The following is a 288,358-nucleotide window of genomic DNA, read 5'->3' on the forward strand; positions in this document are numbered from 1 at the left end:
TTATCTTGAGCAGTTCAGAGATACCATGGCCAGCTAAGAAAATGTGATTCCAATGAAAAACTAAGATTTTTATATTGTGGTGGTTCTGTGGTTTTGGTTTATTTCACTTACCAGTGAAAATACAACCTTATATTCAATGCTTTCCTACAGCTCAGGAGAACATGATTAAATATATCAATTACTACTTTTGCTACAAGGATTCTTGTATTACTTATTTTAAAAACTCTGAAAAATTAGGTCAGAAAGCTAAAAGGGAAAAAGGCAGAAAGAATCAAGTTATCTAGATCTTAACAGACAAGACAAATAAATATTATTATTTAAGTTAACAAAAGGATGACTGATTTGGGCTCAAACCTCAGAGCAATACACAAAGCTGTGAACAACATCAGGAAAGATACAGATTCTACTTTTAGACCATGCAATAAGACATCAATAATGGATGTAATATAGTTAATGCCTGTGGTACCTTTGAGCTAATGAGTAAAATGCATCATTACATGGAGTATTTAATAAAAAAAGAATGATAAGCAAAGAAAGTGGAATATCATCTACAACATATATTACATTGCCTGGTTGATCATTGAGGATAAAAAAAAAAGAATCATGGATTATATAACCTTACATCCCAAACTAAAATATTTAAAGTGTTTTATGAGGAAAGTTACACAGCCAAGTAAAAGCATTTAACCATAGATTAAAAGTGGCAGAAGAAGAGTAAACTTGAGAAAACAAGACAATGCACTTCCACAGATGGAGCACAGGCAGATCAAGAGAAGGACCTTCATTGCCTAGAGAAGGCCTCCTAAAACTTAGCTGCTTTAAAAATTTATCCACTGAATAATTATTTCCTGGGAGGCAGAAACTGCATGTTTTAAGCTGAGTTCTAGCACCTTCCAAACAAGAGTATCATGTTCAGGGTGGGAATTGAGTCCTGACCATTGCTTTCACTATGGACTCGGCATTCTCAGCAGCAGAACCATCCCTAGATATGCAGTATCTAGTAACAAGAAGTTGGAGTTCTCAAAAAGCTGCTTTCAAGGATTCTACAATACAATTAAAGCTACTGCACTAATGGGTTTGACTACAAGAATGTGCCCACTTTTTCTCCCTTCCCTGTTTCTCCTGTCCCATCCTTGGAGCGCAGTGGACCTCATGGCTGGAATTTGTGACAAGGCAGGGCAGGCTCTCTCCTCCAGGGTTAGTGACCATGCTGGCACCTCAACCTGCTCTGTGCAAAGAGGCACAAGCCCCTGCAGGCAGCAGCTCCAGCTCTCCTGGCCCTGTGCATGTTTGTAGTGCTGCAGTTGGAGGGAAAGAAGGAACAGCTCCTGGGTGAGAGCCTGCAAACAACGCCAGGCTCTGAGCGCTGCATGGATACTGCAGTGAAACCCAGCTGAGTGAGCACTCCCCAAACATCTGGGACATGGTTTGCCTCTCTCAGAGCTTCTCTAGCTCTTCCTACTCACACAGAGCAAGAAACAAAGCTGCTGTGATCCTTGGTGCAGTTGAAAAAGGACCACATGGGGTGTAGCTTAGGAGAAATATGATGGGTCACAAGAAACATTCACAGAGGAAGAATCTTTGTTGCAGTAACAGTGGATGAGCTCCCTTGGCTAGGTTTCCACACTAAATATCTGTAGGAGGACACAGTATGGATAATGTAGAATGTAATCTTATCCCCCCAATGAGTTGCAGCTGGACCCTATTACTAAAGATTAGGAGCAGGCCTGATGATAACAGGCAATACCTGTAGCCAATAAGAACAAAAGGTATAAAAGAGTGGATTGGTGGGAACTGGACTCAGTGGAGTCAGATTGCTGCTGTAGGGACTGGGACCAGTCAGTGCTTAGAGGAGATGTCTGTGAGAAATATTGAGGAGGCACGAAACTCTGGTGCTATGGAATTCAATGATAAAAGAACTCTTGATATCAAAGATGACTTATAATGATAATAGAGCTGCTGTAATATATAAGACAACAAATATCTATATTTATTTATTACTATTTGTTGCTACTCCACTTTGTATTTCACTTCTACTGCTTGTCTTGTACTGAAGTTGAATTTCCATGTTCCAGGTTTGTAAGTGCTTTTTACCATGGTTAAAAGGTGACACTACTCAACCACAGAGGTTTCCACTGAACACACAAGTCAATCTCACAGCTAAAAATATTTAGAAGCTGCATGTAAAATGGATTTCTCTTCCTAAAAATATTTTTTATATGCATATATGTAATTTAAGACTGTATTCCAATGATAGAAAAACTACAGGATGCCTCATAACTACCAGTGCTGTGGAAGTCCTCTTTTAATATATAAGAAACCTTAGATTGGAGTGCTTGGAGTGGTAAGGTTTCCCATTCTGGTGTGCTTTTGGTTACTCTGAGCTCTATTTCTACTCTTGACCAAATGTTCTTCCCCACCATAAGCAGAGAAATGTTTCCTGAATAAGCTGTCATTGAAACAGATACTTTTTGGCACAAATTTCTATGACTAGGCACTTTCTAATGAAAAAAAAAGACAATCAAAAATTCTCAGTAAGTTTCATACAAATAATCATTGAAATTAGACAAGAAGTAAATGGACTTGGCATGTTAAACCAGCATTGTTTCCAAGCACAAGGCATGGAAAACAGAAGCTCCTAGAGTGGTTTTAAAGTGAAAGTGTAATTGAATTGCATATATATTAATCCAAACAGTATTTCTCTTGCTTTTAATCCACTGGAACTGGCAATTTATATGCACAAGCTGTTCTGCCCAAGTAACCAACCTTAAAATGCCTTTGTATTTAAATAGAGTGACATCTGACATTTCTGTGTCCATGTCTTATCAGACCTCTCTTTACCCTCTGGAAAGTGCCAGCATAGGGGGACAGTAAGGTAAAGTGAGAATTTGCCTGCTGGTTCGAGGACAGCTGGAATTCTGATTTACTGTGAAAGTTCAGGATGTCCCAATTAAATCAGGACACTTGAGAGATATGAAGACTTAAATGTCCCCCAAAAGCTTTGGTCTAATGTGATTAAGCTGGCTGGTTTTGCTAATGATAGACACTTTCCAAATTGCAGAAAAATGGTAAGTAGGTATAATGGGGTTTTACTGTTGTGTACTTATGAGAATATGCCCCCAGAAAAGATTTGTCTTCCCTGCTTCCATTTTCTATTGAATGCCAATTATTTTTAACTTCTGGAACGTATAATCTAATCCTCCTTGAGATACATGATGCCCTTAGCTCTTGGGAACATCATGGTCTTTTATTTTTACCCCTTCACTCCTTGCTGTCTTTTCTTCTTTGAACTTTACTTGGTGATTTTTAGATTGCCTTTATGAAGCCATGTCAATGCCTATGACTTCTTCATGTGAACAACACTGTTTATATAGTGAGCACTAACTGACCACAAGGTGTGAAGGAAATGTCCACAATTACGCTGTGCAGTGTAATGCTGCACAAATGTGCAGTGCAGGTGGAGTTTTGAACAGGTAAAAAAACCATGAAGCCCTAAATATCTGAATAACATTAGGAGTTGCTCTCAGCTGGAATTATTGGTGAACTGTAAGCAAATGTAACTTTATTGCATAACTTTCACAAAGACAAACATTCTCCAAGAATTGAAAGGGCAAATAAAGGAAAGTGTGTGTTCTGCACTGCGGGAACAGCCTAAAAAGGAATGAATAATAGAAAGAAAATCCACTTACAAGCTCATAATTTTTAAATTTCTGTAACTCTCTAATGTTATTTAAACACCACACACACACGTTTTAAGTCAGTGATAAGTTACCATTTGCCATGAAACGTCTTTCTTTAGCATGATTGTGTCCTTCTCTCCCCACCATGACAGATTGTATTTAATTGAACAGTTGCTGGTTTAGAACTGTCATTAAAACGGCATATATTCAAATAGTCTTAGTACAGCATATTGCCCTTTCAGTTCATTTTCTCCTTTTATGTAGCAGTAAATATCCCTTTGTGTTCTGCTTCTAATTTATTTAGAAATAATGTGCTTCTTGCTAAGTGCAAAGAATTTTTTTAAAGGATCAGCTAAGCTGGTTAAGTTGCTTGTTAATGTATTTTTTATTGACCTAGTGTCTCTCAGTCCTTACACCATTGAACTCCAGGGTCTTTGTTGACAGGATACACTTAGAGGAAAAACTTGGATCTAGCTCTCACTTTTTTCCAAGATGGTTTTAAAAGGAAATTCGTGTTATAAAACTAATTCTGGCCTTATATGAGAGAGAAATCTTGGACTTTAAGCAGCCAACACAGATCCTGACTGTAGGTAGCAGAGGAGAGACATCTACCTCGCTGGAGATTTGTCAGAAGGAAGAACTTAGGGTGTTTAAACCATATTCACACACACATCCTTAAACCATGTCCACTCTGTGACTGGCAGAAGAAAATGGTTTTGGCTGCCCTCTCAGTTTATACAGTCTGAGTTGCCCTTTAAACACAACCATACAGAAAGTCAGAGAGCAAGCTGGTTGTACAGGTGTTTCCAACAACAGATATATCCACGCTTTCCTTCTGTTCTCATTCCCACTGTTTCCATTCCTGGGATGGAACCAGCAGGAATAATGACTATTAAACATTATTGCCTACTCTGCAGCACTCACTACTTAAGCATTTTTAATCTCTTCTTTGTTTCCTCTTTTATTTGTTGGAGGGATGGGTCTAGGCACACAAGAAGCTTAAATTAGAATAGCTAATTCTATAAAATCTAATAAGTGGGAAATACCATCATCATGCTGGAAGCAATGGGCCAGACCTGTGTGGCTGCTGTGAGCTGAAAAGCTTCATCAGCATAGAGGGAGCTGAGAGAAATCTCAATACACTGAAGATCTGGCCCATTGTTTGCTGATGATATAATTCCACAATGCCTGTGACTTTTATATTACATGTATGGAGGTTGCCCTGCAAGTTTCATAGAGTATGAAAGAAACAGGATAGTAATCACCAGTGACAAATCTAAAGCTTGAAGAACTCTGATGTTGCTCATTCTTTAACTCGCTAAATGAGGTTTTGCTTTTTTTTTTGAGGTGTTTCCAGTAATACAGTTATGTATAGAGAAAATAAAATTAACACTTCATTACTATTCATCATATGGCACTGGAGACAAACTTGAGAAAATATACATTATTTACCATCAGCAACCTAACATTCTTTGAAATGAATTAAAAACAATAAAGAAGTATGACTAAGCTACTCACTAAGAATTCATCCAAGAAATAATCTAGCCAAGTTGTTGGATGAGACATAATTGTATATTGATTAGGGAAACCTAAAAGCCATCCCAATTAAGATGAAAATTAGGAACGAAAATAGAGGCGTTAGAGAGTCAAGAAAAATTTCTTTGGACTAGAATTTCTCAAAACTCTTCAGTTATCAAGAGCAGGAACAGAGTACTTAGAATCAGAAAGATCCATGATCACTGATAAAATTTGCATGAGAGAGATGCATTTTTGTTAACATAGTTAATTTTATTGCCATGGACAAATTCTAGGATGGTTTTTCAGACAAATATCAAATAGTTCAAGCCAAGCTTTTATGTGCCTGTAGAGAGCTATGGTAGAAAGATAACACATATGGGCAGAGACCACCATCTCAGTGTCAAAACTGTTGAGATCTTTGCCAAAAGTATCATATCATGTATGTGTACCCATGAAATATTAAATAGAAGTTGCAAGTGCATGTTTCTCAGTTGGCAGGCAGGTATATATTGTGTGTCTTTATTTAGATTGTACATGGGTACATAATAAGACACACATCTTTCTTAAACTGATGCAAAACCTTTTTATATCACTGAGAATTAGAACCCTGTTCAGAATCTGTGGTGTCACAGTATAAGCAAGTGACACTAATAACAAAAAAAAGAAGGAAGAAGCCACTCAAAGGCCTACACCTGCAAACACAATTGGAGTGTAACAACAGAACCACTGAGGTTGCCAATGACTAGTTAAGCAGTCATAATGACATGCTGGCATGGGCTCTCCAAGTATAATTTTTGGTCAAGGACAGATTATTGTAAAAATGGTAATAAAAGACAATTTTAGATTCCTTTGCAATGAGCCTTTACAAAAGCAATATTAGTAATATGTGCTACATAAGCATATTTTGTACAAAGCCAATTAACCTCTTTATTTGAAAGCAAGAGCTTTGTTTTTGTTGAATACAGCAGCTAATCCATTGCAGCAGATAAATTTCAGCAAGTATGAGTGGAATGAGTTGTACTTACTATGCCCCATGTTCTGCCACAATTGAAAGATTAAATATTTAATTTGCTAAATACTGGTATATATGAAGGTTAGGCAATTTTTGGTATAGGAAAAGTTGAGGCATCATCTGAGGACATGATAAATGTTTGCACTAAATCCATCTTTCCATTAATTTATTTTCTTGACCAGGTCAGCCCTACAGATAAAACACACCCTTTTTTGGTCAGCAAATTTCAGCTTGTATTCAGTCAATAAAAGTCTATAATCAGCTTCAAATTAGCATCATGGTTGTATGGCTAACAAAAACATTACTAAGACTATCTATGTTTGTTTTTTATTTCAGAATGTGGCAAAGTTGCGTTGATAGACCAGACAATGCGACCATTATTTCAACCAGTTAAGATGAATATATTTCTCTGAGATGCATTCTACATATCACAGGGACAAATGCCTAATTACAGTCCTGTCTTTATAATTAGGAACACACAGATTGATGCAATGGTAATTCCTGATTCATGGCAAGACTGATGAAGTGAATTAAGAATAAATAGTACAATGAATTAGGAACAAAGAGTATGACAGTGTGGCCAGAAAAACCTTTCAAAATTAAATTCCTGTTATAAGAAGATTGTAAAACAGGTTATGACGAGGCAAAACAGGGCAGCAGATCCTCCATTCTAGAGATGAGGCTTAAGTTCTTTTCTCTGGCAAAGCCTCATTTGCAACATTTTCATCCAAAAGCAGCACCAATTTTTGGTCTCTACACAAGAACAAAGAGACACTGAGGAAGGCTTCACCTTTTGTTCTGCCCCAACTAGACAGGACTACTAGACTGTGGCCTCAGCAAGGCGCAGGACATTAGAACAATCTATTATCTTCCTATACTCAAAGAACAGAAAGCTTCTTATTACAGGTAATACATTTAATTTTGAAAACAGATCTATTTTCCTTACATGTAATTGAGTTCTGTTACAGAGCACAAAACAAGGAGGGCTCACTGTCATCTGCAATGGAAAGAGGTCGATATCAAAGGACACAGACTTGAGTTCCCTTTTATTTTCAAGGACATAAGTTTCTTTATAAAAGGTTTCCAGAGCACAAGAACTCCTTTCTGCATCCACAGGGGCTAAATACTGTTTTCAGTGGGTTAAGGTCCCAGTTGAACCTAACACATAATTTTTTCCCTCGTCAAGCAGAAGTTTGTGATCACCAGCTGCAGTCAGGTCTCCCATATCTTAACTCCTTCTTGATTGGATTTCTCTGCTCTTCCTTTGCTGTTGAATGTCGTTCTGGTTTTTCCCACCTTGTCTGAAGGGGCAGCAGGACTTGCCCTAACCTGTGTGACCTTCTTCCAAATCCTGAGTTAAAAAAGGCAGGCTGTTGGCATCGTGCAGGTGGGTTCTGCTGCAAGAGCGGCTGTTGAAGAGGAATGGCTGACTCAGCACTATTTGAAAATAATTTTGGCATGTCTCAGTAGGATGTTATTGGTGAGCTAAAAGAAGGATGGTGATGTTAGAGCATAAATATAATTTTTTTCACAAGACAGGAACCATCCAATTAAAATATAAGTCACTTTGTCAGGGACTATCTATTTGTACACGACCAACGCTACTGAGGAACTGGTTTATAAGAAGACAAGATTAAATCAATAATAGTAACAATAAGAATAAGGAGAATAGAAGAGGTGTTGAAAGTGTTGGGGGGGTTTAGTGGTTAGAAAGAAATATGTAAATTATACACATACAGGTCAAGCACACAAGTGCTGTGATACACACTAAGCTTCAAAACAATATTATATTTGATCACCTTAGACAACAAAAGGAGAAAAATGCTTTTTTTGGAACCTGGGTGTTCAGATGATGGCACAAAATTATGTCTCTTCTTTAAAGACATAAGCAGATTGTCTGATTTCTCCATCTACACATTACTATGTTCCTTTATAATTTCTGTATCTCAGCAACCATATGTCCTCCAATGGACACAGGGCTTCAGCTCCCCATATTCTGAAAACTGTGTCCGTTTATACTCACACCATATCACTGCCACCTGCTGAGCATGACATTCTACTATTGCTTTCTTAGAAACATGAGGAGAATATAGCTCCTGGTGAGACCTTTCCTCTTCCTCTGTTCTCAAAAAAGTGACAGCTGGGTGGGTGACTTCACTTGGCTGCTTTAGGTATCAGCGAGGTGCTGCTCAAGCTACCCTTGGGTTCCTATATCCATGAGGATAATTGGAGTTTTCCTAAGGTACATGCAAGAATTTAAGTTGGACAGTAGATAAAAAGAATATTTGTGATGTGTTAAAAGTATAGACCTGAAAATCACAGTGATTTTCTTTCCGTGTAAAAAAAAAATCTCATGTTTTTCTTGTGTTGATTCCATTTTTTAGTGGGAAAGCACAGAGTCCTCTGTAAAACTACTATACACAAAAAGCATACACTGTTATATATTTTATCTCCTGTGAACTGTACATTTTAAGAAACTCTTACTGCAGGTGGGTATTATTTAAATTATGAAAAAATCTAAACCTTCCAAAATAGAGAGATATAATTGGTATCACCTTATTCTATTCATAAGAGGAGTTTTTAGAGAGGAAGTATAATCATGATCGTTTTCTTACTCTCTGCTGAAAGAATGCTCACTGTTGAAATTAACTCTTAAAATGAATTTAAAGTAATGTTTACAGCTGCTTTACTAAAAATATGAGAAATAATGGGAACATGTGATGCTGTCTGCAGTTCCTGTCAAAATCACAATGCAAGACAGTTCTGCAGCAGATAACATTGATTAATGTTCCCATACAGCAACGACAGCGCACATTTATGGACAAGCTGGTGAACCTTTGCCAAAGCTCACTAAAAGCAGCTGCAAGGCAGGACTGACTTTTAACCTCCCCCTTTTAATGCAGGAACTTCTTGGCATAAAAACTGTGCTGGTAGCATACAACCTGCAGGGTTACCATTACAAAAACAGATTTGGCCAGCAGGACATCTCCATTTCCTGAATAAACTCCTGACAGATCTCATGGAAGTTAAGTTATACAGGCATATCTGGAGGCTGGAGGAAGAAGCAACCAGAAGTTGTTAATTCTGAGGATACTTTTTGAAAAAGATCCCCACATTTTTGATGTGACAATTTCCATTTTCATTGGTTAACAAGTAGTATTATTTGATATGAGAGTTGAACACCTGCAGAGTGCTCTCCATTGGTGAAAGCTGTGCATATGAATAATCCTTATTTCTGCACACAAAGTGATCTCTCAGCAGTGGAGTGGAGCTTTTGTTTTTTTCAAAAATATATTGTGAAAGGGCAGGAGAATTGTTCTTGCTTTCTGTAAAGTCATGTATGGTTGAAGCCAGAGTGCCAAAAGTAGCTTGTCTGTGAGTCAAAAAAGGATATTGTAGGAGAACAATGGTATTTTCCTTCTCTTTGGGGACAGGAAAACAGGGAATTCCTTAATAAAGGATGCTGATTAAGGAAAGATGCTTTTTACTACTCAGAAAGTTATATTCATATCAAATTCCATTTTCTGATTTCAGCAATATATTATTAGTGTCATTTTCTGGAACAAATGATGCTGTAAATAATTCCAGCAAGTGCACTTAATATAGATTTGTTTGCTAAGTGGCCGTGTCTCCCGCCAGGGTTAAAGGTAGAATAAAATGATGCTGTTTATCCCACAGGGAAAAGAAATGATGAGATTTCTTGCTTCCTCCCTTGTTTCTGTCTGTGAGCCATTGTGATCCCAGGTCAGGAGGTCTATCACACGCTAAAGGAGGGAATTCTTGCACTGAGCCCTTTGTTTCTGCAAGGCAGTATCAGTGGCCCATTGTGCCATTCATTAATGTGCCATCTCTTTGCTTCTTGTTCTGTTTCTTTTAAACAAACCCCTGCCTACTTTTGGAAAAATGTTCTGTGCTCAGCTGTTTAATTCTGGATTACAGCTTTCCCAATAACCCAAAGTGAGGGTGTTAAAGCAGCTGGAGGGGACATGCTAGAGCTAGAAAAAATGAGGTCCTTCTGAGAAAAGAGCTGTATAAGATACATTATTTTTCATCCAAATGAGAGCTCCCAGAATCCTTTAGGCCCCAGTCCCACATCCCCTCACCCCTTTGCTATTTCACTCCAGGAAAGCCAACAGAAGCATCACCAGGCAGCCACCTGTGAGCACGTGCATGTACACAGCCTTATTCCATCTGTCTGGTGGAAGACAAAAATTGATGGAGACAGTTTTGCTGTCTCAGCTACTGGCTGTGAAAAAAAAATCACAAAAATCACAAAATTCAAACAGCTGCTGACTGGCTTAACTATGTGAATTACTCTCCTAAAAGATCCAGATGATCTATATTGGCACAGAATTCTATTAGAACACACACTTTCTTAAGAAACCGCAACAACAAAACTCTTGTTTTCAAACTGAAAGCTGCAAGCAGCTCCTCCTGTGAAGAAATATTTATAAATGGTTCATCTTTATAATGTCTGCAGACAAATGAAATTAATATTAAAACCAAAAATATTTAGCCCTTCCAATTGCATGTAGAAATCATGGCCTGCTTCTTTCAACACACACTACTGTAGGTTTCAAATCAAAGTGTCCAAAATCCTTTCATTTTTGGCCAAGAATAAACTAGGCTTGCAGTAGTGAAATGATAATGCTAACATGGGTAAAATTTCCTAAAGCTGTTCAAACTTGCAGTCATGCTAATGTGCTTTCAGATCCAAAATGTTTATTCTCTTAAGAATTAAAAAGAAATTGTTGAAAACAATGAATCTGCTTCTGAAAACTGTTACTTTTCTCCTGAGAATTGGTCTGAAGAATCACATCTGTGAGTAGAAATAAACAATCACCTTTCAGACAGTGACTCTGGTAGAATCCTCCCTGTCAACAGACCCATTTTAATCAAATACTCTCTTATCAGGTAACCCACACACAGAAACTGTAAATGTATTTTTTACGTGGAATATTTCTATGAACAATTGAATAACTTTACCTTCAAAAGTCAGCTTGATTTCATGTAAATTATCATGAGACACAAAAAATTGCACCTAGATCTCTACCTCTGATTTATCTACCCATCTGTTTTAGTTTCAGATTATTTGTCTGGAGAGCACTAGAACACCTCCTGAAACAAGCAAGATTAATCAGTCCTGCAATGGACTTATGTAAATGCTTTACTGTGAGATGTGAGTTGTGTTGTTGACTTCACTGAATCTACTCACTGGCTTAAAACTTAGTCAGTCTGAATAAACAAACTGCAGAGGTTTCATTTCACTTCCTATCTTTCCCAGAGACCAGATGGGTTCATTGTCTTCTCTCCCTTCTGATATTTTAATCAATTTTTCTCTTTGATTTTTCTCTTGATTTTTCTCCTTAGTATAAGTATTTCCCTTCTAAGGAGACCTTTCTACACTCTATAACAAGTTCTAACAGAGAACTTTGACCATCTTAGATAAATTTTTAGTGTACAGTGGGGGTCTCAGCTACAATCAGAGCTCATCTATAATATTTTCACCTAAATATGTTCAAAAACAATATCCATAACAATTTTGACAGACTATCAACTGTGTTAAACATTCTGATATATTCAGGTCAAGAAGCTGGTTTTCTTAAAGTCAGCTTAAGGAAGCGAATTTTCATTTTGACTCTAAAGAGGAATTCAGCAGTGTACAAATGAGGTTAGAAAACAATGTGAAGATGGTGCTTACCAGAAGTTAAATAGGTGTGGATTGAAAGAATCTGACTGCTTTTCCACTTTTCAGCTGAAAGTACATTGCCACTTTATCAAGAAGCATCTTTTTCCCAGTGCCACAAAAGGAGAATTTCTTTCCTCAAGGAAGAAGAGCTGCAAGCGTGCACCTATGTCTAGAATGGCTATTGACACAGAATTAAGGGCATTACCATATTTTGGAATAGTTTCTACTCTTCCGTCATCAATAGGATTTAAGTTCTGGGATTTTTCCCCCCCTAAACTGATGGCACTGCTGTTCAAAATCGACCTTCTGTACAAATTACAAGTGGCACTGTTTGGCTGGCACATGAACCTCAACCAATTATTTTCAGTTTGATTCATACTGTGTGTGCCTTATTTCTCCCTTAAAGAAATTAAAAATGCCCATTTTCAAAAGGAAAGGAGCTGTGAATAATCCACATTTTATATAAGCATTGCTAGTAAGCAGAGCAGAATAAAGATGCCTTCATTTCACTAACAATTATGAAAAGATCATATCAGACAATGACCTTTAGAAATGCTTCAGTGACCACAGTGTCAAGCTCTAAGTCATAAGTGGGAATTCTTCAGCTAAGCTTTGACTTCACTTTCACTCATATGCCTAATTTTGCCTCATTCATGTTAACATGATTTTTACTGATGACTTTAAAAAGGAAAGAACAGAGCCCTGATTTGGAATAAGCTGAAAGAAATTAATAGACAGCTATATGCACAGCAGAGAACTGGATTTAACTGTGCATTTCCACTTCCTGGTTTCTTGATTTTCCAAGGACATCCTTTAGCATTTGATGTTGGTGCCAATTAGAGAGAAGGTGGAGGTAGAATTTACGGCACTGCCATCGACAAAACTCTCGCTGAAGCAAATGGGAAATACGTGCTTGAATTTGGCTGAGTGTCAGCAAGGTAGAAAAGAGCCAGCTGACTGATTTTTTTTCAGTTTGTAGATGGACTAATAATCTCAAAAAAAGCAGTGGGAGAGAAATGTCTCTTTGTTAGGGCTTAAAAGTAAAGTTTGTAGGTGAATTCCTTGTAACAGCAGTCCTCATAAGATTCAACAATACAAATCCGTATCATTCTCTTGCCATTCAAGGTCATGTTAACCTTCTTGAAGAAGAAGCCAAGAACTCCTTAAGTTAATCATCCTCTACATTGAGGCTGGTGCTTATTTGATTCTGAGGTTTTTGCTCAAGACGGAACAAGCACGTGAAAAATTGGTGAAATGCAAGATTTCATTTGCACAAGGTCAAAGCGACCCAGATTTCGAGAGAGGTCCAAAGTATTATTGGTCCTTCACACAAGAAAAGTTCTGTGCACAGCTCATTTAATATTTAAGAGGTTTGCATAAGAGTATGTAAAAGAGCATTTTCTTCTTGCTCTGCCAAGAAAGGTCAAATAACTGTTAATACTGGATAAACCTCGTGTGAGTTCGAGTCCCCAGAGTAACTGGGATTATGCCTAGTATTCTCAATACACAACAGTTTATTCAAGCAGGAAATCTATAGGAAGGGACTACATGCACTACAGGTCCCAGCTGTGCAGCACTGTGGGCTCTGATTGTGCCTGCTGGGGATTTGGGCCCACAGTTTGCTAAGACAAGTAAGTGTAATGAGAACAGACAATTTATATCGACTGTGAGACTGGTAAAAAGCTTTTGAGCATTCAGCTTTGGCTGTGATGTAGCTCAAAAATGCAGGCAATTTTATTAAAAAGGAGTCACATTTTGAGTTGAATGACTTTATGACAATTTATATCTATGTTGTTGTGGTGTTAATATCTCACTGACTCAGGCCTATACAACCAGTGTTTTCATTGGTGAAAAAGTTACTGGCTTGAAAATTAATGATTAATTTTATATTAAGTTTGGGAGATTGAGAACAGTGAAGTCAATAGTTCTAGCAAACAGCATGGTTTCCATATCACATTTAATTACACATTAGTTCTTTAATATTATTTTTTAAAAAAGCACATTAAACCTTTCTTATAAATATTTTAGCAGTTACATAATGGACTGAGTTGTTATTTGCTGTGTGTGGGATAGTTTTTCTTCATATTTTCCTTCTCTCCTATCTGTTAACATGTCAATAGACAGCTCAGGGACATGGACACTGAAGACACACAGCCAGTTTGAGAAAAGCAGCAAAACTGGTAACTGTGACAGGCAGAATCAGATCTGAGATGATCTTTTTGTAGAGTTTTACACCACACTGAAGCAGTTACTTACTTCTAGCAAGCAACTTTTAAGTGTTTGTCAGCTACTGCAATTGAAAGGGGAACACAAAAGTTGTGACAAGTTGTGATATTTTTCCTTTAAGTATTTCCATAAGTTAGAGAGACGGAGCTGAGAAATCTTGAATGTAGAGGTCTTCTAGTATACATTGGTTATTTGCTGACTTTCCTTGTGCTCAAGGCCAGAAAGTTTGAAATTCAGAGGAAGGGCTGCATCATGCCTTGAAGACAGATTCCTCACTGGGGAGGCAGAGTCCCTGCCCCATTTCTGGCACACAGGAGCCCAGCTCCCAGCACCTATTAATGCAAGGGCAGAAGAGGCTCTGCTGCAGCCCGTTCCCAATGTAGCACCAGTTTGGCAAGGCCAGAAGCAGCCCTTGTGTCTCTGGGAGAGTACAGGCTCAGCAGTGGTGCTTATCTCTTCGTCTGCTCAGTCCCTTCATGAGCTTTCACTCCCAGTAGCCTGCAGACAGGCCAGGAATTCTGCATCATTTGTCTGTAAATCCAGGGCCTGCCTTGCAACCACAAGCCACTGCATAATTTATAAAATGCAGACTGCTCTCTGCTTCTTAAACACAACCCGTCCTAGCCTGAGCACCTCTTTAAATTGAACATTGTCTTATGCACTTTGATTGTGTGTGGAAATATACTGCTTCAAGGTAAAAGGAGAGGAGTTGAATTATTATCCTGAAGGCTGTTTGTACACTTCCACGATCCACCCACTCATCTTACCTTGAGGGCGAAGTGAATTGCATGGGCTGGTCAAGAACAGAGCAGAGCAGTCAAGTGCTGACTGACAAGGCTGCCCCTCCTAAGTGCTGGCTCTGAGCTCTGATCCCTGAGCACTATTGATACTCGGCAGTGAAGCAGAACTGCTGACGTTCCTGCTGGGCTCCTCACACAAACCTGAACATCCCCACTGCATTCTCAAATTGGAGCCAGAGTTCAAGGAAGAAAATTCAAAACAGGGATTTTCATCTTAAATGAAAGATGTTTTTGCTGTGGCTCCTATTCAGTTCCATACTCAAACTTTAACCTAACTTTAAACGTTGCACCTAACTTTAAACATTAAAACCCTATTGTGTATTGGAAGGCTAGAAGTCAGCTTTGTGATTGAACTTAGCTTGCTGAACTTAGGCCTATATCAAGAGAGAAACCTCTGAAGCACTTCTCTTTATTAAAAATATATTTCTACCGAGAGTTGACATGTTCCAGATATGGCAGCAGACCACATTTCTTAAAAGTTACCTCATGGTCTCAACCTTCCTAATGACACTGTAAACCACAGGTTATCAAACCAGATTTAAAGTGTGTGCATATAGAAAACTCCATTACAAAGAGAGCTATCACAGGTGGCCTGGCCATTCTTATTTTATTACAGAAGAAAACCAAATATGTATGCATGTGTATCTACGTATCTGTATGTATTTCATTTATAAAAAACAAAGGGCAAATGCCTGGCCCTTGGAAAATAATTACCTTCCCATGTATTTCAGCAGGGCAGGATTTCTCATATTTCTCATCAGCAGTTTGATCTCTAACCTGATTTCTCTCTGAATGTGGTTTAAACTTTACCCAGTTCTTTTTCTTCCCCCTACTTCTTGTTTTATAAATGTGAAAGCAAAATTAACTGTGATCATAAAAAGGAAAACTTTGCATTTACACAGGCATGGTTTTTTACCTTCATTGATTAGAAATGTGTCTTTATAAGTTTTAGAACTATAGTAGAATATTAGTTATAAGTAAAATAGTTATTTTTCATTATTCCTCTGAGGTACACTTGAAAGTTAAAGCGATAATAAAATAAATGACAAAAAAAATTTAAATACTTAGGAGCACTTAAGAAAAAAAAACTCAAATGGTAAAAATAAAGAGAAGGGAAAATGTGCAAAAAGTGAGTGTTAAAAACGTTGCTGCTCTTAGAACTTGTGAGAGTATTAACATTGCCCAATGTTATGGAGCAATGGAGCAAGCCCCAGATGGGCACGTGGTGGGCACGTCTCTGTAAGGATTCTAACCATTGCCATATGCTGCTGCTGATGACACAAAAGGGGAAAAATCAGAGATGGAGGAAGCACAGACTGTAAACCTAATGCAGTGCTTTAAAAGAAATTGAGTGGGATGGATTCTTAGTCCACATGTTATAGAGAACTTAGTGTAAATTTTCCAGCTTTTCCACTGAATACTTCTCCCAACAACATAAGGTGTATGAGTGGATGGCTGAGTCAAGTTCATTGCAAATGAGGTAATAAAGAAACAAAAATATTATTCCTGGGTAGATACAATGGAAGACGAAATCAGCACTGGAAGGATTTGCCTGTAAAGGGGATACTGTCAAAGGGTTTCCCATCACTGGAAAGTCATCCTTTATTTCTAGTACTGGTTTACAAAGGCAAAGTACCATCAAAACATATGTGGGATACCTATGTGTGTCATCTGTGTGGCATGCAGGTGGATATATGCTGAAATAATGCTGAAAAGCCTAGACATGCAAATCCTCAGACCTTTTGAAAGCTCTGGTTTAGAGTGAGCAGGGAGCTGACCCTTTGCTCCCTCAACCCTCTGAAGTCGCTTTCTGACTCCAGGGTGGACAAATCACCACCGTCGGCTGCTAAATTAATTGAACCAAAAATTGAGGGAGAGGGACCCACACTTCACCCATTCCACATGCAGGAAGTTCAGGAAGTGGGGGGAGGAAAGGGGAGGCTTCCTGATCTGCCAACTAGACCACTCTGTGAACACTTTCAAACAACACACCTTCAAATCCTTGTCTAGACATGGCCTTATGCAAGCCAGAGATAAGAATCAGCCCCTGAATGGGTGTTTTGTTATATAACCACCCATGAGGCACAGGGAGTTAAACATTTGCAGTAGTTTGTAACATTCCTAAAGCATTACGTTTCCAGCAAAGTGGATTATCTTGTCTCATTTTTCTCTGATGAACAATCAACTTCGATCTTGACACATGAATTTATTATGCATGGGTTAGACAAACTGAGCCTTAATAAGCTGCAGTTAAAAACCTCACTTTGTGTTTGTGGAGAGAAAACTCAGCTCCTAGCTTGCCTGACAGGGGTATGAAATCAAAATCAGGCTTCTCTACCCTCGTCCAGCTCAGGTTGGATGTCTATATACCAAAGATGTGAATTTTTTTTATGGGTTTTGCTAGATATTTGATTGCTTTGTTGGAACAGTTCCACAGTAGCTGACTGAGCTGACCTCCAGATGTATCTCCTCCAGGGCATTATGTTCTGTTTCGCATTATCAGCTGCATGCTCCAAAGGTTAGGTTGTGAGAGCCTGGGTGGGGCTTTTAACTCCTTCTTCCATCCCAGCAATCCTGACATGCCTGTTCTCCCGCTCTTCCCTGGTTAATTCTACCCAACACTGGAACACAATACAAACTCAGCTTGATTTAATAATTGCAGTCATGATTTATGTGCAACGGTGTCACTTCACTGAGCATTGATTTGATAGATAATGGAAAGCATGTGCCTGGCTTATTTGGAAAGTTTATTTGACACTACAGATTCTTGAAGGAATGTGCAGAAACTTCTAAATATATGGGACAAACTCACCTGGTGTAAATCAGGTGTCTGAATTGACAAGAGCAGTAATGGGTAAGGCAGTAATTAGTATGCATAACTATTTCAAGGTGAGTAAAGTAAAACAGTTCCAGAGCCCGGAGTGTCATTGATTTACGCCAGCTGAGGATATGGCCCGTAGAACTGACAAGAAATGGCTATGCCTACTAATTACTGAAACTGCTAATGTATTTCAGCTGGTACTAACTGGTTTTATGTCACTGGAAAATTACAGAAGGGCTAGCTCTTGCAGACCAGACACCAGCCTGGTTGTGAAGTTTTTTTGGTTAAATGTCCAGAAAAGTGGGGCTGCAGTTTATGTGATGACTGTTCTTGCTAACATTAAACCCTGATCAGACTTCTCACTAACTTGGGCATCCTACTTACAGTTTGCACCGTCTTCTTCACAGATTGAGGCAGGATGAAAAGCAAATTTTTGGGTTAGCCTTCTGGCATAGTGTGGTTTGGGATGCTTTTGACACTATTACAATTTCAGGTGGTCACTCAGGAAGAAGCAGCTGGTGAGTACAGAACACTTCCATACTTGGTACTTGCTGTGGTTTGTAAGCAGCAAGAGCTGAAAACGTGTGGGAAGTGCTTTAAATGGGCTCACACGGCTTCTAATTTATGTAGAGGGTATTGAGGGTTATACTGCATGCCATATTTTGTCCTGTCAGATTTATGTCTCACATCACTTCAGTCACAGGTATGTCTTTCCAGGGATTCAAATCATCACTGAAGGTAAAAGCCCTCACAGACATGAGGACACCAAAGTCCTTCAGAGCACGGCCACAGGGTGAGTGAGCATTATTTCCCAGCTTCTGTTTTGTTCAGTTCAAGGCCTGTGATGTTTTGAAATGGAGGAATGTATTTTTATTCCCGAATCAAGTTTCTTTAGAACTTCATTGGTAACTGTTGGCATAATTGCCAGTGGGACTTGACCAGGCAAGAACATTTAGAAGGATTTTTAAAAATGAGGTCTCTGCCCTGGCTTTACTCTACTGCCACTGACACAAGAACACTGAAACTCCCTGGAAATGTTCAGCTCTAAGACATTTTTCATATACTGGTGTGCTCAGCATATACAAAATATTCTGGGAAATAACTAAACCTTTGTCAATACTTCCTGGCAAGGAAGTTCCCTTTGTAGTTTTAGTCTGGAAGACAAACAAGTGAGCCCAAAACTGCTCATGTTCACAGAGTAACTTTTATTTACTTAGTCAGTAACCCTGGAAAACAGATGGTTACAGAAACATGTGGGCAACTCCTTCACCCTCCATTCCCACTTCAGCGCTGTTGGATAAAAGCCACATTAACTCTAAAGCTCAATGTAGTGCATGTGGTAAGAATTAGACAGGAAAATTCCCCTTAAAGAAATACAGTTACAAATCTAACCATTTCTATTCTCAAGACTAAAATTCCTGTCCACAAGCCGAAAACAGGGAAAAAAGGTAAATATCTCTGCACCTTTTCGTGACCTGTGCTAGAAAAATGTAAATGAAGAAATTATTGAATAAGGTTGTGATATTTTCTTGCTTTCACAGTCTAAAACAAAACCTAATATTAATTGTCACAAGTATCTTTGTGCTAATATCTCCTTTTCATTCAATTGACAGGCTCTGTTGTGTTATAATGTTAATCCATTTTGACAATACAGACAAGATATCTTCATAAAAAACAGATCTTAACAAGACTTTCTGTTGACCTTTACCCCATAGCTCGGTTATTTTCATAATTTATCTTGATTATCCTCACTTCAGCTGTAGCCACAGTACTTTAGAAAAAAATTCGACTAAAACCAAATTGGTCAATTAAAAAAAATCATCTCAGATTTAAGATACTACTTGATCAGATGTTTTGAGTTTTAAATTACTAAGTTTGTTACAGCTAACTTGTCTTAATATTATTCAATATTGCTGTGCATGATTTTACTAACACAACTGCTAATAAATCATTCTGAAAGAAGAAAAAGTATTATTTGGTATTAAGCCAGATTGCTTTTTTTTTTACCCGTTTTTCTTTCTTTCTTGGAGTTGTTTAACCACAGGGTCGGCTCTGAAAACATATAAGTACCTAAACTTTAAATAACAGCTCTTGTCCAAACTATTGCACTTGTCCATTAGATTTCTTACAGTTTCCTTATTCTTACATAGCAAAGAAATATATTAAGCCTGGTTCTTCATTGTCTACTCTGTGAGTAGTCGTTATGCCCTTGCAAGGAAAACACAACATGAAAGGAAAAAAAAACCTGATTGGTAGCACAATGGATTTGTTTTGAACTCACCACAATAATTACACAAGGTGATGAGTGATGAAGAATCCAGCTCATTATTGCTAAGAAGCACCTCTCTTTTAGCTAGTACTGCATATCATAGATATAAAGGCCCTGGTTTATTGCAGTGATTATTATTAGTCCAGTTGCCAATCCAAAGATCATATTTGATTGTCCCATGTGCAGCAGAATGCTAATCTATTTCCCTTCTTCGTTCTTCCTCTATGCCTGTATAGACAGGTACATTAATCTACTCTGCCAAGAACGATCTTTTTATCTATGCAGAACTAAAATGATTCTTCCCTCTTATCAGCATCTTCCTATAAGCAGAAGATAAACCAAAAACGTTTCCTCACCCCATGTTTTTGTCAGTTCTCTGCTTGGAGGGTGATCAGATCATTTTTAATTGCACACTGAGCAACAAATATCTGACGTTTGCATTTGAGTGACTAAGAGCTGAATTTTGTTGACAATACTAATATGCTCTTCTGTTTAATGTATATCAATTTTTAGAAGTTTAATCAGATTAACACTTTGCTGAGGACTCACAGGAATACCTCATTCTGACAATACTCAGTGTTTGTCATTCACCAGATAACGCCAAGCTAAATTCCTTCACCCCAAAGATTCTGCATGCATCAGGTCCCAGGCTATCCTGGGAAGGAAAGCAGCAGTGCAAATAGACCCAGCTCTTAGCAAAGAGGTTTCAAAAGGCAGGATCATCCAACCAAACAGCTTGCTGGCAAGAAAAAGGGGCAGTCCCAGTCATCCCCTTCCCTTTCCTCGGGCACTGCTCTTACCTCCTGTCAAAGAGACTGAGCACAGTGAAATGGCCAAATGAATCATCTTCTGGGGGCCTGGTGACCTCACGGGAGGAATTTCACCATCATCTCTTTGGAAGGCAGGATCAAGCCTGTAGGGGCACTCTGAAGTAATTTATCTGTGGGAGGAAGAATCTAAACTTGTATGATCCTCAGCTTGGCTGGAGGGACAGGTTTTCATGCAAAATCTTCATTAAATTGGAAGTGGAGTAAAATTTTCTTTTGACAGTGTTTGGCTGTTTGATTCATGTTTAAGATTTACCTAGGGCTCTAACTAAAAGAGGGAAAAATGAATGAAGAGCATGTCATCTGCTTGTTAGCCCATGAGTCAGCGTGATAAGATGCAAGGTGTGACCCAAGTGCATTTTTGGGTGACATGTTAAAGCAAAGTTCTGACCACTTTGCTCATTAAAGATCCCACTGCAGTAATTATATCTGTAAAGTGTGTTAACTCTGATGGCCTGGCCAGATGCCAAACTTCAAAATTGCATTCTCCCATCTTTGTTTCAAGTGGACACTGTAGTCCTCATTTCCTCTCCAAAACAGCTCTCTTATTCTAGACTGCTAAATCCTTCCTGTGTTCCACCACAAAATTTCAGCACTGTAATAGATTAAACAATCATTAAGTGCTTACTGTATCAACTTGTAAAGCAAGGGAGTATTTCACAAGATGAAAGGCAGCATAAAAATGTAAACTACTAATAGTTTTGGGCCCGCTCACTGCAATACGAAATTTGGCCAGTGGCAAAAAGTAATCAGCTGAGGGAGAGTTGAGTGGCTCCATTACCCACTGATGTGCAACATTTCTCCCAGCATGTTCAGTGTCATGAATGCATAAGTTTGACCTAAAAATCAGATCTTTATGTACATCGTGGTACTGGCTCGGCTTTCTTTTTTAGGTCAGATTCTCAACAGATTTATGCTGCAAGCAGTTACAAATTCTGCTTGAGAGACACTTGTGTTAAAAACAAAAAAAGGTAGTATTTGGGGTTTTTGCACATGCTTGGGTTGCCTGTGTGGGCTCAAAGCAGGAGAGTGATTTCATAAAGGACACAAACAAGACATCTGTGTTAAAGTTCTCCCCTGCCTGATGCATCATCTCTCTCACTGGGTGTTTAGAGAGAGAACATAAGAGCACACCTGTAGCAGTATTTCCCTTGGTAATATCTCCCCAGATTCTCCCTCTACTAGGCTGTGCAAGAGAAACAATACACAGGATTATGGTGTGAAGAAATGATATACAGATGTAGCTGACACTGACAATGCAATTTGCATAATATGGTAATGTATGCATCATAGTTCCAACTACATACATGATCAAAGCATCCATTGTAAATGATAATGCAAATTAATTTTAGGCTCATTATTATTAATTGGACCTGAATAGAAATCAGATTCTGTAAAAATAGAATAAAGAAACAAACTGAAACTATTTAGGGAAACAGACATTAATGTGATTATTCTCTCTCACTCACAGTTAGGCACATGCTCCTTCTGCCTGCGTTGCTCCTTCTGCCTTCTCTGGTATGATTTCAGACAGAAATTCTCCTTTATTCTGCAGTTCATTCTCTTGGTTTCTCTTTTGATGTTCATGTCACTCAGCACACTTTCTTAAATGTATTATTAAGGTCTGCATGGTCTAATAGGTTGCCATTACCCTCAGCTTGATTCATTCCTTTTCCAAATTGAATCAAGTTTGGGCTTGAATAATGTTGATAGGGACAATTGCGTAGACTAAGTTTGTTACTCCTGTAATGGGGTTGTTTTTGTGGATTAATGGGTCACTTGTTTTTAAAAACAGAACACCAGCATGTTCCTGATGTTCCTGCCCCTTCTAATAACTCTGTAATGGTGATCTTCTGTCCTGTTGTAAGGGTTTCTAGTTTCTACAGTGCCTGGAGGTAAGAGAAGGGTAAAACTCTAGGATCTAGCCATTACCCAGTACTGAAGTTCCTGTCCTAAAGTGGGTTTAAAATTATTTAATCATATAATGTAATTGCATCCTGATTTTTGCTAAATATTTACATCTGGTCAGACTACTTTTTTTTCCTAGACAGTACTAGAATGTGATCTTCAGTGCCTACAAAATTATTTAGCATTGATAGATCTCACCTGTAAGAAGTGCATGGTTAGTTTCCTGAGAATTAAAGCCACCATTAAGATATGAACATCTTTTTTCTCTCTGTGAATATTTGAACTTAACAATAAACATGCTTTCATGCACTGTGGAAAAAACTGCAGCAGTTGTAGATGCAAAACAATATTAAATTTCTTCCTAAATTGAGGAAGCTAAAGAGGACAGATAAAGTTTGTGATCTCATTTCTAGGAACATTCGTCTGCCTCTCCTTAGTAAGATCTTAACGAATTCACTCTGGCATTTTAAAGGAAATGCCATTTTAAGTAATAATTATTCTTATTCATTACCTTACTGTTATTATTTTCTTTATTATAGTTCTTGTGATTTATTTATATGTGGCATTGTAAGAAATGTTAACAAAACAGCATCTTTTTTTTTTGCATGGTTCATACTATATTGATACTTATAACTGCAGTGACATTGCACAAAGCTTATTATCTTTATATCATGGGATGCATTGCTTCATACCCAATCATTTTCCTAAAATAATTTTGGAAAATGTGTTAAGCACTGTTGCATTTATTTTGCAGTGGCTACCTTTGAACCAACAGGGCCAATATAAATATAATACATATCTATATTTATATATATAAAGAGAGACAGTTTGTGTATATATGTATATAAATATATCTATATATCCTCTGATCCATTATTGCCTACATCACCTACAGAAAGCAAAGGTAGAGTGAAAACTGGAAGGCTAAAGGAAGGTATTTTGTCCCTGTCCCTTGATGGCTACTCACATTTTTACCCTGCTCTATTTCAGATGTTTTCACCGTCTCCTTCAAGAGAGATACATGCAAGGAGAAGCTGAAATGCTTTTCCCATTGTCCAACATACAAAACATGTTGCTGGGGAAGTCCTGGTTACCAAATGTGTCTGCAGAATGTGCAGGCACTAGCAGCACTAGAGCAAGCACAAAAGATTGGCTTTGTCTCCTTTATTCATGATAAATTCACATTTTACTTCACATGCACTTGCTGAAGTCAGCAGGGCTTGAAGCAGAGTATGCAGATATTGATTTTGAATCCTGGTCCAGAATCTCTCACTCTTCCCAAATTCCACATTCTTCAGAAATGCTGGTCACCATTCCAACAGCTCTAAAACTGGATGTTGCAGGTGTCTTGCATTGACAGCTGCAATTTTACTGATGCTGCGCAGCACAGGATGTCCACTCTCATTACGTCTCAAGACACAGGAAATGCAACTCAGTATCTGAATGCATAAGAGAGAAGGAGCCTTTTAAAGTTCAAGGTAAGTGCCATGATTTTTAAGTTGCAGGAGGAGAAGAAGAGAGCATTTAATGGATCCTTTACTTAATTTTGAAACTTGCCTTTCATTTTTAATGCTTCCTACAGGATTCAAGAAGCCTGTTGACACCAGTACACGCTGGTATATAAAAATCAATTACAGAATTTAATACTTATGTCTGCTGACTTCCAACCCCACAAAAGCCTGCACTGAGGAGGTTCAGAAATTAGAAGTGAAGAATTACCAGGCACTTAGATTCTTATTGTGAAGACTGCAAAACACAAGAATCAGAATGGGTAGCTACACAGAAGAGAAGCCTGCAAAACACAAGAATCAGAATGAGTAGCTACAAAAATGGTAAACAAAATAAAAATATGTTGAGAAATATGCATGTGTTCCCTGCACTCAAAATTAGTCTGTTGCATTGTTTCCTGAGGCCATAATTTGCGTCAGAAGTTCAGCAGGATTCAAAAATCTGACAAAATATTAATGTGGACAACAGGAAACTCTCAAGGTGTAAGCTCAGGGTTTCTAAAAATCCTACTGGAGAGGCTATACCTTCCTACACAGTAAGGCATAAGGCAATTCCTTTTTTTCAAGAGCAAGAAGGAGAATTTTCCCAAGAATAAATGTTTATTTCTTTCTTAGTTCCTTAAGCTTTCTCTAAAATTCTGCTCACTAATGGTATGATGCTAGAAATTGTGGTCTCCTGTGGTCTGATCCAACATGATCATTCCTCCGGTTCTAATCAGAATGGATATTCGATAAATAAATAATTCTTGTGACATGCAGAAGGAGGAAAAGGACAAAGCATTCCAGGCCAAGGTCAGAAAGTCCCTATGAGCTCTCTCTTCCAGATTACTCACTGTATTTCCTATTTTCACATGGCTTATTCTTGCAGACTTTGGCTTGCCTGATGCCTTTCCGTTTCACAGGATTTCTCTTCCCAGATACTGACAATAGGTGTTTTGCCTTAGATGACAAAGATGACAAACTGTAAAGTCATGTCCTAGACATTCTGGTGCATGCTCATATCCTGGTATGACCTCATTTTAAGGAATGTGATTGTGATTTCCAGCATTACAAGGTGAAATCAGGATTTGGTTATATCTGCCATACACCATGTGAAGTGCTGTCTCTCTCTGAATTCCAGCTCATGCCAATACATCTTCATAGCCAATGCTGGGAAACATCACCAATTACTGTGGCTGTTTATGGAGCACAAGAACAGAATATTTAATTTTACCAGCCTCTAAGGACAGCAAAGCTGAATTTGAACTCTAGTTAAAGTTTTGCTGATTACTCCTGACCTTTCTGGAACAAAGACATGAAGGTCACTGGAGTCATGACTTTTTTCACGTTCTGCTTGTCTTTGTCATTCCCCTAATAATGCGGAGGACTAGAAACAAGAGCTGGGTGGTGTTTTTTTCCCCCTGCCTGGAAATCTATTTAGATTAGTCACCAGGTTTTCCAGTCTACGGTCATTGAAGGTCATTTGGTTTACAGCTGAAATTCTCAATTGGAACCTCATCTTGTAATCAGAACTTAAAACCCAAGCGAGGTTTTGTATCTCCTCTGAAAGGGTAGGTTGTTGTGTGATTAGCTTCAGAATGTTAAATGGACTGGCTGTGTAATGATGGGTAATTTTGGGGGGCTTAAATTGCTCTGTGAGAAGACCTGTCTTGAATAATAATACCGGGCTATATTATAAGGAACAGTATTCTAGGCTTCTCCTAAATGCTAATTCTATTACACATTAACATTTCCTTGGCTGTAAAATGGCAAAAGGCAGGCCAGCAAGATGTAAAAATCTTGCAAAGTGCATTTTCACTTATAGACTGTTCCTAAGAGCAGGCCGTTTCCTGAAAACGTCCCTTAAATAAGCATCCACTCACAGTGGTCATCATCCTACAGTCAGCATCTGCTAATAGCTGCTCCACAGCCTTGGCTGCTGGCAAACACAGAGTATTTGTTGTAATCTGCAAAGTGATGGAAATGCCTGTGGAATTTTTGCGCTGTTTTTAAAAAAAACTATTCTTGGCCCTAAGTACGAAGCATCGGTGACACAATGGGGATATACTCCTAAGGGCTGTTCACAAAGCATGGTGTCCTGTAAATTCTTTGGTTCTGTAAGAATACTGGTGAGAATCTGAAAGCCTTCTTAATTTTTTATTGATTGATTGATTATTTTAATGTCTCTTTGGTCCCTGTGCAACTCAAACACAAATATTTACATTTACATGTATGTGTGTGTATATAAGTCGTTAAAACTGAGGGCTCCTTGAAGGAAACAATCCACCCCTGCCATGATATTGTTATTGAGGATAGTATTTAGCTTCGTTAGGGGAAACCAGTTTTTTCACCAACATCTCCTGCCATACAAGCTGACCTTTGATTTCTTCATTGTTATTGCACTTTTGGTTCCCAGCTTCAGAGACTAACCCATGGATGGCTTCAGCATGTTCCATCTCCCTCTCTGTCCCAGCTGCTGCCCCCCTTTCTGTGCTTCCATTTGGCCTCCATGCATGGATACATGCAGGAGGTTATCCTGCACAGGGATGGGTGTCAGACACTGCCCTGTGCAGACAGGGACAGCTTGAGGAGTGTCTCCAGCTGGAGATCTCCCCAGAGTGCCCCAGCATCACACCATGACCTCTGATGTCAGCTCTTTGCTTGTTCCAGCAGGCATTATTGTCACTCCTTGCTTGTTCCAGCAGGCATTATTGTCACTCTGACTGGCAAGCTGGGCATTTCCAGAACATCTCTGTGGGCAGATCCCCATCTTGGCTCCATTCTTAAGGAGTCTGAGTCATCACCCTTTGGACACACCTTGACTCCTCTCTGGGTTTGCAGGAGCTGACACCATCCAGCTCTTAATCCCTTCTCCAGAAGCACTAAACTCTAATGCCAGATTACTTTTTTTCCTTTATCTTCTTTAGCCACTCTACAAACAGCGCTTCTTTTAAGTGATTACTTTTATATATTCACTTTACAGGGATTAAAAAAAGTTCCATGGATTTCAGAATAGTTCACTCCAATAGATTCCAGCTCAGCAAGGCCACCAGCTTTCCAGATTTTGCAGACACTACAAACATGAATGCACCTCTATGCTCCATGGTTTTTAATATACAGGGATCCAAATTATGCTGCTGTTGCTTCACATCCCTCTGATGTAAAGATGATGGAAAAGTAAATATCTGTAAAAAGCCCCAGCCACATAAGGAGTTAATACCATTCACAGCTACCTGTGTTTTTCAGTTGTCATTAGCCAAACAAGACCCTGACTACTTTGGAGAACAAAAGGCAGCAAAGTCATTAAACAATTTTCTTCAACTCAATTTCATGAGTCAGATACATCCCAGGAATCTGGGCCTACATTTCTAAAGCAGGTTATTTTGCTGAGGCCAGGCTGACTTTTCCAGCTAGCTTCCTTTCTCCATAGCTGAGACCTCAGAAGAAATAAAAATCAGTTTAACTCATGTTAAAAGGGCACCTTTTAACTCTATGCACCCAGACCCATCAGCCTCCTGCCTCCCTCAGGCTGGCAACCAAATACCAGCATGCTGGAGAATGAGTTTACTTTTTGAAGAAGTACAGACCCTAAAAAGCTACGCTTTTAGCTAAGCTTACAAGGTCCATGACAAGCAAGGTTTTAGGCAGACAGAAACATGCAGCTGCAGAATGGGCCTGCTTACAATGAATTGCAGGAGGGTTATGGTTTGAGATATTTTACTTTTTAATAGGCCACGGAGTCTCCTGGATCTGTGTGGACACTCCACTTGCTCCAGGGGTCACATCTCCAGCAACAGTGTCGGTAGCTGGATGCTCCCTTATAGCACACGATTTAGTTGATGCTCCTGAACCTAATGAATTTTGGCGGCAGGAATGATAATAGCAGACAATTGTTTGTCTCCAGTCCCTAAATTTTGTTAGAGAGTTAAAATAAACCTGTCTGCTTGACTAGTCTCATGTGCAACAAAACAAAAATAAGCCTTCACAAAGAATCATTTTCAAGCGCCATTTTACTTTGTGTCGTAGGCTCGCAAATGCCTTTCATGTTTTCTCATATGTCAGATATCATAATGCAAAATAAACAACCAAGCGAAACACGCAGACATATTCTCTAGGTGGCTTGTGATGTAGAAAAAAGAGCTTTCTGCCACTTCCCTTACCTCCTTCCTAGTCTTTTTTTTTTTTTTTTTTTTTTTTTTCCTTTCTAAGGCTTGCAATAGATGCTTCTTTGTAGCACGGGCATGAAACACTAATGCTGTTTTAATTCTGTACCACTTTGCAGCATTTCAGAGCCCAGTCACAGCTCCGGACCCCCTGTGAGTTAGAGATGGTGCAGACAGAACAAAGTCAGCCCTGGCTGTGAGGACAGCCCATCCCACGCTGCGCCTCCCACGGCCACAGGAGACCCACATTGTAAATGTTGATGCATTCAACACATCTGCCACACATGCAGATCATGGAGACACTGACATTGCCTGAGACACTGGGGGGTTGGCAGCAGTGCCTCTTGGTTGCAAAATACATCATTCAAAAGGAACCATTTAAAAAATAAAAAGCTTAAAGCTGGTGTTTGTCGTGTGTATGCAGCTTTGGAGGATCATGGGAGTGCAGCAGGACTTGTCAGGTCAAACATTTAAAAGTCCCCCAAGTCATGCTGGAAGTCACAGCCTTAATTTCAGAAGTGAATTGGAATTTAATTTCAAGGAACAAAGAATTTAGGACGTTTTTGCAAGGAGGGATAGGCTCCCATTTCACTTTTCAAAATATTACCTCTTCTGTTTAAAAAAAAAAAAAAAACCCTCCCACTACAGACCCATTCCTGACACTCCAGAACTGACAGAAAACAGCAACAACTCTCTGCTGATTACACCAGCACAGTGCTTGCCCACTAGCAATAGCCAGAGAAGAAAAATCCCTATTACAAAAGGTCTTACAACAGGATCTTTTTTCCTTTATTAATAAGGCAATCACAACTAAATTTTACTAGAGCCAAATTAAACTAAAAACTAAAATTTTGCCCTCCTCTGGTCCCTATCTCTATCATTTTTGCTTGACTTTACATTGAAGTCATCAAATAAAACTTCAAAATGGCATAGGACCAGTGACCTACCATTTAGCATCAGCATTTTTCCCATAAAAGCAAACCTACTTCTGCTAGAAATAGCTACAGGCATTTGACTCATTAAATTTTGGTTTGAATGAATATTTTTGATCAAAATAAAATGTTATTTATAAGTTACTGAAAAAAAAATCTATTAAAGCTCTTCCTAAAAACAAAGCAGATTTTCTGTCTTTTAAAGTAGGAATCATAACTAAAGGCTGTAATTTCTTTTTTCTATGCAGTTATTTGGGCAATTAAATATATTAAGAAAAAAAATTCTCTTAGAAACCTCATAATTTTGCCCCTCAAATAACAATAACAGAGTAATTCATTCTAGAAAGATAAATAAAATTGTTCTCTGCCTCACAATTACTTTGTTTTGACCTGTAGGTCAAAATAGGATTATGCTTCTTGTTAATAGAAATAGCTCTGTAAAGGGAAGCACGTTGACAGTGACTTCAAAACAGTTTCAAGCAATGAATGATCCAGCATCCTTGCTTAAAATCCCTCATAAAATTCTCTAACTTCCAAAACTGGAACCTTCCAAGGTGTGTTCCCAAGGCAGGTCTGCATGCCCAGCTGATGCTGGGTTTGCACTCACTCCCAGACTGTGTCCCCTGTGCTGCAGGTGATGCTGTCCAGGGAGATTCCTGGCACCAGTAAAACACCCTCAAAACTGCTGCATATTATGTTTTTCCAAATTATCTGCTGGTTCATTAAAACACAGTGAAAAATTATATACTTTCAAAAAGTCACTGGGGGCAGCTGCAGGAACATGATTTCTCTTGGACAGAGTAAAACCTTTGGGACCCTGACCCCATGTCTAGACTTTATAACAGTAAAAAAGCAGCAATATTTTGCTGATTTCTTGCATCTCAGGGACTTTCTCTAGGTTTTTTAAGGGCTTCAAACCCCTGTTATTAAATGTGGTTTGGTATTTACCTGCCACACTGACAGACACAGGTTATGCTCTGCACAGCAGGATCAATAGTTCTTTTGCTACCAATTGGAATATTCCATGTAGGATAAAAGTTGCAGCCACAGAGAATCCTGCTGCATGAGAAGTATATTGTGGTGGCCATAACTGGGAGAAATTTGGCTTAGCTCCCTAGATTGCATAAATGTAAAGTCCACTTAACACCAGCTGTGCGTCTGGCCTTAAAAGCTGATTTATCATTTTGGTCCCTTAGCCTAGGTCAAAACTATCATGCATGTATCTAATTGAATGTGCAGAACAGCTGACATGGAAAGAGAAAGTATGTTTGAAACAAAAAAATAATTAAAAGTATGTCAGAAAGCAACAAGATCATTCCTGGTTATTTTTAGAGTGCTCATGACAAATTTCTGATACGCTAACCACCTGTGAGGGCAGTGCTAGCTGCTTCCAGTGAGAAACGCTCCCACCAGGTCTTCGTCTTTACAGCCAAAGTTTTCAAGGACACGGCTTGTTGCTTAACTCATTTGATCCTATTGGCTGGCTGTCAACTAAAGTGTCAATCCTGTATTTGTAACGTCATAAACTTCCAAGTATGATGTTGTAAACTGAGGACCATGACTTTGACTTAAGGGCAGCAGCAGATGGCCGAGGCACGCACTTACGAGCTTGTTTTCAGGAATGGAGACCTCGCTATCATAGCACTAAAAAGTTACTTCACTGGAAAAGGAGGCAAGAAATCATTTTGCCTAAGTGCCCCTACTGTTTCTTCAAACCTTCCAGAAAAAAAAGCATAATTGATTTCTAAGATCTGTGCAAGACTGCATATTTACTGCGCTGAATGAAATATGGGTTGCATGAATTCCGCCGGTGTGACATTCAACCCACTCGAATATTATGAGTTTGACAGTTTGACTCTAACTCAGTTTATTTCCCACTTGAGAGACTGGAGAGGAACAGATGGGGATGTGAGAACGACCAGGGAGGGGAAGAGCGTGCAGCAGCTTGTGCTGCCGGGCCCTGGTGTGAGCGCACCTCCCCGCAGCCGCTCAGGGGTTGTGACCGCCGCTCAAAAGTGGTTTTCCAGACTTTATTAAAGCTGCAGAAGTGCATGCAGCTCCTAAAGCAGGCGTTAGGCAGCCCCAGAAGGTAAGGGAAGGTCTGCTGAGTCTGGGCTGTGCCAAATTTAGCATCAGAGGAGAAAAGGTGATAGAGGTCAGCTTTACAGGTCTTGTAGGACGTTGGCTGTCTCAACTGGTCATCACTGCTGCCAGGCATACCCCTACATTAGTGCTGAGTTAATAAATAACTGGTAGCTGCATCATCACAATATTTACTCCACTGATCTGAACATTATTTTCCCCCAGTTGATAGCATTTCTCTTTTAAAAATTTTTTTGTGTGTGTTTTCAGGTCTTTTGTCTACTTACCACATTTTGTGTCCTTATTACATATACTGCTTAGTCATATATTTACTGAAAATTAATGAAGAAGAACACTTGGAAAGTTCCAGAGTCAAAACACTTTGCAAACATTAGCTAATTAATAATGTATCCCTTATTTTCAGACATGCTAGCATGCTTGAATGCCGAGTGAAATTCTGCTAAATCATTGTCTCCCTGCATGTCCCCTGCTCTTTTGCTAACCCATTACATGGTTCAAGAGTCTGATTATTCAGTTTGGTTATAGACAGCAAGTCTGATTCAAACTTTTGATAAGTGCATGATTTCTGAAATGTCTCTGTAATCCAGACCACGCTTCTGAGCAGAGCTCAATGTGACACACAGCAGTGTCTCAGTGCATGAGGTATGATCTTACAATGAGCTGAATGTCTTCCACCTGACAAAATATGACCAGAGTTTTAAGAAGGTCTGGCCCCAGCTGGCAGAGGCTTTGCCTGGGAATCAAAGAGGTTTTACTATTTTGTTGTATATTCCAGTGGAGACCCTGAACCGAGCGCGCTCCGTATGCCGACAGGGACACTGCAGTAGTGCCAGCACTGCCTTCTGCAACAGCTCGGGCCAGGGCCGTGCATTTAACTCCTTGACAGCCAGGAAGACTCAGACTGTCGTTCTCCATGTAGAAAACCAAGATACAAATCTTACAATTAACATCAGCCATTTCTTTATAGAGCCTTGTAACTGGTTTGGTTCAAAGGTGTTTGTTTTCACGGCAGAGTTTACAGAGGCTGCACCTTTATTTATCCCAGGACACCCTTATAAATGTTTGAGTGCAAGGCTCAGTTACTGCAATTCCCTCCTAGCAGGAGTTTGCCATAACTCAGCTGGTTCACGAGGCTTGCTCACAGATCTGACAGCTTGAGCGATATTGCTCCCACCTTGCTTTCCCCGATTTTTGCCAGCGTTTGTATCGCATTCCCTGTTCTGTTTACCATCTCCCTGCTGCCTTAGCATGATGCAAGCTGTGGTCTTGAAAGAATCACAGAGCATTTGGAAAATATTCCTGTGTGAATCTTCGAACTGATAAAGTAATGTGCAAGTCCAGATGCCTCCTGAAGGGTTTTCATATTTTGAAGATGAGGGAGGGATTGCGGGGCTTAAGGTTTTGGTTTTGTTTTGCAAATACAGGGAGAGTGCTCTGGGTCTAGACAGTGTATGGTGTTAGATCAAGAGCACTGAACACTGCTTTCATTCAGGCAATACAGCAAGCAGAGATGACTTCCAAAGATCCACTTCCTAGAATGAGTGATGCCCTTCTAGGATGTACCATCCACTTACCCAGAAAGAACAAAAGGCACGGTATGTACATACTCTTGGGTAACACTGCTGAGAAAGGAACAACTAGTCTCTCTCCTCATGAGAGGCTTATCTGAATTCTGTACACCAGTCCTTCTGATCTGCGATGTTTGCAGTTCAGTCACAAATTTTTCTCTACATTTTCCACCTCACTTGAGTGTTCCAAAGCCTAATATGAGAGCAAGCAATGTGCTTTTTCTGGTCTGCAGAAACCAGTATGCCCTACTTTTCACTTTCCTTAGAAAAGAAATTTTTTTCTTCAGAGAGTGTTCTGTAGGAATGCAATGAATCCTCCAGCCTGCTATTTTATAACATGCTGTACTCCCAAGGTCAATCGATTATTATTCTATATTAATCATTAAACTTCTGATTAACTCTTGCCATCCCTGAACCCTCATAGAACTTGCACAGAATAGAGCTGTACTGATATTTCTTGCTTTCTTTGTTCTTCAGGTTATATGGAGTGGTTAGGGGTGAGCCTGACACTACTAGAATGTAGATAACAAAGCAGAAGAGATTTTTAAGATAATTTAAGAGAGCTGCAATGGCATCTAGGCACGGATACAGAAACAGCAGCTCTTCTGTCATGCAGAAATTAAACCTCTTGCCTAAGAACTTATTGCTTCTAGGACTCCCAGACTAGTCCTTATAAATAGCAAACTTGTAAATAGTTTGACAGCCTTCAGGGACTGCTGACCTTGAATTCCCTCTCTATGAGTACATCCAAGATCGTGCAAGCAGTCCATGTTAAGCAACACCTATATTTATAAAACTTATAGAAATGCATAATGTAGCAGACCTGGCTTAGAAACAGCTACTGTTTTGACTAGTTTACTGTTCCATGGTTGTAATTCAGGGACAAAAGAAAATTCAGCCATTTGTTCATCCTTGCCCTTAAGGAACATCGCTCCTATGACTAGCTTAATGCTTTTTGTTTGTAATCCCTTCAACCCCCCAGGCCTCCTAATCCAGTTCTCACTCCCATGCTACACACAAAAATAGTCAGAACAACCCATAGTGAAGCAATTTTTCAGCATTATGCCCAGACCCAGCTTTTGGATCTCTTTGTCCCAGATCCTTGGAGCTGTTTGTCTACCCTAAATGTCAAAGAAGCAGACGCCCATGAACGCTCCTGTCTTTGGGGATTCCCAGCTGCCTCTCAGACATCTGCAGGCAAGGAGGGAGGAATGATTCAGAAAAAAGCCTTGCAACTGAGGTGTGTCTTCTTGATTTAAAGAGAACATACCATAAAGCAGCTCCTTGGATTTTTTTGACCAGGGCCAGGAACTGGATCAGAGATGAGAAAAGCCACGATTCAGAGCTCACACTGACATCTGTGCCTCTTTCTAAACTCACATCAAGTATTTCTCAGTTACTGAGAAATTGAAAAAAACACAAGAAAATACAACCCCACATTTCCACCCCAACTATTAATTCTGATTGTTGATATACTTTAGAGGTTTCTCTTCATCTTAAATATTATTATCAAGGCAGTGGTGTTGACTAAAACATTTCCATTCAATGAAGCTTTTGATTCCTAGTGGCAAAGAATTTAGTAATTTTTTATGAATGCTCTTATATGGGAAGCACTACATTTGTCTGTTTTGTCAACTGAGCCCTGAATTGCTCTGGTGAGATACTTAATACTATTTCTTCAGGCTAACCCTGCAAATGTAGCTTAATGGGAAATATGTAACATTATTATTAATTTAAAACTGAAATTACATATGTTTTACTCGGACTTGCATTTAAATTTGCCTAATATTCTTTATATATAATTTAATGCATTTTGGCCTATCAGAGTTGACTGATAAACTAATAATATCAGGGGGGTCATTTAAAGTAGTGGAGTTGAAATATGCTTGTTTGTAAAATTGAAAGAAGTGCGCTGATTAGGTGGGAAATTGAAATTTGCAATGTGCCTCGAGTTCTTTTGGTTTTAAGAATCCTGATTATACAGCATTAATGCCTTTAGCTTAAACTCAGTATTTTAACTGCAAGCAGGAATAGGGGAATATAGATCTGCAGTGCACTGCTCGGGCCTCGGGAGTTCAGGCCATTTTGGGGGATTTACAGTGAAGAATAGATCTGGGATGGAAGGCACCAGGTCACAGGGGCACTCTGGTTTCCATGAAGGATTTCCATCCCCTAGCTGCCCAGACTGTGCGGCAGAGCAGCTCCTGAACTGGGTTTCTTTTCCATGGGCACCAGGGATTGGGTTCTCTAAGCTGAACGTGCAAATGGATGCACTGGGAATTGCTGCCAGGCTCCTCAGCTCTGCTGTTAACCATTCAGGATCACACATTTAGTCCTCTACTCCAAACCACTATGATTATGTTACAACAGCAAAACATAAGATGGGAAAAGAAGAGCAACTCCTCACCAAAACAGCTTCACTGAAGACTGAGCACTACTCCAAAGAACAAAAAGGCCCCAGCTTACAGTTCAAAAGTAGTTTGTCCAGGCGTAGAACTGCAGTGCCAAAGGTAAATGAGGGGGAAAACAAGGCTTTAAAATGCTGCATAAATACAGCAGTATTTCATATAGTAAGTCTGTAAAGACAAAATTTATTCTGTGCCTTTATTTCTGTGACAGACCCTTCAGTGGTACTTTGGTTCAGAGGTGCAAGGAGTCTGGGGAAGAACAGAATTTACCAGCCTAGATGCATTGACAAACATTCTGAAAGATTATAAATGCAACAACTGACTCCTTATTTGCCCCAAGTTGAATTTCACTTGTTTGGTTTAACAGAACTTCCATTCAAGATCCTCCATCACTCAAGGATGTTTTGTAGAGATACTGCAAAAGGGCACTTGTTTTATTAACAATTTTGCTTTATCTCACCAAATGATGCAAAACTGATTGGGACTCCCAGTTCCCATCAGATAGAGCAGGGCTGACAGAAGAGGTTATCACTGCCAGTTGCCTGCCCTGTCCCTGTCCCAGAGGCCAAAGCCACCATCACAAGTCAGCACAGGAGAACAGGCATCCTGTCTGTACCTCTGCCAGACAAGTTCACAACCCTGCATATTAACTTAAATTGCCACTTCTGTCATTTTAATTTGCCACACTGTAATTTGCACAGCAGGATCCCCCAGCGGATCCAGCCCACCCCAAAGCCTTGTATGGGAGAAGGGGGCACACAGCAAAGACCCTGGCAAAATCCAGCACAGATTCCAACTCGGAGTCTTATATTTCTGATTTTTCAGGCCCACATATGTTACACTGTACCATTACACACATCATTTATGGAGTTCTCTCTAAATTCATCCACAAATGTTTGTCACCTGCCTCGACTTTTAATTAGAGCTGGTAGGGAATTTCTGCCTGAAAATGGTTTTCACTGATAAATACTGCTGCCTCAAATTTGGGGATTGCTCTAAAAAAGAGATATAAGCAGGAAAGGACTAATTAGCCATATGAAGACTAAATGTATTTTGAGGTGGAGAAGGCTGGAGGAAAGGAAGATGTGTGTAGGGGGATACAGTATGGGTAAATGAAGTTGGTATAGAATGTAATCTTACCCCCTAAGAGTTGCAGCTGGGTTCATTATTGAAGATTAGGAGCAGGCCTGATGTTAACAGGCCACAGCTGTAGCCAATAAGAACAGTGTTATAAAAGAGTGGAGTGGTTGGTTTGGGGGTACTGCAGTCAGCTGGCTGCTGTGAGAAGAAGGAAGAGTCGGTGCCTAGAGCAGCTGCCTATGGGAAACATCAAGGAGGTAGGAAACTCTAGCAATATGGACCCCTTGCAATAAAATGACAATAGAACTCTTGCACTATGATGACAACAGATGTGAATTTGTCAGATGTGGTGGATTGGATGCACATCTTGGTGCTGTGATTCAAAAGGGAGGCGATGTTTTAAGTCCTGTAGCAGAGGGGAGCTGCCGCCAGCCCAAATCCAACACTAACCCAAAGCAGAGGAAAACACAACCAGGGCTGTCTCCTGCAGTGTTTCCCTTTGGATCAGGCCAAACCCCCTGGGATGCAGCTCTCTGATGCTGTTTGTCCCACATCCTCCACCTGCAGGGAGCTCAGGGATGCTCAGAGCCTCCTCAGGGCAGAGCCTCCATTCCTCCGGTACCAGCAGGCACGCTCTGCCATCCCGCCAGCGTCACTGCAGACGTTTCAATAATGCATGAGCGAGGCTCCTGCCCTCATTTTTTCCCAGTCCTTAATAAGATAAAAATTAGATGTTCCTGAGGTGCTGCCGTGCACGGGGCTGCCGCGGCGGCCGGGTTTGCGGCGAGGTTTGCGCGCAGAAATTTCCCCGCGCGCAGCTCGGGAGTCGGTGCCGAGGCCCTGGAGAGAGAGCAGCCTCCCAATTAGGCACAACAAAGCACGTCATTTCCATGCTGAGACTACAGGTAAATCCTTTAATTAAAGAAGTCTTACGTACTTCAGTGGTTCCTTCTGGAACCACAGGGTCCTCCTGAGGACACAGATGGCCTGCTCCACTTCTCCTACCCAGTCCTATTCCTGGACCTCCTCCTTTTCATTAACGTGAGCATGACAGGGTGGCTCTCGGCTCATTCTCATTCAAGGTCTGACCTGACAACTGGGGGTCACTCAAGGACACAGCTGCAGCAACTTCTCTGTGCTCTCCCTGGCAACTCCATGGTGGCCAGGATGTGAAAGCTGCAGAGATGAGGCAGAGCTCCCAGCCCTCCTCAGAGATGAGGGCTCCGTGTGCCTGCTGTGATTTGCCTCACGACAAATAATTTCCATCCACCTCTCCCCTCCATCCGTGGCTTTTGCTGCACCCAGGAGCAGGTGGAACACAGCAGACATTCCCTGTGGAGAGCACCTGGTGTTGGCCAGGTATTCTCACTTTCCTGTGTGGACAAGCCAAAGGCACAGACAAACAGGGGCTGTGATCAGATCCTGACAGAGATGATGCAGAGGATGTTTGCACAGCTGGCACTTCATGGTGGTCCAGAGATGAGGCTGAAGCCCCCTCTGGATGCTCTGGGAAGGGACCCTGACCCCCCACCCTGCTCTGGGGTCCAGCCCCAACTGCTCCAGCATCCCAACATGGATCAAGGTGCTTCCCACAGGTTCTGTGGGGCAAACACAGGGCAAACTCAGCCAAGCCTCAAAACAGAACCACCCTGTAGATGGTAATCCTTCTCCAGAGTACCCATCCATGAGAAAAGCAGCAAAGTTCATGCTTTCAAGAAGGAGACTGGTTTTTAAGGCTTATCTCCGCCCACAAATTTCATATATCAGCCTGGTATTAGAATACCTGCAACTAACATTTATTTTCAATCAGTGGCATAAATGAGGCTGTGAAGTTATTTCAGCTACTATGAAATAGTTACATTTTGGTACCACATGAGCTTATGCTTGCTTTTCTTTTCCTTATTTTTTTCCTCTTTAACACAATTTAGCAGCTTTGCTCTTCTGCAGATGGCTATAAAAATTATTCAGGGAAAAAACCCAACATTTGAGGACTTTTTAACCTTCAAAAAACATTCTAGAACTTTCTTTTGTAAAACTTTGCCACATATTTAAATGCATTGGGGCAGGTCCAGTTAGTATTCACATTCCAACTTGTAATAGTAAAAATATTTTGACATATTTCTGGGAGTAGTCAACCCTGTTAGCTCCCACTTAAAGCGCAATTATTCAGGAATATTATAGATCATTATGTGGCTTTGGGGAAAAATAAGTATGACTCAAGTGCCCATTAGTGAAAGTGGAATGGTAGTAGGACACCTAGGAAAGCACATGTGGTATTCCCATGAATATCAAATTAATTCATTATGATAGCATTGGTAAAATGTTAAACTATTTCCTATTTAATGACACAAGATTTATTTGCCAAGGCTGGAATATAAACACTACCTGAAAAAGTCATAAGAAAGGGTTTGTCTTGGACAGCTTTATGTAAGAGGTGGCCATGGGTGTCCATCCAGTGGTGCTGGTGGTGGCTCATTTATTGTCTCCTTTTTCCCAGTTGGAAAAGCTTACCTGCGGTGCTTGGATAACATGACAAAGAGCTTTTCCCTTCCCAAATTCTGCCTGGATGCAAGCAATAGCAGCTCTCCATTTGAAGCAAGACATCCCCTGTTGGGAGGTCAGAGAGAGCACACACCCTGCAATGCACAAAATAAAGACACATTCCCTAGCAGGAGTCAGGGAAGTGGCTCCCACACTGCAGAGCACACACAAAACTCTGCCTCTGCCTTTCCTGGCCAGCTCCATGCCCTGAGGAGAGAAAATGAGGAGCAGTGATCCCCTCTGCCCATTACAGAGCAGCCAAGGCAGCCACCCCAAGGCACCTGCACACCAGCCCCTGGAGCAGAACATCTTCTCCCCCATCCTGGGCTTCAAACAGGACTCTCAGGCTGCCTCCAGCCTCCTCTGAGTCAGGGGAGTTTCAAGGGTTCTCATGGCACATCCCCACAGCACCTCTATTGCTTCAGCTCCTCCTGAGCCAGGGGCTGTTCTGCAGATTTCTGGAGTTGCTCACCAGATGTGTTTATGAGCTAGGAATGGACAGAGGTTATGAAGTGCCCAGAAAGGTGACATTATGTGGCATCTCTGCTATATTGTGGTACATCTACCCATTACGGGCAGACAAACAAAATGCTTTCCCACCAGTTTCTCCCTCAGTGCAGTTTCAGTTCAACATCCAGCATGGCAATAGGAAAAATCCACATTTCAGGCCACAACATGGGAAAGAAATAAAGGAGTCTGGACATTGACAGGCTACTCTCAGGTGCCACAAATGGGAGACAACTGGGAAAGAAAGAACCAGGACCTCCTGCCATGCCACAGATCCCAGGTTTGATCTGATCTTCATCCTGCTGCCTGATGGATGGGAAAAACGGAGTGTGCACCTCCTCTCCTCAGAAGGCACCTTTGTAAGCTTCTGGAGTTTCCCTCAAAGGCTTCAGGCATGTGAATATTAAAACATACTTCCAGTCCCACATCACACAGGCAGGACATGCAGTGATGCTTGTCTCAAAGAATGATGGTTTTCTAGACCTAAGAGAGGCATTTGCACTGTGACCATGATCATTATATGAAGGGAGGGGAATGATTTTGCAAAATACCTTGACCTCAGAGAGGTATTTGCACAAAAGAGTGTTCAAAATTGACCCAGTTGCTAGTTTTCTATACTGTTTCAATTAATGCTTTTTAAAAATTGGCCAAATTTTTGCATTTCTCTTCAAGCTTCCCAATTCCTATTACCCGGCTTGTGGTTCTATTCTATTTAAAAAAATAAAAGGATAAAGGCACAAGCCAATCCACAATCTTTGAAAGTACAATGAGATTTAGAGACGTATTTCCAAAAAGGTTAGAATAGAATATTTAGTATGAAAGAGATGGGGGTGGCTCCCTGAGGAAATCCTTTGAGGACCATTTACCAAGAAATCTCTGCAGTCTCCAGTCAAAAAGCAAACAAGTTATACAGGAAGCTCATTCAGGAAGTGAGCACCACACTTGAAGGCACCAGGGACGTGGCCACGGGTCATCTCTCACTCTCAAGAAAAGGTCTGCAGGCCATCCCTCGCCCCTTTCAGCCCACCACCCTTCCTTCAGTGACCCTTTTAGCTGTTCATCTTCTCCTTTAGGGAATGTCTCCCTGCTGCCAGGGCATTTCACACCTATTCCCTTGCTGTCACCTCATCTGACATGGATTTAGTCACCCAGAAGGCTCCCAAGGCCATTGACACCCAACTGATTCATCTCCACCGTGCTGCAATTAAAAGTCTGCCAGCCTTGCAGAGGGTTGGGAGTGTTTCTTGTTTATGGTGTAGGTGCAAGTTCTCCTGCTGGGCCCCAGAGGCTTCCCTGTGACAGTGATCTGCAACCCTGATGTCCTTCCAGAGAAAGTGCCCCCAAAAATTATGATACACTTGAGGGAGATTAAACCATGAGCCTTTTCTTCATGGAAATAAGGGAATCAATGTGCAATGGAATTAAACCTGGAATATTCTTAAGAAATCTCTGTTACAGTCACACCAAAGTCAGCATATGCCAGACCAATAAAACAGAAGAATTAGGAAATGGAGGAGAAAACAGCTACAGCCTGAACCAACAGGGTACACATTTCCCTTTGCACACCAACACAAAGCTCTCACAGTGATCACAACTCAGTAGAGACTGAGACACTACCTTAACACCACATACAGCTCTGAAAAAACCCACACATTAAGAAAAAACAAGTACAGGGAGCAAAACATCATTTAAGACTTCTCAAAAATAAATATAAAGAGTTGCTGATGGTACTGAAGAAATAGATGTATACTGTTACCTCATTAATTTTTTAAGGGGGGTTTTGTCAGGTAGTTAAGGGGCATAAGAGTAAAAATACACATATATTAGGGAGAATACAACAGAATCTATGTATCTAAATTTTAATAAGGAATTCCATATGTTTCCACAGAAATTAAGCTAAAGAAAGCCCATCTTAGTAGCCATGTTGTAGATAAAATTTTTCTAAGGAGTGCCAAAATGGAAAGCACGAGGATGCAGGAGAATGGTGCAAGGAAATGTCGTGAAACCTACCAATCATTCCCTAAGATTCTTGGCACACAGGAATGCACAAATGAAATTTGCTGATCACAATGTTAATGTTGAGGTACTGTTAATACAGAGGACTATTAGGATATCACATGGAAAGAAATAAATGACAAAATGAGCAATATAAATTGGATTAAATTCAATTATACTAACTGCAAGGTGACATGCTCAGGGACAAGTAGCAGAATTCTCATAAATTGGGAACTTTCAAGTGGAAACCAGCTGAGTACCCTACAGACTTTGTTACAGCTCTTCTTTCTGCAAAAATACAAAGCCCTTGTAAAACACAACCACGAAAGAGAGAAATGCAACCAATCTTAGATGGGACTGGGCAGCATCCCTTGGAATTCTGGATATCTGACCATCCATGTCCAGGGAAGGTTATTTCAGGTGAAACGGATATGGGCAATGATAGAGGAAAGAGCTCAGTTACAAGTAAATGTGAGATCAAAAGTAAATCTAGAGCAGAGAATTTCCAGAAAAATCCAGGCAAAAATTGTACCTACCATTAAACTGATGATCAATCAGCCTGTGAAAGGGATTGGACAAAACAATTGCAGTGATATAGGATTCGAACATTGGATGCTCACAGGAAAATCCCTAAATTTAATCAGCTGAGCAAGAGAAAAAGAGGTCAAAGAGGAGAAAGAACTCACAGAGGTTGCCAAGTAGTTTCTGTATGGGTCTTCACTCTGAGGAGAAAAGGGAAATACCTGTCTTTGGTTTGTGAAGGTGAACTGCTGTCAGAGGAGCATAAGAAAAAGTGCTGAAACAACTTGACAAATTAAATTGCAATAAATCACTGAGACTGGAGCCTATTCATCTCAAAGTTCTGAAGGAACCAAACAAAATAGCTGAGCTATTAAACATATGTAATTTACCATTAAAAACAGCTACTAGATCAGAGATTTGGAGGGGAGCCAGCAGTAGTCCAGATCTATAATTTAAATAGGTACCCTGGGTGAGCCTAAGAAACATTACTGACACGACTGGCTGCGGGAGCACCACGTCAGCAGCAACAACAGGGCTGCTGCAGGAGGCCCTTTGTGAGAGCCACAGCACTCAGGGAGAGTAAAGTATTTATCCAGCTTAGTTTTGGGGCTGTGTTGTTTCAAAATGCACCAGATCAAAGCTACACATGAAGAAATCTCCTTTGTGGAGATGAACAAGCTCCCGGAGTCACCCCATGGCTCCATATAGCTCCACTCAATGCCAGGAGCTCTGTGGGCACCAACAGGTTTCCCTTGTACATTGAATTCAACAAGCCTACTTGCCATTAAAAGATTGTTGTTTTTTTTTTTTTTTTTTTCTCCTGTGGTGATGTTATTTGCTTTACTGCAGCTCCTTTTATGGATCAAGATCCCATTATGCAAAATGTTACATACACAGGAAGGACAAGTGAGTGGTATCCAATTATCCAGCCGAGACATGAGAAGCCTGGGCAGCTAGAGGGGGGACTACAAGAGAACAAGATCTCAGATCAGGAGGATGAGCAGACTCCCCTGTGCACCCACTGCCAGCTTTCCCTGGAGCTGGACTGGAGGAGAGGACTGCAGCTGCATCCTGGGGCAGCACGTCTGAGGGATCCCAGGGTGCAAACCTGCACCTCGCTTATTTGGAAACAGAGCATCCTGTAAATGAAAGACGGTGGGACTGGCCAGCAGACAGCAATAATCTTGCTGAGATCAGTGTCCATCACCTCCTTTCTGGTTCAGCATTAGTACTGCTCTGTCTGTTTTCAGTCTTTTCTGATTTTCAGTTTAAACATTTTCTGAGAGAAGGGCAAACAACATAAAACAGACTTGAGCCTAATGACAATAGGTTTGCTTTGGAGTTCATTTTCACACACCATTTAAAAGCGGCTAATGAAGCACCCGTTAAAAACTACTGGTTTATACATTTCTGCATGTTAAAGAATGGAATACAGCACCATGGGAAGTACAGCTGAATTCTAACAACTTGTATATTATAAACATTTGAATATATGCATACCTAATGTCATGGGCAGATTACAGTTCTTCTGCTTTTACTGGTGAACTCATAATAATAGTCTTACCTTAGTCCAATTTTTAAACACATATTCCAGGAAAAGATATTTTTTTTAAGATATACACAGCCTCAGACAAATGCTATGCAAGACAGGTATATTTAAGTAATGTCAGAGAGGTATCTAAAGTGGCACATGCTTTACAGCAAACTTGACCTTTAGAACTTGAATATAGGACTGGAGTTTTGGTAGACTTAGTCTGAAGGCTTATTCAACTTTGCAAGAGTTGTATTGAGCTAAATGCAAAATAAGAACTGTTAACAAAAAGTCTGATTTTATGCTTAAAATGTTCTTAATTTCAGAGCTCTTGCCCAAAATGAAATATAGAAGACGAAGTGGAGTCTACAAAAACTTCAGCTGATGTAAGTGCGCCACACCTGTGCATTCATCATGACACTTAAATGCCTAGAAATCCAAACCAGACCATAATGTTTTAAATAATTTCATATACTGCCATCCTGGACTAACAGCTGGGGAACTGGGCTTGAAGTCAGAAATAGATCCTTGTGGCTGCCACCAGCCCCATTTTTTGGGGGAACTTCCAGAAAGAGCCTTATCAGACATAACCTATAGAAATCCTAAAATAATGGAGCAAGGGACAAGCTTTCCTTCAACAGCAATTTCATTACCTTTGTAATGCAACATTTCACATTGTCATCACCAAAATGACATTAGGAAAATAAAGCCTAGGAATTACAATGCATTTTGGGAGATGGGAGATTACATAAGCATCTTTGTAGCTCTAACAGGATTGCATAGTTAATTTGAAATATATTGTTTTGTATGTTAAGGAAAAAAAGTAGAAATAAGGAATCTTTTATTAGAGTTTGAAAGACCCCCAACAACCCAGGAAGGTAAACCATCATTTTAAATGTAAATGTAAATGAAATGTTTGCTGCTCAATGAACTTTTGCTTGAAAGAGAATTTCTCCTGACTGCAAGGTCTGCGGTGCTGATAATTTCTGATGCACAGACATGTAAGATTCATTGACCTATTTAAATGCATTTCCCTGTTAAAAGGCCTGATTACCAAGGACTGACCAAACTAGTCCTGCTCTGTATCTCAGCTTGACATCTTCACTCCAGCATGATTCATTACTATATGATAAGGATGCCAGGAAGTAGCAAACACACAAAGTGGGGAGGGAATGCAAACGGGAAATATCTGACATTCAGAGAGGGTGTTTGGAGCTGACAGTGAATGCAAATGAACAGCCAGTTTGGACCATTTCCTGCTTATGCTAAAAAAAGGGTTGCTTTATCAGAAATGAGCTCGATTTTAATCCAAGACGAGAGTAGTGCATTAACGTGGTTGAAAAATACACCTAAAATCCCATTTGCTTTAAAAAATATGGGGCTATTTTGGAAGCAGGTCAGGAGACAAGCCTGTTGTAACTGACTCAGTTATAATTATAGTACAGATCAGGCCCTGACTCCACTGTAATTGTATAGCATGACAGGCTCATGCATGAACGAAGAGTGGGAGTCTTGGCTGGAGCGAGAAAAATACTAATATCATGAACATAGCAGTGAAAATCATAATTACAGATATGTCACTTTGGATCAGGGATGCAGCAGGCAGGGACTGATTCCCGGTGACCTGGGAAAGACTGACTCAGCTCTGTGCTGCTCTGACCGCTGAGTTTTGCCAGGAGGGAAAATGACTGCTGGGGTGGGTATTCCCAGTGGGTCACTGCCAAGGATGGTGATGCAGGGGCTCATCTCTTAATTCTACATCTCTAAATCACTACATTACTCACAGCGTAGTGACCTCTGAAGGTGGGCAAGTACCTTCCTGACAGAGAAAAGCCAAGGAACCAGCAACAGGGTGCCTTTCTTGCTCCTGCAACTTGTGGGAGAGGCAAGTGGTGCCAGTGGATCACGGTGGGGTTGCACTGCACATCTCCATCCTCTGCCTGCTCTGGTCCCCTACCTGTCTCTCACAAAAAGGTGTCCCTTCTTCTCAACTAGCCAGCACACACCTTCAGGAGTCACCTCTGCAGTGCAAGAGGTGACCTGCAGCCAAGGCAGGAGATGGACAGACGGAGGTGATGCTTTTCCCCACTTGGGTTCACAAACCACCATCCACAAAATCACTTTGGTGCCTTCAAAAGCAGCCAGGGCACCCAGAGAGAAGCAGATGTGGAGAGACACCAAGAACTGGTGTCTTCAGCATCTCACCTCCTGGATGACCTTGGCACCAAGCTCCAGCCCACAGGGAATATCTTCCCCAGGGCAGATTCTCCTATTACGCTTTTCCTTTAGGATTTGGTGATGATATCAGTGCCTTTTATAGAACGGGGTTAAGCACTTCAATGGGCTTCAGGGTGCCCCCTTCACAAGTTCAGGGGCCTTCTCAGGTTTATGGATTCACATCTGACCTTTTCTGCTTCCCAGAACAGCATCTTTTAATCAACAACCTCTAGGCTGCAGAGAACAAGCGCATGGATCCTTCCTGCCCACCCTTCCATGCTGTGTGGAAGATTTAATTTTTATATCCCTCCAAAAATCATTGAGAAAGGGAGACAGACACGTTTATCCATTTGACATTAAACAGTTACTGGAGTTGACATTTGAGCATACAACAAAAAACCAACAGATGGATATTGGCAGATGGAGGAACATGAAGAAACAATGAGACATCTTCAACCATCCTTCTCTGCTTCTGAAACATGTTATTGTTTCCCCTACCATCTCTCTTGACCCCAGCCCCATTTTCAAGTGCCTCTCCATATGCTTCCTTTCTTTGCCTCCATATGTCTTAAACATGATTAAAAAAAAAAAAAAAAAAAAAAAAAAAAAAGTTAGAGAAAACCACGATCTCATTTGCTGTGGCCCTACTCAGTCAATTCTCTCTCCCTCTGTAAAATCTGTTTTCTTTTCCCCCTTGTCCATAGCAATGGCTTACAGCAGTGCCAGGAAAGTCACCAGCAGGCTCATCCTCCCTTCCGTTGCAGGGTGACTGCCCACCCTCCCTTCCTGAAAACCACCTGTTCTGCAGCTTTCACAAATGCCATACGCTTCTTGTTTTCCTCCATTCCCATGTCATGACACACTTCCACATCTCCAACCACCCGTTACAAACTCAGCCATTTAACTTCTTCATTTCCACTCTGCTTTGCTCACAGCTTGCTTTTCCCTCGCCAGCTGAACTTCCTCAATATCCCCCTGCAGAAGGAAAACCACATGCCAGCAAACTGTGAAACTCAAGCACTTTAAAGTTCCTCCTCTTCCTTGACGCTCGTTAAGCTTGTAAGTATATCCTTTTTTTCTGGTTTACTGTTTCTTGTCCAACTTGTCCCACTGCCATTCAGTCTTAAAATTCACACAATTGTATTTTCTCTACAATCTCCAACAAACAAATATATACCAGTACTTCAAAAGTTACAGATAAGCAATACATTCTTTTTTGGCTCCTGATATTTTTCCTAAGCTGATTTCTATCTTACCTTTCACTTGGATCAAATCCCATTCTTCTTCAAGTTCTTTTTTGTTGACCTTCCTACACAATTTGGTATTTTTGCCTCTTGCCTTCATGGACATGCACACCTTAATGTCTTTCTGTATCTCCTTCTAGTACACCTCACCTGCAGAAATCCTTAATTTGCCATTTTTAAAGGCTCTGTCCTGTCTTTTCTTCCTCTATTCTTGGTACTGATCCACTGGCCCAATCCAACTAATTTCTGTTGGCTCTTCTTTGAAAAGAGCTATAAATCCTACCTTCCCTGCTCTTAATATTAGAAATTACTGATGAAGATTAATGGAGGCATTAGCCAGATGCAAGCAAACTTCACTGCTTTTTTACTTATATTTCATTGTTTATTTGAGAATTTCATTTGTGATTATAAACTGTGATAAGACCTTTGCATTTTTGATGTACCTCTAAGTATCTGGCACACTTTGAGATGTGTATGAATTACACTCAAAATGTCACAAAATTGAACTAGTGTTTAAAGCTTTGCAATATTAATCTCTACCAAATTCTGATGTATGAATTCAATACTTCATTTGGAATCTGGCATGAAATGTAATTACAGTGGAAGGTGAAATAAAGAAGAGTAGTATGAACAGTTTGCATACCTGCTATTCACCATCTGTTCTCTGTGATAGAATGATACTATTTTCTTTACAGAGGATTTTGACTTGATGGAAAAGGGAGAAATGCACTTTTTATTACACTGCAGAAATATTTTTATTTTGTTTTTAAGTACCAAATAAAACAAACTTAATATCTCTTAGTGGGCTGTGATGGTATATTAGATGACTTCTAACTTCAGAAGCCATAAATTAAGATGCCATTACCAGGAAATCACAGTTCTGCCTAACAGGGCTGTGAGGCACCAACAATAATTCCCCTCCCTCACCTTTTGGAGTCTTTTTACACTTAATCTTGATTATGGGCTCTAAAAGGTGAAGAAGCCACAAGCACTGGAAGTTATCCTAAAAATATTTGCTATGTTTTCACATAGAATAACAGAATGGCTTTGGGTTTGAAGGGATCTTAAAGATCATCTTATTGCAAACTCCCTGTCATGGGCAGGGACACCTTCCACTAGACCAGGGTGCTCAGAGCCCCATCCAAGCCGGCCTTGGGCACTCCCAGGAATGGGGCATCCTGTGCCAGGGCCTCAGCACCTGTTATGTGCTGGAAGGGGCTCTAAGTTCTCCTTGACACCTTGTCTTCTCCAGGCTGAACAAGGCAACCTCTCCACAGGAGGGATGTGCCAGCCCTCTGGCCAGCTTTGTGCCTCCTCAGGACTCACTCCTGCAGGCCCATTCCTGCTCATGCTGGGGGCCCAGAGCTGGACACAAGACTCCAGCTGGGGCCTGGGCAGCAAAGGTCTGAATTATTAGGAAAAAAGTGCTGTTACAAGATTGCAATAATTTCATGAACACGCAGGGTGAAAACACGGACACAGAAATCTTAATGGACTGACACCTGGGTTGGATCATGGTGAGAAATGGGCTTTACCCCACATTGTGCATCCCTACCTTATCCCTGATTACCTTAACACAGGGGTCGTGAAAACTGGCTGCAGGTGTCATTTCTCCTGCCTTTTTAGAATTCCCACCTCGGGAATAGCCTCTCTTTTTCCCTGCACCTCCACCATTCCCTTTTCAAGCAGCACAGCCGCCCATCCCCGGGGGCTCCCCCAGCCTGAGCTTCCCAGGTAGTGTAACACACCTTCCCAGGTAATGTAATATACCTCAGTGCTGTTTTTTAAGGACCTTTTCCTGGCCACACGGCATGGGGAAGGGTTAACTTTTCCGCCCCAGACAGTCCCCTGCTGATCCGGTGATGAGTAAGCGGAGCCGCTGCCCGTCAATAGCCCGGTGTGAACCCGGGTAACCCAGCTGAGCCCGGAGCTGGGGGGGTAAATCAGCCTCAGTGACCCCCCGACCTTGCCCAGCCCCATCCCGGGGTCCGGCCGGCCCTGGGCGTGTGACTGCTACGTGCTGCTCGCCCGGGTACCAAAGCCTTTTATAACAACTGGGGCTGAGTCAGCTGCTGGAGGTAATGTAATATACCTCAGTCAATAGCTCTGTGTTGCACAACATACGATGTGGCAGTTCCTTTCTAACTTGGGGGAGCCACCCAGTCTTTTTAGGATTTCCAGGAAGAGCTGTGGCATCTGACCTTCAAGTGTTATTAAAAGAAGTCAAAGATTGTATAACAGTCTGTCAGAGCTTTGCGTTTCTTAGCGGAGTTATGTTTCGGCGAATGCCTCCACATTTCTGAGCTTCACAGGTTCTTTATCCCTTTACTTGTTTATCCTCTGGTAAGCATTTATTAATAGAGAGACTTATTCCTTTACTGTACTTGTTTATCTTTCAGGGGGTTTGTTTTGCTTTTCAATTTAGAAGCAGAAGGGTCTCCCACGCATTTCACATTTCTATCTGCGGGTGAAGTCACTGCATGGCTGTGATAGCAATCTTCCAGCTGTCCCTCTTCACCCTGGAATCCCTCCCTTCGGCTGATTTTCTGCATTATCACCATAGTTTTTGACTAAGACTATTAATCCACCTGTCCCTCTGTGAAAGCAGCTAGATTGGTTTGTGTAAAAGGCGAGTAAGATGGTATGAACTGTAAGTCTGCTATTAATCCTGTTAATAAGGGATTAAAGTGAAGCCCTGTGAGTAGGAAAGGCTGATTTGATTGTTTGGGACTAGAACTTAGCTCTCCCTTATGAAAGCAGTGTTTGCTGTGCATCGCATTTTGTCATTTGCATATTTGGTCTCTGAGGAAATCAAGGTTAAATATAGCAAGGAGATTCTGCTGGCTTGAACTGGTAGCACAACTGTGCTCCTTCAGCCTAGCAGTGCCTCGGATAGCACGAGAAGGAGCCCTGCCTGCTCCTGCCTGGCAGTGCCTGCATCCTATAATGCGACTTATATTGTCAGCTTATGCTTTGCCTCTGACCTTTTCGTGCACTTTGCTTATGTACCAGATAGGATGCATGCCTTATTTTAGAAGGAAAGAAGCAACAGAGCAATGGACTAAAATAAATATCTCGCCTCTGCTATTTTCAGTAAAAGGCTTACAAAAGCAACAGCAGCAGAAAGCTGAAGAGCACCATATATTCCCTGGGCAAGGCGACCATACGGAGCAACATCAATCTCATTAAAAAAAAATAAAAATGGATACTGTCTCTGTCTCAGAGCTTAGCATTCTGCTTCCTCCTCAGCCTTAAGAGAAGGTCTATAAATTATTAATACTAACATCAGTGTGAGACAACAGATGGTAAAGATTACTTGGAAAAAGTCTTCACATTAACATATTACGGCCCTGGTTTCACAGCACGTTGGGACTGTTTCCTGATGCTGCCAGCCAACCCGGCCCTGGGAGAAACCTCCCAGAGGAGGGGAATCCTTGGGCAGCAGCAGAAAGGTCCTGCCCTGGCTCAGCTGCAGGAAGAGCCACCCAGCTGCCCCTGCAGAGAGGGCTGGGCGTGTGTCACGGCGCCCCTCGGACACCACGCTGGCCCCATGAGGCTCCTGGCATCTGCTACCAGCGGCCAGGCCAAGAAACAATCAGCTCAGGAGGAAAACTTTCAGGTAGCTGAAACATTTATTCCTTGCTGGTCTGCTTTCTGGTGGCATCAGCTGTGTTGTGTGCTCTGAAAAATAGTAAGTACTCATTTACAAACTCTGAACTTTTCTTGAGCTGGGGGTGATGTGAGATCCAAAGTGACCTATAGGTGCATTATCCAAAGATTTGGCACACAATTTAAGTATTTTATTGTTCCCTACAATGGGTTACTACTGCTTCTTCATGGTTTACAAATGTACTAAACTAGTTTCAAGCAAGTAAATGAGAAATTCCTTGTAAGAACACAGGTGTAGTGCCTTGTCTCTCAAGGCAGCAGTTGGTACAGCAGAACACAGATGTACTCTTGTTTTGGAGTTACCTCCTGTGACCCTCCACACTGCTCACGCTACTTTTGAGGATAGCTCAGTGCCAGAGTCTCTGAGACAGAAGGAATTTATCCAGCCTTTTAAGGGACTTGTACAGGAGACCTTTTCTCATGGCCCATTACTTCTGCAAATGCATATGCCATGTGAATGTTTCACTGTGAGTTAATCATGGATTAAAAACATAATTCTCATGTCCCTACATTCACTTTGGTGTCATGCAGAATTTTCCATAAAGCCTGAATAATGAAAACACGAGCAAGTGCTGCCATTCTCAGGGTGCTGGGCCCAAGTGTGGTGCTGTGAGTTGAGCAGGAACCAGCCCTTCATTTATCAGCTTGCTGGAATCTTCTGCTCCCAAGAGATACCTGGGCAATGTGTGGGTGAGGGCACAGAGTGATTGCTGGAAAATGCCTTCAACAGTGTTGCTGCTGTCCTATTTTCATAATGAGTACCAAAGCCTTGGTTAGCAGCCTTTGATTCCCACCTCACCACTTTCATAACCTAGTAATATCTGTTTTACTGAACAGATACCATTTTCCCCTCCATGGCTGTGTTGCCCTGCAGAGCCCCTCATTGCCTTGGCTCTGGTGAGCCTTCTTTAAGGGACAATGTCTGTGTTTGCACAGCTGGCAGTGCAGAACCCTTGCAGTGAAACTGCTGCTCAGGTCCCCGTGGCACAGTGTCTGTGCATCCATTCTGGCTTCACATCCAGCTTTGCAGGATGCCTAGGAAACTTGGGTGCTCTGCAGGGGTTTGCTGTTGATGTGTGATTCTGCAATTTGTCACAATCCTGGGATGCCACCCTGCCATCAGTCAGCCCTTGAAATGTATTCATTTGGGAATGAGGTGGTGGAGCAACTGTTTGAAGATACCTCATGTGCCAGTTATGAAATGTTGATTTCTGACTTTAATTACTAATTTTTTAAACCATTTAACAATATAGTCAACAGGTTTTGGAACTAAGGTTAATCAAGTGTACTTAATATGATTTCAGAAATAATTTTTCCCCTCTAAAATTCCACTTACTAATATAGTGCCTAATTTTGTTCTATAAAAGATGCCGTCTTAGGGCCACTGAAGGTGCAGGCAACATTTGGGTTAAGGTCAGCAGGGAAAGCATTCAGGGAACAGTATTAGTGGCACAGAAAAGGGTTCAGATGTTAGCATCTGGTATTTTGAGATCACCTCTACCTAAAAACAGCTCCACTGGCACAGATTTGCATTTGCCCGTGGATGGCTAACAAGTGTTTACAGGCTCTGGATTACAACGGTGACAATCTGTTATGTCACAAATAATCTTGTTTCCAAGTGCTGCATGTGGGTAATTTGTAATCTGCTTTCTGTGACCGAATACACTCCTAATGACTTGTTTTTGTTGGCTGATTTTACAGGGACTTGAGAGTCAAGGTCTACATTTGTCAGCTGGGCACAATCCAGAGCTGCTCCCCAGCCCCTCCTTGGCCCCACTCAGTGTTCATTTTGGGTCCTGGGAGAGAGCTATTGCCACAGTTTCAAGCAGAATTTGTAAATCAGAGGGATTTTAGGTTATTTATTTGCCTCCTGGATGAATTTCCAGATTTTTCACCCCATTGCTGGTATCAGAAGGGAGATAACACAGGGCTCCAGAGGCAGAGGTGGCAGCTCTCTGCTGCCACTAGAGCAATTCCCAAGGAAGGTTACTAAAGCTTCTGGAGGTCAAAGGAGAAAAGCAACAAGACATGCGTTAAAAAGCAGAGGGAGATAAGATATGTATGAAATCAAGTTTATGTGGCTGTACAAGCTGTCCTGCACTTGTTCTGCCTGCTTGCTGAGCTGGCAAGCTCAAATTCAGAGCCATGGAACATGCTCAGTCTGTATCCATCCATCCATCCATCCATCCATCCATCCATCCATCCATCCATCCATCCATCCATCCATCCATCCATCCATCCATCCTCAGGTCCCTTCTGGACCTCAAATGTGAAGAGGTTCCTCCATCTTTAAATTATTATATGCACTCCTAGTGGAGTAGTCTTATGAATTGATGTGAGTCAGCTGGCTGAGAGGAAATCAAATGATGAAGAATCAGGAAAGTCTTTTTGGGTCAGTCAGCAAAGTGACCCTTTTTGGGTCATACCAACAAAGTATTAGGTCTAGAATGATGATAGGAAGATTTGGCATCATGTAACTATGTCCAGAGGAATGAAAGCTGCTGCTAGATTATTGTAAGTATGCAATCATCATCATTTAAAAGAGCCAGTGCCATCTCTGTCCAAATTAGCAGTACAGGTGCAGCTCTGCATGTTACCCTGTGCAGACAAAACAGGCCCTCAAATTCTGATGCACGATATGTTTTGTGTGAAGGTCAGTTTGTGACCTATGCAAAACAAAAATGCAATTAAAGATAACTTTGAAAGCATTGAAACAAACCTGAGTGAAGCTATTGGTATGTCTGAAGGAGTGTGCGGGGGAAACAGACACAGAGGAAAAAAAGTGTGTTAATTAAGATTCCTGGGAAGGGAGGGAAACAGCTTGCTGCTCTGCAGAGGGACGAAATGCTGAAGGGAGGAGCAGACCTTACAAGGTAATGAGAGTGCTAAATGGCAAAGTTTGGGCTGGGAGAGGGGCAGAGCTTCAAAGGAGGAATGTGCACAACTGGGATTGTGAGCTGCCTTTACATCTGTCCTTAGCAAACTCCAAGATGAAAGCATCTGCACTCAAAGGACCTGCTCCTCTGTTGCCTTTCACCTTCTGAGCTTATTTGTATCTATGCAAAGGGTATGTGAATTGCCAGGGCTCCAGCTCAGTGGTTTCTTGTTTGGCTGTGTGGGGTGAACCAGCCTAAATGCTGGGCTCTGAGTGCAGGGGGACTTTCCTGTCCCACCTGTGCTGCTGATGGAGCCCTGTGTGTGCTGTCCTGGCAAGGTGGGTTCTGTGTGGCGTACACACAACATAACAGCACAAGTACAATCATGTGTTAATGAGATACTGGAACACTGTCAGGTTTCTGGTGTGGCTTGGTGGCTCCTGTGCCTGGGGATTGTGGCTCTGTCCTTCTGCCTGCCATGCTGAGGAGCAGGGGTGATGCCCCTGGGAGGGCAGCTGAGCAGAAGGGCTGCTGTGCATGAGGTCTCCACCATGAGCTGTGGTAGCAGCCTTCCAGCCAATGAAAGGGGCCGGGAATGGGCAGGGTTTGGGCAGGGGTGGGAGATGGGAAGGGTGGGTTGAAGGGTCCTATCTCAAGACTTTAGCTGGTCACTGTAACCCCAAGATGCATTAGAAAGTCTTTTCCCAGCCTGGCAATCAAAGAAGGAGTCAGAGCTCTTCAATTCTCCTTCTCAAGGTTGTTTATTGTATCTTATCTATAAAATTTTTTTCCTGTCCAGCTGAGGCACTCTGCCTGCCCCCGGGCAGGGTTATCTTTTTATACTAAAAACTACGTGTACAATATTTACAATTACTTTCCCATACCTATCACCTGTGTTAGACAGTGAGCTTCTACTCTAAACCAATCCAAAAGTGCCACCATCACAGTAGAAGATGGAGGCCAAGAAGAAGAAGGAGAAAAGCTGGACAGCCAGATTCCTCCATCTTGCCCCCTAAACCCCAAAAAATCTATTTTTCACCCTGTAACAAACTAATTATTATTCTACTTAGACTTTTGTGGCCTGTAGATCCTCATATAAGGTTGGTAACTTTTTCCATGGGTCATAATAAAAGTCACAGGTGTCTTGGGCTCTGTGCCAGGGTCTCTGAGCCTCTTGGCAGGGGTTCTGGAAATCCAGGACAGCCAGAGGGATGTCCTGAACTCTGACATCCCTAGACCTGAGGGCAAGGAGGGAGAAGAAAAATGTCTCTCCTCACTGAAGTGAGTACCATCAATATAGTCACCAGGAGAGCATGGAAATTGTGTGGGGAAAACACTGAAGGATCAGGAACTGGCAGAGGGCTCAATGGCAGAATGCATATTGCACTTCTTTTGTCTAATTTTTCTTGTGGGAGTGAGCCTGTAGAAAGGCTTGGGAATGCCCATATTTAGTGTGCTGCAGGATTCACTGCAGTTAAACCCCAATTATTCCAATGGCATTAAGGGGTCCTGTGTGGGTTTTGCAAAATTCATTTACATCTACTTTAAGGGCCCTTTGCACAGGCTGAACAAATGATAACACAACTTAAGTGGAAAAAAAAAAAAAGAAAAAGGAAAGGAGGAAAGATTGATCTCAAAAAAAAATGAGCTTCACATTTGTGGTCCTTTATAGCCAAAGGCACCATCACCTAATCTGACTCCTAAGGTTAGCCCTAAATATCAGTGTAGGCAAGTCCCTGGCCAGTTGCCAGTGTCTCAGGGCAGATAACATCAGCACAAGTCGAGAAGAGGTCTCCAGTCTAGCCTGTGTTTTAATATACTATTAAAATAAAATGAGACAGCAATTAGTTTCTCTTCAGCTATTCCACAGCATAACTTCTTTGGTCAATTAGTATGAATAAATAAATATAGGTCTTGAATTATTAATCTGCAAATAGAAGAAGCAACTGCATTTAATATTTCACTGTTCCTTCTCCTTTCTCCTTTGCTTTGCTTGGAGTTTTGACTCAGTTGGTATTATAGGAGTGCTATTGTCTATTCTTAATTTTTTCCAAACTTAATTTTTCCAGAGGATAATTTTCTTACTCAAATAACACTCTTAATCTTGGCTCAAGACATATAAAGGTTGGATTATCAGAGGGTATTCATTCACAGAGTTACAGGGAGATCAGTGGTATAAAAAAAGAAAAAAAAAAATCAGATCATTTAAGTGTCTCAGTATGGGCTTACTAACTTTAGGTTCCCACTTACTAAAGCCTTCACAGAATCACGGAATGGGACCTTGAAGTTCATCTAGTTCCAGCCCCCCTGCCATGGGGGTTTGGCCTTAATCTTTTCTGCATAGCTTCAGGGGAGTAAACAATGTCTGATTATCCCACCAGTTAATCCCTTTTCCTAGTAAGAGAGGCAGAAAGAGGGGTTGATCGGGGTTAGGATATCTTTTACTGCTGTCCCAAGACCTGGAGCTACTTTGGGCAGGGAGTGCCAGTCTGACAGATTTGCTTGGAGTGTCACAGACTGTAGGAACCATCCTGAACGTTTGGCTCCTCGGGTTTCATATGCTGTGTCTTTCCCAAATTTTATAAGGATGTGTGATGACCAGAGATCAGTCTCTATCTACTGCATGGGGAAAAGGTCAGTCCTGCCAAAAAAAGGAAAGCCTCATTTTAATTTTAGACTTTGGTCATTTTCAGGAAACCTTCAAGAAGGCACTTCTGACTTGTTTGTTCACATATGGTGGTGTTTCCCTCTTTGACCACAGGGGCTGATTCTTGCAGAAATGGGTCACTACAGTTCTGCACTCAATAGTGTCTGGATGTCAGGTCATGGAAATGGCCAAAGAAAATATTAAGTATTAGGAACATGTTTAATTTTTGTTGATGTAACGTCAATGCATATAAAAGGAGGAAGAAATGTAAAGTCAATGAGCTGGAAGGAGGCTGAAAACTCTCAGGGTATTTGAGAGCACCTGCCTTCTGACCTGTGGTTTTGATTTTGGACCAAATTCACACTCATGAGAGAGTGCACCTGCTTTCTGACCTGTGGTTTTGATTTTGGACCAAATTCACACTCTTCAGTTTTCTGTGCTGATGACAAACCTGAGGTGCTTCTGTATATACTTTAAATGTGTTGTTTTTTCCCCTTTGAAGCTGCTTGAGGCACGGTGTAAGCTGAATGCATTCTTCTTAGCCTGGCTCACTGCCGTGTATTTTGTGATGGTAATTTCAATGAGATCTGTTTTCTATTTTAGTTTGAATATTGTTTTGCCTTTTTCTGGCCTGCTTTTATGTTCTGGCTTCCTGTACTGCTAGTGTAAGACCTTTGAAGAGCATAATTTGGGTATGTTAAGACAACTTTTCCATAGTGCACAGCTTTCAGGTAGAAATCATAACTGGGTCATGGCAGCAGCCAGGGGAGGATGTGACATGGAGTCTTGTGGTTGTGTCTTGCAGGTGCTGCTGTCCTATGTGCTCCAGCCTGCAGCATTTTCCCCTGTGCTTAGCTGCCATGGTGATGGGTGACTTGGACATGCCATAAATAGACAAACTAGCAGGGCTTCTATTGGGGCTGAGCATGAGGACAGTCCTCTGGCTTAGTGCTCCCCAGTTTTTGCTTACGTGTGTAGAAAATGCCACTGGAGGCTCCTGCCTACCATGCCAATGTGGCAAACACCACCTGCAAGTGTACGAGAGCTTTTACTGGGAGGGCTGGAGACAAGGAACAGCATGCTGGATTCTGGGCAGCCTGAACCTGAGGGATTTGCCTCCTCAGCCCAGTCCCAGCAACATTTTGCAAAACTGGCACATCTCCACAAGGATTCAGCTCAGTAGGGAAGTGCCACTGTTGGTGCCTCCGTGTCCCTTCAAAGCAGAGACAGTGTCGTAGAGCTGGTGGTGTTTGTGGTCTCACAGCTGAGGTGGGCACAGCCACCAGGAGTTTCTGAAATCCTGCTCATGTGTGAAATGTGTGCCAGACTCTGAGGTAGATAAGTCCCTCTCCAAGAGGCCAGGGGAGGATGCTCCCTGTGCTCCTGCAGGTCATGAAATAGCAGAGGGCTTGAAGCTTAAAGCTGCTGCTAAAGCTTGTGCCTTTTTGTGAGACATTATGTGAGGTGCAGAACAGGTCTGTGAAGAGAAAATTAAACCAGAGCTAAAGCAAGGCAAGGACTGAAAGAATAAATCTTGAAATTGGAACCTGAGACTCAACTCTTGTGTCTGCAGGGCTGGGGTAGTCCACAGCATCAACCCTCACAACATTCCTCCTCTTGCTTGGATTGAGCAGAAGAGCTCCTTCTCTGCCCACGTGCAAAGGAAACCAGTGTGTGTGCAGCTGGTGCTCCTGACCCAAAGCCAGCCTGGAGGGCTGGCCAGGACACAGCAGGGACCACCAGCAGCACGGCCAGGGCACCCTGCAGGCACCACCTGCCCTGTGGTGCCACAGGGCTGGAGAGGAGTTCATCCTGTGCAACACCATCCCATGCAGGATGGTCCATAACCTGGGAGAGACCACAGAAGACAAGGAAAAAAGGCTGAAAATAGTTCAAAAGATAGGGGGAAGCAAGAAGAGCAGGCTTTTAAAGAAGGGCAATTTTAATGTATGGAGGTATGCAGAATTAGTTCAGCAGGAGGGAAAAGCAGCACAGATGCAAAGAGTAAAGCAAGTGGAAGGAATATGGAAGAAAGAGGAAAAATTGGGTAGAAGGACTAAAAGCATTAATAAGGGTGGTTGGAATTTTTAATCTATTACATGGGCTGTAAATATGATTTTTCAATAAAGTTAGCAATTATTTTTTTAATGTGTTAGATGAGCTCTTAAATATAATTTATTCTGCTCTTTCACATATAAATCTAATTTTTGTAAGTAATTCCTAAAGGAGTCGATATGAAATTTTTGGATCCAATTGAGTTGGATTTGAGTGCTACATATATGTCAAAATATTTGAAATTATAGCTTTTGCAGTTGTGTTGGCCCTTTACAAAGCATAAACCTTTCAGGAATGTGTCAGGTGTCAGAGAAAGGAAAAGAAACCATTCAGAAATTCAAGTGCTTGAAAAATAAGAATTCTTAGACGAAGTCTTCAAAATGGAGGTGAAAATACAGACTGTGTAATTTGTAGGTTCTTATATTTAAGAGGCATAAGGTATAGATATAATGCAATTAAAGATTTTTTTAACTAGTGAGATGATGGCATATCAACCAAACCTCTCCCTGAAAAGAAGACAAAACAAGGAGAGCAGAAAGGAGTATCAGCATTATTCATATGCAGTACTTGGTTGTGCTGGGGAGAGGGCATTAGATAGAGCTCAGTGACTAATTTGTTGCCTATTAGTCCTTCATTAGTTTTGCTTCTACTTCAGTTTGATTTATGTGCTACATAGAAGGATTTGCTAAACAATTTCTGCAAACAAGTATTTGTTGGAGGAATATAATATTCCAAACTAAAGCTACAGGTTAAATTACACAGATTAATTACAGGCTCTGATTTTGATCCCTAACTGGATTAATAGAAATTGGATTCTGGTTCAAGTACACAAAGCCAAGACTAGGTTTGAGTTTTAAAAACAAACAAACAATCCCCAAACTCCAATTTGATTCCTTCTCCTGACAGTTCCTGTTGCTGCAGGAGACCTGTGAGGGCTGATGGGGAGAGCACACACAAGCACAGAGGTGTTGGAGCACCAAGTGCCTCTGTGTGCACACTGAGCCCTGGTTCGGGAAATCACTTCCACCTCCTTGCTTTCAGATTTGCTGGTCCTTGCAGCAGGATTGAACATGACATGGCACCTACGTACCTGATGGGTTCGTTGCTAGGTCTTCTTGTTTCTTTCTAAATATGTCCAAATAGCAACAAGAGGCTTTGCAACCAAAGAATTTGGGTTTTCTAGGGATCAACTGATTTAACTTCATGTCTGTCAAATACTTTAAACAATCTCATTTGAGCTCATGAAGTTGACTCATGTTCCTAGCTGCTGTATCTGTGTGGCCAGGCCTTGCATCCTGTTCTCACCATACTGGTGAGATGGCTCTGGTAGGTACAACCTCTTCAAAATATGTTTTTCACAAGGTGGTCTTTTTTCCTTGATAAAAAACCCACATGTAATATTGTTGAATGATAAAATTGTCATTGCATTTTGCAATGAACATGTTTCCCTTGTTTGGTAGATCTGCATTCACAGTGTGCAAAACTAAATGTAAATCCAAGTAATCTGATTCTTCTTGTATCAGTTTTGTCGTAATGGGTTCCCCGATAGCTCCTGCTGTTTGGAGGATTTCTTTAATTTTTATTTTATTTTAAATGGCCAGTACCTAAGTTTTTTTTCTCCCCTAAAATTCAGTGAGAAATCTCCTTTAAGTGGTTGAGTATCCAGGTCATTTTTCTGTGACCTATTTTTCTGCTGGTGTTGAGTCAAAAACATAGATCTGAAGTGAAAATGAGAATAGCTTGTCAAGATCCACAGCAGCATGCAGAGGCCTGGCAGTGGGTAAATATGAGTCAGAAAGAGAGGTTCTCATGAACCTACATGATTTTTCCTTTCCATTGTATGTGACAGAAAGGTGTGGCATGACGAGGTATTTTTGAGAGAGACATGAACCTGACATGAATCAAAGATTTCAGCAGAAGATGGGAGACCCTTTTAGCAAAGAGGAGGCAGACTTTAAACGAGCAGTGGGTCAATTCTTTAAGCTCTGTGCTTTGACTCAGTGTCCAGGGAGTCATCTGGGGCACTTTTGCTGAGCCAGGAGGGAACAGGCACTTCCAGTTGGGTCAGTTCTTGTCTGCTGTGGGCTCAGCAGAGGAGGTAATGCACACAGATGGGGCACAACATCATGGGCAGCTGTGAGCAGCACAGTAAATCACCAAGCCAAATGGAAGAAGTAGCTATTGCCCATTCTCCTGTGGGCATGACAAAGTTCTTTCAAAACTCCAGTAATTTTGGGGCCACTCAGATAAGTGCTGTAGCAGCCCAGGAGTGAGGGGGGGGGGTGCCCTCACCTTACACAGACAATTGCTTGTGGTGTCATCTGCAGTCAAAGCTGAGTTTTCATTTGGCTGCTGTTTGAGTGTTGTCTTAAGCTGCTCATGAATGTGGTGTCTCTGAGGTGTTTTTTTTTCATTATTTTTATATACACTCTATTTTTTCGAGACTATACCAAAAGCACTCATAAAGCATCTCCAGTGCATATGTTCTTCCTTCTGTATCTGTCACCTCATGGCCTTTACTGTGTCTGCCACAATAGTCTTTCACTTTTTCACATGGTTTTCTAGCCCAGGTCTGTGGGATATGGTACTGCTGAAATCACCTTTCTTGATAATCCTGTGACATCTGTTTTTTAAAACCCAGAACATATTCTCTGATGATTCAAGTATTAAATTCTTTGAGAAAAAAGTTGTCCTGTGTCTTCAAGAGCCTGTTTGACTCAGTTTATTGCTACATGCCAGATCTTTGCTTTCTTTTTTTCCCCAGTCAATAACTAAAGCCCTTATCTCCATCACTTTTTTTCCATCTCTGTTGCTTTTCACATTTGTACTGTATCTATTAAGCTACCACCACTACCTCACAATTGCAAGTCACAAGTAATTAATGCACTGAAAGCTGTTCCAACTGCCCTCCAGACCCCAGTCCAACAAAGGACTTCTATTGGAGAGTAGCACAGATTTCCCCAGTGGATTTAATGGCCCAGAGATTTTGGCAATTGTGAGCAGCAGTGCCACTACTGTCCTGGAAAAAACAATCCCCAGCAGAGCTGGATGCATGGCTGTGCTCTTCCCTACATTATTTGTCTAGCTTCTATATGTTTAAGCATTCAAAATTTCCTTGCCTGCTTGATCTGGGAGTAGGTTTTAAAATGGGAAAATCCTTGTCTGAGTCAGGTTTGATTAAAGGATCTGTGTCCATCTGGGAAATCACAGCAGCATCAGTGGAATGGGCCACAAAACAGAGCAAATCTTAAAGGAAGGCAAGAAGAGCCAGGTAGAGAATGCAAAAGGTGGTGGTGGCATCCATATCCTGGTGGTGAACTTAAATGATGGGGCCTCACTAAGTGAGGTCACCATCTCACACACTGTCCCCCCCTTGCCCAGGAACAAACACGTGGCTGAATTCTGATGAAATATTTGTCAGTCAGTGGGTGTTTCTTGTGTTTACTCCTACAAGTATGGAGGCTAAATCACTTGTGTCAGTATGATATGAGTAAAATGAAGGTCACTCTCAGAATACTTTAGCGTGCCTTGGAGGTACTGCTGATAAGGAAAAAGGCAAAAGGACAAAAAAAATGAAAATTAACTTTTAATTTCCCACCAAAACTATGGCTGTCAGAAATAGGAAGATGTGTGAAATCTCTTGTAATATACAGTACAGGATTGTATATTTAACATCTTATCTGATTCAGCCTATCACAGAGACAGAACATGTAATTGTGTGTGTGTTTCTGTATAAGTATAAACATAAATGGATCTGTACACACGGCTCAGAAAAATTTTGGTGACACACTTCCATATCTAGTTTCAGTTAAAAAACCTTTCTGTCCTAAATTAGGTGAATACATAAACAAATCAGATATATTAATTTTCTGTTGAGAATGCTTTGGTGATTGCTTACAAAGAAAAGTTATTTACATGCTGATATAAGGCATTACTTAGCATAATGAGTGGTAATTTTCTCAGCCTCAAAGGTATTGGGCCCCCTCACATGTTATGCCCAGCTCTGTTACATGGTTGTGCTGCTCTGTGGGATCCCCAGGTGCATGCTTGTGTGATGGAGTTTTATGGAGCTGGCACAGAGCCCCACAGCCTCCCCTAAAGATACCTGGTGATCATGTTATGTGCTTGTAAGGTGTAGGGGGATAGAATGTAAGAAAATAGTGTAGAGAGTAACCTTACCCCTAAGGAGTTGCAGCTGGGCCAATTATCAAAGATGAGGAACAGGCCTGACTTTAACAGGCCACAGCTGTGAGCAATGAGACGCAGAGTGCTGTAAAAGAGTGGGGTGGCTGGGTAAGGAGGGAACTGGGGTCAGTGGCTGCTTTGTGAAGAAGAAAGAGTCAGTGCTCTGAGGAGATGCCCACAAGGAATACCAAGAAGGTATGGAACTTTTGTGATAAGGAGACAACAGTAGGGAACAGGCCTGCAATAAGATGATAACAGTAAAGGATAGCTTCCTTGTCACCTTTTCAGGGTACGTTGTCTTCATGTAATCACAGAATATGCTGAGCTGGAAGGGACCCATCAGGATCGTTGAGTCCAACTCTGGGCCCTGCACAGGGCCATCCCCAGGAAGCTCACCGTGTTCCTGAGAGCATTGTCTAAATGTTCTTAAACTTGTTCAGGCCTGGTGACCACTTCCCTGGGGAGCCTGTTCCAGTGCCCAACCTGTGGAGGGATAGAATGTAAGAGAATAGTGAAGAAGACAATCTCACCCCTGAGGAGTTGCAGCTGTACCAATCACTAAAGATTAGGAACAGGCCTGCTCTTAATAGGCTGCAGCTGTATCCAATAAGAAGATGAGTGCTACAAAAGAGTGGCTTAGCTAGGTGAGGAGAGAGGTGGAGTTTGTTGGTTGTGCTGTGAGGAGCTGCTAGTGAGAAATCACCAAGAAGGTATGAGAGCTTTGTTTGTTCTCAGTTTTTTGATCTTAAATCATTAGTTGTTCTAAAATACTTTTCATTTTCTGCTTAAATAGTTTTATGTCTGTTTACATTTTAATTGACATGGTGTGTAGGCATCTGCAAATACTTCTTGTGTGGAGGCCATTTTTAAAAATTCTATATTAGAGGTGCCTTAAAAATGCATTTTTATTGGGCTTTGAGGAAAGCATTTGCTGAGAATCTTGCCATTAAACAATTAAGGCTGCAAGGCTTTTGCCTGTAACTGGTCTAGGTTTGTCAGCAACAAATGGCATGACTGCCTGGCAATGCCATGAAGATCTTGCATTGAGCTACAACCAGGTTCCTGTGCACGTGACAGCAGCCAGAGCTTGCCCATGCTCCAAAATGCCATGGCCTGGCCTTCCCAAAGCTCCTCATGTGCTCCCACACAGAGGTCTGGGGCGCCCACACCTCCACCTTTACAGAGTGGGAGCACTTTGAAGGAGAAAATACCTGCTTTGTCCTGAAATTCCATCTCTGATGCACCAGAGAGAAGGCAGTTCTTTATGTAAACCACAGCCTTGAGTTTACTTTTTCCAGAAGGGCCATACAGGCATTTAGGTTGGGATGGCTATAGAGAGGTCTGTCAGCCAAGCTCCAGCTCAAAGCAGATTCACCTGTGACACCCGACCATGCTACTCAAGCCCTTGTCCGGGCAGCTCTTGAAAGCCTCCAGCAACCGAGCCTACACAGCCTGCCTGATGGTTTCTTCCACTGCCTGCCTGCCCTCATAGACAACAAATTGCTCTTTACATCCATTCTGATATAAAGACTGGGTATATAAAGCTCTTGTTTCAGCTTTCAGCTGTAGTGTCTCATCGTGCCAGACACTGATGGGAGAGTACAGCTCCATCTCCTCTGTCACTTCCCTGTCCATACAGCTGGACACTGCCAGGCTGTGCTCCTCTGCCTCCTCTCAGTTCCTCCAGATATTCATAGGCTAAAAAAGACCTCTTTTGCTTTTCCTGCTGTAGTGCCTCTTCTGTGAGGGTTTCTCACAGCTTTGTGACCATGGATGTTGGAAGGAGAGGAGGTGGGAAGGGTGGCACTGACAGGGCCTCTGAAATGGTAGTACAGAGAACTGGGTGTCCTGGCTTGGGAGCAGAAAGAGGCCTGGGCTGGCTCTCAAGCTTTAAGCCAGAAGTCGTCACTCAAAGTAAACAGGAGCTGTGTGCACGCAGCAGAGGAACACAAGTGTGGGATGTTCAGCATCCTCTGCATCCTTGTGCTCCAGCAGCACAGGAAGGTGCTTCCAGCCTGTGTCTGGGAAAGGTAGAGTGAGTCTCAGCACTGCTTGTTCAAGCCTTCAACTCCACCAGAGCACTCTTGAGGCAGGACAGTAAGTGCTCAGTACAACCACTTTAGTTCCAGTATGAATACAAAATTTTCTCAATGAGTAATCATTGGCAAGTGCAGTTAATAGAAAATCACATGGCCTGGCTTCAGCACAGGAGTACCTGGGTTTTTCAATTTTGGCAAATATTTGCAGATTCCCAGCACTTTTTGATTCAGTTTCACTTTGATTTCTGTCATCATATTTGTTCACTGAAGAAAAAGCTCTTTCCTCTCCCTCTCCATTCTCTTTGTTTCTCTATTGAGTACTGGGTATGCTGTTACCCTCTCACCTACGCCATTGCAATATCATTAACTGCTGGCAAACTGTGGAACACAACAAATCTGTGATTTTCAAGATCCTTTATTTATTCTTTTGGTTTTTCTAAGTGTGTAGGGGTTTTCAGTGAGTTTATTGGGGGAGGAAGCTTCTACAGGAAGTTTCTTAAAAGGGTTCAGGAGAAATCTACTCACATTGGAAAAACAACACATGAAAATGAATTGACCTTTAGTGTCTTCTGGCCTTCAACTCTAGAAGAGTTTGTTTTACACTTTCATCTTTCAGCTGTGGACAGATGAGAGCAGACAGCCAATTAGCAATGGTGCATGTCTGTTGACTAGACATCATGGGACAAAGCTACAGCTTGTTTAAAATTATATCATTCCACTGCCTGCCCTGAGTTTTCCTCTGCTCTGGATAGGGATCCTGCCTGGTTAGTGTGGGCATAATTATACCTAGGTCTACCTTAGAAAAACAAGGCAACCTCAGGAACAGAAACCTCACTGTCTGCAGGCAACAATTGTGTAAGAATTGGGACTCTGCCAGAGCTGTTCTGAGATAACATTGGGGATCATGGTATGGCTGAATGTTATTTCTTTCACGTTGTGTGAGAGGCATTCCTGCTGAGCCTTCTCTGTGTTCTCTGCAAGGCAACTATCTCAAAAGAGCAGCTTATAAATTTGGAAAGAAGGAAAATCTGTGAAGTAACTCCCACTGGATGTTTCAACTGTTCCTATTTATTTGCTTATTTATTAACTCTTTATGCAAAAAGGTGAGGACCACAGAAGTATTTAATTATTGCCCATCCCCATTTCAGTGCCAGCATCAGTTAATTTTAGCTATAAATTTTCCCTGCAATCAGTGTTTTTAAACAAAACTATGGAATTAGAGAATATTATTAGCAGATGTTAAAAGGTTTCTGCTTTCCAGCAATTCTCTGTTGATCAGTAAGTCAAAATAACAATGGGAATTGCTTGAGTGGAAGACTAACTACAATCATGCATTTAATTTACATCTTAATGCATTGTTGTTGTTTCTCCTGTTCAAGTAAACTACTTCTTAGGATGCACCTGTATAATGAATTTCCATGGGAATAGCCTTATATGAATTATTCCTTGCTATGTTTAGGGGGTCTTCCAGAGATCAGGTTAAGATTAAAACAAATCTTGTCTTGAACAGCAGGAGTGAAGTGACATTTTAACCAAGAATTAGTGGTTTAGGGGTCAGGCCTCTTCTTTTGTTGGTATATCTGTCACCCTCCTGCTTCTGCCTGTAACTGGGAAGGAGCATACAGGTTTTGTGATAGTCTTAGGAGTGGGCCAAATATTGCCTGCAGATCTTGATCCATCAATAAAACACATGCCAACCACAGCATATCAAACCTAAAATCTCCTACCTGACTGGTGTCTGCTGAGTTTGTGAAGTTCTAGGAGAAAACAGGTGAATTTATTTTAAGTATATGAGTGGTGATGACCTTTTTGACTAACACAGGCTATGGGTGTAATTGACCTTGGCAGCATGAAAGGGTCATTTCTTGACATGGCTGAAGTGTTCTAGAACAATTTATCCAGCATGCTGGGTACAAACAGTCTTTTCTTCAGTATCAGGCATGCATGTCTTATCTTTCTACCTATTCTTTTTTTAAAGAATATTAGCTATTGTGAAGCAGGCAAGGAAAAATGTGTTCTCTATTTATATTGTTTGTTCCCCTCAGCCTCTACTATTCTATCTTGGACAATAACATTTCATGAATACCTTATTTTTGCACTTTTTTTGTTTTTGCTTTGATTTTAAAGGAGCCTCTTTTTCTTCTCCAGCACTGCAGAACAGGGTCTCAGGGCATTTTTTGTTATGCTGACATTGATGGGCCCTTTCCAGTGCATTGAACTGATTTTAATCAACATCTAATATTGTCTTGTGAATGGAAGGAAAGAAAAGAAAAAAAAACAACTTGATTGTCTTAAAACAGCAGTTCTTGAAATAAAGTGCAAACAAGTGATAATACCTAGTAAGAACACTTCCTTCTGCTTTCCTTTTCAAGGAATATTTCACCTTAATACTGGGAAGAGATTTTTTTGGTAGTCCAGAATGAAGAATCTGGTTCAGCTCTGCTTTCTCTCTATGTGGGAGTCTGAAGTTTGATTTGGGGAGTGTTGTGGTGAAGTTTCTTCCAATAGAAGGGACAAAAGGTTATGTCAGGTTTTTGTTTGAGATGAAAATCAGTGTTTTCTTCTCTGTGGATTAACAATGATAGCCTCTAGAACAGATTTACTGAATTAGCTGTGTCCCAGTGTAGACAGTGACAAATTCAAGTGTGTTTGAATGCAAGGTTTTCTTTTTCCAAAGGAAATGTTGTGAAGGCACTGCACATAAAAAATATCTCTGGGGAAGAAAAACATGAATTTGAAGGGAGAGAATTAAATTCATGTCCTCTCCAAGCTATTCTCCATCGCCCTGGCAATTCTGTTGTTGGTTTGGCTTGGGTGTTTTCCCTTCCATTTTACTGTTTCACAGAGGATTTGGGGTAATTCAGAAGCATATTTTTATTTATTTTATTTCATGTAGCAACCATCAAACATTATAGTACAAGAGCTTTTAGATCTCTATTGCTTCCTGTTTTCCTGAGAAATATTTTTGTCCTTGCCATTAATTTAAAATTTTGCATTATTCTGTGTTTCTCTCAGAGAAGTAGAAGATATAAATGTTGTAGACAACATTTTAACCATGACATTTTAGGCCCCAATCTAAGGATGTGTAGTCCTAATTTTAATAACAATTTTGGTGGAAGACATCTAATTTCAGTGTAGAGCATGAATTTTAGAAGAAATATACCTGTACAGTCCTATTAGGATGTCCTTGTTTGAAAATCTGGAAAGTAAAGCATAATGCAATTGAAATCAGTGATGTTATGAATAATGTAGGCCATCCATTATCCTTTGTAAAAAGTTGCACGTGCTTCTCCAGCCTACCTGGATACATCCCTGTTGTGTGACCCCCATGGTAATGAGAACTGTGGAACACCAAGGAGACCACAGAGGATTGTGTTTCCTGGAGTGTTCAGCCAAAATCACACCAGCCTGCCTCTGTGCGCTCACAGGGAGGAGCTTCTCCACGGGCTGTAGCTCTCCTCTCTGCAGGTGGAGGGGCACAGGGCTCGTGCCAGCCCCTGCCTCACTTCCCATGGCTGGGTGTTGGAACCCCACAGCCCCATAGAGAAATCAGTGTGTTTCTGAGCACAGGGTTTGGCTCACAGAGTTGCCACAAGGCTGCATCCCTTTGTTTCCCAATAAGAAAGCCTCTTTGGCTGGGGTCATTCTTGATTCTCTACTCTGAGCCCAATCTCACTGGTTTCAGTGGGACCACAGGCAGTGTGTACATGTAAATCATCGTGGCACTCATTTCTGAAAATCAGTGTAAATAGAAAATAGATTTAAATGTGTATCTGGTTATTCAGCTTTCTCATTTAAGGGGAGAAGGGACAAAAGATTTTTCTCTTCATAACGGAGTGTTGCATACATCTTTTATGAAAAATCCTTTCCTTAGGATTTTTCCTCCTGAGAAGCTGGGAGGCCTCAGGAACAAAATGTAAACAATGATTATCTGCTGCTGTGGAATGGAACAGGTGGATCTGTGATTGACCCATGTTGGATGTTTGTAATTAATGGCCAATCACAGTCGGCTGGCTCAGAGTCCAAACCACAAACCTTTGTTGTCATTCCTTCTTATTCTATTCTTAGCCCAGCCTTCTGATGAAATCCTTTCTTCTATTCTTTTAGCATAGTTTTAATGTAATATATATCATAAAATAATAAATCAGCCTTCTGAAACATGGAGTCAAATCCTTGTCTCTTCCCTCAACCTGAGACCCCTGTGAATAGGGTCACAACTGAGCTTGAAAATCCTGCAGTCAGGCATTGTTGCAAAACTGGTATTGGAAGCTGCAAAATTAATATTATAAATAATATTTTGCTGCAAAATAAACTTGATCATAAAAGTTTGTGCGTCTTCTCAGAGACTAGTGGTAGACACTCAAGAAAAAATTTATTTTGGTGAGAACTACTGACTTTCTCACTGAATTTGTTCTAATTTTACTATGCCCTTGTATCTGGTCATGTAAGATCAGATCTTCAGGTTCTTTAGAGAAATTAATCTTTCCAGTAATCAAAGATCCAAGAGGGTAATGTGGGATTAGAGCAAATATGGCATGGCACTTCTTTCTGCAGGATGTTCTTCCCTGACTAGGATACCTTGTCATGATGTTCTCTGCAGCTTGGGATGGTGTCTGAACACTTCAGCCACTTACTAAGAGACATTGGTGTGGTTTGGTTTTTTTTTTGTGTTAATATTTTCATTTCTTGGATAAGATTTTTTTCCCTCCCTTAACAAAGTTTCTGTACCTTGCAAAGAGTCAGAGACTGGATTTTAGCAAAGAGCAGGCACGTCAGCCTTCAGCAGGTCAGCCAACCTGAGGTGAGAGCCTCCTTGGAGGGAAAGAGAGATCTCAGGAAGGGAAACACAAACTGATCCAAGCTGCATTTGAGTGGCAGGCTACACAGGAGTTTGGAGTATACCAGTATATCTAGTATATTGAGGATGCTGGGGTTAGGCTTCAGTGGGGACATAAATGTTCTTGTTTTCTAATTATTTAGGGAGAGGAGGAGAATAAGGATCTTCATGGTGCAAGTAAAACTGAGATAGCTGAAAACCATATGCCCCATGTTCCTCTGGACTGCATCCCTGCTTTTCTCAGCATCGCTTCACAGTTTGTCTTTCAATCCTCTTGTTCAGGACTAGTAGAGAATAAGATAAAGGCAGGGAGTTAACCAGTAAAGGAAAGAGGGGTGTTGATCTCACTCTTGGTTGCTGAAGGACTTCTGCTGTTGTGGTGTAATCCTTTGCTGGAATGAGCCAAACTCTGTTACTTAATTGGGCAAAGCTCCCGTTGACTTGTGCTTGATTGCCAGCCCTGGGATCTGGTTCTGTGCAGCTGTGATGAGAGATGCCTCAGCATTTCAGCTCAGCCTGCCAGTGCTGATCCCCCAGCTACTGCTGCTGTGCACTGTTTGAGGGGCAAGTTTCTCTTTGAGCAGCTGCAAAATGCTGGTAGTGTGCATGCTGAAAGGCAAAGCCATCAGCTGGCAGGAGGGAATGAGGGTTGGGCAAATGGCAGAGCAGAAATCTTGAACCTTTTCTCCTTTCCAGCCCATCTGTAGTGCCCTTACCAAAAAAAAAAAAAGTTTTAGGGTTGGCTTCTCTTTCTCTTTTTTTGTTTTGGTTTTTTGTGATTGGGTTGCTTTTGTGGTTGCCTTTGGGGATCTATGCAGTGCAAAGGCCAATGGTATTTGGCATTAGTTAAGACCTTCTATAGGTCTGTGTTGATGGTAGCAGAAGATATGGACTGCCAGGGGCTTGGTTCTTTGTTTGTTTGAAGGGAGCCAGCAGACCTGTTTTCAGCATCTTGGGAATTAGAGACCACCCATGGTGCCTCTTACAGGTCTGTGGTAAAATACTCTCTCCCCTAAGTAACAGCAGGATTAGAAAAGCGCTGGTCTGAGCACACACACGTGGGGCTGCCTAAAATTTTCTTCTTCAGACAGATTGTGAGGTTTCACCTGATGCTCGTTGTACGTGGCTTTCTAATGGATGCACCCGGTTTGAAAATCTGCATGTCAGGCATGTGCAGCCATACCCCACTACTGCAGTGCTGCTACTGTGTGCTCCTACCATGTGCAGGAGTCACTTCATGTAGGAAATAGCCGGGTCAGTACTGTCTTTTAAAACCAAGTATTTGGCTGTATTCGTCTCATGGGCACTGGCCATGTTTTTTTGCACATAAACTCAAAGATCACCACTCATCCCTTCAAAAAAATAAACAGTCAAACTGTAAAACTGGAAAAATCAGATTGTGCACAGGGCTGTTATTAAACCACCTCGGATGCCCTATCAGTCTCTGAATTAAGAACAAACAAACAGAAGGCCTGCAGGCTGCCTGGTGTTTAACAAAAGAGGGGCAATTAATGAATGGTGTGTGAAGCTGCATTGTGATTTTTATGAAAGATTTTGGGAAGGGCGTTAAACTAATGGAATCCATAACATTTGGCACAGGGTTTACTGGTTTTAATTTCACTTTACTGCTTTTAATTTCACATTCTTCATAAGTTCTTAACTGTCTCATGGATATCTAATAAAAAGAAGAAACTTTCTGTGTAGCATTTTCACAGTATCTTCACTTTGTTGTATAAATACGAAATGGTTAAGCATGGAAATGTTAACTATATATAATTTTGTTTCTATTACAGAATTATTAATGATATGGCAGATGTAGTGTTTGCATATTCTACTTTGTCATTAAAACCTTGCTGTGCATCTCCTTTTAAGCTGAGCAGTAACGTGGCTTGAATGAAGACTTCAAGGTTTAGCAAATGAGGAATACACAGGCTTGGGATTCAGAGGAGCTGATGCTCTGTCAGCTCTTCTGTGTTGATGGTGATGTGCTCCTGTCATGTTCACTCTCTGTGCTTGAGAATTGCCTTTTGAGAAGCAACAGCATCATGCTGGCTGAAATTGCTCTGGGGTCAATATCTTTATCCTTCTTCGGGGAAGGAACGTAGATCCTGCCATCCTCTCTGTGGACCACAAAGTATTTCCATTCCTTTTGTTTTAAACTGTAATTCCTGTTGTTTGTTTGTGTTCTCTCCAGTCCAGAAAGTGGTAATGAATAGGGCATGAAATGAGCTGTATAAAAGGCTGGACGCTAATTTATGGGGCAGAAGTAGATATAAACAATTGGATTTCTAAGTGCACTTATCTGGTTGGTTTTCTAGGTAGAGGGGGGAATAACCACTAGGGAAATAATGCTGATTTGTTTTGTTATGAACAAAACCCTGATATTGTGGCCTAATTATCTGAATTTCTGGAGTCTGAAGAGTGATTTATGAGAAAAGTAAGGAATACTTCTCCCTTGTTTCAAATTGGTGTCCCCAAATATGCAGATGTTGTGCACACAGAGCCAAGAAAAACACATGTGGGAAGAAGAAACTGGAGAACATAAGAGCATACAATAAAATAGATTATCCCATGCCCAGAAACCCACATTTCTCCCATATATGATGGATATATAGCTTACACCAATACATAAAGACAGTGTAAAGAGCAAGGGAGGGACAGGTGAATTACAGCAGTGCAGTCCCTGGTACTCTGTAGCTGTTATGGGGCTGCTGTGCCTGGCTGCAGAGGGATTCTGTTTTACTGCATCCACTTCATGTTCCACTTCCCTGCTGCATTTTCAGGAGTGTTACTTTGTTATTGATGTTTTTGGTTAATTGTGGTTTTAATTGATGGAGGCCATACGTGGGGAAAGGAGCTCCTGGAGCATCTTGGTGTCATGGTCACAGCTCCTTGTCAGTGCCTTTCTGCAGTAAATCTGCCCCTACTCCTCTGACAGTGCAGCTCTAGCACTGAGCTGATTGATTACATGTAGGCTCACACCAGTCTTTCAGAAAGCAAATCAATTTACATTTCTCAGGGAGTGTGCTCTTTTATTATTTTGCTTAACTTTTACCAGTAGCTGAAATTACTCTGAGCTTTAATGATATTAATCCTATTTTACATATTGTATCTAGTCTTTGATACACAGGACATCCCTAACAACTAATGGATTCAAGGGCTGTCCCTATGTAATTAATTCCTCTCTTTATGTTTTTTAGGCTGGTGGAATAATGGAAAAACATTTAATTAAGGGTATATTTGTGAACCTTCCCTGAGGCTGATTCATGCATAAAACTTAGAAATGACATGCTGCCCAGCTAGTAACTTTTCAACAGGATCCCTTCCTTTCAGCAGAGAGACCTCTTGTTTGGCGGTAGTAATTGTCTTTTTCAGATATTTGGCCAAATCAAATACTGGTGCAGATCAGCATTGCTTCATTGCCTGTAGCAGATTAATGCCCATTCCCACAGCCTAAGGCTGTCACTGACTGTACACACAAAGGCAACAAATTAATAGGAAAGTTACACTTGATTTTATGGCACTGGTTGGTTGTTTGGTTGGTTGTTTTCTAGAATTTAAACCACTTGACAAAATCTTAAAATGTGTCTGTGGCACTGGTTTTTTGTTGTGTGGAGATTTTTTTATATGAAATTCTATTAAATCTTCTTGATATCTCTGTTGAGAGACTTATTACACTGACATGCTGGAAGAGAGGTAGAAACAAAACTCTGTCATTTCTGAAACTTAAAATAAAATAATGGTTTTACCTGATTTACCCTGTTGATACACATAGTTTTGCTTAAAAAACAAGCCCAAAAAAACAAACCCAAACAAGAAAAACATACAAACAAACACCAACCCCCCAAAGCAGAGTATAGGGAAAATATTACAGCTCAGTGGGAGGCATAATACAGATTTGCTTCATGTAGTAATGCCTTTGATTTTTTTTTTCTCTTTCATGTGTGCTGCTATCATTTATAATGCTAGCATTTGTTTGCATGTCTCTAACTATGGTGTTTACTCCCAGGAATTGTTTTGTGATGGCTGATTGCCCCAAATAAAGGATGGTTAGATAACCTCGTGTTTAGCTAAAAGAGCTTGGGTTTTTTTTCAACAGACAAAATACAATTATTGTTAGAAAACAAAAATCAAATAGTTTTTCACCCAGTAACCTGCAGAGAGAATAAAAAGAAATGTGACTTTCTGTGATAATTTGTAGCCCAATATTCACAATTTTGTTGAGAAATGTGATTCTTTTATTGAACTGCAAACTCAAATTTTAGAAGCATATACTTCTGCTTGTTTTTTCCTACTTACAATATATTCAGAGACCCAGTAAAACACTCTTAACTTAGAGGCTAAACACCTAATAAAAGCCGTAGTTTTCATTTTACACACCAAAATCTTGACTCAGAATAAAAATTTGTGCAGTTTTAGGGAAACATTTTGGCAAATGACAAGTGACACCTGCCAGAGATGTGACTGTCATAATTTTGATTTATATTCCACAATCATTCCCTCTGATATCCTATATGTACAGCAAAGATTGTTCTAAGCCAAATCCCTGATAAGAACATACATAGAAGCAGTTGGAGGCATAAAATCTGAGTAGAGATTTTGTTGTTGGACCCTTCTCTAATTTCATCAGGTATATGTGCTTTCATTGCAGATTTGTTAAATTACTGTGTCACCCCAGTTACTTAAGTATTCCAAAGTTGGTATTTTATATAAAAAAACAGTGCTGATACAGTGCAAAATGCATCTTTGTTTGCCTGAGATTCTGTAATTTTTGGGATCTCACAACTGTAGGAAAAAAGAGCAGTGCCATAATGAGCAGAAGTGATGAAATTGATTTCCTGTAGCTTTGTGTTAAATGTCTGAATCTTCTTGTGTCCAATAAATTAACACAGAAAATTTCCCTCTGCAGGAAAGGGAGGAGCATTATCTTTTCCCTGCCCTACCATCCATACATGTACAGGACTTGATCAGACAGTATTTCTATAACTGCAAAATGAGGTTCTGTCAAATCCTCATTGAAACTGCTCTGGAAAACTGGAAGTTATTTTGCAAGGCAGACAAATGAATAGGAGCACCTGTGCAGGCAGTTGTATGAAGTGACTTGCTTGGGAAGGTGGACTGATAATAAAACCTGACTTGCTTAATTCCAGCTGCTCTGCCTATGCTGGAGCTGATAACCTGTGCCTCTGTTTGTCATGGAGGGAGGAAGGGAGAGCGGCCCCTTTATCACCACACTTGATTTGCTGCAGCTCAGAAGGGTTGTTCAGCTTCCAGGAGATCTCTGAATGGATTTCATTCTGCACTGGTATCAGCTGGAGGGTGATTGATTTGGTTGTGTTCTTTTTTTTTTTTTTTCCCTATTGTGTAAGAGTTGTGGAGATTTAAAAAAAAAAAAAAAGGTTTCTTTTACAGCATTAGCTGAAAGGGCAGGGGAGAAAAATAAAAATCAACTGCATGTCTCCTCTCAATTCTTTTCATCCACCCACCAGTAAAATCCAGGGAAGCTGATTTGCTGTGCTTCAATTTTGGCAATGTATTTTTTTCCCAAATTGTTAAGCTTTCATTGTTGTTTATATTTCTTTAGAAATGGGAAACATCGTATTACATTTTGAGACCTCAAAATATGCACACAGTGGAAAATTTTGTGAATTTAAAAATATTCCACAGCTTTAAGGGTGGTCAAAATGCTGCTTTTCAGGGTGGATGTGTTGTTCCTTTGGATCCATATTTTCTGATGTCTGCTAAGCTTCCATAGCTGATCTGGTCAGAGCCTGGTGCTGATAATGCCAAGGTGATGGGTTTCATCCCTGTGTGTTCATTCACTTAAGAGTTGGGTTTGATGATCCTTTTGGATCCCTTTCAGTCAGAATGTTTGTAATCCTAATTATAAATAAATGCATAAATATATATAAATATATAAATATTTGCCTGTTCCAGTATTCAGGCTTGGCCAGCCCCTCTCTGAGGAGTATCTGTTGGGAAGTCTAGAGAGAAATGTGTATCAGGATGGTTTTCCCTTCCTCTCCTTTTCCCCCTTTGTTTTCATTCTTCTTCCTGTAAGGGAACATCTGAGGCTCACAGGACTGGGGATATTTGGATAAATGAACAAGGCTGACATCACTAAATTTTATATTGACTATCTACATAAACTTAAACTTCCGGAGTACTTAACAATGAGCTAAGCTAAACATTGCTCAGAGTAGGTGTTTGAAAGAGCTTTTTGTCCATCATTTATACACTCAAGCAAGTTTTTTTTAAGTGGAGTTGGCACCGCAAAAATCAGCTTAAATTAAAAACAAACAGCAAAACAACACCAGCCTCACAGTTAATAACTTCATCCCCCATATGTACATATCTGTACAATGTGTATTTCTTCTCCCTGAATATCACCCTGGCTGTGATACAAGTGATACCAGGAAGGTAAAGTTTCATGTCAAAACCTTGGTACTTGATGACATTGCCCAAGTGGGATCTTCTGAGACGAAAAGCGTTTGTGTGTGAGGCCTGATCCATTTTCTCTGGCTGGTTATTCAGCAGTTAGACTTGGGGAAGGAGGAAGCTGTTGATGGGAAAAAGAAAAGAGAGATTTCTACTTGGTCTTTCCTCTGGGACCGGAGCTCTGTGTGTGTCCTGACAGGACTCCTAAAGCTGAAATTTTTTTGGCAATACATGGATGCTGATGAGGCTCTTCAGAGCCATCCTGGGTACTCCCACTGCCACCACCCCTCCACTGCTGTGGAGGAGGGAGATGCCCACCCAGCTGAGTTTCTTAATCTCTCTGCCGATTAAGAAATTAATATCCTGCTGGTTTGGTCAGCTGAATTGTCCCCCTGCTTGAATGAATTTCTGCTATAAAACTGAAAGGCTGGCTATGAAATCTTTCAGGATCTAGCTTTTGTTTTTCCTGTTTAGAGCAGCCTCTCAGGTAGCTCTTTCTCCTGGTGGTTCTGACTCATGGCACCTCTGGATCCTGCTCCTGTCTCTGCTCCACAGGGCTGGGGAACAGCCAACAAGAACCCTTCAGAGATAGACAGGGACTCTCTGAGACTTCTCATGATGAATAATCTGTGTCTGATGCCTCTGATGGCCTCAGGCAACTCTGGTTGCTTCTGGGTCTTAGAGCTGCTTAAAAATCTTTGCTGGAGACTCTGGGCCCTGCGTTAGACAGCATTTCATCCCTTACAAAGCTGCCATTTATTCAGATCTGTAGAGCTATGCGAGACTGAGGCAGGCCTGTCCTGCTCTAGGCTAGGGGAATTGGTGCTGTCTGACCAGCAGACACCTTGCATGGATGCAGTTGAGACTTTTACTGGAGCAGCTTTTTGGGAATGGTCCATTGATAGTGGCAGCTGCTTCTGTCTTGTTGTTCCATTGAGTGAAAACTGCTGGTGTGGTAGGACAGCACTCCTGTGTCAGTGAGGAGCTCTTCTGGAGCTGCTTCAGACTCTGTAGATGGCTTGCTGGAAGGAGCTGGCTGAGGAGCAGCTGTCCCACACTGACTGTGACAGCTAGAGCAGTCCTGATGGATGCTTTGTGCAGCACTGCATCCCTGGGGCTCAGCCTGGTCACCCCCATGGTCTGCCATGGGCAGGGCCAGGAGGACACCACCCCACCACTGATGATTTGAGAGGGTTAAACAGCAGCAGTTAGCTCTGGAGAATGAGGTACCACCAAGGCTCTCATCTGGTTGGTTTTGTTTACTTCTAATGTTCAAGTACTAGAGATGAGAATCACTAGGAGCTACCCTAAGCATCTCCTGTAATAACTTCCTTACTGGATCTAAGCCTTGCAAATGTTTTCCACTACATTCCTGTCTTGTCTTCAGTCCTGTAAGAGCCTTATGCTTCACCCAGTTAAAACCTTTCTGGGTCTCATGTGTGGTAAGAGTTTTTAACCAAAACCATGCTTTAGACTCACAGGCTATAGTATGTGTGTGTCAGCTTCAGCTACATGTGTGCCTTTCCCTTTAGGTTATCCTAGGCAGCAGGGGAAGGTTCCCTGAAATGGGATCTTGATGATAAAAATATTTAAAACAAAAAACAAAACCAAGAAAGAAATGCAGAAAATTTGCATGAAGAGTGCAGTACTCGAGCTGTCCTAGTTAATGACCTCTGTGAGAGGCTTATCAAGCAAACACTGAAGAGTCTTTGAACTTGCCCTTAACACAGGCATTGATATTGGGCTCATCAGTGCTGCAGAATTACAGTATACCCCAGGGAATTGTTTATCACTGCAATCCTCACAAACAGGATGACTGGCATGGTTAGAGGCAAACACCAGACATTTTGTCCTGGCAAGGGCTGGGCTTTCAAACACTTGAGATGATGAAAGCTGTATTCTGTCTTCCTTTATGGATGTTATCCTGCCTGCTATCATCTTTAAGCATCTGGGAAATAGCTTTGCATTTACATGGACTAACTCGAGATTTCTAAATAAAAGAAAATTACTTTCATGCATTTTATTCTGAATTTTTAAATTTTTTATTTTCTCTCAGAATTTGTGGTTGCACATGTGAGGTACCTCCAAATTGATGTATCTTGTGTCTTGGTTTCTATTACCTTGGGGCCTCTTTGGCTCTAGGCTTTTGTGATTCCTTTACTGAAGTGATCATTTCAATAGACAAAGCACCAAACTTTGAGTTGGGTTTGTTAGAATTTAGCAACATCATTGTATTCTTCTCTGTAACTGTAAGAAAAACACTTGTAAACTGCTCTTATAAATTGCTTTTGTTTTCAAAAATTTCTGAAATTAATTCACTGATCACTGATCCTTCTACACCTGGAGTGCAGCAGTATTGACAAACAACTTTTTGAAGGCAAAACACTGTCACACTTGCTGTTCACACTTAGGTGCATGGAGTGTTGTTGCTGTAAATGTTGTGGCTGGGCTATTACCATATGGACCTGGAAGGACAAAGATAAGCTCATTACGAGAGGTGACATCAGGAGGAACAGTACCCTCCTCTCTGAAAATGGAGAATTTTTTGATCTCCCTCCTCCTGTGTGATTAGTCATTGGCAGAGCAGCTGTTCACCATGTACTGGGCAGCCTTCCAGCAGTGTGACATTATTGACATGCCCCAGTCATCACCCATTTCTGCCTACACTTGTGGCTTACAAGCTTGAAGTGTTCCTTTCATCAGCTTTTGGGTCCACAGGAGGCTGGGGCCTGTGTGAAAGTGAGATGAGGGTACCTCTAGAACAAACGGGGCTCCTCGTTTCACGCGTCCTTGCTGCAGTTCTCCTCTTTCACTGGGATTACACTCGAGTTAGCAAAGCCAACAAGGGGCTGTCACAGACATCCTTTATGAAAAATCCTTTCCTTAGGATTTTTCCTCCTGAGAAGCTGAGAGGCCTCAGGAACAAAATGCAAACATTGATTATCTGCTGCTGTGGAATGCAACAGGTGCATCTGTGATTGGTCTCATAGAGTTGTTCCTAATTAATGGCCAATCACAGTCAGCTGGCTCAGACTCTCTGTCCAAGACACAAGCCTTTGTTATTCATTCTTTCTTTTTCTATTCTTTGCTAGCCTTCTGATGAAACCCTTTCTTCTATTCTTTTAGTATAGTTTTAATATAATATATATTATAAAATAATAAATCAAGCCTTCTGAAACATGGAGTCAGATCCTCATCTCTTCCCTCATCCTCAGACCCCTGTGAACACAGTCACAGGGCTCCATCAACCTGGGGATCAAGTTGCCATGTAAAAGTTTGGATTCTTTTTAATTCAGCAATTCTGGGTTAAATAATCTTCAGCAACTAAAATAAAACTCTTGTCTTTTTTTCCAAGGAGGTGGGTTTCTAAGTGCTTGGATGCTGCTGAGTGACTGAAGGAGGGATTCCACAGATAATCTTAACATTTTTGTATGGTGTCCTGAAATTTTATCTGTCTTCCCTCCCCCCTCCGAGGGGGACATAATTTCATCTTAGTGGAGAAGGGTTTTTGGAAGGGTTACAAAAATATCTCTTACACTCACTGAAATGTGACTGATTCACTTGGAAATAAAACCTATGCTAGGAAAGCATAAGAAACAGATGAGCTATGGCTGTCCCAGATTTTGGATATGCTCTTTGGTCTCTCTTTGCACTTCAAAAGCATTATGTAATTTTCAGAATTAATCAATGAGTTACGCTTATATGGGGAAAACTAAAACAGAAAGGTTAGTTGCTTGAGAGCAAAACCAAAAAAAAAGAGGAATAATCCTATAATCCTTTACTTAGTCCCACAGAGGAGACATATTTGATAGTGTTGTGACTTTTCCTTCAGACACGAGTGGGGCTGGCTCCCTTTGAGCAGGGCTGGTCAGAGCCAGAATGACCCCCAGGGCCTTGAACCACTGTCAAGGGAGGAGCAACTTCATGGCCTTGTGGGGAAAAATGGAGATAAGCATTGTACCCCAACTGCTGGTTGTTCTTTCATTGCTTCCTTGAAAAATAAGGATGAATAAAACAGCAGAAGAGTGGCATATTTAGGGTTTGGGTTAGCTTGTTTTTCAGCATCAGTAGCTGCTCCTGAGAGCTCCAGTATCAACTGGACAATCAGTGCTCAGAGAAAGGAGCTTTATGTTTCCTTCTAATATTGAAGGACAAGAGCTACCTGCCTCGCTGGCAAAGGTGATTAATTGTCACTTGTCTGGAGGAGAGGAGTTATGGCCTGCTGGCTTTTCAGACTGTCTTGTCTGCCTTGCCTCTCCTACAAGGCTGTGGAAAGGAGTGGAGGGGAGGATACTGGAGAATTTGTCAGCGTGATGCTGATGTACAGTGAAGTGCATGAGCATAAATATATTTCTCCTTTTTGAACTGATCTGCATCCACAAATAAGCAGATTACAATAAAGAGTGGGGTAAATATCTTAATTTTTTTTTCCACAGAGAAGAGCAGTCATGAAAATCAGATCAGCTTCCAAAACTGCTCCTTTGCCAAATGCAACATTTCTATATATACATAAGTGTGGTCCAGCACTGGCATCCTAATAGCAGTGGAATAAAATCGTATTTTAATGCCCATGCTTATTCCTCGTTGCCTCAATAGCTGCTCAGACATGACTCTGCTGGTAAGCATTCATAAGGTTTTGTTTAGAAAAATTATTTTCTGTGTTGTCCCTGCAAGAGAGTCTGGGCAAAGAGGTTCTTGAAACAGTAGGGCTTCCATTTTGCTCAGTGTCAATTTTTTTTCTTTTTAATAATTTCATTTAAAACTCCTGTAAATTTATTGTGTTTAGAAAAAAAAAAAAAAAAAAAAACAAGAAAAAAACTGAAAAATAAGGTAGTGAGTTTTTGTTACTTATTTGAAAAATGGAAGGAAGATCCATTGAAACATTCTCATCTTTCTCATCATTTGAAATTCTTATTTTTGCTGCTTGTTTAAGCGCAGAAAAGTCACAATTTTTTATAACTAGTAGGTATCTGGATTATGCCCCAAGAGGTCAAAAATATAGTCCTAGCTGTGTTATGGGTTTATGTCCAGATAAGGGTGATGATCATTCTCATGGTTTTATTTGGGGGCTTGTGGAAGACAGGACTGTAGTGAAGCATTGAAAAACCAGAGCTGGGCTTCCTATCGGGTCTTCCCCACTCCAAACTTTTCTCCTGCTCCTCATTTTTACATTATGATTGTTTTCCTTTTCTGTGTGTCCTTCTTAGGCTGCTCTCCTGACAGCCCAGCTGGTACTGTTCATAATTGGCAGGCCATTCAGGGCTCAGACAAAAATAGCTGTAAATTAAAACACGATTGACTGACCACTCTCTCCCCTGCCTTGCACCTTCTGTGGATACTTCTATGTGTGGAAAATGAGTGGGAAATTATCTCACTTTGTTCTAGTAAGATTTTATGCATGCTTTGCAGGGATGTAAAGGAGCACAGACTGGTACTGTACAGACACAGAGCCACTAATTTACATTAAGGCTTGTGTGCTAGTTCTTCCTTTGGTTCACACTTTCCACTTTTCATGCATTTCATTAATTTTAATTATTTATAATATTAATAATAAATCAGTCTTCCTTCTACTCTATCCCAGGGGAACCCTACGATGAAAGTTAAAAATTAGGTATATTATTACTGTATCAGCTAAGCATTAGGAGCCAGATTATTCTAGATAGTGATATCTGGAGAGTATGCTGATAATTTTAGATAGTCATTCACCTAGACAGTGAATTGGAATTGAAAGAGGGGTGGAGGGTGTCAAGCTATTATAAGCTCTGTAATAGCACCTCTGGAAACCTCAATGGTGATTTAATAATGAAAATAAGACTCTAAAAGCATTTAAAAAAAAAAATCCAAAGCTTACAATGGTCCGTACCTGTAACAAGACTGATTAATAAAACAGTTTTGAAATGCTAATTCTTAAGATGAAAGGCTAATAATTAGTCTGTGTAATTATTAACCAACTTTCAGGACTGACCTGACAGCTGTTTCCTGTGTTTTGGAAAGGATGATGGGCAGAGGGAGAAGGCTGCCACAGTGATCCACCCATCCTCACTGACAGAGACACACTGGGAGGTGCAAAGCCCACAGCTGGTGCTGCAGCTCAGGTAGAAGGCAGGCAGGTAAGCAGGTTCATATAGAGACATGCTCAGGGTTGACTTCATCTAATTCACCTCCTCCACTGGAAAATGAAAACTTCTGGGAAGTTTTGCCATGGTTTTGGTGTCTGTTTTGTTGTCTGTGTGGGGCTTAGAGCCTGTACCTTGCTAAAGGGGCAATTCTTGTAGCAGGTTTACAAAGGAGTCCATGCCCAGTGTTCTGGTCTAGCACCTGTAAATGGGGTAACAGCTCTCCTAAGTCTACAGGTTGGTAGAACTTTTGCAGTAATGGCTTTCCTTAGAGCAGGCATCCTGTTTCTTTTAGATCCTTTTAGGTCCAGTTGGCCCAGGAGAAGAAATTTTTAGCAGGAGTTTTCTGTTCTTCCCCCATCCAGTCATTGTACAAACAAGAACTCAGCCTCTATAGGTAAATTACTCTGTTTGGTTCAAAAGTCTTTGGATTTCTTCAAGTTCAAGATGTGCAGCCAGACTTGTTTTAATTCTCTCTTCCCCTCTCCCATGAACTTTTGCTCAGAAAAGGCTTTCTGAGATGAGTTTTGACTAGCTTCTGACTTTGCATATCCTTTTTTTCCTATGTGATTTCTGGCCTATTTGTTATGTTCAGGGGGTAATTGCTATTCTGTACCACATGGAGACCTTGATCTGCCACTGAAGCAAATACAGTTCCTGTGTTGAAGGCAGAAGCTTCCTTTTGAAAGTTGTCACAAAGCTCCTGCTCTTGCAGAAGATAATAAATTTCAAAGCCATCAGGAAAGCTGTCAGAGGGATCAGGCTGAGTATCGCCCTAAGGCACATGGATATCTGTTTAATTTTTTTCCCTTTTTTAATTAATTAATACAGACTAAAGCTTCTCAGGACTTGGAACATTAGGAGTACCTTCGAAGTGGATTTGTTGGCAGGGGCTGGAATGCAGGATCAAAGCTGCAGAATGGATTCTTTACTGCGTGGCCCAGCCTCAGAGAACTGAGTCTCATCTAACAGTGCAGAAGTCAATGGTGATTTTTTGATTTTTTTTTTTTTTTGTGTAATCTATTGGGAACACCTGTCAGAGCTCTGCTGTGACTGGTTTCATTGAGCAGTGCTTAATGCCTTGCTGACTGACTTATCCCAACATTGAAACCATACATGCTATGTTTGGGTTATTTTGAACCAAAAGCCCATTTTAGCATGTAGCTAGCTTCACACACTTTCCTTGTTGCAGAAGAGGACAGAATTTGAAAGTGTGTGGATTTTAAATGGAAAAAGAGCGTTTTTATGTGTTGTAATTGTTTTCACATAAAGGAGTGCATGCAAGTGCAGAATATGAGTGTTGTGGGACTGAAACAAAGGGTGGAGGAGGAATTAGTGTTTTGCAGGGTGCTGTTGTGGAGCTGATGACTGACTTGCTTTGCAGCTTTTTTTCCTTTCACAGTTTCTGATCCTGGGGGAACTGACCTAGGCTCTTCATAAACTAGAGCAGAACCTGAAGAGCTGTCCCAGAGGAATGGGGAGAAGGATGTGTGAAAATGGATGGACAGAGGAATTGGAGGGAAATGAACTCCTATGAGTTCTTCATTGCCACTCTTCTGACTTTTATACCTATTTTAATGGGTTGCTCTTAGTCCTGGTGAGCCTGCTGTGTTGGTGCTTTTGCCTTTGCCTGCATGGTAGGATGCTTGCTGAAACAAGGATGAGAGATGGGAAAAATATGTTCATGTTGTTTGGTGGTGGGTGAATACCTGAAGTGATTCCAGGTGAACCACCTTCCAGACTGCTGCCACACCTGAACCAATTATCTTCACAGAGATATTTTTATTTACTGGGAGGAAGTCCCCAGAAGTTGTGCTGTCTGTGTAGGAAGAAGAGTTTAAATCATTAATGTAACCCCTTTCTCACATTCATTTTCTGTTGGAGTTGTTGTTGTCTGTATTTTCCAGGTAGTATTGAGAGCAAATTGATAATTGGAGCTTTGATAAGCTGTTGGTATGATCACTTTTTTTCTAGGTTAAATGATTTATGATGTTTTACCACAGTCTTATAAACAGGAAAAGCCAGCCTAAAGACTGAAGAGAGATACTAATTAGAGAATGATAGAAATACAAATTTAAAGCAGCCACAGTAAGGTAGAGAATTTAAACAAAAGAGTGAGCGTCCCTTTTATTACAACCTAAGCCTTAATTACACATCCTAAGTCCTCCATTACATCCTAAGTTTAATTGCAGAAAACAGGGGATGGGAAAACTAAACCTTCACAGCCATATTTGGCAGGAGCTCCTGAATAAGATTTGCCATTAGAGGAGAAAGTAGGAAGTGAGCCCTCATGAGGAGCACCTGAGAGACATCACGATGCTCCAACTTGGCCAAGAGGAGATGCGGAGAGCCTGGAGCTTCTGCCACCACGGAATGGGACAGAATTAAGTTGGTGAGTGCAGGCTGGATTCCCCCCGAAGTAGTTAAGGGAGAAGGTGATGGTCAAATATGACTTGGTCATCTATTTTATTGTTTTGTTATTTACAAAAAGCGTTTAGCTCTACATTGGTGGTGTGATTTGTCACAGGATGGCTTAACAGACTCCAAATTGTTTATCAGCCACCATGAATGGTGTTTTCTTGAGCAAATGTTCAAGGAGTTGTTATTTTGGGGGATTGGTAGCATCAGTTGTTGATCTTGTAGAAGGAGCATATTTACTAAATTGTGGAAGTATACAGAATGCAGCTTCCTCAACGTCTCAGTACTTAATGAAAGTTGAACCTCTCAGCAAGGTTTCTCTATTATGTGTGTGGACCCTCTCCTGCAGACTTGCTTTGTTTAATTTCTCCCCATCCTCCCCAGAGTGGTCCCTGAGGAGGGATATGCCCTGCTTCAGTGTCTGTACAGGGCTATGGGCAGCCCTGCAAGCTGGCTTCTCTTCCAGGGAATCCTGCACTTCATGTGTTTTCCTAGTTTAGTTTTCTTTGTTTCCAAACACACTGGATTGTCTAGCTGGTCTAAATTGAGTGTGTTCATTAAGTCTGAATAATGAAAGCATCTCTTTTTCCTCTTGGCTTAGTACAGACAATGCAAAAAAGCCATAACCTAGATAATCATGGAGGCTTAAACTCCCCCAATTCATTTGCTTAAAGTAGATTCCTCAAAGTTTCAAGAGTTAAAAAGGGGATTTTTTGATTTGGGTTCTTGTGTGCATGTGTGGCTTCTGAGACAGAGTTGCCTTTAAATTAAAAATAGGTGGAATTTTTTTTCTAACAAAGAAAAATATACTTATTTATCCACCTTTGGTTTATATTTTGAATTCTTTCTTCAAATAATAGGAGTCCTATAGAATTTCTGAATAAAATAATTAAGTATTTTGCATTAGAGCATTTTCTAATTGCATTCTGTAACCTGAAGTTAAACACCCAGAAAGTTGATAGATGGACAGTCTGTATTAAAGACTTAATTAGTGTCCAGAATATCTTAATATTTCAATGCTTAATGTTATCTACCTATATTATCTCTTTAGGCAGAAAATTTTCATCTGTTTTCCCTTTTCCACAGATGAAGTGACACAGAGACAATTAATATATCTCTTCCCACTTGTTTTTAAAAGTGTCAGGGCCCAAGTTCATGCAAAAATAATATGGCAGTGTCAGGAGCTAAACTTCACATTTAGTCTTAGATCACATTCCTCTTCCCTCAGCTGCAGTGACTCCAAAGGGGATTTTGAAAGCTTCATGCCATGAGCAAAATCTTCTTGTGGATGCTTTCCCTCTGCTATTCCAATGTAATTTTGGTCGGTGTTGTTTCATGGCCTCCTTTAGTAGCATGTGAAGCATGGAATTCCTCAGGGAGAGAGCAGTTAGTGAGAGACTCACAAAAACAGTGTGTGTGGAAAAGGAAGAAGATCTCTCCCTCCATTTTAAATCCTGTGGGTTGTTGTGAGCTCCATTCCCAGCTGACAGAGGCACTAGGTAATTCTCCGTGCTACTCCATTCCCAATTCAGTTTGTGGTCTTTTTTTCCTAGCATCTGAGCAGGAAAACAGTTTGTCTCCATTGCTGCTGTTTATTCATGGACATTCAGAGGGTACAGTGGGATATTTTACCCATACTGAACTAGTTAGGACTTGGAGTTGTTGTAGATAAATAAAATCATAAATTCCTCTGTGCTTATATTATACAGTTTTTGCATCTGTAGTGTAAAATACATCAGCAGCTGTGACACTGCAAAACCTGGGCTGTTTTCTTCTGCCTTTTTTCTGTTTAATGCATAGGTTTACCCTCAGTATGGGATTTCTTTGTCAAAAACACTGGGGTGAGGAGCCACACAACCCTCACCTTGTGAAAGAGCTCTAGAGCAAGCTGCTGCCGTGTTCCCCTGGACTGGGGACACAAAGCTGTCTGCCTGACACCTTTGAGAAACGAGAGTATGTCTCCACATCTCCACCTCCTTTGCATAATCTGTGATATCTGAATTAAGTTTCATGACATATTAACACTTTGAAGCTGAGTTAATATACTGTGTTGTATATAATACATTATGTATGACTTGGGCATCAATTGTGCTGGAGCATCAGCAGCCACAGACTTGAAAATGTCTCTTTCTGTGACAGAAATCCTAAATAATACTGAAACCAAGTTCTGTTGGCATGATTCTCTTTTGTATTCCCTGTCCCATTACAGCATCTCTTGCTTGCAAAACCACTCATGTTCAAGCCATCTAGATTCCTCTTCTCTCCTCCATGTACTTGTTGCAGAGTCCCCATTCCACATCTTTGGTATTACAGGTATTCCCATGGTGTTGCATGGTTAATTTTAATTTGTAACATCAGAAGTGCTAGGATTATGTTAGCTTTGCTGAGCTTGGCCACTGTGATGTGAAGAGGAACAATGATGAGCACTAACATTTATAATAACAATGTGCTGCAAAGAGTAAGAAACAGAAAGAAGACAAATCCCACTGTGTTTTTCTCTTCTTGGATATCATGCTCCCAAACTGAGCTAAGATAGAGTTTGTTTTTTGGAAGTTGTCTTGTGAGCTATTTGTCAGACTACCCTGGTCTGACATTGGATACAGTATATACATATATATATATATAGGCAAACATGCAGTCACAGGTTTATTGCTCTTAATATAACTCATCTTAAGCCTGATTACTTTTGTTTCAAAATTAGACTCTCAGAAGATATTAATTATGGACATATCCCCAGACAACATGGCTGTCCACGGGGGATTCCTGCCCTTAACTCTGATTAGTGTTAATAGGAGCTACCCATGTAAACTCCTAGAGGACCAAAAGAGAAATAATGTTCTGCTAGCTGTGTTTTTTTGTTTAGGGTATAGAACAAAGCTAAAATGTTCCAGGAGGGAATTTGTAGAGTGCCTGATAGTGCCAGTCTGAAACCTTTCTTCTCTTTACATAAATACTGTAAATATTCCTATATACAGGAACATGTAGGGACAGAACAAGGGAAAACAGGTTCAAATTGAAAGAGCAGGTTTAGAATAGATTAGATATTAGGGAAAAAATCTTTACTGTGAAGGTGCTGAGGCCCTGGAACAGATTTCCCAGAGAAGGTCAGGATTCCCCATCCCTGGAAATGTCCAAGGCCAGGTTGGATGGGGCTCTGAGCAACCTGGGATAGCGGAAGGTGTCCCTGCCCATGGATGGGGGCTGGAATGAGATGATCTTTAAGGTCCCTTCCAACTTAGGTCATTCTGTGGTGAATTCTGGAACTGATAAAATCACATAACACTGCTATACAAAATATTGCATATTTTAAAGTTTATATATAATGCAATAGTCCTTTTTTGTTTGGTTGGGGTTTTGTTGTTGTTTTGGTTTTCTAACCTGAATTAGGGACATTAGGGAATGCCTTTTATTTTTTTCTCTGGAAGCACTGGACTGAGGAATGCTCCTATTATATAAATAATGTCTGCGTGACCTGATGTTGTATGCCCTAATTATCCACTTGTCATAATTGTACCACCTTGAATTTCTTGGGAAAAGAATAATCTCATTGGAATTAGCAACAGGAACAATTTTCAGACGGAGGGAGTGGCTTGTGCTAGATGCTAGATAAAGTTAGAGATTACTGGGTTTGTGTTGTCTGAGACTTCTGGGCTCTAGTGGAAACTACGCATATAATAATTAAAATAGCTTCTTAGTGATGGAGAATTTACTGCATCTTTTGACAATTCATCTCAGTAGCTAATTATACTTAAAACGTGCTTTTTATCTTCAGATTGAATTTGCAAATATTGGATTCTGTTGTGTGTCTGCCCACTAATTTAGAGTCTTATGAAATATCTTCTTCTTGTCTAGTCCCTTAAAGATTATAATCTTCTCTTTGAAGCAAAATGCATTCAGTTCAGTGTCTCACTGGAAGGAGTGGAAGGAGTCTTGTTTTTTTTTTTTTTTTTTTTTTCTTTCCTGGAACAAAATCATTCTTGTCGCTCTTCTCAGCTCTCTTTCCAAGCTTATATATTTTTATTTATTTAAATTAAAGGCACTGCAGCTTCCCAGAGGCTTTCCTGCTTTGTTCCCAGGGACATGATGGTTTCTTGTGCACGTCTGCAGCTGTCCCTAGCTAAGCAAATGGCACAGACCTCCGTGCCTGCCCTCGTGGGGAGAGGTCTGACACCCTTGGGCTGATGGAAAGGGCAGGCAGGTGCCATCCAGGATCCAGCCTAAAGGGTTTTATTGTCTAACACCATTCAGAGGCTGCACCCAGGAATAAAGCAGGATCTCTTCCAAAGATTGTGCCTATTCTTAGCAGCAGCTCAATCTTATGATCATGATGGTGGGCCCGTGTGACTGGAGGGCCGAGTTCCAGGGCGGAGGTGAGGAGGAATGCATAATGCCTGCCTCATCTTGGGGGGGCTCCTCCAGGAGGAGAGAGCCACAGCTTGCTGGGTATACAGAGGGAAATAATAAGGTGTAACGCAGTTGTAGCTGTGCCAGCTGCTCTGCAGGTCATAGCCGGGCAAAAGCATTCTTACCCAAAATGTAGTGACAGAATAAAAGTAATTGTGCCATTTTCTGTCAGTCCGCTCTCTGCAAAGTATCCAAGTCAAATTCTGGGATTGGATGAATGATGATGCTGACAAAGAAGTGCCCTGAAGGTGTGTGTATGGGGGGTAAAAAATACATCCAAATGAGAAAAGTCATGAGACTCTTATGGAATAGCAGGAGATGACCATCCTCATCCAATCCCTTCTGAGTCCAGCTAGCCCAGCTCATGCAAGGGAGTGCTTTGATATCACTTCACATCCTTTATTCCTTACCCACCTGACTTGCTAGACTAGTTGGAAATTTCCTTTTCGTTTTTATCATACTGTTAATGAAAATGAAAGAAAACTGGGTCAGGTGTGTGTGAGGGTGTCTTCCCCTATCACATGGAAGAGAAACAAAAGGAAGAGAAGAAAGCTCACCAGACAGGCATGGAAGGAAATTCATGTTGAAAAGATGGTAGTAATGAAAAAAAGGACAAGTGTGGATAATTTATTTCTAACAAGATGTAACAAATATTATACTTCCAACTATTTGTTTTATTCTAGTTGCAGATGAAGAATTGTTCAGTACACCTTTACTTTCTTAATCTTCTGCTGCTGCTCCATATTTTTATGACAACACAGATATAATGGAGCATTACCAGGATCTTTCAGTACTTTTCTGTCACTTAGTTTTGTTACAGTAAATGCATACAGGCATCTTGAGCTTTTACTGTTGGTACAGAAATGATAAAAGCATCTTAGGTGGCCTCTTTCTTGAGGTTTCCATTTGATGTTTAGGTAGGCTTCTGTTCCTGATCAAAGATTTATTTTAGTGAAGGACAGGGCGCAAATGTCTTCTCTTCACATTAGCTGGGCTGTATGTGTTAGCATATTTTATGATGAAATACACAGAAGCCCAAGCACTGACACCGCTCCAAAGTAAAACTGGTAGCAAAAAGCTGTGCAACTATAAAACTCATGACACTGTCATAAAGTATGGCTTTTTAGTGTGGATGGGCTGACACTCTTCTACTATTTCATCTTTTTAGCTGATTTATTAAGTAAGGTTGAATGTCGCTGTGGGCTGAATTACTGTAGGAATAATCTCAGAAAGTGATCTCTGCAAAGACAGGCCTCAGAACATTGCCTGATTTCTGTATTTAGCTCTGGTTATTAGAACTGATCACTCAGAACAGAGCACACAGCAAATATCCACAGTATTCAGAAGGTGTATAAAGTCTGAAATTGATTTTTTTTAAACTCTAACATTTCATGTAATCCTATCAAGGTAGGTGGTGAGTTTTATTTTCTGGGCACAGGAAAGTGGGGAAAAAACCCTCACACCACGCTCTGAAGCCTCATTAACAAAGAACTTTACTCAAGGAGGAGATGTTAATAAGTAATGAAACAAAGGCTCTTTTATGGAGATTAAATGTCCGTGTGTCGAAGTACAAAGTTCGTGTTGCAAAGTGCAGCTGTTGCCCTGCTCACAGCCCCAGAGCCCGGGCTCAAAGTCTGCCAGCTCTCCTGCCATGGAGCTGACCGGGGCAAGGTCCAGCCGAGGTGCAGAGGTCAGTGGCTGCAGCCTTGCTGGCCCCGTGGCCCTGCTGTCTGACACACTCAGGATAAGCAATTTAAGATTATAACTACAACCAGCAAAAACTTCCCCTTGCCTTCTCTGTCGTGTCAGATTTCATTAAAGAGGGAACTTTTTGGAAGGAGTCGCTGGAGTGTTTAAAAATAATGTGCTGCATAATGGGGTGACCTCACCAAACCCCTGCGAAGGAGCAGGGCTGGAAAATGATGCGTTTGGGAAGTGGTGCCGTGTGCGCTCTCCTTCCTCCTGAGATGTATTTAAATGAGGGAAAATGAACAGCTAATTCTATATATCCAGAGAGATGAAACAGCTCTTTTAAAAAAGGAAACAAGAAAGAAAAAAAAGCCAGTCCCTGTGTTCCCTTTGTGCCACGGTAACGGTGTTCCACACCGCGGGGGTGAAGAGAACTTAATGCGTCTGGATATCCTGCTTTCAAATCCTCCTTTTTCACCTCCTTCAGAGGCTTTTTCGAAGCTAACCCCAACTTCCTTATTCATAAGGGCTGAAAACCCACCTGTGCAGCTTTTTTGATTAGCTGTGGTCATATCAAAGGCTGCTGTACCCAAGCACAGACCCTGAGTGAGAACGGAGACTGACAGCTGAGAGCAAAGGCTGGTACAAACACCCTTGGAGGAATTTATATTTCAGGCAGTGCTGTAGCTGTATTACAGATAGAGGAAAAGTTTCCTATCTGTTGCCACATCCTTTGTCATGGAAAGGATGATAAACCATGGGTGGTAAACCAAGTCATCAGTGCTCAGTGCCCACAGCATGCCGCAGGTCTGAGCAGGCTGCTGTCATCTCACCTCACTGAAAGGAACATGCATGTTCAGAAAGCTTTCTCAGACATCAGAAGTCTGCCCCTGTTGTATCATGGCTGCTATATGTCTGGGTTCAATAAATTTAATTATAGAGAGCCACAATTAAAACCAGGATTCATGGAAGGAGTGTAGTAGCCAAAAACGTGAGTTCTGGACCAAAAGGTTTGTGTGCTTAGAAATTATGATTTTTTCCTTCCTGCAAACATTCATGAGTCCACCAAACACCAGAGGAGCCTTCCTCTGGTGGATTAGTTCTGTGCTTTTCTTATTACTTCAGGTCTGACCTTCCCCCTCTAAGCAATATATTTAAGAAACTAACAAGGACCCTACAGTGAACACTCCAGACCACAGCTGTGAGGACTTGGAAGAGAGCATGAGGTACTCAGTGCTTAAAAAGAAGTGGGGGGAAGAAAGGTCAGCCGAGGTCCACAGATCCAAAATAATGTGTTATAATGGCTGAGCTCTTCCTGGGAGAATGCTGAGAAATAGAAATAACAGGAACTGCACCTGTGATGTTCCATTCCTGTCCTGGACTGTGGAAACTCAGGAATATTAGGGAATTTTTTTCCTGCTACTCTTTGTTGTCTGCATGCAACCACTGCAGTGAGCAGACCAAGTCATTGAGCTATTGTTGGAAGTGGTGACTGTGGCAGAGCACATCCAAAATCAGTTCATTTGGTCTGCACTGATGCAAATCCCTGACACAGCAGCAATGGTGAGTAACATTTTATGTTGCTCCCACTGCTGAAGTTCCACCCGAGTCTCTGGCCTCTCTTTGCTAGGCTGATTATCCCTGGCCTTGGAATCTTTGTTTCCTGTGAAACTCTGACTGTCATTGCCCTCCCCAGCACTTCTGGCAACTGAAAATGCACAGAAGGTGGGGAGAAGATGATAAAGTTAACAGCTATAAAATGTGTACATTGCTTGCTGCACTGATAAAAGTCCTTTAGGTGACAGAGCTCTCCTGGGTGGTGGCTACAGATCTGAGCCTTGGCTTGCCTCATCTGAAAAGATGAACCCTGTCAGGCCATTACTACTGTACAGAGTGGGATTCCTTCATTCTTTTTTTCTTGGCATTGATCACATATTAACAATAAAATATGTTCAGGAGAAGGTATAATGGGAGGAAGGAGGAGAGTGCCTATAGCCCCATGGTTGGTGAGGTTTCATGGGCCAGGGCAGGAGGCTGAAGTTCAGGTGCATAGTCCAAATCAAGCAAAACAGGAGCTGGGACTGGGTTTGCCAGCTAGCAACTGTGCTGGTTGTTGGCTCCACTGAAGTAGATAGGTGAGTGTTTGCATCTCCCTCTTGCCTTCCCCTCAAACCATTTTCATCATAGTCTTGTGTGCCTCTGTCACCTGGCTTCAGTTAGAAATACAAGAATAAACAGGAAAATTACTTGCAGGTCAATTCTTGTTTTCAGTTTTCTGCTTCTTTGCTTTTTCTCTCTTCCCCCCCCCCTTTTTTTTTTTTTGTTTTATTTTGAAATTTTGCCTGGTTGTACCTTCTTTTGTTTAAAGCTGCCTGTTTTCTTTCTCAGCAGAGAGTTTGAAAATCATCCCACCTGTTGCCTGCCTGGATCAAGAACCAGATCCCAGAGAAGGACTGTGCCATTCTAGTTGGTTGCAGATCTACTAGGATCCTTACGTTGAGAGAGATCTAACAGGTAAGTAAAAGTTGGAGTTTATTCAAGGTACTAAGACTCTTAAAAGAGGAAACTGTTATTGCTCTTCTGAAAAAAAAAGTGGCCAGAAAATGGGGTATGCATGCAAATATGACTTCCAGGATATTTTGTGATATGGGAATGAATATCTTTCCACTAAGAATCTGTGCCTGTGAAAAGTTTTATTCTTGGTTTACACACACCCCAGTCCCTGTTTCAAACCCCTCCTAAGGTAATGCAACCAGAAAAGCCCTCACATCTGGCTTCCTCCTTCTCATGCAAATACAGGTGTCTTAAGAAAATGTAGGGGGATTTCCTTTGGCAGAAATCCTGAAAAATGCCAAACCAGAATAGTCCAAAAGTTATTTTTATTTGTTTCTCATTATTGCTTTGGTTTTGCACTCCTCTTCAGATCTTTCTTTTCCCAGTGCTTTCTTCATTCAGTTTTGACCACACTGGCTGGGTAGAGCAAGAGATTTTTCTGCAGCTACTGCTTTACTGCTTTATTCTCCTGGGGTAGTTAAGGCAAACTTTCCACCATCCATTACTTATTTCTAATGTAGCTTGTGTTATATCAGCAAGAAGGTGCTTGTAGAGATACTTAGAGTGCTCTCTAAACCAAATTGACATTGATCATTTGGTGTCATATTCAGTAAAACAGTTTGCACGCTAGAACTTTGCCAATTTAAATAAAAAATCAAATTTGAAACAAAATACAAAATACTCTGGGTAAATGTTAAAATTATAAGAGAATTCTGAGTAGCTCACTACTTTATATGTTGGTAATAAGGAAACAAGTGCACATTAGGGAGTTACACACATTATAACAAAATTAGAAGGAAAGAGTGGACTAAAATGAAGTCATCTTTATAGGTCTACATAGATTTGCTGTGTAAGGACTTTCACAAACTTCTTCAAAAGAGTTGTTCAAAAAGTAATGTTTGTTTCCTCATATTCAGGTTTAAGTCTTTCCCTGGCAAGAAGCTCAGGTTTTTGCATTCAGTTGTAGAGCATGGCCTGCGCTGTGTAAAATATTGATTGAAAATAAGCTTTTCTAAGAGAGGAAAAAAGAGTAAAATAACCAAATTTGCTTACACCATATGAATTATGATAGATGTCATCTAACATATGAGAAAGGTTTGAGTCTTTATTATGAAAGGACCTTGTTTTTTTTTGGTCCTCCAGTCTGACATGAGATTTTATATAAAAATCCAGATCTGTATTGCTTCTGTGTTAAGTGGAGGGTTCTGCATGATCTCCCTGTTGTGTGTCTGGCTGCTGGTTTGCCACAGTTATGGGTGGAGATCAGTGGTTTATTGTGAAGATGCTGGTTTTAAATTCAGACTTGAGATTGTGGTAGAAGCTTTTGATTTGCTGAACTCTCAGTTCTTAAAAACAAATCTCAATAAAATATCATCTATGGTGGGAGTGATTTAAATATTTAATGATGTTTTGACTGGAAAATGAATGAATGTAGAAGGACTTCTAGAGTTAACATTGAATTAATTTCTCGCCAGTGTTACTTTTAGCTTGTTCTTCCTTTCTCTGACTGTGACACTCTGGGAGTGATCTTTTGTTCCTGCTCTTGTTCCCCAAGGTGCTCCCTGCCTGACTATCAGCATGGATACGTAGTTTTCATCTGTGGAGAATTCTCTAACTTTCCAGTCATAACTGAAAATTTATGTGCTCGGTTCAACTCGATGAATCGCGTGACAAATCCGCAGCAGGGCAGACGCCATCGGGGAGACAGAGAGGCTGCCTGTCTGTCTTGCCAAGTATCTCAGCAATCCTGGGACAGCAGCAGCTCCCTAATGCGACAATGAGCCGTGTTGACTTTTAGATATATGCGGGTGCAAAGTTCCTGCTGAAGATTTCGCTTCCCCAGCCGCGGCTTGACGCAGCCGGGTGTCTGACGGTGCTGCCGTGTCTGCTGGGGAGGGAGGGGAGCACTGCAGGGCATTTCAGTGCCTTATCAGCCCTGCTGCTGGCTGCTGGGCCCCTCCAAAGAGGAGCAAGTGTGCTCCTCACAGACCTCAAAGTGTGTGTGCCTGCATGTGCCGCCCATTTTCGGTAATGCTGCTTTTGCTTGTTTACGCTAATTGAACTTCTACACATAGGCTGTTTGGATATATTTATTTTTATTTCAAAACTCTGTGCTGGTTTTTTTTATGCTGGATATATAGGATCACCATGCATTCATTTTCTGTGCTGAAAAAAGCTGACTTGTTTCCTTGTGAGGAGATGAATTGTTTACTTTTCAGACAAAACACGAACATACTCTTTGGAATTGTATAATAAACCAGTTCATGTTATTTGAGAGACTGGTAGGTACACAAACAACAGGTGCTCAAATTTATTGCTACAGCTAAAATAGCATTTGCTGAAATATACATTAAGAACTCAGAGAATGCAAGAAGGACTTGAAAATGTGTCCACTTTTTTATTCACATCCCATTTCAACAGCTCATTTTTAAGTAACAGTGAAATTGTTTGGGCTTATTTGGTGTCAGAAGAAGTGGAGACAAGATAAAATAATTGGTTATCTTCAGTTAGGTGTTAAGATGTACTTTTTTCTTTGTCCAGGAAAGAGCCTTAAATTAAAAGTAAGCCAGTTGATTTTCTATGAATTTCATCTGAGCCACGAGCTTTAGGTCAATTGATTTGATTTCTTTTTCAAAATACCAAATCAATTTATGTGAGGGACAGAGCTTAAGTTTTTATTTCAGTCTCAAGTTTTCTATTTTTCTGAATGTGTTTTCTCAATGGGCCCCTGTACTCTGGAATATTGGTGATGCAGGGCTTGCTTACTCTGATTAGGACCAATAGTCAGTCACTGCTTGTGCACAAAGTGAAATGAAGCCATGCAAGAGAGGGAAAAAACTTGGAACAACAGCTTATGAAATTGGCCACCCAGCTTCCTTTTAATATAATGGTGATGGCAAAAAGACTCTTGAATCTTACAGTGCTTCACATCTCTGTGGAATTCAGGAGGTGCCTCTGGATGCAGTCATTACACCCAGCTTCTCTGAAGTGGTGTTGATGTTCTCACAAAACTGAGCAGATATCGAGCCCTGGAGCACTAACTGCTTGGAAAGGGATAGATGGGTTTAGTTGCGTTCCTTCCCTTTGAATGTCATAAATGTAGATTTCACAAAAGGAGGATAAAACAGTGTTGCAATTTAAGCAGCTTGTCTCTAATAGTTGGGTTTTACTTTTCATAAATTTTTGTTTATGCCCCCCCTTTTTTCCCTTTTTTTGCCATTGACTTTTTCATTAAGGAGCTATTGTAAAGATGGTTTTGATAAACAAATCCTGTATATCTTAAGCAGCAGGTCAGTGAATCTTCCTTTGAGCAGCAAATCCATTCCAATACTCAGGATTTTAGCCAGGGCCACAGGGCAAAACTCTTACATTGCACAAAATAAAAAAGAAAAAGCCAAGGGATTTTTAATGATCCAGCAGAGAGATAGGACCTTGGCATATGAAAAACCCTGATGTAGTAAATCAAAGCAGGCTGTCTTGAGTGTAGTAATATTTCTATGCTAATAAATTAGTGTCATAAGTGATTTGTCAATAAGATGTAGAATATGCTATGAGGGAAGTCAGACAATATTTTTCTTTCCCACAGAAAAATAGGGTGAGGTCATAGCAAAATCCTCAACATGATTTTTTTTCTAAGAAATATGTGGGTGCTCTGACCCACTGCACAATATTTGCATATTTAAATTCTTAATGTGCCTAAGATATCTTTGCATACCTAAGCAAGGTAGGTGAAGATGGGCTGAGAGAATTGGGGTCTCTGGAGAAGAGAGGAATCTGGGGAGACCTTTTAGTGGCCTTTTAGCACGAAAAGGTGACTTATGAGGAAGATGGGGGCAGACTTTTTAGCAGGGCTTGTTGTGATAGGGCAAGATGCAATGGTTTTACACTGAAAGAGATTAGTTTGAAACTGGAGATAAGAGAGAAATTCTGTATGATGAGGGTGGTGAAACACTGCTACAGATTGCCCAGAGAGGCGGTAGATGCCCCATTCCTGGAAGCTGATCCAGGTCAGATTGGATGGAGCTCTGAGCAACCTGGTCTAGCTGAAGATGTCCCTGCTCACTGCAGGCAGCTGGACCAGATGACCTCCAACCCAACCATTCTACTTTTCTTTTCTTTTGATTTGATTTGTCACACCAGGCCTTGTTGCACACAACCTTCCTGCACTGCTGCTTCATGCATACACAATTAGAGGTAGAAGTCTATTCTGACCATTTGGCACCCCTATCTCCAGTGATAGTACAAAACCCTTAGGTATATCACAGGATTATCAAAACTCTTAGGAGCCATACACTATAACTGTTTTAATTCATTCCTGCTTTTAACCAATTTGGAAGTTGCATCTTAGAAAAAAATACAGAAATATTAAGTGGATGCAATTCCTCTGGAACTTGCTGGATTGGCTGCAGCAGAGCTGTAAGGTTTCTATGGATCTACCTAAACAAGTGTGATACCTAGAAAAAGATTTTCTGTCTTTCTCAATATCCAGAGAGTCTTGGAGGGTAGAAGGCTGGTTTATTTGCCATGTTTTTCAGGTAAAATTTGCTGATCTGTGCTAAGATCTTCTCCTGGAGTAGTAAATCAGGGTCTCTGCGGTTTGGACCCATCAGCCACAGCTCAGGAGCAGGTCCAAGGTGGAGCCCTGGTGCATCCTCTCATCACAGTGTATATTTCAGAACCACCTCTGCACTGTGTCCTGTGGTTGCAGTTTCTCCTTGTGGGTTTCTGATTTCAGGTCGTGATTCCTGGGCAGATGCTTATTCCTATCTCTGGCTGCTGACCCTTGGTTTGACTTTCTGGTTCCTGGTTTTTGGCCATGAATGTTTGCCTCGTTTCCAGTTCTGGACACAGGCCCTAACCTTTGGGCTGGATCACCCCTGCTCCAGTCTGTAATCCTAGACAGCCACCAGGTCATCTGTAGTAAAGAGTACTATACTTTACTCAATAACAAATGAAATCTAGCTGATAAATTTGGGGGTTTTGTTGTTTTTTTTTAAAAAGTTATGATAACTGCAGCTATTTATTAACTTCTACTAGTCTTTTGCTAGTCTTCTACTAGTATTTTGCTAGATTTTGAAATGTGAGGTTCTATTTCCATGAGTTATTGTGTTGTGCCTAATGGCCATCCTTTCTTAGGCCAAATATTGCCAGTGGAGGAGGTGAATAGAACTGTTAGCATGTATAAACATTTGAAATTGGTGGCCGCAAGTTCAATAAATTACACCAGAAAAGGCAATAGTGTCAGAACTTCCATTTCATTTCTATGGGACATGTTATAAACATTATTGATGTACTGAATGCATGTTCTGCTTTTTTTTGGTGGGAGTTCATAATGTCACTTTAGTACACATGACATAAGAGTGTAAACACATTCAAAATGTGGTCACTCAGACCCATAAGAGTGTCATGACTGAAACTTGATGAAAATATGAGTTACAAAGTTCACAAAGTATGAAGATAAATTTCCAGAAAGAGGAAGAATTGAAACTTATAATGTGTGTTAATGTTCGGGTGGAAGAAGGGTCAGGTTGCTTTGGCAGGAGAATAAATGGATAAGGAGTGCAAAGCTGAGTGGTAAAATGAACTGAAGTTGATACTTAACCAGTTACAAGTCATATGGTATAGACAATAATGTGAATCTGAGTGAAGAGAAAACTGCTTTTATATATGCTAGACATGTTACATTGTTTATATGCAAGATGGTGTAGCATAGGAATTTACAGATAGATAGATCTGGAAAATTTTTATTTTATTTTGCCCATCAAAAATTCAGGGATAAAACATTCCATGCTGATGCAATGGTTTTGCTTTGTAATATTTTGATGGAATTAGGTAGCTAAAATCAAAGTAATGAGTAATCTATCTGTCCTGTTTCTATGTAAAAATGTGTGACAGTTGCCAATCTAGGAAAAATGGGCTATTTTGCTCCAGCTTAAAGGTAAGTTATAATATATTGTGCTGTTCATGGCTGTTTCATAGAAATATGATCCTTCATTAATTTTAGAGCTTAAATCAAGACAAATCAATATGGAAACACTTGGATTAACTTTTTTATTAAATTATAAAAACTGCCCTGCTAAACCCATCTCCTTCAGCCCTTTGACAAGAGGAACTGTCCTTTACTAAAGCAGTTTTCCTGTAGATGGAATTTTTACCCTGAAGCAGGCTAGCTCAAATAAGGGGATAGCAAGATGTTCATGGGATTTAGCTAACAGTGAATTGAGATGTTTTTGCTTAGTAGAAGTGGATGGTGGAAGCAGCAAGTTTAGTGCATTGCTTTGGTGTGTTTCTTCCAAATTGGCCCCATGCATTAATATGATTTTACATGCTTTTGTTAAAGTATCAGTTGAGAAAATGAAATAAAACAAGTACCTCCGTAAATTTGTTTTTCAGTTAAAATCTGTTATTATAAAAAGCTACAGCAGAGCAGCAGGGCATAGTTCTTATCTAAACTAACTAAGCTTTTTACTTGGTTTAAGGCTTTTTAATGGAGCTGCTTGTGAATCCCTATGATATTCACCATGTATAATGATAATTTTTTTTCCTTCCAAATGAATTAAAAATGGAAAGTACTTCCAGTACTTCTTGGTAAGTACCAAGAAGTCACATCCCTTGGTACTACAGAAGTCCTTTCTTCATTAAAGGCAGGTAGTTTCCATTATTCATATTTGGTACCATTCAATTTAAAGTCCCACCATTACTTTAAAAGCAAGATATTAATGAGAGATGTTACTGGAGTGCTGTCTTTTAATTTGATATTGTTCGATCCTGCTGTTTTAAAATTTCTAAGAATAAAGCTTCCATTACATATTAGATAAGATTTTTATAGGCAAGAACATCTAATTCTTGTCTGGTTTCCCTTGATAGGCAATTGCCTTTCTTAAATCTTCACCATTTACTTCTAGGGTAATCCTTTTGCTTTGCTTGAAATAATTTCTCTGATTCCTTGATATCCATGTGTTGCAATTAGTTATATATAGATATTTTTCATACCACCCCCATCCACTTATCTGGTGAGTAGACAAGTAATACATACTTAGCACTTTTAATTTTACCTCATAAATCAATCATTGTAGCTCCAAAATCAGTTACATTTTTTCTTAAACCATCATTCAATACAAAGAGTCCATTATGTGTGTCTGTGAATAATACATTCATTGTGCGGTTTAAATTTGTAAACAATGTTACACAATTAACTGCATAAAATTGTTCACTTTGAAAACTCTGCAGCTACAATTTCTATAATAGTAGCTAAAAGACAGCAGCACTAAGCCAGGCATTGTCACTTTGAATTGCCACTGGTAAAGCAGAGGCCTCTTAAATGTGCAAATATGACAGAGAGAAAGTGTATTCCTTGTAACAAATTCATTCCTCTAAGTTCTTTCTCAAAAATTTTCACCTTGTTTTATGCTGCTGTGCACTAATGGTGCATGATTACTTCAGGCAATGGCTTTACTAATATCAAAAATTATTACTCAAGGATTTTTTTAAACTGGATTTTTTAAAAAAGTATCTTTCTCATTGTGTTTTATTCTCTATCAGGTTATTAAAAAATATTTTGCTCTTTTACCTTTGGCAAACACTTTTTTCTTGGGATGGCATGAATAGCAGGACCTTACAAGAAAAGGGAACACAATCCAAGACCATATCAAAGCATATTTATATGTTGATAATTGTTTGTTGCAAGTTTGAAGGCTAAACTAAGATACAGATTCCATAGGCTAGACAGCAGTGAATGTATTTCTGTTGTATTACAACATTTAGATAAGGTAGAGAAAGAGTTGAAATAGGCCTTTCACATCAGGAAACCGAGGTGGGAAACGTGGTGAAGGAGTCCACCCAGCATTACAGAATTCAGCAGGAGAATCAGAATAAATACAAGACTGTATTTATTCTATAACCTGCTTTTATATTCTTATCTATTTAATCTTCCCCTCACACCAATTTTTACAAGTATGTCTCCACAGAGAGCTCCGGCGTAAGGAACGTTTCTGCAGATGAACCCTGAGGTTTTATAGTAACTCTGTACAATTATTACAGGGAGGTACCTGGTCTTAAAATGGTGCAAATCTCCATTGGGAGTGACTCATTCCAGCGCGGGGGAAGAGGCTTTGCCTTCTCTTCTCGCCGCCCTGCCACGGCTCCCAGTCGGCAGCAGCCGCTCCTTACATAATGTCACATATGTCACATATGTGCCGCCAGATTGCCCGGTCTGCTGGGGGCAGGGGAGGCTCTGCTGCTCTCACTGGGAGGAAAATCCTGCAGATCCTGCTTGGGATTTTCCTGTGGGGTCCCATTTGGGATTTTCCCATCAGGCTGCTGGGGATGGGAGCCTGGGGACCAGGCTCTGCGGCTCCGTGCTGCCAAGCACAGGGATGGGGATGCTGGCAGCATCGCCTGCCTCTCTCCCCACACCTGGCTCCTGGGCACTGCTGGAGCTGCTCTCCTTCTCCACAGAGCTGTTCACCTCCCCCAGGTTGCCCCATGTCTCTCCTGTCCATTTTCCCCTGTGACTCTCCTGTCCATTTTTCCCTGTCATTCCTCCCCGACTATTGGGATATCTGCACGCAAGGGCTGCATCGTCAAAATCAGTGTCTCACAGCCATTCTTACCCTCTGCTGCATAAAAACAAACCGGGGGGAAGTTATCCCATGGCCTAGAGCTGTGGTATAGAAATACACTCAAGTGAAAGCCCAGGGATGGAATTAAAGGATTTGGTACCCTACTACTCAAATTAAAACACAGCCAGCAGCTCTTTGGCATGGGGTACCAGTTACTGCAGGTACCAGTCACTGCACATGTTGTTTGTTTAAATTGAAGACTCCACCACTGCTGAATTGCACTGTGTGTGGAACTCCAAATCTGCTGCAGTTCCAGATTTATAAAACAGCATTATAGGGAATATAGCCCTATTAATTTTACAGTCTAATTTCTGATGAGATTTTACAGCACCTCTGATGAACTGCATGGATTTTACCCATTAAAAATGATGACAATCCAGTTCTGTCATTTTAAGTAGAATTAAAGCCAGTATTGCCAAGTATCATAATATCTTATGAAAAAAAAATGAACCAACACACACACACACACACACACACATATATAAAAATTAAAATAACCCAGCACCATGTTATTTCTTTATGGGAAAAGGGCCCTTGCCGAGAGAGTGGGACTGTTACCTGTGAGTGCAGTCCAGAGCCTGTGGGTCTGACAGCTGACATCCACAAAAATTCCCCATTCAGGCTGAGCAGGTTAAGTAATGTTTCCTAGCACAGCTGTCTAATGTGTCTGTTGGTAATTAAAAGAGTCTGCTAGAGCTGGTTAAGGAAAAGCATAAAGTGAAGACTTTTCTATCAGAAAATAGTTTGTAAAGAATTAAAATCTGTACAATGCGTGTGCCGTGTATTAGAGGAAACTAATTGTTTTTTTAAAGAGGAAAAAGAAATCCAACACTGAAACAGTCTGTTCTTGGCTTATTTTAGACTCAAACTTAAACAAACAGCCCTAAAACCAAAAATTGAAGTGTTGCAACATGAAAATGAAACTTCCCTTTTCTATAAAGTCAGTTTGAAATTTGGGGAAGGGACTTACTCTGATTTGACACATCGCCAGATTCTGAAACCAGACGTAAAATGACATTCTCACTTGGGACCTGGCTCTCCATTTGCATTTGTAGATGCAAGGTACGTTTTTTAGCCCTGATTTGCTACACTAATCCTGTTGACTTTGCTTGAAAAGAATGGCACGTTTCCCACTAACTTTATTAGTGGCAGGATTGGGCCTTGATGCAATACCTCATGTCACAGCAGCAAAACTTGTTGCCAATAGTCTGTCTCGAGGGAGGAGATTTCCAGTAACTGCTCCCTGAGAACTATTCTAAAAATGCAGCTTTTTTTTTCTGTCCAGCCATCGGGATAATGATATACTCCATCCCTGAAGAGAGGGGCATTGATGGCACCAGAGGTCCCTGCTGGCTTGTTCACTAAACAGAACTGGCAACTGACTCTGAAGATAAAAGTTCTTGACGTTTTTCCAAGCTGGTGGAATGGAGCTGAGTGACACTTAGAGATAAATAGAGGAGGGAATAGTATGATCTTGACTGACAGAGGAGCTTTCATGAAGGGTTTTCATGGGGGAAACGTGGGATATGCTGTTCCAGGCTTGAGTCTAGGGGATTTGTTGACAGTTGGATAATGTGCATGTTTGCTACCACTTGTATGAAATGTAGAGGGAAACAAGGGGAAAAGCTCCAAATGAATCTTTTATTCCCATTTAAACAGTTAAACCCAAATAGAGTATATATCTCTTTCTTCCCGATAATTGACTCTAGAAATTGCCAATCTCTTTGGAAATCTCTTAGAAGAACATTCTCTCTCCCGACAAGGAAAAGTACTTCATGCAAAACATTTGTCACTTGTCTGTTATCATAATTCATGATCTTATCCTTCATTCTCTTGCTTGTTTAAGCACACAGAAATAGTACTTTTAACCTGAGACTTCAAAGGTAAAAATACTGTGAAGAGGTCTCCATTCTTTTTCTTCTCATCTCTGATCTCAGCCTTTGAACATCAAAGTGGCTCAAAGTTTGGGGTAAGTTCTTAAGGATCCAGTTACTAGAAAGAAATCAATTGATTTCCCATGTTCACATTCACGATAGACCAGAACAAATATTAATATTCAGGAATAGTTTAATTTAATAATTTACAGCAATTAAAACAAGTTGCTGCTTAATCTTTTGCTCAGTACAATGAAGCTCACTCATTCCATTGTATCGATATGAAAAATCTTCGACTTCTGTCAGTCAGAAGTTGCCAGAAAAAAAACCATAACATAGAAACTACAAAACAATTAAGAATGTAAAATAAATTCCCCAAACAAAGAATGCTGCCATTTTAATTACAGTATCACACTGTCATGTAAAAGGTTAACACTTAAAAAATGAGTCTTGTATCCTCAATCTATTACCCCTAAGCAATTCTCATTTTCACATTAATTTTTGTAGTCTGCCATCTAAATTAAATGCTTTTCAGCTCTGTCAGTTTATACATATTCTCATTACAGCAGACACTGGAGCCAAAATATTTTAATCTTCAATGCAATCTGTGTAGGCCCATATTCTTAGCTACAATTTTAGGGGTTCTACAACTGCTCTTTTCCTTTTAAATGGTGGCAGAAATGTTTTGTGCATAAATTCTTGCTCTTGTAAGGACTTTCTATAAGCAAGTAAGTTATGCAGTGTGTTGTGAAATCACCTCTGTTGTCAGTGCTAGAGAGTTATAAATCCTCTTACTCCCCACCACTGACTTTTGAAGTTCTGTGTTCTTAGGAAAGGTCCTAATGACAATATTCTGGTAAGTTTAACTTCTGGTCATTTGAAGGCCAAGTCCTGGGAACAAAACTCTTAAAATTTTCTTTTTCACAGGAAAGATCAAAATAAAATTAAACAGCTTAGACATTAAACACTTACTAAGTATTTCATGGGAACTGTCAGACATTTTATTTTTTTTTTCAGTCTGAAGTCAGTGATAAAGCTTCTGTTACCTTAACCTGGTAGAATCAGCCCCCTGAACAAATATCTCTTATAATAAGCCAAAGTTCATGAAAACACTTGGTAGTATAAGAGCAGTAATAGCTTAAATAGATTTTGTGGTGTATTAGTGACCACTGTGAGAGAACAGCAGGTATGAAACCTGCATTAGTCTGTACAATACTTGCTCTGGAAACAGCCCTTGCTATACAAGATGAAATTTGATAATCGGCCTCCTCGGCGGATCAACAAGCTGGGCATTAAAATAATCTAGCCCAGGGAACATAAAAGCATGAGTGAGCAATAAGCAAAGCACATTTAGTTCAACTAATAATAAGAAGCCTTAATCTTTTGACAGCAACACTGAAAGAAGAGCTTGCAGTCATAAAACATACAAGGTTTTTAGCCAATGAACCCACATTGAATTTTCAAGCTGGGTTAGAAGTTCAAGTGGGTGTGAGTTGATGGCAAGAGCCAGCCATGAACAGCTCAGGGTTTTTCTCTGATTTTAACTGAAGAAAATTGATGTTTGTGGAGGCTTTTATGCTTACCAGCTCGTCAATATGGTAATAGCATCATCTGAAATTGCTGGTTTGGTTGACAATATCTGTGTCTTGTCAGCATAGAAATGAAATCCAGAATGGTGCCAATGACCAGCACTGCTCACAGGCAGCTTCCGATTGCTGAGTAAGAACAGGGCCAGAGTGGAACCCTACAGAGCACAAAAAAAACTAAATGCTCTGGGAGAAAGACACAAATTACCCTTGAAAATATAATGTAGCTAAATGTTGGATAAATATGATTTAAGCCAATTTAGAACTGTGCCAAATAGGAAGATGAAGCTCCTCAGGCATTCAAGAAGAACATTAAGATCTAGCAGAATGAGAGTAGCTGGTGTATGTGAGCCTGCTTTTAGGAGAAGGTTACATCTCTGCTGTCCTGCTGAAAATTTTAAGTTGTGGAAACCCCACCCAAAATATAGAATCTGTTTCCATACTCACTGAAGTCAAAAGCAAATCCTTTATGTCTTTTGGTGATGCTGTTTTCTGTTTTAACACAGAAATTCATGGAGGGATTTTATGTTTCATGTTGTGTATCAACTTGTAACAAACACAATTATTGCATGATGTGGCACTTCTTGTTTTCTTCTAGATTTGAGCAACTCAATGATGCTATTGCTACTCTTTTTTCATTTAAGCTCAGAAGGGACAATAAAAAGACAATTAACCTAATTATAGGATGACAGGTTCTGCAAATCATGATTTTTTTTACCAATTTTTGAGAATTTAGGAAAAAAATCAGTAGTTTACTTTTCATTTTCTGGTACAGATTTTCTTTCTACCAGAAGCATTCTAGCAGGATCAGAAAATATCAGTGAAAATGTTCAGTGATATTTCAGCTCTCAGAGAAGAGATAGGGGAAAGAAGTAATGAAAATTCAGAAGAGAACAGTGTGCAACCAGAGGAAAAGTATTCTTCTTTGGAGTGTCTGGGCCATACAATTTATCCCAATTTTTATATATTTTTTTAAAAAGGTGGGGTTTTTGGATATCAAGGTGGGAACTGGAAAAAAAGCTGATGAGTCACAGAAAACAGAATTACATGTCTTCATGTCATGATTTACGCTGTGTTTTGCTCATAAATCCAGGTACAGCTTATTACTGGAATTGCAGTATATCTCTGATACTGGGAAAGAATTTCAGTAGAGAACAGTGAGAGTCATAACAGAGTAAATTGTTGATATCTTTTCTTTTTCTTTATAGAAAGGACATGAACAAAATCTATTTACCATTGAAGTAATAACTCTGGAAAGAACATGAAAATATTTCTTTCAGAAATCCAAGAGTTTATCTGATTTGTTGTGTCATTTATTAACTTTCTTTGGGCATCCATATGAGCGACATTAATCAGACAGCATGAGTGGAAAATTACATATAACTGGTATATAAAGTGGCTTGGGAGAGGTGAAAAAATATTTATGAACTTAACCTGGCCAATTTAACTGCTTGATAATTATTTGTTAAATAATTGGGACTAGTGATCACCTTTTCAAGAGTTTAAATCTGCTTTAGACAAGCCACACAGACAATTTTTTTTTTTTTATCAAACACGTTTTTTCCATTTTTTCAAGCAACTGTTTTTGTATGTTTCTGCTGGTGGACAATGGGCCAGGCCATTGAAATATTTAAGAGTTATTAGGGATGTGAAACATAACATATTTTAGGGGCTTCCTGTAAGAAGCAATGTGAGTCCTTATCCCTATATTAAGAAAGTTTACAGCAGTATGATGTGCTAAGAGTTTCAGTATGGTTTACATTAAAGAAGGGATTTTAGGGGATGGAATAATTTTGAAAGGAGTTTTTAAAAAAACATGGATCCATTTGCATGTTGTATAAGATGACAGTATTCTGCCTGATTAAAATAACAAAGTAAAGTAAAGAGCGAGCACAGCAGGTTAGACAAAATTCAGCAGGTTATACTTAGAGGTTTTTTTCCAAACCAAATAAACATGAAACAAAATTTTCAAATTATTAACAAAATGTAATTATTTTTTGTACTCAGGATATTTTTAAATAGTTGGTTTGGCCACTGTAATGCAGCAAAATGGATGTTGTTCAAATTAAGAATGTAACCCAGATATTCTCTGTGCTAAGTCATCAAAACCCAGAATGAATTTTCTTCTCCACAGAAGATACTTCCACCTTTTTATTTTTAATCATATATCAAAGAAGAAAAAAGAGATGCAATTATTCCAAAATTAGAATTACATATATAGAAACAGGGCATAGTATCTGCTGTTTATATATGGCAGTATCCTCACATTCCCACTCCTTTTAAAGCCAGGGCAGTCTTGGCCAGGCAGATCTCTAAAATATACGCAAAAAGTGGCAGGAGAAGTTCCCCAGCTCTGCAGGGGGATGTAACTTATGTGAACAGAGCAGTTGCTTTGTGGTTTATGGTGACTTGAGTCACTCCTATGCCTCTGACAGTTTTATGTCAGATGTAAACTGCTGGTGTAATGATCAACAGCATCAAAGCTGGATTTGTTATATACCTAACATTTAGTGGAGCTAATATCTCCTAATAAAACCCAGATATTTGTATGCTAATAAAAATATGCAAAGATATATAGTTGGATCAGTTATAAAAGCACAGCTAATATGATTCTGATAAACTCTTCATGTAAAATACAATCAAGCAGAAACTTATCTAACTTTGCATGGCCCGGTGGTTTGAGTTCTTTAAGTTTTTTGATGCACAATTTAAATGGATTTTCTCATTAGGCATCTGTATGTAAACAGAAAAACTAATTAATCACTTGTGACTAAATTTGTGATGTTAGGTAGGTAAGCAACAATTCTTTTTGAGAAAAATTTCATCCTCAAAACTGGAACCATGTTTTCAAAGCAGTCTCCTTTAGGTCCCTAGACAAAAAAGTCAGATTTTCTTCAAAATTTGTTAGTTGTACATAAACTATTATGTGGAGAGGGAAATAGATTTAATAAAAATACATGAGATGCACAGTTTAGCTTAACACAGCAGTTTCCTGTACTTGAGTCAGAGCGCCTAGTATCATTTGTACTGAAGAATATTATTGCAATTTTAATACGTAATTAAAGTGTTCATTTATCTTAAAATGTTTGTCCAGCACCTGTGTTATTTTGAAGGACAAACACAGGACACTTGAGCTTTGCTTTTTTAGGTGCTTCTTAATGGTCCTCTCCAGAACTTTACTCATTTGCAGTGTGGTATTGGCTGCCAGACCGTGTGTGTATAATCCGTACTCACTGTTCATTTCATTTTAGAACATGCTGTTTCAACAACATGCCTTGTGTCACCATGAGATCCAGACAAAGGGTTACCCAGAGCTCATGTTAGCCAGCCAGAAAAATGGGGCTGTGAAACAAAATTGTTACTGAGAGTGACTTCTGAAAGCAGAGTGTGAGAGAGGGCATGATTCCTCAGTCCTCTTTCAATCTGTTACTGCTGACACGGGGAACTCCTTTGTCAGACAAAAGAGGCAAATACAAATTCTGGAGGGGAAATGAACGTTCTGAACTGTTCCAGATACATGCCCATAACATTCTCAAATGCTATCTTTGCATGGGCATCAACACACAATGGAATGCTCTGCTGGTGCTTTCTCATGCCAGTTTAGGAACAGGGACTCCAGCCTGGTTACTTTCTGGATGTTCTTTCACACTACCAGGAACGTGACTCATCAGAACACTGTTCTCAGAAATACAATCTTCATGTTTGTGCGGGTGGGATGAAATTGAAGGAAATTGAAGAGTACAGGATGCTCTCTTCTGGATAAAAAATCCTGGTATTTTATTCTGGTAAAACAATTAATGCCAGGTAGTCATGTCAATTTAGCACCAGCCCTTTTGACTCTTCTATAAAAGGTGTAAAGCAGTGTTTATTTCCTGCCACTAAATGCAAGACCTGAAGTGTTAGTCTGTCGTAGACATCTTTTATGGAAAATCCTTTCCTTAGGATTTTTCCTCCTGAGAAGCTGAGAGGCCGCAGGAACAAAATGTAAACAATGGTTATCTGCTGCTGTGGAATGCAACAGGTGGATCTGTGATTGGCCCATGTTGGATGTTTGTAATTAATGGCCAATCACAGTCAGCTGGCTCGGACAGAGAGTCTGAGACAGAGCCTTTGTTATCATTCTTTGCTATTCTATTCTTAGCTAGCCTTCCGATGAAATCCTTTCTTCTATTCTTTTAGTTTTATATAGTTTTAATATAATATATAGTTTTAATATATATCATAAAATAATAAATCAAGCCTTCTGAAACATGGAGTTAGAAACATTCTCGTCTCTTCCCTCATCCTCAGACCCCTGTGAGTCACATTAGTCCTTGTTTAGGGTCAAAACTAGCACACCCCTACCCCAAAAACCCACATGGTGAAGTCAACCTCACCTTAGCTCGTGCCTCAGAACAGATACAGCGTGCTGGGGGCACGGCCAAAACCCACCAGATGCTGCAAGCATATGATTTCTCCATGAGAGTTTATATGGTACAGCTGTCTTTAAATGTTTCTGTAATTGAAAAGACTCTAGCATCTGGTCCTTTGCTTATTACTCTTAGAATAAATAGTCACGGTCTGAAGTCTACTTTTAAATAAGGCAGGGGAAAAAAAAATTAATTTGTGCTGCTAAGGGTACATTCCTCTCAGATGACCTGCTTGGAAGTGCTTGTAAAAACGGAAGTAGACTCTGTAATTAAAAAAAAAAAAAAAAAAAAAAAAAAAGAAAAAAGGAAGTGGAAAAGAGCTCCAATAGGAAATTATAGATGTAAGCATACAAATACTTTTATAATTTTAAATGCAGGTAGAAGAAAAAGCAGTGGTGTGTAGTTTTTATAACTTTCAGCTTTAGAGTGTATTACTCTTCCTTTTACACTTTATTGTGTAATTCAACTCCACCACCAATAGTTGCAGAGTTGCTGCTGGCATGAAAACAGGAGATGCCCCTGCAGGAACCCTTCCCTGGACCAGTTCTTCCTCTGATAACACTTGAAAGGTTCCCACTGATTTCAGGTACTCCCAGACAGTACTTCTGAAGAACAGCACACTTTGCACCTTGCTACTTCACCTTTATGGATGAACCCCATTACATGATGATCCTTAATTAAAGCAAACCTCCTCTGAAAACCTTTATTGAATAAACAGGATTCATAATGATTCCTTTTTTCTTTTTATTTTCTATTTTTTGGTGTATGTGTGTGTGTGCCTCCCTAAATTCTGTAACAACTAGGTGATTTAATCCTCTGTGAAGGCACCTTTGAAATGGTGGCTAATCTGACATATTATGTGAATTGAACTAGGCTGAGTCAAGGACAGAATTTCATTATTTGTCTATGTAAGGCTGACAAACTATTTTAGAGGAAGATTTAGTCTGGAAATGCATTTCTGTAAAGCCAGCTAGCTTCTCGACCACATCCTAAGCCTCTCATATCATGATTGGATGCCATAAAGCAAGGCCTTAATTATTGTGATTGAAAAAGGTAGTTTCAGAGTGGTTAGCTTTTTGAGAGGCTGAGATAACCTTAAATAAAAATCAAAATAAAAGCAACTGTGGTTCTCCCAAGCTCTTCAAAGCACCTTATGCGATTTAAAAATAAGCTAGCATTAGCTTAAAAAGGCTCGGGAATAATAAAATAACATTTGAATTTATTTTTTGATAATAATATGTGTCTTTTAACTATATGATACAGACCAATGTGTTCTGCTTCAGCAAGTTAAAGACAAAGTTTGCTACTGAAGATGCATCTTGGCTTGTAATGCAGTCTTGTAATAATATTAAATGCAGTATTGTAATCATCAAAATTATCAAAGAGAAGTTGTAGGTGCATCAAGTATTTATTGAACTATTTTTAAAATTGTCAGACAGACTAATTTTGTTCTTCAAGAATGTCAGAATCATAGTTATATTTTGGTTTTGATAGAAGTTTTCCTAGGTCAAAAATATACCTGTCTTGTAAAGGTAGGGGTGCGTTATGATATACTTTTATAAATGTAAAAATGAAATAATTTGCTGATATCACCAAAGTATGACACCAATAGCTCTCCAGTAAGTGCTTGCAGTTCTGGGAGTGAGTTCTAATGTAAGCTCTATAAATACTTGGAAGCTTTTCCCTTCCAAGACTGATGCAAAGGTTGTTTATGCTTCCCTGCCACAATTGGCCTTCCATTTAACAGCATCTTATAGTGATGAATTCCCTTAGAAAAAACAAAAAAATCAAACAAAGTGTCCTGTTTTGTGATCCTATAGGAAAGTGAAGGTAGAGACACCACCCACAGATGGTAGGTGGGTACAGCCAGAGATGCTCATATTTTATGTTTATGTTTAGGTTTGGTTGAAGAAAGGACCAACAAATATGCATCAGTACTTTCATACTTCTTGAGAGGTGGATTTTACTGTGTGGTGGATTTTTTCCTTTACTTGCACAGGATATTTATTTGGTAGATTGTTTGAATTCTCATACTTAAGTAAACGTGGACTAGTGGCACCATTCATTGTGATACAACTATTAAGTAGTGGAAATAACCTACTAAATCTTTATGTTTTATTATTTAATATGGTCTCAGTTGATTGTATCTTCCTGAAACTTGTGTCCTCAAGCAACTATGTGTTACCTGACAACAATAATTTTAAGAAATACTCCACACACACATTTTTTTCTGTTGCTTGTCCAAGATTCCTAATTTTGTAGGTCTCTCATCTACGCAATACATTCCCTAAGGTTAAGAATGAAAGACGTCTCTACTACAGACACTCTTGATTGAAATAGCAGATAAATTGCTGCAGTAATGAGAAAATTTCCTTTTCCCTAGATAACTCAGCTGCTTAGCATTGAAAAAAATTTGAGATGAAGATTCTTTGTGAAATAAAAAAATTAAGGATAATTTCTTTACGATCAAAATTTGCTAATGAGCCTATAATGAAAATGAAGAGCAAACCCATTCTTTTAATGGAAGTAGGATCAGGCTATATTATGAGACATGTTCTCAAAAAGAGGCTTGTATAAACACTGTGACATGCAATGGCTTTAGAAAACGCTGCTGCATGTCTGGAAGAAAGTGGTTAAAAACACATGATGAAGTTAACCTAAATCTTTCATTGGCTTAAAAAAATAGGTCAAGTAATACATTACTAGCTCCACTCTAAGCCTGTACACAATCCGTACATTCCAAAGTGAAAGAGGTTTTGCTTAACATTCCTACATCTACTTTCATTCATGTTATCTCTCAGTTAAAATGTTTAGCTTTTCATAAATGTAACTCCCTTTTGCTTTCTTTAAAGTGGACATTCCTTTAATATTAATCTCTTACTAAAAAGACGCTTGAGCAGATCATTTATTTTACCTGAGCTTTAAAACTAAAAGGTTGGCATGTGTTAATGCAGTAATTACCAGGCAGTTTATATGTGACTTGCAAACAAATTTGTTTCTCTTCCGTCAGTCTTTGACTCGCAGAAGTGAAGTATCATGGAGCGCTCTGCAGAGCTTTGGCAGACAGTGAGCGACACGTCGAGACGTTTGTTAAACACGGGCACACAGGAGGTGCGATGAAGGTCGCATGCACTTTGTAGCTTCGTTTATACAGCCAAGTTCAGCCTGTGTCTCTGCCTACTCTCTTTGGTGGCAGCAAAGCCTAAAGAACAACTTGACATTCAGTGCAATTTCTGACAGCAGAGGTTTGGGGACGTCGCCTACCAAAACGTAGGGCTGACTCTTCTTGGGAAGCACTGCCCAGCTCCGTGTTGTTTTATATTTTATTTTTCCCCTCCCAAACTGTGTTTATTTGCCACGTGGGCAGAGAGCATGGCTTTGATCAGTCAGATGCTGAAAGCGCTTTCCCCGCCTGTCCTCCTTCCCCCGCGGCACAGTCAGCGCCGGGCGCCCTGGCAGGGCGGGCAGGGATGCTCCCTGCTCCCGGTGCCTTGGGATAAGGAGCCGTGCCGGGAGCCAGCAGGGATGCTCCCCGCTCCCGGTGCCCTGGGAGAATGGGGCAGGGGATAAGGAGCCGTGCCAGGAGCCGGCAGGGATGCTCCCCGTTCCCGGTGCCCTGGAGGCTGGGCAGGGGATGAGGAGCTGCGCCGGGAGCCGGCAGGGATGCTCCCCACTCCCGGTGCCCTGGGAGAATGGGGCCGGGGATAAGGAGCCGTGCCGGGAGCCAGCAGGGATGCTCCCTGCTCCCGGTGCCCTGGGAGGCTGGGCAGGGGATGAGGAGCCGCGCCGGGAGCCGGCAGGGATGCTCCCCACTCCCGGTGCCCTGGGAGAATGGGGCAGGGGATGAGGAGCCGTGCCGGGAGCCGGCAGGGCCGCGGCCGGGGCAGCGCCACTCGGGAGCAGCCGCAGGTGCCGGGGCCGCTGCCCTCCCGTGCCGGGAGCATCCCGGCTTTTCCGTCAAAATAGCGGTACTAACAATAACAGTAATAATAACAATAATAATAATAGCACTGGAGTTTCTAGCGCGTGTTATTCGGAGGAAATGCCGAAAACATAAGCTCTAAACCGATAAGTACCAGTAACACTAGCAGCGCCCACCCCCCCCATTATTCCAAAGTAGCCAAAGGGGGAAAGAAAAAATAAAAAAAAAGCAACAACAAAACAAAAAGCGTTATTTTTAAGCCACTGCCGCTTTCATTAAGATACGGGTCCTCCGGTGCTGTCGCTCGTAAGTTTGTTTCCCGAGGGCTCCGCGACTTCAGTGAGATTAATTGGAGAGGGCAGGAGGGGATGGGATGCGCGTACGTGCGGCGCGGCCGCCCTGCCCTGCCCTGCCCTGCCCTGCCCTGGCCGGGCGGGGCGGGGCGGGGGGCGCATCCCTGCTTCCCGCATCCCGCGCTGCCTCCTGCCGGGAGGGCACCGAAGGGTTAAGAAACTTGGCTGGAGAGATGAATGGCGCGGCGCGGGGAGGGGCCGGGCTGCGCCGCGGCGGGCGAGGTGGAAGGCGGAGAGGGAGGATCGCGGCTGCGGGTTAGGCTTTGAAAGTCAGCCTCGCAGGCATTGCAGCAGAGCCCCGAGCCGCGGAGAGCAGCGCAGCGGAGCTCGGCTCGCCCTGTATGTGCGCGGGGATGCGCGGGGCGGGGGGGACGCGCGGGCTCGGCGGTGGCGGGAGGGAGGCGGCGCGTCCTGCCCTGTCCAGCCCTGTCCAGCCCTGTCCAGCCCTGTCCTGTCCTCCAGCCGCGGGCACCGTCCGTCCGTCCGTCCGTCCGCCTCGGCTCCGCCAGCCGCCGCTCCCCCGGAGCTCAGCGCCGGGACCGGCCGCGGCAGCGGGGCGGCGTGCGGCCGGAGCGGCTGCGGGGGGCTCGGGCAGCCCGCCCGGGAGGAGCCGCGGCGGCTGCGGGGTGAGTGCGGCGCTGTTCCGCCGGGGAAATGGCCGAGCGGGGCGGGCCGGGCCGGGGCCGCGCTGCCGGGCGGCGGCACCGGGGAACAATGCCGGGGTGAGCCCGGCGGCCGCCCCGCGGCACCCCCGGCGCGGGCGGAAAGTTTGCCCGGCCGCGGTGGGTTCGGGGGAGCCGCCGGCACGGAAAAGTTACTACTCCGTCCCCTCGGGACCCGCCGGCGTTTCGCCGAGCGCACGGCCGGGCCCCCCTTTGGGTGGGCCGGTGCCAGCCGTCCCCGGCGCCGGGCGCTCCCCGGTGCGCAGCGGCTGCGGCGGCGCGGCCTCGCTGCCGGGGCTGCGGGCAAGGCCACGCCGCCCCCGCCGCCTCCTGCCGGCCCTGGCGCTGCCCGCCCGCCGCCACCTGCGGGCCCGCAGCCAGCCCGGGGCTGCCGCCGCCGGCCCCGCTCGGCCGCGGCTCGGGCTCGGCTCCCTGCGCCCCCCAAAGATGCCTTCTCATCGCTCCGGGCTCCTTAGGGACGTCGCTGTTTCCCTTCTAGACTAAAGGTTACTTTTCCAGACGTGGTGTGGTTTTTTTTTTTTTTTTTTTGGTGTGTCCCCGAAGCCCTCTAAAGGTGAATTTTAAAATTTTTTCTTCCTCCCACTTCCACCCTTGGTTTTTCCCTACAGAACGTGTTGTTTGAGGCTCTTCTTTCGAAGTGTCAGTGGGTGATTAAGTTGGAAGGTAGTGAAACATAAGGAAACAGACTAGAGGCAAAACGGGGGCAGCGTTGTAGCGAGCAGACAGCCTTGTGTCTATGCTGCACCTTTCTTCTTCGGTCTTGTGTATCCTGCTGATTTACTGGGCTTTTAATTTAAAGAAGGATTCAGATAAAATGCTTGACACATGTTGAAGGTGTTGGAAAAAAAAACCAGTGGGATTCCTGGCTTTGGGATTATGTTGTTGTTAAGCAGGCTGAAGTGGAAATTGTCCTCTTTTGCCTCATCTCTCTGGAATCTGGAGACTATATTATTCCTCGTTTTATTTTGAGGGGACCTGCTGCAGTGTCAGACAGCTCACAGGCTGATTAGAATTTAACTGAGTCATGGCACTATAAATGTTCAGAGATACCGTAAAGCTTTATTTAACAAAGAGTGCGAATCCAATCTGCGAGGAGCTGTGGGGAGGAAGCAGTCACTTGTGGAAGGGGGGATGTGTATTCCTGAGCGAGCAGGGAACATTTTCTTTAATACACAAATGCGATTTGCTGCTTCCAGGGCTGACTGAACACATGAGAGAGTGACACATTAAGATGCCAGATGACAAAAGCTCTCTGAGCTGAGGATATCTTGTGGTTGGGATCAGATTTAATGGCATCTGAGTAATTTTGCTCTATGGGCATGAGTAGCTAACATCTTGGAAGGCAGAAGTTTTCATCAAGAACAGTGCTCAGGCAGCTTTGGGGTTTTTGCTGCTGTGTTCCCAAACTTGTGGTGGAGAAGTTTGACTTGTTGTTCTGTCAGTGGTTCTGAGATAGAGCTGACATGGACTCCAGAGCAAGGCAGCGAGTTAGTCATGAGTGAAATGTGTATGTAAAAGGGTGTTTGTGTTCTGAGTGTGCCGTGGAGGAGGCAGGGAGTAGTGACTGCTTGTTTTGGGCAGGGGTGAAATCTGACCTGCGCTAGACTGGCCTGTGCTTCTGGGTTATCTAATGAGCAGGAGCTATCAATGGCTTTCAGGTTTTTTAGGCCATGCATGCACAGAATACAGCATGCAGTCAAATGCCAAACCATGCTGGACTGAGGTTTTTGGGGTTTTTTCCCTTTTAGTCTTTTGGCAGAAAATTGCAGATGAAAACATGCTCTTCTTTTCTGCTTCCCGTGCTTGTTTCTTTTTCTGAAGTGAAAGATGTGGTAACCAAAATTTATTACAGTCATAAAAACTATGTTGATAAAGAAGTAAAAGTAAATAATGTTTTTATATTGTAAACTTAAAAGGGTGATCTAATCACTGGCTGTATCACCTGCAGTGTTTGGGGTAAATTTGTCCTGTAAAAGGCATCAAGAAAAACTTCAAGTGATTCAGTTAATTCAAACATGACTTAACTTTATGATGTTCATATTTGCTTGTGGTTTTGCTTATTGTAGGATTTGCTTAAAAGAATTGACGAAGTCTTGCTTGCTTAAAGCTTATTTTGTCTCTTCAGAACAAACTTTATTTTTCAGGCTTTGAGCATTGGCAAGAAGTTTCTATAGTGCCAGCTTTATTATCACTAGCAGTGAGAGCTCTGTTAACTTTACCAGGGACAGTTCAGGCCACGGCTACAATAAAAGATAAACCCTGTTCTGTACTGTGCCAAGCACATGTATAAACTTGCCCAAGGCAAAGCCAGGGAGTTGCATTTCCCCCAGTCAGCTGTCCTGCTCCGGGGCTGTGCTTGACACCTCCTTGCAGAACTGTCAGAGGAGACATGAAGACCATAAGATCTTTGGATTATTCTCTTAGAAGATAATAATCTCTTCAGAGCTTGCCCGTACCTCAAATCCCAAAAGTCTTGTTGGTTGTGGGGTCTTTTCCCTCTGAGTGAATGTGCAGGGAGTGGAGGGGATCCGGAAGAGAGCCTGGGCAAAGTGTGGGGATCCTAGCTGGGTGCCTGGTTTGGGGGCACAACCCCTTTTCCATGGGGGGCTTTGGTGGCCACCCCTCCCTTGCATGGTGCTTGCATCATCTCCCACCTGCTGAGTGATGGGCTGGGTGATGAGCAGGGGGCAGGGGTAATAGGATAGCTATCCTATGGATTAAAAAGCTTAAATACCCTTTTGGGACAAGAAGTGCGAAGTTTGAAGTATAAATCATTGCTGCTCAGGAGGGCAGGCAGTGACAAACAAGCAGAAAGGTAGGTAGGGAGTGAAGCCTGAGCGAGAGGAGAAGGTGTGAAAGAATATGCATAAAAGTACAAAAAAGATAGCATAAATTTCACAGTCTGTCTAAACAGCCTTGAACTAAAGACAAAAAGGTTAATGGTAACAGCATTTGTGGTTTGCTCTTTCTTCCTGCCAACAGGCCAAAACGATAAGAGCAGTAACTCAGCTGTGCTGGCCTGCCTGCAGCAAACAGGGGGAGAACTGGGGGGAAAGTGTTTAACAGCGTTGTAGCATTGCTTTTCCACATTTTGGTGTTAGAGATTCACTAGTTGCATTGGAAAAGACTGAATTAGAGAGCAGCATACAAGGGTTGGCACCCAGTACTTCTGGGTGAACATCTGGGATCATGTGAAAACTCATGTGCTTCCCAGTGGGAAGATATTCCTTGGGAAAAGTGGGCAGAGAGACTTTTTTTAAAGAGGAATGCCTGCTCTTTAGGGTTTCTGGATTATTTATTTCAAATACTTGGAAATGCTCACAGACCTATTTAGCACTTGAAAGAATTAATTTGGTAATTTATTTGGCTGTCTGTTGCAGGTCACTTGGCTTGATTGTTGAAGAAGGAGAATAGAAACTAAAACTCATGTAAATAAATATTCATGTGTAGAAAGGGGAAGAAGCAGTTGCTAGCCATCTTAGCTTGGGTCAAACCCCTCCTGGCATAGTCTTCTCATACTTAAATTGTTATTGGAGCTCATTGCTCTTGTTTAATTGCCTGTCTTGAGTGAAATTTTGTTTTCATACCACTTATTTCCAAATTGCCTTCAGCAGAGGAAAACCAATGTTGCTTGTAGACAAAATCAGATTAAAAGCAGAAGCTACAGATCTTCTGTTTTAGTCACTGGTTTCTAAGACTGAGTTTAATGTAGGAGAGAAATTGGGTGTTGGAAAAGACTTCTGAGGGGATGATCTTCCTCCTCTCAAGAAAGGAAGTTGTGAGGGAGTCCTTGCAGAGAGATCAGGTGCTAGATGTAAAATGTGTTCCAGTCTTGGATGAAACTATTATTTGAAAACAAATAAGGGAGTATTTAATTTGCCCCAAGAAATAGTCCATGAAGTTCTGTGTTGAAATGTATCCAAGCAAGTAAGTCTTGCTTATGGATCTTACATCTTGCTCACAGATGAACCATATTTTTGTTCTCATTGGTCCTAGAGTTGGTATTGTTGTTACGATTTTTTTTTCCATAGCAAACTTTTAAGATTCATATCTACCTGCTTTCTGCTTCTTCTCTGTGCCCCATCACTGTGAAAAGAGAGGGGGAAGGTGAACTGCAAAGGCTTTTCAGTGATGTCAAAAGCAGGGCTTGCCTCAGATGTAGAAAGAAATGATGGTTCTTGCCCCAGGAGATGGCCTTGGTGGTGGTGTTTGTGTTATCACATACCCTGCTTTTGGTAGTCCATGAAACAACACAGATCAACATTCCAAAAACTATAAGGTGTGTAAAGTGAGTGGTTCAGATGCAAGGAGTTTGGGAATAAAATATTACTCTAGAAAAGTCTTTCTTTTCTCTTCAGTTTTTAAAACCTACTGAAGAAATATGGATTTTTTTCCCAGAAGTAACAAATTCTGTTATTGTCTTTTCTCTGAACTCTGATAAACCTTTTGTAGTCACTTGGAATAATACAAAAAAGACTGTTGAATGCTGACCTAAAGGAAATCCCATCTATACATGGAACCTTGATGGCAATACTGTATGGAGTGTGGTTTTGTGTTTGTTCTGTGTTTTTCCCTACTACATAGCAATCTCTCTTCTCCTGGAACTAAGAATGACTAAGTTCAAAACATTTCGTCTACATCTATAGTACAGAGCAGTAATACTGGATTCTTCTTTTAACTGTTTTAAACTATTTTTCTCAAATTCAGATGGCTTGTTTTTTTTAATAGCGCTGCTTTCTTCTGCTTTTTGGGACCTCTTGTCCTGTTTTTCATTGCCTATAAAAGATTCCAGATCCAGCTTGTTTACCCTTTCAGTAAAATGGAGTTGAGAAGGCTTTGAACTGTGTTTGTTTATTTGCATCTTTGTCACTGTACCTGTCATTTCTCTGTTAATTTCTACTGTGATGGTAGATCTTTGTTCCTCCCCTTACTAAATACAAATTTTGAGGACTGCACCCCTTCTGTGGTGCAACTTACCTTTTCATTTTGTTATCTATGTGGAAGAATTATTTAAAATAGTGTCTGCATGTAGTATTCCAGGGTATTTACTTATTTTTCAGCTTAATTGGCTCTATTGTTGGGCATCTTTTGTTGGGTTTTGGTGCTGGCAGTAGCCCAGCATGCTGCTGTCATTTCATGTCCCTGCAAGCTTTGAATAGGTGTTTTTTTGGATGATGACCCGTTGATCAACACCTGTATCTCTTTTTCTAGTTAGGAAGCACATTGCAGTGGTCAGAGTTGGATGTTTTCTCTAATCTGGCTTGGACCCAGGTGGTTTTGTGGAGGGGGAAATGCTCAGATGTGCCCCAGCACACACACTTCCCACTGTTCCCCTCTATCCTACCCACCTGGACCCACCTGCAGGGTCCTCCATACTAGAGAAATTCTGTGTTTAAAAAGCTTTTGTAAGCATTTTTTGTGGGAACAGAGGCTAAAGGTGTTGAAATAAGGAGAGGAACTCTCCTATTGCCAAGCAGAAGGAGGGAGGGGAAAGTTCAGCTTACTGGTGGGGAAAGTATCTTCTTTTTAATTTTTTTAAAGTGTATTTTATTGTATCTAAAGTTGACTCCATGCATAATAAGCTTGCTGCTTTGGTGATAGCCAAAAAAAGACCTTTAATAGTGAGGCTTGTCACAACAACAAGGCTGAAATAGTAGAAATAAGAATGATCTGGGCTAGCTCTAAGTTTACAACCTTTAACAAAATTTCACTTAAGAATAATGGACAAGTGCTGAGAAGAGCTTTTAAGGTTGGGATTGTAATGAATAACATTCTCTAACTAAAACAAAATAGTGTTATATACTATTCTTAAATCTCTCAAAAGCAAATATTACAATTTCTGCTCGTTTATTTTCTTTTTGAACAAATTTTGTTGCATTTAGCCACCTGTTATACTATACTCTTGTCTTTTCCTTATGTATATGTAAATTAAAAGAGGCTCTTTAAAAACTGATTTTGATGTTCATAGGTGCAAGTTTGAAGTGTTAAGCAGTAACCACTACATAGGAAGGAGGGCTTTCATGTCACAGCTGTTTTTTGAATGAAAGGAAGGAAAAGAGGATTCTGGCTTAGAGTTGAATGTGAATTTTGTTCTTGCAGAATAATGTCCCTTAGTACAAGTCTAGACACCATGAGTTGTTTCTACTAGTTTTACTCATGGTTCTGTCTGGAAGGTTTTGATTTCTGAGATTTGGAACTACGTTTTTCTTCTGATGTGAAAATGTTATTTGCTGTTTGTACTAAACAAAATAAAGCATTGCTCTCTGTTACACCAACAGTAAGAAAGTAGATCAAGGCATATTAGGTAGGAAAGAATGATTTGCAGAATTTCATAGGGCAATTTCTGCTGTTCTTTTCAGATCAAGCATGAAATTTTCGAGGAAGACAGTTACTGCATCCTTGGACTCCTGAAGGAAGAGCTTTCCTAATGGAACCACATTCAAGGTAAATTATTTGTTTGTGTTGTTTACCTTGTCTCTTTGGTTTGGAGTTTGTTCTTTGTCTTGCCGAAGCTGTCAGACAGCTGTGTGCCTTGTATAAGCCTTTTAGGATTATAATATGTTTTGAAGTTATAAATGTTCAAGTTAATCCCTCTCTTTTACTGCAAGACTTGGGTTTCTTTTTAATATGTGTGCTGATTAAAGAAAAATAAGTATTTTTGTAACATCTGAACTTTTTGTGTGTAATTTGCTGTTAAGTTCTGGAGATTTAGCCCACCTGTTTGGGAAGTAGCTAGATAGTGAAGAACTTGATTTACATATAATTTCAGAGTGAAAGAGAAGATTAAATAACACTGTGTTACCATCTCTGTTATTTTTTAAATAAAACAGCTCCAAATTGAGCTTGTGTGGCAAGGGACTGTCACAGTAAAATCATTATTAGATATTACATTACAATGGCTTGTAGACATTTAGCATCGCTGTCATTTGGTTCAGATCTGCTCCCTTGGTTCCCATTTCCTAAATCCTATTTCTCTTTGATACCAGGGAATAATTCCCTGAGTGTTGTCCAGTGATTGCTTATGTGTATGCACTTTGGTTTGTGAGTCATTTTATTCACTTGAGTAGCCCCACTGTCCTCGGTGGGCCTGCATGCGTGCCTAAGAACTTGAGAATGCTGATGAGCATAAAGAATACAATTTGGGCATGTAATGGTTGACAAGCAGTTGTTGTTTTGTTTCTTGTCTCTCTTAGGACTCATTTGCATTGCCTCCAGTGGCAACTTTTGTGAGCATTAGTAGGGAAGGTCTAGAAGCTGGAGGCAGTCATACCAAATCCCAGCCTGCAGAGCTTTCTCATATCCGCTGTAATGACACAGATTGCAGATGCAAGGATGTGTTTTTCTCTTATTTTTAATAATTCCATGCGTTGCCTGACTTTACTCAAATACAACATTGGTCTGTGTAGTGCTGTTTTAGCATCTCCAACACAATAGAATATAGCCAAGTGAAATAACTAGAAAAATATATGCACTTTTTAAATTGTGGGGATCTGGATTTAACCAGAATCAGTGCTTTGGAAATAACCAGAAATTGAGATTAGAAATCTTTTTTTTCCCCCTACAATGTTTTTTCTATTTGACTTTTCAAAAAAAAGAAGTTGAATGTTGCTGTAGTGCAACATTCAAATTCTTATAGTTGTCTGAGCAATTGTATTTACAGAAAAGTTAATGGTATTACTTGCTGGTCTCAGAATCAGTAAGACAGGCACTTTGGAATTAAAACATAATTAATTAATTAGCAATTTAAAACTGGAGAATTGTTGTGATCAGCAGCAGATGGTCTCTTATACAGCTTTAGTAGAACTTAGTGGACAGTGGCTTTTGTGGGAACAAGCCCTTTGAAATCTTTCACATCTTCAGAGTAATTGAGAGCTTTGGTTCAAGATTGTTTCCTGTTTGTAAAAGGAATTCCATTTAGTCAGAGTTCCAGAAGCATGAACTCTAAAGAAGGATGTTCAACTTGTCAGTAAGGTGGTCAGGTTAAAGATTTGAGAACATGTTTGTCAGCGTACACATAGCTGGTAATCTCCACAGAGTTTGCATTCTGTTTTCTGTTTCTAACCTATATTATAAAGCAATTATGGGCAGTCATTGTTGTTTTTTTTTTGGAGTGGGGAATAGGTTTGTTTACTAGTTATGAGCATTAATTGTGGAATACCTCTGTTGGTATACCAAGCTTGCTTGCATGCATAAATAGCTTCGTTGTGGAGTCCAGTAGTGTCTTGATCAGAGGTTTGTTATTGTCACTGGGATTAGAGTTCTTGTTTAAGTCAGAGCTCTGGACCCTTAGGGTAGACTTTCTCCAAAAGAGTGCTGCTTTAAAAACATATCTGCGGGCCTTGTTGGTGCTGTGTAACCTTTGTGAATTAAGAGATAGTGGAGCAGAAGGCAGCCATGCTTTAGTTGAGCTTGCATAAGAGGAAAAGTGTGGAGCTAGAATGAATAAATTATGTCTTTGTTTAAGTCTGTGCAAGCCTGAGAAACTTCAAAGGATGCAACTCACCTGGAGATGTATATGAGAATTACATACTAATAGTGTGAGTGTCTTGTCAAAGGAACAAGATGGTGACTCAGTGTGAGGAGGGTTGGCAGAGGCAGCCTTTAATTGAGGAGAAATTGGTCACTGTAAACCAATTATGTCTTATTTTTAATGATGGGTTTCAGAGAATAGCAAATGAGTGCAGTATGATCTTGGCTGATAGCATGTGCTTTTCTTGTTGGATAAAAACCCAAAAGCCTGAGGATATGAAGTTGCTTGCGGAAGTTTCACTTTTTTTTTTTTTTTCCCTCACCCTCCTCTGAAGAGGAAAAATATCTGGCATGTTCCACTATGCCAGTGGAAGAAACTCCACTTTTTTTGTTGTGAAACTGATCAGTGTTTGAACATATTTTGTCTTTGGGGACTAACACAGGGGTTGGTAACTTGCAAGGTAGAGAAGCATCCCTCACCCTTTCTGCAGCTTGGCATTTAATATTAAAAGCAAACTTTTAGGTTTAACATATTTGAACTTGTACTAGATAGGGTTAATAGGCTAGAACAAAAGGTCAAAGCATAAGGCATTAGGCTTAATTAAGGGAGAGCAAGAGTGGCGGGAGTATGTGACAGTTAAATGGGTTTCCCACAGACTAATGTCTGTTACAGTGCAACCATGCCTCAACTTAAGTGGGTTATTTTGTGCAAAGGGCAGCCTCGATTAGCAGTTTGACATGCCAGACGTTTCTGGCCAATCCCATCTGTTTTGGAGGTTAAAAAGCATACCTTTATGAGCTGATAGATTGATTTGTGTGCCCGTCTGGTAAAGATTAGGAGTCCAAGGCCGATGCTGTAAATGCCAGTTATAGAATATTGTACTTTCTTCGCCGCTCTTTGTTTGAACTGTGGTGCAATGGGGCCAGCAGCTCCACAAGTGACCGCACACACGGCAGGGTGAGAGCTGGGAACCAGAAACACTCGGGGAGGAACATTTCCTCCTTGCTCCTCCTTGCTCAGGGCTGTTTTGAATGGGAGGCTTTGGGCGTTCCGCAGCGCTTTCCTTGGAAGGGGAATCTGGTTTAGCACATTCCCACGTCGGGCTCACACCTTTCCTTGCTGCTGCCCAGAGCTCACCTGTCTCAGCACGAGCACTCCTGCCGTTCCAAGCACAGCTGGCTGCAGGACAGTTTTGGTACATGAAAGGTTCCAGCATTTGTCTGAACTCATTATGCTGCCTGTATCCTTCCTGCTCTGCTGTTCAACTGGGACGATACATGCGTATTCTGTTGTTTTTCCTTTGTAGCTCTTGCTTTCAGGATAGTTTTTCTGATTGTGTCATGAGGTTGCCTTAGAAGCCTAAAATAAAATAGGTAGCACAATAAGTCTTGACTGTGTTTCTCGTCGTCTTTATGACTTTGTAAAGTCAAAGCTACATTACTATTAATATAAGACTATTAATAAATCGTTGATGCAATAAAACTGTTTTTGATAATGTTCAAGGTTCATACACAGTTGAAGGTGATTATCCTATTTTAAAATCAAGTAGAGGTCAGACTGTATTGTAAGATAACTGACTGTGGCCCAAATGGTATGTGATGGCTTCAAGTCAAGTGACAGTCCTCCTCACTTTAAATATATACATGGCTTAGAAATAAATTGTTAACTTATATTGCATTTTATATAAGATGGTGATTAACTTCAGTTGCATTTTGTGAAAAGCAGGGAGATATATGCATTGACCTGAAAGTCATGCTTAAAGCTCTAATTTTTAAGGCACTGTTTAAGGATTCCCTGTTCTGTCTCTTTTCCATTCAAGCAGTGACACTTGTAGCTAAATATAACTGAGACGTATTAGAGACAAATTAGCATTTGGCACCCTGCATTTAGCATTTCTATGTTAATTTTTAGAAGTAGTCACCTGTCTAAAGTTTCTTGGTTTTCTCCTTGCAAATGTGATTATCTTTCCCTTCTTCATTTAAAGGAAAATGAAATTGGATGATAGCAATGATATGCTATTCATACTGAAAAGATTCCGTATATCTGAGTTACATTTTTTTCTGTGGCAGCTGTGACCTGTTCCTAAAGAGATTTCCTAATTTGCCAGTAACTTGTCTTCACTTTAGGAAGCTCTGTAAGAGCCATCCTAGTTTTTCTTTTTTTCTTGTGAATGTCTCTTCTTTTTACTTCTGTTTGAAATGCCTAGAAATATTTACAATGTCCTTTAGGATGAGCAAGGCAACATCATTATCTTGCAGTTTATTTAGTAACATGGAGCTGAAATGGGCATATGCAGCATCATGTTCTCTATGGAATAATATCTATTTAAATGATTTGGATCTAATACATATTTACATGAAAAAACGTCTTGCCCTTCTCTGTGGGGAGAGAAGGTGAACAAGCATAAATTTTATAATACTCATTGCTTCTCTTGCACTAAATCACACTTAAATTGTAGAAGGTTGCTGGCTTGAGAGTTGTATAAAAAGTGCTTTGCTAGTAAAGTAGAATGCAGGGAGATTTATCTAATTTAATAATAAGAAAATGTCAGCTGCAGTGTGTCAATATTGGACTGCCTAAATCCTAAAGCTGTACTTTAGATTTTTGTATATGTATATTTGTAATAATTTCATGGTTATAATACACAAAATGTAGTCTTGAAATGATCCATCAGTGCAGTGTGCATGTGTGCTCCATTCTGGCTAATTTGATTGCTATTGATCATATCTGAGCCATTATCTAATATCTTAGGAATGGATGGACTGTGTCTGTACTTTTCTGCTGTTTCAGGGCATGTCATATTTTATGAAGTTTCTTGCAACAGTCATTGTTAAAAAAGTTTTTTGTAATTGCTGTTTGAGCATTATTGGCATTTCCCACTCTAGTGTAGCATGGATGAAGCAATGAAGGTGTTCATGTAGCATTCTAAAAGTTGCAAACTTGTCAGCTTCCCAAGTATAAAAGCACTATACCAAATCTTCAGTAGTTCTCAGTGATATGGATGTATTTTTTAAAAGTGTATTTTATGTTGTGCCTTTCATTTAGAATATTATAAAACATTTGCATGAGGTGTTAATACAGCTGGATTGGCCATTAGGCATTAGAAACAATTCTGAAGTGTCCATTGCTTTCAACTTTGCATAGTCCTCAAAAAAAAAAGAAGGAATTGACTCTATCTTTGGTGTTTTAGAGGATTTGCTTTTTTGATCTAATTGATGAAAAGTGAGTACTTGATTGATATCCCTGACCCTTTGCAAAGTGGGTTAGAAAGATGCTGCACAATCCTTGTGAACTGGCCGACTATGGATTTCTCCTTATTTTAGATTTCCATACTCTTTGACCTTGTAGTTGTTGACTTTGGTCTGGAACAATTTCAAAGTCATGTAAATGAATGTAATTAAGGTATTGCTTATCATCCCAGAGAGTTCACAATGATGCTTATTGGCTAGAAAGGTTTGTTTACTTAATATGGAAGGTTAATAGAAGGTTAAATTTTACTGTGTAAAATGGCTTCATAATGTTTTTATTTAGCAGCTGAAGAAAATAGTGTTTGAAAAGGCAAATAATAGTTTTATTTGACCTCCATGTGTTTCCTGGAGCTTGCATTATTGCGAAGATTTATCTTCATTGCATAGTCTTATTACAGTTTTCCTTTCTCCTTGTTTTACAAAGGGAACCTCTCAGAACTATTTGGAGGCCTTTGTGTACAAAGGAGCTACATTAAGGAAGGAAGTGCAAAAATGTTTGACAATAATTGCTATAAGTAGTCCATCCACTTCCACCCTGTCTTTTGTTCCCCCTCCCTGTTTTTGCCAGAATGAGATTCAGGCTTTGTTCTTTGGTGCTCCTTTTGTCTTTATTCCCACTGCTGCAGAAATACAGTGAGAAAGCAGCATGAAACAGCAGGGAAGAACATCAAGATACTGGTTTCTGCCTTCATTTCTCAGGCAACAGGAAGAGCTGGGCCTAGGCCTCTATTTTCTTGCCAGTAGCCTTCAACTTTGTTTGACTGTAGTTGTTTTGCTTATCATTTATGGAAAAAATTGCTTGCCTGAGTGGGTTGTTGTTTTTTTTGTTTTTTTTTTCTCCCTCCACTCAGGAGTTTTTGTAGTTGGCAAAGAGACGAGTACGTGACAAGTGTCATACTAAACAGAAGAAAAAGACCTCAAAAAACTTTTTCCCACACCTTTTTCGTCTCATGGTGTTTTCCTAGGATTGCAGCTTCCTGATGGAGAAGCAGATATCCCTGCTGGCTTGGGGGGTCCAAGCAGGGGTGTTCTGCCAGTCTTGCAGTGGACAAACCCATGTGAAACGTGGACACAACTGTCTGTTCAGATTTCTGGATCCATTTGGGCAACAAGGACTACTGGCTGTGTTTACCTTATTTTGCAGAGCACTTGGTTTTTGTCATTTCTCTCATCTAACAAGAGAAGCATGTGGGCTCCTCACTGTTGAGGTAGCTAACTTTCTTCTGGTTACTTGAATTTTATATGCTAAAGTAATTATGCAAATGAGAATATCCTTCAAATGCTCATTAATTCAATAGGTAGTCTTATTTGATTATTTCTAGATTGTGGAGATACTCTAACTCAAACTCAAAAGCACCCCTTGCCCTCCTAGTTTTTGCAAAAGCTGAAGGTTTCAGGTTCTATTCTCTTCTTCCAAAGTGTGAAGGTAGGACAGTAGCTTGTTTTCTCTTGAATTTATATTAACAACCATAAATTGAAACGATCTAAAGGTGCTTTCAGAAGGTGAATAGCAAAATCTTTTTGGGTGAGATGTGAGAAAGATAAGCTAAAGTTCAAAACCAGAATATAATGATCCAAAAGGTTTGGGGGTGTTGGGGAGGTAGAACACCACAGATAAGTGTGAAATCCTTCAGTTTTGAAATCAGGAGTGGTGCTGTTGAGTGCTCCAAGTCCGTCTCCATATGATCTTGAAATTTCACCAAATTTCAAGATCATGTGTTAAAGTCCTAGAACTCCCAGAATAATGGTTCTCTAGAGGTGCATGGCTATGGGGAAGAAAGGCAAAACCAGCAGAAAAATCCCTGTAATTGTTACTTTGGATTCTGTTTATGAAAAATAAGAGAAGAATCTATACATCTTTGCCATTCACTTTAGCTTAGCTAACATACTAAAAGCAAAACTGCTCCAATCTGGTAAACAGTGGCCATGTAAGAATGCAGAATTTCTTGAAAAAGAATTTCCTCTTGCCTCTGGAACTCCAAAGGATTTTTTCAGCAATCCGCCCTGGTCCTCTGTCTTACCGATGTTTAGATCTCTGCTGACTTAAATTTTATCCTGCTGCAAAATAAATGCAAAAAGACCATTTAATAAACTGTGCTGATAGTATTTGGTAACCTCTTTGCACTCCCTCACATAGGTTTAACTGTTGAGATGAAAAGATAACAAGGTTGTGCAGTATCACATTTGCTGTTTACTGAACTCTGGCTCGTCTGTAGATTACAATATCAAACATGAAAGTTTGAGCGTGTCTGGTGGATACAGCTCTTGAGCACAGCTGTCTGGAGTGCTTGCTCACAAACCTTTTTTTTTTAAAGCTTGTTTGTCATATGCCCAAGGCTATCTGAGCATGCATATGACCCAACTGGTTTTTGATCTGAAATGCATAAAAGGTCACTTTGCTGAACTTTATCTTCTGGACCTCAAGTTTTACCATTAGTGATACTCTACTGTGAATTTCCTACATGGAAAAAAGGATCTGTTCAGTGTGCCCTTCAGGCTTTCCAGGCAATTTCACTTTTGCCTTACCCTGCTCTGCTTTTGTTTTCAGAGTATTCTAACACTTGACAGAGGAAGTGAACAGTATTTGGACACTATTTTTGGGGTAATGCTGAGTATTTTGGGTTGCAGTGCTGTATTCCTCTAGCTCTGATGTCTTGTCCAGGCAAATGTCAGCTGTATTCTGTCTCTGCAAAACTGAACCTGAGCATTAAGGCAGGTCTTAAAATACCCTCTTTCTGCTGATGATCACACCACTTCTGTGTCTTCTACCTTATGACTGTTGTTACTTTTTGAGGAAAAATTGTGCATGCTTCACAAGACACCAGGAGCACAAAAACAATCAAATTTCCTCTGTTCTGGCCTTCTGGGGATATCATAGGCCACTGCTGCTCTGCTTCTTAAGTAGATTTGGAGCCTCTGATACCAGTTACTCTTCTGGATAATGGACTGTATGAATTTAACATATAAGCATGCTCACCTCCCTTTCCTGTCCTCTGTAAAGGTCACTGTACAGGAGGGAAAGTTGAGTCATGGGCTATAAACACTTGGAGGTCTGCTATCTGATCTAATTTTTGTTAGCTTATTGCTTGGTGCTGTGGCAGGTGGACTTTGTCAGGTTTATCCGTGGTGGTGCTGCTGACCCTGGTGACCTGCTCCATGCCTGAGCAGAAGGTCCCTTCCCTGTAGGGGGATGGCACAAATCAGGCTGTGTCATCTCCTCACTCACTTCTGGACCTTGCTGAGCAGAGAGAGTTGCTTGGAGGTGCAGCTGTCCCATGGGTAGTTTTTCTTTTTTTTTTTTTTTTTTTTTTTTTTTTTTAATCTAAAAACTTCCCCATATCCCATGGACATCGTCTTCGGGATTCAGAAAACTTTGGAGGTTGTCCTGCATTGTAGAAATAGCAGTGGTTGTTGAAATAATTCAGGAAAGTAATTTAAGATACTGCAATATTTCTGAATATTGCAGATGTCTTGTAGATAGGAGAAAGACTATGTGAAAGAAGATGTAAAAAAAGGTATAGTAGAGCTGGTGATACTGGGAACAGCAAATACTTGTAAGAGTGAGTGAGAGGGAAGTAATGGATGGGAACCAGTTTTACAGTTCCTGAATCCCTTCCATCTGTCTGGGATGAAGCACCTACTGTGATCAGCTTTTTAGGTGTTTTCAATTTAGGGTTTGTGTTTTGTTGGTTGGTTTTCAATCCCAGTTTAGATTCTGAAGTTAAGATATCAATCAAATCACCTCAGACATTCTTGTTTGGAAGAATTAGGGCAAAAAGCCACTTTCTGGCATAATTGAACTTGTAGTGATGCAATTTACTTGTAGAAATTTTAGGGGGAAGAATGTATTGATAGAAGTTTGTGAAGGGAATTGTGTTTATTTTGCATGTTTTTGAATCTTTCTGGTAAGTCAGAGCCTTATTCTTTCTGGTTAAAATAGGTCTTGCTTGTATGAAATTTTTTAAGTATCATTTGTGGAAAAATTGTTTGGAAGCTACTTATGATTTTGAGAGTTCAAATAATGCAACGCTCTTCAGTTGTAGTACATAGAAATGAGATGGAGAAACAAACACATGCTTACCTTTCAGCCTGCATAAACAGCCTTGCTAATTAAGATAAGGGCAAATACCCTTCCTAGTTTCCTTTTTGATTTAATCATTAGACTACATTAAAAATGTGTAAACATAATTCGTAAACTCACTTTCCTGAGTTCTGACTCCCTGTACATGTGCTTGTGTGTTTCTATATTTGTTATTTACAAGTGAGTCTCTTAAGATAGTTAGAAATAGCTGGTAATTACCAAAGTGAGATCACAGAAGAGAAGAAGAAGGTGTAATATCTGTGCTTTTATTAGCTCTCCTTGGCTACTTCGTGTGTGCTCTTCAGTCTTGGCAGATTGCTCATGTGTAATGTGGAGAACACGTTTTTGTTTGGAAATGCAGAAGTTTATTTGAGGAGTTCAGAGGCCATGCTGTGGCTGGGAGACTTGTCTGGATTTGACCTGCACTGGGTATTTTGATATGCTGTGGTCTGTGGGCACAGCTTCCTCTCAGTTTACAAGTGCTGTTTACCACTCCTTGGGACTACACACGTGAATAACAGAAGTCTGAACTAATGTCAGATTAAATTTTAGTCCACAGAAATTGCTCATTGAGCATCTTATGAAAAGTTTCTGGTTAAATCCCTCCTCCCCTACCTTTTAATCACCATTACATTGTTTTGGGTTTTTTTTCCCCAGCTGTTTTTAAGTGGAATGGGAAGAGCTGACTTAGTCTAAAGCAACTTACTACTCCTGAAATAGTTCACACTGACATCAGTGGTTGTCTGAAATCTGTTTCCTTTCATAAGATTTGTGATGTATACAGACTTTGCAGGTACAAGACCCTTCTAAATAAAAGCATATAAACAGGCTTGGGTTAAAATTGTCACACTTGTGAGCTAACATAGCTAAAGCTGTAGAATTATTTTTGGTTAAAAGACCTGCCAGAAGGTATAGTTATGTATTTATCCTGTGAAGTCTGGTGGGTTTATTTTCTTAGAGAGATACTGTCAAGCCTAAGTCTGGGCTGGTTACTTTATGGAGGAAGGCAGGTATGCTTATTTATACTCTTTTCCTTGAAAGTTGGGGAACAGCTGTGTTTTCCCTTCTTTTTAAGCCTTGCAGCATTTAATGAGATGGCTTTAAGTCATCATCTACTGTGACAACAGAAAGTGCAGTAATAGCATGCCTGCTGTAGGAAGTTATGGCTCTTGCCCTGTAGGTGCTGTGCCCTGTTCCTCTCTACAGGCTCCCTATCCTTGTGTATTTTTTTCTGCTTTTCTGGGAAAGGGTGGGATGCAAACCTGTGGCAGGCTGACTTCCATGTCCTTGCAGCCTTCAGTGGTGGAACAGACTCAACAGGGATATCTGGGCAGAGAGAGGGTGAGAAGTGTCCAGACTCAAGTTTAAAAATTAATCTAGGAAGGACATTCTAAAAATAGGTTGGAGCATGTGAACATATAGCTGTGAGAGAGGGAACATGAAATATTTTGGTCCTAAAAGAGGCTTTTTAAAGGGATAGCTGTTTGCATCTCTTTCAACATGCCAAATTTCATGTTTCTGGTGCTTAAAAATATTTATTTTGTTTTTAAGGGAAGCCTCTCCTGGTTTGCTTTCAGTGCTTCCTGCTCTCATAAGTTTTGACACTGAGTGTGAGAGAACATCAGGCTTAAATGGGGCACACCTGAATTTAGGGGAAATAGCCCCACTGCCTGCATCAAGTGAGCTCTATTTTAGAGGTAAAGGTTGAGCTTGTGACCATTTCACACTGTTTCTAATATGCTAGCTAGCATTTGTTTTAATTGTTCCATTTAATAGCTACATTGCAGTAAATGTGCCTTTTCCAAGGGGGAGTCACTCCCTTAAACCCTTACCAGGTACTGATTTCAGGGGGAGCTTACATGAAAATTGGTGAAAATGTAGGGTCTTATTGTGGCTTGTGTATTATTCTTTCCTTTTGCTGGGAGGACCTAGGGAACAAGTGATTCCACCCCCAGTTCTAGCTGTGGTTTTTATTTCCTATGCTAATGAGTGTTTTGTAACACAGGAGCACAGAAATGGTGGCTGGAAATAGCACTCAGTTGTGTTTTGGAGCAGAAAGCCACATGCACACACTAAAACAGGGTAAGAATGGGGCTGTTAAAATTTGACAGGCTAAAATGTGTGGGGTATTAAGTTGGCCAGAGCATCCAGAAGGGAAGTCTGTGACAAGAGAGCCATCCCAGGGTCCCACAGGCTCATGCCAGCATTACTTCAGTTTAGCACTGACAAACACCTGGTTTTAGTTGAATGGAGACAATAGAATACTTAACATTACTTAATATAAATTAACATTATAACTTAATAATAACTTAGTATTCTGTTTAACAATAGAATATTTAACAATATTTAACAATAAAACTGGAAAAAGACACTTGCATAAGAGTAGCAGGAAGGGCAACATCTTTGTGGCAGTGCATTGCATGAGATTAGCCTGTGGAGGAAACAGGACAAAACCAAGGTCAGGTATGACAACAGGTAACCCTCTCACCAGACAGGAAAAAAATACTTTTTCTATATTTAGGAAAAAATAGAGCAAATAGCCTTTATTTTGGTTTTTATGTTTATGTCTCTTCTTGCTAGACTTGGAGATTAGAAGGTGTTTTAGTCTGAGAGATTAAAGTACCTCTCTTACTTTAGTTTATCATGTGGAGGCAGAAGCTCTGCTACCTGTGTGAGTGAATGGTGCAGCCAGAATTCAGTCCTACCAGTGGCACTGGTCTAGCCCCCAATAAAGAATTTTCATTTTAAATCACTGTCAAATAATAAGAGATTTTGCTGGCATTGCACATGTGAGGGAAAGCTCCGGCATATTCACTTAATTAGATATGGAAATACAAGGGAATAGCAAGAGTGACTCCTTACAGATCAAGACAAAGTTCTCAGATTGATACTAAGCTCAGTTTCAGTCCTGCCACTTCACTGGTACAGACAGGGCTGTGGTATTGCCCTCATGGGAGCAGTTTTAGAGACATGCAGTTATTTGTCATATTAAAAGCATAAATGTTGGTGCCATCTTCATTTCCTGAGCCCACTGCAGGATGAGAAAATAGTGGTGCTACTGCTCAGAGTTGGAGAGCTGGGGGATGTCTGAGGAAAGCTTTGCATGAGAACACAAGTGGAAGTGGAGAGACTGAAAATGATGGTTATTTTACACATTTTATTGCTGTCTCCCTCCTCAGTAGGTTCACCTGAGCCTCCTTGCAGGTAATCAAGAACAGCAAGAGTTGGGTTAAGCAAAAGTTAATAAATTAAATGAGTAACATATGTTAGGTGATTCTCTTAACCAAAAGGTGACTGTTGCTTCTCAGGGACTGTGTCAGTGTTTGAAGCTTTCTGAGCCCTCTTGATTTTGTCTTCATTTTCCAGTTTTATTTATTTTTAGCACTTCTCCAAAGTAAAGAAAACACAAATAGAGAATGTTTCTGAATCAGGTTTATGAGATACTGTGCTCCAGTTTTGCTGAAGGAAATTTTATTTAAACACAAGCCCTGACTCATCAGTTTTACATTGTTTCTTTGTAAAATACAACTCTGCCATGGTTAATACATTACTATTCTAGCTTAGTATTGGATGAAAAGGCAGATATTGCTACAGTAATTTCTGAATGCATCTCGTAATCAAAACTAATTCAAACAAGCAAAACCAACTCACAAAACGAAAAAAGAATTTACAAAGACCACTCATTTCCACCTTTAATCTGTGCAGCTGATTAGCTGTCTGCATTAGGAATTTCTGTAGGCAACCCCTGGTGTTCAAGAGCTTTGCTCTGAAGACTGCAGGGGACCTATCACAAAGTATTGATGCATTTCTGTTAGTGCAGGAGTAGAAAAAGCACAATTGGATATTTCCAAATCAGAAAAACATTTTGAAAAGTCTTAATAGTTTATGAACATTTTGGTGACTAAAAATATGTGTATAAAGTCACGGAATGTCTTGATTTGGAAGGGATCCATAGAGTTTGCTGAGTGTGAGTCCCTGCTCATCACAGGACTACCTAAACCACATGATGAGAGTGTCGTCCAGAGGCTCCTTGAACTCTGGCAGCCTTGGTGCTGTGACCCCCTCCTTCCCTGGGGAGCCTGTTCCAGTGAACAGCCTTTTCCTAGTGTCCAAATGGGCATGGATGGGAAAGATCTCTCCAGTCCATAACTGCTGGGAGGGTCACCAGACTTTCTCCCAGTAACACAAGCAGACTGTGGTGCTTCCTCTTGGCATACATGGAGAAATGCTATGCACTTCTTCGTACAAGTACTTTTAGAGTTAATTTTAATTGTCATGATATTTGAACATTTTGTGCCCTACCTGCATCTTTTCCGTAAAGTAGAAAAACCACCCCAGCTTCTTAAGTAAGTATGTTTTAGTTGTATGTTTTGTATTTGGGTTGTGTTGTTGTTGTTGATTTGATTTTGATTATTTATTTTTAAATGGCACTGGCTAAGTTTTTAGAAAATTATCCTTGACATAGCTTTGTACTTGGCCCCAGACTGTTATTTGTAAAATTTTGGACAAAGTGCTAGTTATTTTTACTGGCTACAGAGCTTGTATGTGGGGAAAGAAAGCCTTTTTATGTTTTCATTGGACTAAATAAGCCGTCAGTGGTCCATGGTACTGCACCTGCTGTAACTGTTGAATAGTTCCATTGACTGATAAGTTCCTTTTCTCAAATATTGTTCCTGCTTTGAGGAGTTATTTTGACACCTGTATTTTTAAACTTTTGAATAAAATAATACAAATTCTGTTGAACTTTCTGTAGACTTTAGGTTTTCCAGCTGTGTTTGGGTCTATATGAGGTTATCAGGTCATGTGCTAAATATTAGCTCAGAGTCTGCTGCCTGAGTATTGTATTACAGTACTGTAAAGAAGTTTTATAACAATACAAATGGGCACTTAACCCATATTGCCTTTGCAGAGAACTTCAAAAACTAGAGTCAGACTCTAATCACATACAGTTATCTATAATAAAATTATTATTTCTGGCACTTGGACATCTAAAAAGCATTAACATTCAGCAGTTCTTAAATGCAAAAGAAAATATTGATTACAATTTGGAAATCTGCTATGAGTTATGGAGCACAGCTATATATTTTCATCTTTTGCTCTTTAAAAATTAATTTGTTCCTTTTATGCCCATTGTATAAAAGGCTGTGTGTTCAAAGTGTGTGGGTAAGTAAGATGAGCCCATAGTTGTTTTCTCTTTCAGCTGTATGAATTGTGAGGGCTCATGGAGTTGTTCCTTCTTGTCATGAACTCATTATGTACCTGAAAATGGTCTTCATCTGCTGCAAGACATTTTCAGAAATAATTGGAAGAATATGTGGAAGGACATATTTGTTTTCTGTTTCAGCTATGTTAATTGTAAGGGTCCGTGTAGTTGTTTCTTCTTGTCATGAATTCATTATGTACCTGAAAATGGTCTTCATCTACTGTAAGACATTTTCAGAAACAATTGGAAGAATATGTGGAAGGACATACACTTCACATGGTAGCAGTTATTCCAGGATCTGCCCTCCTTGGCATTGGATTTTCTGGGTAACTGAGAGTCACCTGGTCCTGTGCTCTGGTCAAGCAAACGGTGACTTGCTTTTCCAGGTAATCTTTCCTTTCCAGCTGGACATGGCACATGCTTTACCTTCAGAGTGTGTAGAGACAAAAGAAGCAGCCAAGAGAGATAAAGCAGTAAAGGCAGGTGCTACAATAGTTTACCAGCCTCTGGAGCATTTCACCTGTCTTTTTATCTGAGTGTTTTGTAACTTGCTGGTTTTCCGAGGTAGGCGCAGCCAGCAGGCCCCCATGAGGACACAGAGGAATGCTCTCAGAGGTGGCTGTCCCAGGGGCTGTCTGTGACTCTGCGAGGCCATGAATTGCTGTTCCTTGGTCAGTGCTCCCCTGCTCGGCCAGGGAGGAGCAGCAAGAACACGCTGGGGCAGTTCTTCAACAGCTGCCTGCCTTCCTTTTGGCTTCTGGGTACAATTCAAGGTTTTGGCCTCGGTTACTTTATGCCTAATGTGACTTGAGCTCCGGCTTCTTTTTTTTTTTTTTTTTTTTTTTTTTTTTTTTTTTTTTTTTTTTTGATCCAACATAGCAATTAATGTCAACTGGGATACTTGACCTAGATCATGCTGGTTTTTAATGTCAAGCAGCCATTGGCAGGAAGTTCTTCGAGAAGCACTGCTGCCTGTGGAATGTGCTCCCAACCTGGGCTACTGGGGTCGGCTGGCTGGGCGGGCTCCGTGCCAGGCCTATCTTGTTTCTTTGCCTATGGAGATGAGGAATGGCCCAGTGCTTCTCCTATCTCCTTTGCCCCTGAAGGAAAGCAGGTTAATGTGGGTTTATAATCACTGCACCAAGGTTTTTCCACTTGGAGCCATGTGGGAAGATAAGTGAAATATATGTGAAAGAAAAAATAGCATACATGCCTTAGTATGGAAGGTTTTTTTCCCTGAGAGAATTTAATTGAATGTTTTGCATGAAATGAAAGCAAAAGAGGTTTCCTCACACAGACTAGTTTAAAAGTATGGCAAGTTAAATTTAGATAAGTGGTATTTTCTTTCAGCTTTGTGAAAGACTCTACAGCCAGGCATGGAAAGTTTCCTTCCTGCTGGGAGAGATTTGTCAAACCACTAAAGCCATCACCGAGTGCTCTAAGCTTAAAGCAGCATCTCCAGGTTTCACAGCTGAGCAGGCTGTAATAGGGCCCACTTTGCCCCAGGGGAAGGTGTTTGGTGAGTTTTTCTTAGCTGTGCCATTCGTTGATCAGTTGTTGAAGCAAAATGTTCAGCATCAAAAGCAGTTTTGAGGAGGAGGGATTTTGTCTGGAGTGCTACATGGCAGCTGCATGCCAAAGCTGGAGCTTTGGAAGAGCTGTTGGAATATAAATACAGTCACAACTTTGGCCTGGAAAAGCTCTGTTCTACAACTGCTGGGAGATGTCTGAGGGTTTGTTGGCAAATGCCCAACAGCCAACAGAGATGACTCTGGTTATGGAAGGATACGAGGAAGGAAGAGGGGAGATAAATTTCATCTCAAGCAACTAAGACTTGTTAGTTCAGTGTGGAACCAATTTCTAACAGTACATCAATATCACCTCTCTTTTTGCTGAGGTGAGACACTGCCTGGTCTTACAGGATGAGGGAGTTCAGCTTGCCATGTCTGCTTTGCACAGGATAGAAAAAAAATTACCTACCTCCCTTTCCTGAACACATTTTAACCCTTTTCCTGTCAGTCTGGATTCTGGAGAGCTTTGGGAATATGGTTTAAGAGGAGAAAGAAGAGGAATTGGATGTTAGAAGTAAGTAAAAAACAGTTACTTGTTTCTGGGAAAGGTGAGGAAATAAAACAGAATTAGAATTAGGGAACTTGAGAATATTCATTGCTTTACTTCTTGTCTGTCTGGTAAAAACGAGGACTCTTACTTCTGCTTGTAGATAATAGGAGTGATAAACCTGAGGAGGTGGCTTGTTTTGAAGTCAAATGAAGATTCACAGGTTTCAGCAGATACTGGGTAGTATTTTTAAGTGTAGGACAAAAGGAAAAAGGTTTAGGAAGTTGAGAACTTAAGGAAATAAGGTAGAAGAAAATATATAGGTCACACCTAAAGAGAGAGATCTTTTGGTAGGTCTTTTTTGAAGACTGGCAACAAAAAGAGTGTCTGTGCTGATGAGAAGAATTGCTATCCAGAGTCAGGCAATTCTTGTGACATCTGAGAGGAAAAGTACTGAAGGAGTAAGTGCAAGCTGACAAACAATGTTGAAATAAACACACTAATAGGAGTCATGTAACTGAAAGCAGTTATGTGGAGGACTGGTGTTACCTGGGATCAGGCACCCCCTTTATTGAGTGGGAAATGCTGGGAACTTGCACAAACAGTGCTTTGTTACTCATTTTTGAACTGGGTGGATTAAGCTGATGTTAGACAGTGTGGGTTTTGTCTCACCTGTGTTATTAAGGTCTAACTCTTGGAGGGAAAACCCTGAATGTACCCAGCAAAGAGAAACAGGAGTCCTGGAGAACTCCTGTCAGGTGGGGACCAGGAGCTGGCACTTGTAGGATGTGATTCATTTTACCTCCTTTTGACATGTCCTGTAGGAGGAGTTCAGTCCAAGAGCTGAGTTCTTCCCATGGGCTGTACAGGGAGGCCAGCATGACCTGTTCAGATACAGACACCTACCCTGTAAACATCTTCATTTGGTCGAGTGAATCCTGGCTTGGCATCCACATCTAAGAATGAGGAGAGAAGGTTGCTCTGTTATTATGGCTTGTGGTTAGGTGTCAGATGCTCTCCATCCTACCTGAGTAAAGACTCAACACCTCTCCACAATGGAAGCTGGCATTTCAGGGCCTCCAGAGGTCTGCCCAGGTAGGGCCAGCAGTTCACGGTGAGGCATTGCAAGGGCATGGCCCTTGTGCCACCTCTGCACGGGCAGCAGGAGCCAGCCCGTGGTGACTCCTTGCACCTGTGGTGTTGGTGCCCATGGACACCAGGGTGGATCCCAGCTCTGGAGGCACAGTCCTGGTGAGATGGGAGTGAAGCTGGGCAGTTCCTCCAGCTCTGGAGCAGGGGGAACTTCCAAGAGCTGGGAGCAGTGGCTGATGAGGTGTCCCCATGGCAGTGAGTGATTTGCAGGTGAGCGTGTGCGGGGGTGACAGGTGAGCTCCACGGGGACACTACCACTGAGAGCAGGGTCTGTGCTGGTGACAGCCCTGGTGCTGCCTGTAAATCACCCCAGGCATGCCTGGTGGGCCATGGGCAGCTCATGATTTATTGAACCTGGCTCCTGGGGGGAATCAGTGTTGTCCTGTGTTGTTCAATAGAGTCACATAAAACACAAGAACTCAGGTTTTGTTGTTACTAAGTCAGTAGTTTTGGACTATAAGTAATATGTTACCATTGTGTTGTTTCTATTATATCCATACAAATGTGTTTTTATTGCTTCATGGCTTTGTGATTTTTCTTTATACTGCAGAACTCCCAAATAAATATATGCATGTATCTGTATTTAATTTGAAAACTCTGAGTTTTTTTCTTCTTGAATTTTTAATGGTTTATTTGGAATACTAGCATTTTATATGGTGGCTCCAGTATTTTTTCCTTGGGTATGCAGTATACTTTATGTCTCTGGAAGAGATTTTATTTTATTTTTTAATTTTTTTTTTAAGAACAAAACAGAAAAGCTTTGCTGTTCCATCACTGTGAAATGTGTTCAAGTTAAATTTTTGTGGAAGGTTTTGATAGAGAAGTTAATAAAACCCCTATTTTAATTTGATTTTAAGTTGTATTAAAATTTAAGACACGGGACTCATCCTTTTCTAAGAAAAGGAGGAGTGTCACATTTAGTGTTATGACTATTATGAAATATTTTATTCAAGTGTATTTTAAAACGTAGCCTAGTTGAGAATGCCTTCATTTTTATTGCAGAAAAATGTAAACATATCATTCTCATTATTACACCTATTTTCATAAAGTGCTCATTGTCTCTGTGCAGGCTCATTTTATAATGTATGCATCTGGTAATGAAAATAATAATTAAATTCTTTCACAATGAAACAGTGATTGGGGGGAGGGCGGGGGGTGGAGAAAGCTCAGGCAATAGTAGCAGCTGAATTCATACCCAGCAAAGCTATAGCTAATTGACTGCTGGGGCTGATTCTTCACCTTTAATGTATTTTAAAGCCTAAAGTTATATTTTTAAAGAGATGGTTCTCACTTTTTTCCCCCTAATTGGCACTTCCTATTTGGAAATACCACTTTCTTTTTTCCCCCTCCTTTTATTCTTCCAGTATTTATTCCCCAGTTTTGTGCTCCCCAGCTCCCCACAAGTCTTCCTCCTGTCCTCATGTGTGTTCTGACCTTCAGCCATGGAGGAATTGCTCTTGTGCTGGGGCTGTGAGTGACCCAGGCACTGACTCTGAAGGGCTTGAAGAAGATGCTGCTGGGGAGGTTGGAGAGGTCTGAGAGAAGGTGTCTCTGTAGATCTAAAAAGTGCTCTGGGTGATGAGGCAGGCTGTATAGCCAAACCCTAGCAAAGTCTCTCAGTTCTGGGAAGGACAAGGATGTCATCTGGAGCTGAGTAGCGCAACCAAGCTGGTGTGGATTAAGATACAGATGTTTGGGTGAGTGCGTGCATGCTGATGGAAATGTAGGAAATAATGTAACATGGTTGACCAAAAGTATCTGGCTTAAATATGATACACTTTTTTTTGTTCTTAATCTCTTTGTTTTTCATTGTATTATTGCTTATTTTGTTTGTTTGGGATGATGTGCTCTCTTAATGATTTTTGTCTGGGTTGGTTTTTTGGGGGTTTTTTTTCTGGATCCTTGCCTTTTTTCCTTTTAAATCTGGGTTGGGTACTTTTTGATGTGTTTCTTGTTTCCTTTTAATTTTTTTTTTTTGTCTTTATTTATGCCGTATCCCTAAGCAGTGTTTACTTTGCTGTATATCTTCCGTGTCTCTTTCATGGCATATTCAAAGAGATTTACTCTTCAGTCAGGTCTTGAAAATGATAGAAGCAACATCAAATGTTTTGAGAGTTTAGGACAAACTTCTGACATTGCCCAGGCTCAGCACAGCCCTGGATGTCTGCGCTCATGTTGTCTTGCAGGCACAGATTAATGCTGAAATAGTTGCACAGCCTTGGACTGTGTAATGATTCCTCTTGTGTAACACAGGGAGGGAAAATGAGGTGGGAAGGACGTCAGCCATGGCTGGTATGTGGGATTCAGCTTGGGGGAGCTGTACTACCAGGGCTCATCCTTTCCAGAATGCCTTTCACTCAGATCTGAGCTCTGGGGTGGCCTGAATCCATGTAAAACATGATTTTTGGGAATGCCAGTCTGATCCATGTATGAGTGCTGCACATTTGGTATGGTGTCAGTGTTTCCTACTTGAGATTAATCACTGTTACATCTTAATGAAATGGATGTACAACCTGCTTTATTTAAAAAGGCAAATGGTGTACAATATTAAAGACCTAGAAGGTGTACTAAAATGATGGAATGTAATAATAAGATTTACCTTGTGTGAACAAAAAGCAAAGTGACTGTATTTGAAGCTGCTGCTCCATCATTAACTTAGAAACTAATTTTGGTTTTCCTTGAACTCGTATAAGTGTTCTGTTTCAGCCACCACCTGCAGTAATTCATTCTGCCACCCTTAGCATTTGGTACTTCTGCAGAACTGATCTATTTAATGTGTTTTCAGTCAGTGCTTTGACAATTTGTTATTTCAGAATGTCTTCTTTTTTGATAAGAAATCAATCTGGATTTTTTACCCTCTTCATTACAAACATCTGTGGTCACTAACACCTTTTTTGTGTTTTGTTGATGCTTCATCCTTCTTTAGACCTTAAAGGAGAACCAAAAATTAGAACCAATAATTTTTCCTGTTTGCCTTCAACAGGTGTACCCATCCACTTTTTTTTTTAATTTAGTGTGGATTATTTAAAATATACTCCCCCTCTTCCTTTTTCCTAGAGTAAGTTTTTTTCCATAAACTTGTGGAAGAAAAAAGTAGTAAAAATTTGGTGATGAAAAGCCAAGTTTGGTATGATAGAGTTTCTTTGGGGGTTTTGCAACTATGTATGCCTATTGCAAAAGTTTTGTTATGTGAGACAAAACTTGATGGAAAACTGAATAACTCTGCAGTTTGGTTTCTGCTGTTCTCTTTGGCTGTTGTGAGAGAAAGGAGTAGCCCAGGTGCTCAGCTGCACTAGGGGCTGCTCTGGGAAGGGGACCAGCAGATCCCAGGGCTCACCACTTACCTGCCAGCCTCCATGGGAAGCAGCTTCACCATCTGGCACTGCTTCCCTCTCAAGGGAACAGCTGCCAAGAGCACTTTCTTTCTTAAATGAATCCTGTTTTCAGGGTAGAAGACTGTCTACTCAGTGTTTTTGTTTACATCCACTAAAGTAGAGTTAAGATGTGTTACATCTGACTCAAAGGGTAAAATCTTTTACAGGGACATTACTGAGTTTTAATAATTGGTTGTTAAACCTCTAAATTTTTTTAAAAGGGATTGTGAGGATGTTTTGTGCTATACATTTTTTGGCAACAAACTAGGCATGGAGTTGAGCAGGAACGGAGAATGTTCTTTATAATGATGAAAAACTAGCAAATCCTGTTTTTATGTGGGTTGGTAAATTTTTATGAATAATTGGTCAGGTTAATTGAAGTGTGCCTTTCAACTCTGGTGGTTTTACTTATTTTCTTCTTCTTCCATACCACTAATTCTCAGGTTTCTAGGACAAGTCTTGTTTGTGCAGGACACTTCATACAATTTATCTTCAAAATAAACCATATTGGCCAAGGATTTCACTACTTTAAAATAATGCATTCTAGTCCAGTAACTTTGTTCCAATGAGCGCATACCAATGGGCTTGCATTGCTGTTGAAATGATGGTGTTTCTCAGTTGCATTCCTTGATCTCACTGTGTACCTAAGGGATGGGAAGAGATTCATATTTCTGAGGATGGTTGGTTGGTGTCTCTGAGATCTACATTTTCTTCTGTCAGTCATGGTCATTGATCTGCCTTTGAATTTGTGGACTCAAATTTGCAAGTTTTATGTTTGTCTCATCGCCCATCTGTCATTCCTGCTGCCCATGACTGACTAGTGTTGAGGCTAGTAGGTTGATTCATGTGATTAACCTGCTCTTTCTGTATTTTTAGTGTTTAAACTTTCTGCTGACAAATGGAAAAACTGTAACTAGAGGCTTACCTGATCATTGTTTAAGAATTCTAGCCCTTATAATCCAGAAGAGATTTTTAATATGGCAGAAATAACTTGGTGCTCCTACTTGTCTGTGGTGACAAAGAAACATCTGCTTGAAGAGCTTGCAGTGACCCAGTTTAAATGGTCTGAACAGCACTAAAACCAGTTCTACAGTATCAGGATTTTTTTTTTCTTTCTCATTTTGAAAGAATCAAAGATAAATGTCTTGCACGTTCAGGAGATGAGCTGTAATAAAGCATATATGGATGATATGGCAGCAGGCCAAGAGCATTAGTATGCATGCCCTGATGGAGTTGTGGCAGCTAGCAGTCACTCTCAACGTAGAGCTAAATGTTACTCGGGGAGCATGGAGAGCCTTCCTCCGTGAGCTGGGCCTGTTTTGGAAGAAACTCACCCCAGTTCAAGACATTTCTTGCCTGGATTGGTGTAAAACCTGTTGGTTTGGAGTGCTGGTGTCCAGCTTTCCCGGGGAGCTGCATTGGTGGCAGAGGGTCAGGACTGCAGGTGATGCTGTGATAACAGGGGTAGGGTGTGTGCTGTAACAGAAACATGTGGGCAACACACATTTGTGCTGACACAGGGCTGGCAGTGCTAGCAGACATGGAACAAAATTCATATTTATTAGCAGGCATGTGGAGTTACACGAGCACCATCACCACACGTGGTCATTTCCGCCCTGTTGTTTGATAGAGCAGGGGCTGCAGGCCCTTGTGAAACATAGCAGTGGGAAATCAGATGTGAGGGTAATTCCCCAAGCCCTTGCCTGCTTCCTTCCTATATCTAATTAGCCTTTGGGGAGGACAGTAAGGAGTGGGCAGCTGGCCAGATGAGTTGTTGCAGTGGATTGGATCTGGCCAGCAGGCTGCAGCTTGGGCATTCCGGTTTGGATCAAAAAAAAAAGGTTTATATGAATTTATAGGACTCCAGCTTGCCTTCAAAGACATGCATTAGATCTTGATGGATGTTATGTTGAAAAACCAGGCTCTTCCTGTGTTCTTAAGTAGCAGGCTTTTGAAAGATCTTAGTAGTTTCTTTTCCACAATTATCTATTTATTCCCTTTGCTTAGGGCAGGAGTAATCTTTACTGCTTCTCTGCATTATTACATGCTTCTTGCAAGTGTTCAGGCTTTTACTTTATTATCCTTTGGAGGCTCTTTCACAGAGAAATGAACCTTGATGTCAGGTGATAGTGAGCATGAATATTCCACAGCCAAAATGTTCCTGCTGTGAACTTCATACATAAGAGAATTAAGGGAAGGACATTTTCCATGAGGTTCTTCCTATATACATTTCTTTTCTGTTCTTTGGATGCCGATTGTCAGTGTGACAGATGAGGGGAGAAGGGTGGCTCCATGAGCATGGGAGATCCTTTGGGTGATGCATAGAGCCATGTGTGTAGGTGAACTGTATGTACAGTTGTTTTTGTTGGTCATCTTATGCTTTTGGAGAGTACTCTAATGTTTGTTTTGCGTTTGTGAGCAAATGAACTGGGTCCTTTTGTTTTTCTGTGGGCAGTAATTTTTTGTTGATGCTTTGTTTGATGTTTGTTAGTACCAACACATAAACATAGCAAGGAGGAAAGGCTGAGAGTTTCGTCAATTCTTTCCCTACTATGGCTGATCCATTAACCACACAAAGTTAAGACAGCCTCTAGGAGGATATTTGATATTTATCTATACAACTATTTTATAAATTATGTGAGTTATATTTAGAGTAGTAACATTCCATCTTCATCTTTTTCAAATTAGCACTCAGTTTGCCTTCTCCCAATGCTGCATTTCTGCTTATCTGTGGTTTCTCAACAGTGGTTCACTTGTACATCAGGAAAGATGAAACAGTGGAATAATGGTGTTTTTAATAATTATTTACATTATGTACATAGCTAATATTAAGCCATTTTGCTTAATTTGCTAATACGAAGCCATTTTTGTGATGTTCATGAAAGTTTGGAAAGTTGACAAATTAAAGTTGCTTTTTGTTTTTGTTTGAGGTAAATAGTTGTTCTCCCAGTATTTTAATTTGGCAAATCTGTGTTTTTATGTAGATTCATGTCTCTTGAAGAATGCTTTTTATGTCTGTGTTTGGCACAGACATACTGTTAGTCATCCGTAAATGAAAATAATTGAAAAGTGACAGGGGTTTTGTAAATGTTTTGAAATCTTTGGGTGCATTTAAAAAAGTTGTGAAAGCTTCATATTTCTGATTCTTTAAATCAGCCAGCCTGGGGGGGGTGGTGGTAACAACTGTACTATTGGCAAAATACTAAGAATTAGACAAACTTGAATGAACCATTGCACACCTTGAGAAACTGGACTTAATTTTGTGGTATGCACTAAATAGAAACCTAATGTGCCTTCTGAAAAAGCAGAACAATTTTAGTGTACTCTCTGTTTTCCTAACCCAGTAGTTTGGCAAGACCTGCTGTAGTTGGAGAAATTGCTGAGAGTATGGAGCTGTTGTGTATTTGTTTTATAGAGGCATTGTGTTTGGGCCGAGGGGTTGTGTTTGCTACAAGACAGATCAGGGGCTTTGTTTCTAAAAGGATCCGTTTGAGAAAGTTTCTAGGCAATTATCCTGAACTGCTGTCCTCCCTTTCTTGTGATTTCTACTGTAATGTATTTTAAAACTATTGGTTCTTAAGTAAATGAAGAAGTGGTCCTTACTTAAGCTTATGGCTTGACTAGGAACAGGATAAATCTCACTTTCCTCTGCTTAAGTTTCTATTAAGTTTAATGTGAGATTTGATAGCACTTTTGTGTTCTATGTTAAGAAGTAGTCAAGAGATCTGAATCTTACAAAGGGATGAGAGATTCACAACCATTTGGATTTCTAAGGCTTAAAAAAGAGATCCTAATAGGTTGCAAATTTAGATGTGTGCAGTAGAGTGGGAATCTCTGGCTTGAGTATAATACAAAACACCTGTAATTCTAAATTGAGACTGGTGTAAAGTGAAATAACAAAATAGCAAGAGAACAGTTGTGGTGGGTGGGTGGGTTTCTGACACCCTGGAGAGCCAGGCAGTGTGAACCACTGCCCGACCTAGGAATTAATGGAGCCTCTGTTGGAGAGGGAAGTGCTGTTGGCAGCTGAGCGCATAAACACACTTACCCAGGAATCGCTGCTGACTGCTGGTGGCTGCAGCTATTTTGCTGGACACATGGAAACAGTATTACAGCTTGGTCATTGCTGGAACCCCACAAGTGTAATTCACTCTTCTGTTGGGCTTCTCTGGTTGTCGGCTTCTCTGGTTGTCGGCTTCTCTTCTCAGCGGCCTGGAGTAGCAGCATGAAGCGTGCATGCCTAACCTGGATGCACACACGTGGAAGGACAGTGTATACAAAACATGCCTGCCTGCCAGACACTTGCATCTTTTCAATTTTTATGGCTAGCTGTATTTTCTGTAATCAGTATACTGCTTTTTGCTTTGTACTGAGATTTGCACAGACAAAACAAGGAGTATTTAAACAAGAGTGTTTGAAGGTGAACTTTGGCAATGTAGTGTTTCAGTGATGATGCAGAGACTGATACATATGTTAAAAACATAAAAACCCCAAAACATACTGTTGTCTTCATTTCATAGGCTTGTGATGTTTCTTTATCAGTCAGGTGCTGATAAAATACTAATAACATTTAATACAGCACAATCAGAAGTGTAAATAAAATAAACGCTTCCTTATATTACCCCCTTCAATCCCACATCGTTAATTATAAGCAGGAGGAAGTGATACAGAAGCTTAAGAAGGTTAGTTGGGGTGATGAAAGAAGATGACTGAGGAATAAGAAATTATGTTTAACTTTATAAAGCATAATATAAACAAACTTCTGGATTTTTTTTTTTAATATTGCAAATTATTGTTGAATGTAGGTAGCTCCCCACCCTTGCCCCCCTTTTAAGTGCAAATTTAGAAAATGTTGTGTCTGGCAGAACAGGAGAAGGAGCTCAAGGACCTGACTGTGTACTGGATGCCTTCAAAGGCTAAGAGTGGGAGCTGTAGCTTAGACGTTGAGATTGCAGGAGTTGAAACTGAGTTTATATCATGTTTATACCTTCCAGATATGGGTGGGTACAGAGATGGAGACAAAATTAGAGCCTATTGTATTAAAGGTTGCCAAGTAGAATTATTAACAGGCAACTGATTAAGGCAACTTTAAAGGGTGTTTTTTCCACTATTTAAAGATGTTTCCAGACATCACTTTGCTCTGAAATCCACTTTAAAAAAAATTCTGTGCTCTGCAGACAGCCAAAAAGCTGTGCTTGTGAATGTTAAAAATGACCTTGAGCAGAAGAACTCAAAGGTTGTTGGTGGCTTTGTACTGAATAAAATAAACTGGCACAGCAATGAGAAAAACCTGCATTAAAGTTCAGGGTCCTGATTCAGCAAAATACAGTCTTAAACACTGATACAGTCCTTATTCTTCTGCAAATGCTCAAGTAATTCACAATCAGGACACAAGTTAAATAGTATAATAAAATGTATTTGTGAGTGTATATACTATGAAGTGTTGATAATGTCCCTAAGTGAGTATCTGAGATGATTGAAGCAGGAAATGAACCCCCTAGAAGTGAATGGTGCTATCTGGGTGGGTCATCAGCCTTAGTTTTTTGAGATCCACTTTTTGAAAGGGTGTGCCAGGTTTGGGAGTTACTGGTTTTGACAAAACATCTGCAGAAGGCTGCTGCAGTGAGAATTTGAGACCCAGTGGGAGACCTAAATTAAACACTGGGCTATACTAGCAAGTTGGCGAAGATGCCTGGCTGTTTGTTGAGATCTCAGCAGAAAAGGCTTATTTCACTTGTACCATAGGATCATGGAATGGCCTGGGCTGGAAGGGACCCCAAAGATCATCTCATTCCAGGCCCTTGCCATGAACCAGGGACACCTTCCACTAGACCAGGTTGCCCAGAGCCCCATCCAAGCTGGCTTTGAATAATCTAGGGATGTGGTATCCAGAACTTCTCTGGGAAATCTGTTCCAGTGCCTCACCATCCTCAACAGTAAAGAAATTCTTCCTACTATTCTGTCTAAATGTGTTTTCTGTCAGTTTGAAGCCATTCCCCCTTGTCCTGTCACTCCAGACCCTTGTAAGCAGTCTCTCTCCATCTTTCCTGTGGGCTCCCTTCAGGTATTGTAAAGGCTACAATTAGATTACCCCAAAGCCTTCTCTGGTCCAGGCAGAACAACCCCAGTTCTCTCAGCCTTTCCTCCCAGCAGAGCTGCTCCATCCCTCTGATGCCCTCGGTGCCTGCTCTGGGCTGGCTGCAGCAGGTCCCTGTCCTTGCTGTGCTGGGAGCCCAGAGCTGGATGCAGCTCTCTATTTCCTGAGAGTGTTGTCCAAAATCTTCTTGAGCTTTGTCAGGTTGGATGCTGTGACCATTTCCCTGGGGAACCTGTTCCAGTGCCCAGCCACCCTCTGGGTGAAAAACCTTTTCCTGATATCCAACCTAAACTGCCCCTGACACAGTCACAATTCCAGGCCATTCCCTCAGGTCCTGTCGCTGATCACCAGAGGGACAAGATCAGTGTCTGCCTCTCCACTTCTCTTGTGAGGATGTTGAGGACCTAAATGAGGTCTCCCCTCAGTCTCTTCTTCTCCAGGCTGAGCAGACCAAGTGTCCTCAACCAGTTCCCATATGGCATCCCCTCAAGGCCCTTTACCATCCTTGTGGCCCTCCTGTAGATGCTCTCCATATGGAGAATACAGAAAGGATGACAATATTTGATCACTTTAATATACATTATTCAGTACTTCTTGGCCTTACCTGTTACTGTCAGGTACTAATTACAATATTAATTTATTTTATACTAGCATAAGTCAGTTATTGCATACTGGTATAGTGTATATATATATATATACTAGTATAGTATGCAATAACTGACTTATGCTAGTATAAGAAGGCCAGCTATATCTTACTTAAAAATAATACACTACTGATAAAGCTTCTTACAAAGTAGTTATACCTAATGTTTTAGAGTAGTATTAATTTTCATTTTTCTGGTAGACCAAGGGCTTCTTTGGGTGCTGGTTGGAAGTTAGGCCAGAAATGTTGGGAGATGTGGTCAGTCACAAAATGATTTTTCAACCGTTTCTGCAAATCCTTGTGGGATGTATGGTTCCAAGAGAATGGTTTTGTCAGTAGCATCCTTAGCAGAAATTTTTTATTTAATAGTGGTGTTCAAATGGAAAGAGACTATATTATATTAACTTCTGCCACCTTTATCCCTTCTTTTTTTCTGCTGCGCTGAGGTACACTATGTACAAAGTAAGTCTGAGGTTTAAAGAATATGAATGTTGTGTACTCAGAATCAACAGCTAGAAAATGGCAGAATTAAGATTGAGTGGGCAGCCTGTATTTGGGTGGTCTGTAAAATGCTCGTCCTGTCCTATATAGACAGAGCTTGTGTGTACTCCTGTGAGTATCCCTGTGGTAGGAGCAGGCAGGGAGCAGCCTTATCCTCTGCAGCTTGCCATGCATGAGAAATTGTTTGAAATAGCCACAAAGCCCTCTTTGATGGGAATGGTAGAAATGAGTGACTGTCCAGCTCCACAGATGTGACACTGTCACGATGGCTGTGGTTTGGGTGGGTGGGTGTGCTGTGCAACTGCACTCACTGCTCTTGTCTGAACCTCCTAGGCACAGCCTGATTTGGAAGTTTGTACTCAACTGTTGTGGCCCTGGAAGAAAGCTGCTAATTTGTATTTTTGGCTTTTGGCTTCTAGTTTTGGCAGGGCCACACAATGTGTCCCATACTTGGCAGCAGCGACTGTGTGGCTTGAAAGCTTTTGTTGCATCTTTGAGTCACCCTGCTCAGCTGGAGCTCTTTGTTTTTGTTTTGGGGATTTTCACAACACTTGGTGCTTGGAAAAAACATAATATGTTTTTGTCTTGTTACACCTTGGAGAAGCTTAAGAAATCAGGGATTTTGCATGGCCATACCATGAAAATTCTTTTTGGTGTTTTCAGCTAGGCTAACATGTAATATGGGAGCTACTTCAATCTCTCTTCCTGGTAATTGGGGTGAACTGGGAAGTTTTCTAGGAAGGACAGCACAGAATGCAGTACTGCAGTAATTGTCTTGTAGACTAAGTGGCTAAACTTTATTTTCTTTAAAAAAAACCAAAACAAAACACCACAGTTGGCTGCTTCATGGAAAGACTGCAAAAAGAACACCTTAGTGCAGGAAGATCATGTGTGGGTCTGGTCAGTCTCCATTTCCACAGTCTGTGATGGGTTGGAGAAGGCAAATGTGGGGTGTGCCACCCCCAGGCTCCTGCTTCCCTGGGGCTGCAGAACAGAGATGAGAGGGTCTCTGAGTAGTCATGGGGTTTTTTCTGACAACCAGGTGCTGTGGGAACACCATGGCATTCTGTCCAGGTGTAACAGGCCTGTGGAAAAGCATCTGTATGGTGCAAGTTCTTCCTCTGCTGATGCAGAAGGCACCGTCACTGATGCTACTGAAACCTAATGCTTAAAATGGTTAAAGCCTTCTAAGGAGGAGGGTGTTTTGTGAGGAGAGCTGTGGTTCTTGGGAGTGAGGCAGTGAATCTATTTCAGTGGTGGGTGAAGGGTGGTGTTATAGCAGTTGTGACATAACTGGCAAAGCTGTGTCCTTCTTCAGTAAACTTAGATGCGTTTTGTTACCGTGTAACAGACTGTAGTGCCTGGAAAATGACTGTACAAAACCAGACTAAGCGGAGCCTTCCGTGCTCAAGCAGAGAAGAATCACAACACCCTCTGCTGGTGCGAGTGACTCCTTCCTTTTCTCCTCAAGGACTTGCCTGGTGGATATCCTAGAAACAGTAAAAGATAGTTCTGAAGAGTGATGCTAGCTCACACTGAGGTTATTTTAACTCATTTGTATTTATTTTGTTTTCCCTTGTAGAAACTGACAGTGTAATCTGACCATTAACATACACCACTCAAACAGATGGGGGAACGTGGTGATGCCTTTCTCTCTTCATTCAATTTGGGGATCCATGTTGCTTTCGAACTAAGCATTCTCCTACTTGGCAGAATTTTACTGGAGGTGGAGTTGGCGATTCTGTGTGCAAATACACTTCTGAAGGAAGCCCCCATCCCTTCACTGTGCCCATAGCTGTGTTTGAATAAAGCTGCTAAATCCAGTGGGTAAACTTGTGGTTTCATGGAGTAACCATGTGTTCTTAGAGGTTATCTCTGCCTCTGTGTCACCCTGTGGTATGATGAGCAGTCCCAGGCAGGCTGGGCAGTTGCTTTATTTGTTTTTGTTCCCCCTGTGTGTACAGTCATGCTCTCCAGCCCTTGGTAGGCCCATGGCATGGTAATGCCCTCTGCTCCGCTTCCTGCTTGGCTCGGGATGACTGGGAAGGAAATCACAGGTTAGCACGAGAAGTGGTCACTTTTTAATTCCTGCTCATAAAACATGTCTGATGCCTGCCACAGCATGTTCCTGACCCTCCTCCTCCTCCTTACCGGGCTTTAGCATGCACACCGTGCCATGATGGGTGCTACCACCCATCATTTTCCCGGGATGTTTGTGGAGGAAGCGGAGGCACCGAGCTCCCTTATCCGTCGGGCTGTGTCTGTCTGTCCCCGCAGAGCCGGGAAATGGCATTCCCAGCGGCGGGGGAGGGCTGGCGGTGAGGGGGAGCCCTCTGGGGGCTGGGGGGGAGCAGGAGCCCCGCTCCCAGTAAATGGTGCCTTATATAATTTGGTTATGAAAGAATTGCTGCGGGTTGAGCCTCCCTCGGTGCCTCGCCGAGCGTCCCTCCCGCTGCCGCCTGCGCGGGAAGGGTTAAGAGGAGACAACATCCTGTCAAAGACCTTGTTTTTAATTTTGCCTCTCACACTGGCACAGATCCGGCTAAGAGCAGCCCAGATTAGTTCGGGAAAACCTTTGAAGAGATTTAAGATGTCCTTCAGCCAGTTTGAAGGTTTTTGTCTTGCAAATCCAGTACAAGGGCGCCTGCAGGCATCTCGACCCTTGCTGTGCTGCTGATGCAGCTCAAGGTCACACTAACCCGCCCTGTGACATTCAACAACACACACACACACAGAAATTATGCGGTGAAACTGCTTCAGCATTCAGCCAACCAACAACTTCCTCAGTTCCTCACTAAAGGAAGAAGTATATATTTTTTTTTCTCTGTTTGTCTTTTTTTTTTTTTTTTGGCTTCGTAGATTTTTTGCTGCAGGAAATAATCCAGGATTTCTGGTGTGTGTGATGACAAGGTCATTTCTTAATTAGAACACATGTAAAGAACAAAGCTAAATGGCTTCAAAACAGCTTTGTAGTTGATGGAGAGGATTTAAATTATTTAAAGAGATAGTCACCCAAGTATGATGGAAACTGAATTCTAAACACATTAACTCTTTCAGTACTCTATGGTTTCCATATGCTACTCAAAAGGAAATGTCAGACTTGATGAGCATTATTGCAACTGCTGTTAAATGAGCATTTTTTTACATTATTTATAGTTAGCGTTTTGTTATCCTGTCTCTTATCAGAGTTATGACAGCAAGATTTTTTTTTTCTTAATAAACAGTGGAATACTCACTGGCTAGAGATCAAGAGATAGCTATAGGAAATTGCTTGTTGGAGATCAGTGGCTTAATTTCTGCTCTGTCTCATATTTTGATGAATGTATTAGCATTAATATATGTATGCACGTGTGAGTACATGTATGAAATATAGTGCAAGTATATAGGTATTATTCAGAGCTGCCTCTGGGAGGAATCTGGACTCCTGTCCTCAGTGCTCAGCATGGTTGCAAGGCATAAGAACATATTAAAGGTGGATTTTGGGATTAGGGAATGAGAAATGAAAAGACAGAATTGACAAGAAATAGCAATTTCACTTAGTTTGAACAGACTGTGAGCTGGCTGGGAAGAGGAGATGCATTTGAATTTTGTTCTTTGAATTTGCTTGTCACTTTGAGTCAAAGCGCCTAAATACAAAGGTGTTGGTACCACTGTCTCAACCATGGTTTTGTGTGGCTGTATGTTAATGATTCATACTTTTAATCCTATCCTCCTATTTTTCTTTCCCTTATTATGTTTTCTAAGCTTCTTATTCTGTAAATGCCAGGGGCTGGGAAGGTGACCACCCTTCTGTGGTTGCCTTGGGCATGCAGAGCCCCAGGAATCCATGGGTAGCACTCTCCTGTTAAAAGGATTGACCTGATGCACCAGAGGAGAAGCTGGATTTACTGTAGGACCTGCCTTTTGGTGCCAGCGCACAGTACCTTTCCAGCTTGTATGCTTAATAAAACAGTGAGGAAAAAAAAACACTTGTGAGTTGTTCTCTAAGGGTAAAGAGGCAAAAAAGAAATAAAATCATAGAGTAGAAACTTTGCTTTCAGAGTTTGGCCTCTGTATATGCTCAGAGATGTCACTGCATGATTTGTCTGAGAAATGTGCAGAAATTAGTCTTCTCCTGTCATCAAAAGTCTAGCAGTTAATTCAGATTTAAGTGTTTCAAGAGTAACTGACATAAAATTTACTGGGGCATTTGTTTTTTTCTGGTTGTTTTCATTCCTGTTTTGTTGTGTTTTTTCTTTTTGTTTTTTTTTTCCGGGGTAAACCTTGTTCAGCTGGAACTTGCAGTGCAGTAAATGTCAGACAGAGTGAGCTTACTAGAAAGAGATGGTGCTGGCTCTGAGGACCTCCTGAGAAAGGAGGAAACTGCATTTGCCAGGATAAAGAGGGAAGATAGGGTGCTACAACTTCTTTTTTCCTTTCCCTGCACCATCTGGCTCAGGCGAGGCTCGTGAGAAGAAAAGAACAGAGGCAAACAGGCTCCACACACGGATAAGACAAAACCGATGTGCTCTGTGAAATCTGTATATTCCTGCCCTTGCCTGGGGTGTGCTGTGCCCTTAATATTATGGGAGACCTAAGCTCACCTGCTAGTAATTTCTAATTTACTGTCCTAATTCATCGATTTGTTATCACTAATTGTACTTCATTTACTTCTGTGTAGTTTCCAGTACCTAAAGGGTTGAAAGGTTGCTGTAATTGGCACCCGCAGCTGCTCCTTCTTTTGACAGGGGATAATTTTGCAGCCTATGCTTTGTGTGACAGCTGCCTAATTGGGCATTCTCCCCTTGTAGCGAGCCTGCCTCCTCCAGCCTCCCTGCTGACAAATGGTGCTGGATTATAGATGAGGACACGCTGACCCGTTCGACCTTGCTGAGGCAGCGGGGAGGGGCCTCCTGCTACTTGAGGGAAGCTTTGGGTCATTTAAAGGACAAGGTCATGAGCCAGGTGGGGAAATGACATGATATCACATGACAATAGCCCGATGACACGGTCACCGTGTCAAGGACAAACTCATCAGTATTGATTAACGCCGCTTTTTTTTTTTTTTTTTTTTTTTGCCGGTGTCTCTGCAAAGCCACTGATATTTCAAAAATATTTCGCTAATTTGTCCTAGGTAAAGTGCCAGGCATTATTTTTGGGGAGCATTTGTGCAGTGTCTTCTTAATTCAGATCGCGTGCAAAAGCAGTGTTGTTAAAACCCTGCTGATGATAATTTGTAAGGTTCATCTTGATGTTTTTGGTAAAATGTACATCTGGTAATACTGGGAGGAAAATGCCAGCAAGGATGCATGACAGGGCAGAACTTAAGGGAGAAAAAAAATCCCCTGCTTTGAAATTTCAGTGTTTCACTTTTTACTCCTTGAAAGGCACATGTATGAACCTCTGTGGAAACACATGCATGCACATATGTATAGCTGACTGGAAAGTAGGAAAAGTCTTTATTTAAAGAGAACCAAAGAGAAAAGTTAAATATAAATTGGATGTTTAAAGGAAAAGTCTTATTTATATCAGTTCAAGGGTGATACAGTTAAGATAATGCCCTTCCTATTTTAAGAACTAGAACAGTATCCAACTATGCCAGGCAATAAAAACCTGCTAAGTGGTTTTTCGAAAATGTTGTGAATACAAGTGACAATGTTTTGAGAGCATCTTCATGTTGCATTTCTATGCTAATAAACTTCAAGGTAAATGAACAGCTTGTTTGACATTTGCTATGTTAGACAATAATAAAATGCTTTCTTCTGGAGTAATTAGACTTGATAGATTGATTATGTTAAGAGGTAAAGATAAATATAATCAGAAAGAGAACTCTCTCGAAGGGAGTTAGTGCCTGTTTTTTGAACTTTGCCGCTGTGGTTGTGGTTTAGCCAGTGCCTGGTGGTGTGTGTCACACCTGTGTGTGCACTCACACACACACAGAGGGACACACGCACAAACACTCGGCGTGGAGTTTGTGAGAAGCTGGGAGAGGAGAGGAGAGGAGCGTTCACCTCTGAGCCCCGTTCCCTTCTCCGAGAGATCTGATTTGTTGTGGGAAACTGTTGTGTCTGAGCCTCGTCAGTTCACCAGGATGTAATTTTACTCCCCCGAGGTAAAAAGCCGTCAGTGGCAAAGTGTGATAAATTAGTTCACTCAAGTAGACGCGCGTGCGTGCGTGTGTGTGTGTGTTTAATTCTGACCTTGCTGTGCATGTGTTGAGCTGCTCTCCGTGCCCGAGTCAAGCCCGGTGGAGGTTTAATCCTGTGCCCTTGTACACGTATACTTACTTGATTAGTAGTTGTGGTTATCTCAGCAGAAGACATTCTGCCCTCCTCCTTGTATTGGTCGGGACCCAGGCATTGGGGAGTCAAGTCGAAGGAGAAAGAAAAGAGATTTTTGCATTAGTATTCTATGAAAGCCTTACTGTCTGCAGAACAAATTGATTGCTACAGTGTACCTGTGCTTGGCACCACTGCTGTGAAAGAAAGGTATGGTTGTAATCTGTTTTATTGTATTACATATTGTGACACTCCAGGAATGTTTAACATTCGGCTCTTCTATGGCACATGCTAGAAGTCTGAGGAAAAGAAAATATGTGAATGAATGAAAAGTGTGCGGGGCTGTCGTATCGGCAGCTTTGTTTACTACAGCGAACTAAGTAGCCCCTGCTAATGAGACAAATTTATGTGCCAATGGCAACGTAAGGAGATGATTAACTGAATTCTCTGTCTTCTGTTCAGTTCCTCACATCAGTGTCAGTAGTTGCTACGTACCTACACAGATAAAATTCTAATTAATGTTTTAAGGGGGTTTGGGTTTAGCTTTTTGCAGGATGATTAATGTGAAGTATACTTGAACATGGGTGTGTTTGCTGCTTTAACTGAAAATTTGTTGTTTTTTTGTAGTTATTAATCTGCTGTGATGGTCCTACATGTGGGAAGGGGGGGTATATGAGGGGGTTAGGGGAGGTACAAAAACCTGCAAATCTTAGATGTGCTGCTATGATAAACAGCACAAGAACAAAGCTGAGGAAAAGTCTGAGAGGATTTGAGTCTTCATATCTCACACACAGACACACACACCACCCCCCCCCCTTTAGTAATGTGTAAATATGCACCCCTATTTTAATGTGAAATCTAGGGCTCTTTGTTTCCTTAACCCAGCTGTAGACTTCACGTAGTTGATTCTCTGGTTTTACAGATGCTCATCTGATGTCAGTTGTGTGGGAAGTATGAAACACTCCATTAATAAAATTCAGGCTGTTTCACAGAGGGCTGTGCTTAGTGGCTCGTTCTTGGCATCACTGAAATTTTATTGCTGATTATTTGGATGTTTGCTTGTGGTCACTCCAAAACATCTGAACTATCTGCTCTTGTCATGCAGACATTCCTGACTAATTAAGTTTAGGACAGGTGGCAGACTCCTCCTGGGCGTTTAAATCTGCGTGTAAACCTAATCTAATAACTTGATGAGAAAATGAAAATCTATCTTTCCTGGTGTGTTATCACCACGCACAAGCCACAGTGGTATTTGTGAAATCCTCTCTCTACTCTTTGTCCCGGCAGGTGACAAGTAAATGAGTTGCTTTAAGGAAATGAGAGACTTGGAAAATGCTCCATGTCCCGAGCAGCAGTCATGCACTGTAGTAGTTACTGCTGTCATACAGCCTTGTAAGATTAACACTTTATGGATGTGGGGTGTATTTATATGAGTGTACCCTTGAGCTTCCATCTTACACCTTGCAGAGAGTGTCAATACAGCCTTATACATGCAAATTGTTGATCTTTGAGATCTCTTGACAGCTGAGAAAATTTCTGAAGAACCCCAATTTGGGAGGGTCTGTGATGTGGCTGTTTGGACTCAAAATATGATGACTTTAGCTGCAACTAATCAGTCAAAACTTGCTTATTCAAACCAAATATTCTGTGAATAACTTCTTCTTTCCCTGAATTACTTTTTTTTTTTTTTAACATAAACACATGTAAGGAAAAGTTGGTAAGAACAGTTGCACAATTTACACAGCAGATGGGAGGATCCAGGGACTTGATCATATTTATCCATATTGAAGAGAATTTCAGTATTGCTATAGAAATGGTTAATTCTTATCTCACGTTCTGTATTCATTTTTTGTAGATTTTAACCAGTTGGTGACAGGAGGTTGAGTTGTGGAAAAGGTGTTAGATAAATACTGGGCAGTACTGCATTTCAATGCAATTAACTTTTGTTCATAAATAATTCAACCTATGACTTTAAATAAATGATCAGAGGAAAATAAAATGACGTGATTAAATCCAAGTCCTTGAAAACATTTTGCCAGTCAAGATTGCTGTGACTGCTTTGGGACTTAGAATTCCTCTGTTGAGAAGAGCCAGTTCTTAGAGTTGTGGGGATTTTGTTTCATTTTGTTTATTGTCAGTTCTCAGCTTACCATTAGAGATATGAGTTAGACTCTTCAGATCATAGTTAAAAGAGAGACTGATGATGTGTTTTTTATAATTTTGTCTCTATTTTCTTAGAAACATGGAATATATCAGCTTGAGTAGCCTTTGGTTTTCCTAGGTTTTTGGTGGGATTTTGTTTGTTTGTGTTTTTTTATGGAAAGTAGAAGAATTTTTTTTGCTGAATTGAAACTTTTGCTGCCAGCCTTACTGATTGAGCATGACTGATGACATTAGAGTGTTGATGAGAATTTTGGAATACTATTTGGCCTGGAGTAGACTCCTCTATTGTGGGTGGGGCAATGGAGAAGACGCCAAATGAGGAAGAAAACCCAAACCCAAACACAACCCCAACCAAATAAATCACATTTTAAAACCAATTCTTGCTTATAATGGAAGTACACAGTTGATTCCAGCATTGGTTACCTGTATTACACAGCTTTTCCTCGGGAAATACTGAATCTAAGTTTTAAGTAAGAGTTGGTGCTTGAGTGTTACTATCAGTTTAGGCAGATTTTAGAGGTGAATTCCAGATTAGATCTGTTTTTGAAGGGTGGCTGTGCACTGCTTGAGATTATGAAATGCTTGTTCCCCATCTCCACCCCTTTTCTTTCTGTTACCATGGTCTACCGTAATAAAGAAGAGAGGAAGTGGAGGTGTTGCATAACTTCAAGTAAATAGAGATTTTGGGTGCAGATACTGAAGGCAGCTTTAACTCCGCCAGTGCTGTCACGACCAGAATCCTGCTAATGCTAAAGGCAGTCGTGTAATTAATGGCCTTGTGTGCTGAACTGAGACTGCTGCGAAACCTCTGGAGGGAATTGTTGTGTCTATTGTGTTGGTTAGCTTTCCCAGAAAATACAGTCTGTTGCTGGTAGTTTGTTGGGGTGATGGGGGAGGATTTTGTAAGGTGTGATGAAATATTCCCTGGCATATTTTTCCTGACCACTGGACAAAGCATCTGCAGCAACAGAGCCTGGTTGAAATGGAGCTGTTAATAAAAACAAGATGAGTTTTACTTGAGGAGGCAAGTGTGGTAAGATAAGAAAATAGAAAGCTGCCCTTGAAACTTTCAGTGTATTTTGAAGATTTTTGTTGGAAAATCGTATAAAGAATTTGGATCTGGTTTTGATACAAGCATCTTATCTAGTGTTACAGTGGTAAATGATCTAGAATAGATGAAAATTATTTGTCGTTTTTTGTGTTATCTCTTCTTCTGAAGCCATTTATAAAACCTTGTTAAAAGTTCCAAAAACCTTATTCTTTTCTTCTTTGGATCTTTGTTTCTGCAACCTCAGCCATAGGTGGCACTGACTATTAGCAATTAGAAGGTTTGGGGATGCCTCCCCTCCTCCTTGTTTGAGCCGCTGGCAGCTGCTTGATCCATTTTCTCTCACTCTGGCAAAGAGAACAGTGTGGCAGGTATCTGAGAGTTCTACAAATGAATAGGTATAGGAGCCAAATTACTGACTGACTTTGGTCAATTTGGAAACTTCCAGCTTTTGAAGCTAGAATTTGAGTTTGCACAAACTCATCAGGAAAAACGCTAATATTGATTAGTGAGGGCGAGCACACTCGTTTTTGCAGGCTTAGTTCTTGTTATTCAGGAGACTTGAAGAGGAGGCTCAGTCAGGCTTGGAGTAATTCAGCATTCCAGAGGCTGGGCACCATTGAGCAGTTCAGCACATGCAAAATAATCTGTCTGTCTGGATTCTCTTGCTGCTGCAGCATCAGTCCCTTCACTGCTGCTGGCACAGGCTGCTGCAGTTCTGCCTCTTCACTGGGGGAACCAGGGATGAATGCACACCCTGGGTTCTGGCCCATCGGAGCTGTGAGTGTATTGCAGCTGAGTTACACTGGTAAAAGACAGGTTTTAACAGCTTTCTAAAGCAAGGAATTAAAAATGGACCTGTTTGGGCAGGAAGTGCTTAGATATATATACAGACACACTTGGCTATGAGAGACCCTTGCTTCAGGATAGAAGGGACTTTATTGTACTTGGTTAGGAGAGACACTGAAAGTGGTCAGTGCATCAGAAGAGCTGATGTGCAGTGGTTTTTGCAGCTCCAGTCCATGTGATAGTTCTTGCCCAGTTTATTAGGCCTGCTTCCTCATGTTAGATCCCTGAGAAATAGGGAAAGCTGGTGGAATTATATTTTTGATCATGATGCCGTCATTTGTGTTTGCTTCAGTATTGATACTTTAGTTCAGTACTGACGTGATGTTTTGTTGGAGAGAACATTGTTTCAGCACATAGCGGAACACCCATACTACAGCATTTGACTGACATGTATCTCCACCTGAGGGTGATGGGAATGCCAGTAATTCGTCCTATTTTGGAAGAGAAAGGCATTTACTGTAGTGTGCAATTCCTACTCCTTTAGTAGTAAGCACTGTTGTTTCCTCAAGTTTAAGGTACCCAATTATTGTTTGGTTTCAAGAAAAACCCCCAAAAACCAAAACACCCACAAACTGTGGAGAGAATATCTTATAATTCAGCTGAAATTCAGAAAATCTATCTTTATTTGTTGTGGATATGGAGTTAATGTGCTACTGAGCAAGCTGCTTAATCTTCTTCCATTCTTGCTGTTCCTCTTGCATAGAGTAGCAATATTCCAAAGCACTGCTGCGATATGTTCATGGATGTTCCTAAAATGTTCTGGTTTATTCCAAGATGGAATCTCTCTTTTCTTGCAATTCTGACAGTTCCCAGTAGACTCCAACATGGTTTAGACCCACACAGTGCATGTAATGAGAGGTCCTGGTGAACAACAGAGGAGTGAAATTACTGTGATCAGTCTGTAAATAGCAGCAGCCATCCAACATCAGATATTTAGATGTCAGATTGAAACAGGTCTTTGGTAGCTGAAATGCCTCTTACTTGTTAGTTTGCTTGTGAGTGGGGTTTTTTAATGACCTCAGTTTATGTATGAGCAATATGTAATTTAATTCTGTAGTTCATGCAAATCCAAAATAGTTTGGGATTTTAATTCCAGATTCATGTAGTGGATGGATAAGTCCATGGAAGTCCTTTCTGTACTTAGGATGTTGCTTTTACTCTGCAGCTTGGTGGTGGAATACATGATTTTTTTATTGGTATTAAGTTTTTAAACTGTGATTGTATATTTCATCAAAAAAGCCCCTGATGCTTGGTCAACTTCAAACATTTTCTTCTTCTCAGCTTTTCTACCTGTGACTGTCATTTTACCAGAGAATATAATTTCATGGAAGGGTAGTTCAGATGCATGTTTTTTGTAATTGGCAAGTGTGGACACTTGCACATAGTTACAGCTGACTGAGTACAGTCAGCAGTGGAAGAAGTATCTTACCAACAGTTTCCCACTCCTACAAAAATTTCTTCTGTTCTCCAAGATTGATGAGGTTGTGATGTCAAAGGTTTTTGTAGTCATGATGGAGTGCAAGCCAGTTTGAAATTAAAACTGGCTGGATGAACTTTACTGTGCAAAAATTAAGCTCATAATCAAATTTGCCAATTATACAAAAATAAATGTTAAACAAGGGAAGTTTTAGTATCTGAAGTGGCAAAGATTGTGCATACAAATCCCTATCATGTAAGCTGGCTTTTCTGGATGTGCATTAGAAAGACTTCAACAATACTGTTATCTTTCTTTTTGTTATTATTTGTGAGGAGCATGGATCATGCTTGCTCTTGAAAAATATACACTTGCTTCAAGTAAAGAAACTGAAGTGAAATACAAGAATTTGTGGGAAACACTAGAAAGATTTTTTTTCAGATATATTAGCAAAAAGGAGCTGCTTGTTACTCCATGTTCTTGAATCATTCATGTTTTACTGAGCAGCTGGCAAAACTAAGTTGCATTCAGTGCATGCTTTATCTCTTACATGTGGAAGTGAATTGCAAGAATGGTTTAAAGTCTGTTAATTTTTTGCTTTGCAATCTTACCCCCCATGCCCCCATATAAGTGGAGCTTTTTGGTCTTGAGTGGTGATGGATACACAGTTATTTACTGTTTTTTCTCCTTTTTACCCTCCCACCTGTTTTTCAGCAACAGATTAGAGTCAAGATGTTTTAGAGCTTCCAGTCTTTCCTCTTGTTTCTTCGGTCAAAATCACTGTAAAAATAGTGTAAACCCCTGAAAATTTTGGACTTTCCATTCATATGCATTGTGACAAAGCTTACTGCAGTTCAGTGGAAATGCTTCCTACAACATGGTAGAGAAATACAGCTGGTGTTGTAGGCTCCCTAGAATTTCACCTCTGGTTTTATATTTTAGCGAGACAAATTGATTATAATGTTTTACAGTGTGCAGTGTCCTACCTTAACATGTTTGTGCTTGTCATTTTTTATAGTTTAGAACTCCATGCTGGTCAGGCAGGTTGAACAGTCTCACAATCTTTCCTGGCATTGATGCTTTCTCCCTCTTTGTACCTACTTTTCCCCTACATCTTTCCTTTCTGTTTCAGTATCTCTGCATCTCCTCTCAGTTTGTAAGCACTTTGGGGTGGTAGTCTGAATTTACAGGAATATAAAACATTTTACAATAGTAATTATGCCAAATGTCAAGCACAGACAGACCTGCTCTCATAAACCTGGCAGCATATAAAGAAGGCAAGTGGATTTTGCATCCTGGTAGGTTATTCTTGGTCAGTCAAACTATTCACCTTCCAAAGTGCTATGAGCAAGCTCTGGTGTATACATGATTTAATAGAGAGATACTGAGGTGACTTTGGAAGCAAGGGTTATGTTTTATTTGCAGTAAAACAGAATTCAGACGTAGACCCAGTAAATCAAACCACTCTGGTTTGAGGTGGAGAAATTATGTTCAAAAAAATGGAAACTTGCAGTATTAAGTCTGCTGTTTGGGCTGGGGAGGTTATTTGATGAAGGCAGCTGGGACACAGAAAGCTTCCTTGGTTTCACTGGAGGAGGTCTGGGTTTATGCTTAGGCGCTCCCTCAGCCTTCACCTTGCTCCTCAAAAGTTTGCTTATCCATGTCATTGTTGTCATGGTTAAAAGTAAGTAAGTTAGTTTTGGTCTCTCTAAAAAGAGGTATCTCCTTTCTTTCCCAGGAGCAGTATTTTTTCACTCTCTGCTCTTGCCTCTGTGCCCTCTGAGGTGAGAGCAGATTGCATCAGGGTAGGGATATTGTCATTGTACCAGCTGGAGAAGTGAAAGAGCTCTCACTAGACTTTTTAAAAGTAGCAGCTCAAGGGAAGGGGAGCCCTTTGATGCTATATTTTAGCCCTTCTACATTATATTTTAGGCCTTTTGTACCCTTTTCTTCCTATCATTAGTCTTTGTGTTCTGTTGATCTTTTAGGGTATATCATTCTTTGCTTCCCTTCCAATCATATGTAGTAAAAGAAAGGTATCGGGTGAAAACTGTTATTACAGCAGCACGTATTGTTGTACTGCAAAACCAATAAATGCATTTTTTTCTTCTGTAAGAGGAAGAGAAAACACTTATTTTGGAGGCCAGTGTTGCTCTAGGGCTTCATTTAATTGCTGTCCAGCTGAACTTGTCAGCATCTCACAGGTGCAGATGTATTTATTTTAAACTTCATATAGACTATGATGAGGAAAAGGGAACAAACAAGTCTGTGAGGAAGGGCAAGCAACATATATCATTTGTGTTTTGGCTTGTAGTCTTGCAGGAGGTATTTTGGTGGATTTGGATTAATTTTTGCTCTGGTAATTTACTGCTGAAAGAGAGGAAGAAAGAGCCTCCAGAGTGTAGATGATCTTCGCCCGGGGAGCAGTGCAGAATTGTAATGGAATTTCCTGTGTGAGAGGTGCCTGGGTATTACAGTAGAAATGAGTGTTTGTGGAAACAAAAGGGTAAGGAAAAGGAACACAATAAGTGGTTAGGTTATGTGGACAGAAATGAAAGTTATTAATGTTCGTAGAATTCAGATGAGAAATTCTAAACTTAATCTAGAGCAAGAGAAAAACAACTGAAAAAGTTAAAATAAAGGGTTAGGTGAACAGAGTGTCTTCAGGGGAAAGATTACAATAACAGCTGTGTTTTGTGTAGTGTGGAATGGCCTTTGGATGTTGTTAATGCTACACAAGTGTGGATTGTGGAAGTGGGGAGCTGAGGGAAGATTGAGTGAGGGTAATGATGAGAGCAGGAGAAAATAAGTAAGATTCTAGAGAAGTTGAATGCAGTACCATGGGTGTGTTGTGTGTTCCTGATTTCATTTTGGTTGTTTGTTTGGGGCTCTTTTTTGTCATGGTGGGTAAATGGGTAGTGGGAATAAATGGATAGTGTTAGAATAAAGATAATCCCCTGATGACAGCTTATTTTACAAAGTGGGTAGTATTAACCAGGCAAGGGGGGCTGTCCCCTCTCTCCTGGCAGGTTACCTTTACCAGCTTGCTCAGCTCAGTTTAATTTGTTAAGTTCTGATACTCTCACCAATCAACCACAAGTATAACCAGCTTTTGGGGAAAACTTTATGTTCATCTATTTATACCCTGTTAAGAAGTAAGACAGGCTCCCTTTTGTGAGCTGATACTGAATTAACAAAATTACTTTCCTGTTATTGTAGAAATATAATTATTGTCCACCATAAGTTTCTGCATTCTGATTATAATGCATTTATTTTTGGCAGGGAGGAGTGAAAACCAGATTCACAAAATCCTTCATTGACATTTGAAAGGTATGAGTTTTGTCCCTGAACTTGAAAAGTTTATTAACCTGTATTTTTTCTCACCCTGGACATGGAGTGGTAACTTTATCTCATTCACACTTGCTTTGGTCCTTACCCCTCTCAGGAATTCCCAGTCAGATGGCTCATTTCACATCCCTGTATAGTCCTGATCTCATTCTCCTGACATTGCTAACTAGGGTGCCAAGGTAACAATCTGCTGAGTTTCCTGAGAGGCTGAAGACATGCTCACCTGCTCACCAGAACTTCGGCTTTTCCTCAACAAAAGGATTGTAAATTGTATGCTTTTAATAGCATTAAGTCCCTTTGACAAAGTTTATGGGGTTGTGGGTTTTTATGGGGCTTTTTCTCCTCTGGTATTCCTTTGTTGCCCTCTTTGGCTTGTACCTCCCTTTCCAATATGATTCGCTTCAGCATTTATTTGGAATTTGGGAGTTGTTTGTGGTTCTGTGAGACTCTGCAGGTACTCACAAGTCTTAACTGCTGCTGAATGAAATCACAGTCATGTGTTCGTTTGAGTTCTTTTGGTCTCACTCACTGATGAAATTGAGCAACAGAATTTGAATAAAACTATCCTTCTTAAGCAAGATTATGTATAGACTGAAAAAGAAAAGAAACAAAAAATGTGCTTTAGTAATAATGCAGGCAGTCAGTGAAACTTGCCTTCAGGTTATTGACAGGCCTTACTATATATTGATTTAGAAAACACTGGCATTATTGATGTTGCATTGAGCTGGGAAATAACTCTTCCAGTTACATCAAGGAAAGATGGCTTTATATAACACAGAGAACATGGGTTGTGACCTGTCAGCCATGTCCAAATCTCTGTTCTGGCAGGGTAAACTGGAAATAATGGATAACTGATCAGCTGAATCCATAGAGTTGGGTTATAGATAATAACTATCAGATAATTCCTTTATACTACATCATACATGGCTTCAGCTGCTTTGGTGCAGTTTCACCTGTTTATTTCCTAGATTCTTGACTTTTAGGTCTTTTGTTATGACAACGTCCCTCACTCTCACTGCATTCCTTCAGTACTCATCAAGTGAATAAATTAAAACTGTAATTTTGAGCTATTTCCCCCAAGGCTGAGACAAGATTTGCAGAGAGAAATTCACCACCTACCTCCCAATGCCTTTCATTGTTACAAATTTTATTTGATGATGAATCGATACCAGACTTCCAGCATGTGGGAAACCAAATCACCTGCAATGGTTGCTGTGTGTTGAATAGCTTGAAGGAATAGTAACTCTGGGGTAACTGGTGTTGCACATCTTGGAAATCCTAATGCTGTGTCCTGAATGATAAAAGGACACTGAAATTTCAATTGTTAACTAGTTTGCTTTTAAGTCATGATGCTTAAACTGGTGGGTTTTAGCATGGTAGATACCCCTCTGTCCTATGCATATGTCTGTAGCTTTTAATATGTTTTTGTTCATTTAGATGCCTCTCTCATGCACAGATCTGCATGTGTGCATAACCTTGCCATTATTTTATTGTCCCATTAAAATTCATAGGTGTACTTACATCAGGGAAAATACGTAAAAAGGAAGTACAAAGGTCAAGAACCTATTACTACACTGTTCATCAATAGGGTGTTTTAAGATTTTTAGAAACTTATTTGACATTTCACACATGTAAATATAACTATGGACAATAATTTTTCAAAAAAATAAGTAAAAATCATACCTTTACAGAATTGGGGCTTGATAGCCATCCAGTCCTTTAACATAATCCATTGCTGTGGACTCTTGTTGACTGCTGAATTGATCAGAAGTACTTTTTGCTAACTGTTATGTTTATTGTTGTTGCTGTATTGGCTGGTTGTTTGCTCCTGTTTGTCATTACCCCCTTTTAAAAGACAGCACCTTTGAAGTGCTTTCCATTTGGATCACTGTGTGGAAAGATGCCTGTTCCAGCTCTCCAAAGAGGAATGGATAAGAACTGGATTGCAGATATTTTCTACATGGTGTCACAGCCAAAAGCACCACTGGCTGCTAACAGCAGCCTGCACATCCCTGCTGCTCAATAAATGGGGGATTTGATCCAAAGTTCAGAACAAGCAGAAACCTCTTGCCTCCGCAGGTTTTGTGTGTAAAGAGTGTGAGCTTGTATTTAAAAGGAAAAAGCACAAACCCACAATGGCTGCTGACTTGTTTTATCAAGGGTTTGGTTGTGAAGATTAAAGAGGGTTTTTATAGGATAAGCTTGAGAGAAGACTTGCCATGACACTGAATGAACAGTTACTCACTGTAATGCAGCTCAGTTAAAGCAAAGGCTTTTTCATGTGTTTGTAAACTTTAGAAAAAAGCTATGGGATTCCAAATAAACTTGCTGTAGGGTTTCACATTTTGGGCAGTTGTACTGCTAATAATGATGTGTTTCCTATAAATGTTTTTAGTTGTGAAATATCCTCTATACACATTTTCATGTGTGCTTGGTTGTCAGAGTAAGCTGCTGATTTGTGGATGTGGAAGGATCTTCTGCTGGGTTGTTGTAATCATTGTCTGATTTACTTTCTTTTATTTTTCCCTTTCTAACTCTTCAATGCAGTGAGAAGCTTTATCAGCTTTTCACAAACTAGGAAGGATAGAAATTCTGCTTGGAAAAAGAAAACAACCAGCTTCCCCTTTTCTCCCATTTTGCTGAAAGCACTTGTAAAAGGGGGACTAAGGAAGAGCAGAATTGTACTGCCCTGAGGTCTACAACTTAAATCAATTTGATCTTAAACCAGTGACTGTTTTAGGGTCTGATGAATCACTATCAGAGTTAGAAGCACCTATAACACGGTGCTGAGAAGCTGGCATCCCAGGCTCCAGGAGTGATTTGTATCTGGCCCTAGTAGCTCAGGCAGTGCTATACCTTAAAAGGGTGACAACCTAATTCTTGTGAAGGATATTTTCAAAAAGGAGACAAGTTTTTAAACCTTTTTTTTTCCATCTTTTTTTCATTTGAGGCCTTTTCATTAGTAGCTGAGACAACCCAGTCATACAGGCAGAGAGCTGCAAATGTACTAGCTCTGCAAAAATGGAGGAAAATCAGTAAACAAAAGTTCAATAGCTGAAACAAGGTGCAGGAGGGTATGTGATGGCGTGAAGGTTTTACTGGCAATGTCCAAGATGCCCACATACTAGTGAACTACGTCACTGCAAATGGGTTCCAGTAAAAGCTTTAATATTAACACAGGCAATCCTAGTTATAGACATATCTCTCTGTCTAAATATAAATTGTTCCCACTCGTGTCTGGACTAACATCAGAGCAGTGCTGGTGTTGAGATTGGGGGTTAAGAATGAAGAGTACAAGCCACACTATTCTTTAAATTGCTGCCTATCACAATGAGCATGTAAACTTTGTGGCAGCAGTGCATTTTGAATGCCATGGTGTCACCCAAGGCACCTCTTGCTCGTGCTCAGGCATCAGGAGGGTGCGTGTGGCAGACGTGACCTGCAAGCTGAATATCTCCTGCATGTGTTTAAAGCTGGAGAATGTATCAGTGCGTGGATGGATGGATGGATAGATCAGTAAATGACTTTCATTGCTGACTATTTTCAGCAGCTGAGTTTTAATGAGTCTTTCAACTGTTGCTCCTGTGTTTAATTCTGCTCACTTACTCAGCCTTCAGCATTAGAGAGGCTTTCTAGGAGGTAAATGTTGTCCTGATTACAGAAGAGGTTAGTTTGATTGTGTTCTGCACAGACCTTGAGTTTTTTTTTTTGTTAATTGAGAAATATATGCTGTGCACACAGATAATTAGGATAAATAATCAAGTGTTGTGCTTGGAAGTGCACACCCAAATATATAATTGTTATATATGATAAATGTCTTGAACTGCTGCAGGTTAAAACCTGAGGTCCTGATTCTTTAGCACTGGTCTTGCTATGTGTTTGAGTGGGTTTTAGAATTAAATTTGTAATGTAACGTGTATTAGCAATGGTTGAATAGAGGGAAAAGGATGGCAAAAAGTATCTTTCACTTCCTTTTCATTTAACATAAGAGCTTTTCCTTAGTTTATTTGCTGTGCTGCCTAATAGCTCTTATCAAAATAAATAAGGACAGAGCAGCTGCTCTTAAATGTAGGGAATGCTTAAAACATGCAATGTAGCAATGTGAAGAAATGAAGTGTAGTGGTATTTCTGGTAAGTCTACTAAAAAAAAGATGCATCCAGGAGCTTTGATCAAATGCCAGCTCTTACATCAGTCCTCTTTGTAATCTTTCGTGCTGATCTGTGACCTTGACCTTGTGTTTGTGTTTGTATGTCAAATCTATTTTAGGGATGGACAAACTAAGTTCACTTTAATAGGATTTAAACTCCAGCTTCACAGGGTACCTTAGTAAAATATAAAAATTAAAATATTTGGGTCAGCAAAATTTCAGTCATCTTTTAAAATTTCAGTGGGTTTGAAGACATTGACTTTCTTGTTCTTGGGAAATGATTCTTACAAAGACATCTTTAGCTTACCAATAACTCTTCTAAATTCAGCATGGACCTTCTGCCTGGAGATGGATTTTTTTCTGCAAGCATCTCACCCGTGGCTGTGCTTTTGTTTGGCATTGAGTGAGGTTCAGCACTGAAAGTAGTTCCTGCTCTTTGTCCTGCCTCGTGCCACTTGTAATCCCCGCGTTCCCATGGGGAGAACTGCAATACCAGACCCTTGGCAGGATCTTTGGGGCTTCTCTGGGCTGTGATGAGCTCCTCAGCCTGGCTTGCCTTGCAGGAGCTTTGTGCCACGTGCACTCAGCAGATTCTTGAGCGCAGCCCTTATTTTGAACACGAGCAAACAGGGCAGCAGAGGTGGTTGGTGCAACGCTGGCACTTTGGGCATACGGGTTCATAGAGCCTTAGTGAGGCTGTTGGTTGCATGGGCATTGTGAAATAGGGTCCCAAATTAGCTAATACTTGTGTGCAAGTATGGAGTAATAGATTTATTTTTAACAGGTCTTTTATTTCTGGGTAATGTTATTTTATGTAGAAAATCACATGCTTTCTTCTAAAATCAGTCACACATCTATGTTTGTTTATATTTTTTTATTTGGCATAAGCACGTGTTTTAACTCTTGACAGTAATGGAACAAGCAATAATAATAGTAGCTTTATTTTTTTTTGCTATTGCAGTTGATTTCTCCATGAAGAACTCATTAAAAACAGATATAAAATGTTTCCTTTCCTCAGATTTGTGATGGCATATTATTTTCTTGAAATGCATGGCACCATTATCACATAAACTTTGGGAAATTATTTCAAAGTGTATGTCTTTGAAGGATAGTTAAACACTTCCCCTTACCAGCTATCCATTGTTTTTGCAATGCCTTTGTGGCAGTAAATGTTATTTTCACTGGTTTTGAGTTAAGTTGGTATTTTAATTGTTTTCATTTGACTCATGGCTAGAGGTGAGGTCCTGTTCTTTATGTGTGAGGGTCAGATGATCGTCTGTATACACTTATATGTTCAAGTCCTTTTAACATTTTATTTAGGGATTTATGCTGTGAATGTTTTTAGATTAACTCTGGCATCCTGATAAGGACTCTTTGTCCTTTTGTCTTTACAGGATGTTGTGAACCTCTTCTCCCAAACCTTCTCCCAAGGTTTCACTAAAGCTGGTTCTTATATTTTCTCTTGAATTTTGCTTGGCTTTATTGCTGTTTTGGAGAGAAAAAAGAAAAAAAATTGAACTGAGGTAATAGAGACCATCTTGCTAATGCAGATTTTTTCTTTCACGCTTAAATGTAGATATATGAACTTTTTCTATGTCCACAACAACCATTGTAAACATCATCCACAATAAGCTGAAACCTCCTATTAAAACAGAAGCTGTAGTGTCCCCCTCCACTCACTTAAAAACAAACAAACCCAAACCACAAATCATCTGGGTCTCTAACATGGTTTTATGGGGGTTTTACATGTAGTTGAATGCTATGTGACTGTGATCCTGTATTTCACCTTGCCTGGAATTCCTGTGTATTTTGTTCAGCTAGCTGAAACCTATTCTGTTGAGAACTCTACAAAGTGGCTTTCATTCATAGCCATGAAATGCTTGGTCCCAAGTGAAACACAGCTATTACTGTCAATAAAATACTGTGCATTACTTTTTAGTCCTTTGTTGCACTCTGACATCTGAAACCCATTCTTGGTTAAAATAACATAAAGTGACTTAACATATGCCAAACCACCTAACATAGTTGTTCCAAGAAATACACCATTTTAGTGCACTGCTATCAGTAAATGCCTGTATCTTTAGATCCCTCCAACAAGCAGGAGGTCAGAGTTGGTGGAAATGCATTATCTGCATGCATTGATCATAACTCAAAAGCATTACCCAGGAGAGGACATTGATTTCTTCAGTGTATATTAATCACACTTCATTCCTGGGGAGTTGATGTAGAGTTAAATGCATAATCAGTGATTTGGTTTTGTAGGTGTCAGAGGGAATGGAAATCTGTTTGAGTTTCTTTTTATTGCTTATTTATAGGCAAGTGGTTTACAAACACTGGAAGGGGCATATATATTGTTGTATATGTTGTATCTTGTCGTACTCTGTTCTGAAAACAAGTCTTTGTGTAGCTTTTTGTATGTTTTTTGCTCTTGGTCTCTTGAATTAGAAGACTCAATTAGCCAGTAGCCTTTCTGCTCACTATTTCTGAGCTTGGATCAACATCCTTCCCCGCATTAGTTGAGATTCAGTGATACGTGCTATTTCTGGATCCCTGTCCTTAATGGATGTGTGATGGGGGTGTAACTTCTCTGCATTATCTTTAGTTTCTGCCCTTTTTGTTTTCAGCAGCAGAAGGCCATTGAGCACTGACTCATGGACAGGTTTAGGTGTCAAATGTTTGATTCCTTCACAGGTGGTGTCCCTAAGTTGAATGTCTGTTCTTCCTCATTCCTTACGATTAGCCAAGACTTGGCAGAGACTGTGTTTCTGAGTTCATGCCTAGAGTGTTAGCAGGCCATAATCAACAAGTGAACTCCAAGATGTCCTTACAGTGCCATTAGAGAACAAAATATAAATATTCCTCCAGTAGTACTTGTATGAAGAAATATACATATGTGAGTCTGGGTAAGGAATTGACTGAATGTTTGTGAAACACCAGATGAACAGCAAATTATATGAACAGTGTGGGGTATTCTGTATCTAGGAGTGATCACTTCTGTGATGCTCTGTTCTTGTACTTGTTAGAATAAGAAATACTTAAGGTAGGCTGAGCTATTGTTGGAAGAGTGTCACAGCATGAAAAATGGCCACATGTGTTTCGTCTCTGAACTTTGCAGCAGGAGGTTTTTGACGAGCAGTGCCACATTTGGATTAAGCTGTGTATGGTGCTTAAGTGTACCTGTAAACCTTGGAGAGGTGAACCTAAGGCTTTCACAAACTCAACTTTAATGGCAATTGTCTGCCCCCCATTTCCTCCTTCCCATGTACTTCATCTCTTTTGGGGGTTTCGTTAGGTTTGGGATTGTCTTGGATGAGGGATTTTTTTATTTCTCAGGTAGAGTTTTGCTTGGTTGGTTTGGCTTTTTGTTAGTTTTTTTTATTTTAATTTTCAGTTTCTTTCCCACTCCTTACTGGTAGCTTTATGAAGTAAGATATAAAACCAATGTAACTTCGGGAGAAATGTCTGCCTGTGGCCTTCTCCAAGCTGTGCACCACGATGTAGAAGATGGGTTGAGAGCTAGCATTGGATGATTCTCAGTATAACCAACAGTGCTCAGAATTTGTGTTTTCCACGGAGCAAAGCTTTTTCACAGAGTTTGAAGTGTTCCTCCTTGCTTGCCTCTCCTGGCAGGGTGCACAGCCTCGCCTTGCTGCCTCCCCAGGCAGCTCCCTCTGCGTGGGAATGGAAATCTCCCTGACATTTCCACACCTCCTTCCAGCACACGCTGGAAATGTCGTGTTCCCCCTTGATATACATTACATACTATCCCAAAGCTCCTCGTTGTTGTCATGGGGTGGTCTTCCATGGTCGGAGTGAGTCACAGATTCCCGCACTGGAGCATCCCATGTGAAATCTGAGGAGTGGAGGGACACTTGAGATGAGGTGGCTGAATCCCCCTTTCCACACCCGAAATGGAATGTGTAGGAACAGCCTCCCTTTCCTTATGTGCCTCTGGCTCTGCTATTAACAAGAGTAATCAGCATTTACGTTTTAGTGGTTTCTTAAAAGCTCGAGTAAATTTAAATGGTCTCTACCACGAGAACTGTTGGGATATTTTCTTCCCAACTCAGTTGTTGGTTTTCTAACATTTCAGTCCAGTGGACTGTCAGGTCTTGTTCTCAGAGGAAAAACTGTGTCTTGTGCCTGCTGTGCTCTTGGTTCTGTGTTTCTGTTGATTTTGTGTGACCTAAAGATTCAGTTACTGAGGATTTGTGGTAAACTGCAATTCAGGTTACTTTAGAATTTTCGTAAAACGATAGATATTGCATCCTTTTGAACTGTTTCATCATCTGTTACAGGATTGGTTTGCTCTAGTATTTTTCAAAATGCCATAACTGAAACTGCTAAAATAATCAGAAGGTTCGATCAGGCTGGTTTGGGTCTGATTCCTTCTACACACCCCGTCCTGCTGCTGCCCGTCCCCATAGTGAAGAAAACACCTTTTCTGCTGTCTAAACCCTACAGTCAGGTCGGGGCTGGGTTTGGCAGCACTCAGCTTAACAAAACACAAGGGGAAAGGCTTTTCCATCCCTGTGCTCGTGCAGAATTTGGCCGTGAAGCCGTGGCTGCTGCTAATCCTGCATTATCCAAGGGGTGTTTCACAGAGGGAGCGGCGCTGCCGTGTGCTCCGTTGCCAGCCTGCAGGGAACAGCCCCAGCCAGGGATGGGGAATGCCAGCCCTGGTGGGGTCACAGGCTCGGGAGCCTCTTCAGAATTCCTGGCAGCAGCAGGAGCTCCTGCCAGCAACTCGATTCCTCATGTGCCCTCTCCTGCCTGAGCTGTCTGAAAGGGATAGGCTGTCCTTCCCATGTTTAAAATGTCTTTTGGAGTCAGTCAGCAGGCCTAGGAGCAGTGAATAATGTGCCAGGCTCCTGGGAAGAAGCTTATTTTTGCTTTCTCAACCGATACCCTGCAGTTGTAGGAGAGGAGCCTGATTCATTTCATTTAAATGAATTAGTTGTAAAAAAAAAAAGCTTCTGGATTCCCAAGTTCTTTAGAGTGCAGCTGTGGGAGAATTCACCCCACCTTACTGCTGAGTTTTGCTCCTCCATCTGATCAATTCTGCCTTCTTTCTCTCTTTCTCCTTCTTTCTCTCTTTCTCTCTTTCTCTCTTCTCTCTTTCTCTCTTTCTCTCTTTCTTCTCTCTTTCTCTCTTTCTTTCTCTCTTTCTCTCTTTCTCTCTTCTCTTTCTCTCTTTCTCTCTTTCTCTCTTTCTCTCTTTCTCTCTTTCTCTCTTTTCTCTCTTTCTCTCTTCTCTCTTTCTCTCTTTCTCTCTTTCTCTTCTTTCTCTCTTTCTCTCTTTCTCTCTTTCTCTCTTTCTCTCTTTCTCTCTTTCTCTCTTTCTCTCTCTTTCTCTTCTTTCTCTCTTTCTCTCTTCTTCTCTTTCTCTCTTTCTCTCTTTCTCTCTTTCTCTCTTTCTCTCTTCTCTCTCTCTTCTCTCTTCTCTCTTTCTCTCTTTCTCTCTTTCTCTCTTTCTCTCTTTCTCTCTTTCTCTCTTTCTCTCTTCTCTCTTCTCTCTTTCTCTCTTTCTCTCTTTCTCTCTTTCTCTCTTTCTCTCTCTTCTCTCTCTTTCTCTCTTTCTCCTCTTTCTCTCTTTCTCTCTTTCTCTCTTTCTCTCTTTCTCTCTTTCTCTCTTTCTCTCTTTTCTCTCTTTCTCTCTTTCTCTCTTTCTCTCTTTCTCTCTTTCTCTCTTTCTCTCTTTCTCTCTTTCTCTCTTTCTCTCTTTTCTCTCTTTTCTCTCTTTCTCTCTTTCTCTCTTTCTGTCTTTCTGTCTTTCTGTCTTTCTCTCTTTCTGTCTTTTTCCAAATTACATTTGCAAAGGGAACCTTCAAAATGTCTTGGCTGCCTGAATCAAAACTGTGAAGAGGTCTCAGCTGCTCCATTCATCTGAACAGATTTCTGACACAAATAAAGCGTGGATTTTGGAAAGCAAAGCACTTAAACACTTGATTCTCTTAAAGCACGTGCTCAAGTGCCATTGAAGTACCTGCTCTTGTGCAGCTCTGTGCATTTGGTGCCAGGGTTGTTGATCAGGGCTGTTTCCCTGCTCAGAACCTTTGCAAAAAGAGCCAACTGAAGGCTGAAATGCTTTTTACCAGCACTCTGAAAGCATCCTTCCTGCTAAAATCAAAGGTGTGCAAATTGAGCTTAATAACAAAATAATTCTGGGACAGCAAGTCTCATTACCCCCACTCATTCTTAGTTCACTGTAAGATTCTGCTGCAATTCCCAGTGCATCCAGGATTTTTTTTTTTTTTTTGAGATCCTAATTTCATTGTGCTTTTCAACATTTCACCACAGGCAGCCGTAAGGATGAGGAATCACTTAAAATCCTGTGTTTTAGGTACTTAGTGCTGGTACTGGAGCTGCTGAGTAACAGACAGCCTTTAATGTAATTATCCTCAATTGTCTTTCTGAAGTTCCCATCTATTATTACTCCATCTGGGAAAACAGGGTACAGAGAAGTAAAACCAGAAGTCAGACAGCCTGTCTGCAGCACAGTGAGTAATTGGACCCCTGGATCCAAGCTGCCACTGTAATCACTGTACTGCATTCCTCAAATCTGTAATAATTAAAATGACAGTCTGGGCCATTGGCTGATGTGGTGGGCTGGAGCCTTTGCACTTGGGAATATGAGAATAGGAAGTCAGTGAGGCTGGTAAGAGGCTTTTTCCTGCTCTTCCAGTAGTAGCTAAGCATTACAACACCAAATTTATTAAATAACTGAGATTTTTATTTCTCAGACCAGTCTGATTTTAGCTTTACAAATGCATGTTTTGATTCATCCCAACTTAAAATGGAACATAAAATTGCTACAGGAGTTTAATCGTCATGAAAGAACTCTGAAATTGTACTTAATAAAAATGTTTTATCTGTGTGAACATATAGTAATCTCCACCTCTATTAATCATTCTAACAATGTGCATGAGTTTGGGTAATGTGTCTTCTAATAAATGTTCATGTGGGCAATCTGCTGGCCATTGCCAGTTTCCAAATGAATACCTTAATGGTTTCTGTAAGATTTTTTTCCTACGATCTTGAATTGAAACTGCAGAAGAAGACACCTTGATAATACCAAGTTTTTTGAATTGCCTAATAGATTATGTAACCCTCGTATTCCAATAATGTTAGTCTAGTGTTGTTCATTTACTGTGGCTCTCTGTTCCATTTAGCAAAAGGATTTGACTGCAAATGCTAGTTTGAGATATTGGGAAAATGTCTCATGAATGTGATTTTGCTAGTTAAATTGTGAACTGTCCGAATTTCTTAAATAGCAGGAAATATCTATTGGGTGAACTAAAATTTAGTCTGCTGTTTGTTTAGAGTATCAGGTTTGCGGTTGAGGTTTTCATTCCTTCAAAGAACTCGTTAAAAATCAAAAAACAAATATTCAGGAGCAAAAAGCAATTGGTTCTATTGTGCTTTAACATATTAGAAGCTATGTTCTCAGATTTCATTATCTTTTGCAGCAGTAATATGTGGTAAGCAAAGGATCTTGAAGTTTGTTTTTATTATTCCTTTAAAGTAATAACGACATATATCAATAATATCCTTTGTGGTGGATAAATATATTTGTAGTTTGAAAATAAACAAAGAAAACTTCAACAACTGCAAAAGTGGAATTAATTTTCTGGACATATGCAGTTCAGTGAACATTTAAATATTTCCTTATTTTCCCTATACTGCCTGCAGCTTCTCCTTAGGCACACTTAAAAGGCTGAAGAACTGATTTCTCCTGGTGTGCTTCACTTGGGGAGTATCTCACCAGGTTACAGCATTTGTGCTCTGGATTCTGCTGCTGCCTTAGATTTGTCTGGGTAAATATGAGGCTTAATGAGCTGGGTTGGTGCTCCTGGAGGCTCCGCACAACAAGCTGGTTTATTTCTCATGGTGCAGAAGTCTGGGAGGAAATAGTAGAAGTGACAAAAATGAGTGCATTTAGAGTAGTTGTGGTCAGAAAAGCACATGAACTTAGCAATTTATTTTGTCATAGTAATTAAATATAATATTTAGGTCTAGAGAGTCGTAGATCTTAGCAGTTGTTTCAGCCCTTGCTGGGAAATAAGAAATTTGTTGCTGGGTGACTTCTCCTTTCTCTTTCTTCTGCCTTTTCTTTTAACTTTCTTTTCTTTTTCCTTAGCACTGCTCTGGTAGTTTCTTAAATATTTAATTTAAAGAAAAAATATTAACATTTCAGTGGGTCCTGGGAAGTCCTTTTGTACAGTTTGTGTGTATTTAGAAGGTAGCTGAATGGCTGCCTTAGTGTCCTGCTGAGCATTGATTTCCAAAGCTGCTTGGGATTTGTCATAGCTACACCTCAGATGGACATTGTCATGTGAGATTTTAGCACTGTAATATCTGTTACTGCACTAAATCAAAAGAGGCTTTTTAAAAGGATTGCTGATGTCCTGTTCTAATGTGTCAAGTGCTTTCCAGATTTCATTATCTTTAAAGAAGCTTCTTTGCAGCAACCCGATTTCATTAAATTTATCAGTATTTCCCTAGCTCTGGGTAATTAAAATAAAATAAAAAATGAAAAAGGTGACAGAACACTTCTAAGAATAGTTGTTGTATATAAACTGTACTGGCTACAAGTGTCATCTCCTGAAGGAGGCTTTTGGAGTACCTGAGGGATTTGCATAAATGCATTGTCTCTTTTGAATTACCTAAAGGTGTAGTGAGTGAAGTTGTACTGAATATTGGCTTAGTGATGCTTTTGTTTGGGACTGTATCTTAAAGGTGTCCTGTTAGCCTTGCTTTTACCAGATTGTCAGAAATCCCGACAGAATTTCAATTTTATTGTCTTCAATGCAATACTTTTGGAAGCTGGAAAAATATATTCTCTAGATAAAATGTATTCCAGCTATTTGAGGAAATTAGTCTATTTGTATTGCTGTTACCGTTGCTGAATATTTAATAGTTTGATTGGAAATCTTGGTTATTTTGGGGGTTTTTTTTTAGGGATTTGTTATTCATGATTTTTATTCTGTTTTTGAGTTGAAACTGTGTAAAAGCCCACTCAGAGGTACAGAGGTTTTTGAAGGAACAGTAAGATAATCAGTCATTTTCAGTTAGCTGAATCCACATTTAAGTTGTTTCATGTTTGAAGGAGCACTGTGTCTTCCACAGGTAATTCTGAAAATGTTGGTCATGTATTTCTGAGAGAAGTACTGACACCTCAATAATAGATAACAGCTTTGCATTTGATATTTAAATGCATAGATACACACGTTTATAATGCATTACTGGTTAGATTTTTTGTTTGGGTTTGGTTTTGGCTTCTTTTTTTAAGATAGCTCCATTTTAGAGTTTTTCTAGATGACTTAAACCAAGGAAGGGAATATTTGCCCAGGGAGATTAAAGACAGTTAATATTACAGCTATTTAGTAGTTCTTATTCTTTACATTTTTAAGATCTGATTATTTTCTGACTTCTAGTTGCCTGTAGGTTTTGAATTAAAAACTTGCTTCTGGGAAATCAATCATAAAATACTCATTCACTTTGAGGAGGCAAGGATTTCATCTGTGTACATCCCTTTTAAACTTGTAAATACAAATTTTCAATGGAGTTTTAGGCCATGAAAGCAAATTACAGAGTTCAGTATGCAGAAGGACACTTAGCTTTGTTCATGTTGAATATTTATTTAGCCAGTTTAGTACTGAGTGAGTGAAGGAGGATGCATGTGTGGTGTAATGGTCTCATTATTGAGGTGTGGTGACTGAAATGTTCCTGCTGCCACTGAGCAGCCCTGTAAGGGAAACTGCAGAGATGCATCCAGCACAAGTGGCGTTGCTGTGCATTGTAAAACAGCTTTTTATTCCACACTGCCCCATCCAAGGAGGTATTTACTAGAGATATTACATGCTCTGGAAGAATAACAGGACTTCAGGGAAGAACTGGTTTGGTTTTGTTTTGCCATCCTGTGTTTCATGTACAGAAATAATGCAAAGGTGAAAATCCTCCAGGGAAGGGAGGATTTTGATGCCAGGATTTATGTTGCATCAGGGGCATAAGCAACCTCTTCCCCACTCTTATCACATGATTGTCCTAATAATTTGTGGTGTTTGGATGTTGTAAGAACAACAGATTTCACCCTTGTTGTGTTCCCATACTGGATTTTGCACTGGTGCATTGGGCAGTGCTAACAACTTTGTTTCTACTTTCAGCAATACCATCCACCTGCCAAACAGAAATGTACTGATATATATGGTGCTGTCTGTTCTGTTATTTCAGAACATATGCAACCTGAAATTAAACACTGACTTTAGGCCTGCCTTTTCCTATTAGTTCAGTTTAAGAGTGCTAGGATGCATGTCCTGTGTATTTAGATTTACAGAAGAAAAGTTCATGCAACTGTGAAGTAAAGTTAAATAGATTTTTTTAAAACTGTGTTTAGAGTGATTTCAGATTTTCCTGTCAGATTTACTATTCCTTATTTTTAACTGCAGAATAGTGAAGTTCAGTGAAAGCTTGTTGTAGCTGTGCTTACGATAAGTAAGCTTATTTTTTGCGTAAAACTTCATCTCAGAATTGTTTTCATAATGTTCTTTGAATTGGATACCATGTATTTTGTCCTTTATTTGATTTTTAGTTTCTTCTGGAATATGTGTTGTTTATGTATCCTGAATCTCTGCCTAAGACAATGCATGGGGGGTTGGGTTTGGATTTTTTTTTTAGGGAAAAAATGTTTTATGCAATCATATCTTAATCCTAAATGTTTTCTTTCTGTTTTGTGTTTCTGACTTAGGAATTTTATGTGCTTGGTGGAGATGGAAAAGGAAGAAAAGCAAGCTGGCCTCCAGAAGCAAGAAGGCAGCAAATATTTGATGGAACTGTTTTTCTGTGAAACCGTGTTTTGAGTGTTCTCCTAGACATCGACCATAAATATCCTAGATCTCAGCTGAGGATTGCTATGGTTGGAAACCTGGCTCATCAAACAGTGTACACTGGGAGAAGCCTGCCTAGGATAATACATTTTCTATTGTTTCTGAAGGTCTCTAAGAAAACACTGTAGACATCTACCTGTTATTAACTCTGCATCTTGATTGAGCAAAACTAGCCTTTGAAGTGAACAGAAACAGAGCCTTTTTGGAAACTTTTATTGAACATGACTCATGGAGAAGAGCTTGGCTCTGAGATGCACCAGGATTCTGTTGTTCTAACTTACCTAGAGGGATTACTAATGCATCAAGCAGCAGGAGGCTCAGGTACTGCAGTTGACAAAAAGTCCACTGGGCATAGTGGGGAGGATCAAAACTTTAAGATTACAGGAAATATATTTCCCAGCTGTCAGAGTAATGGTCCAGTTCTCAACACGAGTACGTATCGGGGATCTGGCATGCTGCACCTCAAAAAAGCAAGACTGTTGCAGTCTTCAGAAGACTGGAATGCAGCAAAGAGAAGGCGGCTGTCTGATTCCATTGTGGATTTAGATGGAAAAAAGGAAGCTTTGTTGGCTGGCATGGTTGAAAATGTGCCTAAAGGCAAACAGGATAGCACATTACTTGCCTCTTTGCTTCAGTCATTCAGCTCTAGGCTGCAGAGTGTTGCTCTGTCACAGCAGATTAGACAGAGTCTTAAGGAGCAGGGCTATTCTCTTAGCCATGATTCTTTACAAGTGGAGAAAGATTTAAGGTGCTATGGTGTTGCATCCAGCCACCTGAAGACCCTGCTGAAGAAGAGCAAAGCAAAAGATCAGAAGCTGGACAACAGCCTGCCTGACATCACCAAGAACCTGCCCAAAGAGAGGTTTATAGAATCTCCTCACGCGGTGCAGAGCAGCCCCAAGGTGGTGAACGAGCCCCTGTCGTGTGCTGCGAGGTTACAAGCTGTTGCAAGCATGGTGGAGAAACGGTCCAGCCCTGCTGCCTCGCCCAAGCCCAGCGTGGCGTGCAGCCAGCTGGCCCTGCTGCTCTCCAGCGAAGCCCACTTGCAGCAGTACTCCAGGGAACACGCTCTAAAAGCACAAAATGCCAACCAGATTGCAAGCGAGAGGCTTGCAGCCATGGCCAGGCTGCAGGAGAGCGCTCAGAAGGACATGGGCCAGTTTGGTTTGGCCAAAGGAATGACAAGCCATCTCAATGGTCAGGCAGGATCGTCCCCCAAGGCAGTCCCTAGCAAAGGCAGCGTGGCACCGTTTCAGAGTTCGGTGGGAATCATGCACTCGCCTCCCAAAACTGTGGGATACAAAAGTACTGTGGAAAGGAGTAACCTGAAAACCTCTCCCAGCAACAGCTTGCTCTTACATCTGCTGAAAAGCCAGAATACCGCCAAGCACGTGAAAGGGCGTGAGCAGAGTGAGAGAGCCAGCATTTTTGAAGACAGCAGCACACCAACAACTGTTGATGAGTACTCAGACAACAATCCCAGTTTTACAGAAGACAGCAGTGATGATGAAAGCTCCCATTCTAACTGTCTTCCTATAGACCTATCCTTTAAACAGAGGACAGATAAGCCAGATGCAGGTCCACCTGCATCACTGGATAACCTCACTCAGTCCTTGCTTCGTAACTGGGATCCAAAAATTTCCTGTCCAGAGAGCAAGGAAGAGAAAGACACTCCGAAAGCTTCTAAGCTGAATCCCCACCAGAAAGTAACACTACTGCAGCTGTTACTTGGGCATAAGAGTGAAGAACAGGTAGACAAGAGTAACGATCCTCAGGGACCACACAGTACAGCTGATGTGGCAAAATTCACTGTACAGACTGGGAAAAGGACTCCTGTTGCTGACAGTCCCAGTACCAACCGCATGACTCCGTTAAGCACTCCACCCTTGCTGGCTTCCACAAAAGCAGACTCTCCTATAAACCTCTCTCACCAGTCAATGGCTGTCAAGCGCAGCTCACCACCCTATGCCTGCAGCATCCAGCCGGACAGACTGATGAATTCTGCATCTAAGCACTTGATAGACCTGTCCAAAAGCAAGGAAATTCAAGGAGCTAAGCTGAGCAGGACTGATAGTCCCCAGAACTCGTCGGCGTTCAGCGCCAGCAAGCTGCTGCAGAACCTGGCTCAGTGCGGCATGCAGAGTTCCATGTCGAGTGAGGAACAGAGAGCTAGCAAACAGCTGCTGGCAGGGAACATGGATAAACCTGTGGGCTTGATTGATAGATTGAACAGCCCTCTGCTTACGAATAAATTGAGTATGCATGAAGAAAATAACAAAATATTCAGTTGTCAGCCCGCACCCGCTGAACAAGGACTTCCAGGTTCGGAAATAGAAAATCTCCTTGAAAGGCGCACTGTCCTTCAGCTGCTTCTGGGAACTCCCAATAAAGGTAAAAGTGAAAAGAAAGAGAGGATGCTTTTAAGAGATGAAAGTTCTCAAGAACAGACAGACAAGGCTTTGAATGAGCAAATATTGACGGTGAAAATAAAAACTGAACCATCTGACGAATCAAATGTTCCTTATAATTTAAATGCACAACAAGTAAGAGAATGCAAGGGTAACAAATTCCAAGGGTTTGCTCATTCACTGCAGAGAAACACAGCTGCTTCTCCAGCATCCGAGGAGGTGAAATCTGAGCCTCTTTCACCTCAAGATTTCTCTTTTTCCAAAAATGGCCTGCTAAGTAGGTTGCTGAGGCAGAATCAAGACCATTACCCTGCAGATGAGCCTGACAGGAGTCACCGAAACAACGAGCTGACACACCTTGAATCCAAGAGTCTTTGCACAGTACCGAAGAAGAGGAAGCTTCATGCTGAGCCTTTGGAAAGCCCATTAAAAAAGATGAAAAGTAATGTGTCTGATGCTGGAAACAATCACACTTCTCCTACCGAGGCACTGTATGGGCCTTTGCTTAACCAGCAAGAGCTGAAATTCAGCAGAAGTGATGCTGAATTTAAATACGGTGTAAGTCATGGTTCAAATAGTGAAACTGAGAATAGGAGTTGGTCTAGAGATAGTAAAGGCTTTAATGTGTTGAAACAGCTGCTTCTCTCAGAAAACTGTGAGAGAGATCTGTCACAACATAGGAATAACATACTAACAGAGGGCAAGAAAAAAGGAAGCAAAACCAGTGCAACAGTCAATAAACCTGAATTCACCATTTCCTCAGTAAGATCATTGGTGGGAAGCCCCGTGCAGCAGAACAATTGTGTAGATCACAGAACATTTCAGTACCCCGTAGCAGTCAAAAGTCCGGCCAGCTCCCCCTTCCCCGAACACCTGGGGAGCGCGGTGTCCAGGCTGGAGCCCGACCAGCTGAGCATGTGCTCCGTGCCCAGTGAGAAGGGCCCCATCAGATGGGTGATCACGGGCATGGACAAGAACGATTACGAGAAAGACTCCCCGAGACTGACCAAAACCAACCCGATATTGTACTACATGTTACAGAAAGGTGGCAGCTCTGTCAGCAGCCAAGAAGCACACGACAAAGAAATTTGGAATGAGCCGTCATTTACCGAGAGCTCGACTCGCGTTACAATCAAAGAGGAATTGACATCTGAGCCGGAGCTCAAAACTCCTTTTAGTAACTTAAGAAGCCCTTACAACAGCCATATGGGGAGTAACGGCTCTCATCAGCACGGTGGTGTGAATGGAGAAGTGCATGGACTTCTGGAAAAAGTGCGAACAATCAAAAAAGAGCCAGAATAAACTGCAGCCTCCTCAGTGAGTTTACAATCAGCGGTTTTGAATCTTTGTTTAAAAAAAAAAAAAAAAAAAAAAGAAAAAAGAAAAATGAGTATGAACTTGACTACTGTATAAATTGAGCATGATTTAAAAAAAAAAAAGCATGGTCTAATTGAAATGTTTTCATTTGATAAACTTTTTATTTTTCTGGTGATGTTATTTAAAATACATGTAGATAAAATTTGCTTTACAGTAGATTGTCACAAGGAAACTAGAAGGGTTGTAATTTGTACAAGACGTTTCTGTATGTATCAGATTAAGTTATGAGTACTCTTTGATCAGAGTCTTATTTGGATCTGCAAGCTTTTGGTATAACATAAAGTGTAAGCGTACAGCCTAGGTGGTGGTAATGCTGCGTTTCCTCCCTCCCTGTAAAATAATCCTTATTTTTTTGAAGCCTGAGCATAGAGACAGTGTACTTTTTTCTTTTTTTTTTTTTTAATGTTTTAATATGTTTTGTGAAATTTTAAGAATAACTTTTAAGAAGTGGAGCAGTCCGTCCAAGGTATTAGCTCGTCATATTGGAAAACCTGCGTCAGTGTTAATAATTGAAGTGCACTGAAATGTATTTTTTAGTGCTTCCAAAATTTGTATTGTTATTTTTAAATCTTGTTTGTGGTCCTGCCAGAATAGTGGTGTAAAATCTATTTTTCTTCCTTGCCCTGCTCTCAACAAATGCCTTCCTCAGAATTCTTAGCCATAGTTATGAGTTACTAGTTAGAATTAAGGGTGTTTTCTAGGTTTTTATAAAAAAAGGCAGATTTTCATGGGCCGTGCGAGTACTGCACGAGTCCTTTTGTCGGCACATTCCTGTCACTTTCCTGCCTAAAAGGGGAAAGCCAAAATGCCTCTTGGAGCAGTGTGATTGAGAAGGCTTAGTACATGTATTCAGCGAGGAAAATGCTGGAAAGCTTGTGAAGGGGATGAACAGAATTGTGTGTTCAGCACCATCCTGCTTCCCTGTGGAAGAATACCAACTGCACTAGAGACTAGACTTCCACTCAAAGATGGAATAGGATTTTAATGAAAAATGTGTTGGCCTCTTCCTACAACCAGGGAAAAGAATCTATAATCTGCCAATATTTATTACTCTCTGAGCAGCTGATACATGGTTTAATGCACTACCCTTTCACTGCAGAAAATCTGGCTTTAGAATAATTTCCCAGGTAGCACTGAGGATAAAACTGTGGTTTTGTCATGTTCTGTAATGGATAGTGGGATATATCTGAGAAATCCTTCCCTGCCCTTTTCCTCAATCCCCACCTGTGCTGTGATTTGTAACATCTGGCAGTATCAGCCTGAGATGGGAGGAACTGAAAATTGCAGTCAGAGCTGAGACATCTTAGAAGAATTGCTGGCTGGGGAGGAGTCGTGTGGCTCTGCTTTCCCGTTAGCACTGTCAGTGTTAACTCCATTTGCAGCCCTTATTTCTCTGGGGGCAGGAAGAGGACAAAATCCAGCTCCTCTGAATTATGTGAATTATTGGCAAGCAGAAGTTTTGCTGAACTTTTTACTCCCCTAAAAAAAAAAAAGTTCTCTGTGGCTTCCTGATTTAACAGATAATCCTCTCTGCCATCAGCAAGCAAGCAGCTAAGCAGTTGGCTTGCACAAATAATGAGAGCTGCTCTCTGGTTTAATTGTGTCTGTTTTCACCCTTGCAGGCCAGTGACATGACAAAACTGCTGTTTCTGTGCATCCCATGCCTGCATAGCAGACATGAGTGATGGGGCACTTTGCTCTTTTCCATCTGGTTTGGTTTCTGAGATGCTTTTCCCAGACTCCTGGCTTGCTGAGACAGAGCAGGCTGTTGTCCCCCTCTTGTCCCTGTCCCCAGCCCAAGATCAGTTCCTCCTCTTTCCATTGCAGTTCCTACTGAAAGGGACTTCTGCTGTCTGACAGCTGGAAAATGCACCACTATTCTGTTTTGCCCCCCTCTGGGGGATACCTTCTTTTAGGGAACACAAATATTTGGCAGTATCCGGTATAAAACATTCCCCCTGGTTTTTATGAGAAATAACAGAGCAATTTAAAGATATATTTTTATGTTACTTCGGTGAAGCATAATATATTAATGGGCTGTACAAAGAAGATTTATATTTTAAAACCTTCACACAAATCTAATATCATTTTAAATGTCATTGTCTGAAGTATAATATAAAAATAAAATTTTGTTTGTCTTTAATATTGCATTTATAAGTAGCCCAATGACAATTCAGATGTCTCATAGAATAATCATTAATGAGATAAAGTATATTTTGGATTGACAGTGGAACTGAATTCTTTTTATATGAGTCAACCCAGCAGAAATATTAAAAAGATGGTATTTGTTCCATCCATTAAATGTCTTTTAAAGTCTTAATTGATTATTTTTCTTGAAACAATGTGTATATAGGTAGGAAATATATACAATATAGAATAATAGATGGTCCCCAGACTAAATACAGGGCTATAATTTGCTTGAAGAGCTCCACAGAAAAATGCAGCGTGAGAGGATGTGGAATTACCTGGTGGAAAAAACTTGTGCAAAGCTAAGTTGAGATGAAGAGTGGGGAAGAGATTCTGACCCTAACAAAAAATAATACTGGAATCGAGCAATGTGCTGACCTTTGTATTTATTCCAGGGTAGTCTATTGTTATAATATATACTTTTGAACATTTAATTTTGAAAGTTTTGTAAAACAGTTAAGTTAAAATGTTAACAGTTTGACCAGTTAAGGATTTAGCTTTCTTTTGAGTTGATGTTAACAAAAGGGTATTGCCATCCTCACAGACGTCAGTAAACCCTGATATACAAGAATTTAAGTTTGGGACATGGTGTTCATGGAAGAATCTTATCTCCTGTAGGCATTGCCCTCTCAAACAGCAGGTAACAAGAATGGGGCCCTTGGGAGAGGGCAGGACATGCCAAGGGAATGCTCAGTCAGCTGCTAAGAGGGCAATAGCCTCCTCCTGTGTGGAATTCTGCAGTATCCCTGGTGTTACCCCTCCCTAGGGAAGAGAGCTCTTCTTTGGATCTGCCCCATCCACACTTACAGCATTGACACCTTAGGACCAAAGGCTCTTTAACTGTTTTTTGTCTTGTATAGCATGGGTGAGTAAAAAGGAGTTGCTATTTCTTTCCTTGGGGAGTTTTCCATCAGAGAAGGGGGCTGTGGGAGCTGGGTTTGTTGGTAGGGCTGGCCACGTTTTCCCAAGCAGCTCTAAGATCCCTGATTTCCAGCAGTCCCTGCAGATGAATTGCAAACCAAGGTCATCTCCTGAGTAGCCCTCGGTACTCTCAGCAACTCCTGTTCCCTCTAGGTGTTTAGAGTACAGATTTGGAGCAAAGTGGGGTCTTGGCAGATGCTGGCAGCAGCAGCTGTGCAGGCAGAGCAGTGCAGGATCAGGGGGTGCTGGTGTGGGATCTCCCCATCCAAGGAGCAGGGAGGGGAAGGGAGGGCACACCCCAGTTAGAGCCAGCACAGACTGGGGACAGCTGCCTCCAGCTGAGGCCAGGAGGAAGTGAGTTAGGGAATTGTCTCTGTACCACACTGAGAGTGCAACTGCAGCCCCTTGGAGCTTTACCCTGCATTAACTCTGCCCCCCTTGGCTGGGGAGGGCCGGGGCTGCAGCTGCAGCTGAGACCCCTGTGCCTTGCTGAGGGGCGTCAGCAGCGCCTGCGTTTGGGGACGGGCTCGGAGCTGCCACGCAGACTGGCCTGTTCTTTCCAGAGGGAAGTGTCTGGCACTCAGATATCCCGGTTCTAGTGTCTCCTCTGCCCAAGCCTGAGGAAAAGGTGGTGGGTAAGGCTTGACCACAATCAGAAGTGGAGAGCTGGAGGGCTTCTCTGCTGATACCACAGAGCTGGGCAGCTCAGTTGGAGAAGTTTATATGAGATCAAAAGGGAATTCAGCCATAACTTTTACTTTTCGTAGCCATTTACTCTTAGTGAAGTTTTTAAATTTTTAATTTACAAATGTTTTTAAAAGAAAGAAACGAGTGGTTTAAATTTTCCCTGTTCAATGTTGGTGAAAGTATTACAGCTCTCATTGACGTCAGTGACATGATATTACCAGTTTGTTCTCTGCCACATCTTACAGAGGAGTAAACTGGTAAGTATATATTATATATATATTTATATATAATGTAAATATGTTGACTTGTTACGCCTATAATATGTTGAAATTGGTTTTTAAAAGGTGATGTAAATAGTGGTTTCCTTAATGAAAAATACATATTTTGTATTGTTCTAATGCAAAGGAAAAAAAAACCTTTTAATCTTTTTTGTTATGTATATTCCATGTATAAGTGTAAATATGATCACATAGGTTTAAAAACTTTTGCATGTATGTATACAGTTGCAAGTCTGGAAGAATGTATAGAAAAAATTCTTTTATTTAAAGTTGTGATTAACTGCTGCATGAAAAGTGCATGGGGGACCCTGTGCATCTGTGCGTTGGCAAAAAAAAAAAGTCTTAACAAGTCAGGTCAGTTCAAAACACAACAGTATTCCACTTCTGGACATGACTTCTGCTGTGGTATTTTAGCTTTGTGAAAGAATGTGCTTCAATTCAAAAGGGTCTGGAAAAAAAAAAATGCAAACCTACTTTTAAAACATGAAGTGCTCATACAACTATAATAAGTCATGTAAGTTCAGGCCTCCATTTTGCATAATTGAAATATTGTACCTGGACTATTCCATCCCTGTAAAACAAAGGAGTATTGATTTTCATTGCCATACATAAGAATTTGGGATTTTACCACAACCAGTTTTATTGTGATGTGTCTTCAGTAATTTAACTGGTCTCATTTTTTTTATTAGAAATTAATTTCCTCATGTGATGTCACAAAACTGTACATACTGCAGTGTGAAGTTTTTTTAAATCTTTCAGTGTTTACTTCCTGCAGAAGATTTGAATAAATGAGAAAAATGCATTGTCTTGATGGTTTTTAAATCTGCTTTATTTCATGTGTACTTGCATTATTGGAGTGTTAGTGGGCTCTTTGCATCAGTGCTGTTGATGCAGATTTCTGACAACAAAAAACAGGCACACACAGCCTTCAGCAAGGCTACTGACTGGAAGCTGAGTGTTGTGGAGCTGGAAATGAAGCAATCTAAATGAGATTAGCAGCTTTACTTCACAAAGCTCTGTATTATGTTTTATTTAAATACCCTTCTGCTTATTAACTTGAAATCAGTGACCATAAACTGGAAACCTCTAAGTGGGAATTCTCATGTGAAAATAATTTTGAATGTTAAAGCATTGTTCAGGTCCCTTGTGCAGGGTGGAAAGATGTGTTTTTCCACTAAAATCTACTTTGGTTCATACCACAAAGAAGACTTCTCAGTTTCTTCATGTTTGCTTAAGAACATAAATGGAATAATAAGTGAACACAGTGTGCCCATGAAGCCCACACAAAGGTTTAGCAGCGCACTTCATCGTATTTTGGAGTTAAGTCAGCTTATGGCATAGTGCAAATGATGGATTGCAGCATTTGTGCAAGTGCTGTTTCTCCAGAAAATTTTTGCTCCAGGGTGTCCAGACAGTGTCTGGATCTGCACAGTTGCAAGCAAGCACATAGGACAGGTCATGACTGTCTTGGGTAACAGTAACACCTATTTTCATGAATCATCCTCAGCTTCCTGGTCCCAGCAATAAATTGTGTGCCTGAGGTTCTTTGGGAGCATTCTGGAAAGCAGAAAATACATGAAGGTAATTTTAAAACAGTAATTCCAAGTCCACAGATCTCAGCTGGGGCTTCCTGAACTGTGTATAACTGAGCATTTTAATTGTCCAGTATCCAAAATGGAGCAGCATGGGGATGCTGTCTCGCTTTGGGTACACCACCTTGCAGTGTGGATGTAGTGCCGCCAGTGATGCCCAGCTGTGCTTCAGAGGGAAAGGACCTGACCCAGCTCTGCCCGGACTCTTCTCTCTGTAAGTAGCCTTGATGTGAGGGATCAAGGGCTGAGCCCAAAGGAAAAGCAATATCACCTGGAAAAGCAATATTGTTAAGGAGCCAGTCTCATCTTCTAATGGCAGTGCAGCTTGGAAATAATTTCTTGAAATACGTGGTTTAATCAGTGCTATGTTTCTTTCAGTTTTGAGTCTGCCCACCAGGCAAAGCCAACACACTGCCTCTGTTTCTGCAGTGGTGATGCCCCAGGACAGTTCCATGGAGCACCTGAGTGTCTCTGACTTTTCTGTTATTACTTGGTGGGGGTTCCAGGCACTTGTAAATGCACTGCATTTACTCAGTTGTGCTGTAACACCAAGTAAAGCTTGCACAGCACCTACCAGAACAAGCAGGGCTGTGGAGCTGAGTGTGCTGGACAGCCTGTGGGGTGATGAGGATGTGGAATGGGTGTGATATCCCAAGAACCATTCCCCTCTGAGGGAATGTGAACAGCATTTGCTTGGTGATACAGGATGAACTCACTCAGAAGTGCTTCACACTGCCAGTGAGCTCTTCCCAGACAGACCTGTGGTCACATGGAGTAGTCTTGGTACCCAGCTTGTTCCTCACAGAATGAAAACTGCATGTGGTGGTGATGGGTCTTTTTCACAAAACAGCTGCTGGATGAGGGAATTTTCATTTCTGCTTCAGAGATTTCCAGACTGGAGGGGGGAAGGGGACAGCAGTAGTGTTCATGGCACTTTGTCACGGACATCTTTTATGAAAAATCCTTTCCTTAGGATTTTTCCTCCTGAGAAGCTGAGAGGCCGCAGGAACAAAATGTAAACATTGATTATCTGCTGCTATGGAATGCAACAGGTAGATCTGTGATTGGTCTCATGTGGTTGTTTCTAATTAATGGGCAATCACAGTGAGCTGGCTTGGACACAGAGCCTGAGCCACAAACCTTTATCATTCTATTCTATTCTATTCTATTCTATTCTATTCTATTCTATTCTATTCTATTCTATTCTATTCTATTCTATTCTATTCTATTCTATTCTATTCTATTCTATTCTATTCTATTCTTAGCTAGCCTTCTGATGAAATCCTTTCTTCTATTTTTTAGTATAGTTTTAATATAATATATATCATAAAATAATAAACCAAGCCTTCTGAACCATGGAGTCAGATCCTCATCTCTTCCCTCACCCTAAGACCCTGTGAACATGGTCTCAAAGACAGCTGTGGATTCTGATAGATCATTTGCAGGGATGTGCACTGTGGAAGCCTTTGTAAGAATAGAGAAACTTACTGCAGTAGTACAGACATGTCTTTAAATAAGAAAAGTAAAGCAAATTATTCTTCACTGACTGTAAAGTTGCCAAGAAAAAATGGGGGTTTGAAACTAAAGAATACAATGACAATGTTTTGCTGTATGGCACAGCTTGGCACATCAGGGCTCTGGAATACACCCTTGGGAATGTCTGTAGGGACTTGATATGAGCCTGGAGCAGAGGCTAGGATGTGCAGGCAGTAATTGCTGATAATATTTTTATTTCCTTTTGATTGCCAGAGTGACTCAAAGGGAGCATGGCACAAACTTGAGGCATAAAAATCCTCTCTGCTGGTTGCTATCAATGCTGCTAATGAAGGAGCGTATGCTGATCCAAGCTCACAGCAGCCCTCTTTGATTTGGCTTTCTAAGGAATGCTTGCTCTTAATGAATAAAGAGATTTGTCACTGTTTCCAGATTACTTTTCTGGTTAAATTACTCAGAACTTAGCTGAGTGCAGAACAAACATAATTGACTTGTGAATATGCCAGTTAGATAAACCTGATGCCTGCTTCCACAATTAAAGTCAGTCTGTGCCTTCAGTGCATTGTGATGTGTTAGGGAGAGATGGAGAGACAGCTGTCCTCATCCTCAGGACAGATGATCTGGATTCTCTTCAGGCTAGTTTGGGAGGGTGGTGAACATTTCTCACTAAACAGGAGGTGGTAAAGTGGGCTACTCCTTATTTTAGTGGGGGCTCTCTGACCCCAGTCTTCACTGAAGCTGCTGCTGACTTTGAGAGTCAGACCCTTTTGTGTGCTCAAAGTCCTTCAAAAACTTCAGCCCAGAGGTTACTTCTGCAGATGAGCGTGGGTGGGCACTGAGATGGATACATGGAGTCTGGGGTTACCTCTACATTTGCCTGTCTGCACCTCTGGAACTCCAGCAAAGTGTCGCAGAATTTCAAGTTCTGCTGGCTAGATTCCATGCCCAAATCTCAGGTATTGAGAGAGAATAAGTGATGAAATTCAAGGATGATTTGGAGCTGTGTGCCCTGGTGCTCAGTCTCTTGTATGCTGTGACTTGGGAAATGCTTTGCAAAAATTTCTGTGGAAGAGGGAAGTTCCTCTACTAACTGATAAAGCTGCACATTTCTTTTTTTCCCTAAAAATTCACATTTTACTCGGAAAGAATCCTTTGGTCTGGTGCTGAGTTTTTTTTCAAGAAGCCTCATTGACTCACATGCCTCACAAATGGCTCAGTGATTCACTTTTGGACAGCCAAGGGAGCTGTGTCCCTTCAAGGGATGTGTGCTGTCCCCACAGGAGTGCATCTGTGTCCTGTCCTCTGTGTGTGCAGTGACTTGGGGCTCTTGGCTTTTGTGCCCAGTTATTTAAAGTGGAGAGGGAAGAAAGAAACTGAAGGGGAATCTTAAGATGGCAAGCTACAAGATGTTATTCCCAAGTGCCTTTTACTTTCTAATCCCGCTTAATTTTCTGCTATTTAACATGGCCATAGTGAAAAAATCCTCATTGGCACTTGCAGCAAGAATTTGATGGATCCAGGAAACAAAAATCTTGTGTAGCTCTTCATGTCATAGGTTGTAGAATGGCTTGGTTTGGGAAGGAGCTTTAAGATAATTTCATTCCAACTCCCTGCCATGGAGTTGGAATGAAATTACCAACTCTACTCAACTCATACCTTCCACTAGACCAGGTTGTTCAGGGCACCATCCAGCCTGGCCTTGGACACTTGGACATTCCAAATTTTACATTTTATTATGAACAAGTACCAGGAGCTGGTTGGTCAGCATGTAAATATGTTTAAAATCAGAAAAGAAATGGTTTAGGTAATCCTTGCATACAGCAATGTCGGTTTCTTGTGTAAGGAACTGTTAACTCTCATGCTATTTTCCCCCTTCCTCTTACCTATTATTTTGAATCCTTTCATCTCATCTTTAAACTACACAGGAGCCCAGTCATCACCCATGAAGGGCAGAGGAGACAAAAGAAGTGTGTATTTTTAGACAACTCCTTTGAAATAAGTGTTTGCCTAAGGTGCTGTGTGTTATGCATTTTCTGCATTGAATGCTGTGTCTTGGTCTCTCCTCTGAAAGTATTCACCCAAGGCATTGCATAGTGCCTGCACACTGAGCAGAGAGGTGATGGCAGCCAACAGCAGCTACCCCCAGCACCCCCTTTATTTTAGAATGCTGCTTACTGTGGCAGAAAGAAGCAAAGTGTATGACACGAAGCTTTTTTCCCCCCAAAAAAATTCCCTTTCGAAAATGGCACAGAATGAAAACTGCAGGTTCAAGGTCAGAAAAGGAAAATGAGAGGGGAATTTTTTTTTATTTTTTTTTAAGTGTCCTGCTCAGCATGCTCTAGCTGGCAGCCTGTTGCCTGCTCCACCGCCTGTTTCCCAGAGGGAAGGCACTATGGTGGTGCAGGTAGTGGTTGTTTCTCAGGGGGGCCAAATTTTGACTTTTGCATGAGATCTGACTCAGAGCTGGTGGAAGCTGCTCCCACCACGGATAAAACTGTAGCAGCTCCTGGTAGAAGAAGAAAAGGCACTGAAATCCCCTGCTGAAAACGTTCCCAGCCCAAAGAATCATCCTGTGATTTTGCATGGCATAGATTTGGAGTTATTAATTGGAAGGAATAATTGTCTAGAAACTGACAGTAGCTATCCTATTGAATACATCTCACTCTTTAAAACTTAAAAGGTCTGGGGATAAAGCTAGTTGCATAAGAAAAACCCCAAATTTTATGTATTCAGTATTTTCAACAGATTTTTCCATTGTCTTCCACCATCTGTCTACCACTTGAAAGCCCAGTTCTCTTTAGTCAGAAAGGTACTATTCCAGTTTTCCTGCCATCTTTATCTCTTTTTCTTTTAACCATTTTTGTTGTGCTTCTAGTAGAACAATATGGCTTGCTATCACTTGTTTGATATCAAATGATACCTGTAACACTGCACAGTGCTGCTGCAAAATGTCTCCTGACAGTCCCAGGAAGCTCCTGCATGGAACAGAAACCTCCTCTGACCCAGGCTAAGTGCTGTGCCTTGCTCCTGGCGTGCCTGGAGCAGTAAATGGTAATTTTGGTCATGTGTGATTCTGTAGAAATCCCTGCCTCGTTCAGTTTTTCTGTCTCCCAGTTGGGATCAATGGGATATGGAGATTTTTGGCAGCACATTATGGGCTGCAGGAGCAGCAGCTGGTTTCCAGTCATCTCCTGTGTTCCTGTTAGCCTGCACTAATGGTGCAGCTGTGCCAGTGTCACCCTTTGAGCCTGTGCCCAGCTGGCCTGAAGCAAACTCGGTTCCACAGGAGCCGGGACGGTGCTGTCCCCTTTGATGTGGAACGTGGCTGCCTGTGGCAGGGAATGCTGTGCCTTGCAGGGAAAGCAGAGAGTTCAGAGAAGCAGAGGAGAGCAGAGGAGATCAAGTTCTTGACAAGTGTGGAAACATCTGTAGGGCAGGGCAAAGCTTCTTGGTTTTTGCAGTTTCATTCTGGATGCTCAGGGTTCACTCTTCTGCTCAATCCAGGTGTTATTCTGGAGGGGGAACCAGGAGGGGAAGAGGCAGATGGATGAGAGCAGCATTTGGGGGGCAAAATTCTGTGCTTCATCACCCTCAAGTTTAAATCTGAAGGTGGTGAAGCACAGAAACCTCTGTTCAGAAATGCCTTAAGGCCAGGGCACAGCAGCAGCACTATGCTGGTCAAAGGAGTGCTCAGAGAGATGCTGTTTTTGATCTGATATTCAAATTCCTGAGACCTGACGGGGATTAAAAGAGGTGCTGCTATAAAAGGGGCAGTGTAAGGGAGCCCTGCTGGCCACAGGGGCTGCTGCTGCTGCTCAGTGGGGCTGGGGCATGCACAGAGGGCAGCGGGGCAGCTGCTCCATCCCCAGGCTGCAGGAAGGATGGCTGGGCTGGGTTCACTGAGATGCAGAAAAGCACCTCCAGAGCAGTGCTGTGGTACCAGGATGCCTTGCTTCTGAGCAAACAAGGTCAGGTCATGAAGCCAAAATGGTAAGACTCCCGTGACAGCAGGAATTCTGTTTACTGTATTTTCTTTTTCCACAGCAGAAGTTCCAGCTGCTATCTCATCTCTGCTTACCTGGGCTCTGCAGCAATTGCTGCCATTTTCCTGCCATGAGCAAGGGTGGCTCTTTCCACAGCATTTATGTGAAACAGATCTGTGTTGCTTTCAGGGGTTGTCTGTAACCTGTTGTGACTGGTTGTATCTCCTACCACAATCCTCACAGAATAGGGATGGTCTGCAAATTATTACTGAGAAGCCCCAGATTGCATTGCAGGTGACTCTGGAGTTTGGTGAAATTTCAGGTGGGGCTTGTGGTCATACTATATGTCAGGATTTCTCTGCTAAATAGGTGAAAAAAGAGTTCTTGTTTTAGAGAGACTTCAGTGCTAGTGAAATATCAGCTGCACATGTATGTGACATAGACAAGAGAATGTAATTTGCAGTATTTCAAGTTTGGGTGTGTTAAAATGCATAGAATGTGTGTTGGCCTTTTGAGTTTAAAGCACCTGAATGTGAGGATTCCTATCAGATGGCAACACCCCTGTCAGTGATGGGACTGCTATGATGTGGTCAGAAATGCCTTGGCAAGTGACAGATCACAGAGCAGACAGTGAACTCCACTGCTCTGATGCAGCTTCCTGCCTGCATTGGTTATTTAAATCACACTCCCCAACCCTGTCCCTGCTTGGGCTATCTCACCTGAGACCTTTGAGTAAAACTGGGTTAAAATGTACTTGCAGAGAAACATTTTGGAAATGTAACTCGCTTGCAGTGCGTTAAATGAGCAAATTTAAAAGCCAGTGTGAGGGAAGAAAATGAAAGAAAGGTTTCTGAAGCCAGTGAGTAACCAAAGCAGAAACAGGACACTGGCTGTAATTTGTACCTGAGACCTGTGAAAGCTGACCCCAGGCTTGCAATTGCAGAGCAGGTCTAACCCCTAATAGGCTTGGACAGGTAAATAAGACCTTGCAGCAGTGAAAGTGCCTGATTGTGACTGGGCTTGTGGGAGCCAGTGTTTTTCTCAGCCAGGCTCCACTTCACTGTGTGCCCCTCAAGATAAAGCTCTTTCACTTAGGCTTAGTTCCAGTAGTCAAGATTTCTGTGTATTTTTAGCATGTTGTTTGTTTATCATCTGCCATATATTTCTTATAGCAGCAGCAGAGCAAGTTAAACACTGGGTCTCATGTCTAAAATAGCTTTTCTTGGAGAACACAGTGCTTTTATACTCTCTGGTTAGGCTTTTTTTTGGGGGGGGGAACTTTTATAAAAAAATAAGTGTAGAATAAAATAAATAAAAGAATAAAAAAGTGGAAAATCTTTGAAGCTGACACTGCAGCTAAATCAAACTGTTTAGATTTATGTGCAAAGTCAGAAATTTTGGTGCAGAGGGTTACTTTAGCATTTCTTTCTGTGGAGAGAAATGTCAATGAGCATGAATGTGTAAGCACACACACACACACAGAAGGTGGTACAATGACTCATGCAGACAAAAGAAAAATTAAGAAAGCTGACAATGCAAGGGCTGGTATTTAAAGCAGGAGGGGTGTGTAGTGAGCATTCTTGTAGAGTAGCCATTATTTATTAAGTAGAGGCAGAGTGAGTTGAGCTATACAAAAATATAATGAGACATGCTTCAAGGAATTTGCAGCCTATTACAAACTCAGAAAAAACCACTGCAGGCACATAAAGTACATTAAGTGCTGGTACAAGTTAGCAGTAGTGAAGGAATCTGGCTGAGGTCATTGTTGAAAAGCATTGTGAAAGGAATGAGTCTGGAGCAGGAGAGGGGAAAGTCATCTGAGGTGAAATTCTTTGCAAGACTTAAGTGGACCTGACACCAGCTCCTCTGCTCTCCTCTGAATTTTATCCTTGATGCTGGGGGAAGATGACTTCCCACTTGGAGAGGGAGTTGGGGGAAACAGGAGAAAAGTGAGGCAGGTTGGAGTGGAAGGAAAGGTTTTCTGGTGGGGATTGAGGGAGCTTTTGAAGATCAAGAGGGAAAGATAAGAAGGAAAGGGAAAATAATTTGGATGTATGGAACTACAAAATGGCAACTGAGCTTGATTTGGAGCTAGTCAAGGAACATTGGTTACAGATGGTACTGAGATGGTTTTTGGGAGCTGATTCAATCCAGAGCATTCAATACCATAGGAAATGTAGAAAAATTGTAAATAAAAAAAGAGTAGAGGAGGGCAAAGCTTCCTTTAATTAATTCGGCTTCATTTAATTAATTCCTTGCCTAGACACTGCCTATCCTTATTTCAGGTGTGTGTTGTTTCTTAATTTAAAACAAAAATTATTATCTATGGCCCATGTCATGGAGGTGATCAGAAAACAGAAGGGGACCTATTGCTCTGGGGTTGTCCAGTGATACCTTAAAAAAATAAATCTATGAACCCAATAAGTATGAAGGAAGAAAAGGGAAGATCAGAGGTGAGATGGAAAAAAAGTTGCTTATTAAATTGCCTAGAGAAAAAAAAAAGTGTCATCTGGATTTGGAAAATGAGCAGGAGTGAGGTAAAAGCAGGAAAAGCCATGTGGAGGGAGCTGACTCTGAGTGGCCAGGTGCCTCCCTTGGTTTATACCGAGTTGGTTTTAACTAACAGAGAAGTGTATCCTGCTGTGGGGGTGGTCCCCACACAGAACCCAAGGCTAGGCTTTGCTTGGTTAAAGGTTAGTGCTGACAGTACCATCTTATCGCAGCAAGCTGAAAAAGAATGCAATGGCACTTCCTAGCAGTGAATTTTTGGGAATCTTGCTGGTTTCTGGTTACAAGGGACAAGAAAATAACAAATTGTGGCTGGTTTAGCATGGCTCTTGGGCAGGTTTCAAACCAGCCACGGTTTTCAACATAGTCTGATGACGTGGAAGACCTTACCTGAAGGGGGATAGAGTGTGGGTAAATGAAGGTGGTATAGAATGTAATCTTACCCCCTGAAGAGTTGCAGCTGAGCCAATTACTAAAGATTAGGAGCAGGCCTGATGTTAACAGGCCACAGCTGTAGCCAATAAGCAGAGTGTTATAAAAGAGCGCATTGGTGGGAACTGGAGTCAGCTGGCTGCTGTGAGGACAAGGAACAGTCAGTGCCTGGAGGAGCTGCCTACAAGAAACATCAAGGAGGTAGGAAACTCTGGCAATATGGAGCCCTTGCAATGTAATGATAATAGAATTCCTGATATATAAGACAACACTTACCCACTCTATAAATTATAAAAGAGCCTCCTTGTACCTTCTCATTTACCATATTATTATTGTCTTCTCACTGGGGCTGCACACTCACAGAGGAGCCAAGTTTTGGGTAGCAGATGATCCTGGCTGCTCTCTAAGCAAACTAGGGAGAGAAGGAGTAGACAATCTTTCTTCCCAGATCATAAATTTCAGGGAGGAATTCTTTATCCTTTTCAAAACTCATGCAAGAACATCTCCTGCCCCTGGACCTGTTAAGCTGTGGGTGCCCAGCCCTACCTTTGGCACTGGGCAAACAGAGCAGCCCTGTTGCTTTTGGGAGTGACCTTTGGCTCTCCTGTGGTGAAACGTAATAAATGTGGAAACTCCTCACCTGTGCAGCCTGACCCTGCTCGCCCTGCTTCTGTGTGGGGGACACCCAGGCTTGGACTGAAGAACAGGGCATTTAGTTACAAATCTAGGTAAACTACATACCCTTTTCTAGATATCTGAATGTGCACTTGGGAGCAGGGAGGGAAGAGTTTCCCATTGTCTTCAGTTTCTGCATTCCCCAGCTTCTCAGTTCAGAGCAAGGCTTCTGGAATTTATAGCCTCCTACATTTATTTCATATCAGTACAGATGCTTCTAAGCCAGTGAATTCAACCATCCTGACAACATATTTGCTTTTTCCAGCTGTCTCTTCCAGGGATGCTCAGAGACCCTGTGGCCCTACTTGAAAAAAGATATGTTATTGAGAAAGAATCTCTAAAGATTATTTGTGTATCATGAGCAAATACTTGTTGAAAGAAATATTTTTTGAAATATTTGCTTGTATGCCAGCTCACCTTTCACCTGTTTAGTATGGTAAATACTGTGAAGATACCTTCTGTGTGTCTCCTCAGCAAAATCTGGTTTGGAACATTCCACACAGATCTGGAAAGAGAAACCTGCAGTTTGGGGAAAAAAGATGTATCTGTGGACTGCTGCCCCTGCCAGTTTTCAGGAGTTTATTACTCTTAGGGGAAAGCTTAATAGTCTGTTAATTGAGAAGACAGAAGATCTTTTACACTTGGCTGCACACTATTATTAGGAGCACAGCAATAAAGGGAACAAACCTTAGCCCACATATTCAAGGGAAAATTTGCAAAATAAGTTTAACAAGATAGTGATGAATTATCCACGCTGCAATGTGTAGCAGAGCACAAAAGTGATAATAGCAATAAAAGCATTGATTACTGCCAGGGATTCTGCTAATTTTTATTTTTTCTATTGGCAAGTTCTTGTTTCTGGTGCTTTTGACTTAATCCACAGGTTGTAGAATTGCAACTCCATAATGTCATGGTAAGGTGGAGTCCAGCCTAGCTTGGAAAAAATTTCTAATTTTTCCAAAATCTCACCACTTTTTAAACTTCGGATCCAGACAACTAGATCACAGTGAACCCTGAGTTCCTGGGAGGTACAGAACGGTTTGTTCTGAGGTTTTGCTTGCTTTGTATGCAGGAGAAGCTGCTGCTTTTCAGAGGGTGGTCTGATGGTGCTGTGATTCACACGTAGTAGCAGTGGTGCCATGACAACTTCAAACTCAGCCGTGCCTGTGAATTTCATCTCCAGTGCCAGCCCCATCTTTTATAATTCCCATGGTGCCTTTCTTGGTGGTTTGTTTGGGCTTTTTTTATAATGGTACAGTGTCACTCTGAACTGTTCCTAGGATTTTTAATGCAAGTTGTTATTGTCCCAGCTTAAACAAAGAAAAGAACACAACATTAAATTTGTGAACACTTCTGGGGCTTATGTTTTTATATCAAAGTAAATTATGTCTCAGGAAACAAGAAATTATTTGATAAAGTGTGTTGTGATTGAGCCTTATCTGCTTAAAAGAAGTCCAGCATGTGGCCATGCTGCTGGTATGGAGCCCATGAAATTTTTCTCTCGGGCATTCTGTGATTAGCTCCTGGTTCTTGCATGTGGCTCTGCCAGGGCAGGGCCTGAACCTGTGTCTCTGTTCCAGGGAAACCAGAGATCTCTTGCAAAAACAACTGTGGGCTTTTGAATCTAAATCCAGTGTATTCCCAATGAATCTGCATCATTTACCACTTGAGAGAATGTATTTTTTCAAGCCAAGTTAGGAGCACCTGCACTGGGGTATGTAGAGAGCATGCAAACTTCGAAAAGGAGGAGTAATATATCTTTTCATGCTTTGTTTTAATCAGATCATCATCTGTTTTTGTGGACAAACAATTAGTTCCGGGACAGTGATCCAGTGGCAGGCACAGCACCATGGTCTGTCTCTAGAGCCTGCAGCTGCCCAGCCCCATGCCTCATGTAGGGAATGTTTCCTCCTTTTGGGAAACCAGGTGTCTGCAGGAGCAGTGGGCAACCGTTCCTCGTATGGGTGTTTACAAACCATTGTGGTTTGCTGAAGAAGCTTCTCTTTTTTTACTTTTTTTTTTTTTTTTTAATAGGAGCATAAACAGGATTTCTGTGCCACAAGGGTTTGCACCTGGCATGGTAAACAGCTGCATTGTAGGGAGCAAGGATTTTACCAGGAGGGGGATTTTAAGTAAACTCATTAGCTCCTACTGCCAGCACACAGGTGTTTGAAGCAGAGGAGCAGGCTCTGTTGCTGGGCCACTTTTGTGTTGATCATCAGGTTGTGGGTCAGGATGAGTCCTTGCTGGTGCTAAATTTCCAGTGTTTTCTTCGGTGAGGTTGTTTGTTTAGAAATACATATAACCAGGGCTGTTGGAGTGTGTGTCAGGGCGCTGGCACCACGACAGACTGTCACTGTCCCTTGCCTTGGCAGAGCTGGTGCTGCTCCAGAGCCTCCTCTGCTCCATGGATGTGGTGATGGGACAGGACTGGCCCTGAGGCCCTGCCATGCCCTGCTGTGGTGCTCCTGTGCCCTGATGCGAGTAGGGAAAATAATGTCTGCTGTGCACTCAGATGGGACAATTCTCCTTGTTCAGGAGGAGCACAGGCAGGGCATTTGCTGGTGGCATCTGAGAGCCATGTATATTCCAAACAGCTGGAAAATATATGGAATTTGCATGCAGGATGTGCACTATCCACTGACATAGCTCTGTAAATCCAAAAATGGAGGGGGTGGGGGGAAAAACCCCAAGCTGAAGAAGAGGAACTTTCCAAACATTTCAAATGTGTTTTTTAAAAGTAATCTATGTGACCATGTTCACAGGGGTCTTATGTTGAAGGAAGAGATGAGGATTTGACTCCATGTTTCAGAAGGCTTAATTTATTATTTTATGATATATATTATGTTAAAACTATACTAAAAGAATAGAAGGAAAGGTTTTATCTCAGAAGGCTAGATAAGCTAAGAATAGAAAGAATGATAACAAAGGCAGTTGTCCCAGACTCTGTCCAAGCCAGCTGTGCTGTAATTGGCCCTCAATTACAAACATCCAACATGAGACCAATCCCAGATGCACCTGTTGCATTCCACAGCAGCAGATAATCCATGTTTACATTTTGTTCCTGAGGCCTCTCAGCTTCTCGGGAGGAAAAATCCTAAGGAAAGGTTTTTTCATAAAAGATGTCTGTGACACATCTACTGTGTCTCCTGATGAGTTCTGGCTACCCTGAAGTCTCCTCACACAAATTGTGTGAGCTCTGCCAAGAGCTGAGGTTATTTTGGGCCTGCCTGGATCATGTCAAAGCCTTTTGCACCCTCTTGCCCTGGTGCCACTGATGTGCTGCTCTGGCTGGGGCGTGCACTGCCCTGACCTGGCCAGGTATGATGCACTCACTAAAACCAAACAGGGGCTGGGTGTGGGCAGCCCCTGTTTGTCCTGGGAGCACACAAGGGCTGTGCCATGTCACAGGAGAGGGCTCTGGGAGCCAGGACTCTCAGGGGCACTTGGGCTTTGCTCAGGAAGGAGGAGATGGCGCGTGAGGAGAGCGCTTCTGCCGATGGCAGCTCTCCTCTGCCAGTGACTCAATGAAATCTGGCAGCCAGCTGGATCCCCACCAACACAGTGTCTTGGGGTGTTGCTGGGGCAAAGTAAAAATACTGTGAGCTGGTGGGGCATCGACACTGTGCCACATCTACGAGCTACTCAGAGTCAAGGTAGTCTGAGGAAATGTGAACCTGCTGGAGCTGTTGTGGAGAAATTTGGAGTAAGATGCTGGCACCATACAGGAGGCAGTGCATGAACTGATGCTGGCTTCCAGCTAAGGGTTCCACAGGCCTTTCAGCAAGGTATGCCATGTGTGGATGTTGGGTTTTGTGTTGCTGAAATGGCTCCCAAGGTGTTAAAAAGTCTTTTTTCTCGGCCCTGTACTTGAAGAAGAAATCAGGATTCCTCAGTTCTGGTTCTCAAGGTTGTTTATTTGTTGTTATCTATAACATTCTTTCTCTGACCGGCTGAGATCTGTCCAGCAGGTCAGTTTGTGGCACACTGACTGTCCTTGGGGCAGTGTTACCTTTTTATACGTGTACTTTATTTAAAATAATTTTCCAATACCTATCACCTATGTTAGACAGTCCATCTCTATCCTAAACCAATCCAAAAGTGCCACCATCGCAGCAGAAGATAGAGGACAAGAAGAAGAAGGACAAGACATGCCCAAGTTCCTCCATCTTGCCTCTTGAACCCCCATTCTAAAAACCCCAAATTCTACTTTTTCACCCAGTGATAAATTCACTATCATTCTATTCAAACCTTTGTGGCTGGTAACTCCTTGCACAAAGTTGGTAATTGTTTCCATGGGCTAAAATCAAAGGCACAGGTGTCTTTGTGCCAAGGTCCCGGAGCTCCCTGCCAGGATCTCAAGTCCTCCAGGGTGGTCAGAGCAATGTCCTGGGTTTTGAGATGTGGAGAAATGTCAGCACAGCCATCAGTGTCACCCTCTGGGGGGAATCTCAGCCGCTCCACAAACCAAGCACGCGACAGGGACCAAAACGCACCCAGCGAGGGCAGAGGAGCTTTCTGAACCTCTGAAACTGCTGCTCTTTTTTTCACACTGATGAAACCTCAGTCTGCACCACTGTGCCTGTGCAGAGAAGCACGAACATTCCTTGCAAGGAAAACTCGTGGTAACAGTTGGCATGTGCTGCAGAGCAGGGATGCCGACAGACTGTTGCAGACATCTTTTATGAAAAATCCTTTCCTTAGGATTTTTCCTCCTGAGAAGCTGAGACGCCTCAGGAACAAAATGGAAACATTGATTATCTGCTGCTGTGGAATGCAACAGGTGCATCTGTGATTGACCCATGTTGGATGTTTGTAATTAATGGCCAATCACAGCCCAGCTGGCTCAGACACAGAGCCCGAGCCACAAGCCTTTGTTATCATTCCTTCTTATTCAATTCTTAGCTAGCCTTCTGATGAAATCCTTTCTTCTATTCTTTTAGTATAGTTTTAATGTAATATATATCATAAAATAATAAATCAAGCCTTCTGAAACATGGAGTCAGATCTTCATCTCTTCCCTCATCCAAGAACCCCTGTGAACACCGTCACAACAGACAGCTCCTGGGAAGGGATGGGAGCACACATGGGAGCAGCAGCATCTGCCCACCAGGAACCAGGAGTTGGGGCTGTGCTTTCCAACAAATGACACAGTTTAGGAGCTGCCTCTGTGAATGGGGAGCCTTCAAAGATACTCATCTCTCTCCTGCAGTTTGACAACACAATCATGTGTGACTCCTGGTGGCTGATCTTTCCTCAAACACTTGGTTTTTCCATCCCTGCAAATGGACTGGGTGCTCTGAGAGCCTGCCAGCTGTTTGGTTTTAAGGCAACAAGCACGTTGCAAGAATTATTTTTTTTTTTTTTACATGTGCTCGTTTCAATATGTTCAGATGTGAAAGTACTTAACTGCACAATGCCCCAGATGTCTGAAGGCCTCTTGGGGATGAGAGCACACACTGGTGATGTTGTAGCCTGGAACAGTGTTTTTTGTGTGCATTAGGAATGACTACAATTAGCAATGGAAATTTAGGGCAGGAAACCACCTACCCAGAGAAGAGATCGACTGCAGACAGAGCTGTGCACAATAATTCTGAAAACTGAGCAATATTTGACATACAGATAAACTGCAGATAAGTCTGAAACTCAGCCACTCAAAAACCAAGTTAAAGTAGGTCAGGGAGTTTAGACCCAGCACTGCAGTTTGAACAACTCACAGAAAGTATCTGCATATTTTTCAAAACAGAGGCACTGCCTAAAGCCATTGCTTTGCAGCAGATCCAGAAGTCGACTGAACGCCCAAAAGCCTAATCCAGGACCTTCCAATGCTGCAATAACATTGAAAATGAGACTAAATCATCATCCTTTTTTAAGAAGTGTTCAGTCAGGGGAAAAAATTTAAAAGGGTTAAGCTTCAGCTGACACATGCCCTACTTCTCATGTGAGCTTACTAGGAGAGCAGCAGCAGGAATACATCTCTGTGAGAGCAAGCCAAGCATGGAGCTTGGTTTTGGCCATGCTGTTATGGCCCATCTTGGGGGTTTTGTGGGGCCACAAGGCTTCTCCCAGCCCAGTCCTGCCCAGCAGCAGAGCTACCTCAAACCTGCCCTTTGACAGGGCTGATTCCCTGTTGAGTGTGGAGAAGAGAAGGCAGCGAGTGTTGAGCATCCCCATGGCAGTGTAGCTTAGCTCCAGGGTGAAAATGGCTCTCTCAGCAGGGCACCCAGGACAATCCCATCAGAAACAACTGTGTTGTCACCTTTAGGAAAATGTGCAGCAAGATTCCTGCTTCCTACCTGGGTCCAATGCTAGTAATTAAAATAGTTAATGTTAATTTGTTACTGGGGAAGAGCAGCAGCATCAGCCAGTTATTGGGGCTGGCATGTGACTTCTCACTTTTTGTGGTGGTATTTCCTCTCTCCTGAAAACAGAGAAGCTTCTGGTTCTGGCATGCCATTGCTCTGCAGGTTTTCAAAACATTAGTGCTCATTTTAAAAAACAAACAAATACAAATACAAAAGACAGAAAAATCACCAAGCCAGAACAAAGTGATGCCCAGTAACTGGCTAGAATCTTTAATGTCTCTTGATAGCACAGGAAAGCTTGTACAGACTTTCACAGTGAATGACTCAGGTTGGTATTTTAATTTATTTGAGAAGAAATCACCCTAAAAATATAAGTGAGGACTGATGCAGTTTTCTAGGTTAGGTCTGCCTTATTTAGTGAGCCTCATTACATGTTCAATGACATAAAACCAGGTGGCAGTTGACACACTAAACCAGTCTAAACAGGTCACAGTCTGCTCCAATGTCAATCATTTGCCTGGGGTCAGGAAGTAAAAGTAGGCCATGACTTCATTTCTGAAAGCATCAGATTGGGTTTTGTTCCTTGTTAGTTCTGCTCAGCCCCTGTGCTGAGGTGCAGTGGCCGCGTCCATCGTGGGGAAGCGGCTGCACCTGAGGCTGTGTGTTCCCAGGAACCAGGGTTTGCAGTGCCCACCCTGCCTTTGCTGGCTGCTGAGGGGGTGGCTCTCTGCTATCCCTCTTGCCCTGAGCAAAAATCATTGCGAATTTCACAGGGCAGCGCTCTCAAACAGCTCCTTCTGTGTGTGCCAGAGATACACAGTGCATGAAACATCACTGGGATGGAGGTCTTGGCTTATAGACTGGCACCAGGATCTCCCCTTCGGTTCACATCAGCTGATTGGTACCTCTGGTGTCCCTCTTTTCAGTTAGCACAGTAATTACAATAACGCACCTTTTTCTAAAATGTTGTTTCTGAAAATACATTGTGTACAGCAGCAAGGAGAAGCTGGTGCTGTGGAAAACAACAGCTTTTGTAAAACTGCATTTTCTGTGGAAAAAAGGCACAGACTTACTCCAATGGGCAGTAGTTCATAGTGCAATCTTACCAGGTCATTCCTTGCTTTCCTATCTCCAAGTAGTGGCTCCATAGGGAAAAAAAAAAATATTCTTTGAAGTAGGTAAAACCGAAATAGAACATTTTACATTCTTCTCACCCCCAATTCAGCTGTAAGGCCAGGAATTAGAGGGCACGGTCTGCAGTGCCATGCTGAAGTGCAGAGAGAGCAGGGGCAGGTCAGCAGAGATCCAGCCCCAGAGCTCTGCCCCAGGCTGAGTTTCCCTTAGTGTGCAGCACCACTCACTCTGAAATATTTCATCATGGCAGTGCTGCTTTTGCTAGGTGTTTGGAGGCTTCAGTAATAAAAACATGGGCAACTGCTGAATCAAGTGAAAACTCATCACAATCCTTTTAGATAAGATGCTGTAGGACCCTTGACACAAGTCTTTCAGTGATAAATTTCTATTGTGTGTTAAATAAAATTACTTAGAATCATATTCCTATTTTTAATTTTAGGCAGCTGTGTGGATCATCAACATTCCTAAAGGATCTGAGGTAAATTCAATTACTGAGAAATGTTTCACCTGATATAGAAAATTGAGTGGTGTGCATTACATTATTAGATGTTTGTTTATTGATTTCTGAGGGGCTATCCTATTATAGTTTTTTAATCCTTCTAAAGACTGCCTCAGGTTTTTGAGAAGCACTTTGGGTCGGCATAGCTATGCTAGAGGAATGATTTATTTGGTCTTAGTACAAGAAAAAAAAAATCAGCATTTTAAAATTTGTCACCAGTTGGAAGCTGAGATTTAAATTTGAGAAGGGTCAAATCTGGATTAAGTATTTTAGATGTACTTCTCAATAGAAAAGTGTGAACAAGCAGAAAAATTCTAAGACAGGTCATGGATGGAAAAGAAAATATTGCTGTGCAAATATTAAGAGAGAAATGTGCAGGAAACTGAGATGGAAACTTTCTGAACTCTGATACTTACTGAAGCATAAACTGGACTTGAGTGGTATCTCCCATTAATTGTTGCCTGTGTGATAATTGTGTGTGGAGCAGTAATTTTGGTATAATTTAACACCACTTGTCCTGGCCATTCATATGGTCTCTTTTCTTGTGGCTGGTTCAAAGTGCAACTTTACATACCAGGTAAAAATTAATTCTCCAGTTCCATCCAGTCTGAATACAAACTTGAGACTGAGTCAGAAGCAGTTAAAAGTAAAATTCAAGTCCTGAGATCTCAGAGAGAAACTTGTGCTTTACAGATTCATAAATGCATTCTAGTTTTTGCCAAGTAATATAGTACCAGTGCTTGCCATTAGGTGGTAAAATAAATATCTGATCTGGTTTTTTTTTTTTGTTTGGTTATGGTTTATTTATTTGTTTGGGCTTTTTAAGAGTACTTTTTAGACTTGTTTGTGAACCTCCAAAGCAGGCTAAAGTTGGTTGTGGGAATATTTGGCAGAGACCACAGACTAAATGAGATTGTTTTCCCAGTGGAAACGCTGGTTACTCATTTTTCTTGTTTTCCTTCCTAGGAACTCTCTCCAAGGTTATGTATTTTAGGATCAGAAGTGTAATTGTATCCTCAGAGCATATCAGCTCAGTTTATGTAGGGAGCATCATGGCATGTGTCATATGAATTCACTGGTCAAATGCTGTCCAATGCTGGTCTGCTTTAGCTCAGATTATCAGTGGTTTGCAAGCACAACACCATGATCTTTGTTGTCATTCAATAGACATCTAAACCAGAAATCACCAAACCTTTTTCTTAGTTATCCTGCTGTGGGCCACATAGGCTCCTTAAAAAAGTACTCAAATTTGTTGAGTTTGTTGTTTTGCAGAAATTAGTAGTGCTGTGTTTTAAGTTACAGAACATCTGCAAAATAACCACTCATATTCTACTTACAGAAGCACATTTTCTAGGATAAAACTGAGCCTTGTAACCACAGCTTAGCATCTAACATTGAGAAATCTGGATAAGTTTTAATAAGGCCTTTAATAAAATTGAAGGTGTCACATCTTCTGGAAGTATTACAGCTGTGCATATTTTCAATGTAAAATATTATTGGGTTAGAATAATATAATTAAAGTATAAGGACGAAAGATGTTCTACTGAAAAGTCTATTTTTAGCTTCAAAGAAACTTAAATTGAAAGGTAGAAAACATTAGGTTGCTGATGGCATTCTCTAGAGCCCTTAGAATTCAATGGAAAGTTCTGGATGGAATGCAGTCAACCACAGCAAATGTGAAAGCTTGGTGTGAAAATGCCCCCATAAGCAAAGAGGTATGATGTCTGATGGTTGTGCATGCCAGAAAATTAATTTCTGTGGGGATCTTGAAAAACATAACTTTTTCCAAAAATTGATGTAAAAAATATTGCATGCCATGTTTTATACCTGTTTTTAGGGTCCAGGCTTTTAATTGCAGCCCAGTGATTCAATGAAGAGTGAGGAATTCTAACATGTGTTCACACATTTGTCTAAAATCTTCACATAACTGAAAAAATAATTAAGTTGAAATTACCTTTATGTATTCAGGCAGTCTCCTGAAATGCATTGCCAGTGTGGGCAAGTTCCTGTAACTTTTTTTGAACCAGAATACTCTTTATTTCAAATCCTGTTGTGTTAGAATTTCATTTCTAGAACTGGTTCAAACCTACACATTTTGATGTATCTAGTACTGAAATCTCCCATTAAGCAGAAGGGCTGAAATAGCCAATATTTACATTGACAGAGGAATGCAGGAAAGTTTCCTTCTTGTAATGCTGGCTGTATTTTATTAACCTAGGTAGTTTTATTAACCTTTTATTTCCCTTTTGTAGCCAGGTGACACTGCTTATTCACTGCACAATCTAAATCAAACAGCAGCTGGTTGGCTCCCACATTCTTCTGCATAAGGATTTCAAAACTCATCCTGGTGTCTCACTTTCCATATGCTTCACACTGAATTTTAAGCAGAGGAATGTCTGTCTCAGCCTTGATACTTCCAGTCACACCTTCCTGGTATAGAAAGTCCTGGTTAATAATTTAATCACAAATATGTTTCTTCTAGATTTCTACAAGCATTGGCATTTGCTGTGGTTCTGTAGACGACAAAAAAAACCCAAACAAAATCAAAACAAAACCAAAAGCCCCCCAAAACAAAACAAACAAACGAAAAACAACAAAAAAGCAAACAAATTAGCCTGCTTTGGAGGGAAAAAAAATTTGCCCTTATTTAAAAAAATTCTGTCAGAAGCAAGACCATAGCAGTGACATGAAATAGTTAGGTGTATACCAGGGGAAAATGCATTCTCTCTTTTATTTTTTTCCTTAAAAAAATGACATTTTTAGTGTTTACAGGTTACTCTTGCTCTGATTAGCCATCTATCTTAGTGAACTCATTGAACATACACAGTAAGATCTCATTTATCAAGACTACAGGTGAAAGCTTAGAAAATGGAGGATTTGAATAGAGTCAGCAGCAAAAGGCCAGTGGGATAGTGATAGGGGCAAATACCCAAATTCCTCTTCCCTGTTTGCTGTGCAGTGTGAACACACTCCAATCTGCTCCTAAACCCACAGCTTCAGGTTTTTCTATTCCAGCAGAATGTGTTGTTTAGCTGTGGCTGATGTTTTCTCATGCTGCCTCATGGTTTCTGTTGGGCTTTCAAGGCTATTCAGCACGAGACAAAGTAAATTATGAAGCTTTTCCTGGAAGGGTGTTCCTTTTTTCCCAGGGTTACCTGTGTGTCAAGGAGCAGATTAATTGGAAGAGGCAGTGGAGCCATAGTGGGTAATTTGCACAATCATGAGTGAACACTTTGTTCATTGTTTCTTGTTCTTCTGATGAATCATTGAATTATTTAGGTTGGAAAGGACTTTAGGGATCACCTGGTTGCCAAGGGCAGGGACACCTTGCACTATGCCAGGTTGGTTAGAGGCCCATCCAACCTGACCTTGGATAATCCCAGGGATGGGGAATCCAAAGCTGCTCTGGGCAACCTGTGCCCCACCACCCTCACAGGGAAAAATTTCTTCATAATATCTAAATCTAAATCCTTCCTCCTTCAGTTTGAAGCCATTGCTCTAGATAGACTTACTGTTTACAGCCCTTTTATTGTTTAATTTTGGAAATTTGGGGTTGTTTTCCCAGATAAAATAAGATAAATATAGCTTTTCCCCCTTTTTTTGCATTTCTAGAATGGGCTTTTCTGATTTTAATTTTTCTCAGTTAATAAATTAAAAGTATTATAGTTGGTTTATCTCTCAGTCTATGAAATGTCAGAATTGAAGACCATTCAGCTGCAGGTCTGTTACATCAGCAGAGACAATGGCAGTACAATAGGATCTCCTCTCAGGCTGATGCATGATTCCTGAGCTTGATCTGTGGCTCACTGAAGATAAATGGAAAATGCCTACTGAGTTTACTTAGACCTGAATGGGAATCTGAATTGAATTCAATGCACAGAGAAAGGTAACTTTTTCTTTTTTTAATCTACAGGACTTGAAATTCATCTAGCAGCTTTGCCCACTGGGTAAAAGTCACTTTTCATTCACCAGCTTTCAGGTGCATAGCCTTAAAAAGAACATGATTTATTTTATCATCACTGGTTAAATTACGTAGCTTATGATGCTTCTGAATGTGAATGTAGAGAGTCTAGTTGTTAGCTTTCTCACAGTATTTAACAGAAATTTAGCATGTGTTCCATGTGCCAGGGACACCTAGACTGAATGTTTGGGGTTTTTTTACCTGAATAACTTTTGAGTAATTTGTAAGAAGTGATAAACATTGAAGTTAGGATCTCTAAAATACCATGCCATAAAACAACCAAGCTCCTCATTACAAAGAAGCTCAGCTTTATATTTTTGATACATGTCTAATTTTTATAATGATTTCAGTCTACATTTGAAAATGCCTAGAAGACTTTATCAGCACCTTCTGTCTTTCAGTGCATCCTAGGTTTTGCTTGAATATTTCTGTCTCTGTTGATACTCTGCCTAAAGGCCAATAGAGTAGTTTTTCATTTGAGACAAGTTCTAAAATTTAAATCAGGAAAAGACCTCTTCTGCATTTTCTGTCAACTTTAGAAAAAGTCTACAGAAGAAATTATAAAACCTAGATTCACAGTTACAAAAGGATTAATAGTAATATTTTGTATTCAAGGGGACAAGGAGGATTGGTGTTATATAATATTTCAAAGCTGCTGAACAAAGCAACTTGATAATGGAGGTAATGTGAAGTGAAATATCCAAGATTTAAGGAAACTGATGGAATGGTGCTGTTAAAGTCACCAGGAAGGCTGCATCTCTGGAGATACCCTCAGAAAGGAACCAGGCCATCAAACTGAAGCTCTCAGCTTCATCTTTGATAGATAAGAAGCTCCTTCTTGCAAAAATCAGTGTAGCACAGTTAAATTTGGTCTCTGCTAATTATAGTGGCTGAAGTTCCCTCTGTTCAGGATCTCTTCTGTGCTTTCTCCTATTTATGCTTGTGCTGCCCTGCTCTCCTGCACTTCTGCCTTTATCTTTCCACCCTCCAAAATAGCCCCTGAGTGGACTGCTTAGGTATGGTGCCCAAGAAAGCCCAATAAGGGCCATTATGGTCCTATTTAATATCTAGAACAATAACAGCTAAGGTGTGGGGAGGAATTATCAAGAGCAGCCTCAGTTTTTGCAAAGGTTTTTTTAAACTGTTTTTTCAAACAGTTTTTGATAATAGATTTATATACATGTAGCTTCTGGGATCTGGGTTTTCAAGCCTGGTGTGGTCAGGAAGCACTGATGAGGTTTTGGGACCCACCTGCAATACTAAAAACTCTGCAGGTCCTTAAAAAAGAGGGACTGGGTGTCATGACAATTACTGAGCCCCAAAAAACATAAAGCAGAGAACGAAGAAGAATTACAAGGGAAGATCACTGCAAAAATGAAATACTGAAAATCAAAGACAGAAAATATGTGGAAAAAATCCCCAGAGAAAGAACAGGCATACTGCTTCTGTTGCTGCCTTTTCCAATAAAAAAGAGTAATAACCATTTTTTACTTGATTTCCACTTGACAAGATGACAAAAGAGCACTTGGAATGACTGTGACAAGAGCCTATGTGCCCCAAACCCTTACTAATTCATGTATTGATTTTTTTAGGGGAAAAAAAAATGTCTAGCCTTTCCTATGTCTGGTTAATGTAAATCAGTGACTTGAATTAGCAGCTGCTTACTCTTATGTGCATACAGAGATGTGATAGTCTTAACTAGAGGGATTTGCAGCCTTATTACTTTTTATCTCTTTTGGAAAAGTTTAAATTGGGTGTTGAAACTGCAGTGAACCTTGTTAAATGCCTTCCCTATCCCCACTGGCTGCCTTAAGTGCACAGTGGCTCTTTTGTGTTGCTGCAAGAGGGATGAAAGATTTAGGAGCCCAAACCTGTCCAAAAGGCAGCAGGCACATGCAGATCTGGAGAGGGTGCTTTCTCATTTGTAACAATGCCAAGGCTTTATTGTGATGCCTTGGAAGCATCTCGAGGTATTGATTCTGAAAAAGGTTGGCACAGCTTCAGCCCCAGTGAAAGCAACAGAGTCAGCTTATCCAGCTTGCTTTTGAGGACTTCAGCCATCAATCAAGTGAGCAGGTTTTGCATATCTGGATGAAAAATTCCTGTACAGCAAACTGTACAGCAATGCTTAGCTTAATCCCATGGCTGCTAATCTAATATATATTTCACACTTAACATTTTTTTTTTTATTTTTCCCCTCCTTCAAAATAGATGTTCAGTGACTTCTTGCTTTGGGATTCAGGCTCCAACTTTAAACAGCTGTTTTTTATTCCAGAGAGGCTGTCAGCCCGTTCATCATCAGCCACATGCCCCCTCCCTTTGTGGATCTTTTCCCTTCTGTGGCTCTCGCTGCGTAACCTCCTTTCCCTCCCACGTCACAGGCACTGCAATCCTTTTCCTTTTCTGTTCCTGCCCTGCCATAATCTCCTGCTAACACACCAGCTCTCACTAAGAGAATAAGCCCTGCCACCCCCAAGCTCAAGCAGCTTCCTCAATAATGCCACATGATGGGAGATTACATGCTTAAAATATAGTTCAGTCTTAGCGCTTTCTTGCTCCTTGTAATTCAAGCCCTTCCTTGTGAGTTGTGACATGTCCCAAATCCCTGCCTCAGGCCTGTAACCCCTTGGCCTGTTTTTTTAGGATGATCTGAGTCCTTACTGGGCTTCCCACAAGTCTCCAGGTTGCTGGGAGGCACCTGAATGTGCCCTCACCTGCCATGGATGGCACATTGCCACATCCCTCAGCTGGGATACAGCCTTCAATATAAGGCTGTGCCTCATTTTTGCCCCCCAAAATTGCAAGAAAATAAGCAAAACAAGTTGCATTTTGCAGTTCCTCCTCCTAAAATGCAGCTGGTTATTCACCTTCTTGTTTTCCTCAGAAAAGTTGTGCATGTGCATCTATGAATGTGCCCTCACCTGCCATGGATGGCACATTGCCACATCCCTCAGCTGGGATACAGCCTTCAAAATAAGGCTGTGCCTCGTTTTTGCCCCCCAAAATTGCAAGAAAATAAGCAAAACAAGTTGCATTTTGCAGTCCTCCAGCCCTAAAATGCAGCTGGTTATTCACCTTGTTTTCCTCAGGAAAGTTGTGCATGTGCATCTATGTGTTCATGTTTATCTAGATGGGAAACTCACAGCATTTTCAGTAAATATGGGAAGTATAAATCTTTGCACAATGCTGGCACAATGGAAATACAAAAAGCAGGTTGATATATGTGATTGTCTTAGTACACACTGAGAATGGGGTTCCTGAACAACTGTGTCACATAAACTCTTAAGTTCACGTGCACCTACTGGGGTAGATAGGTATTGTTTTATAAACTCTTTTAGTACTGAAACAACTATAGAAATCTGATAAAATGCTTTTTTCATCTCTTTTCATCTCTTAAATTTTAAACTGTTCCTTTTCCTTGGACTGTGAAACCTGGCAAGCAGATGCTTCAGGTTGCAGAATTGTGTAGTAAGGCTTTGATTCATCATGCGGTCAGACATCCTTCAAACACAATTTTTTTCTTCTGCAAAGAATCTCATATGGTTTTTTTTTGGGTTTGTTTGTTTATTTGTTTAGGGTTTGGTATTTTGTTTTGTTTGTTTTGTTGGTTGGTTCATTTGTGGGGTTTTGTTTTGATTGGTTGGTTGTTTTTGCTTTTTTAAAACTGAAATAAAGTTATATAATAAAAGCAAAGTTATGCAGGATGCCTGAATCCACTATGTGCTCTGCTACACAACTTTGAGAGGGATATTTTGCTCTATGATATGCTAGCTGTAAAATGAGAGTATTAGTTCTTGCCTTCTTTAGAAAGTCTATTCGAGGCAAGATAAATGTGAAGGGATAATTATACATTATTACTATGATAACACTGTTCTTTTTAATGTATGTTTTCATGCAAGACTTCCTAAAAATCTTATTGTTATTCCGTTGAATCATTCATTAGGCTTTTCTCTGTTAAAATATGGGTGTTTTCATTTTTTTTGCAACACAGTATGATTTTACTCACGTAACTGTCTTTATGGTGGGGACTTTCCACCACTGCTGAGCTGAAGGGGAGAAAATAGATTTTTTTCTGAGCATGCTCTTCTTGGCAGGCTCAGGTGGAGACAATCTGGAATAAAAGAGAAGAGTGTTAGGGTGGAATTAATTTTCTTTTTATTTGGCTATCTAAAAATTTGCTGTCCAGTCAAACTTAATTGTGCAGCTAAAAGTTTTCTAGTGAGTATTGAAGTCAGCTGTCAGTCTTCCTCATGGTCTGTCTGGTTATGCTTTTTGAGTCCGGCATAGAAACACTTTCAGTGATCTAACATAATTTGTGTTTTTCACATATGAAAAGAATGAGTTTTCTTTCTATGGCAGGGTTGTGATTTTAATATTTTTTTTAACTTGGGCGAACAAGTCTCTGTATTTAAAAATCATAAGTGGTTTTAGAGGTAGTAGAAACAATTCATCACAAGTAGTATTGTAGTGGAGGGCTAGAGTATAGAATTTTCTTTTTGTGATTTCATCTTGTTGGAACCAAGAGTATGGCTGGCCAAGAGACAATTATTCCTGCCCAACTTTTTCATAGCTACAAACAACTGAAAATTCAGTGGCATTTATTCACAGACCTGGAGAGAATACTGGGTAGTTTTGTTTGGATGGATTTTCTGAGATGTCAAAGCTTTTAGCTGGAGTTTGCTCTAAGTTTGAGCTGTGGTGAGTTAATTTTAAGGGCATCAGGTGGCAAAAGGTCAAAAAGTGAGCTGTGTTCTGTTTGTTGGTGTCTCTAGACTAGAATGTGGTACAGTTTAGGACCAGGGTTAAGTTCTAATGTCATAAGGCAAAAGCTGGATGTGATCTCTATGCAGTGCTGGGTTTTATTACCCTGAGTGGGGCTATATCTGAAATACCATGGCTTGTTTAAGCCTGGCTGGCTCCTCTGAAGCATTGGTAGAACACTGACTGTGCTTCTCTCAGGGTGCCACATGAGCTTGCACTTGAATTTTATGGACTGTTGGGTGCAGAAGCTTGATCATCCACTCTGACAGCTGTGTGGAAACTCCACAGGTCCAACATAATTTCCTCTTCATTTTAGATGGCAAAATATGTGGCACAGGAAAGGGCTGCATGGTTGAATGACTCATGACCATGGGAAGTCTCTAACTGAGATCTATTTTTCCTGACTCCTACTCCATGGCCATGTCTTCCCTTACTCCACTGTCATGCTGTCATAATGTGCCGTGTAGGCTTTCTTATTGAGACAATGCTATTAGGAAAGAAATCCAATTAGAAAATGGAAATCCTCCCCTTTAACCCTGTTAGAAATTTATATGAAAGGTAGTGAGAGGCACTGTACCACCTATACCATAAGTTTTTAAAATACATTTTATTCCTGGATTTATTAAGAAATTCTATTAGGTAGATTTGAGATGAAAAAGAGAAAAAGAGAAATTATCAATATCATTTTAGGCTACTCAGTTCTTAAGACCTTGATTTGCTGAAAGACATCTGTAATGTCACTTGAAGTCTCAGTTTTTAAACTAGATATTTAAGATTCTAGATTTGAAATGAGCCTGAGGCTGTGCTTAGCCAGGGGCTGCAAACACCACCATGCATGTTTGAGATGCTGCTGCCCGCTGCACCCAAGCTGAATGGGAGAGCAGAGCTACCTCAGAAGGGGGATGAATTCTCCTAAATGGCCTGGGTATAAAGCTAGCTGGATTGGCTTAAACTGCTGTTAAAAGCAGCTAAGGCATTAGATAATTGTGCTTATGTTACTGTGATGCAAGTCATGGGAGACAGTTTAATGTTTATGAGACAGCTGAAACACATTTTAAGCAAATCAATAAAAGCAATAACAATCGTCATTAAACTTCTTACCAAGTGTGCAGAGTGTACCAAAGTCTTCAAAAATTCTCAGAATTATTTTTGTGCTGTAGTGCTGAAATATTCAATCAGGATTGGCAGGAACAGCAAACTACTGCTGGATTGTAGTGGAATTTCTACAAACATGTATATGGCATCTAGATTAATGCCAAATGAGTCGTTCATTATTAATGCTACCATGATGAGCACCAAAGTTATTAATGAAGTTTAGACCAACTCTGAGACAGTGCCAGCAAAAAGATGACAGTTTAGTACAAAAAGATGATTTTCAGTATGAAAAAAATCTGTGTCAGATTAAAATTCATATTAGAGAGAATAGAAGGATATGACTAAAACTGAAAAGCCCAGACTGTTCCCTTAAAGATGCTGCAGGCTGCTCCTAGAAGGGTGTACAGATACATATGAAATTTCATTTAAATAGCCTGAAAAGCAGTCTTACAGATTAAAAAAAAATTATGGTGAGGGTGGAACACATGCTTGTGCTGTTTCAGGGGCAGTCTGCATGGACAGAGGTGGGAGCTGTACTCTGCATCCAGCAGGACCAAATTTGGATCCACCCAGGGACCACTGGCAGCATGGTTATATACAAGGAATGCATTTCTAAATTCTGCCAAATATGGTTTCCTTATAACTCAAATAACAGAAAAAAACCACCCAGTCCAGACCTTGAATCAATAACTGTGCAGATGGCACATGTGGGCAGTACATGAGAAAATTTTTATTACAAGTTTCTTTGTGTGTCATCCCCCCCATAGACTTTCTTTTACCTCAGTAGCCTTCTCACCTTTGCCTCTAATTTGCTGCAGTTTATTTAGGGGATTAAATTTAATTGGAATAAGAGATTATCTGAGGATTTGTTTTAAACCATAACCTAGGAAAGTCTGTTTGTGTGAAAATGAGGTGTGTTTTGAAAATACCATCACATATTTAAATTCCTGACAGAGGTTGTTAGGATTTGGTGGAGTCATGTGGCAGATAATTGATCAGCTGATCAATGCTGACAATGAACTGGTGGAGCTACCACAAACCAGGCACATCCACTGGGCATCATGTAGTGCTGTAAGACATGCTTGGATGTTTGTTATTTGCAAATAGAGAAGTGCAGGGATGCAGGAGGGTTTGATCCAGCACGCTGAGGGGATTGTTACAGGTACAGAGATATGGAAGAGGCCACGGAATCTGAGTCCCTTTTTCTGCCCTGCATCTGCAAACACATCCTCTGCAGTGGCACCCAGCCCTGGGGGAAGGGAGGCTGGCTCAGAGTCAAGGCTTGGCTCAGCATGTGCTATCTCATCCCAGTTCAGAGTGAACATCCTGCCACTGCTGATCCTCAGGTCACCCTGACCCCAGCCTCTGTTTACTGCCACGCTGCTCTGTTTGCTCTGCAGCCACGTGGGCAAGATGTATGGGATCTGCTGCTGAAGGGAAAGATTCTGTGGGATCTGCTGCTAAGGGAAAGATTGTATGGGATCTGCTGCTAAGGGAAAGATTGTATGGGATCTGCTGCTAAAGGGAAAGATTGTATGGGATCTGCTGCTAAGGGAAAGATTGTATGGGATCTGCTGCTAAAGGGAAAGATTGTATGGGATCTGCTGCTGAAGGGAAAGATTCTGTGGGAGCTGCTGCTAAAGGAAAGATTGTATGGGATCTGCTGCTAAAGGGAAAGATTGTATGGGATCTGCTGCTGAAGGGAAAGATTGTATGGGATCTGCTGCTAAAGGGAAAGATTGTATGGGATCTGCTGCTAAAGGGAAAGATTGTATGGGATCTGCTGCTAAAGGGAAAGATTGTATGGGATCTGCTGCTAAAGGGAAAGATTGAATGGGATCTGCTGCTAAAGGGAAAGATTCTGTGGTATCTGCTGCTAAAGGGAAAGATTGTATGGGATCTGCTGCTAAAGGAAAGATTCTATAGGTTGAGCCCTGTTATGTCCTGCCTGGGCACTGACCCAATCCTCTACTTTTTCCCTGCCGTCCTCTGCATGGTTATTTGGACTCCTCACAGCGAACAGAGTGTGGATTTGTGATCAATAAACTCATAGCTATCCTTTTGAGTTCCTCATTTTACGTGACAGTGTGGAACTGCACAACTTTTTCTGAGAATCTCTTCACCTACACCAAACATTCTCAGAATTTTTCCCACTTTTCCAATCACCGGTGAAAACTCAGCAGGCTCTGTTGTGTTGAGTGTTGGGAGCTAGGCCTCTCCCCAAAGGGAGCTGCCAGGCTGGGAAAGCAGAAGGGGCAACTGGATGAACTGCAGTAAAATAAACACCATGATCCAATTATAGTTCTATTCTAGGAATATGCACTTAAACATTTTTAACTATGTTACTGGAAAATGAAGGTGAATGTCCAGAGACAGTAGAACTTAACATGCAATGAGTACTTTATTTAATGGATGTAAATCTTCTCTGTCTGTAGAATAGCTCAGTGAAATCTGTGATGTTATTTAAAGCATTCTTTGCTCAGAATTATTTGACAAAGCATGATTTCAATGTTTCTCATTTAAATTTAGCTTTCAATGACATTTTTCAGTACTTTTTTCTGAAGTCCTTTGCTTAAATGTGAAAGGTAAATTATGCTATATTGAATTATCCTCTGATCAGACAGCTGTTGCAGGCAAGACACTCCCCCGTGATTGTAATTTTTTTTTTTTTTTTTAATCTGTAAGAATGCTTTTCAGGCTATTTAAATGAAATTTCATATGTATCTGTACAGTTTACACTGCACAGAAATTGAATTGGAATAAATTTTTAAAAACATTTAAATTTAAATAGTTTAACCCCTGTCCAAAAATCTCCTAAACTTCACTCTATATAATAGGAAACACAATCCAGGGCATAGAGAACTAAGATATGAGACAGATCCTTATGAGCTCCCATAAAAAGCTCACAAGATAACTCCTGTGACCCATTGCTGCAGTTCAGCCAGTTGTCAATGCAGTGGAGCTATTTCTGAAGCAGCAAACAACTTTTCAGCAAAATCCAAATTTTCTCTACACAATTTTTCTTCAAAAAGTTTCCTTTCTTTTGAGAAACTCAAAACATGGCTTGCATTTGCATTTTTATCAAAGGTGATGTCTTTCCATGGAAGGAAATTGGCGTCATGGTCATGGTGACCTTCATGGTCATGGTGACAGGGCCTTCCTTAATAGACTACAGGAAAAAAAGAGGTGTTAACTGGGTTTTCAAAGCTGGTCTGTAAAATCCTTCTTCATTTCAAACTGGTGTTGAACCCAAATGGCCTAATTGTCTCAGCAAATTTGCAGCTGAAAGTGGTCTGCTGATGGTGTAAAGACCTAAAAAGCTTGGGTTTGCCACTTGAGCTGGTTCTGACTCCCTGGGTGAAATCTACCAACAAAATCAATTCTTTAAGGTAAAAGAATCATTTATGATATTTGCACCAGAGGTTCTACTGTGAAATATTCATGTAGTGAAATTTCTTCTCTAAGTTACAATGTTGTAACAATGAGATCTATTTTTTAGAGACTATAGTCTTTGAAAATCAGCAATGAAATTTTATTAAATTGAAGGGTAAAGCCTTTTATAAGCAAGTTTCAGTCCAGAAAGGAGTTTTCAAAGAGCTTGCTTTATGTTGGGATAGCTGAGTAACAGGGTACCAAGCCCAGGACAGCAAACCCTGCTGTGAGGGAAGATGTATCAGACCAGGTTTGGGGTTAGGCCACTGTGGTTTGTGGCCCCTCCTAATTCACCTGTATTATGGGCAGAGGAAACTCACCTTTGTCTAAAAAGTGGAATGTGGACATAGAGTGAGATGCAGCTCTTGTTTATGTAAAAGTAGTAGCAGTAGAAATGTTCCCAGAGAAATACTGGAGTAGAAGGTATGACTGCAAACAATGGCAGATGGGATGACAACACAGACACTTTGAATTCCTATAAAGTTTATTGGTCTAAAATGAAATAATTTAACTTAAAAAAAAAATCAGATGTCAGTGGAGTTTTTCGCAAGTCACCACATTCCCTGACCTTTGCAGTGAGCGTTCCCTGTGAGCCTCTGAGATGGGGCATGTGGAGCATGTGGAGTCCTGTGTCATTTTGGTCATCATTCTCTGCTTGACGTTTCTTATGTTCCTAAGTCAGTGTGCCCCAGATTAATGAGGCATTTGTTCTCAATCAAGAAGCTATTTGAGAATACATTTTTAATTATAATGAGTTGTATATGATTAATTATTTCTACATGGCTTACTCATATTTTTGGATAATTCAAAGCAGAATTTTTTTTTCCACTGGGCACTCCCAAATCTTTTCAGAATTCATGTTAGTTATCACCGTTTATTTATGGAAGTGAATTGTCTTCATGAGGTGCTGTGAACTTTGAGAAATTTGCCTGGAGCTCTTTGCTATAATGACCTTCAATGTTCTTTGTAAAAGGAAAGAGAGGGGCTAGCACACAAACTGTTTTCCAAAGGAGTGTGTTTAAGTTAATTTGTGGGGGGTTTTGAAAGACCCCAGTTTTAGGGGGTTAGGTTAATTTTTGGGGGGTTTTGAAAGACCCCAGTTTTAGGACTGCTCATCCCACAGTCCTGATGAGAGTTTGTAGTCATTTTTATGTTGTTCTGTCCTCATCCTTCTCTTGCTCTGTGCTCATTCTTCTCTTTTGGGTAAGATGTGTCTTTAGAAGAAGCTGTGTTTCAGTGGCCAGTACATTCCAAGCTGGACCAAGTTGTTCCCTCCATGTGTGCTCCCTGCATGAGGGATGAGAGTCCTGCCATGTGTTTTCATTTGCAGAGCTTGCTCCAGACTTTTTCACACACTGAAGAATTTCCGTTTGTTGCTGTTCTTGAAAGGACAAAAAGGCTCAGTACTTCAGGGGCCTGGGTCTTGAGGGATTACTTGAAAACTGTGAGTTTTATGGCCTTTGATTTTTTTGGTGTCATAGGACATAATTTTGGCATGGAACTGTGAGCCTAATGGTGGCCAGCACACCAGATTCTGAGCTCAGGTGGTTCTGTCCTCATAAGGGGAGAAGGGATTTTCTCTCCTCTGAATTAGTAAATCACCAAATTAAAATGAGTCCTACCATTCACATAAGATTTGTTGTTTGTGGCTGCAGGGATTGCAAATGAATCACCTGCAGAAGGATTTGGATGCAGAAGAGAAGGCTCTTTCCCTTTTCACATCACCTTTTTCTGCAGCTATCAGAGAGATAATCTGATCCTCTCCTTACAAGACACATCATCCTTTTATGAAGTGGGTCCATTCCAGTAAAATAATAGATATGAAAATGCTACAATAAAAGAATAGTAAGAGCCCAAAGTGCTTGTTAGAGCTGTCTGTAGATGGTTTGCTCTTCACTGTGACTGAGTTTTTTCACAAGTTTTGTGTGAAATGTACTGTGGGCAGCTGGCATCCAGCTATTTTTCTTGGCTCTTTCCATTTTAGATGAGCAGGAGCTGCATTATGAGGCAAGATCCATTTGTTCTAAAGGACCCATTAGGTCTAAACTTAGGGGCTATAGCTTCAGATTATGTGCTATCTGTGGGTGGCTTTCTTGTAGCATATGGTGATTGAATCTATGTTCTCCCCTTCTCTTCTCATACTGAATATGTCATGAGGAGCAGCAAATCCAGAAGAGCTTTCTCTGCTGGAAAGACGTTCAAATTACTTTGATTTTTCCTGGTATCTGTCATGGCAGTATGTTCCTGCAGGGCAAGGGACAGAGCTTTGTCACTTGGGTTTACAGTAAAAGGGCACAAGTGGTGCAGAATGACTTAGCAGAGAATGGAGAGGAGGAAAAGCAAATGAAACAAGCCATAGTAGAGCCATGACAAAGTGGAGAGATGATGAAAACATCCAGTCCCTGCCCCTTGCCCCACCCTCAGTACAGTGTGTCATTCAGGGCTCTTCTCACCAGTGCCAGTGACTAATTTGGGAGAAATTTCCGAAGTTAGCACCTTTCCCTGCTCCTCAGTGGGGAGGTCACCACCCTGTTGCAAAGGCAACAGATCTGAATGTGTGACTGCATACAAGCTACCACAGATTGTGGCTGGTTTGTTTTAATTTAAACTTCTGCACACACAGAGCAGCAGGAGAATGAGAGAGCAGGAGGGTGAAAACACTGGGCTGGATTGCCAGCCAGGAGGGAAGTGCAATCCTCTCATCTTCCCAGTGCAACTTGGTGGTACTCTCAGGTCAGAGCTTTGCATTCTAGAAAGCACTTCTCCTACACTGGTTGTCAGAGGGTGAATTTTGCATTCAGGAGTGCTTTTGTACAGATGCATGACTGTGAAGGGGGTGACATGATGGCAGGAATGAGTAAAGAAATACTCTGAAGTACTGGCTTTAGACTCTGTGGCTACAAATGCACTATCAAAAAAACCCCAACAACCCAGTTTTAAAAGGGTACAGTATGTGTTAGCAGTTTTGCATGGGAAGTTTCTTTTACAAAGAAAAAACATGTTTTAGCCTGAAGATTAAAGCAAAGCAAAAGCCTGTTTAAGTTAGTTCATAGAAACATGGATCAGCTAGAGTTAAAACAAAAGGGCATATGTGGAGACTGATAGAGAAGCAAAAGTGAACTGGAATAGTTCATATCTCACTGACTCTGAAAGTGTCTGCTCCATTTAAAATGATAATTTATGGGTGTCTGATTGCCAGGTATTCAATTTGGTCCTGGAATCACTTGAACTCAGATTATATTTGTGAAACAGTCATGCTCTGCACAAATATTGTCAGTGTCAGCTTTATTGAACAGTCTGTGCTTTTTTTATTTTTGTATTAAGCATAATTATAATTAGTTGAGTAAAATGGCAATTATGTCCAAAAGGGACCTCTTCCAATAAAAAATTATGCAATGCTACCTATTGCAAGTCTCATAAGTGGCTCCATAATCAGATTCAGTCATCCTTTCCTCTATCTGGATGGCCTGTAACCTAGAGAATCTGTTGTTAATTTGTGGGTTTGTCGTCTGAGTGGAACTTGCTGAGAGGGTCATGCAGAGTTAATGCCAAGCTCCCTCTTCACAGAGCCTGGTGAAAACACAGCAGGGCTGGCCCAACTAGACCCTGGCCTAAGGTCAGCATCTTCAGCTGAACTTTGGAACCTTTGGACCTAGTAAAGTAGTTCTGCCAGAATAGCAAATATTTCCTGCTGAACTGAACTTGAGAGAGCTCAAGAGTTGGTCACGCAAAAGGGAGAGAAAATGTTTATCAGAATAATCAAGAAAAGCTTATCTTTGCTCTAGTCTTCATCTGACTGTGTGAACAAGGGAGCAAAATGATAAAGAAGAGATGCTTGTATTAGTGCTTGATGAACAATAGGTTAAATGGAATATCAGGTCATGCAAAGTCTGTAGAAAATTAAAAACAGAAAGAGTAATTTAGAGGTTCATTGCAATGCAGGTTCATTGCAATGCAGGTTCATTGCAAAGTGCATTTTATAGACACAGTGAATATTGGTCTCTGAGAAAGGTCTGGAAATGCAAAGTGTGGGGTACATCCCAATTAGAGAAATTTTAGAGTAGACCTAAATTTAAAACCGAATTTTTCAAAACTGAGTAGTTCTTCTAAGCATGGGTCAGGTGGAGTAGAATAATCTTGAGTGTTCTGTTGTGAGTGAGATTGGCAGACCTAAAGCTTTCCAAAGTGAGAGCTTGCATTGATTTGGTGAGGTTTGTATCAAAGAACTGAGTCACAGGTATTGGTCAGAGCAACACTCTCAGGTACACAGCAAGGGCTTTTTCTTGTGGGTGCAGCAGGCCTGAAATACTGAGCTTCAACTTCTTCATAAATGAAGCAGAACTGGGAAATGAGCTGTTCTGGGAATATTTCAACTTTAATAAGCTGATCTTTAATAAAAAGGCCACTCACACCATTGCAATCCAAAACTCACATTATAAGAGATTCCCTAAGGAAGACCCAAATTAGAATTTGTTGTTTTTCAAGATTTTCAAATCCATGCATAGCAATCTATCTTCCGAGCCAAGGGCATTTCCTATTTCAGTTGTTTAAATACTTATCCTGGCCATTAGACACGGGACAAATACTAAAAACAAAAGTAACTTTTTTGTTGGCTTTTCCTCTTTTTGGAAACCTTCAACCCACACCAATTAATATCAGATGCTTTGCACCTAGTGAATACCCCCCAGGGAACTCCATAGCTCAAATCTCAACTGTTTTATGTAAAACCAGATATATTTTAGATTAGCTGTTTTTTTAGATTTTCTAGCAGCACAGTTTCCAAAGGGTCAGCAGGGGGATCTTTGTCTTTAGAGAGTGAAGATAGTGAGAACACCTATACTTGTCACATTCCCCATTGTCAGAGCTGTGAACCTGAGCTTGTGTGAAATAAACTGTGCAAAAAGTCCTGCTGGAGAAACATCTGCCACAAACGTTTCAGCAGGGAGAAGATCCTGCCTGGCTGAAAAATGTAGAACAAATTCACAAATGCAGCATGTTGCTGTTTAACAGATATACGTGGCCTTAGGGACCCATGTGGCTCCATTACTTGTCCAAAGTTCAAAATAAAGAGGAAAATAAGTTTTGACAGTCACTTCTGAGGGAAGTGATAACAGATCAAAGGACTTGCTTTTATTGCGATATTTTCATCATTATGGAAAAGAATCACTTTGGACTTTAGCTGCCGTTTGAAATCTTTACCTTTTAATAAGTGAACTCTGTAAATGTAGCTCAGAGAACAAAGGTTCCTCTTTTACAGTTAAACTTTTAACCCTTGAGGTTGAATTGGTGGAGACCAGAGGGAAAATCCACTGTGTTTCCACTGAACTTTTTACCCTTTGAAAAAAGCTGAACAAGTTTAAAGTTCATACACTGAGCAAGAGGTCTCTACTGGGGATTTCTGGTATTATTAACTTCCTGACCTCAGATAATTAAAAGGGAAGAGTGGAGGCAGTGCAGACTTTGACTCAACTTTGAACTTTTAACCTCTTGAGGAACGTTTTTAGTGTTCAAGTGGTACACACAGTAAACTCTCTTATTAACTTTCTTTAACCCATGGACACGAAAACTGTCAGCAGGGCAAAATTATCCTTTGTCCTTTATGTCATATTTCTATTTGTGCAGCAGTTAAAACTCTGGGGGGATGTTGTTTGGATACAAAAAGTGACAGAGACAACTCTTTTCCAGGAACTGGCAAGTGCAGTGGACAAGCAGAGGGAGAAGCAGCCCTGAATCTGTTGGGCACTGCAGCAGGGTTTGTAATTCAGACTCTGCTGGGTTTTACCTTTAGGACATACACTGGTGTTTTAGTGTTGCCCCTCAGCAAAATTCTCCTTACACTCTGTAAGATGCTTCATCTCTCTCTCCAACTGGGCTTTGCTTCCTCAAGCATTAAAAGCAGTGATACTCAGCAGCCCAGAAGATTATGGATTTATTGACTAGGAAACAATCAAATAAGTAGCATTGTGAATTCTGTATTAAGGAACATAAATTTTACTTCCTCGTGGCTGCAATATAAATAAAAGGGGAAAAAAACCCCGTTGCTTCTTGTCTTAGCAAGATGGAGATTATCTGTGATCAGTTCTTTGTCACAGATACTATTTACTATGAATTAGTCTGGGGGAAAATGTAGGAAGTTGTAAAATTTTCACTTAAAATTCCTAGCATTTATGCTATTGGGGTGTAAAATAGAATTATTGTGAATCCATGTAGTCAGAGGTAAAAGAACTTAGCTGAAAGAAATTACAAAGAATATTGGATGAAAATATTTCCTGACAGAGAAAGCTGTAAGTTTCTGGGACAAAATGTCAATATCCTCTCAATTTTTAACCACAAGAAAGGAAGAACACAAGTGAGTTTATGTCTTATGGTTCCCTAAACGTTTGTTGCATATTATGGTGTGTCCAATCATAACCTTTTTTTGTCATCTCCACTAGGAACTCAACAGTGTTCAGTGTAAATTGTAACATTCATTTCCATTTTCTTTAGCTGCAAAAACACAATCAGAAAAATAATGCAAAATGTCTTTTGGAAGAAGATGTGCCAGAGCATGAAATTGCTTTATTAAGATTATTAGATTAGAAGAAAAATCTTGAGGCTGTCTAGATGTTGTGGCAAGTATGGATGCATTGCACCTTGAAAGTGTTGAATTTAAAGATTTGTAAAACCTCTTGAATAAAGTCAGCCAAACACTGAAAAAAAAAAACAAACAACACAAATCAGACTGTTCAGGGGATCATCCTGTATGTCCCAGAGAAAAATATATCTTGAAAATTTTGGCAAAAATGTGCTTTTACTTGGAAAGGCACTAATTAGCCTGGTTTTCTGTTGTTTTGCATTGCTTTTTTACTGTTTAAAAATATTGTCTACATTACCAGGTAGCGTGCCACAGTTCAAAGAGGAATATGAAGTGAAACTGTGAATGGTCTGGAACCCAGTGTTTTTTGCTCTATTAGTCAAAAACCATAATGAAGGGAAGAATACTTGAGTTACTACATATAAGAAAATTGATTTCGTTTCCTCAAATGTAGATTTAAACATAAATTTTCTCATGTCATGGATGTGGACATGACCACCTCTTCAGGGCACAATGGAAGGGAGATAGGGACCTGCTTATAAAATCCAGTTTTCTTCTGTTCCACTTGCAGAGTGGAGTGAATCCTTTCCTTGTGCCTTGGCCTCAGAGGAGAGCATGAAAACCGTGGCAAAGTCTCCTGCTTGGCTGGGCTGGTCCATCCCCTGCTGCACCAGCAGCATCAGCAGTCCTCAGGCTGTGCAGGATTTCCCTGCTCCCTTTGCAACTTTTAGCTCTCAAGGTTTTTCAGATTTTCAGCTGAATGGTAGGAGGCTTCAAAGTCTGGTCATCAAGCCAAAGTGGTAATTTTTTTCATGTGGATTGCAAAAATCACTCTTAGAACAAAGTCTCAAGTCCTTGAGACAAGCTCAAATCCATGCTAAAAATTATGAGGTTAGTAAGAGTATGTATCCTAGCAGGTTGCCCAGATCTTATTTGCTTTTCAGCACAGACACAACAGTGTGTTTTTCCCTGCTCCAGATCACTGAACTGCTTCAGTGCAGTTTTTCCCAAAAGCATTCAGCTTGCAGTATGTGGCTGGCAGAGAAAATTTCAGCTGCAGCTAGACAGGAGAAGTTTGGCAAAGTTACAGGCAATTGATAGCAGGGTGTTCATCACAACAAGCATTGGGAAACCTTGCTAGCAGCCCCTCCTGCAATCTCACAGCTCCCACATGGAGACAGAACATGGAAAATCAGCGTGAGTGTGTTTGCATGTGAGTGTGGGGATGGATGGAAGGTGTCCACGTGCACACGAGCTTGTGTGCACTGCACATAGACAGCTCTTCACAATGTAATTATATGATACAGGAAGATATCATTGGGACAAAACTACACTGGTTTTTTTTGTTTTTATCGCCCTGTTTTTTTAAGATTTTCTAAGCCTTCTGATGTTTACATTCTTGTAATGAACTTTCTCACACACTTTCTGTAAATAAGTCATTGTTTTGCATTCTTTTATGGAGGAGGAAAAATTTGATGGACTGTTGGTTTGTCCAGTGTCATTGGAGAGGTGGCACTGTCACCCTCCAATCCACTGCCACTTTTGGAAAACTATAAATGTTGGAGTCAGAAAATAAACTTCCCTTTTCTTCTTCACCTTGAGAGCAGCGGTGTGTGCACTCGTGTTGTTTCGTGTCCTATAGTGACAAGTTTTTATTTTTCTGAATGGAAATACAGGTATTATGAAAAGAAATAAAATATAAGCCAAATAATTATTATTATCTTTATTTAAGTGGAGAGCAGAAGTTAGGTGGTTTCAGTATGAAGCCATGTCAGGATAAACTTTTCAAAGCAGAAATGTTGTTGTCAGCCCGGCACTCAACCCATAGGTCAGTACCTCTATCCCATGGTGACTGTACCTTTTCTTCTCACTGCTTTCTGCATGGGTGTGTGATGGACAGAGTTTATAAAAATTGGAAAGCAAAATTCTCGCCTGGCCCTCCACATTGAAACAAGAATGAAAGAGGAATCCTGGCAAATGTCACATCCCACACACTCTGCCCTTGAGTCCTTCAAAGCCAAATGTCCAAGGCTCAAATGTATTGCGTGGAAGGAAGGAAGAGGAATTAAAAAACCTGCTCCACCTTGCAAAGGGATTCTTACAGCCTAATTCTGGTCAAGGTGAAGGACAGAAAGGAGATGTAACTGAATTATAAACCCTGGTTATGCATTCAGGGGGGAATAGCACCGTACTTACTAGAGCCAAATGGCAAGGCCACCCCTAGCCCTAGGCATGTTAGTCAGGGTAACAGCAGTGACAACTGGCAGTGCCACTTCTGTCCTTTCCTGGCACAGCTGTGCCCACCTGCAGCTGCCCTTGGCTGCTTCAAGTGATGCCTTAAGGAGCTGGAACAGAGGCTAGACAAAGTTAAGGGGAATAAGGAGGATTTTTATTGAAGAGCCTTCAAAGGCCACACCCTGGCAGTACTGGAGCCACAGTTGTGGCTCAGCCTGGATGGTTCCAAGATGGAAGCAAAAGAGGGCTTGGTCACAAGATCTCACATTTTTATAAGTTTTGGTCCATTAGCATATTGGAGCTAATTGTCCACTTACAGCTCCAGCACATGAAGTCCCATCCTTCTTGTTTTTTCTCTTCAGTCCATGTTGTTTATGCACTTGGGCCTGAGATCTGGATTGATTGTCCTTGGGTCCCCAGCTAGAGGAAAAATTGTTTTGTCTACCTATCCTGTGAAGAGAGCTTACTATCCCCTGATATGAAACCCAGACCCCCATATCAAAGCAGCACAGAATCTGAAAAAAAAAATAAATAAGGCAAGCTAAAGCCCATGGCATCACAAGCACAGCTCAGAGGGGCTGACTGATGAGTTGAGGGCCAAGCATCGAGTCTGTAACAGAACTTGATCCTATTAAAACTTTCTCCTACAAGATTCTTTCACTGGTGGCCTGTGGTACCTGCTTTACCCCTCACACCAATGATCATGCTGCCTTGGGAAGACCCTGGTTTACAGTGCCCAACAGGAGGAGTGATTTCAAGGAGTGCAAAGGAGAAAGCTTTGGCAATAAAAAGGAGCCCTACAGGAAATTGAGGAAGTGATTCCTTGGCACCCAGAAACCAGGCTCTTCTGAAGGTGTGGGTTCCATCTCCTCATTGTGTTTCTGAAAGGAAAGCTTAGAAAATCTCACCTTGGCTCATTTTTATTCCTCAGCTGTTGCTCTCTTAGATTACATGTAAGTCCAATAACATGCAAAGATTTGTCTGTAGTGACTACTACTTATGCCAGGTTAGCTGATGGATGTGTGTGTCTGTTTTTATTAGTTTATGACTCTGCAGAGAAGACATCTGAATGTCCACAGGGATGAAGAAGACATGATCCCTGATGAAAACTGCTTGCAATCAAATTTGGGAATTGATCATGAAGGATGACAGGACACACTGGTGAATAGATGTAGGCTGAGTAGGAGTTTTATTAGAAAAACAGACTGCATGCTTATTAAAGCCTTTTTTCTTTGGGAAAAGGTTTCTGTTTGGTTGGGGTTTGTTCCCATGTAAATAGGTCTGTGGGGTTGATCCATTGTGACAGGCATTAAAAATGATGTGCCTTAAGTTTGTGAAGTATCCAAGCAGATAGTGGTGTACAAATCAAAGGAAACTTTGAGATTTTTAAGATTTAAGATTGAAGGTCATCCTACAAAGCTGAACTTCTCATAAGCCAATACCACATTAAAAAAAAGTTCTCTCCTGTTTCTCCTTCTCTTCTCTGCCATGGTTGTATCCCCAACAGTTTAACAGAAGAGCATTCCAATCAGGTTACCAACTACATTTCAGACCTTGTTGGCTAAGCTGCCTTTGGCAGAGGATTCTCCCTCCCCTGAATGGTATTTTCTTGCCAGGAAAGGAGAGCATATTACACTCCACTGCATAAACTACAGAACCATCCAGAGGAGGGACCCATTAATGGGCTTTTTTGTCTTCCTGTCCAAATTTCTTATAATTTGCTTATTCTTTATTCTCACAGCAGTGGGACTTCTTACACAGAATAAAGATCAAAGCATGTTTTTGTATCATGTCTTGTGCCTAACCAGAGCCAGATAATGAAATGCATTACTTCTGTGTTCTTTGGTGAAGTTGCTTAGCTGGGGCCAAAATACAGGTGGCTTTATTTTAGAAGAATATAGTGGTTAAATCAGAGATGCTAGTGAACAGGAGAACAAATAGTGAAAGAAATGTTCAGGCTTCAAAGGAAGATATTTTGAATAGAAAAGACACAAATCACAACTGATCAGATTTTTGTTCTTATATAAAATTATTTGTTTCACAGTCTCACCATTTTTTTAAAGCATCTTAAGGCATAAGTGCATAGCCTAATTCATATGATAAAATGCTAAAATCTGAGCCTAAAATCCTACCTTACTGGCCATAGGATCATCACAACTGCAAGGTGTTGTACTAAAGGAATACTTGTTTGTATGTATGGGATTTCTGTTGTTTATTACTACTCCCAAGGCTTCATTTTTTGATCTGCCACAAGAATCAAATCAAAGCACAAAACAGTTGTCTGTGACCATGATGAGGATACCACAAATTTAATGGTCACAAGTAGTACAGAAAAGGTTGTATCAATTCTATGCTGCTGGAAAATTGCTGCTAGTACTCAGAAATATTTATTTCCTTTATATTTTATACATTATATTTATATATATTATTTTTATATAAATTGATATAATATATTTTATATTGTATTTTATTTATGTATTTTTATATATTTTATTTCAATATATTTTTAATATTTTATATATTTCCTGCTTTATTTCCTCTCATAAAGGACCCTTATTTTATTCTGGAAATACCTAATTATAATGAATTAATATTTATCCAGCATCACACATGGTCAAAGTCAGAGAAGAAGCAAGTGAAATAATTGGTGTTTTGTAAGTTCTCACTATTTAAGGAAATTAAGGTAAATGGTAGTAAAAGGGAAAGTTCAACAATACCAAAAAGAGGAGCTGTGAGTCTGAGCCAGTTGAAGAACATCAGGAGTCATCATTTGGCTGGAATTCTGGCTGTATCCCAGCTTTCCCTCTCAAGAAATGCAGATTCACTCTCCTTTTACAGCACATTACCACCTAAGCAAAAAAATCCTCTCATCTCTGCTGGTCACAGTTGTAAATTTGACATGCTTGCTTTGCTGGCATGTGGATACACACCACATTTAGCATTTAACAAAGTGCATTCCTGTTGGGCCAGAAGGTGTTTTTGTGAGCAAGCACCCTGTCCACTGAAGAATGGTAATTTCAGTGTTATAATGGAGTTCATGTTTTGTTTCTAAGCTCTGATACACCCAATGGGAACAGCCTTCCCCAAGGAAGACAGGGGAAAAGGAAGAATACAGAAAGCACTGTGTGAAAGCTGTGTTAGGGTCACCCCAAGCCTGCCTTTTCTCCCAGGGGTGATGGGCCCAGCCCTGCACGCTCCCTGATGTGCTGCCACCCTCTCCTTTTAGGGTAGCAAGCCCTGATCTGTGAAGTCGAGGGTGGCACAGGAGCTGCAGCCAGTTCCAGGAATCTGCTGCCACTCCCGGGTCAGCTCAGCGTTGCTTTCATCACGAGTGTCACTGCAATGGGGAGAACTTGTTATAACGAGTTTCAGGAGGCATTGACATAATCAGGTCAGCTGGAGGTGCACAAACAAGGGAGAAGGGAACAAAACCCGTTGAGAAATGTATATCTTTCTGTCCTGTTCCTGGGAGACATGAAGTAAAAAGCCTTTGCTCTCACCTGCTGGCGTGGCATCCTTGCCTCTCCCTTTCCTCTTTCTGGCTGTGAGGCATTTTCATCACTGCAACCTGACAATCCAAGGACGTTTTCATCCGCTGCTTGGATCTTAGGCAAATCTTCCCTTTCTTCTTGTTGTTATCATGGCAGGCAGACTTTTTTTAATAGTCTGCTTAATGGTGATATGTCCCCCACTGTGGGGATATCCATCAGTGAGGCAGAGAGAGAACAGGGTCTCTCCAGAGGCTCTGAGGCCACTGGGGAGAGAAGGAGAGGGAATTTAGGGGAATATTTTATGTCACAGGAGCATCTAGAAAGCTAGAGTCTCTGATGATGAAAATATTACTGGGCTTTTGTATTTTTCTCCTCTTGTGAGCCAGTTGACAGTTATTCATGACAACCACGATCTGAAGAGAGCCAGAAAAAAATACCATGTTATGTAATGTGCAAATGGAGATGGCACATGCTAATGTGAACTTTGGGTGATTATAGAACACTCTGCTATTACAAATGAGGCTGAAAAATACTTTTTTCAGTAAAAAAAAAATAGTATAAAGGCATTGAAATTACTGGAGAATCTTCTTTTCTGTTGTGACACAACAGATATCAGAAGCAGGGCCTGCAGACTGGCTGGAAGATAAAGCACTCTGTATTTAAGGGGCATTTAGAGTACATACATGCAAACATGCATGGCAATGTTTAACAGTCTCTTGCTATATTACTATAAATTAAGTGATTTAATGAAGAGGAAATATGGCAGATTCTGCCCCTTATGCTTCCACACTTTCTGAGCAAATAATTTTTTCTCCAGAGGTAAAGAGCTTGGAAAATATAAAAAGGAGTCTTCATCAGCCCCATCTCCTTTAAAAATCCAAATTCACCAACAGAGGGAGAGGCTTGTTGTAAGAGGGAAATGGGAAACACACTTTGTTCATTAGAAATCTGGTTTTTGTGTCCTGCTGAAGCACCTGTGAGAACTCCTGGTGTAAAAGGACCAGTTTTAGGCAGCCCTGTTGGAGAAAGCTGGAGATACTCTGCAAGGAAGATGCAGTTGGCAGGCTGGGTACTGTGACCTTCTGTTTACAGCTGGAAAAAGAAAAAGAGAACTACTGCCTTTGACAGCAGTGGGCGAAGATCTGCAGGGGTTTTGGATAAGACTGATGTCCTTGTAAGTACAATCTCCTGCTTCTGGCAAGAGAGTGGCAGTGTATCGCTCTCTGTATTTGGATTATTACCATGCTTTCTACCTACTTACACTTCACTTGCAATTTTGGATAAGTAGAGCCATCATGTTCATTCTGTGCCCCAAGGTTTTGTCTGGTACAGCTGTGTAGTATTAACAGCTGCTGTTTTTTTGTTGCACAAGTGGCTGCATTTTAGGAATAGGCAGTGAGATTTCTGCTGTACTGTTTGTTCAGCACTCTGTAGATCCAGGTGTGTAAAATAGTACTCAATAACATTTATCTTACAATTTTAGTAATAATAGTTTGATAAAAAAAGATCATGATGTATGTTTTGATGTGCAGTTCATTTCTTACACAATATGAGGAAAATCTTGGGCTCATGTTACTGAGCCTCATTGAACAAAATTCCAGGTCTAGAAATTAGATTCCTATTCTGCAGCTTAGTCATTAAAAAAAAAAAAATATACTCTATTACTTGTATTTACATTCTTGCTGCAAAACAGGTCACCCTGCCCTTTGAGTTGTTTTCCACAGAATGGGCCAAAACTGTTCCCAGGGTGACTCCTTTGACTCCAGCAGGGTTGCACAAGAGATGACTGTAGTTCATAATTCTGCAGAATAACTCTATTTTGATTAGAGATAAAAAGTTGGTATCTGGGTGGAGTCTTAATCTTTTTCTTTTTCTTCTTCTTTTTCTTCTTCTTTTTCTTCTTTTTCTTCTTCTTTTTCTTTTTCTTCTTCTTTTTCTTCTTCTTCTTATTTTTTTTTCTTTTTCTTCTTCTTCTTCTTTTCCTTTTCCTTTTTTGTTTTTTCCCCATTGACATTAACTGGAGCTGGAATAGACATAATTTAGGTGAAAAAATGGAAAAAAATATTTTTCATCTGCTTTCTAGCCATTGTACAGTAAACATAAGACTGTAAATGACAGCAAAATCAGAAGATAAATATACTGGGCTACCTATGCCTTCCTCTGTAATATCATTCCATGCTGAAAAGACAAATACAATTCTGCCACAAACACAGGAAAGGAATTGGGTTCACTGGAAGCTGGGAGCACTGGGTGAGGGTTGGCAATGGGAGGGGACATGCTCACCTGAGCACCCCACAGAGGAGGCACCAAGGGACCCTGGTGTGGCTTTGAGCAGCCTCTGGGAGAGGCTGAGGGCACCAGAGAGCCTTTTCTGCCTTGCACAGTGGGACACAGGCAGGAACTGATGATTTTCAGTGAGGGAGGGTACTAGAGAAAGGAAGGAGAGGGATAGAGCTAACTGGGAATACAAATATGATGAATTAGAGATTTTCTAGAGATTATGGGATTGAGAGAAAGGTCTGAGGTGCCTGAGGATGAGGCAGTGGAACTGCTTTTGTGCAAAGATTAGAAGAGATGACTGGAGCCACCCATCCAGTGCAGCAGGAAGACTTTCAGTGGAGAACTGATTTAATCACTCTGCCTCTGCATGAGAGAAACTGGCCAAGATAGTCATCTTCCCATTGTCTTGGCTCCAATTGCTTTGCCATAGACAGGGACCTGCAGTGCCCCAGACTGGGTCTGGTGGCAAATAAATAAATCTGATTGACTAGTGCTGTGCACATTAATTCTCTGGGAGTAGCAGCAGCGTAGCATTGCCCTTTGCACACACAAGGGCCAGTAAAAAATATACCATAGCACTTTTCTTCCTGATGTTTAGTAACATTAAAGACCTCAGCTCCTCCCAGCAGGTCATTAAGCCCCAGGAAATACCCTGTCCCTCTATCATTATTGCTTAATTATTTTCAGCTCTGTAATCTAATTTGCAGTTTGCCTCTGTGTTGATTCTAGCTGCCCTATCACAACCTTTGCAGCACAGGAAATGTGACGCAGGGCTGCCTCTGCTGACGTCTGAACCTTTTGGTGAAAAGGACCTTTTTACAAGCCTGCAGCTTCAGGAAATCACTCCTTTTCTAGAAAGCCTTTAACATTCTGGAAAATTCACTTTCTCCTGTTTTCTTGCAAAAAGGTTTGATAGAGTTTACAGCACAAAACCCAGTCATGAAGGATCTTTTGTTATGTGTGTACCATTCCTCTTTGGTTTGAAAGCAGGATGTTAGAGAAATATGTCACACAGAGGAGCTGTTAACATATTCATTCTGTTTTAATTAATTATAACATATGCTTCAGGTGTTCTAGAAAACAAGGAAATAAACCCATAGCTATGAAGGGAAGCTGAATACAGGAATTGCAAATGAGATAAATTAACAGTTAAAGCATTTAAAGCTTGAAATATTATTAAATAAGGGCATAAATCAGATAGTTTTATTTCAAAAGGAAATAACTGATTTTTTTGCAACATCTATTACCTAGCTGGTTTCTCCAGAAATCTCCAAAATCTAACAGGAAATTAGAGCCACAGGGAGCTATCTGCTTGAGGTATGTCTCATCAAGAGTCTCATTTTTATGTCTGGAATTGTTTGACAAAATGCAGGGGCAACACATACAGTCACTATAGTACTATGGAATGTGATGCTTTTGAGCTCAAAGGTCTGTATGGATGCATATTAGTCATGAGAGCCTGTGGGAGTGCACTTAATCTGAAAAAAGCAAAAAGAGAAAGGATGTGAAGGGGTCTCTGAAGTGTTAAGTCTCCAGGAAAAGCTCTGAGAAAAGGCATTGGAGGAAATAATCTAGACAATGAGATGAGAATGTGGGAAGCATAGAGAAATCAGTGATCAGCAGCCTAGAGAATATGTTTTGGGCGAATATCCTTAATAAGTAGAAAGCATTGCAAGTAAAGTTTTATTATGGCTTTCTTGTAGCCCACTTTTTTTTCCCAACCCTTTCATGAGTACCTCTGAACCTTGGCTTGAGACCAGGTTAAATAAACCTTCCTATTGTTTTGCTATGGGTCTGTCTTGTGTCAAGGTGCACCGGGACTGAGCCGAGGGCCTGAGCCTGCAGCTGGAGGGGTCAGGGGCAGAGGAGGGCTGGGGGCCCTGTTCTGGGTGTGCTGAGGGGTTCTGTAGGATTTGTGGGTTCAGAGGCCTGGGGGGCTCTGTTCTGGGTGTGCTGAGGGGCTCTGGAAGATTTGTGGGTTCAGAGGAGCAGAGGAGGGCTGGGGGAGCCCCTTCTGTGTATCCTGAGGGGCTCTGGAAGATTTGTGGGTTCAGAGGAGCAGAGGAGGGATGGGGGCCCCATTCTGTGTGTACTGAGGGGCTCTGGAAGATTTGTGGGTTCAGAGGGCAGAGGAGGGCTGGGGGGCCCTGTTCTTTGTGTACTGAGGGGCTCTGGAAGATTTGTGGGTTCAGAGGGGCAGAGGAGGGCTGGGGGGCCCCATTTGTGTGTACTGAGGGGCTCTGGAAGATTTGTGGGATCAGAGGGGCAGAGGAGGGCTGGGGGGCCCTGTTCTCTGTACTGAGGGGCTCTGGAAGATTTGTGTAGATGCTCTGAAGCTTGGATTGCCACATGCTGGGGTCTGGGGCTTTGCTCATGGCTGGTGCAGGAAAATCTTTCACTGCAGAGTGTGAGGGTACAGGGGACAGTGGAATGTGTGGAACAACAGCTGAGCAGGACAATCCCAAAACTCTGTGTGCCCTTCAGCCTGCCTCATCTTAGGGGTGTGGATTATGGCAGGTGGAATAGTTATTCCTGCTCTCTCCTGTCTTTCTTTGTGATATGGCTCTGCAGAGCTCTGTGAGCCTGCAGGCTACAGCATTCTGCCAGGACGATTGTGGTTATCCCCACAGCAGGGAATTCCATGGGCTGGGGTCAGTTCACTGAAGTGGTGTGTGCTTGCAAAATGTCACAATGAAAAACATAATAGCGGTCTTGAGTTTTCTCAGAGCTGTTCTACAAATGCATGTGTGTAGAGGGGGAGAAAAGAAAAGTTGCTATTAGCCTCCATATCCCCTCCACAGGATTGCTGTGGTGTCCAGATCATCTCCTCTTTCTGTTCCCTGGCCCTTGGGCAATGATTTTGGAGGGTCCACAGTAGTATGAAGTAGTCATGGCACTGCAGGTGCAAAGCCTTTCCCAAGCAGTGCTCTGACAACAAGGCCTGAGCTTTGATTTAAACATTTTTCTTCTTGCAGTAGAGCTAAGTGAACTAATTCAGTGTAAATGAGACTGAAATGGATGTGTAAATATGAGTCCATTGTTGCATAGAAATACTGCATTATTTCAAGTCCACTCTTGTTTGTACAAGTTCTTCTCTTCGGGGAAAATATTCTTCTGACAAATATCTCGAATATCTAACTCTGCTTGGCTGACTCAAGTGAATAGGCAGATTTATGGTCTCCGTCTGGATTCATTCTTAGACTTAGAAAATCTGACTGAAGTCACTGGGAGACCTTTGATCCATTAGTAATGCAGGATCAGATCCTTCTCCATGGAAAGGATATAACAAAGGGTGAGGAAATGGCACCCTCCCCTTATTTCATCACACAATGTGGTGAATCTTTTCTGTGATCAGACACAAACGTGGCGATGCAGGAAGAATCTCAGAAGAAAGGTTGCAAACAGAAGATATTCAAATGACAGCTGGAAGAAGGGGACAATGCTGATATAATTGGAGTAGACAAAGGATGTTCACTTTGTGACACATTTTGAGAAACATCCAGGAAAATTTGTTATGCCAAAGCAGGTTCATGGTTCAGTGGAAATGCCATCTTCCGATGGGGAAGTAAGCAGAACAGGCAGCGTGCTCTGATCAGACAAAGGAACAAAAATAGTTCAGGGTTCCACAGCAGTTAGATGTATACAGGTTCAGATATATTATTATGATAAAAGCCCTGCTAAATGAGCACAGTGCTTCGCTTTGGTGGGTGTTCCACTGAGGAATGACTGCACACTACTGCTGTTTGCTTGTGGAGGGGTCTCAATTCCCTCCACAAGCAGCAGTGCTCAGATGATCTGCCTCTGGAAACTGGTACTTATGATCCAGAGACTCTCTATGTTTTTTTTTTTTTTTTTAATGTATTTCAAGTCCATGGTTAGAAAGCATGGTGAAGCCTCTTCATGCTTTGAGCAGTGTCTGGTGACATGGGAGATGTTGAGATTTATATACTCAAACACTGGTAGTTCTGCCATGGCAGTCTCATGTAACAACATGCTATCACGATTCAGTCCTTGGTTTAAGGAAAAGAGGTTCGCACAAGTGCCTTTTTTTTATTTTAAGCTTTTTATTAGAAAAATATTTATTTCCTCACTCAAGCTGCAACAATTTCACAAGGTTTTGAGGGCTTGAATAGCATGTTTGGGATGGCTTATCTGTTGTTGATCAAAGCTGTGTCTGCTGACATGTATGTCTGCACACACACACTAACATACATAAAGTAGTGCATGAGCTTTACAAGTGGTCTCATATCACATATGTGTGTGTCTGTGCATGAGTGCAAGCACATCTGTATGTATTTTACTTTGTTCAGAGGTGACTTATGTTCTTTCAATTGCCTGGACTGAAATCCTGGGAGAAAGGGTATGTTTGTAATTGGTGGTATGAGCAGCTGAGTCTGCCCAGGGGTGCACAGTCCTAGGGAGAGGCTGGAGAGGAAGTATCCACAAAGCTCTCTTCAGAGGAATGAAAACATTATTCCATGCAAGAGCAGGAATTTGCAGTGCTAAAAAAATCACTGAGTACCTGAAATCAAGCCTGAAAGCAGGGCCTGCCTTTAAGGTTGGCACAGGTAGAAGAGGGAGCACTTGGCAAATTTGGTAAACGAGATTATTTTCTATCTAAAAAGTGAATGGTTCTATTTTAATAACACCTGGAGGAGTTGAGAATTTTTAGGTTTTAGGGTACCTAAATAAGTTTAGGCACATTGACCTCAGTGCTGCTGTCCAGCTTGGGCCACACAGTACTTTTTGGTACAAGCCCAGTAGTTTGTATTAAATAAAGAATAACTTTCATGTGGGCAATGAACATGTTCTGAAAGGCAGTAGAAAGAGGACAATCTACCACAGGCCTGCACAGAGTACTGACAGGTTTCACTTTCAACACTATTTTCTTTATTCCTAACTGGAATTAGATTGTATTAAGATCTCAGCCTTTGGTTTTTTGTGGGTTTTTTTAACTTTCTTTGCTAAATTGGTGAACCTTTATGCTAGAAGTACCTTCTTCCCAGTGAAGTGGTTTAAAGTGTATTCATATCTGCTCCTTATCTTGTCCAGAAGAGAGATAAAATTATCTCTTAGTGGAAGGCATCTTCTCTTCTCTTCTCTTTTCTTTTTTTTTTTTTTTTTTTTTGGGGGGGTTTTTTTTTTTGTTTGTTTATTTTGTTTGTGTGTGTGTGTTCTTTAGAATGTAAGTATTAGATCTTTACATAGCATCCTGGAACAATCTCCTCTGTCTGATCACCAGACTATATTCATTAGCCTTGTTCCTGCTGACTGACCTTAGGTGCATCCAAAGATTTTTTCCCCCAGGACTTTAGGTTGAACTGCTCTTCACTGAGATAGAAAGTGTTTAACAGAGATACAACCCTGTTGTAGCAATTCTAGAAGCTGTATGTGACTTTTATTTCTTGATCCTCTTACTCAAGAAATTAAATAATTGCCACAAAAAGTTAAAGTGGTTTAAGAAACCTATTTTATATAGTAAAACTATTATAAATATATATTTATCAAAAGCAATGACCATGTGGTGTGTTTTGTCAAGAGCTTTGGTTGCTGTTGCTTGATGTAAACCTGATTTTTTTTTCAAAGAGTTATAGATGGAATTTGCATTATTATTATTATTATTATTATTATTATTATTATTATTATTATTATGGCACAGCACAGACTCTGGTGGTTTGATTTGGCAGATCTCAGCCAGCCCTAGAAGTGTCTGCTGGTTGTTCACTCATCTAAGTGGATTCTTCCATGAGGTGATCCTCTGTGTCAGCTTGCCCTCTGAGATGTGCAGCACATTTTGTTTTCCAGCTGAACCAGCAAGGCTTTGTGTTTTGAGCAAAGGAATGCCCTTAGCCATGGCACTAAAAGTTTTGCATGATGATGCTTTTACCCTGGAATGTTTTCTTCTTCAAACTCTTTCCAGAAGCTTCTTCTCTTCCTTTTAAATAGGAAAAGAACTCCTGAACATCCCAGCTTTCACACAAAATCTTAAGCTGACTCACAAGTAACAGAGAGAGGCTTCAGTGTTCTAACTGAGGTATCCATTTAAGTGCTGCTTTATCCTTTAATAAATAGTCCAATATCCATTGGTTCCTTTGTTAGACTGGAGGAAAATACCTTCTTTACACTTCCCTTCTCTTTTATAAAGTGACTGTTGCTGGCATCACTTTGAGTATTTTGAACTTTCCACAGTGACAGACTACTGAAGTTTTCAGTGGAGGTACCTGCAGCACAGATTGAGAGAGATTTGGCTGAATGAATTGTCTCATATCTGGTAGAAGGTGCAATCTAATTTGCAGTGTTATTAAAGTCATACTAGGTGTGTCAGAAAACAGCACACAATATATCTAATTTGAGGAAAAGCTACCCCTTTAATTTCTTTAATGCAATTGGTCAGTGCAGGTGCACAGGATGCTTCTGTGCATGTCACCCTCACAGAATTGATCTCTTGGTATGAAATATTTGGCTCCAAGTGGCCTAGAGCTGAAAAACCAAGTAAATCACTAGCTGAAACAAGGAGTAATAGTTTGAAAACTGCATTTGTTCCTTCTAATCTGCACATTTGACCTTGAATATTCCTCTAGGTCAAGCAACATTCCTAAGAGGAGGTGGCAGGATGTAGGTTTATTTCCTATATGACATTCTCTAGTCTGCTCTGCACTGTGTTTCTGTGGGGTAAGCCAAACTTACTCTTGGAGTAAGACCATTTTAGTCAATGGATGTATTTGGCCCATTAACTTCAGCCTGCCATAAAGTCAAGGGCAAAAGGATATTCTTATGCAAAGCAGAATCACTGTAGGTGTGCTACTAATCACTGAGGATTAGGATGAAGGTATTCCTGCCTTCAGAGAACCTTCACATGGTTCTTCAGCTTTATTTGTTTTTAATGGCAAAATTACAAGGATTTCATTCTCCTTTTTCTAAGGAGAAATCATAGTTTAATCTATCAGCATAAAGTGGTGAAACTTCATTAGAAATGCAGTTGTTTCCTAAGTCTTTTAGTACTTCTGTGTGTGTGATTGCTAAGCACTGGTAGCTCCAATTACGGTATCATAAACTGCCCATGAGCAAAATAGTAGATTGTATGTGAACTTTTCAGTATTACTATTTGGGCTTGGAAATTCTTTTAAACCTTTATGTTTCAAAGTAAAATATGTTCAAAATATCTATGTAGGAGTGGACCCCATTCACCTTAATCTTGTAAGTAGATGACAAGGAGTCAGTGGGAGCACTTGGTGGAATATGATGACATCAATTATCCTCAGGGTCCTGAATCTAATTTTAAGTGGCATTTAAAAATTATTATTTTTATAATATGTAAGGTTATGTCTGAACAAAACTACTAATATCCTTCCAGTATTCTGATGACCCCATGACATGGGTAAATTAAAGAGATTTTCTCCTTCAAAATTAACACTTCTCACATTTTTTATTTTGCTTAGACTCAACATTATTGGATTTTTTTCTGTAAATACTTTATAGTCTGTTTTACATATATCTACATATATATAAATAAATGAGAGCAAATTATTTCATTCATAAAGAAATGCAGCTCATCACTATATTTAATTACAATGTTCTGAACTGAAATACATAGCCAGTGGGAATAGGCCTATTGATTAAAAACTAGGGTAGCTTCTGTTTAGTCTGTTGGAGTCTCTTCCTTTTTTTCCCAATTACTGTGTGTAGGAGAGGTCAGTCTGATTGCATTATAAAATTAGGTTAAGAGCCAGTATTTCTGTCACTGAATTCCATGTGATCCATTTCTTAAGAAAAGACAACAGTTGAATAATTCAAATCTAAATTCAGAGCACTTTGCTGTGCCTGGCATTAAGAGTTTTTATTCTGTGCTTCAGATTCCTTGTTGCAAACCCAAGGATGTCCAAGAAACAAACACAAGAAACTAATATTCATGTGAGTGTAAATAGTCTGGTTTGTGTGTTGTATTGGCCTTCCATTTGAGGGAAATTTGCTATGGAATTTAAAAAGGATGTTTGGAGATCGTTAAGAAGCAGGAGGAGCATCATGAGGACTTTATAGGAGTAGATTTCATAATAGTATTTAAGAATTATACATCTTCTTGGGGACAGCATCTCTTATCTAACAGCCTGGTTGTGCTCTCTGAGCATCCCCAGCAGGGAGGAAAGGGGACTGAGAGCTGCTGAACTCCATGGACATGGATTGCTGCAAGTTCATCAGGCAGGTGACTCCTTTGGGGCAACTGGTTTTGTTTTGTACTGCAGTCAGGTTTATACTTGCCTGATGAAATATGCTAACTAATGAAACACAACAGTGATGGTAGATTAATAAATAGTATAGTAACATTTCCCAAGAAGATTTTACTTAATGTTGGTTCTCAATGATTTATGAATTAATAAAAAACAGAGCTGGAAAGGACCTTGAAGGGTCATTCCCTCTGTCCTGAGCCTGGGTCAGTCCTACTTAAAGCACCCTGAGAAATGCTTTGTCAGGTCTGTTCTTAAAAACTGCCAGCATGAGGACTTAGTGGCCCATCCAGAGAATGTGCCTTTACACTTGGGGAAAAAAGCTTTCCCTGGGAGCTGAAATTGACTTGGTGCAATTTAAGCCCATTATTTTTGTCCTCTCCAAAATGGATAAGAACAGTTTATTTCCCTCTTTTTCCATAGCAACTTTTGACATAAGGGAAAGCTGTTATCATGTCACCTCTTGGTCCTCTAGGATAAACAAACCTCGTTCTTTCTGGACTCTCCTAAGGGTCATGTTTGCCAGAATTCTGATTATTCAAGAAGTGAAACTTCCACTTGCTTTGGGAACTGAGTTACATCTGCACTGTAAAAACCTGATATTTGCAAAGCATCTAGACTTAAACCAGCCATTTTTATATAAATGCCTTGTAATCCATGTCCAAGTCTAAATATGTTTGCTTGAAAGAAACAGTGGTACATCTCACCCTGACCTTGTGCATCCACACTGGTGGGAGCACGCAGCCTTTGACTTGTGTGCTTTAGAAATGTGCATGGGACAGATGGGTATCTGGAATACACACGTGACATAACATCTCCTGGTGAATAAGGATTGTTATAAGGACAGAAAATAAATCTGGGAATGTGTTTCCAAGTGCTGCAGATATGGTAGTACACAGAGTTACTTGAAAACAAGGCCAAAAACAGTTACAAAAAACAAGTGTCCCTATTCTCCTTGAGCAATTAAGAGAATTTAAATGTTTTCTGCCATCTATGCTAGAACTTGCAGAGCTGAATGAGGAAAGAGTATGAAATAAGATCACTGATCTAGAAGACAAAATACTGATGACAGTGGTAGAACTTCTCGAGGTTGTTTTGCCATTAATTTCATTCCTCTGCAATATTGAGGTATTCATCTAAGCTAGCCAGTGTACAGTGCCTTTCTGAGTAGTAAATAAGAGCTTTTAGAGTTCAAATCACCTAATCATATTTAGATATCTATTTCTGCATGAAATGAATTGCTGCTGAACCACTTTTTTCCACTCCATTAAATTTAACTGAGTCTAGGTGACTAATTCAAATGAGTAGACTCTGCCTAAGTTGCCAACCATGTCCCTTAATGGGATTTTATTTGGATCCTCTATTATCTAGGGCAGAAAGTCCATGATGTGGCCTCTTCAAAAGAAAACACTGACAAGGTGATGAGCAGTCACTGGGAATTGAGTGGCTCCAGTGCTCAGCAGGTGGAAGATCTGACACTGGCATGGCTCCAAGGGGAAGTCTGCCATGGGTGAAGCACAGTTCAGGACAGGGCAGTTGCACTGCCTCTTTCCACAGAGAAAGGGAGCAAGAGAAGCAAAGATGAATAAGAGAGACCTTCAAAGACTCTTCAGGGAAGGACAGCAAAATAAAGGAGGGCTTGAGAAACAGCTTTGGGGGACACAGCAGGAGAGAAGCCAGATGTTTAGGAAAGACTACTGGAAAGACAATCAGAAAACTGCTCCTGTTTTACCAAGTTCCTCAGGCAGAGAAGTCATAAAGAAGGGTATGCAAGAATAAAGAGGAGTAAGTAGGGATTTCCTCTGAAATTCTACTGACTTCAGGGTATTGACAGCTGCTGGAGAGGAAGTACTGGAACAGAGTTTGCAAATGAGGTATACACACAGTGTTCTTCGTTCTTATTAGGGAGGAATGGAAGACTCTTGAGTTTGTGCTTAAGTGGCTGCAAAGTGTGAGAGAAGACACAGGAACTCTGTGCTGTAGATGGAGGACTAATTGATTCAGGTTCAGCTGAAAGTTTGGAAATTACCTGGATAGCTAGAAGAAAATTGAAACTATGCTATAGAAGCAGAAGCAGCCTAAAATAATACCTGTGTCCTGAAGCCTGAGTTCCATAAATCATCCTTCCTCAGGAGCAGCTTTGGAGAGTGCTGCTTGCTGGGAGCTGGCTCTAAGGTATGACTCTTTCCATGTCACTTTTCCCCCTCCTGTTTCTGTGGTGCTGTTTACCTGTATCTTTGGCCAGTTGCATTGTACTTTTTCTGGGCTCAAATATGTGGTCAGACATTATAAACTGAAGTCAGGGCCTTGAAGCCCATTCCTTCTTGCTGATATTCTCTGGAGATACAGCAAGTTCAAGAGAAATTGTAGGTAGGTAATTCTGATTCAAGACAAGTGTTCTTGGGCTCCTACCAACTACAATTGATAGCTTTTTTACCAACAAAAATGGAACAGGTCCCACTTATCTACATCGCTTCTTGGTAAGTACTAAAGTACAGCTTTATTCAAATCTTATGTGTGACTCTGAAGAAAAGTTTGTTCCAGTTCTTGTCATTCTGTTTTGATTGGCAAGGGTATGATACAGAAATTTCTATAAGTTTTGGATTGCTAACTTTCTCAACCTCATAATTGGGAAATAATATCTAATCTTCACCTAAGTATGAAATCAAAGTACAGATTAATATATTCATCAATGGTAGTCTCAGTCCAGGAAATCTTCACAGAGTAGGAGCTTGTGGTTGATACCAAAACATGCTTCAAGCTACAGAAACAGTTAAGTAATAGCCTGTGTCATGTCAGGATTGACTTACAGAGGGACTTTCCTGTCTGAGTCAAACACTGGGCAGAGATCAGTATCCAGAGCTACCCAGTACTGTGTTAACCTAGCCCTGTCCTTGGCTCAGGAAATCTCTGAGTATTCTGTACAAAATGGACAAGTGAGACTGACAACAATCTGTCTAAAAATAAGCGAAGGTCAGTGGTGATGTCATTGTCACCGAGATCATCGAGGTTACAATCCCTGCTCCAGACAAAGACAAGATTTGAACAGGGCTTTCCCACACTGCAGAGATGTATTCCAGTAAAACTAACTGAGGAAAGAGGACTAAGGACTTATTCCTGCTCTTCCTGGCAGAACAACTAGGAGTGTAGAACATTACTGAAAAGAAGCAGGGCAGGATGCTTGTGTCCCTGCATGTTTTCAGGAATATTTTCTGCTTCAATGTGCCTACGAGCCTACTGCCAACATCTGCAAGGTTCAGGTTTTAGGTTGAATCTTATTGTAGTTGCCTCTTAAATCTGAGCTGACACCTGTTAGATAGAAGTCCTTTGTTGTCCAGGCTTTTGTAACCAACATTGGCCTGTTGATGCTTCTGGTGTAGCTTCACAGATGCAGTCTGAGCTCAACAAGTCCCTGGCCTTTCCCTGGCTCTGCCTTATTACTGACCCCTCAGTACAGCTGGGAGTGATGCTGAGTTTCCTCAGGACCAAGTGAAATGCCCTGTTCTGTCCTGGGTCAGAAGGGTGATGAAAACATGCCCGTGTATCAGCACATTTAGGTAACCAAGGAATGCATAGAAACTGGAGATGAGAACAGAGGTGGTGGAAAGGGTGGAGGGAGTGGCCGGTCTCTAAACTCTCCTTGATACTCATGTCCAAATGTCATGGGTGTCCAAATTTCACAATTTTTAAGTGCAGGGCAACATAAAAATTAAAAAAAAAAATGGTGTGGATTAAGGTGCTTTTCCTTCATGGTTTCATTTTCATACTTCCTTTCTTGACTCTTCTGGTGCACATATCTTTCCACAAATTTTCCTTTCCTCCATCTCCAATTACAAATATTTCCAAATTAATTAAATCACCATACTTCTATTTTATGTTTTAGTGATATGAGGCAGAGCTGATTGAAGGATAGGTAGGCAAGGACAGCACAAAATTTCTCCATGTATCTATCCTGCAATCTCCTCTGTAGCAAGTTTCCCTTCAGATGTTTTACACAGTTCACTGATGCACATGGAAAATTATGTTGCTGTAGTTAATAACCTTATTTTTTTCTATTAAATTTATAACCCTTACTGGGAATTAAATGTGAATAAGTCACTTGATGTTTTTGCTCTGATTATAAAATCCATATGTTTCCTGAGGTCTCCAAGTCTTGCCATTTAATCTGACTGTAGCGATAATCAGTTTTGGGTAAAAGCTACTTGGTGAATAACCAAGAAATTTATTACTGCCTAAAACTACAGAGGACATACTGGTTTCTGTTGAAAGCTTAGCATTTGCTGAGATAAAAAAGACATGCCCACGTGCTTGTACTCAGTATTTTTCACACAATCCATTTGTGTCTTTTCCTTTTTTTTTTTCTGTAATGAATTCTGACATTGTTTACATTGAACATACCTGATTTAAGTGATATCTGAGGGCATTACATTCAGGTCTTTTACAGAAATAATGACTGGAAAAACCAAGTGTCTTTCAGAATTGCTTCCTAAGTATCAGCAGTTTTCCAATGTGACTATGATACCTGTCCTTGTTTACTGGTGCATTTTTCTTTCATGTTATCAGTGGTGCAAAGTTCAGCTGGAGGTCAGTCCTTAGTGGTGTATTCTGGAGCTCAGTCCTGGTCCAATACCATTTCACATCTTCGTGATAACCTGGATTCATGGGGGCAGAATCTGTTCTCAAAGCTGACTCTATTAATGCATTTTTCGTTGTTCCAGCAAACTTATTTGTGCTTCCAGATGCTCATTGTTTTATTTTCCAAGTTTAATCCTATTGTAGGAGTCAATTATTTCTATGTTCTCTTTGCTCTACTTAATTTGCAGAATGATTTCCTGAGAGCATTAAAAATTTTGCAATATAAAAATTAAGGGTTTTCACATCCAAGATTTTGCTTAACTCATGGTTTTGAGTTCAGCAGGACATTCTTACAACCTGTAGACAAAACACAAACTGAGGTTAGGTGTGCTTGCAAAAGATGAGCTTGGATCTCTCAAACACAAGGGAGCATCTTGGCTAAAGGTCAAGGTAGCTTCAGGGTGTTGCTGTATGTGTGTTTGTTAACCAGGGTACAGCTCTGGGTAAACAGCTTATTCTTTAAGCTCCTGTCCTCGTGTGTTTCCAAGAGAAGAGTCATGTGAGGGCATTGGGGTTGGTGGACCAAAGGCTCAGTTAATTCTGGTGGAGCAGCCTCATGCCATCTTGTGTGCAGTTTTTAAACTGCATCTCTGTTGCTTTCATGCACAGCTCCAAAATGACTGGTGAGTGCAGCTACTAATCCCAACTAATTCTTTTTACCTTCTGTTGTTAATTGATTACTCTAATGCAGGGAAAGTCTCTTAAGTCTAAAGCCCTGCTAAATGCTTATACAATTTAAACAATGATGCTTTCCTTCCCTTCCCTCCTTCCCTAGTCTGGTTAATTTAGAACAATTTTAGAACAGGACATTCTCTAGCTGATTTTCCTTCAAACCTGACTCATTTTGGAAGTGGTTGATTAACCTGATAAGCTTATAGGCACTTTGTCTCAGCCTACTTCTGTTGGAGAGAGGTGCCTTTGGGTGTCATGGTGAGAAAATCCTGTCACTACTTGGCTTTGGCAGGACTCTTATCAGCTACTGATGAAGGCGGTGTGCATTGAAGATCCTTGTCAAATCTGTTCTAAAAAATCTCTGTCATAATTTCTGGCTCTTCTTGAGCTACCCTTATTTGGCCAAAATCCTTTTTGTGGTATACATACCCTTGACTTGCCTTGAATCTTGTCCACCTCTTGGCAAGTTTTGCTTTAGATGTCTTGTAGCTGTTTTTCATATCTCTATTTCATGATTTAGCCAGTCAAGGCAAAAATATTTCCTCTGCTACCTCAAGCAGAGGCTGCTTTCATGTGTCATTTTCATAGTATTTGAGCACTCATTGAATTATTCTCCTTATTTACCACTGGTAGCATCATTGTGTGTGAACGATGCTTTTGGAATGTTATGATCAATGTTAATCAGGATGGATTCACTGAGCGAAGGACCAGGCCTATGTTGTTCTCCTAATAAAAAGTGGGAATTTGGAGTTGTCAAGGTGACAGTTCCTGTAGGTGCTGCTTACCCCAGCTGAGCTGTAGATGGGCAGGCAGGAGAAAAGGGAATTCACAGTAGTGAAAATAGGAAAAGTAAGGATGATAAAGCAAATCCCTTTGGCAGAATGTATTCCCTCTGCAGCACTCCTCCAGTTCATCTGCTCTTTTGTCCTGTGCATTAGCATGAACAGAGTTTATAAGAGGCAAATTCAGCCACTTCTGTTTCTGAAATTCATCTGATTCATACTGTGACCTATTATCCCTACTAACACCTGCTGAGCTGAGTGTTCGCCACCTTTAACTAGACTTTATATTAATATAAGTCAAATGGAGGAAGGTAGCACAAACTTTCAGTTCAGAAAGTGTTTTTTTCCTTCATGTCTTGCAGTTAGAAAGAGATCGAGTTATCATGCCAAGATCTGGCATCTACCCTTTATCAAGAAGGCTGTTTCTGCTAAAGGCCTCTGTCATGAGCTGGCTGCCATAGGGAAGTTTACTTCTGTAAACATCTGAAAGTAGGGTGGTGTGGGGGTTGTTTGGCAATGTTAAACCAAGGAAACCAGATAGCAAATATGACACTGGCTGAACACTCCTGCCAACTGAAAAAGAGAGGAAGGAAAGCACATGAAAAGGGAAAGAGGGTATTTGTAATACCCAGTTTAGCAGAAATGCAGCAGTGCATTCTCCCTTCATTCTGTAATGCTGTGAGTCAGCCATGCTCTTACATTCACTGTGAATGGAGTTTTAAATAAAGTGATTGCCTCACAAATCAGCAAGGCTCCCAGGGCAAAATCCAGAGCAACTCTTTAAAAATATATTTCAAAGTGATCAAAGATGCATGTGTCTTACATTGTTCACCAGGGAGGAGTCTTTCAATAGAAACCAGAGTTAATGCAGTCATGAACTTGAGCATCTTTCAGTAACTGTCTCACATTTTGCTGAGGTTATCGTCCCACGGAACCTCTTTCCGAGCAATTCCTTAACCAAGCTCAGTAGCTGAGGAGCAGCCATTACATCTTCATCCTTCATCTGGTGAAGCAGCAGAACATTTACCAGTGTACACACAGCTGAGAAATGCAATTTGACTGGTACATTAAAGGTATTTGGTGATCTTTAGTCTTAGCATAACTGCTGCCCATCAGGGGTGCAGTAATGTGCTTCACAAAGCGCACAAGAGAAGACAAGGCCCTTAATGAGTTTTGGCTGAGCTGGGCACGTTCTGCACAGTGTTGTTCAAATTGTCTCAGGCTTCCTGCCAAGTAATGCAGAAGAAAATGCCTTAGAGTATGCTAGCTGTCTATCAACCTCGCAGAAAGTTTTCTCAAAGACAGTCTTTGATTTGTGAGTCAACCACTATTAAGTTAGTGTCAAAACCCTCTCTGGAGGCAACAAAATGGAGCACAGTTCTGCTGTTACTTCTAGCATCAAAATATTCATCTTGAACTTGAGGCTCTAGGTTATTTTTACTGTGCTCTGTCTCTGGGAGCCAGAAAGGATTTGTGGGGTGAGTTACATGGCTTAGTTTCTGAAATGATGGGAATAAAAACTGGGGAATGAACATGAGGAAGGGTTGTGACCATTTTGTAACTGACCTTATTTCAAGAAATAAGAGGGGCAAGCCTCACACTGCAGGCTTCTAACTTGACTCACTTGCACATAGTGGCACATTCCTCTAGTGTGAATGTAGTTGGCAGAGAAGTGCCATGACCCCCCTCTGGTTCCCCTTTTCTGTGTGCCACACGTGGCAGGTGGGACTGGCTGGAGCAGCTGGTGATGGCCTTTTGGCTCTCTGTGGGGCCCAGGGACCTTGTGCTGTGCCTTTGAGAAGGGGACAGTAATGTTTAGGGAAAATGCCAGGGAGCCATTGCAATAGCTGCCCAACACAGCCCCCACGTAGGGGCTGAGTAGTCATGACAACTGTAGTTATCAAACATTAGCATGGGACAGCATTCAAAAACCATTTGCAGGCTTTAAATAACTTATCAAGCTGCAGGCTGGCAACTGTGGAGCTAGTACATGATAAAAATACACCTTCTGACTTTGAGGAACTGACAAAAAGGACACCGAGCCACAGGTGATCACTAAAGATTCAGCCTAATTGCAAAGGATATGCATAACAATGTTATATGCAGTAGCTGACTGCTCAGGAAATTCAGTTACTCTGCAGAGTAATCTGGGTCTCTGGGTAGTGTATCAATAAATACCTGCTTGAGATCTTCAGCAAGCCAAGCTAGAGACTAAGGATTTGTAATGATACCAGCAGGATATAGACTCTCAAAAAGGCCTTCACGCAGCAGCCTGATAAATTTATTGTCTGAATTTCCAAAAAGGATTTTAGAGCTTTGCCTCATTTGAGTTTGCATTGTTGGAGGAATTTAAGTGTTCACATGGTTTGAAGTGATGGATTTGGAAATGAAGACAGGAATTGAATGCTGTGATTAAATTTGTAGGGCAAAAAGAAACAGAAAGCATATCTCTAGTGATGGAGAGCTCCTTGGATATTGCTTCAGAGTGGGCTCATGTGCACTTGCCAGGAAGTTTATATCTCTTACCTCCATCACTTATCTGACATGGTGTTCTTCATTTCTTACCTTTCCTCATTCACCCCTGATTCCTGTTCTCAAGCTTGTACCACTTTCCTTCCACTGCAGTTTTCCTCTGTTCTCCACGCTCCCCACAGGGCAAACACATGACGGAGTTACAGCGCTTGACAAATTACATGGCACCAGCTGTGCCACCACTGTGCCTTCCTGGCTGATGGCAAACACAAAGGTAAACCTCTGCCACACGAGGGAACACAGAACCAGGAGTTGCATCAGCACAGCTGCAATGAAGTCAGAAGTCTGGAGTCCTGGGTTACTGTCTGGCAGCCTCAGCTCACACACTGCAGTGTGGAAGTCAACTTAGCCAACAAAAAGCTGTAGCTGTTGTAGCTCAGAATAATAGGAGGTGCTGGACTGGCTGTAGCTATGACACTCTCTAAGGTGGTGGCCTCAGGTGGCACAGGTTTTGTAAGCATACTGGGGGAGAAGCCCGACCTCCCAGGGAGTGCTCCTTGTGCAGAAGTGTTGGGTATGATTGCACAAATGTTTGAAACCTTCACGTGTACTCGTGCTGCCATACAGCACCCATATGCTGCAGAACAGAGCTCCACACTTTTTAAAGCCTGTGCCAGCATTGCACAGCCACCCTGGAGGGATGGGGCTCCTCTCTGGGCCAGCCTGGTGCCAGGAATGCTCAGCCCTGCCTGGCAGAGCTCTGCAGAACGGGGATTTGCCGACTGTGCAGACCGGCCCGGTGGAACGCTGCGCTGACACATTTATATTGCTCCTGGAAACCGAGCTGGCTGCTCAGGACTGATTTTAATCTTTCACAGGACACTGCCTTCTGTCAGTGGGGAGATCCTCTCAGTGTGTTTAGTCTCACTGTGAGACCCTCCCATTTTCAGCACAGAGGGATTTATTCACAAACTACAAATGCCACAGTGTCTGAGAGGTTTGGGATGGGCTCTCTGCAATTCCACACCTCCTCTGACATACAGAGTAAACCTACTTTAGGCAGCTGCAACCTAGTGCCATATCCAAGGCTGTAAGTAATTTACTGTAATTGTGCACCTTCTTCTTGAAGATTTCATTCTGGGCTTCTAGTACAATGAGAGAGATAAACTCATGCACATCCAGCCTACTCTCTGTTTCAGTGCTTCACTTGGAAGGCAGCTCCTTCAAGAGCACTGGCCAATATTTTTTCAGCTTTGGGTTTTTCTTAAAGGGAAAAAAAATGAAAAAAAAGAGAAACAAGGCTAATCTTCTTTCAGAATTTTTCATTGTTGCTTCTCAGGGTGAGCAGGATGGCTCCAGGACTCTTGTTTTCTCCTTGTCTTGAAGGGATTAAGGTGGAGTGGTAGTATGGTTCCAGAGGACTGGAGAAAGTTATGAAGATTGTGCTTGCAAGGGACTGTCAGTGTCACATTAAGGTGAGTCTGTGATACAATGAATGTCTCATGGACTGCATGGGACAGAGGGCCTTATTTTTACTTCAGTTAAATTTGCTAACCCACTGAGAAAACTTGGTGTGTCTTTGTGAAATGGAGCTTCTGAATTCCTCCATGATAATACCCCCAAAACTACAGTGAAACCCATTTTCAGATGCAGTCATTCCCAGCCTCTCCCTGTATTTACTATTTCAATGCTTTTTGAATTTGGCCTCGGGGTTTCACATCAGCATAGACCCTAACTATGTACACATAAGATTTTCAATCCTTTCCTTTCCCCACCACTTGTGACTTCAAAAAATTTTAAATGTGCATTTGGTGTGCTTTCTGACCTTGACTTTTGAGCATTCAGGCCAAGCACTCAATCATTACCATATAAGTTCCTACCCTTGACATACCATGAGTAATTGATCTCAACTCTCAATTATTATGTTAAGCTTATATGGATTTAGAAGGATGAGATCCCTCCTAATTAACCTCAAGTTTTTTGATAAGATTACACTCAAGATTGACACTGACAGCTCATAATTTATCTGAATTTTAAGGAAGCTCTTCATAAATTGCCAAGCCAGGTCTTCAGTGTTATTACAGAAATAGATTTCAAAACGCACTAAAAATGCTGAAAATGGGAAAGAGTTTTGTAAGCAACGCTAACAGGGGTGGAAGTTGTGTTACACCCACAGGGACAACGTTTCAAAGAACCCCAAGGAAAAACTCAAATGGAAGGCTGTTTTTCTTGGTAACTAACATGAGTTACATTTTATTGATCAAGATAAATAATGAAAAGGTGACATAAGAGGCAAATCTGCAGGAGGTAAAACTCACAGGACCTGATTCTCTTGGGCTTGGTTCCTGGTGGTTGGGTTCACTTGAACCTAAGCAGGTCTTTAATGAAAGCATTGCTCTGGGGTGCATCTTGTAGTGTTTCTGATGGGAACACTGCTGCAGCCTAACACCCTAAATTCTGTTTTAGCCATCCCACTGGGCAGCCCTCTCTCCAGCCTGCTGCTGTGCCTCTGTTTTTTTTTTTTTTAAGTCTTTCTGAGTGCCATCCTTTTTTCTAGTGTGGCTCTGTAGCTTCCAGAGGATCAGCTGCTCAGGGTCAGCCCCCAGTTAGCATCATTCTATTAAGGCCAATGAGGGTTAAATTAACACAAAGTCAATCAATCCTCGCTAATTCACACCAGCTAAGAGTTAGCTGTAAAAATGTAACAGTTTTTAAAGTGCATGTTTAAATGAATTGATCTTGTTACTGTTCTGAGTAACTATTTTACTAAAAGTATGAGGAGCTGTGGGCTGCCTGGCTGCTATACACCAACAGGATCATATTCCTGCATGACTTTGTACTTACATAGATTCCAAAACAGGAGAAAATGTTGTTAGCAATGCGACTGAAATAGATGATGCTGTGTGACACTGCAAGGAATGCAGCATTTTGTATGGAATGGGATGAATGAGTACAGGCACTGAATAAATTAGGGGGAAATTTCAGCAGCTGATTATAGAAGAGCTGCAAGTACTGTCCTACAAACAGTGATGAAACTTGTTTTGTGAAGCAGGACATCAGTGTTCTGATAGGAGGAATTAATATGGACTCAGGTAAAATGGGAATTTTCACATAGTGTCATTTTTATTTGAGATTGATTAGTCTGACCTTCACTATCTTTCTGAAGACAGTGCAGTAAGTTTTGTTGGCTTTTTTCCCCTCTGGTCTCACTGAGATTAGAGCATGGATTGGCAGATAGACCAGCCTCGTGTGCTGCAGAAAATGCAGCAGAGAATATTAGCTCAGAAGCACTGGGAGAAGACATTTAAACCCTTCCACATTGGTGTTGATAAGCAGAGCTGTTGATGGACAGCTGTTTGCAAAGTTATGGTCATATATTTGTAGACCTAAGGGAATCAGATACCAATGTCCTCATAACTGCTAGCCTGGTAATTAAATATGACAGTCTTATCATACAGTATTATCAGCATTTTGAAAGTATGTCTCGACGACAGAGATACAATAGTCCTCCACAGTTCAGCACCAGACAGCAAAACATGTTTAGCATGAAAGATAAAATTTGAGATTCCAAATATATAGGGTTGAGACCTCGATAATGGAAGGTAAAGTAATTTAAAAAATGTTATATTCAGAGAAAGATAAATGTGTTAGAACTGTTACAATGACCCTGCAACAGACCCAGAAGGATAGGATAGAACTCTTACAGTGATGCCATTCCCTTTAAGGGTTGGTTACTGTTCTCCATAGTTTTACTGATTAGTATCTTTACCAGTGAAATCTTCCACTGAAATTAATAGGATTAAATGTGTTGCCATACCTGACCCTTGAAATTTTAAGAATATCTACAACATTACCAGTTTCTGCCTGTGCAGGTCCATTTCACTGTCATATTTGAGTGCATCACTGCTCGGTTCTTTTCTTTCTTTCTTTCTCCTTTCTTTCTTTCTCCTTTCTTTCTTTCTCCTTTCTTTCTTTCTTTCTTTCTTTCTTTCTTTCTTTCTTTCTTTCTTTCTTTCTTTCTTTCTTTCTTTCTTTCTTTCTTTCTTTCTTTCTTTCTTTCTTTCTTTCTTTCTTTCTTTCTTTCTTTCTTTCTTTCTTCTCTTTCTCTCTTTCTCTCTTTCTCTCTTTCTCTCTTTCTCTCTTTCTCTCTTTCTCTCTTTCTCTCTTTCTCTCTTTCTCTCTTTCTCTCTTTCTCTCTTTCTCTCTTTCTCTCTTTCTCTCTTTCTCTCTTTCTCTCTTTCTTCTCTTTCTTCTCTTTCTTCTCTTTCTCTCTTTCTCTCTTTCTTTCTCTCTCTCCTCTCTTTCTTCTCTCTTTCTCTCTCTCTGTTTTTTTTTTTAAGCCAGTTTTGGTTTTACCACTACAGAGTCTCAGTCAAAGCAGTTTTGAAAACCAAATATGTCATGTAAGTGAACAAAAAATCAATTGCACACAAAATTCTGGGAAACCCATTCTCCAGGAAACATACATCTATATTTTATCTTCTTGACTTCAATTATCAGCTTTGCCAACTTCTGCTAGAGACACTTTCCTGGCTCTTCAACTCATTCCTCATCAATCCTTGATGCTCTCTATTTTAAATGACTGTGTAGCTCCTCTCCCTCCTACTTTTCAGCTGATACTACCCACTTAGATTTTGACACCCGATCTCATCCTTAGCTTTATTCTGCTTATGAAGTGTTGCTGCTGATTTTGATGGCAAAATACTGTGATTATTTCTATATGTGTTGAATAGGTAACAATCTTTCCCATCAGAAGTAAGATAGCTTCAGTGCAGCAAAGATATTGTTGCCTTACTGATTAAACTGCTGTGTTCAAAACCTGTGTGTAAAAGCAGCTTCTTGTCCACATGTGATCAAGAGGTGGATTTCAGCAAATTCTTTTCCTCTCGAGCTGTGCTTTATATTTTAATGCCATTTATTAATGTAGCAAAAGTGTCATTCTTCACCCAGTATTGAAGACATCTGTAGGAAAACCAGTGTCATTTACACCTTCCAGTTTATTTCACTGAACTGGCTCATCTGAGAACACAATTGTGACAATTGTAAGGGAATAAAAGCCTAAATCCTTTGTGGAACAGGACCTCAAGTGGTGTTAGAAAAACCCACTGTGCCTCCCTTGTCTACAGTAGACTTGCAAAGACTGGCATCTGCACACGTTCTGTTTTGCTGCTCATGTGGATGGTGAAATTCCTTGGGAGCAAGAAAACAAGTTACCAGTTGAACTGCACGAATGTGCTGCTGGGCAAGAGCTGGGGACTGTTTTTAAGTTGGAAATATTTTAAAATGTCACTTCACTGTTGTTTTATTAAAAGGTCATCTGGCATCTTAAATAACAGGTGATTTCTAAAGGCAGTATGTGGAGATGAAAGGGATCCTGGACATGGAACATGCACACCTAAGTGTTATCTTATTTCCCTGGGTGGATCCATTAAAATATTTCTGAAATGAGTATTCTCCCTAGGTTTTTATCATCATTTGCCCAGCTAAATTAAGCTTTTTAAGGTCAATAAGTGGCTTTCTTGGCATGCTCAGGAAAGCCCTGATGGCAACCCTGTCAGAGTAGTAGATCTGCATCTTTTCAAGCCAGCAACTCAGGTATCTACAGTAGGTAGACAAAGGCTTCTCAACTGTTCAGAGGCTGATGGTGATCTTAAAAAGTGACTGCCTGAACAACCTTCTTGTTTCATTTTCTGTAATGAGTTTCTGATTTTAATTTAGCAGAAACATAAAATTCAGCTGACAGGCCACATCTAAGACCCTTGACACTGACACTTTCTTTATCTCCCTCGGTTTTGGAGTTGTTCATTTCCTCCTCAGAATTACAAGCCCTCCTTACAGAAAGGGTCTTGGAAAAGGCAATAAGTGTTATCAAAGATTTACCTGAAGAATAATATACTATACTGGCCTCAATTAGAGAATAGGCATGAGTCTAGTTCTCTTCACAAGAAGCATTTCTTCCACCCCTTACTTATGAGCAGGGACAAAATTGCTGTTTCATCTCCCTCGTGGAATCTCTGATATATAAGGCACCTCAAAGGAAATTTACATCAGCCTGTTATGACTTTATACCTCCCCCATCAAACAGTGGCCTTGAGCATGGAACAGAGACCTGAGGGAAATATGACAGAGAAGGAAGAGAGCCAAGCAATTAATAATATTTATAATACTTCCTACATGCAATAACCTATGATAAGGTTAGTTCCTTTTTTTTCCCTTCGTTATTTCTCTGCATAAAAGTTTCTGCATGAAGTCAGTACAAGATTGTGTATGAAAAAATATGACAAAGACTTGTTTCAGGCTCAGTTGTGCATGTGTGCGTTCTGATTTTGGTAGAAGTTTAGGTGTTTCTGGAGTATAGAAAGAAGTAGAATCAATTTAATTTATACTGTACACTATGAATACTCAAGAAACCCTTGTGCTTAGTGATATCTAGGTCCTGCACAGGTAAAAGTACACAACAGAAAACGTGAATATTTTACTGGGACAAGATCACTTTGCTTAAATAAGCTCAAATAATTGAAAGAGAGATGTAATTACTCTGAATTATATGTATGCCACAAAGAACTGTGTGAAAAAATATTTTGTGTGTTCACTGAGGGCTAATTTTCTCAGTTGTAATTAATGAGTTACCAGACCATCCCACACATAATACTGAAGGAAAGAGATGGCAGAAAAAATAAGAGGGATCACAAGAGTGTATTGCTTTGGTTGATATGAGTTAAGGAAGGTGCTGCTCAGCATAGCAGGGCCAGAGGCTGGCTTAGAGGACAGAGCTGCTGATGGAAAAAGTCAACATGTCAAGTTACACTCCTAAGTGGAGCTGATTTTATGGTGGGCTTTTCACACAGGTGACATTACCTAGTTTTTAATTACTGCAGACAGAACGTTTTAACATAGATTCACTGGAGGACATATCAGTTGTCATTTTGTTGGTTCCAGTAAGTGCTCTGAGGTCCCAGTTGTTACTGCCTGTGAAACATGCTTTGTAAATCTTATCCTATGTGAATATCCTTGGCTATTGATTCTTCTGTGAACTTGGCAGTCTTGTCAATAAAGGGAAAAAAAAAAAAAAAGCAGCATTAAAGGAAAATCAGTGTCCTTGCCTTACGCAGTAACCTGAACAGTTCTTGGGAAAGAATCCAGTACAGGCACAGTAGCATGGTTAATTAAAGCAGTAACATCATTAGTATACTAATTTGGGAGTGTGTGGATGTTGGGTCTGTGTATATCAGGGACACAGTGTAATTGTTGCCCTTCTGTTCTTGGTTTATAGTTTTCTGGAATTACGTGTGAGCTGAGGTAAAAGTAGAATTGCTAAACCAGTCAACCAATACCTGAATTAAAAGACATAATTTTAGGGAAGGCTTTTTAGTGCCAGAAAGAGCACAATATTATCAGGTTATTTGGGCACTAGAAACCTGAGGAAGCCGTTCTGAGATGGCTAATGCATGGGTCTGGACTTCTGCCAAGGAGCCATGGGGATCCATAACAACGCAAAGGATTTTCAAAACTCCTTGTTCTCCTGGACCCATACACCCAGATTATTGTGTGGGGGTCAGGTTTCTCTCTAGTCTGACTCCGCACCCTGGTTTATTACCTTACACTATAACTCCAGCAGGGCAGTGTCAGGCTCTTGTCTGTTGCAAACTGGGAATATTTCAAAGAAAAAAAGGAGTTTTATTTCCCCCCCTGCCTTAATTCAGATTTCATTAGTTAATTGGATGCACAAGGTACTGCATAGAGCTACAGAATGATGCTGAACTTCTCCTCCAGTCTCTGTCCTAATTTGTATGGAGCAAATTACTTCTACTTAGAGGTCACAGAAAAAAAAAAAAAAAAAAAAAAAAGAAAGACATGACATTCCTTTTTTCAACACTATTAAAAACTGGAATAATGAAAATTTCAACATCTCTCCACTGGTAGTGTAAATAAAATATCATTCAGTGTGTCTCCCACTAAGTACATTTAAGAGAAGGATTTGAACTGTAGCATGCACATTAAATAGGAGGCAGAATGTGCCCTCATGTGCATACACTGACTGCTGAAAGACTCACAACCAAATAAGAGCAAATTTTAGCCCCTGTTAAATCACAATAGAACTCAATACAGTGCCTGCAAGAATTCAAAGCAGCTCACTCAGCAAATTGTTATCTTGTGTTTGGAAAGCAAGCTGTTGAGACTGTAGAATCATGCTTGCAATCCATGATTTAATATACGTTTTATCACACAGGACAGTATTGTCATGGCTCATGCATGGAGAACATAAAAATAGCCATTGACACTGCAAACATACTGTGAGCTCACCTTACTGCTTCAAGAATATTATACTTATTAAGAGTTTACAGAAGGAAAAGAACTTTTGGATTTGCTTATGAAAACATTGGAAAAATACCAATTAAACCAAAATCCTAAGTGCACTGGCACTTTACCTTTCAGAGCTGAGACTGGCTTAGAAATTCTGCTGATCTGCAAAGGAAGAGGAGCCCAGAGGCTGCTTGAGAGGCTGATCATATTCTGTCTGAAAGGGATAAAAATCACCAAGCCCAAGTCATCCACGCCAATGAAAATGAGTGCTTTTATTCAAATTTTCAGGTTTCTCAGAGGTGCTATCCAGTCCCACACACCTCATGGGCTATCTTCAGAATCCTGTTCTTCTGAATCCTGGTATCTTGCATATGGATACAGGGATGTGGAAGAACTTCCCCTGCCTCAGTCAGGTGTTAGGTCCATGTTTTACTCCTGTCAAAAATAAAAGCTGTAAACTTTTTTCATATGCCACTCTTTTCAGAGAATCTCTGCTGCTTAGAAATTCACTTTACTTCTCTTTCAGAGTAGAAGCTCTTACTGGTGTTTACTTCTTACCAGCAATGGAAACCTGCTTGGGCAGTTCCGTAAGGGGAAAATGCATTTCCCAGCTGTTCTTTATTTATTTTCCACTGTGAACACTCCAGCGCTTGGGACTGACACTTCCAGACATTAAAATGTTCCTTGTGAAACTAAATAGCGTCAAGCAAAAATTTTCATTCGAGGCGTTTGTCCGGTCTCGTACTTGGCCTGTTGCCGGAGGCGGCCTGGCGTGTCCCCAGCGCAGAGCTGCGGCAGGACAGCAGAGGGAGGCAGCGCTCAAAGCAGGGGCACAGCCCGGGCTCTCCGGGACACCACGGCCAGCAGCAGCCCTCCATCAGACACAGAAATTGCATTTCAGCCGCTCTGCTGGGCCCTGGAGGAGCCCTGGTGCGGGTCGGGGGCAGCAGCTCCTGCCCTGCCCGGCCCTGAGCGGGCCCCGGCCCTGTCCCGCTGTCCTGGCCCGGTGCCTCTCGGGGGTCTCTGTGGTCAGGATGACACCGAGATGTGTCAGAGAGTCTCTTTTCCCACAAAAGGAGTCAGGATTCTTCTGTCCTGGTTTTCTAGGTTATTTTTTGTTATCTACAACATTGTTTCCCTGGCCTGCTGAGATCTGTCCAGCAGGTCAGTCAGTGGCACACTGCCCGCCCTGGCGGTGTTGTCTTTTTATACTAAAAACTACTTGTACTTAATTTTTTTTATACTAAAAATTACGTGCACATTATTTACAATTATTTTCCAATACTTATCACCCATGTTAGATAGTCCATCTCTACCCTAAACCAGTCCAAAAGTGCCACCATCACCCAGAAGATGGAGGCTAGGAAGAAAGAGAAAGAAGGACAAGGCACGCCCAAATCCCTCCATCTTTGGACTCTGAGCCCCCATTCTAAAAACCCCAAAATTCACCCTGTGACAAACTAACTATCATTCTACTTAAACTTTCGTGGCTTGTAAATCCTCATATAAGGTTGGTAATTCTTTCCATGGGTCAAAATCAAAGGCACAGGGGTCTTGGGCTCTGTGCCAAGGTGTCTGAGCCCCCGGCAGGGGCTTGAACCATGCAGGGCAGCCAGAGGGATGTCCTGGGTTCCAACAGGTGCCAGGAGGCTCCTTGGCCATTCCCCACAGACACTGACCTTGCTGGGTTACAGCAGCACCATGTACTGACTTTATTAAGGCATGCCCTTTCATGAGAATGTGTTTGGTGAGTATGTTGGGTCTGTAATTAAAATGCTAAAATGTGGTTCTGGGAGAAAGTTTAACAGATGATTATCTTTCCTGCGTAGAAGAAAGAGAATGCTAGGACATATCTGTTTAAAGTGGCTGTGCAAATGACATTTTGATGTTCCATATTTATAGTGCTCTCCCCCAGCCACTTGCATATAAAGGGCTGGATTATATCAGCCTGCCCCAGAAAGAGGTTGGAGAATGAGCCTGAGTCACAACCACTCCCGAGGGCCACGCAGCCTTCCCTCTACACAGAACCACACAAAATCATTTAGGTTGGCAAAGACCTCCAAGATCATCTAGTCCAACCTTTTCCCCTGCTTCCTGTGGCTGGGATGCCACTTTGATCAGGATAACATCAAGGCCTTCTTCTTCCATGCTGAGTTGTATCTCCGTGCTGGTGTGACTCCTAGCCCCTGCTTTCAAGATAAGCCAGAGAAGGATCAATAATGTCTCATCTGAAATCCAAGCTGCAGTTTTAACTCGCCTGTCCCACCATGAGTTTCACTGGGGCACTTTGTAAGTGAGACCACCTCCTGCTCCCTTCCGCTGCAGTGTCTTACAGTGTAGGGAGTAATACACTCCTGGGTTTGTCAGCAGAACTCACTTGAGTCTCCCTGCACAATTTGTTCTGGTTGGTTTTTCCCTATTTATCTTTTCTATGGAGATTTTTGGAAAACAAACAAATGAACAAACAAAACAACAACAACAAAAAACAAACCAAAACAAAAAAATCACCAAACCAAAATGGAAGAGCTTCTGTAAATTTTAATCCAAGTGCAATCAGAGAATTCCAGTCAGCTGACAATGGCAGGGTAATTGATGGTGCAAAATGTCCTATTGGCTTTCTGGAGATGTTTTCTGTGAGCTTAAATATTTGTGTTTAATGAATTCAATGCACTTGGCTGAAGCTGAGTCAAAACCCATGGCACGCTTAGACCCACACACCTTATGGGCTTTGCAGGAAAGACAGTGTTAAAAAAAACAGTTGAGTGGAAAGACAAAAATTTTTGTATTCCTTTGCCATGTGGATCTTCTGACAACATGGACTTGTTGCATCAGCTTAACTAAAGCTGTGGAAGTTGGAAGAATCTGTTTTGGAGTACAAGATCCAGTTGGGTATGGAGTGGTAAGTCAGAGACCCAAAGACATTGATTTGCAAGAAGACTCCTTCAGAAAACAGCTCCTGAGGGAGTCTTTTAATTAACACTATATTTTTTTCCCTGTTTTTCTTCCTTACTTGGAAAAAGATATAAAGTTCCTCTTCCTTGAGCAAAAGTGTAGTGCACCAATGTTCAACCCCTGGGAAACTGCGTCCTGGCCAGAAAGGCTACAAAAGGGATTTTGTTCCTTGAATGAACCTGCAGAATTATAGATCTCTCTCCATACTGTCCTCTATCCCACCAATGGCACAGGGTTATTCTTCTGAGTTGTTGAATTTCATCTCCTAAAATAACTAGGGAAAAAAAGATGTGAATGGTACTCTTATCTACCTGTGCGTTCATCATCATCACTAAGATGTTTGAAACATGTTCTGACTGTTTCAGGTTTTGCATAGTTCATACTATTTTTTACTAGAAAGAATACTTTAAAATTTGAAGACAGCATGTAACTGTAAAATTTGAAGACTGCCTTGATTGTAAGTTTTAAATACTTATTTAATTGAGACACTAATTTCACCAGGAGAACAATTTCTTCCACTATTTTTCCACACAGAATATATCTGCAGTGACTGGAGAGAAAAATGTAGAAGATAATCTGGAAAATTGTCAGCAATAAGGCAGCAACTAGGTGTCAACAAGGTACTACTCTGTGGGGGGATAGAATGTAAGAAAATAAAGATAGTGCAGAAGGCAGTCTCACACCTGAGGAGTTGCAGCTGTACCAATCACCAAAGATGAGGAACAGGCCTGCCCTTAGTGGGCCACAGCTGTGTCCAATAAGAAGAGGAGTGCTATAAAAGAGTGGCTTAGCTGGGTGAGGAGGGCTGGAGTTTGTTGGTTGTGCTGTGATGAAGAAGGAGTCAGTGCTGTGAGGAGCTGTCCATGAGAAATCGCTGAGAAGGTATAGTAGATTTGAAATATGATAACAACACTACTCTAGTTGTTAAATTTCTAAGTCCTGTGATTACTGAATACTCCTCAATATTAATGAGACCTCCAACTTCCTGTAGCTCTGGCATACTTTTATTAAAACTTCAGAAAGTGCATTTCTACTGGGAATGTTTGCATGTGTTTCTACAGCAGAAAAAACCCTGCTGACCTCTGTTTAAAGATCAAATTGACTTACAGTTGGGAAAGGTTTAATGTTCTAATCTCTTTTTTGATAATACCATTTGTCTCTGTTGAAATCTTATCTCTGTTAGGGATTTTTTAGTGGACATATTTATTTGAAGAGGTTGGTGAGGGCATTGTTGGGAGGCAGTGGGGAATGTTGTTTTAGTGGGACTCCTGCTTTGGTTAACAGCTTCTCAATGTGGATGCTTGTCTTCACACACAACTTCTGGGAGCTCATTCAGCCCTGGATAATTATTCAATGGGACACAGCTGGTTCTTCCGGAGTCAGCACTCCTACTGATTTCACTGGGACTGCTGCTGCAGGGCTCAGCCCCTCAAGAGGTAAATAGAGAAAAGAGATGAAGCTGTTTTGCTGAGGCAGAGAACAATCATTGATGAAATAAATCCACTGGAGGAAGGAAAGGAAATATTACTGCAGCATTGTGTTGACCTTTGGGAAACTACTCTAAGGTATTTTGCCACTGCAGCTGGGAGGGGGCCTCAGGAAGAGCTAAGATACAAGGGGCAAGTTGACTGCCTTGGGGTTTTTTGTTATCTTGTGGAGATTTTTTTGTTTGTTTGCTTAGATTGTTGTGGGTTTTTTGTTGTTGTTGGCTTGTTTTGTTTGTTTGGGGTTTTTTTAAAGTTTCTAATTAAGCAGGTTTGTCTGCTTTAGTTCCTGTTTTTTGCTGGTGTGACTTCTGCCTCATTTGATGTCTGTTGGGGCAAATTTCTACTAGGACATCTATACCCAGACTAGCAGTGATGAGAAAAGTGAGAAAAAGACAGAGTATTTCCAGGTTGTAGGACAGAGAATGAAAGTGAAAGTTTCTCTGATGTGAAAGGGAAGAGGAAAACATGCTTAGTTTTACAGCTGAGGTACTACATTTAAAGAGAAATGTAAATACAGTTCATGCTTCAGAATATCACTTCTCATTGGAAACAGTGTTGTTGAATAGAACTGAGGCCATTAAAATATGAGTAGTACAGGTAAATTATACCAACACCACCCCTTTCATTAAAGAAAACTGAAGTTACAGGATACAGCAGGACTTTAGGGAGTGTTTCAATAAGACTGATGATTTTGAAGGTCGCTACAGGAAAAAAAAATAAAAAAGATTTGGAGGACGAATAGTTCTGATGGATAAAGTGAGCATCTGATAGTGCACACAGTTTGGGGAAAGGAAATGCAGGTTGTTGCAACTAATTAGGGATAAAGTGAAAGGAACTGCAGGTCATATGTTGAAGAAGCTCATGAGGGAAGCAAATTCATGTGAAAACTCATGGCAGCTCATGGCACTTGCTGGGGGAGGGGGAAAGACATGGGGAGAAGGAAGAAAGATGAGCCTTGAGTGTGAGGAAAGCTGACAGTGGCCTAAAGCATACCAGGCAAAGCTGAAATCTAGTACTGGAGAGGGCTTTCAGAGAGAAATGGAGATGCTGAAGGCAGCATGAGAGGAGAAGGAAGGAAATTGCAGAACAAACCAGGGGTGAGGCCAATGGAAGGAGCCAGAGGAAACGAGATAAAATGAGAAATGGATTTGGTGAAGAGAAATATTATCTGAAAATTCAGAAAATGTGGGAGAGCTTTAAGGAGATAGTGCTCTTAATTTTCATCCTACAACCCTGCAGCAAGTATTGTAAAGGGGACATACCCAAATCTTTATTCATTGGTGATCTCTATCATAATGGCCCCTTGGAGTTTTGGCAGACTCCAATTTAAAATGGCTCTGAGATACACTAACATAAAAAAAAAGGCAGTTTAGCTTAAAACTGCTGTAGCTCAATGAGGAGCAACTCAGGGTTTGAGCTCAGCTTTGTATTTCAGTTTCTCCAAGGAGCTCCTGGTTTTACAACCTGATAATCCAGTGATCCTCTTCCCTGAGCAATATCACCAAAGGCAGTGCTGGATGGATGGGGACAGATGGGGGTGGCTTAGGGCTTTTTTGGCAACTGTGTTGATGAGGGGGCTCATTAGATGGATAGCTTAGTGGCAGGGATGGTAATCTGACATAAGCAGGGCTTTGCCTCCTCAGTGTAGCTTTTCCTTCTGGCCTGACAATTTATGAACATGAATTTCTAGTTCTCTGCTATCTGTGCCTTCCTTGTTACTGCAGGTTCATAGGACAGGCTGTTTTCAGAGGCTCCCAGAAGCGTATAATTCCCTCAAGAGAGTTAGATAAAAGACCTATTTCTCATAGTGATGCTTATTAGGAGGTTTTACACACCTCAGTGAGGAGGAAAGGAACCGAAGGTTGCAGGTGAAGTATATCTGGAGCTCAGCTGAAAGCAGCTGTCAGCATTGTACAGGTTTGAACCCAGGACACTGTGCTTCTCTGTGGCCAGGTGGCAACAGATGTGGGCCTGAATGACATTCTGGAAATGGAAAGGAAGCCTGTAATTAAAGTAATATCAGAAATCTGACTCAGAGAGCCTAAACAGGTAACTTTTACTTACCCTGGTGAATAATTCAGGGTAATTGCATGTGAGTCAACCAATGCTTTATGCAAGTTGATGAATTAAAAAGACAGAGAAGTAGAGCTGGAGGTCCTTGCTGGTGTAAATCACATAGCTGAACTCAGTGAGACATGCTTAGTTGCACTGTTGCAAAACTGACAACACTTCTGAAGAGCGCAAGAGATAAAAACATTAAATAAGAGGAAAACCTCATGGTTGTGGTTATGGTGTGTCCCTCCCTGGCAGTGTATGGACAGAGGAGAGAACAGAAATACTAATTATTTATGGATTATGTAAATGGTGGGTGTTTTTTTTTCTGTTAATTCCTTCATGAACTTTCTGTTGAAGAGGTCAGAGTTTTCTTGGCTCTTACTTTAAATTATTTGTCAACTTCTTCCTGCAAATGCTTCAAATTTAACTCATGTGCAAGGGTCACTGTGGAAGAGTTTTGAGCAGATGTGTTGGTGTTGTAGGGTCTGTGAATTGTCTTCTTTTCTTCTCTCCAATTGACTTTACAAGGATTAGGTCACCAGCATGAATGATGGATGCACATCAAAAAAATTGCACTTTAATAGCCATGAGCTACACTTGGTTTTCTGGTTTCATAGAAACAGATCCTGTTCCAGCTGGGAAATGTCAGGTTCTGAAAGACAACATTTTTTCCAAGAGAAGAGGGCTCTGGAGGCTCTTGTCCCAGCTGAGTTCAGTGAAATGTTTATGAGGCAAGTCTGAGAAATATTCTTGTCTCTCTAAGAAGGTGTTTCTCCATAACCTCCTTCACTGCAGTCAGCGAGATCAATAGTCAATTCAAAGGTGAAAAAAACATAGTGTCATTGCTAGTTTTCAATCTCACTTTAATATTAGAAACTGAGCCACTTCAGGCAGTCTGGGGCTGGTTTCCACCCACTGAAGTCACAGGTAACTCAAGCAGCTGACATGGGTTTTGTAAATGCTCCCAAACTGGGAGCATCTTTAAAAACCTGCACGCGGCTTGTTTACAGCACTCGTAGGAGGTCAGAGCCTGCCCTTTCAACAGAAACAGCTAAATCAAGAGGGTATAATAAAAGCACTGAAGGCTTCTTTAGGCCAAAAGAGGATAGTTTGAAACTTATCAGCCCTTCTCCCACATGGAAATTGCTGTGTCTCACAATAACATTTACAGTTCTGTCTGTCTGGTTGTGTCAGCAGGGAAAACACCACTCGAGCAGGCATGGAACACGTTCTGAGGTTGACCAGGAATAGAAACAGACACTGGTGCCTCTGGAAAGTGATGACCCAGATATTTTTCCACTGTGAAATTAACAGTCAAATATGTAAATGCAAGACTTAAAACACCTTGATATGAATTCTTACAGCATTTACTGTCACAAGTTGGGATGATGTCATGACACAAATGATGCATTTACCAGATCAGACTTTAACAAGTTAAGAGTGAAGTGTTCCGAAACAGAAATTTTATATGTGCTGTTTATACACAAGGAGTATTAAAAAGAAAAAAAAATGGCCTGCCAAAGCAATGATGGCATGCAGAATATTGAAATAAATAGCTGATGATTCAAAAAGTGCTGAGAGAGGAGTTTACTCAAGCAGAGCAACATTGTGTGTTTGTATCATTTTTTGGGGCTGTGTCACACTGGCTGCCACTGTTACAGTCCCAACTAGAGTCTATGTAGAACATCAAGGGCAATTTTTCTGCCATGCTGAGAGGCTATTAATTAATAAATATCAAGTTGTGTATATTTAAGTGTGAGAAGAACAGCTTGTTCACCCACCTGAAAGTTGTTGTTGTTCTTTTCTTAATGTCTGTCTTCGGCAGGCCTCATTCCTAAGGTGCCTGATAACAGCCTAACATTGGGAATTATCTCTGAAACGAAGTGATTCATATAAGAAAAAAATCTCCATATCATAATAAATCATCCAAACCCCCATAATGCAAAGCATGAGAACATCAACATTTGTATGAAATCTTCCACCCCAAAGTCTCAAACTTGCTCAGTCTAAACATCCTTTGTTTATATTTTTTGTTGCTATAAATACTAAAGAATTTCTTCTACATATTGCAACAGATACTTTAAAATCACTGATTTTTACACATCCTCTGATGTGTATGTATTTTTATTCTCCTTCCAACACCAAAATTCTTGTACTTTGAAGGTTAATGGTTGCTGCTACTGAAAATTATTCAGTATGATCTCAGAACAGCTTGTCACAGGACATGAGCTAGAAACCCCCAGTTGGTGAAATAAGGATATAGTTGGGTGATACAGAGTTACATAAGCAGGAATTCTCCAAGGACATTTTGATGAAGTCCTTTATTGCTGTGAAAAGCTGCACAAGATTATTAATGATCACAAGTGGTCAGATTGTTTTGCATGCTCAGAAATGGGATAAAAATAACACACCATTTTTATTTTAACACTGTGCCAGTGTGGAAATACTCTTTGTGTTATAGTCCCATCCTTGCTGTGATAGATCACAAATCTGTTGATCTATTTTTCTACAAGCAAGTGAAGTGCAGTGTCCAGGGAACTGTGCGTTCATTGCTCTGAGCTTGAGAAGCTCTTGAATATACCTGAAAGTAATAACAGATTTCTGAGGGGAAGCAACTGCAGTTCCCTGTAGAGACTAAAGGGTGTGTGACAATCAGAATCCCCCCAGAACAATGAGGGAAGGCCGGAAATGGGAATCACATCCTTGTTGGTGTGGTATTTTCCTAATCATGTGCTCTTAATGAAAATGATGGGGCAGGGTCAGCGAAAATCAGATTAGCCATATGGCGAGCACGGCGCTTGCTTCGTAATGCACGGGTTTGCCGAGGATTAGAAATCTATTAGAGAGCAGATTTGGAATTCCATTGAAGAAAGTAATGAACTGCATTTTGGTGCAGGGAAAGTAATCTCAGATAAGGAGAGAGCACAGTCAGTCTGACGGGGTGTTGAAGAGGTTCAAGAGGTGAAGTAAAAGTCACGCAAAGCCACTGAGGAGATAGACCGAGGTGAAGTTCTTTTATTTATTTATTGTGCTGTAGGTTTCTTGAGGAGGAGTTCTGTGGATGAAGTGCATGCAAGAGTAGGTCTATTAAAGGCAGCTCTGAAAATGCTGAACACATGGGGCCAAAGAAGCACTTAGCTAAGAAGCAGATAAAGTCTCAAAAATCATTCAAATAAAAAATTAGAAGTTAGTGTATTATGTTATTTCTAAATGTTCAGTGAGCTATTGATAGATCAAAAATATGTGTGAAATGAGTTTACAGGATACACAGAATCTGTAAAATTAGATGTGGAGATACTTTACATCTCAAAAATCTAAAAGGAGGCCAAGAGGCTATCCCTAATTTTCATTTTGCAAACCAGAATACAAACCCCAAAACCCTAGAATGGATTTCTGCATAGTGGTAGGTTGAACTGTAAATGAATGAGTGATTGTGGTTGGGTTTTGTCATTTATTTGAATTTGGTACTTCTGTTCCTAGTGAAATTGCATAAATATGTTTTTTCAAAAGAAAAAGTGGTACAGAAATCAGTATGCAAACAGTGTGTTGCTTCAATATCATTGCCAGGCTTCCTTGGATTCCAGACTTGACATGTCATAAGAATTTATTTTCTTTGTATAGTATGTATATTGGGCCTAAATTAGCTGTCAGCACAGGTAGATGCTTCACAAGTAGTGAATTTTTACTCTTTGCTTCTCTGTGCTATGGGGAGCATTAGCTCCCCAACTCTATGATGTGATGGGGTGTAGTTTGATTTCCCCCCTCTGCCCAACTGTAAGCAGACAAAAAATTGAGCCATTTATGGATGTCCCTTTGTTCCTACAATGTCAGAGTTCATACTTCTTACAGAGCACTGAGATAAAGTTAAAATATTTGGAGACATAGTCTGAACTTCACAAGATGCTCTTCCATTAGTAGATCTATAAAAAGAGACTCTGCAGAGAGCAGGGGATATCAGACTTCAGTCTGCACCTCAGAGACAGTTCTTAGCTCACAAACTGGTGAGCTGTGAGTTCTTAGCTCACAAACTGTCTGACCCGGGGTCTTGGGGTCAGTGTTTGGCTCTGATTTCTGTGTCACCTCACGCAAATCATTTAATCACTGCACATGCCTGTTCTGCATTAATAGAATTCATCTGCAGTGTGGAATTTATCCACCCTGGAGGACACATGGTAAGAAAGTATTTATTCTCAAGATACTGAGATCAGCCACCCACAGGTCTTCTTGCTTGATCTTTTCCCGCATCATTTCTTACAGACAGTTGCAGATAATTTTTCATCCACTCTCAGGCTTTTCTTCTAGTTTGGGATAGCTTTTTCCTTTGTAGGATGTGTGTAGATCTGGTTTGCTGCTTGTTTTTTAACTAGTATATTAATGCATTATTTAATTTCACTCCCTTTTGCCATTCAATGTGTTTGTTTCAATGTGTTTTCTAATTGCATGGTGTGCCCAAATAAGTTGCAGCTTAGAACTACTTTTGGTGTTCACCTTGCAGCACTTGTGTCTCTACACTGCAGAGTTACAATGAATTCTGCTTCTCCATGCTTGTCTCCTCCTGCTGCAAAATAGTTTCTATTCCCACTATTTCCCTGACTGAACATTTTCCTCTTCCAGCTGAAATTCCATGCTTATAATCCCAGTCACATTTTCTCCAGTTTGCATCCTGATTCAAAACCTTCCACACCTTTATTCTTGACTTCTCTGTACAGGTATCAGCAATTTATTCCAGTGAGAACCTTCCCCTCAAAAAGACCATTTGAGCTTCCCATCCTCTCCCAGATTGCTTTGCAGCCTTTGTAAAGATTCTGTGGTCTCTTCTCCCCTGAATCAGGTGGAAGTTCCTGACTCATGCTCCTTCTTTCATCAGCTGCATCCGTGCCATCCTGTTTTGCCTTCAGTTCGTATCTGTGTTTTCCCTCTATTCCTTCTTTTCCCTTCCCACTACAGTCATGCTTCAGTCTTTCATAATACAAATTTCATACCCTTAGCTTCAATGTGCCTTTTATGTGTTCCTCCTTTTCATTTATGTGTAACTGAAGGTGCAGTTTAGAACTCTGAAGGTCAACTTTTCTTCCCCTTTTCCTTCATCAGACATATCCCACTGAAGCCACTAAAACCTTTTCTCTCAGAAATAGCCAGGACTGTTATTAAGGGTTTATTCTTCTTGACCCATCACTAACACTCATATCAAATATCAAACTTTCTTATGATAGCCCTCATTCTTGGGCAATGGTCCCAATAAATACCTGCAAATTGTCATGGTTATTGTCTTATCATGTTTCAAATCTTCAAAATTCTTGTCAATGAAGGTATTGGTGATGCAACTCCTCTCTGCCATTCTCACCAACACTGTTTCAGTTTTTCACATCTAGATCCATGTTAACTCTCAATGCTAGTCATATTGCTCTTGTGAGACTACCTGTCTTTTACCCTGGATCTGTGTATCCTGTGCCTCACTCAGGTCCTGCTCCATAATTGCTGCTCTAAGTTCTACAGCAATAGTAATAACTTAAACAGTAGACAGAATCCTATTGACATTCAGCCCTGTAATCAGCACCTCCAAAAATGCTTATAAATAGTACAGGGAAATTATTGGCAGGAAGGTCACATGTTTCCTAGGTTGCTTAAATAACAGAAAACAAAATTAAATTCCTCTTAATGAGCGTGGCTTGAGACTGATTTTCATGGATTAAAACAGATTAACCCACTAAACATAGCTTCAGATCCTGATTCAGTTTTTTTCTTTTCCCAAAGCTAAAAGATGTTTAAGTTCTTCTTCCATTGATTCAGGATTTTTTTTTTTTTTGTCTTTGGACAAAAAACAAAACAAAACCAAGGATATAAATGAAAAATTTGGCAAAGAGAGGATTATAGGATAGGTTGCAGACCCCTCCTCTGAGTGTTCACTGAGGAGAAGGATAATCAGATGTGGTGAGCTGACTAATATAGATGTGGGCTGAGCTGTTAAAAAACATGAAGTCTTTCTGAAGAGGATTCCCAAGAGACAAGGATGGAAATGTGGTTTTCTCTGGTGTGTGGCCAAGATTTTAGTGCGAGTATTGGGTTATTAGAAGCTGTTATTTATGTATGGCAAAGGAACAATCAAGACCTTCCTTATGCTTACATTTTTCTGCTGTCCTGTAAAGGCAATACCATTTGTACATCTCTCAAAAGATATTTAAGCTTTGCATGGATTTGCAGCATCCTCTCCTGACTTGCTTTGCAGGGCTTCACTATTCAGCTAGGTCATCATTTCATGATTAAGAAAAAGGGCTCTTTTTGTCAGGCTCAGTAGAATCTTTACCAAAACAGTGTTCTCCGACTATATTTCACATTCAGCTTCTCATCTTAGCCTTGCTGACTACAAATTTGCCTTGGATGCTCTCTATTTCTTTTGCAGTGATCTCCAGTTCTTTTTAGTGGCTGTCTTGTCAACAAAAGCTCTTCATTTCCCAGCTCTCAACTGCTTTGTACTTCTCAACAAGGCAGTCTCAAAGATTATCTTAACATGAGTATCAAACTTAAATTAATCATCTCTTTATCAGACTTCTAATTGGCAAAACCCTGACCCAGTACATGTGTTTTCAGAGACCTTTAAGATCATTGAGTCCAGGTGTTAACACTGTTGTCGAGTCTATCACTAAACTGTCTCTTTTAGTGCCACATCTGCATGTCTTCTAAATGCTTCCAGTGTTAGTGATGCCCCCACTTCCCTCGCAGCCTGAGCCAGTGCTTTACAATATATCCATGAAGAATTTTTTTCTGATTTCTGATTGACCTGATCTAAATCCCTGCTAAAATAACTTGAGGCCATTTCCTCTTGTCCAGTTCCTGTTACTTGGGAGAAGGGACCGATCCCCACCTGGCTGCACCCTCCTGTCAGGCAGTTGTGGACAGTGATAATGTTCCCCCCCGGGGCTCCTTTTCTCCAGATCAAACACCCTCAGCTCCCTCAGGTGCTCCAGGCCCTTCCCCAGCTCCATTGCCTTCCCTAGACACATTCCAGCCCCTCAATGTCCTTCTTGCAGTGAGGAGCCCAAAACTGAGCACAGGATTTTAGGTGTGACCTCAGCACAGGGGACAGTCACTGCCCTGGTCCTGCTGCCACAGCACTGCTGACCCAGGCCAGGTGCCATTGGCCCTTTTGGCCACCTGGGCACTGCTGGCTCATGTTCAGCCACTGCTGACCAGCACCCCCAGGTCCTTTTTCACCAAGAATCTTCCCAGCCACACTGTCTCCAGCCCATAGCACTGCCTGGGGTTGTTGTGACCCAAGTGCAAGACCTTGTGGAACCTCAGACCACTGGTCCCAGCCCATGGATTCAGCCTGTTCAGCTCCCTCTGTAGTGCCTTGCTGCCTTCCAGCAGATCAACACTCCAGCTCAAATTTGTTTCATCTGCAAACAGACTGAGGGTGCACTTGATCCCACCATTCAGATCATCAATAAAGATGTTAAATAGAATTGGCCCAAATACTGAGCTCTGAGGAACACCTCTAGTGACTAGCCACCAGCAGATTAAACTCCACTCATCACCATTCTCTGGGCCCAGCCATCCAGCTAATTTTTTAATTCAGGAATTTAGTCTCCTGTGTCTCCTTATTACCATGTGTTTGTATTTTCAGTTTCCATTTTTGCTTTCCAAGGTACAGTAGAACACAATTTAAGAGATGATTGAAGTGTTTGCATGGTTATTTCCAGCTTTATTCTTCATGGCTATTACAGTGTATTGATTATCAGAATTTAATGGTGGATGGAGTTTCAGGAAATTAAAAATTTCTTTGTGGTCTCTGATCTCAGTGCAACTGCAGGATTAGGGGGATATTGTCCATGTAACAAGGGAAAATTAAAGAGAAATTCTACCTTGAAAGGTTTCCACTGTCAAATCTCGCAAGACTTATTTTCCTTGTGTTTTACCAGTCAAGTAAACAAATTTTCCCTTCTCGTTTTTTTTTTTCTAGTTTGAGAGAATCAGAAATTGAAAGGACTTGAAGTTAACCTCACCTAGGGGGCTGAAGTACCCTTCCTAACCTTTCACATCCATCTGGTTTTGCTTCTGGAGGGGAACAGGCAGAAGATATCTTTTTTTGTAGGAAAGGACTGACACATTTGCACCCTTCCAGGTGCACTCCTCTGGTGGCTGCAGTCTGCACACACTCTTTATCCCCTCAGTATAGGGAAGGTGGAGTTTTCAGGATGCTTCACTGCCAGCCTGACTCCTCTGGTAAAGACTTGGGTCTATCCATCCATCCTTGTAAAATACAGGATTTGGGCTAAATGGCAAAAGGATGATCACAATTGTAAGGAGTCACTAAAAGCCCCCTTGAATTTCTACAAAGCCTTTTCTGCAGAGAAGGCTGTGACTTAAGGGTTGTGGTATTTCTTGGTGTGGAATTTTTGAAATCTGGTGGGTCATAAAATCAAAAAGTGATGTAAATGTGAAGAGTTGGCAGGAGGAAGGATGCCATTTCCATGCACAGCAACTTGCTATTGAGAATGGACTGTCTTGGGATTTTACACTTCTTCATACACTGAAAATGGACTTCAGTCCCTAATACCATCTTTGGGTCTCCATCTCTGATGATCAGTCCCTTCAGGCAATATTTAATTGAGTAGTACAGTAATTTTGTGATCAAGATATCAATTTATTACAGACTAGATTGTGACTGACAAACTCATTTCACCTATGACCTAAACTGAATATGAACTCAACTCTTCTCAGGTAGGAAACTGATAAAATTGTTTTCAACTCATTGCCAGGGGATTTAGAGTGCACATTTTTAGTGGTTTAATCTGGGATTTAAACCTGAAACCAGTTACTAAAAGAGTTGGCCAAACCCAAGATAGACAGATAAGGCATGATTTTTTTCCAGAGTAGGATCACCTCACAGAATGTTAGTGTTACCAGAATAGTGCTTTTGGTGGCAAAGACAAAATCCCCAGTTTTTATTTTAGCTTTAAAATACGTGGATGTAATATTTCTTGGAAACATGTCTATGTTACGTTCTTGACTATACACCAAAAAAAAGCTAAAGTAAATATGACAGCATTCACAATGTGTGTTTTTGTATGGTTTTGCTAGTGATGATAGATAAAACAGTTTTAAAAGATACTTTCTGTAAAATGGCATGCAGGCTACTCCAATGCAGATGTTGGTCAGCATCTTTTTTCAAAATAAATCCCTAAAAATTTACCACAGCTAGACAGAAAAGGAATGACGTTCTCAGACATTTCAATATGCTAAAATTAAACAAAGCAAAAATTACATTTATGCTGTACAGTTAAAAACTTTTAACAATTATCAAAATTCTCTCTTTCTTAAAATAAATTAAGGACTTTCTAACTTTAAGGTTGAGTGAACAAAGACCTTTCAAGAACGTTTTCATGTGGTTCTGTAAGTTTATTGTATAAATAGATATTCTCATTGGTCACTGTTTGCTTTACATTTTTTCACTTCATATTTAAAATTGACATATATTTGAAGACTTACTATTATATGGTCAGTGGAGCTATTCATTTAATAGGTCAAATAATCATCATATTTCACTAGGATGCTGGAGGTTTAATTCATTTAACATTTTAATCTTCCATCAGTTTTTCCTTTAAGAGGATTTCAGTGCATATACAGGATTTGTATAAATCTGTGGAGTAAATTTATTCTTTTAACAGTTTTATTCTTTCATCAGAAATTCATTTAAATGGATTCTACTATATATCACATTCATTGCCAGTGTGGCTTTAGGTCAGGCTGTAATTGATGCAAAAGCAATGAGGTATTAAAAAAGAAAGGAAATATCTGAAATTGGAAAGGGTTCAAAAAGTCTGCCATTGTAAGGCCATGACATTCCTCGGATATGATGGGGGCAGGGGATGGACCACTCATAAACCATTTTTGTCCAAAGCCTGGAATAGCTGCTGATTTCAGGTTCAGCTGGAATCTGTGCTAAGAGGGCCAAGTCTGAAGTGGCACATCGACACAAGGATCTCGTGTCAGGGTTTAACTATGGTCCCCTCTATTTGAGACAATTCTAGAAATATCAAACCAGAAAAAATTGGGGGAAATGCTTTCTTCTTCTTCAGTTTGTTGGTGCAAAGCATTTGGCATATTCAGGATTTTGTGGTGTTGCTTGTTTTGTTTGGAGTTTTGCTTGTCTTGTTTGTTAATGTTGGCTGCTCTGTTGGTATGGCATGCACAGAGCAGTGACTGGAATATCTTCCTTTTCCCACGTTCTGAGGTGAATTTGTAATGGCCAAGCTTAGCAGAAGAGAAAGAAGGTAAACTAGGGGGTTTTCATGTGCACAGGCACAAACAGAGTGAATAGGATTTATGGGGAAAAGGAGAATGATGTAGATAGTGTAAATATGCTAAGATTTCCTACATACAGAGAAAAAAGTAGCAAACAAAATCTAAATTTCTACATGTCGCCTACTACCATTCAATACATGCAGCATAAGGACAGACTCTTGAAAATATTAATCAAAGCTAATTAATGACTTAGCTAGGTGTTGTACTGCAAGAGCTACAGGCTGTGGGTTCATGCCTCTGTCCAGATCCAGCCCCTGTGTGGGTGGGTGGAAGTCAAAGACTGTCCAAAGTGCACCTGGCTGTGTGATGCCTCCATTGGTATTTGCTGCAGGAGATGATGGAACTTCCAAGTACATCCGGGGTAGCCTGAGAACCTCTGATAGTGCTGGTGCACTCAGACAGCCAGCTTGCATAACTTCAAAGTAAATTGCAGAAAACAGTGGTTTAAAGCTGACAATAGACAAGAAAAAATTGTAAAATAGCTGACAAAAACTCAGAAATTCAGAGGAATACGCTAGAGGGATAGAATCTGTAATATTTATGTGTGTGGGAGGAAGGCTACATATCTTAATTCAATTAAATAATATCAGTAACATTAATGGAAAAAAGTTGCCAAGAAAATAAATTTATGGTAACATCACTATTTTTTAAAGGAAAAACATAAACCTGGATCATTTCTTGTGTGTATGACACATAGAGTATATCTTAGTCAATTTAAAAAATTGTTCTTTTGCTGGAATTGCCAATAGTTGGAAGGAGGTTTGGACTATAAGTAGCATTTTAGCACTGATGAGGAATGGCTGATTAGATCAATGAAGAAAGATATAATGAAGGGTCTGTTGAACATGTACTGTGCTTCTGATTTTAATTCGGCAAATAAGCTATAAAAATCAATTATTTACATGTATAACTAAAATGCCATCTCAGAAATTACACTAATTACACATAATGTTCTTAGTTTTCACAGAGACCTTTTGATGGTATCATGTAATTATTTCTTTTGTAATAACTTTTTCATCTCACACGTATATTGGGTACCCAGACTATGGCTGAGAGCGCAACTCATTTAGGCTTATGGTTAAAAGTACAGTAAAGAGAAGTTTTAGTATTAGGAGAGGCACAATGCCTAAATCTCCAGCAGCAGTGGGGTGCAAAAGGGTTGGTGCAAGGAGCAATACCCTGCAGAACATTTTCTCTGCTGACAGTTTTTTTCATCTGGGTGATGGCTTTTGAGTGTGGGCCAAGTCTCAGCCCATCCTGGTGGTTGGGGTTAAGGTTAGGAGAGAGTTTGCACTTCCTTCACTCAACTTGATAACTGGTTTTTCATTTTCCTCTCTATGAGAGCTCTGTATTTATAGGATATCCTTCCATCACACTTGAAGTTGTACCCTTGGAGTGGTGTGATGGCTTTGTAGGCTAGGGATCTGGTGCCTTCAGCTCGCTGCAGTCAATTTACTTTTGACAACCAAGAAATTTGATTTTTATAATGAGGTGTAAATCACAGGAAAGGGTTGTCTATAATGGACTTAGTAGAGTTAGGAGCGAGAGTGCAGCAGCTCATATCAAGAGGATTTTAAAACAGCTGCACAGTAAAGGACATAATCTTCATGGAGAAGGAGAATTTGAAGAAATTTGGGACAGCCAGTTAATAGTTACACAGCTTGGAGGTTCAGAAGCTGTTGTTGACTTGTTATGGTCCATTGTGGCTCTGGTGTGGTGCTTGGTTTGATATGTAAGAATTCCAGGAGCCAGGAGGCTGGCTGAGAACACAAAGATGGGGTGAAGTGCAGCATGCCCAAAACAGCCACAGTGTCTCACTGCTCAGTACACTGAGCTGCATGTTTATTAAATTGAATTATACCTTTAAATTAATTCAATTGAATGTGAGACGAATGAATTATAGATCATTCTTGGTGAGGCTGTAAATATGGCTTGATAGAACCCAGCTCCACAAATAGGAAAAGCCTACAATAATGTATTTGTGTGTTTACATATCACTCCCCTGTGGTGGCTTAGCAAGCAGAAAGAAATCTAAAACCACAGGGGGAAGGTTTAAATAGGATGATGCAGACATTAGTGAATGATTAACCATAATTTCACAAAGGTGGAGGGTAAGCTGTTCATTTTGCAGAATCTCACACATGTGTTTTGAACGATTAACTAAATTTGCTTGGCAAAAGTTTAATTAAGGCTGCCACTGATTACCGGCAATTATTTAACCCGTCGTCTAGGCTGGCTACTCACACTGTGTGGAGAGCACAGCAGTAATGATAGGAAGGTGTTCAGGGGTTCTTGGGGCTGTCTGTGCTGGCTACCCCACCTGCAAGGAGCAGAGGGAATCAGAAACATCCCACAGCTCTCCTGAAAGGCCCCACAGAGCCCTGGTGGAGTCTCCCTAATGGAGAGCACAGACACAGCATCCATACACAGCCAGCCCTGTGGGCCACTGCACCAGAGCAGGGTCAGAGCCCTGTCCTCCCTGCTGAAAGGATGGATGCTGCTCTCAATGCCCTTGGCATTCCTACAAAGCTGCAAAACCAGACTGGGCCTCGTGTCTGCTAGCAAACTGCAGGCAGGGAATGAATGGAGCTCTCCTTTGCTCCTTCTTCCTCCAACAGCCCACCCTCCCTTTCCTTCTTGTTGCTCTTCTTTGTGAGAATGAATATAATCTGGCTGACACCAATATTTTCAAATGCTGCTTATGGGTAATACTATTTAATGATGTCTGTTTCACATACTGTTTTTTTCCTTTTCAGAAGGAAAAAACAAAGTGCTCTTAATAATAACTTATGACTAAGCTGATTAGGAAATAAGTATTTCCTTGAAAGCATTTTGAGAGGAAGAACATAGCACAAATATTCCTTTAAAAAAGCACAAATTCTCTTCACAGGTTTATCACAACCCTCTTACTTGTATTTTTTATTCAATTGTTAAACATTCTCTCAGCTTTTCATGACCGAGATCCTGGTTTCATAGTGAGGTTTTGTTGCCTGTGTCTCAAGCCCCAGTGAGGTGTTGGTTGTCAGATAATGGCTGACCAGGTGAATTTCTGTGATGGCTGCTAGATGCAGCTCTGCCTTCTTAACGGCTTCATGAATGTTGCTATAAAATTAGGAAATATGGTTCCCTTGGATGGTTGACACAGTGACATACAAGTTAAACATTTTTTATTATTGGTGTTCTTTATAATTAAGAAGACCTGTGCAATCTGGGCAGGATTTCAATGCCTTCCCAAGCCTTGACAAAGATATAAATCCTCCTGTAACTGAAGTTATGCCCAAATCATGCAGTTTGCTGGTGTTCCATCCATTTGTGCCACAACTTGCTGTGAATATTTATTATTTTGGAGACACTGAGTATTTCATTTATATCTCTGCTATATTGTGATGTTTGCAGAGTCACAATGTTATTCAAGCAGTAACGTCACACATTTCAAAAGTTCCAGCATTACTTCGTTAGCAGTTTATATGAATGCTCAGTTCCAAAATATCTGTTACCTTGTTTACAATGATTTTCAAGCTCATACACAAATTTACTAAAAGGTGAACTCATGTTACTGTTCCATTAAGGAAGCCATATGTCTTGCTCTGTATTTGCACCTAAGACCTAAACTTAATGTCTACTATACCAAGTATGGTATTTCTATTTTTCTATCAGCAAACTATAAATCTGACTAATTTTTAGCCTGCTTGCTTTCTGTTTTTATACCTCATTATTGTATATCATTACTGCCTACAGCCCTACAATAAAAAACATGTAGTCAAGAGGTATCATAGCCACAAAAAGCTTAAAAAAACCCCAAACAACTGGAAATGATGAATTATCTTTGGATCAGGTTATTAAGGGTGTTCTTATCAATCTGCTTCTGTGCTTTGTTTGTCCTTTGAATACTCATAAAAATAATTAGCTTATCTCTTTCTATCAGTGTCTAAAATAAAGGACTAATGATGTCAGGACAGCTTGCTTTGACATTTATGAAATATGCTATAATCTACCTGTAACTGATTGTAGGGGTAGCTGGAAGAGCATATTTTTAGATTGCTTCATTTTCTGTTATCAGAAAATCTGTCAGCCTTAGCTGGAAGGCTTAAGCTGTTCCCCTACTTCAAGGAGGCCTCTCCGTGTCGTGCCCTTGGGAAGCATCTGCTGCTTAATTTTGTGAGCCAATGTTCAGGTTAAACTGCACGAGATTAGCCAGGTCCTTCTCCTTTTTTTGGTGCACCTGCTGTCCCCAGGGCACAGAGGGGGCTGAATGCTGTCCCTGGGGGTCAGGGTTGTGTGGGAGGCAGACCCTGGGGCTGGTTTGGGGTTCCCAAGGAAAGTGTAGGGAGAAAGGAGTGAAGTGGGGGGAGGATGTTGCCAGCAGGTCCCTCGACCTTCTCAGGCTCAAGGTAACCCATTCTCCTGCTTCTTGAGGCACCACCTTTGAAGTGAGCTTTCCTTCCCTCCCAGAGGCAGGGTTTAGACCTTGTCCCTGCTTCTCCTACGTGATCCCTTGCATTACTGTCTTTATTGATAACATCACACCAGGGCTTGCTGAAATTTCCATCTTTACAGTAGCATAACTGTGCCACTTCACTATTACTTCAACAATATACAATTACAATTTAGCCACAATGGGTAGCTCTTCATCATTACCAAGCTGCTTTTGACTCCATGTGTCACTTCTCCCACTGGTGAGCACAAATCCAGGTTTGCCCACTCAGGTGCCCTTTGCTCACCACCCACCTCACGCCACGCTGGAGGAGCAGATGTGTGTGGGTCGGGTGATGGAGATGGGGCCCCGTTCCCCTGCAATCCCAGCAGCCAGCACTTGGCATAGGGCTAAAGAAAATAGAACAAAAATAGGAGTTTCTTCTGGGCATAGGCAGGGGGAAACAGCTTTGTTTCAATGTCAGCAGGGTACTCTCTGCGGAGCTGGATTGCCTGCCCCCACAGGAAAATCCACGGTCCCTTTTCCCCACCCAGAATTAGGAGATTAAACTCAGGTTTGACATCTTTTGGTATTAGAAGCAATTGACAGGTTTTAGCGAAAGTACTGGATTGCCATAATCCGGTTGTAGGGTGGCAGATGTTTGCTTAGCTGGGTTTAGGTCACCAGGTGGGATGGCCTCTGTTCTTCAGGTTAGTCCCAGGACATAGGAGAGGGAGTAAGATGATCTTTTGAAACTCAGAGTAACAAAGGGTTACAGAGGAACTCTTTCTCTGTCAGAGTGATGATTTGTGGCAGGCTGCTTTAGATGCTGCACTGTGGCTGCAGATTCTTCAAAGTATCTGCTGCTTCTTCTAAGTATAATCTCAATTTTGTGGAGGTTTAACATGAACCAGCTGTTCTACAACCATATGGTGACCTGAGCAAGACACTGAACTGACAAGATTTTTTCAGTTTTACTAAGTGTGGTGTTTTATGTGGATAGAGAAAAATGCAAGTTAGAGAAGTTTATAAAATATCTCTCACTGCATTCACTTCTAGACTTGGAGCAGCTGCTTATGCTCAGCCTCTGAACTGAGTCAGTCAATTTACTCCAATAGATACTAAATCGGTCCCTTTATCCTTAATGATTAGACAGCAGCAAAAGGCACATCTGATAAAACATGGAGAAATCCAACACAAAACTTAAGCTTTCCTCATGGAGAAAGAAATGAGCCCTAACTGTGACTGAGCAGGTTAATGGCAAAAGTGTACCAAGTAAAATCATTCTGCAAAGTGAAAGCAGGATCAAAGACATTAGACACAGGCAATAGCGTGTTTAAGGTACAATAAAGAGTGCCTCAAGCCATATTTGTCAGCTACTATTCCTGTCTTATAATTAACAGCAGATTACAATTGAGTTAAATCTTAACACTTCGCATTGCAGATTTTCTGTAAACAAAGTAATTTGTTTGGTTTAATTCTGTATTCCAAGCAACCCTTATAAAAGTTTTACTTTGCTGAAAACTACCATCCATCTCTTAAATTCAAGAGTTTTATCTGACCTGGCTTCCTTAAACATTTTACTTATTTTTTACCAAGATTAAAAAATACACTGTGGAGTAAAATTATCTCAGCTTTGAAAATATGAAATTGCATCTGAAGCAGTGCTTCAGTATGTAGTAATTTACTGTGGTGCCTCTAAAGCACAGATGGGAGAGTATAGAAAGAGGATTAAGCTGCTTTCCATATCCTAAACTTTATCAGGGATAACACAGAAAACTGTGTCATTCATTACTGCCTGGGGAGTTCTTAAGTGTTAACAATTTATCCAGCTGATACAGTAGAAAAACTAGGAAGAATTTTTTTTCATTAGCAATAACAGACTGCAACTAAAATGAAAGTCAAAGTTGCATTGCAAGAGTTTTGTTCACCTGCCAAACAGAGGAAATTAATTGCTTCACCTTACATCTAAGCCAAAGTCTAAGTGTGTGGACTCAAGAAAAGCACGGCTGAAAAATTTATCTGGAGTCCTTGTTTCTGAAAAGGCTATTTTTGCTACATTAAAAATAAAGAATAATGAGACACTGGTTTTGATACTTAATGCCATGCAAGGTTTATGTTCATACACCATTCTTCACATCACACAACTAAAATGGTTCAGGATTTAGTTGAGAACCTATTAAAATCAGAAGGAATACACTCATTAACATTTAGCGGCCTTTGGATAAGAGCTACCCAAAGATTCAACTGATAATACCAACACATGCAAGAGATAACAACCAAAGTTTTGTTATCCCTTGTAATTATATCTCCCTCATGTTTGTTTTCACTTGGATACTTTGGCAATTTTTCTAGACATTTCTGCTTAATCTGTGCATTTGGAATTAGCAGAATTTTATGACTGCAGTAGTTTTTCAATGATTTTTGAGTTTCTACAAATCCAAAGTTGTAATGCTGAAGTGGCAAGGGTATTGTGGTTTTTCTGTAAAGATGTCATTGCAGAGTAGTTCTTAATTTTGTAAACAGAAGCCCATTAATATGACATGTATTTTAATTTAAAGAAAGAAAGAAAAGGTCTGTACTTGCAGGTTTTCTATATGTTGTCACAAACCAGTTTATGGAACCCAGGGTATGTGTATATATATGCACATATGTATTTAGATAGATAGGTATGCACAAAGATTTCTCTGCCTCAAGAGAATGCATATAATCCTGAAAGTGGTAAGTTGATTGAAAATTTTTCCATTACATCTTTCTGTCGATTTCTGCATGAAAGCCTGGACCTGCATTGAATCTCTTTTTACATGGTATTTTTGTCTCAGTTTCCACTGAAAACTCTTGCTGCAGATCTATTTCTCTTCTCCTAGATTTTGTTGTATTAATGTCTGCTCCCAATTTCTTTTTGTAGGCTGGGCTTTATCTTTTGCTACTACAATTAGTACAAAACCCACAGGTAACATGGAGATGTAGGATACCATTTGAAAATGGGAAAACATCTCTAGAGTACTTAAGATCACACAAGCAGATCACACATTGCACTCAGATGTTTGGTGAAGAACAGATGAGTATCCCATCTCCAGCAGTGTCTGAAATTTTATTAGTCATATTCAGAAATGTAATTCCAGCCCTCACATTGTGTTTTTCTTTTTGACTACCTAATCCCTTAATAATATATTATGCCTTTCTTGGTGTCTGTGAGATAAATAATATGCTTTTTTTAAGGAAGTGTAAACTACACCCAGCAAAACTTGTGGCTGTGGCTGACACCACTTGCAGAAGCAGTGGAAGTTTCCAGGCTAGGATATGTGCACACACATTTATCTTCTCCTATTCAGTTTTCATATGGTGCCATCATTTTCTTTTAAATAAGATTCCCTGTGTCCAACTCAATCCAACTGGGTTTTTCCAGCAAGACACTGGTGACAAAATGGACTGATTGTGTGTAGCACTAAGCCTGTGGTTAGTGCTACACACAGCAGCAAGCTACTAAAAATCAGCCCATAGCATTTGGCTTTGCCACTGTCTTTTTGGAACGGCTCCTTCCTCACCCTCACTGTTTCCCTCCTGGAGGAAGGAATGCAGTGGTGAGCAGAGGGAGATGACAGAGTAAGATGCATGCCAGCCTTTGCTCCTCAAGAGGTAACATAAAAGTAATAAAGAAAAAAAGATTGGCAATTGTACTAAATATACTGCACAGTTTACAAACTAACTGCAGAGTTAGACTGTTTCCAGTTTCATTCAGAGGATGAACAAGGATCTTTGCTGGGTGCTTAATACACAAATCTGGTTTGTGGTTCAAATTTTGGTTTTCTTCTGATTTCTTCCTGAGCACACATAGCCAGTCCTCCAAAACATTCTATTTTACTTGCTGAAACAATTTTCATTTCTACTTGAGTGAAATCAATATTTAATTGTTATTGGAGCTCTGACTGAGGAATTCACTTGTATCCTCTGTCAAGTGATGACTGCTCTGGCAACCAGGCCAAAAAGTCATGCTCAAGCTCTTAGACATTTATACACACCTCTCCTTAGCTCCACTGGTGTCTAATTAATCTGCATAAAGCAGAACAGCTGATTCAAGGTTCTGGAGAAGGAGAAAGTCACCTGGTGTGGTGGAATCACATGAAGGGAACAGAAAGCAAGAAGAAAATTTGAACCCTAGAGATAAGGGATGCTGTGACTGGTGGGTTGCAGCAGGAAGGGTAAGTTCTGTCCACTCCTCTACCCTTATTCTCTGAAAAGATTGCTTGGGTAAGGCTGCTCTGAAGAAAGCAGTCAGATTAATTGCAGAGATACCATAGGAACATGAATGCATAAATTAGAGATCCTGATTTAGCTTAAATGTAGGGTAGCTGTCTAGCTGCTAAATATTGTCAAGAAATCTACCGTGTCTGAATTTTTTCACAGATAGACTTTACATTTCTAAGTATCACTAAGCATCTTAAGAGTGAGGAAGCAACTGAAACCACAGATTTGAAAATCAGCATTTTGAATTCAGACATTCCTTCATCAGTGACTGCTAGGTGACATGTATACGATTTTGGTTTTTAGTAGTACAGACAATGAACTCAGCTGTATGACAACATTGGTGTAGTGCTACATTCCCTGCCATGGGGCTGCTGAAAGGATAACTGTGCTAAAGATTGTCAAGTTTTAGATCTGATGCTACTGGTACCATGCGAGTGCTTGTGATGAAGGTGGGAGAGGATGGCCAGCAGGGCAACCTCTGGAGTCCCTCCCACCCACTATCCTGGTTAAAACTGCTTCTAGATGTTTGTAGCACTAAACCAATACCTGTGTGATTCATTAAGCTTTTCCTGATGGATATTTGGAGTTTATTTGTGAACATTTCTTTCTGCATACAGCAGTGTTTGCCTTTTGGTGGTTTTAGGGTAGCAGGGTTTTTGAGCTACATGTGGATTCAATAGAGTTAGAGTAAATCTTGGCTATTCCATGCTTATCCAGGATAAAAAAAAAACAGTAATCTATCCCACTGAATCCCACTTTGAAGAATTTGAGTGAAATAAGAGCAGGGAGAGTCACAGGGGAATGGGTCCCTCTTTGATGTACAAGCCTTTGAACCGTAACTGTGCCAGTTGTCCACACCCTTTTTGCAGATTGCTGGATGCCAGTCTTCCTCAAGAACTGTCCCAATTGTTCCTTGCTCTCATAAATTAAAAGAAGTTGGCCTATCCAGGTAGAAATTCCTATTTAAATACAGAAATACTGCCTTGGGTTTTTCCCTGTTTCCCCTCTCAATCCATCTGTAATTCATTAGAGTGATGTTAATTGTCCTGCTGAAAGACTGTTCTACTTAATGTAGAAAAATACTGACATTTCCTCAGCAGCAGGTTTTTTGTTGTATTGTTTGATGGTTTTTGTCTACTTTTTTAAATTTTTTTTTAATGTATGTTCCAGTGTAAGTTATCCATCACAGGCTTTTGGTCAGTTGCCTGAGGTAATCATGTTCTGCTAAATCAGGGCATGGGGGCAAGAAAGGTTACCCTGCTCAACCTTTATAAAGTTTCTGGAACTGCCAATTCCAAGCATCTTGTTTAACCAGGATGATGAAAAGAGTGATAATATCCAGTTACTAGCTCTGAGACAATTTGGCCATCTGAGGTACCATGAGGACTCAGCTATAGCAAGCAAGGCTGTTCTCCACAGAAATGAATATGTGCTGGTGTGCTGCCAAGATTATTCTAGGGCTGCAGATGGCATCTACTGTTCCCACTGTATAAGCCTGGTTTAATGTGACTGGTGCAGACAGTGTGTAGCCGATGGAATTTTTTTTTACTGATGGGATGTGATAATCAAATTTAAATTTTGTTTTCCCTAAATATTTTAGAACACACCAGCCATGTGTTGTTCTTACAACATGTCCTGACAGTAGTGTAAGAACTTCTTCCCCAAATATGGATCTTCTGCATATTTGATTATCTTAATAATAGCCTGCAATAGCTGGTACAGATGGGTCCTGTTTTGGGGGTACATGAAGTCATGAGTTGCCATTGGGCATGAGAACTGCCATTTTTTAAAGGGGCCATAAAAGGCAAATACAGTTTATCTCTCACATGGCACAGTATGTTTGTAGAAGTGATGGCAAGTGCTATAACACATGGGGAGGCAGTAAGACAGTGTAGCAGGGTTGTGGATAGTCAAAAAAGAGGACACTCCAAGCTGGAGGCTCTGCAATCACATGCACAGGGATGTAAACAGCTCAAATTGCCACTGTGTCAGTTGATGCCTCCTTGCCTCTAAAAAGCAGCCCTGTCCTAAGGATTAGCTACCCGGGTGTGACTGCTTGGGGACACCAGATCAGCTGGCACAGCCCAGAGGAGAAATATCAAGCTTTGCTGATATCCACCAGCTCAGGATCTATCCAGAGCAAATTCCATGAATATCAATGTTCCATCCAAACAGCGTGGAGCTGTTAAGCTGTGTAAAACAGCAAGGTGGGAAGAAGTGCTCTGTGGGCAGCATTCATTACTTGCTGAAGCGTGAACTATTTTATGTGGTCTATTCCAGCTCACGACTATATTTGCAGCCCTTCAGTGTTTGGACTGTTGTCTTCCAAGCAAATTTGATACTTCTTGGATGCATTATTACTTGCACTTCAGAAGTGGTTTAGAATAGTGGAATCTCAATGGATTTTTCTGAGTAGAGATTGATTCCCAAGTTGCAGAGTGTTAGAGAAAAGCTTTATTTGACACAACAGCAACTGTTGCATTGTTGTACTCTTTAATGTAGAACTGCTATGGATTGCTGGTCTTCTCAAGCTGTATCAAGGAATTATCTTTTTTATCAAAAAATGGTTTTATACAGCTCCTGAATCTACGTTAGAGTTAGTGTGATCAAAATGTGTTTCTTGTACAGCAGAATTTGTTGGGAACAATATATAAAAGAATACGTATCTAAATCAGCTAAGAATCCATGGGATAGGTAAGTGAAAACCAAGTGGAGAATTTCTGAGTTGCTAATTTGGTTTCCAAAATGGGGAGTCTCACAGAAACCTAATAAGAAAATAAGAACATGAGACAGGAGCTTACCAGTATAATTGTTAGGCTTTATTTATTTATTTTTATTCTAGATACTGCTGCAGCCACACTGTCTGCTAGTGAGTTCCTCCTGATTAGATGAGCGTGTCAAAGAGTGTTGGGGAAGATTCCTGAGGACAGAAGAATAATTTTGTGTTGAGTGTACAAATTTAGGCAGATGCAAGCTGAACTGGCTGGCTAAAAGCCAGGTCCAGCCCTAAAAACAGCAGAAAATAGGGTGGTATGGACAAAATAGTACATTCTGCTGAGAGGCTACTCCTGGAGATGTAGGGGTGGAGGGTGGGCTGTGAGAAGCAGCTGGCTCCTGTTTCTCTCAGAGCGTGGTGCTGTCAGCAGCCATCTGTGGCTATGTCCTGAGGATAAGGCAGTGCTTGGGAACAGGAATAGGTGTCTGTGGCCACAGGAACTGGGGGAAAGTTAGGATAGACTGGGGGCAAGTTAGGATAGAGTTAGAATCATAGAATCACAGAGTGGTTTGGGTTGGAAGGGATCATCTCCTTACAACCCCTCTGCCATGGGCAGGGATACTTTCCCCTATCCCTGGTTGCTCAGGGCCCCATCCAGCCTGGCCTTGAACACACTCAGGGATGGGGCAGCCATAGTTTCTTCTGGGCAATCTGTGCCAGAGCCTCACCACCCTCACAGGGAAGAATTTCTTCCTAACAGTGACTTTAAACCTACTCTCTGTTAGTTTGAAGCCATTTCCCCTTGTCTTTCTATGCTCTTGTAATCTCTCTCCCTGTCTGTAGGCTCCCTTCAGGTACTGGAAGGTGCTCTAAGGTCTCCTCAGAACTTTTTCTTCTCTAGGCAGAACAACCCCAGTTCTCCCAGCCTTTCCTCCCAGCAGGGCTGCTCCATCCCTCTGGTGCCCTCGGTGCCTGCTCTGGGCTGGCTGCAGCAGGTCCCTGTCCTTGCTGTGCTGGGAGCCCAGAGCTGGATGCAGCCCTGCAGGTGGGCTCTCAGCACAGGGGGCAGAGGGGCAGAATCCCCTCCCTGCCCTGCTGCCCACGGGCTCTGGGTGAGCCCAGCACACGGGGGGCTCTGGGCTCCCAATGGCCAGGCCATGGCCAGCCTCTCACCCACAGCACCCCCAGGGCCTTCTCCCAGGGCTGCTCTGGGTCCATTCTCCTCCCAGCCTGTCTTTGTGCTTGGGATTACCTCGATCCAGGTGTAGAACCTTTTGGTTTTGTTGAATTTCATGAGGTTCACACAGATTCACCACTTGAGCTGGCCAAGGCCCACGTGGATGGCATCCCTTCCCTCCAGCGTGTTCACAGCTCCCCACATCTTGATTTCCTCAGCAAATCTGCTGAGGGTGAACTCAGTCCC

General features: G+C 40.9%; 1 protein-coding gene across 18 annotated transcripts; it reads left to right on the forward strand.

Moving 5' to 3' along the window:
- Positions 1-46,715: 46,715 nt before the first annotated feature.
- On the forward strand, positions 46,716-188,042 carry NRIP1 (nuclear receptor interacting protein 1). Of its 18 annotated transcripts, XM_063150037.1 has the most exons (9): positions 46,733-46,863; positions 81,753-81,904; positions 82,742-82,896; positions 83,295-83,507; positions 84,092-84,302; positions 92,810-92,935; positions 120,782-120,866; positions 164,263-164,310; positions 179,224-188,042. In XM_063150037.1, exon 9 carries the CDS (start codon positions 179,584-179,586, stop codon positions 183,070-183,072), a length of 3,489 nt encoding a protein of 1,162 aa, XP_063006107.1. In that variant the 5' UTR covers positions 46,733-46,863; positions 81,753-81,904; positions 82,742-82,896; positions 83,295-83,507; positions 84,092-84,302; positions 92,810-92,935; positions 120,782-120,866; positions 164,263-164,310; positions 179,224-179,583; the 3' UTR covers positions 183,073-188,042. The 18 variants fall into 18 exon arrangements, with proteins under 18 accessions (XP_063006113.1, XP_063006115.1, XP_063006107.1 ...); XM_063150043.1 differs by lacking the exons at positions 82,742-82,896; positions 83,295-83,507; positions 84,092-84,302 and having other exon boundaries at positions 46,716-46,863; positions 81,789-81,904; XM_063150040.1 differs by lacking the exons at positions 82,742-82,896; positions 83,295-83,507; positions 84,092-84,302.
- Positions 188,043-288,358: the final 100,316 nt, after the last annotated feature.

The sequence above is a fragment of the Melospiza melodia genome, chromosome 2 (genome assembly GCF_035770615.1).
Source record: "Melospiza melodia melodia isolate bMelMel2 chromosome 2, bMelMel2.pri, whole genome shotgun sequence".
Taxonomy (NCBI): domain Eukaryota; kingdom Metazoa; phylum Chordata; class Aves; order Passeriformes; family Passerellidae; genus Melospiza; species Melospiza melodia.

Coding starts and splice junctions, on each gene's coding strand:
- NRIP1 (XM_063150043.1), top strand. CDS start 179,584: ATGACTCATGGAGAAGAGCTTGGCTCTGAGATGCACCAGGATTCTGTT.